We start from the raw sequence: 246,518 nt of genomic DNA, 5'->3' as shown, positions 1-246,518 counted from the left end.
TTCTCGAGGAATTCAACTTTGAAAACAGTTCGTCAGCGAGATAATTTGTACAATTTTGCAAACAGTTGAGAAGTTAAACGCTGCCAAAGAAGCATGAATGAGAATCCCATTGTTATGGTTCACACTTCAAAAAGCATGAAAAGCGGCTCCTGATTGGACGTGTCGTTTTCTCCACACGAGCAAAATACGGCACACGCCTTTGAATGGATTATCACCAATACTGCGTTTTGCACCCTTTCAGTGAGTACCTCACCATGTATATATGAAAAAACTTTTTTTTCTAGAGGTATTTGTTTGCTGAAACATGCTCGCCTAATTAAATTTGATTACACAAATTTACTAGCTATGTTACAAATTAATGGTACGCTGACAAATAACAAACTGAACTGACCTATAGAGAGCAAGGACTATAACTATTCATAGCTAGACCGTGCTTATCCAAAGCAACTTTCTCTACCAAACTCTTTTTGAGGCACAGGAGGTTTCTTCATTTATTCCTGCTCCTCTCTATGGGTTAAAACAGAACATTTCATTTATGCCTGCTGAAGTTAGACGTTCAGGAAAAAAGGATGATCTTCGAAATATAATTTGAAAGGTTACTTTCTGTATCAGCATCAAGACCTTTAAACGATATTCGTGCATTTTAAGTTTTTTATGCTCGCATCCGTCTAAAATCTGGTTAAACTTATGTTAAAGCTTTGCCGTAGCAGTCATTTTGAGGTGCCTATTCTGGGTACATATTTTGAACGCTTAACTTGAAAATGAGACTTTCGAGTGACCCAGGCGTTTTAAAATGAGAAGAAATATATAATGTACCTAGGTAGATCGAAAAATAAAATGAAGTATCTAACAGTAACTGTATAATAGGTGTCCTTTTTATTAACAATGTTGTCCGTTGAGTGAGAAATCGGTGAAAATGGAAAATACGAATAAAAAAATCAAACTTTCTGCTATCGATTTCTAAGGAAAAGTAATTACATCCGTATTAATGGTCTCAGTTGCAATATTTCACTGCGCGTAGTGAAAAAATTTAGCATCCTTTCTTAAGGGACAGGAGTTAAGTCAGTGGCCAACATTACGAGAACACTTGGTGAACTGAGACAAAATGACGGGAAACGTGCCCTGAAAATAGAATGATAAACCAACTTACCTTCTCAATATCTAAAACCATGAATGTAGTGATGATGGCATCATTTAAATGTCCGATTATAAATATATCGTTCAAGATCCACTTTCGACCCTACTCACCTTTTCAAAATATTTACATCAAACAGTTTTAACTTCATTTGTATCTCCGCTGCACCATCTCTTCCATTTACTTTCTCTTTATTTCAGTTGTACTGCCTCAATCTTTCATCTTAGGGGTCCCCGATTTTAGGCTTCAACTTTTAATTCCTTTTATCTTACTTGAATTAGTTATGAAGACTTAGATTTAAACAAACATTTTAGATTCGTACAGAAGAAAACGCCAGTGTGAGCCAATAATGTAGCTGCTCACAGCAATAGAAAGCCTTACATTTTCAAACATGGTAAAAAAAATATCTTGGCAATTTGGTACCATCAACTGAGTTGAAAACGTAAATTGGCGACCGTTAAGCACTTCAAAGCTGATTTTCGAGTGCTAGCCCTTCGTCAGATATCTTCTAATTTGAGAGGCATGTTTAGATATCTTCTTATTTCTTTTATTCATATTGAATTATTTTCCAATATCTTTGCCGAAGAGAGCCCAATACATCTTCAGTGCAAACCGTCGCCTATAGCTGAATAATTATTAGCTGTTTCGATTTTTTGTCCATCTTTTCGCTTTTGCCATGCAAATTAAACTATTACAGAAGAAGTACCGCGGAAAGGCAAAAACTAACGTATATGAGAACATAAAACTACTCAGTCAAATCAACTAAATGATAAGTACGGGCAATGGCAATTGAAGACGATTCTTCAAACGCGCTCAGCGTCATCATTTGATATAGACTTTTCTTATAGTGGAGGCAAAGGTGTAACCACTTCACGTGGGAGATCGTATAGGAATCTGATAAAAGGATACCGCTAGCCTAGCAATTAATTACTTAACCAAAGCCCGCATGTATAATTATTTGCATTTCAAATCTCACTCTTTTGTTAGGTAAAACAGGAAAAGCAAGAAATTCACAAATTAAATTTTACTGAATTGAAACATGTCAGATTATTCCATTACAAATCCTTTTCACAAACATCCTTCCTGTTGACAAAGGGAAAATAAATGGGAGAATTAACTTATCTTTAAAACTGCAGATCATATTCGCTGCTTTAATATAAATTATATAAGTATAATATTTAAAATATAAATAATTTGAAGGAGAACTAGGGCCAGTTCAGACGCTGCACTTCAAATGAGTTCAATAAACTCGTGTCATTGACCAAAAAAACTCGGTCAATAATGAATTTATTACTTACGAAGAATTGCACCTTCAAAAGCTGCTGTCGCCCATTTTTGTTAATCACACGGTATATTGACATTCAAGATAAAACACAGTTTGCATCTAAGCCTACAGCCACCAAGTCCTTAATTTGCAATCAAATACCAAAGCTTGCATAAGGATGATTTCCACTGGAAATCTTTCTGGTCGGGGATATCAACAATCACCTCAAGGATTAAACAAAGCAGCGTTGACGAACGCGTATAAAAGCTTTGATGAGGTGCTTCTGTTAATTCAGAAATGAACGCAAGTCTCGTGGAAGCTTAAGTTAAGACGGTTCCATGAATTCTTCCCTTGCATTTCGTGGAAAAATTGGTGACGTTCTAACGCATTCGAGTTAAAAATCCACGGTTGTCTGGAATATACAAGGACATTATGGTGCGTTGACCAATAGAGTGTTGTCGTCTGCCATAAACCGTGCGAAATAACGTCAGTTTTCGCGTTTTTCGCACACCATGAGAACTTCTGCATTTAAAGAATAGGAACCATTTGGATTATGGCTGAACCGTCAAAAATAAGACCTTATCTAAGCCTGAAATCTGAAGGCACCTCCGAAATCATCGAGAAACGTCTGAAATTTGACGGGAACGTTTGAAATTATGCACTTTGTAGTAGCGTTATATTAGCAGGTTTTGTTTTCTTCTTTTTAAACCTTTAAAGAAAGATAATGAGGTATAATTACAAGCGGCGGGCTTCTTCAAGACCTTTCTCGAAACAGCTGGTGACGAACTGAACTCTGACATCAGCGGATTTGTGACTGACATATAAGTTTACTCAATTTAGGGTTTTAGTGCATTTGAGCAAACATTTATTAGCGATGGCGGAAGGCTCGCTAGATTACACTTTCCTTGTATCTCGTTAGTTTTGAACATTGTGAAATTTCCTTCAAACTTTGCTGACAGCCTTTTACAAAGTCGAAATTCGTCACAACCTTTAGAATTTCGGGATGGTCAACAAAATGGTTAAAGTAAAGTCCAGAAGGTAGGGTAATTTTTCATTTAAGTTTAATGTAAAAATTGGGCAACAATTTTTTCAAGATTTTTCGTACGCAAGACCTTGTTCGTAATCGCAGACGATCATGTTAATCTGGTGATTTGTCGAAACTTAAAGGCAAAATAAACCAGAATTTACTTCGACAACAAATTCCTTAGACAGAAAAAAAATGATTTATGAATAAAGTTTCCTTAAATTTGATTAAGGATAAAATCAATTTAACCGACTAGTGCCATAAAGGTTAAAGAGACAAACAAAGCAGATTTTCATAGCTAAATGTAACACTGGGCATTGTCAGTGAAATTGCTCTGTGCAACTAAACCACTTCAACATCTTCAACTTTTAATTATTTTGACGCTCGATTCATAACTCCAAAACAAAGTCCAAATCTTAATCGCATTACTTTGTTGTGGTAATGTAACTGCTATGTCAAAGATCGATTATGTGTGGTATAAATGAATTCTACTTAAAAATTGTTGATGCTATAAGCAAGTCAAATGGAAAATGCTTTATTGTGACATTGTATGCGTCATCCAGGCCTCTATGTCGGTAAGCTCACTTTGCTACACAGCATAACAGCACGTAAGTTAACGCGAATACTTTGAACTGAAACCTCCACAAAAAAACCCTTAAGACTTTCTTCCACTTAGCGTTGAATGATTAAATAAAAATTTTAAAAATTAATTCAAATATCTTTTTTCTGTATCAAATAATCTTTTAAATTCAAAATTATCTTAAGACGATCAGGACTGCGAGGACATGGAGCGAATATCTTATCTGAAAACACCCGCCTTCGATCACGTTCACTGTTTCGCATGGACCAAAAAATGTAACTAAACCTAGGGAAATACATAGGTTTCCTTAGGTTTAGTTTTCAAAACCCCTACCTCTTTTTTTCGTTTCCGCCAACAAAGCTAGCTGTCCCAACGCCTTCCGCCATAAAATTGTGTTCCGGAGGAACATCAGTTCCAGGCTAACCTTCATGCGTTGGAGGTACTATCCAAAAATAACACTAACAGAATTTACGTTTACAAAGGCCTGAAGCAAGAGCACTCCTCCTCTCTGTCTCTTTATTCGAAGAATCAGAAAGAGTGCATCTCTATTAGTAAAAGCAATATTCAAAACAAAAACAGACAAACAACGAAACAAAACAAAGTAAAAAAAACCCATTTATATCGATTGATTTATAACATATTTATTTTTACAGAAACTTGGTCACACTAAATGTGATTCTTTTACTGAGTTTCACTCCGCTCTCATTGGCCTTGACACGTTCCGACGTCTGGAAGTCGTCTTTGATCGGCACTCGACATAACTATGCATTGGTAGGACATGTGATGTTCAGTCGTGTTGCCAAAGGAAGCATGGTATGTTCGCAACTTTGCTTGTCAAAACCAGGTTGTCTCTCGTTTAACTTTAAAAAACGACAAGAAATTGACAGTGAAGGTTTGTGCGAGCTTAACCAGCGCCGTTGTCATGGCGACCGAGAAGTGACCCTCACGCCAATCAGAGGATATGTTTATGGCGAGTTTGTAGATGCTGAACTAAAACGATACACTTTTACATCATTGGGAGCTCAAGGCCCACATGGACCAACAACAGCAGAAGTAGTGGGTTACAGTGGCACCAGATTAGAGGGTCAAGTAGACATTGAAAATGGATACCAGCTTTGGAAAGTTCCTATCTCCGGGACCTACTCCATAGAAGCTCTTGGCGCGTCTGGAGGTAATGGAACGTGTCAGAGTTGCGTAGAATGGAAGCTCGGTGGACTGGGAGCGAGGATAAAAGGAACTTTCTATTTCATCAAGGACACGAGGCTCAGGATTGTCATAGGTCAACAGGGTCTCCCAACCCTTACCTTCCCGCAGCGTCCTGGGGGAGGGGGTGGTGGCACGTTTGTTACTCTTGCAATTGACAGGACCAAGATTATCATTGCCGGAGGGGGAGGAGGAGGAGGTCTTGCCAAAGCAGGCTTTGAAGATGGAGATCCAGGTCAAGCAACCCAAAATGGCACTCGCTACGGCGGGCACGATGGAACAGGAGGGCAGCGGTTTAACACAGCGCATAAAGCCCTTGATAATGGTGAAATCAAAGCAAGCTCAGGAGCTGGGTATATAGGCGATGGAGACGCTGATGGAAATGGAAACCCAGCGAAGAGTTTCCTTTCGGGTGCTACGGGAGGATTTCATGCCGTGGATAATGGGGGGGTTGGTGGAGGAGGTTTTGGAATGACTCATGGGGGTGGTGGAGGGGGATATTCGGGAGGCGGGATTATCGGCAGCACAAATTCAGGAGCCTCAGGGGGAGGAGGTTCGTTTAATTCTGGTTCTCATCAGGTAAACGAGGCTGGGGTCAATAGAGGGAATGGTAAGGTTATCATAACAATCATAACATGATCATCTGCAGATCTCTCTTTGGTTCGCGCTCGGATATCTCTTAACATGCGTAGATCTAAGCTTAATTCAATACTGTAGAGGGCCCTTTTGTTCCATGTTTTTTTAAAACTAAGTTATATTTTTGCCCATTGGATAACACTCAAGTTTTCTCTGGCATGGTCCAAAGAAAAGAAAACATTTCAACGTCTTGCTTGTGGGCACGACGGCATAATACATCTTATCTTAACTTTGGCTCGGTACATTTTGAGCCCGAGATCAAGGTAAGTTTTTTTCGATGTTGTTGGGTTTTTTCGCTAGTTTGTAGAGTTATTTTGACAAACTAAGCAGGCCTGATAATCATTTTTTTTTTGATATCCCGCCTTGCAACCAAAGTTCTATTTTTGACGATGACTTTCTATTGCTGATAAAGGAACTTTCTTTGTATCAGCAGACCTTCAAAAGCATGCTTCCTTTAACGCGCCTGACAAAAAATATATCGAAAGTACATATGTCACCCTAAATCACCTTCAAATAAAGAAAAACAAAACATAGAATTTGAAAAGAACTTACTCAAAGCAGGCTATGGGGTTAAATTCTAAAAATTGTGCAGTATCGTTGGGAATCCCCGATCGCAGTTAAGTATGAACTCTTCTGTAAAGTTCAATTTTAATCAACCAAATATGCAAAGTAATTATAAACAGTAAAAACAATGTGATATGTAAATTCTGATTGAAGGCGCACAGCACACCAGTTTACCTTACTTTGATCAAAACCAATAGATTATAAAGTTAAATTTGTTGATGATTAAGATGAAATGTTTAATATTGTGACTTGTACATCAATGCATATTTAAATAACATAGATCTGTAATCAGTGAGTTAGTCAAAAACTGTATGCAAAGCAAGAACAGTTTTTTTAACAGTTGTAAGCAAAAAAAGGAAAAAATTAATAAACCTTGTTGAGCTCACAACCCTCTTGTGATAAAGCTCTTCCTTGTTCTCGAGCACGCGCGATGGACGACAAATGTTCGCTTCTTTCTCGCTCTAATTGGGTCTCAAGTTCGGATACCTAAACACCAAATGACAAGAGAGGAAGAACTGAAAAGAGAGAAAACTGAGACGGATTATATTTGGGATCTTGAGAGACCTGTAATTCTTCATTGCATGGGGGATTGGAGGACTTTGGGGGGAGGGGAACACATGATCAGTTGTCGTTAGTAGAGAAAAAAGGCGGGAATAAAGGGGATCAGTTTCTAAACAAACTGTGGTGCTGCGTTGGTAAAAGAAGATAGTTTGGTTCTATCAACTTTGTTGATAATGTAAGTTGGCTTCCGTAAAGAGATTCAGAGCTGATGTTTCGAGCGTCAGCCCTTCTTCATTCGTTGTGACATTCGTCAACATTGAAACTCTTCATAGAATACTTCATACTTCAGAACATAGGGGGAATAGGTAAATGTTACTGTGACACAATCGAAATCCTCCGTTCCCCCCCCCCAGCAATAAATAATGACTAGTCTCTCAGGGTTCAATATATTCGTGACAAATGGTGCAGACCATACGTGTGTGAAAGCGAGGCCGTGAGATTAAAAAAAATGAAAGGGGGAGATTCGACCTAAATTCAAAATTTTGTTGTATAAATGCTATTTCATTAACCATTTACCCTGAGGTAAAGTCCCTTTAGTTTCTGAGCTGTTTTGTTGTCTACTTTTTCAGTGGTGTGAGCACTGGGGTTCCCGATGCACTTATCTCGCACGAATATTTCCCTGAGAAAAAAACAAAAAAAAATTAATGGTCCCTGAGTCTGTGAATGTTAAAGTAGCAAATACGTAGTGACAAAATTACACATTTTATTACTATGAATTAACAAGAAAGGAAGATCGACTTTAAAAATTTCAACTTTCTTTGAATTGTGAGAGTGCTCAAAAATGAAAATTTAGCGGAAGGTAGATGTACGTTGCCAACTAAAGATTATGTTGGGGAAGAAGATATGATCGGAACAGTTCTATTTGGCATCCTACAAATGGGTACCTAACGAGTGGGATGTCTTACAGCCAACATGACAGTCATGTGTTTAATTACCATAAATAAATATACTAATTTTATCACTTCAGCACCTTTCAATAGCATCATCGAGAGACTTTTTTAAGTTAGTGAGGTCAGTCTTATTCCTGTCTTGCAATATATTAATTTCTTGTTGTAACTGATCATTTCTGAAAAAAAGCAACCAAACAAACAAAACAATTATTAATATTTTTATTACCATTGTTATAATTTGTTATGGCCTCTCCAGGAGTTTCATTAAAAGCCGGTTACTGTTGGTCTACTGCCGCCTGTAAGATCTCTAAACGCCCTATTTTGAGCCTGCGAACAGCTCTTGTGCTTGAGTTTCGCCCCTCGACACAGCCGCCTATTACTGACAACACCATCGACAGTCGCTTTTAGAAAAAAGTTATTGAAACCCCTTCTCTCGACGAAAGCAAACGTACATTGATTGATTTAGAAGTAAAATCTCATACTGATAATTACGGACTCGCTTCGAATGGAAAATCGGTGTCTTTTAAACATAATTGAACAACACAACAGTTCTCGTTGCCGTTGCGGTCGTGGTTTGCTTAAGTTCCATGTACAGTGTTATAGGCCGAACCAAACGCATATCAAAATAGTTAAATGTATGAACTAAATGTTTCCATATACTTACAAGAGGCATGCATGTTTTTTTTTTTTAATTTATAAATTTGATTTTAATTTGAGTTTTCAGAGTTTGAAAGCATTCATTAGGCAGTTTTATTACGCTAAAACTTTAAATTAAGTTAGATAGCTTGCACTGGAATTATATGCAGTAAACTTATAAAGCTGAAAAAATCGGAAAATATCAGTCTTCGTTCACCCAAAATAATATATGAGGTTTGTAGAATAATTCTTCGAAACGTCACACGGCTTATTGCATTGAGTGAAGTTAACAGTCTGTGCACAACCCGCACAACGACTGCATACTTAATTAAAAAACATGGTAAAAAATATCAGACGGATTTGAAATCCAGTGATCGTTACAGCTGCGCGTGAAAATAGTTTGGAAAATTCTGGACTGAATTTCAGTGAAGCCGCTTGCGTTTTACGAAAAGGAAAGGAATTCGACTAACGGTAAAGTTATATGTACATCGGAAACTCATACCTGCGTGCTACTGATTGATGAAAGGCTGTCTCGTTCTTGAGTGAACTCTCCAAATCCTTGATCTTAAAAAGAGCATCTCTTAGTCCCATTTCTTGTGCAGTACTAGCCACTTTAAGTTCATAGAACTCTTTATTTTTGTCTTCAAGCTGTTTCCTATTAAATTGGTAAAAAAATATTTTTTATAATAATTCAACTTCTTCACTCCCAGACCAATTAGCTTTTAATTAAAGAAAGTGGAGTAGTAGCCTAAGTCTTTAAACCCCAAGAGTGACTAGTATCTAATTTCTCCCTACAATATCACCCCTGAATCACACATTAAGTTCATGAGAATAAAGGAAATGATCACCGACGAAAGAAGCTTTTGATCGGTAAACAAATTCTCCTTGCCAGCACCTTAGGAAATGTAGAAAGAATAGTATGGTGAATATGCATACTGATGTTAGGGTGTAAAGGGTTAACTCCCAATTTCCTTACTTTCTTCGGTAATCACTTGTCTGCGTGAGATGCCATGGTGACAAGTAACGTTGTTTCATCCATAACCGAATTCACATTTTATAACTAAGATAATGGTGATCTTCTAAGAATAATGGTCATCATCTCGACATCAAGTTTCAAAAGTGGAATTTAAGAAACACTTCAGATCGACTGAGTCAAAAGTGGGGTTTGGCCGTAAATCCAAACCCACAAACATACGAAAAAAGATAATGAAACAAGCAATAAATGCAAGAAACAAAACAAAAGAGCAAGTGATAGTGAATACTTTCCAACATGTTCGATGTCCACGCCAGTGGAAAGAAATAAGCAAATTACGAACAATCTTAAATGTTATTCCAATTACCTCATTAATGTCAATTCAGCTTCTTTAATTGTAGTTTGCACCTCAAGTTTTTCCTTTAACTGAAAAGGCATAACGTGAATACTCGTTTTAAAAACAGTGGCAAATCAAGTATGTATGCGGACTTTTGACATCCCAAGCGCGCGAAGTCACGTACTTTCGCCCAGTCCAAAGGGACTTGGGAAAAATGACAGCTTAACCTTTAATTCTCGTGAGTGACCAAGACAGAATTTCTCATCACTATATTATGTAGACAAGTAATGTGAATAAAGAAAAATATCAATTATCATATTACTAATTGATCTGATACCAAATTCTCCAAACTAACTTCCAGGGCACCCATTGATAACAGCAATTGCTGACAGGTTTACCCTGGCTAGATGTAATTATTATTATTATTATTATTATTATTATTATTATTATCATTATCATTATTATTATTATCATCATTATGAGAATCGTTTGGCAGACAGTAAGAAGAATGACTAATGAGATCTTGGGAGTTAAAGGTTTAAAAGAGGTTAATCAAAACCCTGACCCGAAGTGAGGCCGAAAGTGTTCTTGAGAGCTGCACAAAATTGTTGACATTTTTTAACCTGTAAATTATCTGAATTTACTGCCTAGTCTCATCGGCAATGATACAGTACGTCCAGCATTTGCAGTCTAGCAGCTTATTAAACATATTAGGTTCAATAGAGGTGGATTATACAATAGAATTAGTTACAGGTTGGGGTCCAAAAGGTGACTGCATCCGCCTAAATTATATAGGCAACCGTTCAAAAGAGATCTAATTCACAGTGAATAAGGAAAGTTAATTTCGGGAATACATTATGATGGGCAACCACTTATTGAGGGATGTTTAATGGATGCTTGTTATTGATTGTGCCTGTCAATCAAAATAGAATGAATCACTTTTTTTATCTTTGATTTCTATACCTCTGCATTCATGGACCCCAAGTCACGAACAGCTTTTGACAGGTAGTTCTTTTCTTCTGTCTTTTCTTTCAACTCTTCTTTCAGAGTTTTAAGCAAATATTTCGTCTTGTCTAATGATTCTAAAAAATTAATACAGATTAGAAATATAGATAAGTTGTAAATTTATTTTAAAACTCCTCTACAATCAATACTAAAGAAAATAATCATGTCTAAATGTAAACAGGGATAAGAAGTGAAGAAGTAGTCTCGAAGTCTGCTCATTAATGAATTTTGAGCACCAAGCTTTCCCCAATACCATCTTTGCGTCGATAATCCACAATACTGAGACCCTAGTAGAGGTTATCAGGATACGGGATATTTGGTTATAAAATTTTACCAATACAGGATACTTGAGGAAATAATCTAACGGGATATTTAAAAGAGAGATTCCGAGATAGGGATCTGTAATTATAGGGATACAAACCACAGGAATCAACGGAATACGGGATATTTTGGCCAAAAATTACTAGGATAAAAGGATGCTTACAAACTCCCTAATGGAGCCTCAATACTTGCGAATTTTGCCTACCTTGCGTAGCCTTGAGTTTTACCGGAAGCATATCCATGTCTTTGAGAGAGACTGACAAGATTTCTTTATCCTTTCTCAGCGATTCAATTTGAGCACTCATCTCTTTTCGCTTTTCCAAAAGACCTGCAACACATTTCTTGTCGGCCCTCAGTTCGGCATCGTACTTTTTGAGCTGTGCCTTAAGACTTTCGCTTTCTTGTTTCGTTCGAAGGATCATTTTCTCCAAACTTTTTATCATGTTCTCCTTTTCCAGAAGCACGTCGTCCATTTTTTGCTTTAATTGTATAGTTGTATTTTTCACTTCTTCGAAATTCTGTATCAAATTATTCTTCTCGCTCATTTCAAGGTTTAACCTAAACTCCAAACTCTTTACCTCGTGTTCCAGGGAGCTTTCCTTCTTTTGAATAGCCTCCAGCGATTTGTGAGTCTCACACAAGCTCGCGTCTTTAGCCGAGGAAGAAACTTTCAAATTCTCAATTTCCTGCAACAGAAAATCTTTTGAAACATTAGCAGAAGTTAGGGTAGTTTGAAGCTCTGAATTATCTGCGACTCTGAGCTTCAATTCTTCATTCAAAGACGAAATCTTCTGTGAAAGGCTATCGTTCTCTCCTCTAAGATTTACAACATAATATTCAAATGTTGCTCTGGTATTGTGATCGGCTTGTCTAGTCTTGTCAAGTTCTAATAACAAACTTTCCTTCTCGTTTTTTAGCAAGGCAAGCAATTCTTCATGTCTGTCCAATTTGGAGTGCAAATAATCCAATTCATTCTGCATATGGTCTTGCTTTGTCAGTGCAGATGTCTTGAAGTTTTCGTATTCTGAGCAGGTTCTTTCATTGTCGGCTTTGCTATCCTTGAAATTTGAAACGAGCGCTCTGGTGTTAAGTTCGTTTTCATTTAAACTTTCCTTTAGCTCTTGAACAACCTGTTTTAACTCATTCTCTTTCCGTTTTGCTTCCCCTAATTCTGCCTTTTGTGAATTTACTACTTCCTTAAGTTCCGTCAACTGTTCTGCCACTTCCTCCTTTGTTAGTCTCATGTCTTCCAGAAGCTCCAGTTGCCGGGATGCTTCCTCTTCTGTGATTGCTCGACCTTTCTCCAACTCATCTATCTCTGTCTCTCTCTCATTTAGCTTAATCTGTAAAGTGACCACATTTTCTTCCAGCTTTTCCTGCTTTTGAGCTGTTTCGAAATGGTTCTTTTTGAGCATCTTAATCTTTTGTACCAAAATCTCGATTTTACCCTCTTTCGCCTCAGAATCTCGCTTCAGCATATCTAACTGTTGAATAAGATTTCGTTTCGCTTCATCTGATAAAGCTTTTCCTCTTTTGGCCGACTGCAACAAAGACTTCACTTGACTGAAATCTTTTAACTCTCGTTCCAACTCTTCACACTTATGTGTTTTTTGTCGCAAAGTTTGCTCTTTTTGTTCCGCTTCCAATTTTAGCGATTGATAAATTTCTTCTAATTCTTTCCAACTGAGCCTCTCGCGAGTTAGCGAATCTAGAATCCTCTGTTTTTCATCATCATGTATTTTCAACTCTTCATCGCGCTTCTCCAAACATTTTTTCAGCTCAGACAACTTGTTTTCCAGAGATATTTTTTCGTCTTCAAGTTCTTTCAAATCGTGTTTTAGTTTCGCTTCATTTTCACTTGTTTCTTGGATAACAGTCGCTAAGTTGACTTGCATGTCTGCTGTATCTTTTTCCAAACTTTCCAATGTACTCTTTAAACCTGAAATCATATCCTCCTTTTTTCGCACAGCTAGACGATATTTGACGGCGTTTTTTTGTATTATAGCCTTCATTCTTTCGGCAACATTTTCTCTTTCTTTGAATCCTTCTTCGGCCGACTGAATTACACTCTTTACTTCTACAGCGTGTTTTTGTTCTTCTTTGTTTACCCGGGAGTGAAGTTCCCTGATTTCTGTCTCAGCATTCTCTAATAGCTCTGCTCTCTCTCGTAAGTTAACTTCAAGTTCTGCCATTCTTTCCTTGCTTTCAGTAAGCTCCTGTTCCTTTAGTCGCAGTATTTCAGTCAGATCCCTGATTTCTGTCTCAGCATTCTCTAACAACTCTACTTTCTCTTGTAAGCTTACTTCAAGTTCTGCCATTCTTTCCTTGCTTTCAGTAAGCTCCTGTCCCTTTAGTCGTAGTATTTCCGTCAGATCCCTGATTTCTGTTTCAGCATTCTCTAACAGCTTTGCTTTCTCTCGTAAGTTAATTTCAAGTTCTGCCATTCTCTCCTTGCTCTCAGTAAGCTCCTGTCCCTTTCGTCGCAGTATTTCAGTCAGATCCCTGATTTCTGTTTCACCATTCTCTAACAGCTCTACTTTCTCTTGTAAGCTAACTTCAAGTTCTGCCGTTCTTTTCTTGCTCTCAGTAAGCTCCTGTCCCTTTAGTCGCAGTATTTCCGTCAGTTTGTCCATTTCTGCCTTACATTTTTCCATTTCTTTTTCCCTTTCGTCGCTTTTTTGTAGTATGTCCTTGGTATCAGCTACAAGTCCCGCAAGCTTTTCTTCTTTTTCCCGTAAATTTCCTTCAAATGTCTCCTCAAGAAAATAGATCTCCTCCTCTCTAAATTTTAGCCTTTTTTCCAGAGTTTCTCTCTCCCATTTTGCTTCTTGCAATGATTTCTTAAGTTCTTCAATTTCTTCCTCTTTGCACTTTCCCGTTTCGTCAAAGGATACTTTCACCTCTTTCAGAAGATCATCTTTGGCTCTCAGGGCTTCTTTCCAGAATTGTTCCCGCTTCTCTACCTCTTTTTTCCAACCCCTGGTACTTTTATCAAATTGTTCTTGCAATATGTCAAGATCTTTTTGTTTCAGGGAAACAGAATTTGTTAAAGACCTCTCTAACGCCTCTTTTTCAGCGTTTCCTTGTGCATACTTTTCCTTTAGTATTTCTAGCTCTTCAGAGAGCTGATCCAGCTCCGCACCCAGTTTGTGTTCTTGCTGTTTTGTATCTTCTAGTAAGCTGCTTAAGTTCGCTACGTCTTTCTCTCTCTCATCAAGGTCGATCTTAAGTTTCTCATTCTCTTGCTGAGTTTCTTCAAACTTTTTTTCTAATTTTTCTATCAAATCCGCTTTATTCCGCTCTTTCGCAGCCCTATGCTCCATTTCCAAAGAAAATCTTTCAGAAATGATCAATTTTTCCTTCAACATGTTGTTCTCTCGATCTCTCTCCCGGATGACAAATTCCAGACTCTTTTGTTCTTGGGAGCAATCCGCGTTTTCTTTACGAAGCTGGCCAATCACGTCTTCAAGGTTTAGTCGAACAGAGTCTAACGACTGAAGCTTGTATTCAAGTTCGCAACAAATGCTGCCCTTATTCTCTAGCTCACTTACCACTCGTTTCACTTCATTCTCAAGGGAATTTCTCTCCTCCTCTATCATCTTCATTGCACATCTCCAGTTATCAAGGTCTTGTTTCAGTGAATTGCATTCCTGCTGCAAGAGTTGTTTCTCCTGAGATTCTATCCCAAACTTTTTCTGAAGGTCGCCTATTTTGTCTTCTTTTGCTCGGACATCACCTGATAACACCTGTTTGTCATTCAATTCATTCATCAAAGGTTTATCTGAATTGCTTTCTTTCTTGTCCTCTTTCTGAGATAGCTCGCTTGCCAACTGTGCCTCGATGAACCCGAGTTTGGCAGACAATTCCTCTATGCGTCTGTCCTTTTCTTTTATCATCATTTCTGTTGATATCAGCTGTTTTCCTTTCTGCTCTAAAAGTTGCTGCTGGCATTTATGAACCACTTCCATCTCATTTTTACTTGACTCAGAAACGGAACGTAAAGCTTCTTCCAGTTTCTTCCTCTCGTTCTTGTGTTCTACTATCATACTCTGTAATTTAGTAACAGAATCTGTTAACAGCTCAATTTCTGCTTCTTTACCGGTTAACTCTGCTTGAAGGCGTTGAATATCTTTTTCTTTTCGTTCGTTTTCTTCAACTTTAATGGTTATAAAATTTTCTGACGATTCTTTAATCATCGCCATCTGCTTTTCCTTTTCTTCTATTACGCTATCGAGGGTGCGCTTTGAACTTTCATTGTCTTCATTTTTTTCTTCGATAAGCTCTGATAAAATCGCTTTTAATTTAGCCAATTCCTGTTCCAGAGCCTTGACAGTCTCCTTGTTTGATTTTTCAAGTTCTTCTATCTGCATTTCCTTATCCCGCAGCCTTCCTTGGTACGAATGCAAAACCTCTCTTCCCTGAGTATTGGACTTTTTTGCCTCCTCGAGCCAGATTCTCAACCTCGTCACTTCTGCGTCTTTCGCGCGTAACTTACTTTCCGTTGATTTTTCCGCAGAGGCAAGAATCTCCTCTCTGGTCGCCATAAGTTCATCTAGAGAACGTTTCAGTTCGGAAATCTCGCTATTCTGGACACGTATTGTATTTTCGTAGGATATTCTGAGTTCTTCTACCTCGGTGTTTCGCGATTCAACAGCTTCCTTAAGAGCAGCTTTAAGATTAGCGACCTCGCCGACCTTGATTTTATATTCTTCCTGCCAGTAGCTTCGAATTTCTTTAAGTTCTTTCTCATTTTCATCGAAAACATCTTTGGCAGTCTTCCTTAAGATATCCCCACCTCCTCTTTCTCCAGAAGGTCCAGGAGAGTTTCTCATCTTATCTCCGCTTCGTGGAAAACAGCCGAGTTGCTGGGCGGCCTCGAATCGTTCTTTTCCACCTGGACTCAAAGTCGTTTTCTTCATGTTTAAGAAATATTCTCGTGCCAGGAATGCAACGCTCAATAATTATGTTTCCCCTCGGAGTCTACATATTTCTACGAGTAATTCGTTCGAGTTTTTGCAAGGCTTAAAATGAATTACTTCACGTCGAGACGTTTGTGACGTCGTTATAATTAGCTCAAGCGCGCGCCTATTGATTAACGACTAATCTTAGCGGCTAAACGAACTTATTATAAAGAAATGCGCGGCAGCGTGCGAAATTGATCATTACCAGGAAACCGATTTCCAAGTGAGATTCGAGCGTGCGTCTTCATAAACTAAAACAAACAAACAAAACCTATAGGCTAGAAATCCGCGACAGCGCACTAAAAAATCTGTGTCGAATATGGAGTAATTATAAGTTCTGACCTGGAAATCCGATTACTACCCGCCGTGACGGAAACGTGACATTTCCAGAACAACTCCAGGCGTTATTCGTGACGGCAGTCACGTTCGACCGTCACGGACATTGGACCATCACACCAGTGTCCCATAAAAAAGCAAAATAAAAATTATAAATAATAATAAAAATAACAACAATAATGATAATAATGAACAGTCAGTAGACAGAGGTAGGCAAACACAGACGTTCAGTTGAAATTCTTCCTCATGTATGTTCTCGAAAATCTAACCGACATATGAAGCTCGCCTATTTTTTCACCTTCAGCCACGAGCCAGTGGAGAAGCACAACACAACCTGATTGTTTGCAATCATTTGTAACATACTCATTCAGATGATTAATTTTTGCGCACGTGATGGATTCAGATCCTTTCTTTTGAGTCCAGGAATTACTCTAACAAATTTTTAACTGATGAACCCGGCGATAGGGTTTGGTGGGCTTGCGTGCCTAGATTAGCAATGAGCTACAGTGTTTAAAAACCACAAGCCTTCCTTGACTGCGAACGGCGTATAGTTTCTGTACGGTATTTAGCTATTAGCTTACCTTTGATAAAGATGGTAATTTTCAGCAACCATCTGTCACCAAAATTGAACCATACCCAGAAAGATGACACGTAATGTCCGAGTTTCGCGCCTTTCCGTGCGTTCGGTACGCGCCCGTAAGGTCTGCGGTACTCTCAACATGGACATGAGTAAGACGCGACTGTAGTTCTCAGACCTCTTTCAGTAAAATCCAATATGGCTTCCTTGACATAGCAGTTTAAGCCACACTCGGCTCGAAAATGTCAGTCTGTAGAGTGAATTACCTTGTCTTCTAGGTTTTTGGCTCATATACCTAAGAACTACTTGGGAAGGGTTCTACATTCAGTGATTACTGGTCACAGGAGTGGGCATTTTGGAGAGAAATGTACTTACATTTCTTATAGATGACCAGCTTTCGGCAGCAGCTGTACATTTAGTGTAATATTATTTTGGTTTTGTATAATGTTTGCGTTGTTTTCTGGGCTATGGAAATACCTTTTCCAAAAGGACGAATACTGTATTCTAATCCTCGGCTTGGACAATGCTGGGAAGTCGGTAAGATATTCTGGTAATTTTGTAAACCACCAGATAGAATTAGATAGTATCGTTCACGACCTTTCAGGTGACGTAACAAGTAGGCAAAAACAATAATCCGTATTTCTGAAAAGACTTGAAATCATGGCATTACATGTTTGCAACTGACTAACTATGAAAACGGTGTTTTTTCCATCTGCCTGATTAATTGGTTTGATTTTCCACGTTGATCTACACGTATGTTCGTCCAAACGGCAAAATTACATAATATTATCTGTACTATCCCATGCACAGCGAGCCCAATTTCTAATACATTACATTCTGACAAGTCTTGTTGAAAATTTATTGTGAAAATTTTAAATTTCAAACATTGGACAACTGCTTTAATTTTATAACCCCAAGATCTGGAGGATTCCAGTCTATTTCATCACCAGAGTTACAGAGTAAGCCATCAGTATAATGCACCGCACCTCAAATTGATTTTGAATTTTGAGTGTCTCAAACTGTTGATAAGTATAGAACATAAGAAAATGCTTACTTCAAATTGTAAGTAGATTTTCTACATTCCGTCACACCCAGCCAAACATAATTGAAATAGTGGTGTCTTAGTCACACAGAAAATGGAAGTAAAGAATTACTCTGTACCAGGACTTTGATACCAGCTGTTGACCCTTTGACTGCTAAGAGTGATTGGCATCTAATTTTTTTCCTCAATATCACCCCTGAATCAAGTATGAAGGTCATGAAAACAATATCTAAAGAGATTCTTGATTGCCCAAAAGTTCTCCTTGTCAGCACCCTAGGAAATGTATAGAGAACAGTTTGGACATTATGCATAATGAGGCTAGGGTATTAAGGGTTGAATATGTGTAAGTGCAGAATTAAATCCATGAGAGATGGATTTGAGTATGACAATCATGAAGGATATTTTTGTGGTGGGTTTAACTTGGCAGAGCCAATAAGGAAACTGACAAAAATTTCCTTTACTCCAGTTTAAAAATACTTTTTATTGATAAAGGAAGATGTAATGTCCCAACTTTTGCTTTAAAAGAGGAAAGAAAACAGATTATATGATCACATTGTTGCCCGTGGACAGCTCTGTTACTGCAACTCACCAAGAAATTTCACTGTGCATGGTAGAGTCTTTAATCAAGAATCAAGTCTGTGGTCAGTAGCAGAACCAGTTACATGTACCACAGACAACTAATTTTAAACTAGTTAACTCAAAAGATAAACACCTCAGACTTACCAGACACACCAAATATCTATCTTAAACTCCACAACTAGCAAAAACTACATTGAGAATTTTAAAGGACCAACTGATTTCTGTAAGCTCTTACTGTAGTTAACCGACATAATAATGTTGTTATTGATTTCCATCATTATATCTTTTAGACTCTACTTGAACAGATAAAACGAATGTATGGCAAAAACTACAGTGGTTTACCATTTGAAAAGATCACAACAACTGTTGGACTCAATAGTGAGTTGCTTTAATTTCTTTCTTAAAACAATATAAAAAGATGCAGTGGCGTATTTGCAAAAGCAATCAGAATGGAATGATCAATCCATACAGATGTGAATTTAGTGAAGAATTTATATCATTTTCAATACAACTCTGCAAAACTGGGTTTGATCACAGGCACCAGCTGCTTTGGAGCTGGGTCACTTAACCCCTTAACTCCTAAGATCTCATTAGTAATTCTCCTTGTTGTCTGCCAAATGATTCTCATTATGTTAGTTTGGAGAATTTGGTATCGGATCAATTAGTAATCCCATAATTGATATTTTTCTTTATTCTCATCCCTTGTCTGCATGATATTGTATAGATATAATAAGTGGAAATTCTGTCTTGGTCACTTGTGGGAGTTTAAGGGTTAATGATGGATTTACATACAAAATCTATGTTCATTGATCAACAAGAAGACCAATGATAATGAAACATTAATTTTGTAACTTTTGTTTTCTTCTGTGAGCAGTTGGAAAAATAAACATGAGTCATGTGAAGTTGATATTTTGGGATCTTGGAGGTCAGCAGGAGCTACAAACCTTATGGGATAAGGTACAACTTATATAACCAACTAAGTTCCTGGTGAATGACCACACTTACCTATGATGTAGATAATGTATGAGCATTTCCTGCACTAAGAATACGAATGCACAAGAATTTACAATCCACAAAATACTTTCACCTATGCATGATTGGTGTGACATCATTATAAGATACCGCATTTTGTAATTGTTGCTCTTTTGATACTTTGTTTAACTGGTACTTTCAATTTAACCTTCCATTAGTAATTGAATCAAGAGGGTGGCTTTTACACTGTGCACTATACATCTCAGTGTTCTCCCTTATTTTACGCATGACTGGTAAAATAAATTTTCAAAACTGTAAAGCAATCCTTTTACCTGTTGAATTTTCAAGAATTTAAGCAATTTTAAACAGTAATAAGAGGTATTACAGGCGGTAAATGTTACCAGTTACTGCCTGAAAAGGAGAACACTGCATCTTGGCGGACTTGAACTTGAATATTTCATAATCTTCCTGTAGAAGACATGTAGAAAAAAATTGATGGAAAATTACACATATCTGCTTGTACTTGGCTTTTACAATTACTATTAATACTGTATTCAGTAAAATAATTTTGAACCTCAATGTAAATTGTATGATTTCTCATTAATTCCTAGTACTATGAAGAATGCCATGGTGTTATCTTTGTTATCGATTCCACTGATGAGACCAGAATGGAGGAATCTCATCAGGCTTTCAGTGAGTGTTCACATTTATATTATATTTGGAGTATTATAAGTTAGGACTGTTAATCACCCTCCATGCTGCTTTTTGTGTGTATGTCATTTTCGTTCACTTTAAGTCTAAAGTAACAAAGCTTATTATTTATTTTTGTAGACAAAGTAGTTCAAGATCCTCAGCTACAAGGAATTCCTTTGCTAATTCTTGTGAACAAGCAAGATCTAGAGGTTTGTCAAAGAATTCCTTGTACTAGCATCAATATAACCTGAACACTGTTTGTAGGGTATATTGTGGTTCCTTGTGTTTTGCCTTATTTTTGTACTCCTTCACTGGTGTACTTGCACTTGGAGACATGTATGCTATGATTATGCAAAACGAAGGAGAAAGTTGAACCACACCAAATACAACAGAATGTGAAATTAGCAGTCATTTAGGGTGTACATACTGAAGCTATGTGTACAATCAGCAACAAAATTGTCAACATATTGATTTTTTCAACCCCTTGTTACTTCAGTTTTATCTCTACTGCCTTTGTTAAGTTAACTTATTTGCCCCCCTCCCCCCCAAAACAATGTTGTATGGTGATTCCATGACCTTTAGCTACATGCAGGCAACATTGAATGGGTAAGGGGGGGGGGGGTCTTGTCAATGATTTAGATTGTGGTAGAAACAGGAAAAATAATGTGTCAAATAATTTTGACACTGATTACAACTTAATGATACTAAATTGAATATAGCTCTACCTGGTGCTGTATGTTGTTGGGTATTAAACTGTATAAATTTCTAATTTACAATACCATTGTGTAGTGTCTACACTAAATAAATCATTGAAAATTTGAACCTTGTATCTAGATGATAACTACACATATTTATTTTGCTTTAAAAGGGTTCTCAGGGAGTGGAAGCCATTAAAAATTTCTTCCATGATGACTCTTCTAGCAATGGGCAACTTGATTATTTTATTCAGCCAACATCAGCTTTAAGTGGGTGAGTAAAGAAATGTTGCTTTGTGAAACTAGCCAACTGATTTTTCTCAACAATATCAATTTCTTTAATTGTTGTTCATGCTTATTGTGGTAATTATTAGGATCTTCAGCACTGTCTTTTAACCAATTGTTATACTCTGAATCCTCTCATTCCTTTACATGTACTTAGTCATTCTTTTCTTAAACATTATTTTGGATGTATTCCAATCTGGATTTATTTTACAGCTTTTATTGTAAATATAATTCACACCAGTGCTGATAATGGTGATGATGACAATGACGCTTACTATAATTGTAACATATGCTATTACCATTCTTGTTTGGCTGAGTTCTTTCATTATTTATTTGTAACTTCAGAATTGTAGTTCCAGTACATATGCAATGTACAAGTTGTTCTTTTTTATCAATGCACATCTCCTATTTGTGTATTGTAGTATCACTGCCAGTAACATGTACTTGTACATATAACTTACACTTATTGCAAAAAGATATACATTGGTGAAACAGGGAGAGGACTACTGTAGGTGCCCAATTCCTAAAACACCTTTGCAATGTTGAAAGAGATAATCAGGACACATCCAAACCAGCTGCTAGACACATTAATCTCTGTAGTCACTCTAAGCAGCACATGGCAGTCTGGGACCTTTCCTTACATCTAGGCAGTTCGGAAAGCTGCAAAACTCTAGAACAAAAACTTATCTTCAAATTTGCACTCTTGATCCCCACCACATCAAGGAACACTTTTCATTCAACTAATTTATTCTTGTTTTTCTTGTCACTGTGTTCCCACCAATATCATAGTTCCACTTTCTGCATATAAATGCACACACAACCCACAATGCCTCCATTGGCTCTGACAAAGGGCTAAAGCTTGAAACATCAGCTTTGGAACTCCTTATGGTGGCTAAGTTAGAAATACATTATTTATCAACTCAGCTGATAAAATCAAATTATCTTGTTATACTCCCTTACTGATGCAGCAATTTTTATTTTTGGAAACTTACCCCCTTTTATACTTGCTCAAATAGTTATCTGAATCAATTTCTAATATCTTTAGCTAATCAAAATGAGTGATTGTTAGGATTCCAGGTTCTCAATTTGCATACATACACAATCCCTTACACTTGGCACAATTTCAAAATAACTTGATCCTGGTAGCTTATAGAAACACTGATGGCCCACTATAAATGGCTCATCCCAACTTTTCAGAAACTCCGTGCTTTATGTTGAAAATGAAACCATTCTCACATGTAGTTAGGCATTACCTCCATATTTCAACATTTCATCTTCTGCCCATGCTTCAAAATGACACATTTGAAAATTATCAAACATTAAGGGCTGCTTTGAAGAAGGTCTAACCCAAGTTGCAGCTTTACACAGACAGTGGGTTAATTTAATTTGATAAATGTCCTTCCTGTTAACTTTTGGCCCTCTTGACACTGTTCACAAAAATGACAGTTTACTTAAATAGATAAAAGGTTAAAAAAAGTTGAAGATAGTTTAGAACACCATTTTATTAAACAATGGCTGAACTTTTTTTTACATAACCTATCCTTAGGTTTGCTTTGCTTCCCATGGAACATAACAGGATTGTTATCAACATAGACATGTTATGGGTCACCATGTCTACAATTTGTTCACATGTACATATTCAATTTGGTGAACAAAAAAAACAATGCCCAGTGAGCTGGAATTAAATTAAATTTTAAAAAAAGGCCTTCCTTTTGTACATGTAGCTTCCTGCATTTACACAACAGGAAATAATTGTCATTCACACAGTTAAAACCACATGGCTGTTTTAAATACCCACTCAAAACCTGAGGGGCTGGGTTCTTTTATGTTGGAAATATTCTAAACAGGCCAACTTTACATGCCTCATTACCCTCCCAAATTTTACAAACTCCTCTCCTCTTTGAAATTAAATTAAAATGGTAAAAAAATTTCCTTGATGTGCTGTGCTGTATAAATTGGGAAACTTCAATAGCCTGGGAAAAGAGAAATTTTAAACTCAGGATTATCAGACATTTGCTGTAATATATTAAATTTTCTGATAAGGCTGCTTTAAAATTAAAGCACTTACAAAAAAATTTAAGGCAATGTACTATTAGGCGTAAAAGTTCTCTTGCTCTTTAATGTACATGTACATATATATTGAATGACTGGCTACAATGGGTACACACTGGCTTCCTGTTTACACTCGTTTTTCAAAGACTTGTTGAGAGCCTTTTTCTTCAGGACATCATGGAAGCATCAACCACAATATACCTTTAATTGAGAAAATTTTTCCTAAGTGGTTTTCCATTGTGAGACACCTGCACATTTCCTCTCCTTTAAAGATTTTCTTACTTCTTATAATTGTGTATTAAACAGTTAGCTTCTCTCACTGTTAGGTTAAAATGAGAAGTTTGAGGCTCATCTAGATTTTTTCTATGCTTGGATTCAAATCAATTTCTATGTGATGATTTATGACAACTGTTCCAAGATCTCACCATCACATATCCCACATTTTTGGTTTATATTACAGCAAATTATTCTTCCATTGTTAATGGATTTTCTCCTTGAGAATTACATTTAGTTTAACTTTAAGTGACACTGTACCAACTAAAATCATAATACCATACAGCACTTTCACTTCTGATGATTGTATACCATTGTCCATGATAAACTTTTTAGGTAAGGGACCAGTCAGTATTTTTTGCAGGGGAAAAGGGGAGGGGGGTGGGGACAGAGGATTTTTGAGGGGATCACATGGTTATCAAGGGCAGTGGAGGGGGAATCAGTCATTGCTAACAGAGCATAAAGGGGGGGGGGGTTACAGAAAATTGACTAACAATTAGGGAGGAAGGAGTGATCAGGTAAATTTTATTGTGACAGAACCCAAGTACTCTCCCCAGGTGATAATAATGACTAGTCCCTGAGATTATGTTTTTTCTCCTTTTTTTTCGTAGAGATGGGTTAGGTATTGGAATTGAATGGCTTGTACAATCAGTAAAACGAAATCTGGAACGACCGCCTCGACAGAAAGATATCACATAACTTAAACCTGATCATAAAGGAATTTCTTATTACAATAACTCTAAATTTCCAAGCAGAAAGGAGATGAGAGGAAAGAAAATATCAACAGGGAATGTTTTTTATTTCATTAGCGTTAAATTCTCAGAGCTCAAATGATATTAAAAAACAAAACAGTAGACAGTGCGGAGAGTTGAAATTTAGATCTCAAGAGTGAATGGGCAATATAAGCTGGATAAAAAAGGCATACATTTTTGTTTTTTGTTTTTGTTATTTTTTCTTAATTTAAATGAAAATTTGGATTTCTTATTCACAAAATGTCCAGAGGAGATATCTTGAGTACGTGAAAGACGAGTTATTATAAAGTGCATTATATCAAATATACTTAGAATTTATTCGGATGATGTGCGTGATACGAATAGCGTACTCATACAAGTCAGAGGTATTCAGATATAACAGAAAAATGAATATGCATCGCATTTAATTTGTACAAAAAGCAATGTTAGAGATGATCCAAGGAAAAACTACATGTAGGTACTGCGTAGACTACATGGCTTGGGAAAAAGGTCATAGGAAATTTCACGTCATGCTACGAGTAAATGTAAGAAAAAATGTTTGTACAGTATTTACGAGTGTTTGTTGCCTATTTAGTCAATGTGCCTAGCTGTGACATTAAGTTTGAAAGACATTGAAGTACAAAACTCTTACTTCGCTGTTAATCAAACAAAAAATTCGGTTGTTAGCCAACTTTGTCTGTTGATTCCTGTCATTCTGATTGATGGTGTTCTGAGTTCTGAACTTTACTATTCGAATGTTACTGACAAACGCAGTAGAAATTTTTTTATGTTGTGGCATTTGCCTGGTGTGCATTAATGGGTTTTTTTTTTTTTAACGTAACCTAACCCGATTCAGGAGGCCGTAACAAAATTAATGTTTCTCATATTTTATTATTCATTAACCGTAAACTGACTTTCATACTCACTGTAAGAGAGATTATTATATAATATTTATTCTTACCCAGGTTTAGGAATATTAAAATTGTCAAGCGAATTGGATGAGAAAAAATAAGTATAAACTGTCTGAGAATGATCACAAAAGTGTAACTTTGTAACCTTCCCTTTTTACCCACAGATAATAGCGAGGAACAAAGCGAAAATGTCGCTGCCATCACTAAAGATGGTAAACATTTTTATCTTTGCTATGGTTTACTAGAAAACAGATGCCATGTTTCGTGAAAGATGAAATTTGTGCGAGTGCGTCTGAAATAAGGCCATCTACATGAAGCTAACCTGATTGCACTACATCAGCTATGGGGTTTTAGTGGTAGGGCAACGACCTCTATGTTATTGAAAAGAATTAGTCTCTAAGCTCTTGAAAAAATTACTTCCTGAGGTGCTTATGTAGCTGGGGGTAATCTGAGGTGGTGGTGTTTGTCTGACCTTGGGAATGTAGAGGATCACAATCTTTCACGATGAATCTTATAATCAAAAATGTAACTGTATCACTGAACATAAACTATACAATAGAAATACCCTTTAAGTTTAAAGTTACCTTTAAGTGTCAGCAAAATTTGGTAACATTAATTTTTTTAGTGAAGAATGTGTATTAAGATTCGTTAAACTTTAGAATAACAATACCGGGATGTATTTGAAGTCTGTAACAATCTAATTTAGTTTAAGGAAAAAAACAGCTTGCAATGTCCACGCCTATGTTTATATAGCTGGTCTGAATGTTTACACTGCCTATCAAGGTTTGCGTTCGGAGGGGTATAAATCCTGTGTAAAAAAGAAAAACAGGGAACGTAATTTTAAATTAGATAATTGCTATCAGTTGTACTTAATGCAGCTATAACATTTAATTCTTGACAAATGATGAATTAACGCATTTGCCGAAACATGATTATTTTAGCGAGTCAGAGATCTTATTATGTTTAGAAAAGTTGAGAACAAACGATGGAGAAGAAATGACGGAGGAGAACTCAGTCATCTCTTTATATATTAAAAAATAAATAAATGAACAGCAGTTCTAACGAAGGTAACAGTAATAACACTGGTTACAGTGCCTAAAAAAACGAAACTTGGTTCTAATTATTGGCTACAAACTCAGATATGCATACCCCCGCAACAAGTGTTCCCAAGCAAAGCTTAAGTCGAGTGCGCGGTGCGACAGCGAAGACTAAAAGCAATCGCCGCATTTGGGTGATACAGAGGATTTTCCTTTGGAAAGTGTCAAATGTGAGGTCTCGGACATACAAAATGATTTTTTTTTTCGTTGAAACTGAGGGTTGGTTCCGCCGCACGAAACAATAACTAATCATGCCATGCAAAATTGTCTTTTGCGGGACTCGGTGATTATACTAACAAAGCGTCATTGTTCAGTTATTCAAAGTGAAAAAAAGTGTGTTGTGTATTGCAGCATGCTCGCAGATAGAAGAAGCCCTAAAAGATTGTACTGTGTTTTTTCAGTACAGTTAACTGAATTCTCTCGCACAAATGCACAACCATAAGAACAGACACTGCAGAACAAGGTTTGTCACCTTTAGGTCTAGCTACTGACATAATATGAAGTTCTGCGGTTTGCATAGAGACCAAACCAGCAGAGTGGTTTCAAAGTAGGGAAGGGGTGCACTAGTTTAGTGGAGTGAAACAGACTGAGCCTTCAGTCTTCAAAAAAACAGAAAGGTTTTAGCGCGTCATATACATTTCAATGAAGTATACTTAAAAAATCCTATGTGTATTGTTCATAAGTACGCCCTTGGTTGGGTCTGATTCACTCGCTCTTATTATTGATAGGGGCTGTACCACAACAAATTTCCTTTGGTACAGACACAGTGGAGTAAGACCTATCGCCTGTAGGTCTAGAGAATTACAGGCTGTGAACTGTTGCGGTTTCGTCTCAGAATGCAACACACAACGTGATAATATATTACTTGAAATAAGCGCCTGAGGTAGATGAGATTTTCTCAGTTTATTAACCAGTCGGGTACGGCACATGTGGCATCAGACAGATCGGATAGCACAACTGAAGCATACAAACTGGCGTCGAAACTACGGACGTTTCCGTGTTAACAGAGAGGATATTGTGAGCCTTCCTCACTTTTCGTGTTTAATTGGCTTAGGGTCGAGTATCTTGTTCGTAATTTACTTAGTTGATCTTTTTCGCATGCAGAAACAAAGAAAAGCCGACTACAACTTACAGATCTTAACAGGAAGGAGAAAAAATTTTTGCTAGGTCGGTTTTTTAAGAATTAAAATGACTAAGGATAAAAGAATTCTTCTGTCGAGAAAAAAAATTCCTTTCCTCCGGCCTTTTTTAAAGTGACACAAGTCTTTCATTAGCACTGCAAATAGCTTATTTCCGGCTAAAACGACAGGAACTTTTGATAAAATTAATACGTCTTTGACGAATGATATAACTATCCGGAGAGAATCACATTTGTCTCGTTGCTCGTCTCTTACCACCAGAAGGTGAGAAATTTACGGAATTTACTTGAATATAGACGGCCTTTTAGTTTTTTTGCGAGATTTATCTTAGCATGGCGTGTTTTTGACCTCGTGTAATTCCTGACAAACGGTCATGAATCAAATTATCGAGGTTATTTTTGTACACACGTCATAGGGGAGAGGATAAGACAAATTTGTGATTTCCACGGGATAAGGTTCTTTATTCTTTAGAATTTCTGGTAATCAGCTAACGTGAAAAGAGTCTGAATTATGAACCGGTGCTTTTATGTAAATAGGTTTGCTTCGACGTAACGAAATCCTTCAGGCGCGTTATACCCATGCATGGAATGCACGATCCAGAAAGGTGTTATGAGAGGAAAGCAAAACCTTTTTCAATGAAGCTGGTCGATTTTCTCATACGGGAGTTTATATCTAGCTTGCTAAAGGAAAGGAAAGGAAAGGAAACTGTAATATCTATCGATAAAGTTTGAAGAGCTGGTAATGCATTGACAACACTTTTTGTTTGAAAGAATTTCTCTCAATTCACGTGGGTGGACATTTTTTTTTTAAGTATCACATCTCACTACCCCACAGATACGCCCCTCACATTATGCGGCTTGTAGATCAAACAGGCTACTTACTTTCTAGTTATAGGTTTACAAGTCTGGTAGACAACGTGGCGGTGATTAAATGTGATTATGAACAGGTTACAGTGTCTGGAAACCCAACCAAAAGAAATTAATTTAAGATGTGAAACCGCAAGGCTTGCGCGTACATTCCTGAGAAGAAATTGTTCGACGTTCGATGGGAAGAAACTGCAATCTTAGAAAACATGTGTTTTTTACCTTTTTATTTTTTCTTTGATTTTTGTAGATCTTAGGAGACAGGGCATGATCTATAGCAAATCTCCTTGTCATCATGTTAAGTTTTCCAACGATTTCAATGGAGTAATATGCTTGTAGACCCATGATTGCAAGCACTCATTTTACTGGAAAAGAGTATGTTTTTAAAATGTTCCAAAACAAAGTTTACCTTTTCGTTTTTTACTTAGCCACGAGTCCTTGATTTATGTAAGCGCAGAGGAGCTTCGGTGCAAAGTCGAACTTGAGGTCATTTGACGCCACTTCCCTTCTTAGTGATTTCCATCTGCTTGTAGAACCATGATAATATTCAAGCGTGCGTTTTACTGGAAGAATATGTCTTTATAAAATGTTCCAAATAAACATTTCATTTTAATTTCCAGTTTTACTAAGCCACGAGTCTTGTATTCATGTACGTACAGACGAACTTTGGAGGTAGGTCGAACTTGACGCAACTGCGCTCCCCACCGATTTTAATGGTATGGTCTGCTTGTCGACCCACAGGTCTTATATTCATGTAAGAGCAAGGCAGCTTTGTTGCTGCCTTAGTCGAACTTAACGCCACTTCCCTTCAGAGTGCAATATGCAGTTATCTGCTATCAACATCACATCACAAATAGGCCATTTTACAGTTGTGTACCTAGTTGCCAATACTTTGATTTGGAGTGAGGCTGAAGGTGACCTTGTTGTGATAAGAGACCAGTATCTAGTTAGCATGATAACAAAGTAATTTGCATTTGAAAAGCAGCAAGGTTTGTATCATAACAAGGTCAACCTTAACCTCACTCCAGTTCAAACGCCTGGCAACTAAGCACACAACTGTAAAATGGACTATTGATTTTCGTTTCCCTTGGCAGTAAAGTTGCTGAGGTTCTACTTCTAGTATTCTAATTATACATTGTTGTGTAAACGTAAACTTTTGATTACTTAGTATTTTATACGTTTTTGAACTGCAAGCACAGAAAATTAGAACTGAAATCTCTCTGAACTCTAATCAACCTGTGTTCTTAACTCGCGTAAAAGCTGTAGGATACGACCCAATACCTTCATGAAGCGTACAAAGTAGCAGCACGTGTGCTCTGACTATGGCTAACCTTGAACTACCAAACTTGACGTGATGAATAAGAGAACACATTTGTTGTTGGCATTTAAAGACAAAAATGGTCTTTTTGTAGCTTTATATTTTTTTGGTAAAATATTATGTCTGTTGGTTCCCGAGGAATTACGAAAAAAATTTTAAAATCAATTAATTACAAATCAAACTGAAGTCACCTACTTGCTGATTGACATTGAATCAATCGCAAATATTAAAATATAATTAAGTCAAAAGGGGATCTCCCTCGAGAACTGCAAGGTTTTCATGCATATTTGAACTCATACCTGAGAGAAAAAAAAAAGGAAAGGCTATACAGAAGAGTGACAATGCAGCTTCCCAAATACCTGGAAGAGAGTGAGGAGTGACTATTCAAGGTTGTTGATACGCCGGTTCCTGTAGAACGTGCCAGATGAATTGGATGAGAAAAAGAAATTAAAACTGTCTGATAATAAACACAGAAGTTTTCGTAGCTTACCCTATTACCACTAGATAATAGTGTGGAATAAAGCAAAAATGTCATCGCCATAATCAAAGATGGTAGACATTTCTATTTGCGCTATCTTGTTGTAAGGCTTATATTTCACGTTCAGTTTATGGAAGATGAATTTTGTGTGAGCTCGCCTTAAATAAGATCATCTACATGTAGCCCGGAAGAGAAAGAGGGGTGAATAACGAAGGCTATTGATAGGCCATTTCAAATAGAACATGCTCTCGTACTCCCTCAGCTTTTTTCGGGAGAAACGGACTTCAGACCTAGGGAAGCGACGGTGATTAAAGAAAAGAACACACGTGATGAAATTATTTTGGTGGGGGTTGGGGGCGAAGGAAAGGGAAATTACGCCGAACAACTGTGAAAATATTATTGTGAGTAGAATAAGATAATCAGGCAAGCTCTGTAGAGTGAATCTTTTTGTAATTTAAGTTGTTATTTGTATACATAAGTAGGGAAAGGTGTCCAAGTCGGAGAGCTTGGTATCTCTTTTGGGACAATCGACATATTTCTGTCACCACGTCTCTGTACACGTAACGTTTGAAAAATTTTTTCTTTTCAAGCGTTGTTTAAGGCCTCGTATTTTCGAAGAAACCTTCCAGCCAAAGCACTGATTACGATGGCCTGCTCGAGGGCTAAAAAAACTCTGTTATGAAGGAATAATGTTATTTACCATGCTATATCTACTGACCGGCTCAAGTGAAAAGAGAGATTACAAATGAGTTTCGTTGGCAAAAGATAACGAAATCTCTTCAGAGCATATCTAACCCTGCATCGAGTTCTTATAAAAATTATATCTTTCTATTATCGGTAGCAAGACTACGTCTATTAACGCTCTAAGATTTTCCTCCGCAGAAAATAATTTACGGGAGAGGAATTTGCCCTTGATAACACTTTTTGCGGTTCGAAATTAATTTGCGTCACTCACGTGGGTTGAACTAGGCAAGACGTTGAATTCGGAAATGTTTCACCTATTCAAGAGAGAACTTGGTTGAATTAAATACCATCTGCAAGGTAGTCTGGCATATCTAGACGTTAAGCTTTCAGTAACAATTCATCTGCTTTTCTCAGGTCCTTCTACTTGAAAGCAAAAGGCATTCCGTGATATTTTTACTGGAAGCTTTCCATAACAGCAGGGTAACGCTTTTGAAAAAGGTCAAAATAGTTCAGGTTTGCTAGAAGATCATAGAAAGCACGTGCTCACAGGAAAATATTTTAGTGGAATACAACTTACAAACCAACTCATTTTTTCTAACAGTTTTCTCAATAAAACTGAGGGTTAGTTCTGCAGTCACTTAAAGTTTTTAAAAGATCGAATCTGTCGTTTCGTAACCTTAAAAAACAAAATGAATTTCTATTAAGCGGAAGTATACATTTTGCCTTTCTCCCGGTACTAACAACAATCACTGATGGAAGCTGTATTGAAAACAATTTTTTTCAAATTGCTTCTTCTAAATGTGCGCGCCTTACCTGCACGAAATGATTACAGGTTCGCGGTCTGTACACTTCAAGCTAATTGCTCTTTTTTTTGCAGCAGGCCTTTTGAACGTTTTAAGGAGAGCATCTAGGTTCCATTTATTAATGGGGGTTTATCACATACTTGGCAATTTATAAGTCAGACACACTCCTTGCGCTTCATTTTAAAATACAGTACATGACATCATTTATTTGCTGTTTGTCTTTTACTAAATATCATAATTAAATTATATAAGTGGAACTGTTCAAGGCTTGATTTGGGACCCAAACATTCCATCGTTATGTAATTTGGTGGAAGGCAATAGCGCCTTCTTACCCATGCAGAAGACTTTTGAAAGTAAATAAACGCAGTCCGCTGTCAGCGGGAGGATAAGTAAACAGAAAGGTCTGTGATTAGACTAACATAATCACAGTTCTGAGAAACACGTTCGTCACTAGTAGAAAGTTCTCGTTTGTCGAGTTGTCCTCAAAAATCTCGCACGAAAGAGATCACGTGGAAGAGAAACTTGAGCGTCGTTTGCATGGCTTTAAATCAGACAACCTTTAGCCCATTAGATGAAGGTGCTTTGATAAAGAAATTACTTTTTTATGAACACTATATTCCACGAGGCTCAGGCAGGATTTTGAGTTTCAAATGTTTCCGATGAAAAATTACTAAGTGTACGTACTGATCAAAGGTGCATGCCATGCCTCAAACAGAAATCTCTCTGATGTGAAAAGCTAAGCTAATTATGTCGATATCAAATAAAGTAAGGGAGTTTGGCAAGCACTTCAAATGAAGAGACACATGTTGAAAGGCCATTCTTTCCCGCAATGAAATGAAAACTACAAAAAAATTTCACACAATGAGAAGAATGTAAAAGCGAGCCAAAATCAAACACTGTGACGAAAGATAGCGATCACCAAGCTCGTGTAAGCTGTCAGTTCCTCTTCCCGCAGAACAGTTACTTTTGTTACTGAACAAAACAGATTTGTTTAATATGACAATGCCATGCGAAATTAATTGCATGTGGAACACTTTCACTGCATACAGTTCGAAATAAAAACAGTTCGAAACAAAAAGTCAGTTTTAAATTAAATGTATGTAGAGGTTTGTGTAAGACTCATGATAGAGCTACCTGATATCAGTTTGAAGGTCAGCTTTCCCAATCTTAATGAAAAGCATGATTTTGCAAACACTTTACGCTTACCACAAAGCTTTTAATGGCTTTAAAGCATTCCACTGCGTGGCTATTTTTTATTTCATCTCATGTGTGTTACACTCTGTTGAGAAAGTAGCGTTTGTAATTCATATGTTTCGAAGTGGAGATTAATTGACTTGAACTTATAACCTTTTGATGACGCTCGTACACGATTCGCTAACCACAAAACAAGAGAGGTGGAACGCATCCAAAACCAATTTTCTGTACGTGTCCTTCTCAATGTAATGGACCTTGTACGTGAGGTCTGTAAATAAACATTGACCTCCTTGAGCTGTTTCACTGATATTAATGTTTCGAATTGTTCAGGAATAGTTTGCAATCGTATCTTCCAGATTGCTGCAGTTTTACGTCCTAATGCACTTTTAAATTGTATTTTTTTCAGATTTTAAACAACTGCAAATTTCACACTACCAGTTGACGTAGATTGTAAATACCTTGGTTAAAAGGTTTATAAATTCCATCACGATGCTTCATTTGAGGAGAAAATAAACATTGTAGCTGTGTTCCAAAACACACCCACGTAAGGACACGATTTACAAGTAGTGCTGTTTGTTTTTAGAAATAGAAAAACCCCTGAGTCACTCTATGGAAAGAGCCTAATTATAGTCCAAGATCGTTACTAATACCACGCCCTAGACGGAAGTGTCCTTCTGTTAATTCCTTAGATCCCTTGTTTCTGAAATGCGTGTTCCAGGGTCTTTACTGAAACGGAAGAAAACACTATGAGGCATTAATTAAGCCTTAAAACAGATGGGGTTTTTTTTAAGCACCTCTTCATTTCTAGCCTAGATTTAATATGTAAGAAATTATCACGTTTTATCAGTAACACTTTCACAATTGTGAATAGTCCCGCTATCTTTAAAAACAAAGGATATTGCAGTTATGAGGTAATCGTGTATTTTACCTTGGTTAAAGTCGATTACGTAACTCCAAGTTCGCATTGCCAAGTTCAGCTGTGTTTAATTACACGAAAAATTCATTGGGTTTTTAATCTTTTAGATTAAGCAAATACGCATATTATATCTTACATGTTTTCTCGGTTCATTACCTTATCTACTGTTTTCATTTCAATCCTTGATAACATTTGACATAATGAAAAAAAATCCATCACATAATACTTTGTGTTGTTAATTGAAAAACAAGTTTGTCAGGTGTACGTGTTTTTTCACGCCAAAACGTAACTTAATTTTGTCAACGGTTTTATTTTCTCCTATCTTAAAACTGCCGTGGACCTTGTTAATAATGTAGCTCTTTTGGATGGACCTCTATCAAGGAAAAGTAAAAAAAATGTTTTTCAGGAAGAAGAATGACGAAATTGACTTAGAAGGAAAAAAAAACGTAATTCAAAATACAAATTAAGAATCAATTACATTCGTGTCGTTGTCCTGTTTGAGGTCACACAACTATGTTCGTCAACTCGTAAATCTTCTAGTGCCTCTTAAAACCCGGAAGTAAAGATGAGTACGAGCAAGTTGCTAATGAAACGTGCCAGCGAGAATGTTGTGGTACACTTCTTTGTGGGCAGGTATCCTTCTCAAGCTGAGGGGTAATAAATGTAGCTGTAGTGACGTAGACAGCAAAGAAAACCTGTATATGTTACGACAGATATGATCCATTATTTGTGTTCGTTTCGCTACGTGACATTTGCCAAACATAATTTAGATACAACCACAGCAACTGGTTCACCGCATCCTTGTTTGCACACGCTCAAATTATTACTTAAATCAATATTTTTGTACAAAATTAAATATTCCCCAATTTCCCCTTATATCTTAAATTTACCAAGCAAACGTTAAATAGAGAAAGAACCCTAAAGAATAAACCAAGTTGTAAATTTCATTCAACTTATCAAAGTTAAAGAAAGGTTTCCACGTGCACCTCTCGTAAAAATGCTTCCTTGTAGTTTTTCTTCAAAGAGGGGAAACTCCTCAAAGAATTGTCGTAAACTTTAGCTTACAATCAAGGTTATTATTGGACCACTACCTCTCTGACGAAGGTCAGTTTGAAAACGTGCCCTTATGAATTTAAAACGAATGTATTTTTAGAACTGTGGTTTTTAGATTTTTACTTGAGATAAGGCACGACTCACGCATGCTAAAGGGGGAAGGGGGGGCTCTGGCGTGAGCGGGGCGAAATCTCTTGACACCCTGGTAAGAAGTAATTTTAATATTTTTCAAGACAAATTCTAAGATGGTGTCTTTTTGTAGAGAATTTTAAAGATGAACAATGCTCGAACTGGTCTTCTGTAAGAGTTTGTTTTATAATTTTCAGCATGGGTATCACGTAGAAAAACGCCCCTCTCCCTAACATGTTGACAAATGACATTGCATGTTTGATGCCTCTCAGAAACAGAAACAGAAACAGAAACCAACAGGAAATGATCTCATTATCATCTTTCGTGATCTTCTTTTAAAATTACACAATAGCGAACGTGTGCTTTGTCATGTAATTTGCCTAAAGGCTTTGTTTTTTCCACAAAAGCCGTTGTTCTTTGTACAAATCACGGAAATAAAGACAATGGGAGTGGTTTTAGTAAGTGTTTTTCTTTTTCATTGAAACATTTTGCTCGAAATTAGTTACCTAATCAGAAAGGATTAAAAGGTTTCCAAATCTGAACAGAAAAAAGAATTAATTGCACAAAATATTGAAAATGATAAAAGGCCTGAATTGCTTTGTGGTACTGAAGTTTAAACAGCGTTTTAGCATACCGGTTGTTTTTGTTTGTACACACCTCAAACATGATTGAAAAATTTTACCTCAAATCTAGCTATACTGGTCTGGCACATGCAATAACAACTCAATTCTATGTCATATTTTGCTTGAATATTTATCTCTTTATCTATTAAAAGTAGGCCAGTATGATTTTACTTTATTCTTCATGCGTTTTAAATTGATTGAGATCTTTCTCCTGTCACAAGTTTAGAGAAAACCCTTACGCAGTCGTTCAGGGCAGGCAGATTTATCAGTTAGGTGAGCAACTCTTCCTGCTCGCTCGTCTAATGAGTAAAGCCTTTGATAAGCCATCATTTTTTCCGCAAACAAAGAGGAAAGCTAGGATTTGAAATATGATTTTCTCGCGCTGAGCAAGGATAACTTTTCAAGAATGTGCAGTGCTTTCATTGCCTCATCGTTCATTAGTGTTATAGAATAAAAAACATTTGCAATGGTCTCCATTTAAGACTGAGGTCATGCACGTTTGAATATTCTTCCGAGGGGTTGAATTTCGATATCTTTGGATCGGATGGAGTAGATTTAATGAAAAAAATGCCAAAGTAGCAGTTTGTTGAATGGGTACACCACTGCCTCTCAAGGTAAAGACATGGCATGAAATTCGAACGAAAAACTTTTCGTAGGAGCAGCTCAGGAATTTGATGCATGTTGTTTTGTTAGTTTACTATATTACTTCAATTATCAGTCTGGAGAGATGGAAAGTAAACTGAAAACATATCATCATTCATTCATAATGCACGTTTAGACAATCGTACCTGCTCATTCCTTCTGTGCAGGTTCATCATAATGCAAATCGTGACAGTTTTTCTTTTGCCAATATTTTGCAATTGTAATTATTTGTCTTTCAAATATGTTACTTAATAAGAGTATTATCTACATAAAAGGGCAACTATTTGGCAAAAGAATTTCAAATAAAGCAGCAAATAAAAAACCGCAAGTAATTACTGCATTGACGAGATATGATGCAATGATCGGATATCTCACGAATGATAGAAAACAGCTGAAAATAAGTTCGTCATCTAAATCGAGAATTGGACGGCGAAAACCTACGTTCTCCAATTCAACAAGCAAAACCAATCACCCTGAACTACTAGTGTTGTTACTGATAGAGAGAGGGACTCTGCTCGTAGATTGCATTTGTGTAACGACTGAGACAAACAGACGACCCTAAAAGCTTGTTCTCAATTAATTATATGGAATTTACAGAATGATACAGGGTGTGTTCACGTAGATTTGTTGTTGTCCTCTAGGGCTACTTACAAAAGAAAATTTATTTTCTTCGACGGTAATTTGCTCAAAGCATTTTGCTGTTTGATACATGCAGCATCAATTATTCATGCCGCGATTGGTTGTATAATTTGCATTCGTGTTTGACGTAGAGTATTGTCGTAAATCTGTTTCCCAGTGCAGGCTATCACGGCAACCCTAGTTGTTAAAAAAAGAAAACTAGACCTTTAACTGTATTTAATGTTTAATATCTAGTGTGGCTTACTTTGCGTATGTTATTAAATCACATCTGTTATCCCTGGATTTTATTTTGTTATCATTTTTTTCAAAATGAATGCCCAGAATTTGTTCATCGTAATAGCTGTATGAAAAACAGGGAGTGAAATGGCCTGACTTGTATGACTTCACGCCCGAGGATTTACTCTTAGCATTATCTCTTTGTCACATTCACGACAAACACTTCAGAGCTTGGCTTTTTGGGAGGGAAAACCACAAAACCACAAGGCTGCTAAAAGGGTCAACACAGCCAACCCAAAGAAATCTTAAGGATATCCGGAATTTCTCGCCTGGATGTCTGAGTTACCTTCCTGGAGAAACTAAAACTTGATAATGTAAACCTTGCTAAAATACGTCAGACTATAGATTTAAATTTTTTTGTATCAATTCGGGTCTTAAGTGGGGGAAATTCCCATTTCCAATACAATGTACGTGCCTCTTGTCAGTTTTATTCATTGCTTTTTACAGTTTGTTTCATGACCAACGAAGCTAGGAGCTTAATGCCAAAAGGGATCAAAAGGGAACAAGTTGCCTTGTCCATGTCCTTAAGTGCATAGTCAAGAAATGATTTCGCTCATTTTAGCTACCTCGTACTCCTGTTATGAAAAAGATGGTCAAATGAACATAACGATATTTTCTTACAAGGCGAAAGTTTATTTTAGTTCTGTGTTAAACTAGTCATACCCCCTTCTGAACGTTAACGTGAATTTTGCTTAGAAAAATTCAAAGTGTAATTGAAACGTCATTTTAAAGACCTTAAACGATGTCAATTCATTTATTTTAATGCATCAGTAGTCGAATATGATTTATGATAAAAAGATAAAAGTCTAAAATACTGTTAGTCAGTTTTTCCATATGAAAGAAGATTAAATAAAAGTCCATCAAGGCCAAGATTTGTTACTTAATATCCTCACTCCTATTTCATGAATGTTCCTTAAAAACACTTAGCCACTCAAATGGCATCAATATCAAATTTTAAATCTGCCCGAGTGGGTAAGATTTCCCGTTTATTAAGTACTGTAAAGTAAGGGTTTTACACGACGTTTACTGCCTTCTTAATTTCTCAGTGTTGGCACACGTAGATGTTATGGTTTGGCAGGCTATCTGGCTCCGGCCATGCGATCTCGCTGCGACCTTGACAGTGCATACTGAGCATTTTGACAGAACGGAATGCAAAAAAGGCATATTTCAGTATCTCTACCTGTTTTCAGGAAGTTCTACCTTAAAATCGCGGATTAAGTGTTTGTCAGAAGTGAAAATTGAAATCAGAGATTCCTTTCTCGAGACACTTGCATTTCATCTCCAAAATATGTTGTGTACAAAATTGTTAGCAACTATGAAGTAAATCCTGGAAATCCGCTTAAGACAATACGTGTAATAAAAATGTTATTTTGTCACAGAACTAGATTGCAATCAGTACGTTACACGAAAAGTTACGACAACGTTGGTCCAAATCTGCCTTTAACACGTTCTGATCACCTCATTGTGGTTTCTGCAAATGGGCGTCTCTTTCCTTGTCTAACGAAAATGGCACGAAAACGCGAAAAAAAGTAATGATAATAATAACACACACAATAATAACTCTAACGTAAAAGTCAGCTCAAATCAGTGTTCGTCATTAATACCCTGCACAGTGCTTGAGTAGCCTTAAATTACTGTCGGTTTGAGCGAGCTCTCAGTTTAAAATTTAATCGAGTTACAACCGCAGTGAAAATCTCTTTGGTGCTAAAAGGGTCTGAAGCGTCAGACGACAGGGAAGGGTTAAACTTGAAAGAAATACTGAGTAATTAGTGTCCCCACCGTGTGGGAAAAAGAGTAGCAGCGTGTTCACACATATCGCTCTCAGATATGATCACTTACTCAATTATGGCTTGATAAGGCTGATCTCCTAGCTCGCCAGTGCGTATTTTTGACACCTGTTTTTTTTACTTTATTTTGACGTTACTTGACTCTTAATTTTTGCCCATTAACAACGGATCCTCCATCTTCAGGGACCGGCATAAGACTATGATCAGAGGCCCGCTAATTAATCAGGCAGGTTTTGCCGGCCGGGTGTACATCTCGTGTTTATAAAATCAAAATCTCGGCCCAGCGCCTGGTCGCGTGTTGCTTTCCCCAGGCGGGCCATGCGCTTCGACTGAACATGTTACACTAAAATTTCTTGAAGTAAATTGTTTCTCTATCTCGAATAGAATTTAATTTAAGATATTAAGTTATCCTCGAATGATGTAATGCACAGCCTCCTTATTTTTTTATTTTATTTTTTTTTTCAAGTTATAATTAACTTTATTTACGTTTTTTTAAAACCATTAATGCCCAGTTAGGTAAACTTGGTTACATCATCTCAATCTGCGAGCACATGAAAGAAGAAACGTTTTCTTTATTTTCTTGCGTTCCGGATGATTCTAGACAAACTTCCTTTACCGTTCTACATCTCTTCAAGTTCAAGATGGCGATAGTGTCAAGGATGAACTCGTGCGTGCTAAAATTAGTAACTGACAACGAAGAGCTGTCAAAATTTTCTACTGTTTATACTGAAGGGATAAGCAGCTTCAGCCAAACTGAACTTACGAATGTACGTTTACAGTGTTGTTAAAAAAATCATTTTGTGTCCAGATTAGAACGTTTACTGCTAAATTTTTGCTTTGTCGTAAATTTAAGTGAAAAGAATTTTGTTTAGGCATGACACACTCTAGCAGGATTCGATCGCTTATCCGTTTTTCAAGGGATTGCTGATGTCAAACTTCTTGTTAAGCCCATAAACCAATCTAAAGATTTATCTTATAATCAACGTCGATGCGCTACAATTTCACCGCAGTGCGCATCTATCGTTTCAGGTTAATGAAGAGATTGTTATGAAACATCAAGCGAAAAAGATAACAGAAGGGTCTTCAAAGTCTATAATTAGCAACAGATAGTTTTCACAGATAACATTACGCAGATAAATCTTTGCCTTCATTATTGAAATTAACTTAAAGCGCGTGGACATTTCTAGCATCTTGCTGAGAGCTCCTTTTCGAAACGATGTGCACGTGGATAGTTATTTAGAATATATCTTTATTCCAGAACAATCGATCAAGCAGATGTGGGTCAATATTGGGGAAAGCGAAGGAAGCTTGATGCATAACACAAGGCGTGCTAATGAATAATTAGCACAAATCACAGTTCTTTTGTTCCAAGTGATGTTCGAACAAGCCTAGTTTCCGGTGTAGAAAGAGATTAGCACTAGGAGTCAAGGGTGCCATAAAATGTCTGAAAACAACTTTTCGCCATGAAAAACCTTTTCCGGACTCAAAGACCTGTCTTTGGGCATAAAGAACCTTTCATGGACTTAAGCGAAATCGTGACGTCAGACAGGTCTGATACGACTTTTTAACGAACTCGAACAACTGTTATTCGGACGACGCAATCACGAAGTAACTTAAGCTCCAATACTATCGCATCAAAAAAGGGAAATGATCGATTTAATCGAAAGTTGAAACATAGTTATCAAAATGAAGCGAACGCGACGCATATGTCCAAAGCTATTTGGTTAGGTCAAATTTAAAAAAACGCAAAAATTACGGTGGAAAAAAATCTATCTCTGTGCAAGATTATGACAAGTGTTGACACATCTCTGTGTGTACTTTGACTGGCGTGGGCCAATCGTTTTCACCAGAGATAACAATCTGTGTGTAAGCTGATTTTATGAGCTGTCAAATCAAGAAAACTTAGAAAGGCTGAGACGGTGAATTTTTTCAAGCCGGCCTAAACAAGGATAACCACGACCGCACTAATGGCGGTAACATGGCACCGCGCGCACGAATCAAGACACTAATAAAGCTCATTAGCAAATCTTTATTTTAAAAGCAACCCGAAATTGTACATCCAAATATAAACTACGGTAGATTGCATGCATCGCGTATAAATTGAAGAAACTAGGAGACGTACTTTGTACCTCGATCGGCCCCTTGCGGGCTTTTTAGCCTTCAACTGTGTACATCACTTGTATTTGACCCCTTATGTAAACTGTACATTGAAAAATAATTCCTTGTCTACGCATTGCGCTTGAAAGTAAGACAAAACAATACCGAAATTATGAAATAAAGTGTTCGTTGGCATCGAACGTGACGGCTGAAAAACTGTCACCCTATCGATATTGGCAAAAAATCTCGGCACCAAGTCCTTGCGTAATGGAATTTTTACAGTCAAAAGTCTGCATAGCTTCCTCGATAGTGTTACCTCACCAGGCCACATCACACATAATATTTGCTGTTTCTGTGCCGTCTAGGTACTGATCGAATTCCTCCCTGTTGAAGTCTCCTTCGGGTAACAGCTCCCTGATATGTTGAGCGAAGTAGAAGATCTGATTTGCACTGGTGTCATTGGGTTGAAGTTGAGTGTTCGCGCTACCAGGCATCATCGGCACAGAATTCGGTACCTGTAGGCCTCCGTTTGTGAGATAGATCGGGCTCACAGGCGCTGAATTTGAAGTAGATACACCGACATATGGCGGTGGGGAGGTGGGATGCGATTTTATCTGCACACTAGTGGGCGCACTTTGAAGGTCTTGCCAGCAAGTTGGGAAGTTAAACTCACTACCAAATTCGTCAGATCCGGGACTCGTCTCTGGTGTGGGAAGGCTTATCTCGGACAAATTTGGCAAGGTGGAATGGCCGCCGAGATGTGTCAGCCTTAAATCTCCGTTTGCAAACGGAATTGGTGCAGATGACTGACCAAAGTTCATTAAATTTTCCTCTGCATGGTTGACCGCGAGTTGTCCGCACTCGGCACCTGAAGTAGAGTGCGAGACATGGGCTGTTGTTTCTTTCGGATTGCGTATTACTGCACAGTTCGGGGGTGTAGAAGATGTCATTTTCTTACAAACTCTTTTGGGGTGTTTTCTTCGCCTGGGCCGATATTTGTAGTCAGGGTGATCCTTAATATGCTGTTGCCGCAAACGCTCGGCCTCTTCTACATAAGGTCGTTTCTGCGACCCGTTCAGCGATCTCCAAGCTTGTCCCAGAATTTTACTGAGCTCGGCATTGTGCAGCTCTGGGTTTGCATCCGCCAGTCGTCTTCTCTCCACTTGTGCCCAAACCATGAAAGCGTTCATAGGACGCTTGATTCTGTCGGAGTCGTTCTCCATAGCTGGGTCTTTCTTCGCGACAGCTCCTTGGTCCATCGACCCCAGCAATTTTGCATAATTCTGGCTATGCCGCGGCAGTTGAGGGTGACATACACCGATCGGATTGTCAAACCCCAAGGGGTTTAAAATTTGTGGTAGAGGTGCCGGGATTCTCTTATTTCGTACCGTTCTTCGATCGGAGAGCAGCATTCTGTCGTCGCCATGCATTTCTTCGCGTTCTGTGCTGTTATACGGTCGTGGCGAGGTTAGCGCGGAAGAATTTTCTTCTGACTTCAAAAAAATTCGCCTGCCAAGCTCCCTGCTGCTATGATGTCTCTGATATGCAAGAACACGTGTGATAGATGTGACAAGCGAGTTGAAAATAAGCTTTTTTATCACGTGGTTGAGAGGAGACATGTTTATGTAATACGTCGAGGGAGCCAATCAGAGAGCCGTAAATTTGACAGTGCAATAGATCCTGGTGCCAAGATGACTACGTCTTGAAAGGATTTGTGCCCGTATATTTCATGGGTATTTTACCGAAATATCGGGTTACGCTAAAGTAACCTGAGGGTCAAGATATCCGGGAGCTATCAGGAAATATGACGTTTTGGCTCCAGCCCACAAATTCCTTGCCAGAAATTCCGCCAAAACGCCGTAAGTGTCGTGCAAAGAGTAATCAGAAAAGTATGTCCCAGAGTGCGGAACCGAAGGGATAAAGTTATTTCCTTCCGACAACGCCAAACTGTCTGTTTGAATCAACTCTCAATGCATTTTATCCTGTAACAGACTGTCATGTAATTAGAATATGATGTAAATACATCTTTGGGTGCGCCATGCTAGGTGTTACGGACTTTATTCAAACTTTTCGGAGTACTTCCACGTTTCTATTGCACCTCTCGATGGATATTTCGTGAATCAGAAGGACTTGAGTAAACATGTGCAGCCCTAAAACAAAACTTAGTTCATCCTTAGCTTGGACGTGACCATAATATTGACTTTGAGATTAACACTCCGTGGATTTTGGCAACACAGGAGGGGCCAAGGCCGTCAGGAAAATGATTAGCGAAGCATATTGCTGTGGCACGAGGCTTTTACCGGTTCATTCGTTGAAAAAAAATTTTTTTCTTGTTTTATTTCCTCACGCAAAGGCTATCAAAACTGGCCAGACGTCTATTTTGTGGGCCATGATGACATTTCCCAACCAGAGCAGCCTTACCCAGTCAAGTACATGTTAGGAAGTCACATATGTTAACGAAATAATATGTATTTATCAGTCTCTTCTTTTATTTTAAAAAGTAGTTAAAGCTCGATACTAATTCCATGAAATTTCCACGGAGAAAAAGCGTAGTTTTGGTGATACGTTAATGCGAAATTGAACTTTGATTTCCTCAGCCACTGTCCAGTGCGTGCCATGATCAAATGCATCACACGTAACCTCTTTCACTTTCATACTCGCCAATGGGGCTAGTGGAATATAGAGCGGCCTTGTTGTCGCGAGAATTTAAACCTCGTGAGACTACTTAGGAAGAAAATCAGTCTGTAATCGCAGGATGACACATTCGGTAATACAATGTAATTTTGCCTTAAGTTTTTACTTCTTTAAAAAAAATCATGACCTTTCACGCGGATTACTGGAAGATGCACTGCATTGTTAAGGGGAGGAGAGGGAACATTTCATTTGTGAGGCTTTTTTCATCAACACAGCTTTTTATCCATATATCTTTGGCGCGAGCAACTTATGCTGAATGACATTCCCGTTTCACATGCGTACAACGAAAAACTACAGTATTATGAAAGAAAAAAGATAATTGGGAAGGCAAAAATCTGATTATAGTTTAGGTCCTTCAATCTTACAACTTTCCGCCTCAAAATGTAACGCCAAAATTCGTCGAAATACCCGTACGGTGATTGATTTTCACTTTCTTTCTTAAAGTTTGAATTTAACAAGTTCTGCCTCAAAGTGCGAGCCGTCTCCTTCCAAAGGTTTTAGTTGACTTCTCCGCTGGTTCTTTAAAGACTGTGCGCGTGCTCCTATTCCCTAAACTAGAGAGCAATTAGAAAAAATAAACTGTGAAATTTTTTAAAACAAAAATAATTCAGCAATGAGTTTTTCTAAGCAATGACAAACGTCGTCGTCCAAAACCATGCCGACATTGTAATCTTTCCTAATGTACACTGGCTAGTCGCGCGATCAAGATTTTTGGGTCCTATCGGATGCGTGTTTTGGTTCATCACTGTGAACCAAAATTTTTCGCTTTGTTAAAATTTTCATCGTCAAAATAAAATTCATTTGGACTGCCTAATCGGATATGAAACCGTTACACAGCGCTAAAATATCAAAAGATCAGCCGCCATAACCGATAAGATACAGTAAAAGCAGCTTTTTATCGGTATTCTTTGTCACTCTGTCTGCCGAGACGACCTCGTTCAAACTTCAAGAGCCCAAAATTCACCTCTGTTATTGACAGAAAGTTAATCTGGTTTGAACTTGGGGCTCAAATACTTTAAGATTTTTTACTCTAAGGACGTGCTATCTGATTTTTTTTGTAACAGTGTCGCCAGTCTGCCCAAATGTAAGATTAGGAGCGGAAAGAAACGGAGAAGTGCAATCTTTTTTTTATGTTTTTGAAGTCTGTGGTTTAAAAAGTATATTCTATGACATGACTTCATGATCTAGATGAAGGGTGTTGACAAAAAAATATATACACCTGAATTAACTCCGTATGTTGTGGCGCCGCGCTAGAGTACCAGTGACGAGCAATTCCGGTGATTTGTTCGAGAAATTCTACTCCAAAAGACATATTTCCTGATTTGACTCACAAACTTACAAAGCGGTTCTTGGGAGTTTCTCGCAAACAGACTTAATGGCGCCTAGAAGAACAACTGACATCCAAATCCGTTTCGTAGCTTTGGACTAATATTTACCCTTAATGCGTTACCTTGATTGGCGACCAGTTCCGGTTACAAGAAAAGTACTCAATAAGGAGCAAACAAACTGACAACTGAGGCGGGCCAATCGAATGGAATATGATGTGAGCTTTATTTTGAAGTTATCTTCTTTGAAACATCTATTGAGATGATAATGGCTTTTTGTTTGTAACTGCTGTGTTGCTCAGTGACAGCTGTGCTGTACTAGCTTTTGTTAACAAAAATGGTTTCGCAAGGCTGTTGATAAATACTGTTTGTTATCAAGATAAAAGATTAATACTTCTAAGTCCACGATTCAATTAAATTTCCTGGTCAATGAATTCCTTCAAACTGATACCTAGAAATTACAAATGTCTCAGCGGCCCTCAATTGTGGTTCATGCGATATCAATACGAAGTGAAGGTTTTTCTTCATGAGATCCGAAGTCCGACATATTTATTCCAGTTTATTTAAGCAGTAGACAATTTCTGTGCTTGATTTGTTTGAGGGGTTTTTCTTTGTTCTATAGATGTTATCTACTTCATCAACATCTGTTGGGGCCTTCAAGGTGATAGAAACTAGAGACACACGAGAGTCAAATAATTTTGCTCCAAGAATTTGTTTACTTCTCCCGGCCGTCCTCTGCGCTTCCGAAAAGTCTCCTGCGTCTTGCCGCTAAAGCGCATTTCCGTTTTCCAAGTATCGCATACAAGACCTTGTGTCGCTCAGAAAGCTACACCGATTTCATTTGAGCAGGGTGAGATAGATTAATCCCTTATAAAGGGGTACAAGCAACGTCCCTGACTCTTTTGCTTAGTCCTCTTTGTCTAAAATTGAATATCATGGATTGAACCATTTGGCCCCGAGTATTGGGGTAAGGTTTCGTTCACTTCCCGGAATCCTGTACTGGACTTGGAGGTGTTTCTGGCGAGAAGAAGCTTTTATGAAGTCAATCAGGTCCTGAATAGGGTGAGTCAGTTCCTCATTTTGTCTGAGAAGGGATAGGGAGTACAAAATGTATGCCCCACACCTCTCCTGAGTACACTCTGTCCCTTCCCTTCCCCTCCCCCACTTCCGGTCTCTTGAGCCACAGACGTGAAGGCCATGTCTCAAATAGGCTGAACACTCAGTTGTCATCGGTTCTTGCCCAAATCTACCCGAGAATTCGGTAGCAGAAGCATAAGATGGTCGCAGAAACGAAATGGTTCGTATCGTAACCCAAATACGCAATTAATCTGCCAATGGAAACACATAATGGCTCTTCGTTTTAGCGATAGAAAAATTTAATTCTGAGATTATTTCCAAATCATTGTTTGCTTCTAAAGGAAAACAACAACTTGGTTATAATAAAGGAGGCATGTAAAGGATTAGAAAGGCTTTCTACGCATTAAGAAAGTAGACCTCATTAGGACGCCTTGGCGTATCTCCTGTATGAAGCACGTTGAATGCACAACACACTTCATATATAGGCAAAGGCCAGAGTCCTTTTCCTCCTTAAACGACCAGTGGTTAGCTACTCTAATGATAAAGAAAGATCTGTCAGGAACCATGCATGACGTTCTTCAATAGCAGTTCAGAATCCATTCGCACGGAACGGTCCATTTCAAGTGGTATTGTGAAGTATAGACAGCGCGTGTGCTTTCTGACTCAGGATTTTCAGTTCAAGGAATTCCGGCATATTTACCATATTGGCTTGCGCGCTCTTTAGTAAACACTTGCATGATGTACACTGGATCAGTTTCAATAACACTGGAGACCGGCCCGTACTTGTGCGCCTTTTTTTTTCCACCTCACCCCATTTTTTCGTGATCTGTAAATTGAAGGTGTTCGTCATACTGGCACGCTCGACAAAGTCGATTAAAGTGTTTAGCTCCTAGACTCTAGGCGAAATCGGTTTAACAGGGCGTAAGCCGGCATAACAACACAAACGAACTGAGTATTCATGGCAATTTGATCTTTTATTGTAAAGCTTTGAGTGCTTCCTTAAGATCCAACCGATTAAACAAGGTAGAATGCAACACATAAATAATTCTTATATAATGTGGCATAGAACATGAGAATTTCTGAGAGTGTGAAAGAAAGGGTGAGTCAGACTAATGCTCTTACATAATCAATAAGGAGACGATGGATGGATTTAAGTATCACATTGAAGTTTAGCTTCTTATTAAGGTTTTTACCAGAGTCTCGAGAGATTGAAATCGAAGTATCAGCACGTGTACCTGAACTTCCATTGGTTTGGGTATTTTTGATCACTTACTTAGTTTTCATCAAGGATATGGTCTAATCAAAAGTATCATCCATTTTAAGGGTCATTTACTTTCATCTGTTTCCATGCGAACATTGCAACTATCTGAGTCACCTTGATTACGTAACAGCAGATCTGTTTCATGTAGAAATCGTAGAAAGTGTTCTAAGTCTTCAAAGCAGCAATACACGAAAGCCTCTCAGGGGGGCTACATAAGACCCTTGAAACAACTTTTAGGGTAGCAAGAGGCTGAACTTTTGATTTAGTTTGGGAAAAGAGAGAACCTTGATTTCGATCTCGGAAAAGCGCTTAATCCGAATGTTTTTATTGTCATACCCATATCTGTGGATATTTACGATATCTTCCTTTCAGTTAGTTTGAACTCGTGAAGTAAAATCTTACATCTTACATGATTGTGGTGGATCAAGGGAGTATGGGCATAACGTTTTGAACAAGGGTACTTTGCAAAATTGAGTTCTTTTTCAAGGAGTCAGCGAGAAACTTCCGATAATACCACGTATTGAAAGAGAAAACAGTAATCCGTCTGCACCCAACTTGCTGGAGGGCTCTCTCAATTATATGAATGGTATTTTTCGCATGCATAAAGCAATTAGTGTGTGCACGGCGGAGCAATTAGCGATCTCCAAAAACAGGCCAGGAGATAAAAATCTCGTGCCAGCTAAAATAAACGTTACACCGGAATATAGATGAAAAAGGATATCCGGAGCGTGATCCATTTAACTGTTGGAAGTAGAGATCACACCTTTCAGTTACCTTTGAAATAACTTCGACTAATAATAGTAAAAGTCGTAATGAGTCATAACAATGCGAAATGATGACAAGTGACCTGAAGCTTATTTGTTCGACTGCCCGCTGTTCAACCCTATGATTTGTGGACAAATTTTCTTCTTTCTTGTCTCTCCTTGTACTTTCAGTGTGTAACGGAACAATCCTTTGTTGAAATGCTGGGCTAAAACTGAAACAAACTTGAAGAAAAAAAAATTCTATAATGCTCTTAGTCGACCAGTATCAGGTCATTAAATTAATGAAACAAATTTCCGTACAAAGGAAATCATGATAAAGGAAACTCGTTAGATAACAAAGTTAAAATTGTGACAAACACACTCGACCTTATTAATATGTCTTTGGAAAAACCTGTTTGTTCCATATATCTTCCCGTTAGGGACAAAACAGCTTTAACAAGGATATAGTCACTTATAGCTGGCTTTTCTTTTGCGATAGGAGCTTTTTTATAAAAGGGTGGAATGACACAACCTTATGTTTTGTGATTATGTTCCTTGTAAAAAAAATCATTAAAATGTTGATTATTGTTATATTGGCTAAGCTCAAGTTAAGTTATATTAGATACAATTAGCTGAAAAAGTAAATTTTATCTATTTTTTGCGAATATAAACGCACTGATTGATCGACTTTGCTACTGTTAATCCAGAGTGAAACATGTTCTGATTGGAGGTAACCCGATAGTGATAACCTTATGAATGATTTTTTTATTTGGCTCAAGCCAGAAGGAGACAAAACAAGCTTTGTTTTCGTAAGATAAATGTCTCAAGACTGGGAAATACGTGACTACTTAACTTTGTTTATGAAACTAGCTCTCTGTAGGAGGAAACGAATCATTTACAGAGGAAAACAACCCTAACAGTTAGACATCATTTACTGATATCATTCATAGCGGTCACTTTATTTCCGATTTAATCTTTAGATTTAAATAAGTTTCAGATAACAAGATATTCTTCTATTTTTCAATGTCTAGTTCTAAAGCAGTTATTTGTGAGAGTTGAAGAAAGCCTCTCTTTGCATCAGGTAGTTGCAGCTGAGTGCTTTATTGGTAAATATAGTCTTGATTCGCGAGCAGGGTCCTTAGTTACAGGCTTCATCAAATCTCTCGTAATCGAACGTGCTTTTTCGGTTTTAAAGAAAAATATTAATAAGGGGATTATTAGTTGATCCAATGCCAAATTCTCTAAACTTATATCACAAGAACTATATGACAGACATTAAGGAGAATATGCTAATGAGATCTTGAGAGTCAAAGGGTTAATGTACAGTCCAGAGGAAACGAAATAGATGCATTTTGATAATAATATTGCTTGCTCATTGCAAGGAGCAAAATTTTGGCGAAATAAAGCTCCCAGCGTTAGCGGCTGTAGGCATTTCAGGAGATATGGGAATGCTGATAACAAGCATATTACATAAATAAAGGTTAGTTTTTAATAATTTAAGCACAATACTATAACCCATGACGTGAACCATAACCTTTGATGAGACAATTAAGTGAAGTGCGAGTACACTACAATCATGAATAAAGGGGCTGAGTTTCTAAAGAAATTGTGGTGCTGCATCGGCGGGAGGTTTTTAAAAGATAATTGGATTTTATCAACTGAGTTGATGATAAAAATTGGCCACCGTAAGGAGTTTCATAAGCTAGTGAGCGAGTGTTAGCCCTTCGTCAGAACGAATGGCAAAGGGCTAACGCTCGAAGCGTCAGCTTGAAAAACTGTTCAGGTAACGGTGTCACCTGAACCAAATTACCTTACACTGCAAAAGCTTGAGTTTTACGTCGGCCAAGGAGTGTCCATATTTATAGGCATACAACCAAAAGGAGGCATGATCGCTTTAATATTCATTTTTAGGTATCTTTACGCTAAAAATCTTTGTTGTAAACGATTAAGATATTGAGCAATGTTTAGTGCTGATTTCATAATGTTTTTCCGCATTTCTGGATTCGGGCGACATTGTCGAGGAATAGTATTTTACAGCTGAAAATGAAGAGCGACTGGAAATGCGGAGAAAAAAGTCTTTCATAAACGATACAGTTTCAGTGAATGATATCAACCGATTTCTGTTGTGGACTGTTTTAAATAAGGCTACACTGTAGAGGAATGGTTTGTACTCAGAAGAGGGTGATGGAAAAACTTTGTACGCGTTAGAAAACCCCGCATCCTAAGTATGCGGGTAAGGCAATTAGTTTAAGTGATAAGAAGATGAGTTGTGTGTATGCTTTTGGTTTAATCACTTGACATGCGGATTGCGGTGCTTGTGCCTAACTTAAGAACTTATAGGATTTATTTTGGCGAAAACTTTCGTTATTGCTGAGTTTGAGTCAGCTATGTTTATAGAGGGCGAGTAGTATCGACAAATCTTTCGCTAAACGCAGTTCTCCTTAGGAAATGTTTGAGCGCAGGCTTTACGAAGCAAGGAGCAAAGTGTTTGCACAGAGAAACATTGTGCAAGTGATAACCTATTGTAGTGGCCACAAATTCTATTAGAGTTTCAAGGGATTAAGCGCGAAGAATAATTAACACTGCCTCTTTATCCGTTGTCTGTGGCTTTTTGACACCGTAATATTGTGAACTTTGGCGTTTGAAACATGCATGCTTCGAACAACTTTGTCTCGTACTAAGATGACCCGCAAAGCACTAGACGATTGGCAAGCATTTTTAATTTGTGCTTTGAGAGGTCTCAACAGATAGACACGTAGAATTACGATGTTTGGAGAGCGGTGCATCCGGAGGAGGGAGCGAATAGGCTGCTTCGTTCAACTCTTGCGAAGACTGACTCGCCCGGGTAAAAAACCCTTTTATATCATGGAATGTGATGTTGCGAAAATGAGGAATTGGTTTAATAAGTTTAAGCTGGAGCGAGTTATTTCTAGAGGCACGCACAACGCGTAACGACCCATCCGGCTTCAAGTAAAATTGAAATTTTTAATTTCTTAATCAAATATTTTTTTCTAAAACAAAGTGTTTCTACCGTTAGACTGTCGGGCAAGAACAATAACAAAAACCTCTTTACTGTTACTGAAACCTATTATACGGACGTGAGGGTTCCAGCAATATTGAACATTGCCGAATGACCTGATTTAGTGCTGAAAGGACGGTAGTGAGATTATTTTTGTTCTAAACATGATATCAGTATGACATAGAACTGTGATAACACTGAATACCTGAAGGTGGAAAGCCAATCGTGCCTTCATGAACGTACCTGCTTCAGCTGCACGTTTTGTCCCTTCGAAAGGCAAACAACATTGTAGGAAACAAATTTGACCTATCCATTACCTTAAACGTTTTTGTCAACATTGACAAATCATGACCATGAACTTTGCTTTCTCATCATCTAATTCTATTTCCTTTGTAAGGAAATTTTTCAAATTTTATGAATTTGTACCGGGTCGAACAGCAGTAGTTATCAACTTCAGGTCGAGCCAGCACAATCACTTATTTTCAGTTTCGAGCAGCTAATTATTTTAGTGTAAGTCGAGGAGCTTACATGAAGGATGACAACTAAATACTTGTGGAACAGAAAAAAAACTACAACAACTATTTTAAGATGCAGATATAGTTCTATTCAGTAAAATGTGATCACTCCTAGCTTGAGTATTAAGCTTTTGGAGCTTCAAAAGTCTCAGATATAACAGTCAGCGAGTTACAAGCCCAAAAAAAATTATTTATAGAATTTTCAAAGGGGGAGGTTCATCAATTTGAAGCAGGAAGTTCGGGTTCTTTGAGTTATTTTTGAGTATCGGGTGGCCAGGAAGGAAAATTATTTGACCTTGAGGGTTTTTTCTTTCAACTCGTTGGAGTTTCAGACAACCCTTGTACTTAGTATCCTAAGAGTGCTTTAGTTCTGGAGTCGAACTCCAAAACTCTGATTTAATTTCATAGCTTTTAGATGTATCATGAAAAAATAGCTAGTCTGCAAACAACAAACTTCACAAATTGAACATTGATTTAGCGCTCGAGTTTGTCAGTCTATTTTATGGGACTAGAAATGGAGCTTTCCCTCAGAAAACCGAAAGCGGAAAAGGTAAGTGCCTTCAGTTGCCCCACCCTGAAAAACGATTTTAAAATGGCACTCTCAAAGAGGGAGGCTTTTCAAACAAGAACAGGAAACCTTTCGTATCTTTGCTTCATTTTTGAGCATCGAGTGGCCAGGAAGGAAAATGTTTAACCTGGGAATAGTGAGTCTTGCTGTGGGCAAAAACGGCTAAAAATTCCCAAACTATCATCGAAACGGTGGGACTACTTTCTCATAATTATTTTACAAAAACATTTCCTGACTATCTGATCTTGACGGAAGCGCCGTCCTTTGAAAACATATTCATAGATGTAACTGTAGCTGCGAATTTCCGCTATGTGAACGGGAAATCGAAGACGATGGCTACACTCGAAGATAACGGAGATATCCTTGGCAGAGATAGCACCACACCTCAGCTATTTTCACTTTGTCAGAGGAAATACCCGTCGAGGAAATCATCCGTTAAGATGAAATACTATAAAAATAATGACAATTTTTGATAATTTCAGATTTCCTTCTTAGCTTACTACTTAAGTTACATGAGGCGTGGAAGAGGTTTCGAAAATGCTTAAACTAGCACTTCCTGAACACGCTCAACAACACATCAGTAGATAACCAAATTCTTGGCAGTAACAAAGCCCCCATGTAGCCTATGTCGTCCGGTATAATTTACAACACGCTACTTAAACTCAACACTTTTAAACAAACCTTAACTTAGCATTTGTACTTGGACTACTGTGATAATTTTGAAGTCAAATCTAATAAAGTGCACTGAAACACGTTGAATCAGAGTGGGAATGATTCATTTCTGGGAGTGATTAAAATGTAAGCTCTCTACAATTTATCTAGCAATGTTGCTTTGATCAAGTCAATTTTCTCCCTTGTTAACTCAATATCAAATTCCCAGAAGTGGCTAGCTGAGAAATGTATCTTGAGAGTGAAAGAAGTTAATTTAGAGAAGAATAAGAAGCCGAGAAACGGCGAAACAAGGTCACCACATGTATCGTCATAAGAGCAATTTTTAACGCATTACGTTTACTTTATCACACTCTGTGATTGGTTCAGAAAACTTGGGCCACCCTCTCAACCAATCAAATGCAAAACTAAAACCAGTCACGACTTGGTCACTCCGGTTTTCCGACCTGCGCCTCAAGCATGCAGTTTCCTTGTATTTACGTTGTGCTTCCATTGACAACTTGTAATACTTTCCTTTGTATGATTAGCTGTTGTGATTACTTTGATTTTGGTTTTGAGACACTCGATTTAAATGCACTTTTATGGATCAGTGAAGACCTACATCTCAACGCTGATGCACCAGAACCAAGGTAGCCCGTAAACCGTCTTGCTATACACTCTGAAAACGCAGTCCATCCTCCTCGTCACTATTTTTTGCCAATCGTTCGCAGCTTACGCTTCTTCATTAAAGCAAATTTGAGTCATCCCTTTGAATTTTATCAATATCCTATTTCAGATTTTAATATCTGCAATGTGCAGACATAGGCATGTTTGTTCGATTCATTTGATTGCGTCCTCTCCGTCTCGCCCCCAATTAACCAAGAAGAACTTTCGCATATCCAAAGGAACTTATAGGTTTGTATAAACAGAAAAAAATCATCCTTTCTCCAATTTGTTTTACCTCCACTATTCCTTCCTTCATTGAAGAAAAGTATTTAATTCCTCTTATTAAAATTGAACCGATTTTCGGATATACATTAAGGTTTACCTTCTATTTCATCTCTTTAGTGCTTATCACTCCACCTTAGTTATCATAAATTTGCGTGGGTGTCATAAAAACTTCTCGTTTTAAGTTTCCCGTGACAAACTCAGCGCTGACCTTGGAAATAAAAAACTCTACTCGAGTATTCCCTTATCAAGGCTATCTAGCTCCACTCAACCTGATCCCATTTGGGTTCGAAACTGGGTAATTGGGTTCGAAACTGGGTAATTGGGTTCGAAACTGGGTAAGGTTTCACCAGGGTCTTTGATTAGGATGGGTCTGAAATGAGTAAAAGAAACTCTTATTGTTGTCTGAAATGTGGAAAAGTTGGGTTTGAAGGCATCTGCCGGATATTACCCTTCATCAGTGGTCTTGGAGTATCCCCATGCCAAGAGGAAAAGATTTTCTTAATATCAAAACGTTATCTCTTGAAAACATTGCAGGTTGACACGGTGCGATCATAAACTCAAACAGCAGTTATTTGATTAATTGGAATAAGAACTGATAACGGCTGTCTTTATCTATTTACTCCCCCCCCCCCCCTCTCTCTCTCTCTCTCTCTCTCTCTCTCTCTCTCTCTCTCTCTATCTACTAATTCCTTCCTAAGTTATAAATACATATACCTCCTCAGGCTAATTTCACTACCCTCGTAAGTAAGATTATCTGTCTGGGATTGCACTTATAGGAACAGGACAATTACATAGCCACACGCTTCAGGAAACGCCCATGTGAGTGTAAAACGTTTTTTTTTGTCTCTGAATTTCATTATACGCTCATATTTGATCAATCAACGGTCCAAAGTAGTAGATACATGAAACACAAGAAATGTAAAAGACACCTTGTTGATATATTTAGCAATCATCAATCGGGGAGGTATTATAATCAAAGCTTCTTAAGGATTTTGTTCACCTGATTATCTACGAAGCGACACGTGCTAATGAAAACTACTTAACTCACGAATAGTTTTCAAATCCTCGCTGTTTTAGATTGGAATAAACATGGAATTGACACATAACTTATCGTCCAAGATAATTCGATATTTTGTTTGAGCATTTTCCCGTTTTCAATGATAAATGCTCAAGGATCGCTGGCTTTTTGTTATGACACGAAAAAGGTGCCTTAAGAGCACCGTGGCAATCAAAATCCTTGACGTGTTGCGAATTGCATGCACATTTATGATAGTTAACGAAGATGTCTGCAAGTGCAATTTATGACTTTATGAGTTTTTATCCCCGGCGCATTACACGACGTGATCACTGACTCACTTATCGATTATAAAGACTGTGAAACAAAAAAACAAACAACCTTTAAAAACCGTCCAAAACTGAGAATTTTTAATTACTTTAACGCTTCAGCCACACACTTCAATATTACATCAACAGGAGGATGTCCAACCATGACACGCCCTTGTCTGGAGGCTTAATTTAATCGGATAATTCTTCTTGCGTTCATTGCAAACCCAGAGAGTTAAAATAAATTTAATTTAGCGTCAGCTTTGGTGAAAGAAATAAAGCAACCTCTTCGGCGGTGGAACAGCCACGGGATCCAGGGGGAGTTAACTCACGTAACTAGAAATTTCATGAGCTCCTTCGAGCGACGGGATAGTCAAGACTCTTAATTATGAATAAGCATCTGGTTCACTTCCATGCGGTTCTGCTCCCTTCCGACCCGTCAAATATGCGCAAGACCGCCATCCTTGAAGAGGAAATCATGTGAATAAGAGTAATCATTTTTCATATAACCAGTAAAATCTCTCGAACTGAAAAATCACTCAATTTAGGGATGGGATTGCACCACGTTTACGACACGCACGTGCGTTTTTTTAAGTACCCTATCACTGAGTTATATTTTCGACATAAAAATGTATATAGATTTCAAAGCGGGGAACATTATATTAATGTTAACAAGATTAATGTGATGTCGGCGATCATGTTTGACGACTTTTGGACCGAGGTAGGGATTTTTGCAGAAGAAAACAAGGCAGTTCCTGGTGACTTCTTCGACTTTGCCTTGGCATTGCATTGAGTCAGTGTTGACGTTAGTTTTAATCCTGTTTCATCACGTTAATCTTCCAATAAGCTGTCGAGCTGGCGCCCTCTATTCCAGACGGACGGTACCTTTGGTCGATTTACACTCACCAGTTTTTCGTTTTTTTTTCCTTAAGTGTTTTGTCACGCATAGTACAAAGCAAAAAATGGATATAGACAAGAAGTGCAAAACCCAAAAATTGTTGTGGCATTTTATTCAAGAAAAGCTTTAAGCCCTTATGAAACGGAGAGGTATAGAGGTTTTGCAAGTTTAACTGGCACGATGCACAAGCGCGAACAGCTAAGATAGATGCGACAAAGCTGTACATTATAAAGCACCCCATGCATAGATACTAAATATATTTGGAGGCATATCTTGTATCACCCTCCTAGAGAACATACTGATTGGATATTGTTTGATTGCAGTATATTAACTTAGGTTCGTTGGTCTCTTAAGAACAGAACAAAAAATGTTCAATGCGCCTAAACTCAGATTGTCCTTTTTTTGCGAATGCAAGACAAAAGAGGCTTGAGCTGAGAAGACGAGAAGCCGGCGGAGAGAAAACGTCGAAGAAAACGTCCTCCAGTTGGGGAACGGAGGGAGGGGGCTAGCTTGGGACAGGGAATTGGGCATTTAGAAGTGGGGATACCTAAATACCCCCCCCCCCCATCAAATCTCCCGACTCATCATATTGTGTAATCTCGTTTGCGGTGGAAGTCCATAATACCCTTTTATGTCCAATATTTCGGCTTGATAAGGTGGTCTATCCCATTATCCTAGAATATCAATAAGATTACAGAACGCCTCATTTAGCATCTTTGATCAGTAGTCCGGAAAAATGTGTTAGTGCACGTTCCCTCTAAGGAATAGTTGCGGTCTCAATTATGAATTTTATGTTCAATGTCAGTATACCGCTCTTGGATTAAACCCTCCTTAGAATGCATTGCACAAAAGAACTCGTTCGAAAGATAGTTTAGCTGTAAACTGTAGTTCTTTGTGAATGTTAAACCTGCATGCTTGCAATCATAACCTCCCCTAAAGTAAGGAATTTCTGTCACTTAAAGCGAGTCGATCGGGCAGATAAGTTCTTAGTTAGGTCACTGTATATTACAGTCTTAAATATAACCAGACGTCTGTACAGTAGTTCTCTACCTCAACTAACTTCTTGTCAACCGAAACGTGTTTTGATAATTACTTCACAAGTTCGTTAACAGTTTGAAGAATAAATTCGTGTGTTTGTGATTTTTTTACTTGAAACACAATTTCGTTATTGTCTTAACTTGTCAGCTGTTATTTCTTCCCTTGAGCTCCTACAAATGAAAGCGAACCACAAAATATCTGGAGGATAAAATTCTGGCTTCAGGAATCCTTGCTAGTGTCGATTTACAACAGTTTTTGAGGCTTCAGGCTTTTGCTGTAGCTAACAGGGAATATCTGTTTACCTTGTAGAAAAATCCTCTACTTAGATCTAAATCTCTTAGATCTCATTATTGCACAAGATTTGTTAATTAATCTGAAGATTTATCTATTTTATGGCCTTTATCCCTGGTTTCATCAGCTTACTTACCACAATCGCGATACACACTCGCAACAACTGTCCCTTTGTTGCCTGATTTAGAAGCCCATATGCTAAGCCGTGATCTTGTAAATTTGAGCCATTTCCGGACATGGAGAGAGTTCAGCTTGGGAGTCAAGCTGTATTTATCGGCTATAGATTGTAAAGCCCAACACCAACCCGAAATTAGTAAGTATGGTTAATCTCACTAACTGATTTCCCTGTTGATAAATTCTTGATGGATTTAACGTCTCCTTTACACTCCTTGATGATGCGGTTTGATGTTCCTCGGAGAGGAGAGGCTTCATAACCAGCGTCGTAATTTGTCAATTGTTGAACCTTTTTCGGGAACTTTTTTTTGTGTATTATTTTTTATTTTGTGTATTTTTGGTTGATTTTACTGCTACCTTGAAAAATATTATCAAGTTTTCTTCTACTTGAATGCCCCTTTGTTCTCACAGAAGCTTAGTCAGAATGACTCCAAATTATGAAGAGAGTGGGTGTTTTGTAAATTTAAACAATAAGCCTGTAAAGAAACTTTTAACCCTTCAACTCCCATAAGTGACCAAGACAGAATTTCTCCTTACGTTATCGATACGACATCAAGCAGACAAGTGATAAGATTGACTCTATCACAGTTGATCCAATATCATATTCTCCGGACTAACATCGTCAGAATTGTATGGTAGAAAGCTGGGAGAATTAATAAGATCTTGGGAGTGACTAACAGGGTTAATAGAAAAACGTGATCTCGGTAATTCAAGAAATTTATCGGTGTTCCAGGCAAGCTTTTACAGATTTATCAGTCTATAGCTATCAAAATACTATTTTGCGAAGTCAGATTTTCTTTTAGTGGGTTTTTCCAACCTCTATACAAGCCATATAACTAACTATTGGTTACTAAAGATTAACCCTTTAACTCCCATGAGTGACCAAGACAGAATTTCTCCTTACAATGTCAATGCAATATCAAGCAGACAAGTGATGAGAATAAAGAAAAACATCAATTGAGGGATCATAAGTTGATCCAATACCAAATTCTCCAAACTAACATCACAAGAACTGTATGGCAGACAGTAAGGAGAATTACTAATGAGATCTTGGGAGTTAAGTGAATTCCTCCGCATAGCCTATGCATGCTGAGATACACAAACCCATGTATCTTTTACGACACTACCCTGGTCCCTAAACTGACCACTATGATACTAAAATCATGCTTTGTTTAATAGTAATACTTCATTACAATTGGTTGAGAACTCACAATGCTTGGCATACAAACTATAGGATTTAGGAAATCGTACAAACCTTTGTATCTTTTACGACACAACCCTGGTTCCAAAGCCCTAAATTAACCGCCAGGATGCTACAATCATGCTTTGATTAATAATAATACTTTATTACAATTAGTTGAGAACCTACGATTATACTTGGCATACAAACGAGCATAAAGGACTGGAAATGATTGTGGGTAAACTAGGTACTACTCATGGAATGATCATCTCCTCATCTCCCTGGTTATCTGATAGTGACAATGGCAAGCCAAAAAAGAAAGAAAAAAACAAGCAAACAAACAAACCAAAAAACTAGTGGGATACAAACGATGGTCGAGGAACTTTCAGGATTTAGCGCACAATTTCTTGAACTCTTCATTTTTGGCTACCGTCTCAGAAATACGTAATTGTATACATTCATTTTCTTTTTTCATGTCATATAATTCTTTTTTTACTTCGACAAGCAGTTTTGTTTCCTGAACGATCTTTTCCTGTATACTACGAAGACCTTCGTGTAAACTGTGATCGTAAGTTTTGTTTATTTCTTCCATTTCCCGTTCATGTTGGATGCGTTTTGAATCGATGCTCTTCCGCTCCGAACTTTGCCTCTCTCTCATGGCCTTCAGGCGAATATCGTATGCTTCTACTTCTGCCTTTAACATGTCCGCTTCTTTTTTCGTCTCTCCATGTTCACCTGCGCAATTTTTACCCTCCTTGTTTAAGTTTTCGGAGTCTTTCCTCTCTTTCTCAAGCATATTCCTTTTGTTCTCGAGTTCGCGTATCTTAATGGCTATGACAGGAAAAGGGGCGCGCATGGTCGGTTCGAAATTCTCTAGCCAATTTTTTCTTTTTTCTTCCTCCTCAACCCGTTTTATCTCGTTTATTTGCTCTTTTAAGAAGTGTGCAAGATTTTTCATTATAGTCCTTTCTTGTTCGTACCCCGGAAAATCTCCAAACACGGGTGTCTGAAGGTCTTCGCACAAAAGTTCAAGTGCCTTGACTTTGGAATAACTCGTTGAAAGGTGTTTTTTGTGGTTAATTTTAGCAATTATTTCTCTTTGCGCCTGGCTGGCTTCTTCTACCTGTGGACTTCCTTCCTCCTTTTGTTGTTTCTCCACTCTTTCATCCAGTCCGAATAATGCAGAGTTCACAAACCATTTATTCTGTCTCTGTCTCGATGGCGTTAATTTTTTATTGTTCACCCGAGTCGTCGCTGGTTGAAACTGAAATGTGGCCCTACTTGGAATCCTTTCTCCACATATTTGACCATTTCCCTGAAACTGAAATGTCCCAACCCGTGGCGTAAAAAGAGGAGGGCCTGGAAACTGCGCATGGACGCTGCCAATCTGATTTGGTGTCGGATTGAAGTGCAGATTAGTTCTCGGATGTTGCACTGCATTCGGATTTGTTCCTGCCGTGCGTTGATTTTGGAACCAAGGGATTCCCATCTGCCTGGGGAGAAATGGATTCGTTGGTGATGGTTGTGGGAAACGTTGATTAGTTCCCCAATATTGTGGGGTTTGGTTATGAGTTCCCGGATGATATGCGTTGTTCTGATTTGTCCCTGCGGGTTGCGTTCTGATTGTCAAGTTGAGGTTTCCCATTCTCTGATTACAACTTGTTGGGATATGACGAACATCTGTCTCATGTCGCTGATATGTGAGTCTTGAGTTCATGAATAAGCTAGAAACAAAGTAAGTTTGTGTAATTAATGCTCAACATCGAGATTGTTCGGAAGAACTACATGATGTAAAATGAGGTAGAAAACTGCAAGTAACATGCTTGCTGGATTTCAAAGTTCATGAGAAGTTTAAAAGGAAGTTAGAAAAAGAAGAAAGATTCCTACCGGTACCAAGAGATTGTAACCCTCTGATAATACCAGACCGTCTATCATAGGTTAGCAAACGCCAGTTAAAGAAAATATTAGTTTTTCAAACATTTTTTATTTACATCCCCCGACTTGTCTGACTTCCTTCCGGAGCAAAGTGCTCCAACGTTAAGGACCGGATGTACTTCAGGTCAGGTTCATCCAGCAAGTTAGGTCAAGAGAGACCACAGTCTGATCGCATGAATAAAGGATCTTTAATTCGCAGTCATAGCTCATGGCAGAAACATTGACACAGCTAAAGCCTGAGTCGAACAGTTATCTATTTGCTTTTCAGCTGCACTTAAATTCGTGATCAAATAAAGTTTATGTATCATGTATGTAATTGTAATTGTACTAATATTACTGAGTAGGAGCAACAGGCGTGAAATTATCTTCGTTTGGTAAGAACAACCAAAGTGTACTTTCAGCACATTGAAGCTGGCTCAGATTTCATAAGTCACACTTAAGTTACCTGCTCCTTTAAGTTCTCCCGGTGACTAGCTGCGCAGGTGCGGTTTCAACACCTCTAAGCTTTTTGCACAACAGGTGAAAAGAGGCCGCGCTGTACTGATCAATTGCTAAGGCGTGTTTGTCCTGGGTGGCAAGTTTCAATTTTCCAGAGCCACATTTTCTTTGCTTATAAACCAACAAGAAAACAAAAGATCTTCATGAAGTTGCCAGGCAAACGATCTAAGCCTCAGGATCTACTCCATGTCCACATGTATTATATACCTTTTCGACAGTTGAGGACTTGAAGGACCGTAGATAAACGTAACGTACCCAAAACAAACTTTTCAAATCCAACCCGATAGTTTCAGGAAACCAGCTATTAACAAGGATCCCAACTTACCTCAAAGATTGTGATCAATCAGTAACCAATGCCACTTCTTTAGAAGGGGTTTCACTTTGTTTCCAGTTGTGGTCATACACACTTGCTTTCCGAGTGTCGTCATAGTAAGAGATTCAAATTTTAACGGCACGCGCCAAGTTTGCGCGCGTGTTATTGGTGATTCCTAAAGTTTCTCTGCGCACCTGGACGCGCGCATAGTAGCACGTAAACATTAACGCAAATGCTCGCACGTGCGCAATTAGTTACGAAAGATGGTGGCCTGCTACCGCTAACAGGTTGAAATGCGATAGAATTGCCACTTCTAGAGACTCAGTGATCGATTAGTTTGCTCGCTTTTACATTCTTTCGGACTCGAAAAAATAAAAACATACATCAACATATTGGTACTATTATTTATTGATGTGGTAGCAGTTTCTGTCCGAGGAGGGTAGTTCCATTTAAATGGCTGCGATAACTTATGTTCGTTAAGCAAAAGTTGTACTTCAATATGATTATAAATTATCTTCTTAGTTATTCTTCTTCGAATTACGACAATATTTTTTAACGTTTTCCTGATACAGTTTACTAGTTTGTAAAGGTCGTTATCTTCTAAGCATAATCATGTAATTGATTGGATTTCAAGTGAGTAATTACACCATTTGAGAAATATGCAGATAGTCAAATGCTGGTGCTTTATGATACCCAGCGAGTCAGTTTAATCCCCACATGAAGCAAACCAGTATATTGATACTGAATTTTACCCCCATTTTAAGATTTACTTCCCTTAACTTTTAGCATACCATAAACAACAGCAACATCTTGCATAGCATAAACAACATCTTGAGCTAAGAGCAAAACTAAAAACCCAACAAGAACTAAGCCTCCATGGAAATCTTTGGAAAAATATCAGGAAAAGCGTACGTTCATTTTCTAGCGAGTAAAATTACATATCAGCTTCTCCGAAACAGGATCTTTCTAGCCAGTTTTCTCACTGTAAGGTTTTTTCTCTCCTAGAAATTGGACTGGGGTACTCCATCAACAAAACAAAACATCATTTCCACGCAAGCAAAGAGCAAAAGAACCCAGGCTCCGCACAACGAAGATTGTGTCCTTCCACTTTAAATAACACTCTCTTAATAGGCGACTCCAGCTTAAGGTGGATGTCACACAAAAGGTTTCCGAAAAATAGATACACATGTCCGTGGAGAGCATTCAACATAATACTCTAAAGGTGTGAACTTAATCTTGAAGTGTTTCATATGCTTTTAACAGATTTCATGTCTTTGTCTAATCTAGTGCTGAGAGCCTAACATGGAAGGTAAAATTAAATTAAAAATAACGGCGCAATAATTTATTAGAGGTATTGTCCGATTACAGAATCTTCTTTGTTTCGCCGTTGACTTCTTCGCTGCTTTCTCCTTGACTAGCTTTGTCTTCCTCCTTGGTATCTTTCTCAGGGTTGTCCTCGTACCTGTAATGATGTAGACACGTATGAGTCGTGTTACACACAAAGAGCGTGTTTTGATCGAATATTACAAAAAAACAATAATAAAAATAATAATAATAAAAATAATAATAATAACAATAATAATAATAATAATAATAATAATAATAACAATAATAATAATAACAATAATAATTGAAAATTGAACATTGTGACTTTGAGATCGAAAAAGAACAAGCTGGATTTAGAGAATAGTTTTTTTTTTTGTTTTTTTTTGTTTGTTTTGTTTGTTTTTTTGAGAATATTTTTGGATTTTTAATATGCAAGATGGATTTTTTTTTTATCTTCTAATAAGATTTTCCATGATATTTCCCTTGAGCTAGATTGAACTCGGAAATAGTTAAGGATAGGATTAGGAAGTAACAGATTGTAGTCAATAGAATGTAATCATTAGAATGTAATCATTAGAATAAAATAACTATGTGAAATGAGACCTATGACAGATTTTAATTTAAGTTTATACTATATTGTAGGAAAAGAATTTTAGTGAATTAAAGTTTACTTTCTATCATAAAAAAAATACAAAATAATAATAATAATAATAATGATAGTAATGACTGAAGAACATAAGAACATATTCTAGGGAGCCGATAGGAACTCAAAGACACCCTCAAACGTGCTTGGTTTTAGTATTGCACCTGATTGGCCAAAAGGATTGCATGAGTTCTCTAGATGAGTCATGGAGCAAAGTAATACAAAATAAATATATTCCCACGTTACTTTCGACGCCGAATTGAAAACGTGTCTGTCCTTTGGACCATGTAACTAGTATTCTGTGTGATTTACCATATGGGTTGATGAAGTTTTAAACTTAACCCTCTCAATTTAAAACACTTTTTTGAAGGTTTTTCATGCCTTGGAGACCTGTTCAAGACTATACGTTCCACTTTGAAAATAGATCAGTAATTATTTCAGCACAATGTCACAACAGCAAAAATATCAGTGAGCCTAGAACAATATTGAAAAAATACTTTGAGGACTTGTAGCAAGGTTTCAAATAACATTCACCACATCTTCACATCAGAATATTGAAAAAAGCATTTCAAATAAAAGAATCTGGCTTGCAGTCTCATTTGGAATGAGGTAGGCCAATTGGTTTTAAACAAAGCAAAGCCAAAGAGTTGAAAAGACAAGAAATAGAAGCAAGTAACCATTTGGTAACAGTGCCACAAAAGAAGGGTGTACACCACTGACTGCACATTAACATTGAATATACAGCTCTGTATGAAGACAATTTAAATGACTGTCTCAATCAAACTTACTTGAACAAATCAGAAATTTCTCCTCTTAAGAGAGCCAGTGTTATTGGGGTCCCCAGACAAGCTGGTACCAGATACAGTAAGGCAGGTTGGGCAGCCTTGAAGGTATGCATCACCAAAACAGTCAGTACCAAGCCCAGGAAATATGCAACAAAGCCAGAGTAGAAATACACACGGCTGGTCTTGTCTTTCTTGCTGCTGTCAACAGAAAATTTCATAAATATGTGCCTTTCAGATTTTTTCAATACAAATGCAATCACAAATATTCACATACCAATTTCCACAACAAATAGAAGCACATGTAGTAAGGAATAATCCAGAGAAAACAACACAGCATAATCTTAAGTTGCCTTGCAACAACATGAATTTTTCACACAAGGATGGTTTCATCTTCAGGCTGAGTATTAGTCAAATTCTCATACATGTACTTCAATTCCATTATCATTGCACCTTTTCTTTACATATTAGGTTTCAACTAATTATAGGAGAGGCAAACAATGGACAAGAAAATCCAAAATTCCATATGTAGCAGTTTTGTGTCAAATAAAGTCAGAGTACATTTTATAACAAAGAGGTTTGTTGATAGGATAATTAAAAAAATATATGCTGCTTTGAGAAGCTGGGATAATTTTTGCTGATCTAAAGTAGGGTACAAACAGTATTAAACTTTACAACATCCAGCATTCTAAGCCAGCGTGTGCCATCACTCTTATATGGACAATTACTTGTCAAATCTTACAAGTCAAGTAGGAAAAGCTGCAAGTTTTAATCAAGACCACTCACCTATGATCAAACCTCAACAGAAGTGCAATAAAAATCCCTGAAAAATAACAAGAAGAGAGACAAATCTTCATCAATTTACATGTATTATGACAAACATACTGGTAAAAAAGAAACTTTGCACACTATTAACAGTCATAGACTGCAATTCAACTCACCTGGTATAACAATGTCTCCAAGTCCCAGCATAGCAAAGTTGGATGCTGATAGTCCTTTTTCAAGAAGATCCATTGGAAATATCACTGTAGTTGGGTCAAGGAAAAAATGAATTTAATAAAGAGACAAACCATATCATATGTGCAGCTTGCTATTACAGCAATGACGGATGCATCATGACACATTTGTTCAGCATGTTTAAATTTCATTCAGGACCTTAACAGGGACAGATTGCTAGACTGATAATATTTTAAAAAGCATAGACATACAATTTTATCTCTCTGGAAACCACTACCATAGGCATTTATGTTTAGGGTTAAGTTGCAGACAATTACTTTGAAAAAATCCAATGGTTGGGCATCAAGTTCCTAAGAATTTTTATTGAACATTTTGCCAATAAAACAGCGCTCCTATGGTTGAGTAATGAAGTTAGATATTAATGTTACCCTCTTTTAGTTGAATACAATTCACAAGTGTAAAAGGACACTATAAACAGAATTATTTGCTCTACAAGTATCCTTGCAAGAAAAGGAGTGAAAGCTCTCTCTCTCTCTCTCTCTCTCTCTGCTTTGATAGCTTACATTTGATTGGTGCCTCAAAGGATTTGGCTACAGTCACCATAACATCTGTTCCAAAAACCTAAAATATAAATAAGATTTGAACAAAAGTCAGAATTTTACTTCCTGCATACTACCTCTAGGAAAGGGGTGGTAAGGAAGGGGGAGTTGGGGTGGGTGGGTACAATGGGGAAGTTAAGAGTACCAAGAGAAGGAGATTAAACAGAGAGGGTTGGAGGGGAGAGGAAGTTAAAAATAATGACCAAAAAAAGACAGAAGGGAAGCTTGACAAAAATTTAGAATTTGGATTACATCTGCAGAAAACAGAACTGTGAAGGGTATAGTGAAACTTTTCTTAGAGGAATATGTGTAAAAAGTGAATCGCTTTCCATAACTCTTAATAATGTTTTTCCATCTAGAATTTCTTCAGAAACTGAGGTACATACCCAGAATATGTCATATACAAAGAGACCTCCCAGGAGAATGCAGCCAGTTGTTACTGTGTTCAAATGAAGCAGCTCAACTCCATTGAGAGAGAAAGCCAGACCAAATATGTTATTGGCAATCCAGTGCTGCAAGGGAATAGAAAATTGTCTTACTGTTAAATTGCACACAAAGCCTGTTTAATTGCCAAATAAGTTTCTCTTGTTACACTGTTGGACTATTAAAATAGAAATTTTTAAGAACATTTTTCAATTTAGCAACTACAATAGTTGTTTTAAGGTAGTAGAGAAGCTACATATTAATTAACAGATAGTAGATAGAGAAGAAATTCTAACTTTTAAAACTGTAATTTGTGTCAATGTATAAATCATGACCCTCACCAGCCATCATTGGTTTATTTGACTTACATGTAACCCTTTCAACCCTGACAGTGACCATCCTGTAACTTCTCATTACAGTAATACAGCCAAATCAGCTTATGGAGATTATGGAGAATATGAATTTTGATGTTGGGGTGTGAAGGGTTAAGTTAATACCACATCTTGAATGATTTCCTTCCCAAGCAAACTTTACATCTGAGACTGTCCTCAACCTGATGAGATGCGTTATGATGAAATGTGAAAGTATACAGTCAACTAACCTTCTTCAATAAATACCACAATCCCAGTACAGCCGAGATGCCCAGACAAAGCAAGTCTATTCTGTCAAACTCATAGTGCACCAGTTCTATGAGGTAAAGAAAACAATCTGCATAAAATGCACCTTTGAGGATATACAAAAGAGCACATGATGCAAACGCAAAGCAGGCCAGCCTTAAATACTAATGGGAAAACTTGGTTTGTAACTTTATAGCACAGACTGAGAAAACAAGGTTAGTACAATATCTGTTATATCCATGAGTTCAAATAGAAGGGAGAGATTTCAATTCAGAGAAACTTTAGAATTTAGCAGGCTGTAAAGTAAAATACAGCTCACAATTTTCATCAATCATGGCACACATACTAACTGAGTGATACACAAATAATAAATGCAATTACCTGATTTTTTTTCACCCTTTCCCTCTATAAGATCAAGGGTATAGTTCTTGTTTGGAAATGATGCTGGCAACACAAGCTCAACATTTGGTCTGCAAAGGAAGAAGGAACAGTGGGGTTTCAATCATTACAGAAAGATCCAAAATGTAGGAGACCAAAAGCCGCATCGATCAACTCTCCATTTAGTAATGGTAATACAACCAACATATATATGGTTGGAGCAAAAAGTTGGGCTCATAATTTCAAGTTGGCCATGTGCACAGCATAAGGCTGACTGGAAGTTGCCCACACAATTACCCTTGACTTGTACATGAGATTACAATACAGTCATTAATGTCATTGCTAATAACAAAGAAATCACCCAATGGAATGTTAATTTTGGTGAAACAACAGTATGTTTGTAATTACACCTGTAGCATCTGTTTAAAGCTGGATTTGTTGTAATGTAAAGTTAATTACTTTTCATCAATTCCTTGGCTTTTTTAATGACTGTAATTTGATTTCTTGTGTTAAATAGTAACCAAAAAAAAGTCTTCTGACCAATAAATTATAATCTCTTCACTCCTCAAGCTGAACCCTAAAAACCTATTCACTCAGATCTGATCTGCCACAATACATTTGCATACAACTGTGCAATTTATCTACTCCAAATTTACTGTGGCACTTTGCACTCAGGCAGGGCAAATCTTCAACAGCCAGAAGAGCATACATGTATAATCACATGGGCCCAAGGGTATTTAAGGGTTAACTTTAAGGGCATTTTCATTACACTTAAACTAATGTTGATCATGTTCACCTACTGATGCAGACATTACCTGAGTAGATGAGTAACTGCCAATACACCAAGACCAAAGAAGTACAAAGTTAGAAGCAAGTTAATGTATTCCTTGCTGAATATCTAAAATAAAAACAAAACCAACAATGTCTGAAACACTCCTAAAAAAACCATTCATACATATACATTTATGACAAGGCAAATCTGGTAAATGTGTGGGTGGTGATCATAGTTAGAGAAGTGCTGGTAAAAAATTTTTGGCCAAGTTTTCAAGTTGCATGCCAGTTGGTAGTTTTTGTTTAAAAATTGAGTGATTGATTTCTTGCACAAGGCATGGAAATTTTGAGGCTCATTTTATAGCTGCTTTGAATTAATTTAGAAAGCATCATCTGAAAAAGGTGAATCAAATAGAGTAGCAAGCCATGTAAAAAAAGAGTGATTTACACGTACATTCCTATTTCAAGGTTTTCGCATAACCTTTACAAAGGTTCTTTGAGCCAACCAAAACAAATACATTTGTTTTTAGGTAAACCTACAAACTTAAGAAAGATGGTTTCAAAAATAAATACTGGGCATTATCCACTTAAAATTTCACAGGTTTTATAAAGGGAAATTTAGTATTATCAACTAAATTGATAACATAAATTGGCTCCTGTAAAGAGTTTCAAAGCTAATGTTTCCAGTGCTAGCTCTTCATCAAAGAAAATCAGTTTGCTTATTGTCTCACCTTGAAAAAGATATACAGGCCCAGTAGAGTACAGCTGGCAATGATTGGAAACATGGCAGCATCTTTTGATGTCATACTTTCTGGCTTTTCTCCAGATTTCTGTTCAGACAGATGTGAAGGAAATTGAAAAAAGTACGGTGGTAGGGATAAACAAGAAAATTTTGATGTTTAGTCAATGTGATCAGTATGCAGAAGGAGAAGAAAAACTGAGGCCTAAAATAGGACACCTTTCTGATGATGTAGCTCACTATTTGTCACCCTTCTTGATCTATTTACATACAAAAAGATACCATTTACAATAATGGGTATTTTACAAAATGTGCATCAACAAAAGGGCATCTCATATTTCTATTTTTAAATGAAAATGGTATTCAACAACTAACAAATTTTGCCCTTTGCCAGTGTTTTACATCATCCTCCCTTCACAAATAGTCCAAATTGGCCATGACAACTCAACTGGATAGAAACAGGTTTCAGAGGGGATTGAAAGGGCTTTAACTTCCTTGAACACGATTTCAAAGGGTTTCAAACCATTTTAAGATCAGGTTTCAAAAGAGTGAAAAGAGTGGTCCACGAGCTGCTCTATACTATTAAATAGTTGATGGACCATAAAGGATAGAAGAACATGCATTTCAAAATTGTATTTGTTCAACTACTTGTCTTCAAGGCAAAGAGGAATTGTCTCATAGTAAGGCATGCTTATCTATTGGTACACTTTGAATAAAGAACAACCAAATGCATCTAACGAACAACATCTTATGCCATGAAACTCCTCTAAAAGGCCAAAGAAATACATAATAATAAGCCAAATAGAAAACTATTACCAAATTTATGCGAATAGATGAAACCAGAAAAAGTAACCGGTAACTCATCGTGAAAACAAGCAATTGACTACATGGTTTTATTTTCACTAATCATAGTACTAATTACTTTGGCAATTGCAGAATACTGTGCGAGTAAAATTGTTTTCTCTTAATACACTGAACGATTGGTCAACCAATGATCTATGATATCCATGTTCCTTTCACCCACGCGAGAGGAATAGAGGAAGGTAAAAAAGTTGTTAACTTAAGCTATAGGTAAGTACACGTAGACAAAACCAGTTCCTCTTTCACCAAGAAGATTACTGGAATTCTAACCAATATCCTGGTCTGTAAGATCGTACCGTCTAAGTTTTAAGTGAATACCAGAAAGGTAAAAAGAGGTAAAACAAAAAGCGTTAAATCAAAAGGTTATGTGATCAATAACCAACCTTCTGTTCGATCAGATACTTGACGGAGCGAAAAGAACCAAAAAAGATCGGTAAAAGGGCCATCAAAACTAAACTTGAATACGCCATTAACATTCCCTCTGGAGTTGCCGCGGCTCTTCCAGTAGCATTCTTCGCTGTTTCATTCACGGTCGCCGAAAGATTCGCCACAGTTTCATTCATCATTGATTCCGCCATCTTATCTTTCTAATAGTCTTTTGTTAGAGGAAGCGGTCGGCAATCCCAGAGTTCCTTGTCAGCGTAGCCCCCTCTTGTTTTCCTTTCCAATGGCCTAAGTACACGTTTACTGTCTTTCAAAACGATCAAAATTTCACCTGCTCCGTAATTTGACAAATTTAGTGCTTTCATATCGTATTTGAAAATATAAAGCTCTGATTCCTGTCTGTCAAGCTAGCGCAAATATTCTTTCAAAAAAATAAATAAATAAATGAAAGGCACCTCATCAAAATAACCGTTTTTTGACTTTGTTAAATAAAGGCCTTTTTCTTGATACTTTACTGCTTAGAATTTTATTCATAATTCCTAAGAGAGAACTTGTTTTGTTGCTGATTGTAAATTATTGGAAACCTTTCCTTATTAACAATTTAGTGACGTCATACACCGAACTACATTGTCGTCTTTGCTATTATGACGACATAAGAGAAACTTTTTGCGCCCTGATCCATAGGCGCAAGATATGAAAACACGTCGTAGCCAAGCGAGGTAAGAATTACTTGAAACTACTCAATGTCTGAACATGTTTACCAAATGAAAGTTAAAAGTACTCAGAATGAACACTTCGATCCGTATCCAAATTGTTCGTTTTGCGCAGACCAAGCTTTTATCAGTCGCTTTAACCACTTAGCACTCGTATATTACGAGATTGAGCGAGGAGGGAACATGATTTAGCTTAAAAGAAATATTTCCTAGAAACAACAGCTTCTCAAGTGGTTCACCGTACCAAAACCTTTATCCAGGCAAAGCATACTAGTTCACTCCAATCACAACCGGATGTCAGGCCCCAAAGTCAAAAGAGAGATCTTCTCTTGCCCAAAGTTACACGCTATAGTTCTGAGACCTTCAAAATATAAATCCCCTGGAAGAGTATGCGCTGATATTGGTTTTATTCAAAAGTTCTCCCGTTATTTTCGCACAGTTCTCCATATTCAGATCCCCAGTATTTCTGGAATGGACTACTGGAACAATGGATGGTGAGTAAGAGATGGATAAGCGGAATTTAATCAATATCGACTCTTGTTTTATCAGAGGACTGAACAACATGTTTTATACTACGACTACGACAAGAAGTCGACATGTGGAATCTTCAATCTAAGCGGCTGAGATTGTCTGTTTTTCTGTTGCGTTGATATCGTCAATGGGTTTCTCGGAACTTTTGCTGATACAATTCAACTTGGATAGTTTTAACCATTTACACCCTACAAAAGAATATCAACTGATGATATTCTCTCGCACCCTAAAATTGATAAACACATTCTCCATACTTTTTTCTATGTATTTCTTAAGGTACCGATGAGGAGAATTTGTTTGACAATTCAAAGCTTCTTACGTTGGTGATCATTTCCTTTATTTTTATTACCTTGATATTTGTCTTGGAGGTGATATAGTGAGGGGAGATTAGAATGTTAGTCTCTCTTAGGGGTTAGGAAAGGATTGAATGCCAAATACAAGTTTTATGCAAGCGCCAAATTCGGCTGAAATGAACTTACCTATTTATAATAATTTTTTGTAAAGGATTTAAGGGCAAACTACATCCCTGAGGGTCAACTTCCAATGTGCAGAGAAAAGCCTTCGAGAAAGAACTTCAGAGAAGGTCAGGGAATGAATTCAAGTTTAGAACTTCGTACTAAATAAATTTACCATGGTAGTAATCAGTAGCGGATCCAGACCTTGAGCTAAGGGGGGGACCCGGTTGTTTGTCGCTTGCCTTGCCGGCTTTTCTTCTGCGATTTTTTTTTAACTTTTACCCAAAATAAGGTGGGGGGGGGGGGCGGACCCTCCGGCCTTTCCCTTAGATCCACCTCTGGTAATACAATGAAACATGTTATGTCTCCTTAATACGTTCCACAAAAGATTTCGGTTGCACAAAATAATAGACAGTGATGGCTAGATAAAGCCATTGAAACGAGGATCGATGAAACACATTTTCCCACAAGTAAACTGGGAGCAAACTATATAGTACTCCAATTCTATGAAGTACTTGAGTAACACTTTAATCCCAAAGCTATAACTGAGGACGGGGTCATTCAAATAAAGTTGATTATTTAACCCTATACACCCTAACATCTGTATGCAAGTTCTCCATACTGTTCTCTAAATATTCCCTATGGTACTTACGAGGAACAACACCCAATCAAGTGATCAACATGAAACTTCTCCCCATAATATCCTTAGACTATCCAGCAAAAAGGTAATGAGAATATTCAAACTAATCAGCTAGAAGTTGTTATCTTGATCTAACACCAAGTTCTCAAGACTAATTTACAAGGAAATGTGTTACAGGTGGAGGGGAGAATTAACAATCAGATCTTAAGAGTTAAAGGGTTAAGAGCTTCTTAAATTTGCGATTACTCTCTTAATTCTCATAACCTTAATTTTTGATTCGGGGATGATACTGTTGGGAGAAATTAATTGCTTATCACTCCCAGGGGTTAGAGAGTTAACTTAATGTTCGAATCGAAGCTTGGATAAAGTCGATCATTATAGCCTTAATTAGTAGCTGTGGAGTTGGCTCAGAATGTACTTTACTTTGTTCCCTCTCTGCGTTTTGTACATTGAGGGAAGGAATATTTTTGCCAACTACGAAAGATTTGTTCATTATTGAAATATTTTTAAGGCATGAATGGCAGCAAATTGATTTTTGGTTAATATGAATTGTGAAATGAATCCCATATTCTTCTATCGTCAGTTGACCAAGTATCAAATCTTCGTATCGATCTGAGGGAGGATTTACTTAGAAACTGGACGGATCAGGAAAAAGCCAATTTCATTCAAAGGTACCTGTATTCTTGAAAAGAAAATTAATACACGATATTCACAGTGTCATCTCCTCCAAGAAGTACTTTCATGCATGGCTAACAGCAGCCTTCAAGGAAAAGCTGACGAAATGTTTCAGGATAACACTACAATAGATCTAATTTGCATCGCATCTGGGCGGGAGTAGCATAAGTCTTGACAGTTAAATTAAGGTCCATCATAGTCTGGGTATGTTCCATTCGAGGGTACGAATCCTTGGGTGAAGTATTCCATATCTAGCTTGTTGAATAAAAGGAGTAAGCTTCAAAGAAACTATGATTCTGCGTCGGGTATTACAAGATAATGATTTGGTTTTAACAACTGGGTTGATAATGTTAATTGGCCTCTGTAAAGGGTCTTTAAAACTGACGTTTCGAACGTAAGCCCTTCAATTCGCCCTGACGAAGGGGTAACGCTCGGAACGTCAGTTTCAGAAACCCTCTATGAAGTGGCGTTGAAATTTATCACTGGGTTCTTACTAATGAGTTGTACATACACTCTCATTCGTAAATGTTGTATCAATTTCAGTAAAATTAGCGCCAGAACCATACCCGTCCCTGATTCCTTAAGGCAAATACGGGCCATAATGACTCGAAAGCTCGTTTGCTTTTTCGATCTCTTACTATACTAGAGAATGTCAGGCATATCAAGGTAGAATGTAATTTAGATAAAGACAATATAATGGCTCGTTGAATCGTAGGACCGTCTAAAACTGAGTTATAAGGAAAGTATGATTATGATAAGAAGTAACGACTCATAAGTAATTCCAGTTCCGATGTGTCATAGATTAACTGAGGTTGGAAAAGATTTCCAGTTGATTGCAGACACTTTGCCGGGAAAGGTAAGGTGGATAAAGTGCTAAGTTAAAAAAAAACATAACATTTAGTTTTAAAGTAATTATAACACCTGACCTCATCAAGTCTTCCTCAATCTCCCCACACTCCTCCCGATCCCAAAAGCAAAGCCCATCGCCTTTTTAATTTGGCATTACAAACTGGATCCAGTGACTTCACATGAACACAGAGTGGTAGCAATACATACACAAATATCTCTGTCCAATGGTTGACTTATTTCTATGAATACTTTTGTAACAATTTATATTTGCACGCCCAGAAGCTTGTGACTGACACAACATAGAAACAGAGTACGAAAGTGACATGTAAGGTCCACTCGGTTCAAATGCAATTCTTCGGTAATATTGTAAGATCACAAGGTGACGTCAGAGAGTGATTTAGCATTATCAACTGTGTTGATAACGTAAAATGGCCACCGTTAAGATTTTCAAAGCTGACGTTTCAAGCGTTAGCCCTTCGTCAGTAGCGTTGTCCGCTGGGATATTTGCTGTTTCGCTTCCTTCAGACAATGATTCCCAATTATTTTTTACAACCTTTAACTTTGCAGACGGTGGCTCAATGCATTCAGTATTACTACCTCACCAAACATAGATGTTGCTACAAGAAAGTGAGTAACTTTTGCAGCTGATGCAATCGAGCTGCGCGCGCGTTAAGTCAGTGACACACTAGGTTGCGCATATTTCTTGTGCCAGTTTTTAGTTTTTATCACATTTTGACTTCATCTGTGACTTGTTACTGGAAAGACGCACGGCAGCATGGAATCTATTTGATATATAGAACCCAAACTAAATTCTGTCCATTGATAATTCGGATAGGATTGTGGACGGACTCAATTCATTGTGACATCACGCCTCCGTCGCACCCGTTCTTCTGGGTGTCAGGCAATGTTCTTAAAGAACATGATATCAAAAAGATGAAGGAGCGAGGAGGACAACGCCTGTTGTCGCTTGGTTCTCCTCACGTGATGAATTACGGCTTAAGTGTATTTATAAATAATTTTTACGGTATTTGAGAAGCAGAGAGAACCGTTTACATGGAAAATTTTATTATTAATTTTGACTTTTCATTATAGTTACTTAAGAGGGCGATATATCACAAAAATGGACTTAAAACACGTCGAGCTAAATCATGTGGGATCAGTCAGAGGGCGAACGAACAGAAACGAGAAGCAATTCGTGATATTCGTACTGTTGCTAAAGGCAAGCTACGAAAAGCGTTCTCTTGTCCAGAGCCTAAGATTGTAGAACCCAGAGAAACATCACGTTTTGAGAAGAGCAGAAAGAAGGAAGTGAGTGCCTCAGAAAGTATGATACAATGTGACAAAAACACCGCGGGAAGGTTAAGAAACAGCGATGCTAGTCCGAGTGTAGAAGTAAATGTAAGTTTCCACAAAGATGCTAATAGAGCAACGAAGGGTAAATCAGCGAAAGATGTTAATCGGGGCAAAGGTGTTGCAAAAGGATCAAACAGGCGTGGCAAAGTTACCTCCGCTAGAGCAGATTTCATGACTAATTTGCAAGAACTGAGTCGTGGAAAATCGAAGAAAAAAATGATTACTAGTGACCAAAGCAATAACGACTCCACCAACAGAGGAAGTTTGGGTAATAAGCAAGAAAGAATGTGCGTTGACTCCTCGGACTTAAGCCAACTGGACAAAGCAAATTTTATCACCATGCGTGATGGAGATGAACTAAGTGAAGATTATCCTGCACTTGATCGCACTTTGAATCCTAATCTGAGGAGTAGATATAGAGATTACGATAAAATAAAAAGCAATTCCAATTTCTCGTGCGGAAAGATGCCAAGTGGACCATCGTGTAGCGGTATAGATTCACTCAAAGTTTCTCCAACCACTACTAGTGAAAACAGGACGAATGGAACTCTTAAGCGTCGAGGAACCAAGAACGATCGAAAATTACTCAAACGAAAGAGGGCTGATTTAACGGACAAGGAATTTGCAACCGACATCTATCTAGGAAAAGGATTCAAGAAAGAACCATCTAAGGTCGATCATAATCATCTGAACTTAACAAATGTCGATATAACAACAGGTGTACCTTGTAGGGATCACGAGGTGGAGCCGAAAGAGCGCAACACGGTAAAAGGAAAACGCATGCGACGTAAGACTTTAGCAGATGAATGGCCTGAATTCACAGATGTACTGTTGCCTTGTTATAAGAGCGCAAGAGGAAAGAGTTTGAAAAGAAACTATCCCTCCGTTAAAATCCAGAGAAGAAACCTCTGCCCTGTAAGATCAACTGGCGAGAAACATAGTTGTTTCGACAAAAAGACATCTTGTTAGGTGGTTGAAGAGGCTAGACATATATCTTACCCAAAACGAGATGGGAATATTGTACGAGCTAAAGGCCTTTCCAAAGTTGGTTGCACTACAAAAACGACTTGCAAGGGTGAAATTACCGCAAAAGATAATAGGAAATACGGAGGAATTTGGCAGAAAGACGATGATTGTGTAATAACATGTGTGAGGAGAATAACAGAGAAAGAGCAAAATAGACAAGAGGCGATCTTAGAGGCTAATGTGGTAGATTCACACTCATGGTTCACTAGACCTTTTACGAAAGAATCATTTCATAGGGAATGATGGTGATAAGAGAAGCCTTAAGGGAAATGCTTGACGAAAAATAACTCCAAATGCCACAAACGTTTTTGATAAAACTACACCTTCGAGCTCGAAAGAGTAATTTTTAGAAAACATCGAAAAGGGCTCAAAACACCAAGGATTTCACACAAGCGCTCAAATTACGTGCTTAAAAGGGAATCGACCCAGACCTCCTCACGAGGTAAAAGTAACAAGGGAAACTTCAACGGTGACGAGAATATCTAAGCTTTCTAGTAACCGCCATACAAAGCTCCTGAGTCAAAGGAGTCAGGGAACGAGATGAATTGTAAAGGGAATCAAGAGATCGTGCTCGAGAGAACCGGGGAACAATAAGAAATCTGGGGAGGTATTTAATACGAAAAATCGTCACAGCAAAGACAACAAGACGAAGCCGCCTGAGCAGGGAAGGAGTGGAAAAAGGAAGCCCTGACCTCAGAGGATTCGGCGCAGCAAAAGTTGGCCGCAGTTTGGCATTATTGGCAATAAAACCGGAAACGTTCTACTTTGGACAAAATATATATAAAATAAGACTACACAAGAAATCACTCCAGTAGAATAAACGGAGATGCAGAATCGTCTGAATTTTTTTTTAAACCAAATGATCTTAAATTATTTTTGCACGTAAAAAAATCGTTGAAAACTTTCCTTTAAGCGTTCCCTATTCGAGGAGACACGAACTTTGGTCTCAAGGACTAAAAATTATGATTCCCATCATGGGATTTGTAATCCTTAAGAAAGAGGAGAGCTTTCTTAGCCTCCAAAATGTCCCTTAAGAGGGAGTTTCCTGCATTTTTTAAAAAATGATTAATCGATATAAAAATTCTATATAGTCAATTTCTCTCATTAAAATATTGTGCATACAATAGTAAATTACTAACAACAAAGCTTTACTTTCTCATCTAGCGACATAATCGGCGTGGAGTAACTTAAGAGAAATTACGCTTTGAAAAAATTTTGTTTAACTATGAAATCATTACTCTTTAACGATTTAACTTTTTTCGGTGAGGCGCTTTTTCAGAAACAAGTCACATTAAGAGTGACAATAGCAAAGCTTTTGGCCAATTAAAATAACCTTGGATAAGGTGCTCTGTCGTATTTATCCTGACAATTTTCTCATTTTCGCTTTTTGTATTTCTTCTAGCTAGTTTATACGTCTTTCATGTGCTTTATGATATCATAATAAACCACTCTAGGCGCGTCCAAACCCCAAAGGAAGTCCATGTGATCCCACTTTGGGATATACTTGTCATACAGTTTGTTCGGCAGCAGAGGTAGCAGCGCCCGCACATCTGTTGGGTCAGCTAACCAGTCATTCTGAGCCCAGTACAGAGCCACAGGTACAGTCATAGCTGTTGCATTATATAGGGGTGGGGTGTCCTGTGAATAAAGATTGTTGGGAAACATTTATTCTTTAGTGAACTTAAGATTGCAAAAAATCACTTGTTACTTGTAGGTCTTCGAAAAGATTATTAAGAACAGGCCATAAATAAAAATTGCAAAGGGAAGGTATTGTCAAACTAACCTGTGGTGCTGCGTCGGTGGGAGAATATAGCAGGTAATTTAGTGTGAACAACTACGTTGAAAACGTTAATTGGCCGCCTCAAAGAGTAAAAAAGCTGATGTTTTGAGCGTTAGCCCCTCGCTGGAAGGGCTAACGCTCGAAACGTCAGCTTTTTTACTCTTTATGGTGGCCAATTTACGTTTTCAACTCAGTTGTTAACTCTACATTACCTACATATTTCGAAATAGCTTGATACTAGATAGGCTCGATTACCAGCCGCTGTTCGGGAACATGAGCCCGCACCCCTCCTCCCGAACGCTAGGGGAGGAGCATGGACTGGATACGAGGGAGCAGCGACAATCGAGCTTGGATACTATACTCTCAAGCCGAAAATACACAGATTATTTACCTGTCCGTAGTGTTCCCTGTTCTTCTCCGCACTTTCATAATTAAACATTTGAAACTTGTTGGAATCTGTCATCTGTATAGAGGTAGATACTTTAATTTTTGTTTCATACTGCAGCACCATTTAATAAATTTCTTAGTAACCACAACATAGCAGTGGAAAAATTTTTTCTTGTAAGGACCGTGACGAACTAAGAAAGTAAAAGCTTGATTCCATCTCCTGTGCGTTCTCTAAAAGCGTACATGAGATGTCTATTTTAGACCTTTACACGTAGTGTACAGCTGGCAGAAAGTATTCGCGAAGTGTGTCTGAAGTGTTGTACATAAGTGACATTTTTCGTGCTAATACCTGATGTGTTTTAAGGTTGAAAAAAAAATTACTGTTTAATAACACGAATAATTAAGTTCCAAATAACTGAGAATGGTGTTTGCACCACTGCACGATCAAATATACATATAAGACGCCACTTAACGTACCTGCAAGAAGTGTATCATGTTTTTCACCGATGTGCCTGCTGGAGTGTGAGATACATACACTGGAAGTCGCGTCTGTCAAGAAAATGAAATTCACATTTACCACTTGCTTGCCTGCTTCTAATCATATTCTCCATACCGTTCTCTATACATTTTTATAAGATAAGGATGTAGCCAAGCAGAAGTAGATGTTTTATTTAATTCCATTGTCCTACCTAATATTACTTATGCTCTATCTGTGCATGGGGACTCTTGAGTCAGAGCTAACTATAGCCCAGCAGTTTTTAGATCGTTGTTTTAAACGTAGTTACATATCTAAGAAATTAGTGATAGGTGACTTACTTAAAACGCAAGATCACAAAATTTGTCGTAAGGTTTCAACTATCCTGAGCCATCCTCTTAGAGCCTACTTCCCTGAGACCAAGATCACGAGGTATAATTTGAGAAATAAATCCCCTGTCATGCCCGCCATTCGCACAAACCGTTTTAAGAATACATTTTTTAATAGAATTGTTTTTAAGTACAATGTAGCTTTGTAAAAGTGTACTTCCTGTATTAGACTGTTGTATTTGTTTCCACGTATATACTTATCTTATTTAGATACACCTAAGCTTATTTACATCCTTTTTTTAATGTAACATAAGATATGTAATTTTATCTTTTGAACAATAAAGACACACACACACTGATAAGGAGAATTTGTTTAACAATCAAGAGCCTCTTTAGTTGGTGATCATTTCCTTTATTCTCGTGGCCTTAATGTGTGACTCAGGGGTGATATTGTTAGAAGAAATTAGATGCTAGTCATTCTCAGAGGATTAATCCAATGTTAATCCATACAGTTGGAAATAACAAGGAAAAGAGTAACTTAGAAAACTGAAAATATTTTTAATGGAAGCTGGGTGATTCGCTTGCAGGAAGATTGTAGTCTTTCAGAATATGGTTGGCTGTAGAATATCTCCTCAATTTTTAAATTTCAAGTAACAATTTTTCTCTTCCTCTCCCCCTTTGAAGTCTTTTTGTATTCACACGCGGCGTGCATGATTTCACAAATTAGCCAATCACGTCAAAGAACTCTAAACTTGACATTGAAAACTGGTGTGGACATTTATCACGTACTGTTTGTTTGTTTTTGCGGAGTTTTAGTTGATTTTGAGCTTTAGTTCGCCTAAATTTGTTACCCCTTTGTTTTAAATTTGAAGAAGTTTCAGAGTTTTTAACGTAGCCAAATGTTGTGGTTCATTTAACAAGTTTAATACATATTTTCCACGGAGTATGGACTCTAGCCTCTCTTTTCGTAGATAGATTTTGTACAGTTTGCGAAGACTTACCATATTAAGTTGTGTCTTGTCATATCCAGCGATGAGAAAAACGATATTCGAGCAGATTAAGTCCAATTCGTGTTCGTCACACACGTGGTCAGCTAACCAGTGAATGAGGAAATCGGACGGAAGGAAATCCCGCACACCCAGAAGTTTGAACAAGAACTAAGGAAGAGCAAAGAAACAAATGTACATTAATAAAAGTTTGCTCGAATCATAAACTAGTGAGTCGCTCTGTACGAACGAAAATAGTAAAAAAACTCGTTTAATCTTCTAGGCATTTCATTTGATAATAGTAGACTTCACAAGTAGTTTTACAGGTTGGGTAAATAAACTTTTTTAGACGTTACATCGACGAGCATGTGATTTGTTTGGGGGTCACAGATTTAGCACCTGAAATAATTTGTCCTTATGACCTTAGACTTCATTATAAACAAATGAGGGCTTCCTACCCTCGCATCCATTAACTGAGTAGCTTTTCTCTATTATCCTGAAATTTTTCATCATACAAGGTGCACGTTCGTCATCGTCTTTTAGCACAAAAAAGAAAAAGTTAAGGTAACTGTTCACAACTTAAGTTTCTGTAACTACGTCTTACTCTGTTATGCGACTGAAAGGTGAAGGGAAACTGGTAAAAGCTGCTAAGTATTAATTCTTACCTCAAGTTCCGGTCCGAGATGACGGAAATATTTAATTGGACTTTCAATGTGACCAGTAGTTGTCACGGGTCCAAGGGCAAAGAACCTCTTCACCAGTTTGGCCAATTCTTTATTCCTTGAAAACTCTGCAAAGGCGATGAGCGTTCCTTGCGAATGCCCCACATAATACAACGATGGCTGAGATGTCTTCGATACCACAAACTTCAACATGGCGGGAAGGTCATATCGAGCCATCTCATCCCAGCTATGAAAAAGAGAAGGTCAAAAACCATCGTAAGATGATTTTCAATTCGATGAACTTGTTTCAGTTTGAAAAATATTAAGATATTCTGCGAGGCCTAGATTACGAGCAGTCCCTTCTTTTCGCAGAAGTCCGTTGCGCGAGTGAAAAAAAAAGACAGGAAAAATAATTGGTGTTAATGAAAACTTGCTCATGCAGATCCGGTGTTTCTTGAAATGTACCAGCCCTTCCCTCCTCTCTTCACACCCCGGTCAAAGGTCGTCCTTGTGACCCAAGAATGAGTCAGGGTTAAACGGTGACGCTCAAGATTTAAACCGTGATAAAAAAAAAAAGATTATTCAGCTGCTTTGATGGCTTACCACATGTTTGAGTTACAGTTTTACTTTGAAATAGAAATTTTAACTTTACATTAACTTCACATTTAATTTTGAAATGAAAAATTTAGAAACAGTGCAAAGTCTAGTGACTCTTCAGTCATCACATATGAACGCAGGATCTGTAAAAACACTCGCCCACGCAGATCTGGTGTTTCTTTTTTTAAATGTTACTTAGCTTCCCGTTTTAAAAAACATCCAGGTCATAGTCCATCAATGGGACAGACAGGATAACAAGGGGGGGGGAGGGGAGAAGTGTAATCATTTTACCTTCGGGCCTGGTAATTCCCGATCTTTATAAGCTCAATTATTCATGACTCGTGTATAACCTTTTATTCGATATTCATGATTCGTTTTAACTTGTATCTCGTGATTCATGATTCCTAAACTTTGAACACTAAAATTCATAATTATTTAATTAAACCGCTGTAATTCATGATTCATCCCTTCTCCCCCCCCTCCCCCACTCGATAGGGGTAAGTGAGAAAGACAGGTAAACGCGCAGACTGTGAGTGAGAGAAAATGTTCAACAGCACTAAAAATTTTTCAGAAAATTAAAATAACGCCAAGCTCACCTAAAATCCCAGAATTCATCTGAATGGACGGAATAATTGACATGATGAAGGCCATAGGTATTCCCTCGAACATTCCCAAGCCAAACGTCGAAGCCTGCATCAGCCAAAATAAAGGCCAGACTTTCATTTGGCAAATTTGTGACCCAGTTAGATGACGAACACAAAAGACCATGCTGAAGGAAAACCACAGGTTTTGGACCATCAAGATCTTCTAAATTTTCCTTTCTTCCTGCGGGTATCCTTTGTATTGTGATGACGTAACCATCCTCTGTAACCACATTGAATTCTTCGGCTGGGTAACCATTGTAGCGAATTATTGCACTCTGGGAAAAATGTCAGAACATGTCTGTTTCACCAGCTTTTTGCTCTTAATTAAAAAGAAAACGATCGCTTTGACAACCAAAAACCTTCCGGTCTTTCTAAATCACACCTCCGTCACACGCCTATTTCCCCTCCTCCCTCCACTCCCATCTGTTTCGCTTCCTTAACCAGAGCGATTTCGTGACTCAAAACTCGTGATCTCTCCTGTCTTAACTCGGGTCAAAGTACCGTAAACATATCCATGTCTGTCTGAAAAAAGCTTACAGCCGCTGACGCAAAAAATGAACGCCGAAAAATTTGATTGCGTTACGTGAACGCTGCGTCAGCTTTCGCCTGAACAATGCTTTTACTTTCTTGTCTTCTCAAAGAAACCGGAAAGAAGCAATCCTAAAGCCAAAACGAATATGACCAAAATTTCTCTTTGATCACTTAATCTAACGTTGTAAATAACGACAGCAAACTGAGCTGTAAAGTCGGTGGCCGTTGAAAGCAAAGCCAGTACGACTAACAACGCATGTTAAATCTCCATTCTTGCGTAATTCCTGTCTACGCAATATATCAAAGCCAAGTTGTTTCAGTTTCGAGTCTACAACTGTCTTCGAGAAATTCAACGATGTATTCGTAGTTAAGGAAGTAAAATTCCCAACCCATACACTTTGTATGAACGGAAGGGTTATAAAAACCAAACGTATTATTAAAGATAGATAAGCTTGCGAAGTTAAGTTACCTACCACGTTCATGTGAGTCTCAGGCAAATCTTGGAGATCGGAGGCGCTGATGGCAGCCACCGTGACCTCTCTTAGAGAGAACGATAAGCAGAGTACTACAATGCATATCACAGACATATTCGCCACAATATTCCCAGCAACTCACAACCAAAACGTGCAGCAAATTGCTCTAACCGCGGTTAAATACCGGAACTTAAGTCACGTGGCAGCTTTGTTCGCTTTCTGACAGCTCGTGACTCGCGTGTGGCTGTCATTTCTAACAGAAATGCAATGCAACCGTTGTTTCACTGACTATCAATACAAGGCATTGTATGTATAACTGTCGCAGTATCGCACTTGAGATTCAAAGTATCATGACGTTATATTGTAATAACGAAGACTTTATGTCACCTCATCAAGTGCTTTGTTCTAGCCTGTTTTCTATTTCCGTTCTCGCTTGTTTCCCTCGGGAGTTATGTTGGTTAGTTGATCAAATCCGCAAAATTGTAAATATCAAGAATTTTCAAAAACAAATAAATTTCTCGGAAGTTGGAGATTAGTGCAGTCAGACTTGCAAATCAAAATTAACCATTGGGGAACATTACTATTCAGTTTTCATTTTCTACGCATAATTATCGTCTCACAACAACAAAGTGCATAATTATGCTGAGACAATAGACGAAACTTTCAAATCGTATTTCCAACGGACCGGCCATTGTGTTAGTCAGTGTGTAAGTTGGGGCGAGCGCGCGTTTCTATAAACAAAATTATTTGTTTATCGTCCTTTACGAACGTTCTCATCATGGCAAATGGCGTAGAACACGACAGTCTCTTGGAGTCCGAGCGACCACATCCGCCGAGCATGTCTTCGGGTAGTCCAGCAATCAAAATCCACTTCGAAACATTCGAAATGAATTCTTCCTTTCCAGTAGATTTAAACGCGAGTATAAATTCGATGAGTCTTCCACAAGCTGTCCGAGAAAATAAGTTAGCCCTCGTCAGGCAGTATTCTCATATGGGACAAGACTTAAACGTCGCTGACTGGAATGGTTTTACAGCCCTCCATTACGCTGCCCGCGCCAACCAGGTTGAAGTGGTGATGACGCTAGTCGAGTGCAAAGTGGACATCAACCAACAAGGACGAGAGTTACTAACGCCATTACATGTAGCAGTACGGTAAGTTTTTCTTGAACTTTGCTTCAGTAAACATGATTTGAACAAAGTTTACACACTGGATTGATTAATCAAAGGAATATTAAATCACCTTTCTAAGTTTTAACATCTTTATTAGCTTGTGAACAACATATTGCCAGATTTTTAAAACAGATTTAAACGGTCGATAAAGCCATAGAGTATTTTTGCCGCAACAAATCAGTAAAAATCTGTTCTTGTGTGTAGCTCCAGACTTTTATTGTTACTAGTTCAAAATAAAAGGCAGTAAGAAAAACTTATTAACCTTGTTTTGCATCACACCTGAACAAAAGAACCACGAGCAAAATACAACTTACTTTATTGCTATCATTTTTTTAAAGCTAATCCTCAATTTCCCTTTAAAAAAAATGTTATTTTTCATCAATATAATTCGATCGGACCTAAACTGCATACTAATTTGGCTCATAGTGACATAACAAAGTTGGACGGTTGATGCTTGAGACCGCAACCGGTCCTACCTAGATTAGCCAATCAGCGATGAAGAATTGGTTTAGCCAAAGACCTACCCGTCCGAGAACTCTTAGAGACTTTACATATAGAGAAGATTCTCACGATCTGCGCTAAGTTGTTTGGCAGAGAGTTCACTCAGTTTTTGGCTGACGCAGCACAGCTCTTAGGGACTTAGTAACCCATTGTTATAATCTTTTGTTTTGCGTTGCTTCAGAAACATGCCTGGGCAAGTTGGAATTGCGCTAAGCCCCGTCTAAATAAACAAGCGTATTATTGCTTTATTCTTACAAGGCTATCAAGCCGGCTGTTGGAAGAGAAGAAATATGTTAGGTCTGGGGAGATTAATTGAATTTTTATCGTTAGTTTTAGTTGTAAAGGGAGCTACATTTAGTCACAATTCTTTATTAGTTTGTAATTACGGAGTTCTTGTTTACCGATCGTCTTGTTACTATAGCAGAGGGTGGAACAATACCATCTGCCGCTTGCTGCCTTTTTTTTTCTCCCGTTTTAATTTGGTTAACGAAGCATTGATGAGCATAACATTCTTCAAAAGAAAATACACGTTTTGTTGTAAGAGGGAGAAAATATCGCATTCAACGTTCGGGGAAAATGCCAGAAAATCAACCACAAAAGCAAAGAAAAGCTATTCGTCAAAGATTTTGAGTGAAAATGAATTATCAGCGGCGGGCGAAAACTGGGTACGAGAAGGATCGCTTTTTCATGCCCAGTTTCAACGCAGCACCAATGCCACGCTGAAACTATCGAATAGGGAGTACTGGTAATTTACCACGATGCAAAATCGTGAGAAATAACTTCGTATCTGAGTTGGGAAGACATCAATTGGCCGCAGTGAAGACGTATTTCTTATTTAGCTAGCTGTTCAGCCAAGCTGATCACTAATTTATCGCGGAGATTTTCAATCGATGTTTAGATGTGCGGTGCACAGTGATTTGACTATGTAGTTTCTTGTTTACTGAAGAATACTATACATCGTTCAGTACCAATGCTAGTCTTAAAATGGCGCTCAAAAAGTTAATTTGGCCCTTCGCGTTGTAAGAGGTTGATTCATTTGAACAGCACGCAAACTTCCGTTTTCTAGGCCTGAAGCTTAAGCTCAGCATACTTTTATCTTTCCTAATAGCTACAACAGCTATGAAGCTGTTAAGACACTCATTGAGTATGGCGCCGACCCCTCCATGAAAGATACTGACGGTGCAACCCCGCTCCACTTTGCGGCTCGCCATGGTTGTGTAGACTCGTCAAAAGTTCTGCTCAGTAACAGTCTATCATCTGTTAACTTTCAAGATAACAGCGGTATGACGCCATTTCACTTAGCCTGCGCTAGTGGCAAGCTCGAGTTATGTGAGCTGTTCCTGGAACATAAGGCAAACATCCGAATGCGCACTGTGGAAGAAAAGAGCCCTTTGCATCTTGCTGCGTTACACGGAAACGAAAAGATCGTTAAACTCTTAGTCAAAGAAGGTGAGTCTGAAAACTATTTGAAGCCTAAATAATAAGAACTTTTGTGCATTAGCGCCGCTCAAATATCTATCCCATGCGTGAAAATACCATACAAATTTTTATCTAGCTATATAATTTTTTTCACAGTTTCTTTTTCCTTTTTTTGCATTTATTTTTCTTAAGAGAAAACTAAAGAGAAAAGAAGAGAAATAAGGGCTTTCATAATTTCCGTTTGATTATCAGTTAATCTTTCAGTAAACAGTGTATAGGAGCAAATCATGGCTTCCCTATAGAGCTTTCCTCTAGTGTATCTCTACTTGTTTTGAACCAAGTATTAAACTGTGCGTGCACACATCTTAAACGGCTGCGCCAGATAGGTAGAGAATTTGCCACAACATTTTTTGCCTCGACGTATTTGACCATCGTTTTCCTGTTCCAGCATTTCTTGAGTTTGGGAACCCGTTAATCTACATCGATGCGCCTGACTTCGAAGGAAACACTGCTCTTCACTTAGCCTGTCAAAAGGGCCACAAGGAAACTGCAGAACTTTTGTTAAGTCAAGGAGCTGATATGATGGATGGTCTGGAGACATTTGGAGAATCAAGTGTGCACTCTTCCCTGCACCTTGCAGCCGCCTATGGTCACATGGATATTGTGGAGCTTTTGATATCGCATGGTGCTTTTGTTGATAGTAGAGATGAGTGGCAAAGAACTCCTCTTCAAAGGTGAGAAAAGTGCACTGTAATCCTTTCAAGAGATCAGTGTCAAGTAAGTAAACAAGATAAAAAAAAAGACTCTCTTTATTGAAAGATGATTTGGGTTTTTCAACTGAGTTGATAATGTACATCGGCCGCCGTGAAGAGTTTCTAAAACAGATGTTTTGAGTGTTAGCCCTTCTTTGTCAGAGCGACTCTTCGTTGTGGCGATAAGATTTCTCCACCAAAAATTCAAAATAATAAAGAGGCAGGATGTTAAGTTTATGTGTCCTAATTTTTGGGCAACGAGAAAATCTAACTCTTTTATAATATTTTCTATCGTAATTGTTGCTTGTGCAGAGCTGCTGAATTTGACCGTGTGGACACCGTCAAGTTCCTGCTGGATAACGGAGCGAACATTGACGCCAAGGACAACGAAAACCGCACTGCGTTCGTTTTGGCAGTGAAGCGAGGCAGGACCAGAACTGCGGAGCAACTTCTAGATTCCGGGGCTGACTTCAAGTCGCGCGATGCGTCGCTTAGGACCTGTCTACACCTTGCTGTGAAACATAAACGAGAAGAAACTCTTCGCATGCTCCTTGATCGAGATCAAGGCCAGTTGATCAACGAAACAGACAAGGATTTGCAGACGCCTCTGTTTTACGCGGCACATAAAGGGAATTTGAAGGTAAGGGTGTTCTAGACAGCCAATCTCTGTTGATACCTCCCTCAAAGCATTTTCTCGTGCTGTTAGATGACTCTGAGGGTAAGTGATTGGCTATTACATTCTGGTGCACTTATTGCCGCGCTACGCTGCTGGTAACAAGTATCTATGCATTTACACAGCTGTAAAGTACATCACAAAGTCTTTATTAACTTGAAACGTCCAATGATAATCACCAGATCCTTCAACTGCTGATAGAAAAGAAGTGCACGGTGGCTCCTAAGGACGTAATGGATCGGACCCCATTGCATGCCGCCGCAGAACACGGTCACGTGGCCTGTGTGGAGGTGCTTTGTTTGGCTGAACCAGGCCACATTAATGACAAAGATGAACGTGGGCTTACACCTCTTCACTTAGCAGCGCTTGGAAGCCACAGGTTCTTTTTTTAATTTATAATCACTTATTACCCGTCTCTCCCCTACTTGCTTGATTCGTGCATTCGTGTCACCAGTTTACACCGCTTAGTATAAATAATACTTGCAACACAAAACAGTGGTTCTTCATCATTTGATCCATATTTTAGAGTTCTAAGTTCTGGAGATATCAAAAATCGCTAGCATTCAATTCGTTTCTTTCCCACCGGCTGGCACAAAATGTACAAATAAAAGTGAGCCAGTTACAAAGAGAAGTTGTTTTCCATTAGGTTCGAACGTTATGTCCTCAAACGTGAGCTTTGCGCGCTCTTCTGTCTACCCTTAAAGAACATGTCTAAAGTCTACCCAGCATGCCCGCACAAGACTTATGTTATTGCGTTTGTGCTGCTTATAGGAAAACAACAGTTCTTCTCTTACACTTGGGTGCCAATCCCAGTATCCAAGACAGCAATCGTTGGACAGCCCTGCACACTTGCGCCTCTGGTGGATGCCCACGCACTACTCAAGCACTGCTGTCGTATCAATCCGCGAGTGCCATTGATGCAGGCGATCAAAATGGCGACACCGCGCTTCACGTGGCCGCGAAGTACGGTCACGTCAACGTTTTGGAGCTTATGTTATCACGTGGTGCTGATATCACTGCACGTAATAAGCAAATGTTGACGTGTTTGGATGTTGCTATCTCGTGTAGCATGGAAAATGTGGCTGAGGTTATTCTTGGGAACCCCAAGTAAGTCCAGAAAACCATTTATCATCAGTATGCATATTCCCCATACATTTCCTAAGGTGCTGACAGGGAGAATTTGTTAAACAATCAAGAGTTTGTGAGTATGAAAGCGATCTTCGAGAGTTTCTTCGGTTGGTGATCGTTTTCCTTATTCTCAGGACCTTAATGTTTGATTTAGGGGTGATACTGTGGGGAGAAATTAGATGCTGATCACTCTTAGCGGTTAAAGGGTTAATAGGGAGAAAAGCGTACCGAAACCATCTTTGGTTCATGACTTCTAACAATCTTTGACAAGTTATGGCAACCGTTGGATTCTACAGGTAAAGAAGCAACTGAAATCAGATCACATTCATCCTCTGGATTTCAGTTCTAATCATTTTGAAAGTTCAAGAATTTGGGGCATTTGTCTGCCCAATAGAATCCTAAGTTGATGCATTTTCAACACCATTTTGGCCCTTAGGATTGAGCCAAATACCTGAACGATGTAAGGTAGTGTAAGTAGTATAAGTTGGATGTTTTAGGTGACTGAATCAAACCATTGTTTAAAATCGCTGATGACTGCCTGTTTTTCAGGTGGATGAGCTTGTTTGAATACACGGTCGACAGGGGAGCTAATCCATTGAAGAACTTAATCAAGAGCATGCCCAGACTTGCACAGGTTGTCATGGATAAATGTGTAACCTGCTCCGATGATCGGCGGGATGACCCTGACTATTCCATAACCTTCGACTTCAGTATTCTTTCTGGTCCAGGAGATAAGGAAGACCCAAGAACTTCTGAAGGTCCACGCTTTTTTGCCCCCTCCTATATGGTCCAGTACGAGCGCGAAGGACTTCTCATGCACCCATTATCGCAGATGCTTCTTCAGTGGAAGTGGAATACCATGGGAAGGCCGTTATTTGCGATAAACTTTTTGTCCTACCTCGCTTTTGTTGTGCTGTTGTCTGTGTTCATGATAGCGGAACGAGGAAAGCTGAGGTTATTCAATCCTGGCGCAGAGGACTTCCAGGATGATGAAACCGATCAACTATTTCGGTCTAGAAGTGGGCTATCAGCTGGAGCTCCTGTTTTGATTCTCATCTTTATCTGCATTCACATGATCAAAGAAATTTACCAAATTGCTATTCAGAAATGGAGATATCTAACTCATGTCACAAACTATATTGAATGGTGTTGCTATTTGTGCACTATTTGTTTTGTGTCTCCCTATCTCGGGAGAGGAAACATTTTCAAGGGTACAATGACGATGTGGCCTCTTGCCTCAGCCGTGATTCTATTATCGTACACAACCTTGATCCTGTTCCTGAGACGATTCTATTATGTTGGTATCTACATCTCAATGCTCATTGAGGTTACCAAAACACTTTTCAAAGTGATCATCATTTTCATTCCAATGTTATTTGCTTTCAACCTGACCTTCTTCATTCTACTAAAAGAGCAGGTGGGTATTTCACATGACTTAAGTATAAAAACGACCTGGCATAGGCCTGAAAAGGGCGCTTTTCGATTGAGTGTCGGAAAACCAAGACCAAAGATATCACAATAACTAATCATAACAAGGAAAATATTTCAAGGAGCCAATGAGAATTCGCAGTAAAATCAATCAAGCTGCCTGAAGCGCGGGAAAATGCGAGTGACCAAGTCGCGATTGGTTTTAGCCTTGAATATGATTGGCTCAGAAAGTAACGCGTGATTTCCGGACCAATTTCATAACTGAGTAAAGCAAAAACAAAGCAACCCCGGATTACTTAAGACGCTTGATGTAAAATTTTACCAAATTTCTTAGATTCAACATTGTTCTAGACTTTCGCGCGCAACATTGCGCGCCATAATCTAGTTAACTCTAGTTAACTAATCTAGTTAAACCGCGCCAACTGCCTGAGGCGGGACAGAACGTATCGACATCGTGCACTTGGTGGGTCTGATCGGTTAAAAGGATATCCGTAGTTATCTGGACCAATCACAAGGCGCAGTAAGGAAAAAACAATTCCATCTCGGATTACTTCCAACTCCAAAACTTAATTGAAAAAGGCTTTATTAAAATCACACCAACATCTACATACAGTTTAACTGTTTTAATAAACTTAATGCTCGTTTGAATTCAAACTATCACTAGTGAAGACCTCATTTCTCTCGTTTCCAGGCCACTTTCCGCAATCTGTTCTGGTCCTTTTGCAAGACGTTTATAATGATGATCGGGGAGGTTGATTACGGCTCCATTGTGGTCGATGCGAAGGCGGAGATCAACGACGAATCTGGTGCCCCTCTTGTACACCTGCCAGAGTTCACTGCCATCATTGTGTGCTTGTTCTGTATGATTGTGTCTGTTCTGGTCATGAACCTATTGGTAAGTGAAGACTTGGTGGGAGGGGAGAGAAGGGCTATTAGTACCTTGACTCTTGGGTACAAGATGGCGCGTCATCGTTCTTAAAATTTTGATCTTTTGTATTATAATTATAGTTCTAAGCAAACGGCAACATCTTAATCCTTTACGAACATCATGGATTTTTCGACTAAATAAATGTAGTATTTCATTAAATGTTTGTCAACGCTGAACAAAATTTAAAAAAAAAATAGTGACTCGCTTTCTGGCCGTCAATTAGGTTCTTAAGTCACTTCCCCTCCCCTTCTCCAGTTCCAAACGCCTTAGTAATTCACAAACTTCCGCGGAACGTATTGAATCGTTCACCAGTGAGTGGTAGTGTTGTCCAAAAGTTACAAACTTTGTAATACATACATATGCCAGGAAGTATATGAAATGGTTCAACTTCTTTTCTGAATTCTTTACATTTCAAGCGAACCTTTAAATTTTGTTTTAACATTCTCTTTTAATTACTTACACTGTAGAACTAAAGTTATCTGGGAAAATGCATGGCCTGTACACAGTTTAAAAGAAACATTATATCCACATTATTAGCGAGCTTTATAATCCAAAAACAAAACACAACAAACAAACAAAAAAGCCCAAGAAATGAAAAGTTTACGAGTTTCCTGTGCCAGGATTGGAACCTTGAAAATCCCGCACATGTCCCTGACCAGTGTTCACATTTAAAAATGTCTCATCGCAGGTGGGTTTAGCGGTTGGAGACATTGACAGCATTCAACGTAATGCCAACATGACGAGGCTGGCCATGCAAGTTGAATTTGTATGTGATATTGATCAACGATACCCACGTTGGCTGAGAAAGTATTGGCATAGATCCGTTCTTGTTTTCAAGCCGAACGGAAAAAATGCGTTCTCATTGTAAGTGCAGCATTCATTCATTTTTTTAGTATAAGTTTTTTACCCATTTTTTTTATTTTTTATTTTTTTTTATTTTGGACTTCAGCAGCGTATGTTGGTTTTCACTGACTCAATAATAAAACATCCAAATGAATTTTAGCCTGTTCCAGACGCTCGGTTGGTAAAACGAGGACTGAACCGACTCAAACCTCGATCCTTTTCCACTCCGCCTCTTCCATCAAGACGTTTCTGTCTTTCGATCCAATCTACCTCCCGGAAACCTGGAACGGTCTCGTACCCAGACCTTTCACGCCCAAGCGGTTGAACACTTCAGTTACAGTTACATGGTAGGATATGGGTACGAGATAAGGGTTGAATCATCCCAGGGTTTTTCTTTTCTTTAATCTTTGTCCCTCATACTTCTTCATATATATATATATATATATGTATGTATGTATGTATGTATGTATGTATGTATGTATTAATTTATTCATATGTTTATTTACTTTTGGCAGCCTGTTACATATAAATCGGAGGCTTTTTCCCATGCTTGAAAAGTTTATAAATGGGCAAAAGGAAAGTGAAGTTGAAGAGGATGAAGGAACCAAGAAAATATCCATGGAGATCACCAAACAACAAGAGCAGATTAAGTTTTTACAGAAAACTGTTGAAGAACAATCAAGACTTCTTCAGGAAATTTCTCATCAGCTGAAACAGACCGCTCATTCGACGGCCACAGCGGAGGATACCAGGCTGTAGAAAAGCTACTGAGCACATTCCTCTGGGAGTGTTTGATCTTAGCGGGTTGTAGGTTGCGGGTCGCGGGTAAATTGTCACTAATGTTCGAGTTTCTTCTCGAACCTCCAAATGTCAATTCCCTCATCTACTCTTACTTTTCTATTTTTTTTTTATTCTTAGTGTCAGCAGGAGAATTACATTGTTTAACTCATAGTGTTGTGTCAAAATAAGTTCCTCTGCAGTGATACCTTGTAGATTCTCATAATCTGTTACAGAAAAATAGTCCTCCATGCATTGTTGAAGTTTGTTTAACCCTTCACCTCCCATGAGTGACCAAGAGATAATTTCTCCTCACAATATCAATACAATATTAAGCATAGAAGTGATGAGAATAAAGTAAAATATCAGTTACGGGATTATTAGTTGATCCAATACCAAATTCTCCAAATTGACATCATGAGAATTGTATATCAGACAGTAAAAAGAATTACTAATGAGATCTTGGGAGTGAAAGGGTTAAGGGACCGGTCAGTAGTTATCCGCGTCGAGGGGGGGGGGAGGGTGCGGTGGATTTTTGTTGCGACAACGCAGCCTTTACGTGATCCCTCCTTGAAGTATATAGGGTTTTTTAACACCCCCACCCCCCTCCTTCTCTCCAAATTGACGGTGGAAGATTTCATGTATTATGTGCTTACAAGATTTCAGCTTCTATATTATATTAAAAAGTTAATTTTCTACAGGAACTGTGGTGCTGCGTCGGTGGCAGAGTATAACAAGGTAATTTAGCATTCTCAGCTGAGTAAATTGGCCACCGTGAAGAGTTTCAAAAGCTGACGTTTCGAGCGTTAGACCTTCGTTAGAACGAAAGGAGGAATTGTGGTTTGTGTGTGTGTGTGTGTTATATATATATATATATATATAACGTATTGCTCTCACTTTCAACACTTTTTATAACCTTGTTGTATACCTCTACGTAGTTTGTAAATATCTTTTTCTGGTTATCTATTCATGTGAAATTTGTTTATGACAATTATCTAAAATTGTTAGAACATTACTTACAGTATATAAAATTTACTTTACGTTGAGAAAAATACAATAGTGTAAGCCCATATGGAATTTATATTCGAGTTGAACACGGGGAGAGAAATTCCATATCTGCAAGCAACCATATATCATTTTTTTTAGTTATATAAACAGCGTAGGCCTTTGCCAGCAAGAGTGGCGCGAAAGGCGAGTTACATATCAGCAGCTGATTGACGATATTAAGCAAACGAAGAAAATTATCGTTATTAACACATGCGCAGTTCTAGTTTTTCTCAGGGCTGGAAATCCTTGTTAAACTTCGCAGTTTGTATGATAAATTATACGGTAACCATATTGTGTGATTAAAGATTAAACCTTGTATTTTGTGTCTACAATATATTGCTGTTACTTTCAATGCTTCACATTACCTTTTTGTGACGCATACTTTGCTTTAGCTGAAGAGGGTCGGTTACACTGCAGAAATACCCAGCTATTTCGCTAGTACTACAAGGTTGGGGTCCCTGTTCCAGGTGAGAAGCTTTCCCTGGTTCACATTCATTTCTAGTTTGCATTTTTAAAAGGAGAAAAAAACAGGCAAACAACCCACGAAAAGTATAAATGCAATGATTACTTGTCAGGTAATTACAGAGATTTAATCTTTCTCCCTTATTTATTCAGTGTTCAGTATGGACGATTTCTGATAAATATTGCGTTGATGACAAAGAGGAAATACGATTTAATTAAAACTAGTGGGTCCTTCTTTGGAGTTCTTTTAAGTGGGGATAGTCAAGGAAATCGATTTGGTAGCTGAATGCCCTAACTTTGGGGAGTAACATTCGTAACTACCCATCCCTTTTGAAACGAATTCAAGGCCAAAATTCAGGACATCTGGTGATTGATCCACAAAATACCCAGTCCGTGTACACAAATCTAAAGCATGACTTATGCAGGTTTGTATGCGTTTGTCTCTGTCATTAAACCGTTTGATTGCAGAAATTAATTATTGAATTTTGAGGCTTGTTTCTTGTTTCCTTGATAGTGCACTAATTTATCTTGAGTTGAAACTGAACGATTTGATAAAAAAGGAAGATTAAATTTCTAGCTATACCGTGGGATAGTCGTGATAGTTAATCTTTTCTCGATTTTCCATCGGGCAATTAGCGTCTCCAGAAACTAAGCCATTAGTAACTGGCTTAGCATTCATCTGATGATGTTTGTCATGGCTGACATTTTTGTCAAAAAATTCTTTCTATAAGGATTTAGTGTCCAAGGAGGTATAGCATTAGCTTTGCTTTATCTTTTCGCATCACAGTAAGTCACCCGCCGACTAAATGCAAACAGTTAACTCAAGCCCATAAGAGAAACTTTGATGACAGCTGAAAAAGCCAGTCAAGCATAGAAATCCTCATATCTTTGCAAGGTCAGTTGACATTTAGTTTTTCTACATTTATTTCGTTCAAGTTTTTTTTAATGCTTTTTGTCGAAGTTAGAAAGTGTGTAAATCAGAAAGATTTTAGGGATGGCCCTCGTTGGTATCAGAAATCTTGGCTGGCAGACTAATAAATCTAATGATCTGGTTGAATCTTGATAACGTACAAATTTTTAAGAGGGTCTCACTGGGGTTAGCCGTAAGCCGTAAAACGGCCGTAAAATTTGGCCGTTAGGCGTAAAAATTGAGAGAGTGTAACCGCTAGTCGTAAAAAAAGTTAAGTGATAACAAAGGAGAGATATTTACGCAAGATTTGTCGTGTGTCTTAAGTTTTTGGTTTTATATCCGTTCACAGGATGGCACTACACTCTGTTATGTCTTACTCAATGATGGTACTTTTACTGCTGATCAGTAGAAACACCCAAGGCAGACCTGCAGCCCCTCAATTCCCATTCAGCTCGCTCATTCCTACCACACTACCGCAAGGATGTGACATATACGGAGACCGAGTGTACCTTCCTGGGGAAGTCATAGCTGGCGATCCTGACGGCTGTTTTGCAGTGGTTTGTACAGAGCATGGAATACAGATTTGGGATGGAGATTGCCATACCTCCACCGCCAACCCGAGTCCTCCCTCCTCAACCCCTGCAACATTTGAAGTTGAACTCACAACCGAACGGCCCCCGCCAAGTTTTCCGGGGTTTCCATTTGCGGGCGTGTAAGGCTATCAAGGTTTATTTAGCATCGAGTAGAACGTTTCTCTTCATGATGCTAGGAATATTGTAGCTTAATTACTGATTAACTATGTATCAGAGGCGAAATACTGTGTTGCAATAAAAAGGGGAAATGAGAGGAATTCTCTTATCTGAGAACATTACAATCATAGCAAAATTGCGCACCCTCGTATGGCAGATAAATTCACTTCCCTTGAAGTTTACCTTGATCTATATTCTTTGATCATCAGTAAGAATTTGGCGTTTTCAAAATTCGCGATCATTTTGTCTACCCTACAGATCCCCATAAATGGACGATGCATTGATACTTCAAGGGGAATCACATGTTTTGACCCAGTTATTAGAGATAATGGCGGTTTTTACCACTAGGTACTGCTCTACCTCCTAACCCCAACCTCAAAATCCCCACCCCTCCCTTCACATCTCTTCTGCATTCGCTGTTTTGCTTGTTGTCATAACAACCACTAATCTTACCGGCATATTCAAGATGGCGTCTCGCAGCGAAAGTCAAGAAAGCGGTGTGAACGAAGATTTGGATTCTGCAAATATCGTCAAGGTGGACGAACCTGTGGGTAACCTATCTAAATACTATGCCTTACCTCCTGGCTTTTCAGGAACGCCTAAAAAGGGGCACTTGATGTTCGATGCTTGTTTTGAAAGTGGAAATCTCGGCAGAGTCGACTACATTACGGAATTCGAGTACGATTTGTTTATTCGCCCGGACACCTGCAATCCTCGGTTTCGCGTCTGGTTTAATTTCACTGTGGAGAACACAGCACCTTATCAGCGTGTCATATTCAATGTCGTGAATTTCAGCAAGACCAAGAGCTTGTATCGCGAAGGAATGACTCCACTTGTTAAGTCTTCCAGTCGTCCAAAGTGGCAGAGAATTCCTGCTAAGAATTGCTTCTACTATCGTTGCCCTGACCACAGAAAAAACTATGTACTCTCATTTGCGTTTGCCTTCGATAATGACACGGATGTTTATCAGTTTGCCTACTGCTTCCCTTACACTTACTCTCGTCTGCAAACCTTCCTTGAGGAACTCGATAAAAAAAACATGGCGTGTTACAGAAGAGAGCTACTTTGTTTGACGGTTCAGCAGCGCAGAGTTGATTTGCTGACAGTTACTTCCCCAGAAAACATGAAAGATGATCTCAAAAAGAGGGTAATTTTTATCACAGCAAGGATTCATCCAGGTAAGCCTTTTATCTTGTTACGGCGGATTATCAAACTCAGTTGCGTGTACTTTGCCCAAATACACCTTTAGTTAATAATCTTTTAGGCGAGAACAACGGGAACTTGTTTACAAATAGTATGTCCAACCCAGTGGGTCAGCATGTCCATGCCTATATGTCCATGATTTTAATCGTCAAATGTGGTGAAACTTGAAACCGACAAAAATTTTCCTTGCATATATATTTTAGTACTATTGATAGAAAGTAAAGAAAGCACATTAACATGTTGTTCTGGGTAAAAATATGAACCTTTGTTGTCAAAAGTTACTGGTAGCATGTGGAAATCACTAGTTTCCTTGTATTATTGACTGGTCTCATATTCCTCAGATCATATAGTAAATGATAGTAAAATAGCCACCCATTTCAACAATAAAGTGCTCCACTATCATCAGTAAGACCCTCTCACCATCATTTTTTTAGCCTGTGTGCAGGCTCTTGTGTTTGGATTTCACTATATGGTGCTGCTGCTATTGTATTATGGGTAGCCACTGATGAAAAAGAGTATTGAAATCATGGCACATATATATACCTCAAAACTGTTCAACAATTCTGTTGAAAGAAACAGTTAACTCCCTCCCTCCAAAAATAAGTAGCAAGGAAGGTATGCACTGACCAAAATGCTTCATTTTCTCACTACTAAAATGGGCAAAGCAATTCTTTCTAAAGGGTGATTAAAGTTTAAAATTTACGATTTTAACAAAGAATGCCAACTTGGTTGAAGTAATAAGTGTACAGAATTTAGATTGATTCAAATTGAAGTTAGTATCAGAGAAATGATTATCAAAATAAGTTCAAATATATGCAAGTAGCATAATTAGTGGTAAGCATGAACCATGCAAATGCGAGCAATTTATCCCGCATGTAAAACTGAATTTTTGTCTGATCACTGAATGACAGATTGTTTGTTTTTGCCAGGGTTAAATTTTCTCCAGTTTACTTCCAAGTCTTATGTGCTCACTTTTCATGTAAGATGGTCATTAAAAGTCTGGCAAGCAGGCCTAAATACCTGAATTTTGGAAGGGGGGCTTTGGGTCTATTAGAAACTGCAAAACCATTGGAAGAATCATTCAAAACGGCAAGACTCTCAAAATTTCATGAATGATCAATTTTCACCTTATTTTCTTCCTCAATGCCAAATTTGTACTCCATTAGTGTATGGCTTCATTAACTCACATGGAGTATATCACCAAGTTGAATTTTGTTAGAACCCTATTCAAGGGGTGTACTTTCCCATCAATTTGTGCAATTTAACAACTCCTTCATGAAGTGAGTGATAAATTACCACTGATTAATAATCTGCCCAGAAGGCTTTCCATGGCCCTTACAAAAGATTTCATAATACTTTAGTGTAGCAACTGATCTGAATGCTAGAGGTCCATGAAGTCTTGCAGATATTGTAGCACATACTGGTACATTAAAGACTTGGCTGAAAATACCAAGAATAATAATTACCTAGGCCTACCTAAAAAAAAAACAAATACAAATGTTCCAGAAGCACAAACACAATGACACAAATAAGAAGACACAGCACAACTTTTTATAATAGACAGGATGTTAGGTAATTGCAGATACTCCCCCCCCTTGATTTTTCAGCTTTTCCAGACAGTCCACCAGTACACATTCATACTTGGGGGGGGGGGGATGTAAGGATATTATAGAGAGAAGTTACATTTTGATCACCTCTGAGAGTCAAAGGGTTAAACTGCTACTTTTGTTGTCTGTCTCAGGTGAAACTCCGTCGTCCTATGTCTGTCAAGGTGTCATTGATTTCCTTGTCAGTAGCCATCCAGTAGCCAAAGTGTTGAGAGACTACCTGGTATTTAAGATAGTGCCCATGTTAAACCCTGACGGCGTCGTCTTGGGTAACTACCGCTGCTCCCTGATGGGGTTTGATCTGAATCGCCATTGGCAGGAGCCGTCACCGTGGGCTCACCCCACCCTTGTAGCTTGTAAGAACCACTTAATGCAGCTGGATGAAGATGAAAATGTCCATCTTGACTTTTATATCGATATCCACGCGCATTCCACTATGATGAATGGTTTCATGTACGGGAATATTTACGACGAGGAGGAACGATTTGAAAGGCAAGCTGTTTATCCGAGACTTCTATGCGCGAACGCGGAAGACTTTTCCATGTCCAACACATCATTTAACAAAGATGCTGTGAAAGCTGGTACTGGGCGACGTTTTCTTGGCAGCTGCTTAGACCCAAAGACTCATTGCTACACGTTGGAAGTGTCGTTTTTCAGCTACAATACAGCTGTTTCACAAGGAATGTCGCCATACACCGAAGAAGGGTATTTCAAACTTGGCCGTAACGTAGCGCGTACCTTCCTCGACTATTACAAACTAAATTCGCTCGTGGTACCCACGAAGAAAAATGTTTCAAAATCCTCACAGAGAAAGGATTCTAATGGTGATGGGAAACAGAGATTGTCTGGCAGAAGTGACTACAGTGGGAAGCTGTGAATTAAAAAGTATTCAAAGTTTTTAATACCGTGTCATAAACTGAGAGAATGTTAGACCAAAAAGTGACGTTTTGAAAGGCTCTGCGTTGTGACTCACAATAACTTCAAAGCTCAGATAGATTTTTAGGGAAAAAAGTTAGAGTAGTTGTATATTAATAGTTTATTATTTATTGTGATGATTCAATCACAAATGGCGGAAAGATTACATTTTTTGTCTTTTTGCAGCAAGCATTTTTCCTTTACATTGTCAAATTGAAATGTGTTGTTTTAACAACTAAGGATTTTGCCAGGGTTATGGTATTCAAGGTTAATTCGCTGCTGGCGAAGGTAAGATGCATCCCACTAGTCATAACTTGCCTGTAAAAGTTTTCTTTTTCCGTGGCAAAGACCCACATTATATTTATGTTCCGAGAAATTAATGACGTAAATAAAGGTAGCCCGCGTTTAGCCGTACCCTCCTCCCGCAAGGTGAAACGTTTCACCTTGGGGGGGAGGGTACGGTTACACATAGGCTAAAATAAAGGTAGATTGCTAATTTGATTTTTTGGCTTCCTCGAGACTATAAATACAGTAAAATCTATTAGCAGACTCGGGGGGCACTGATACTAAGTTTGTTTCTTGAAAGCGTGATTTTAACCCGATCAGATTGAATATTTTACCTTAAAGCGCTAAATCTTGTAGAAGAGAGTCATACTTTCTACTAGAGGATCCAAGAGTCCCCTAGATGTCCCCTCAATGCAGTTTTCACATTGTCACAGGAGTTTCTCATCTTTGACTGCGGCGAGTGAGTGCGAGAGAACATAATCCCTTGCTTAGTAAGTGTTGAGTGGACCCGCAAGGTCGAGTCGACGTTCGAAACGCGATTAAGAACGGCGAGATTTATGGAAGTTCAAGGAAAAGGAACTTTGACTACTACGAATTGATTATTTGCTCCCATTTCTCGAAGAGAGCCCTTTGAATCAAACATAACTGAAAGTACTTTTCCGAGTACTTCACACATCCTGTTTACATTCTGACATTTCCTTTCCTATACGGATGATTTTGGGCGATGTTTCAAAATCCGGTGAGGATTTTAAAAACAGTCGCGTGAAGTTGTCACCGGAAGTTGTGAGCATGTTCCCGCACTCTGTTTTCCGTCTCCGCAATGAAGGTAATTTGATGACACTTTTTAGAAATGCGGCTAAATTTTAATTTGACGGCCTCAACTCCTACCAGAACATTTCAGTCAATCCGAAGGCATTGATAGTCCAATATTCCATTTTAACGTATGCCATCTTCTTTCAAATTTTTTAATCTCTTCCCTCAATTTGTCTCTGCGTGAAATGTTCATCGTTTGCGGCTGAAGTATGTCAAACTAAAGCGCTGTCAGCCCACATCCGTTTTAAAAGAGCAATCAAAAATCATAGCAGTAGGATCGTCATCAGCTGACGGTTCTCATTGTTCCGGCCAATTATCAAATAATTTAGAAAGTTACATTTTAAAATAACAACAGATCTGTGTGCTGCAAATTAATCAACCAAGTAACTGATGATAAGATTTTTGAAGCGTATACAATTTTTAATTAAATTTGGGTTCTCTCACTTGTATGCTACTTGTTTTTGAACGCATAACTGAGAGACTCAGAGACAGTGGTCGGTGATGAACCAATAGTTACGAGGCTGGTAGCACATCCTGTCAACATTACAAGAAGATAAACTACTCTAGTTTAGCAACGCCACAGTGACTCGACAAGGGCACGGCCTTGAGTACAGGGCGTGTCGGCCCAATAAGGAATTAGTGTCGAAACAAACTGAAGAGCTGTTTACCTGGCAAAGATATCAGTAAGACTGAAAGATTTATGATTGAAAGGAATCCGACAAACCACAAATCAAGGAGGTCACGTCCAATTTTCGAAACTCCGTACAGAAGAGGGTAAAAGGGAATCATGGATGTGGTCTTCCTGCTCTCTCGCCACTACTCCCATGGGGGTGACGGGAAATTATGTTTATCCTTCATGCACGAACATAGGCGGGGTTTGCTCAGATATTAGTTCATTCGAGCAAAAGGAAGGCGGATCAAAAGAATAAATTGTATTTTATATTTACTCTTCAAATTTCCATTTTGTTTTACATGGCTATTTTCTCTTGAAAAGCTTCTGTATTAAAGTAAGGCGAGCGAAGAATCTGTGATGAACGAAGAACTAAAGGATGTGCTATCAGAGTTTTTCCAAGTTAGTGGGGCGCTCAAAAGGCAAAGACCGTCAAATTATTTTCTGCAATGAAACCCAATGAAGCGGATCGCCATGATGTTGTACGTCATGTATTGAGAACTCAGCCTAGCAAGGCAAAATCTCTTCAACCCTTTAACGCCCAAGATCTTATTAGTAATTATCCTTACTGTCTTCTATAAAATTCTAATGATGCTAGCTCTGAGAATCTGGAACTGGATCAACTAGAAAATCCTCAAATCAGCATGTTTTCTTTCTTCTCATCACTTGTCTGATTGACATTGTATTGATATTGTAAGGAGAAATTCTGTCTTGGTCACTCATGGGAGTTAAAGGGTGAAGGGAAAAAATCGTCATGAATGCATCAAAAGTTATCTCTAAAGATAAAACTTTTTGGCGTCAATGAGGATGGAGTATGAAGCATAAGCCCTTTAAAACCGCAATTTTGCTTCCGCAGCCAATTTGGAAAATGTAATCTTGACACTTGCCACCATTATCACTATGAACCCCCTTGGGACTCTTGCTTGGACTTCTTCTGATTCTTCAGACATCTTGGTTCTTGTTTCTCAACCTTTCCAAGGAATTTGCTTAAAAAAAAATTTTTCATAGGTTTGACGAGAACTTGTTCCAAAAGTCGAGGTCTTGAAAGATTCCAAAAATAGAGTTTATGTAATAGATAATCCAGTCGTAATGACTCACATTCGACATTTGATAATTTAAGACGACCACGAGACTTAAAGGCGCTGGTACTCTGTGGAACAGATTACAAAATTATGGTCTAAGTTTTCCCAGATATGGAGTGCAATGAAAAGAAATAAGTCGATAAAAGATGTAGAGGTTGGTTTTGAAGATATCAGAATAATAAAGAAATTTGCAAAATAAAAACAACCAGGACCTTTTGATCTTTGTTTTTATAAGTGCGTTGACGTTCGTTGATTTTCATTGAATAAAGTCTAAACAGCAGGCGCCGAAGGGAAGCTGGTGTCAAAATTATGATAAATGATTCTCAAATCGATGACGTAGGTAATGGCTTTTCCTTGCCTAAAGACCGCTCGTTTAAATTAAGTCGAAGGGGCGTCTAAATGATTCGCGTGGTTTGACCACAAACAATAATTATTCAATTAACACTTTTTATCGAAATTTTTATGGCACGCTCAAAACGTGGCAAAAGCTTAGTAAAGAGCTTCTATTTTCATGTATAACATGTAATAATTAAGCCTCCTTTCCATATTTAATCCAACGGCTGCATTGAATAACTCATCATGGCCGATTTTGCATGAAATTCAAAACGATAGTTATTTTGCTAATATATGTTTCGGGTACGTGCGTAGGTGTGTTATAATCTGACCGGAGACGAGTAATTTTTACAAAAATCTAGCCATTTTCTGTGAAAACGACAAATCATGCCGCCTTTATCCAAAATTTTTAATTTAACTGCAGGACTCTCTATACGCACTTAATTTACAAGGCCTAGAGGACACAAATAAAGAAAAATAAAATGTAAATACCAGTGCAGTTAAGATAATTTTTAAAATTGACCCGCGTTGCTGAGTAGGTCTCTCTATCCCTTTCGTAAATAAACTTTACGAGCCGCGGCAAAGAATATTGTACGGAGGCGCGAAAAAAGTTATGGAAATCAGATTTTCCTTTTTTTAATAAATAGCTAGAAAAGCCTTGATGTTCTTTACCAAAGCCGCCTAAGGACACAGAAAAATTGCACAATGGATACCGATGCAGGAGAGAGGTGGAAGTGCTAATTTGCGTTGTTGTACGGTGACTGCCCTTGATATTTAAATTAAATTGTCGGAAGATTATTTTTTTTTTTGTCATGAGACTTTTTAATCTCGTGCGGCAGCTCATTTAATAGTGAGATGCCGCATAAAAACCGCTAATTTTTTTGAACTGAAAGCGATGTCAGGCGGTTTGTGTTCGGTGTAAAATCATGAACCAAGATTGTAAGATGATCAGAAATTGTTTTATGTTTAGTTTATTTGGGGTTTGTTGCCATTATATCTGCTCAAACTCCGGCAAATGCTAACTGATACACAATTAATTTCGTTTAGGATCATATGATTCCCTGAACCTAAATAACGTGCTAAGATTTCTTTTACACTTCTTACCGGCAGGTCAAAGACCGTGTGCTCTGCATTCTTACGATCATCCACCAAAATAACTCTAAAAATTTCACACAACATATTAATGAACGATCAACATGTACATCTATTCAGTAAATATCTTAATAACGTGAATATTTTTACCTTTAACTTAGTATACATGGGATAAATAATGTCATAATTTATCATACTCTCTGTCAGTCAACCCTTCACACATGTGATTTGTGAACTGACTTATTCAACTCGCTTCGAGATACTTTACAATAACATATACATGATCTAGCCTGTGAAAATCAGAAAGACATCTTGTCTATGTCAGAGCCCCATCTCTTTGAACCTGTTATTAACTACTAAAGTTTTCCTCAGTTCTAAGAGAGAGGTACTTCTAGATCTAAACGCAACAGCAGTGTTCCGCTCAATCTCTTTACAAATTCCCATTCTTCTCTTCTCCCAGCTCTCTCTTCTCGGCGCCACAATCGAATCACAATCTTCTTCGTCACTCTCTTCGCATCGTTCGTAATCGAAAACGTGCTCCTCTTGTTCTGTTCGTTTTAAACAGAACCGAAGTTTCCTTTGACCCTTTTTCAATTCATTCTCGCTTAGAGATAGACAGTCCAAGCGAGGCAAACTCGTGTAAGGGGCAGTTTTTCCATCTGTCTTACAATTCTTGCAAAATACCTTCGAGACGGACTTTCGGATCCTTTTCCACACGTCCTCTTTGCAATTGGTCACTGCATGTGGTTTGCTTGTCTTGTTGATTCTATCAGTTTTCTCGTTGATCTTGCTTCGTCCCTCAAAACAATCCCCGCGCTGGAAGTGAAAAACATTCTCCCATGTTTGATTCGTGGCCGATTTTCTTCTGATGTGCATTTTTTGACCGTATTTAGGAATTACTGGTTGAGGTCTTCCGTTTGGAACAGTCAGTGACAAAAATACTTTCGAGCCTACATGTCGCAACTTTTATACAGCAAATACCGGGAATGCTTTGTTTTTGAACAAGTAATTGAAGACGACTTCCGCTTTACAAGAAGAGATGAAAGCTTTTCTATGGGAGCTTTTTTTGGGCGAACCGGACGCCTTTGGTGTAAGTCACTTAACACCTCTATTTTGGAAAGATCTTTTGATTGAGGCGTGGAAGCCATTAACAGTTTCTCAAGGACTTTATTTGAATAGTTTGTTTATAGTTTATTATGAAAAGTAAACATCATTTTTGGGTTAGCCAAGGAGAAGTAAACATTGACGCATTTCCTTGGGCAAAAGTAGGTTTCCTATCTCAAATTTGCGGAAATACCGGTAACCAGGAGTTTTTTCCTCTGTAAACAAACATCTCTGTTTTTGACAAATAACAAGACTGACGAAATAGTCCATTGGCACACGAGTAGAAATTACTCTTCGAGGTTAGAGCCCTGATGACAGATGAAGCAGGTAAGGTCACTTTGCTTCAGACATCGCATAAATGACGTGTTCGTGATGAAAGAAGACTGAGTAAATAGCAGAGGGAAACAGATAATGATGTATCATTTGTTGTTATTAAAGCACGGGTCAAGCCATTAGTGCTTTTATCATCATTTGAAAATTCTGTGTCGCAAACCTAGACCACACGTATCGCTTGAATAAACAAAAACATCTCCACAATGTAAATTAAAAACTTCTACCCTGCTCTGGTGCGACATAACCACGCACGCTAATCGGTGTATCTCATCATTTTATTTCTATTCTATAAAACTTTTCTTCAGAACAGGGATGGCAAAAGCATCTTACTCTATCCCTCTATAATTAGTTTTTTTTCTTTGCGAGAACATTTTAGTATCGTGGAAAAGAGTTTTATCGAATGAAAGTCTTAAAAAAAAAAAACTGGAAAAGAGAGAGAGCGCGCGCGCGCTAGTATGATCCTATACAAGTCAGACTGTAAGTTGTTTCAGGCTCTCAGCATGGCGATGGGTGAAAAGCGTGGTAGCGCCAAAGACTATGGCAGTTTTCAGAGAAGCGACTGTGAAACGATTTCCTCGTTTCATTCTGCTTTCCCCTCTCTTCCCCGACTAGCGTAGTTTCCGCGCTGCTGCTCCTTTCCACTGACTGTGGATATCCTCGCATAGGCTAGCCAAACGATCATTTTTGGTCAGTTTCAGTTCAGAAGTCACGACCAGTTATTTAACTGTACTTTTACGACATAATTCGTAATTTTTAAAAGACATCGAAGGTGAATTTTGAATTTTATTTAATCCACCAGAGTTTGACAATCCTTCTTGTCCACCTCGGATGTTATATTCTGCATCCTCGCACTTGTAACGTTTATAATCTCTGCAACTTTTTCTGAGAAGAAAAAGATGATATACTTTCTTTCCTATTGAATTTATTTTGCTCATTCTTCGACTATTTTGAGGGTATTCTCGTCAACAGGATATATTTTGTTGTTATTGCTTTAAATCTGGATGGTTTGCGACCCAAATAATCTTCTTATAATTTCTTAACCCTTTCCACTTTAACATCAGTAAGCATAATCTCCATACTATTTTCTATACATTTCCTAAAGTGCTGGCAAGGAGAATTTGTTTAATAATCAATAACTTCTTTGGATGATGATCATTTCCTTATTCTCGCGACTCTAATGTGTGATTCAGGGGTAATAATTGTGATGAGAAATTAGATGCTGATGCATGTTTTCGCCGGCTAACGAAGACAGACGGTTGCGCTAGTCGGTGAAAGTATTGACGTATGAATTGGTGACATCTTGGAATGGCTATAATCAGCATGCTTAGTTTTTCTGAGAAGCACTTTGACTCTTTCCTAAGAGTGACTTGTATCTAATTTGCCCTTACTAACAGTAAAACTGCTGAATCATTCATTAACTCTTTAACTCCCATGAGTGACCAAGACAGAATTTCTCTTTACAATATCAATACAAAATCAATCAGACAGGTGATGAGAATGTATAAAAGTGTGAGTTTGACTTTATTTCATTCGAATTTCCTGGGTGGGTAGTGTCCCTGTAGATCAGTGATGACGTCGTTGTTCAGCGGCGAGTGACGTAGTTGTTCATCACTTGCCGGCCGGGTGGTCCAATGTTTATCTAGGTGTGTTTGCATATTCTGCTTCCATTTCGTGTTTATTACGCCGGTAGTTAGTTAAACCGGTTATCTCACTGGTCATGCGCAGTTTCCAAGAGATTGAACTTGCGTTAACTGACAAGGATGGCTTTAGTAAGCGTCCAAATCGTCTTCGACCATTCAAAGCTAACTTGCTAGGAGGGATTGTATTTTTAAAGAAAGGTCTTCTTTATGAATTTTGTCTTATTTGGTATTTTTCCTTTTTCCTTTACGATTCTTTTAATCATTTAGGTGTCGGATTGTGGCTCAAAAAGTAGAGAGAGAGGTGCTTGTTTTTCTCAGACAAACGCTTCTCTTTGCAATAAAATCAGGAGCGGAAATCAGTGGCGAAGGTGTACTTTTCATCATGGCTCGACTCAACTAGTTACTCATTTGGCTTTGCTGTTTTCTTTTTTCCTTTTCTCAGTATTACTATGAATACACGTTGACTTAAAGATGTGGAGAAATAAATTAAAACATGCAAATGGCTCGAGACATCACACGACTGTCAGTTTTAGACGTTATAAGTCAGCAATTAAAAAAAAAAGTGTTATCGAAACTTGATATGGAATTAGCGCATTAGACACGGAAAACAAATTCATTTTCAGAATTTTTCAGTTTCGGCACATATTGTCAAACTAAGCTTTACTTGATGTTCCATACAAATAGAGAAATTTCTTTCAGTAATCAGATCAGTTTGTGCACATGTAAACATTTTCACCCAGTATCCAAGTAAGTAAATGTACGTAAGACGGGTTTTCGAGCTTGTCCTCTCGGTGCTTGGCTACGTTGAAGTTTGAATCGGGAATCACGCGTCGAAACAAAACCTTGACGGTTCTGAATAGCGTAATGATTTTTACAAAGCAACTAGACAAAAATAATGACATTCAGTTCTCATAGCTACATCAGCTCTGGTAGCTATATAAAATTTTCTAGTTTTGATTGTAGCAGATTCATTCCGGCCCTGGACTGATAGTGCCAATTACCACGACCACCAATCGAACTGAGGTATTTGGTCCTCTCCAGATGTATTAATAAAGAAACAAAGCTATACTCAGCTTCGAAAATGAAGGTAAAATATATTGCTTTTGATTGGTTGCAAGCAACGTGATTAAACCGAAAGATCAGGATTTCCCTTGGCATAAAAATCGTCTACATGGCCACTGCCAAGAGATTGTGAACTTCTTCTTTTGTCAGCTCTCTTTCGACGAATATTAATGTGGGAAATTTAATGCAAATGATTCAAGCCATGGTTCCAAACTGCTGAAGGGACTTTTGACCATGTATTTCACCCGAGCGGAATGTATTCCACCTGAGTGTGAGATCTGGTAACTAGTCACCCCGACTTCCGCTTTCGACTGAAATCTAAAGACTTTGCAGACTACGTTAGCGACACCGAACATCTATACTTTTCCCTGCTCGGAAAATCTTCAAAATGGCCGCAATGAAAAGAGGTTTACCTTCTCTGGAAAGGTATTTTTCGACGGATATGGAAACTTTACATGCAAACGATCCAAGCCACGGCTGTAATCTTCTGACCATGTACAAAAATGGCAGATATTCTGATGTCACTTTGAAGATAAGTGAAGACCGACGGCTTTCAGTTCATCGTGTTGTTCTGGCCTCTTTTAGTCCTTACTTTGAAGCCTTGTTCGGGAAAAACTGGGACGATGGAGAAAAAAAAGAGATAGAAGTTCTTGGCTTTGACGAGAATGCTGTCAGCGAATTGATCGAATTCGCATATTCGGGCGAAATTGACATCAGCAAAGACAATGTGCAAACTTTGCTCGAGGCATCCAATTATTTGCAGGTGGAGTTTGTCAAGAAATCGTGCGGAGATTTTCTGAAAGATGCAATTAATGATAAAACTTGTCCTAGCATCTGGCAGCTTGCTGATTTGTTTGCGCTGGAACAGCTAATGAAGGAGGCTAAAAAGCACTTTTTGCTGCATTTCACTGAAGTCACTCGGATGGAAGAGTTTTTGCAGCTTCCAATTGGTTCCCTGAAAGAGGTTCTTGCTGACGAAGGTATCTGTGTGGTTATCGAGAGCCTGATTCCGTCCCAAGAGGAAAGGGAAAAGGTCGTGCTGGAGGCCGTTTTGAAGTATGTTGAGCATGATATCGACAACCGAAAAAGGCATTTTACCGAATTGTTATTCTTGGTACGACTCCCAACTTTATCAGAGTCTTATCTGGAAGAAATCTCGGAACACAAACTTATTACAGACTCCAGCAGAGGAATCATTTCAAAGGCTCGGAAGTTGAAAATTGATTCCCCCGAGAAAGATTCAGCCGATGAAATGTGGGCGACCACTCGGGCGTTTGCCAAACCTGCTGTCAGTTGGGGGCGTTCCTTTGCTTATGGTGGCAACGTACATCCTGAAACACCTCATCACAACAACAAAGAGGCTGCTGAAGATCTTGGCAGTGACGTCTTCATAAAGGGAATGAAACTTTGGATTCGACGCTGGTGTGGGCATGGGACACCTATCCTGGGAGGGCTGAAGATTTTTTATAATCATGATGGTGACCAAGAGATTATGATGGGAAGTGACTCTGATCAGTCCGAACACCATGAATTTCACTTGGAAAAAAATGAAAGGATCGTCAAAGTTGATGTTAATTCCGGATGTATGATTGACCGCCTCTCCTTTTACACCAACAAGAAAGATGAAAATGGTGACCCTAAATGTTATGGTCCTTATGGAGGGAATGGTGGAGGATTGTACACTGAGACTCCACCAGAGTCGTACGGTTTCCTAGCCGGAATTAGTGCTACTGACTCACGGGGTGAAGGTATCGACAGACTTCAGTTTGCTTGGAGGACATATGTACTTCCTGGTGACCCAGAGCCAAATGGGTAATGTATACAACAACTATTATCTGAAGAAAAATTACACATATTTAAAAACTAATAACAACATATCATTAAAGTAGCCTCGTGTTTTTTACAGTAATTCTAAAAATAGACAATTTAATTTAAACATTTGCCATGATTTTTCCTGTTGTTACCTGACTTTGAATACAAAATGAATTTATTTTCCATTTTTCATTATGATAACTTTTCTGTCCATTAAAGTAAGCACTGCTTCTAGAGAGCTGATCCAACATCAATTTGTGTACTTTATATGTGATTGGTTACATGATACAAAGTGTGGCCATTAAAGGGTAACTGACGGCTAAAAGGTCACCTTTTGGGAATACCGTCTAAATGCTTCAGGTATCACATAGAAACAGATACAAGAAGCTTCTTTGAGTTTTTTTTTCCGGCGGGAAAACTGTCCCAAAATCCAGCTTAGCCGCAATCGCTTCGATTTTGATCATATGACCCTATACGTCACACGTGTGTTCTTTAGCAAATTAAATATGGCGGATAGTAACTAGTTTGAAAGCAGTTCGATTCCGGGGTCTGAGTATTTGGATTTTAAGGCCTCGATGGAAGGTGAACATAATGAAAGGGTTTATGAACTTGTTAGTAAAATCAGGCTGTCGCGATTTCCATTCTCAGGACGTACTTAGAAGAGAGCGCGAGAGTCAGAAGAGGATCATTGGCCGTGCGCCGCGGCCGCCTGGATCAAGAAAGCGAGAATGGTGAGTGCATTTACGCTTGTAAATAAAGTATCTGAAAATCACTCGCTTATTAAATATAGGAGCGATCTAGTAAAGAAAACCAATTGTGCAGACTCTTGAATACCATGGGAGCGAAGAGTTTTTATGCTACACGCACGCACTTTCCGAAGCTAAGGTTTCACTGACTGAAAGATAAACATACACGCTTTTTGAGGTGAATTGGATGGATTGTACACGTTTCCACGCGATTGAATCTGTTTTAAGTTCTCCTGTGTTGAATTTGGCGAACGAGTTAAGATTTCTCGGCTTTTACTTTAAAACACGATGCAGCAGAAAATAGCATCGGCATATGTAGAATTGAACATCCTCTTAATATTAACTTATTGTTTAATTGTGGTCTTTGCACCTTGTTTGTCACCTAAAGTTTGAGTTATCTCGCACGTTTGTGACAGTTATAGAGTTCATAACTGTTCCTTTTGGTGAAACCAATCATACAAGTTGCGCTCTCTATTCTTCTATTCAACATCGTGAAAAAAATTGCTACTGATTTTATTTCAAGGTGTCATTGTGGAAACTGCCAATCAGTGTGAAGGAAGAAAGAAAACATCTTAGCCAAAAAGTAAATGTGGTCAAAAATAAAAATTTGGAGGATGTTACAGTGGAACAGTTTGATAAGGCAGAAGAATTTGGTGCTTAAATGTCTTAACAATAACTGGCAGACCCTTAATTTTGATTACCAGACTGTTTGACAGTGCCTTGAAATAGCAAGCAGAATTTTGTTTGGGACTGATCTCACCTGGCCTATACTGATCATGTTTGGAACAACCTAATCCAGAAAATTTTATGTCCAGCTTGCATACCACAGCTTTTTGTTTGTGTTCTGATGCAATGCCAACAGGGAGAACAAACTCTCCAGTTACCATTGATAGTAACTAGTTTAGAAAAAAGGATAATGTCTTTGTCTCAAAGTGATTCCTCAGAAAAATCAAAGTGCTCTGTGAGCAAACTCATGAATTGGCAGATGACTTACATGATTTTTTGGATTATGTTCAATGTTATCAGGTTAAAGGAATTTTGTGATTGATTGTCTTATTTAAAGTACGAGCAGTAGTCCAGTGTTCACTAATGTAGCAAAGAAACAAAGTAATGTTGGGATAAGAAGGCATTACAACTGAAATGATCATGCTATTACATTTGACAAGGGTGGATGATGTCATGTGTTTTAAACATACATCATTTTTGTTTCTGGTTCAAGAAAATGTTGGAAGTAAATGTGGGTGAAAAGTGAAATTTACTGTCTATCATTGTAAATATTGGAAAGTCAAGGCAATATTGTCTTAATGAAAACGTTAATGATTCCCTCTTTATCATATGGGACAAACGGGAATGAGTTTTTTTTATGTGTTATTTGATTTTCGTGTTAACCTGTAATTTCATCAGTCGCTGGCACCTTTTGTTGCTTCACACAGAAAAACACATGATATGAAATGTAATGATCGATTTTGTCCCCAATTTCACGCCATAACAGAAAAAGCTTTTGAACACCTGGAGTAAGTGATATTTTTAATGAATCTTCAGATTGTTTTCAAGTTCAAGAATTGTAAATTGCAATTTTATGAAAAACGAAGGTTGTTCTCTTAATTCAGTGCAAATCCTCGCACCCCTGCCAGTCGCTGGCGCTGCTTGTTGAAACTAAAACGAAAAAAATTAACTCTTTTAAGATTATCACTGACTTCTTTTTCACCGCACCACTATTCTTAGCAACAAAGGTTGCCATTTTGTTTGTTTATTACTCACCAAAAACTATCAAATGAACTCAAAAGCCTAAAATCAAAAAAAAGTTTACAGGAATCGACCAATCAAGCAAGCGAGCGAGTGGTATTCTCCACATCATATCTACAACTCACTCTTGCGCATGCGTGCAATTCACAAGTTAAAAAGTTAGCGAACAATTGTTTTATACTCTCCTTAAATGTTCTTTACCACTGACTTGAAAATTTACAATAAAAAAGATAGTTTGCCGTGCTTGTTTTATTAAGAGGGCATAGTTCATTCGGCAGAAGGTGGAAGCAAGGGTTTTTAAAGTATGAAATGTTTGCTTCCACCAGGGTTAAAGTGATCTCACAAAAAATAAGTTATCAAACAATTTATTTATACTCTCCTTAAATGTTCTTTACCATTGGCTTGAAAATTTACAATAAAAAAGATAGTTTGCCGTGCTTGTTTTATTAAGAGGGCATAGTTCATTTTGCAGAAGTTGGAAGCAAGGGTTTTTAAAGTATGGAATGATAGAGAACAATTCGATATATAATTTGTGGAAAAATCACGATTTTAAACAACATTGACTTGAAAGATTTCTCAAATCATCTATGTCAAGGTCATAATTTGCATCAAATAACTGGCTTGATGGGTAATGCAATTCTAAGGAATCACCTGAAATGACTTATCATGCCTGTATAGCTTGTATTTAGTCATATCACTGATTGTTCTTTTGTACTTAACCCTTTCACTCCCAGTGATGACCAAATTTGAATTTCTCCTAACAGTTCCAATGAAGTTTCAGGCAAAAGGTTGTTGAGAAGAAAGAAACATGTTGAGTAGCAGACACCCTCTGATTTGACACTAAATTCTCTGAGTGAAAATGTTTTGAAATGTAGGGCAGAGAGTGTGGAGAATTGAAATTTAGATCTGAGGAGTGAAGGGGGGAGTGGTTGCCAGACCCTTCATGATTAAAAATTGTCAAACACCTAAGCTCACTTCATATGCTTTACCTCTCAGCTGCTGCACCAGAACTTTTAGAAATGCATTAAGTATTAATTATGTGTTTTTGTTATTTCTTTTTTCTAGGTAGAAAGACTTAATGTGTTGTTTGAGTATGTGGTACTTGCGAAGGACTTTTTAAGGACAATGTAACCAATGGATCCACTGAAACTAGTTTAAATATAATTATGGCCAGAAATACAAAACTATTTTTGCCAGTTATGTATTGGAGGGCAGTCATCACAGAACTTTTTCTTAAAAATACTTTGTAAATGTTGGGAACCAACATTTTGTGTTACAAATTTTGTATATTCAGGACCTTAAAAGTCAAATTTGTGTTCTATAAAATTATCATGATCACAGTGATTTTTCAAATAATTTTCTGTCAATGATAGGTTCAGAGCTTGAGTCAAAAGTTGGCCCCTTCATGATGTTTGGATTGTTTTTCTGGTGGAAGCAAACATTCATTTGGGCTTTGGGATGCAGGCCTTGTTATAAGTTCATAAGTCAAGTTCAGCCTTTGTGTGATAGACCTTGTGCTAGGGGTTGCAAGTCAAAGTTTTTCTTTTGTTTAACTGTTCAGTAATAGATCACAGATGGTGTCAAAATTTGTCAAGGACAAGAAAAGTGGCACATGAGGTGCATAAAAATAATTGATAAAATCTGTCATTAAAATTATTAACCGAGAGGCCAGACAAATTTTCCCAGGCAGGGACTGTAGGTGTTTTCATGCAATTATCAGAATATATAGCTACTTCAGAAATCTCTGACAGGGAACTTAAGCTTTCTTGGGAAAGTGTGAAAGCTGTATTTATAGTTGAAAGAACTCAAGACCTGTAGGTTAAAGTAGATGGGACAGTTAAAAATGTGCTTGAATCTATTATTTCCCACTTTGGGGAAGTCTTACTTAAATTGGATAAGCAGCCTTTGTATGATGGAACTTTAGCTAGAGGTAGCAACAACTCTTCACTGTAACAGAATTCTTATAAAATGGACATACTATGTGAGTGATAATGGGAGATGTGGTTGTAATGGTTATGCTGAAGAACTTTTTGTTGCACAATGTCTACACCAGGTCTCTGATTCCATGTATCCAGCATGGTACTAATCATGTTTGGAACAACTGAATCCAGAAAATTTTATGTCCAGCTTACATAGCACAGCTTTTTGTTTGAGTTCCGATGCAATGCCAACAGGGAGAACAAACTCTCCTGTCACCATAACACAACTATATTATGCCTAGTTATTTAAATAATTTATAACCGGTAGTTAGAAATTCAGAAATTCATAATCAAGCCACTAGACATTCAAATATAAGTCTGATGTGCCCTAAGGATAAACGAAAATCAGAAGGAGGTCATACTTTCACTATTAGGACTATAAAGGACAGGAATTGTATGAATGCTAATATAAGAAATAATGGCTCGCTAGCAAGTTTTAAGCACCATGTTTTTAAATCCTTTCTAGCTGAACAAAAGGCTGCAATGTGCCTTAGACCGTAATTTTGTATATATGAATTATTTCTTACATTTTATCTTTTAAATATGGTATATACTATTGTTATTAGTTGTAGCATCTATATTTTGTAATTGTTTGAGGGCCACAGAGTCATCAGTGTCTTTGGGCTACTGTTAAGTGTTTGTTACCCTCTCTAAATAAAGCCTATTATTATTATTATTATTATTATTATTATTATTGTTATTATTACCATAGATTATCTAGTTTAGAAAAAACGGATAATGGTTAACATAAGACAAGTGATTCCTCAGAAAAAAAAAGTTATCAAACAATTTTTTTAAACTTTCCTTAAATGTTCCCTCTCATTGTTTGTTTTATACAATAAATAAATACAATAAAAGAGATAGTTCAGTGTGATTGTTTAATTAACTCTTTAACTCCTAAGAGTGACTAGCATCTAATTTCTCCTTACAATATCACCCCTGAATCATGCAGTAAGGTCATGAGACTAACGAAAATTATCAGCATCAAAAGAGGCTGTTGATTGTTACACAAAATCTCCTTGTCAGTACCTTAGGAAATGTTTAGGGAACAGTATGGGAAATACCTTAACTGATATTAGGGTATAAAAGGTTAAGAGGTACCGTGCTCTTTCAAGAGCTAAAGACCATGGTACCTCTTTTTCATTTGTTGAAAAACAACGTGTTTTAAGAATGCACGCGCTTATTTGCTTATTTATTGGTTTATGTGAGGTTTATGCACAGTACAGTACAGGCATGGAGAATTTGTTTACCGATCAAGAGTTTCTTTAGTCGGTGATCATTTCCTTTGTTCTCGTGACTTAAATGTGTGATTCAGGGGTAATAATTGTGATGAGAAATTAGATGCTGATGCATGTTTTCGCCGGTTAACGAAGCCAGACGGTTGCGCTAGTCGGTGAAAGTATTGACGTATGAATTGGTGACATCTAGGAATGGCTATAATCAGCACGGTTAGATTTTCTGAGAAGTACTTTGACTCTTTCCTAAGAGTGACTTGTATCTAATTTGCCCCTACTAACAGTAAAACTGCTGAATCATTCATTAACCCTTTAACTCCCACGAGTGATCAAGACCGAATTTCTCCAAGCAATATCAATACAATATCAATCAGAAAGGTGATGAAAATGTATAAAAGTGTAAGTTTGACTTATTTCATTCGAATTCCTGGGTGGGTAGTGTCCCTGTAGATCAGTGATGACGTCGTTGTTCATCACTTGCCGGCCGGGTGGTCCAATGTTTACATAGGTGTGTTTGCATATTCTGCTTCCATTTCGTGTTCATTACGCCGGTAGTTAGTTAAGCCGGTTATCTCACTGGTCATGCGCAGTTTCCAAGAGATTGAACTTGCGTTAACTGACATGGATGGCTTTAGTAAGCGTCCAAATCGTCCTCGGCCATTCAAAGCTAACTTGCTAGGAGGGGATTATATTTTTAAAGAAAGGTCTTCTTTATGAATTTTGTCTTATTTGGTATTTTTCATTTTTCCTTTACGATTCTTTTAATCATTTAGCTGTCGGATTGTGACCCAAAAAGTAGAGAGAGGTGCTTGTTTTTCTCAGACAAACGCTTCTCTTTGCAATAAAATCAGGAGCGGAAGTCAGTGGCGAAGGTGTACTCAAAAAAATTGATAAAATTCAACACAAGTTATAAGCTTGAGGTCATGATAGTTAGGATGGAGCTACACAGGGAATCATTGTCAATGTTCAAGGTTGGAGGAAAGAAAGTTCACGAACAACACGACAACCCAAGTAGTCTTTCTGGGAACACAAATAACTTGTTCTCTTCTGGCATTAAGAATATTCTCATGAACGCTGGATTACCAAGAGATACATGTGATGAATTGTTGTCTTTTCATCATGGCTCGACTCAACTAGTTACTCATTTGGCTTTGCTGTTTTCTTTTTCCCTTTTCTCAGTATTACTATGAATGCGCGTTGACTTAATGATGTGGAGAAATAAATTAAAACATGCAGTGGCAAATGGCTCGAGACATCACACGACTGTCAGTTTTAGACGTTATAATTCAGCAATCTAAAAAAAAGTGTTATCGAAACTTGATATGGAATTAGTCTTGTTTTAGAGTCTGAAACACGGAAAACAAATTCATTTTCAGAATTTTTCAGTTTCGGCACATATTGTCAAACTAAGCTTTATTTGATATTCCACACAAATAGAGAAATTTCTCTCATTATAAGATCAGTTTGTGCACGTGTAAACATTTTCACCCGGTATGCAAGTAAGTAACTGTAAGTAAGACGGGTTTTCGAGCTTGTCTTCTCAGTGCTTGGCTACGTTGAAGTTTGAATCGGGAATCACGCGTCGAAACAAAAACTTGACGGTTCTGAATAGCGTAATGATTTTTACAAAGCAACTGGACAAAAATAATGACATTCAGTTCTCACAGCTACATCAGCTCTGGCAGCTATATAAAATTATCTAGTTTTGATTGTAGCAGATTCATTCCGGCCCTGGACTGATAGTGCCAATTACCATGACCACCAAGCGAACTGAGGTATTTTGGTCCTCTCCAGATGTATTAATAAAGAAACAAAGCTATACTCAGCTTCGAAAATGAAGGTAAAATATACTGCTTTTGATTGATTGCAAGCAACGTGATTAAACCGAAAGATCAGGATTTCCCTTGGTATAAAAATCGTCTACATGGCCACTGCCAAGAGATTGTGAACTTCTTCTTTTGTCAGCTCTCTTTCGACGAATATTAATCTGGAAATTTTAACGCAAAAGATTACAGCCATGGTTCCAAACTGCTGAAGGGACTTTTGACCATGTATTCCACCCGAGTGTGACATCTGGTAACTAGTCACCCCGACTTCCTCTGTCAACTAAAATCTAAAGACTTTGCAGACCACGTTAGCGAAACCGAACATTTAAACTTTTCTCTTCTCGGAAAATCTTCAAAATGGCCGCAATGAAAAGAGGTTTACCTTCTCTGGAAAGGTATTTTTCGACGGAGTTGGAAACCTTACATGCAAACGATCCAAGCCACGGCTGTAGTCTGCTGAAGGGGCTTTTGACCATGTACAAAGATGGCAGATATTCTGATGTCACTTTAAAGATTAGTGAAGACCGACGGCTTTCAGTTCATCGTGTCGTTCTGGCCTCTTTTAGTCCTTACTTTGAAGCCTTGTTCGGGAAAAACTGGGCCGATGGAGAGAAAAAAGAGATAGAAGTTCTTGGCTTTGACGAGAATGCTGTCAGCGATTTGATCGAATTCGCATATTCGGGCAAAATTGACATCAGCAAAGACAATGTGCAAACTTTGCTCGAGGTATCCAATTATTTGCAGGTGGAGTTTGTCAAGGAATCGTGCGGAGATTTTCTGAAAGGTGCAATTAATGATAAAACTTGTCCTAGCATCTGGCAGCTTGCTGATTTGTTTGCGCTGGAACAGCTAATGAAGGAGGCTAAAAAGCACTTTTTGTTGCATTTTACCAAAGTCACTCGGATGGAAGAGTTTTTGTCGCTTCCAATTGGTTTCCTGAAAGAGATTCTTGCTGATGAAGGTATTTGCGTGGTTATCGAGAGCCTGATTCCGTCCAAAGAGGAAAGGGAAAAGGTCGTGTTGGAAGCTGTTTTCAAGTATGTTGAGCATGATATCGACAACCGAAAAAGACATTTTCCAGAATTGTTATCCTTGGTACGACTCCCAACTTTATCAGAGTCTTATCTGGAAGAAATCTCAGAACATAAACTTATTGCAGACTCCAGCAGAGGAAGCATTTCAAAGGCTCGGAAGCTAAAAACTGATTCCCCCGAGAAAGATTCAGCCGATGAAATATGGGCGACCACTCGGGCGTTTGCCAAACCTACCGTCAGTTGGGGGTGTTCCTTTGCCACTGGTGGCTACGTACATCCTGAAACATCACATCACAACAACAAAGAGGCTGTTGAAGATCTTGGCAGTGACGTCTTCATAAAGGTAATGAAACTTTGGATTCGACGCTGGTATGGGACGCCTGTCCTGGGAGGGCTGAAGATTTTTTTTAATCATGATGGTGACCGAGAGATTATGATGGGAAGTGACTCTGATCTGTCCGAACACCATGAATTTCACTTGGAAAAAAATGAAAGGATCGTCAAAGTTGATGTTAATTCTGGATGGATGATTGACCGCCTCTCCTTTTACACTAACAAGAAAGATGAAAATGGTGATCCTAAATGTTATGGTCCTTATGGAGGGGATGGTGGAGGATTCTACACTGAGACTCCACCAGGGTCGTACGGTTTCCTGGCCGGAATTAGTGCTGCTGTTGTTTACTCACAGGGTGAAGAAGGTATCACCAGACTTCATTTTGCATGGAGGGCATTTTGATGACAATATATCTTTTAAGTAGCCTCGTGATTTTTACTGTGATTCTAAAAATGGACGAATTAATTTAGAACATATACCATAATGTTTTCTGTTGTTACCTGACTGAATACAAAATGAATTTATTTTCCATTTTTCATTGTAATAACTTATCTGCCCACCAAATTAAGCACTGATTCGAGAGAAGAGATTCAATATCAATTTGTGCACTTTATATGTGATTGGTTACATGATACAAAGTGTGGCCATTAAAGGGTAACTGACGAACTGATGGCTAAAAGGTCACTTTTTCGGAATACCGTCTAAATGCCTCAGGTAACACATAGAAACAGATACAAGAAGCTTCTTTGAGTTTTTTTTTCCCGCCGGGAAAACTGTCCTAAATGCAGGTAATTTAGTGTTAACAACTGAGTTGAAAACGTAAATTAGCCACTGTAAAGGGTAAAAAAGCTGACGTTTCGAGCGTTAGCCCTTCGTCAATCGCAATGAAAAATACTTTGTGAATGTTGAGAACCGACATTTTGTGATAGAAATTTTGTGTATTCAGGACCTTAAAAGTCAAATTCTGTTTGTTTGTGTTCTACCAAATTATGATTATCACAATGATTTTTCAAATAATTTTCTATTGATGATAAGTTCAGAGCTTAAGTCAAAAGCTAGCCCCTTGACAATGTTTGGGTTGTTTTCCTAGTGGAAGCAAACATTCATTTGGGTTTTGCAATACAGGCCTTGGTATAAGTTCATAAGTCAAATTCAGCCTTTGTGTCATGGACTTTGCGCTAGGGGTAGTAAGTCAGAGTTCTTCTTCTGTTTATCTGTTCAGTAATAGATCACAGATGGTGTTAAAATGTGTCAAGGACAAAAGAAGGTGGCACATGAGGTGCATAAAAATCATTTGATAAAATCTATTACTAAAAAAATTACACTGACCAGCGAGACAAATTTTCCCGGGATGGTACTGTGGGTGTTTTCATGCAATTATCAGAATACATAGCTACTTTAGAAGTCTTTGACAGGGAACTTAAGCTTTCTTGGAAAGTGTGAAAGCTGTATTTATAGTTGAAAGAACTCAAGACCTGTAATTAAAATAGATGGGACTGTTAAAAATGTGCTTGAATCTATTATTTCCCTCTTTGAGGAAGTCTTACTTAGATTGGATAAGCAGCCTTTGTATGATGGAATTTTAGCTAGAGGTAGCAACAACTCTTCACTGTAACAGAATTCTTTTAACATGGACATACTCTGTATGTGCTAAGGGGATATGTAGTTGTAAGGGTTATGCTGAAGAACTTTTTGTTGCACAATGTCTACACCAGGTCTCTGATTCCATGTATCTAGCATGGTACTATAATAATGATGATGATAATAATAACAATAATAATAATAATAATAATAATAATATTTAACAAGGGAGCCCAACTCACCACAGCAGTTTTAAGTGGGGCCCTCATTAACTAATTGATTCAATTAATTACCTTAGTTGATAAAATAATAATGATAATAATAAAGATAATAATAATAAATAAATAAATAAAATAAAATGAAATGTTTATAAATAAATTTAAAGAGTCAAAATCTTATAATTGATAACTAATTGAAATATCAAAGTTTAAAATTAATCAAAATCTTTTAAAAAAGTTTTCAGCTTGGATTTAAAAATAGATAAGAGATGTATTTCTTTCAGATCAGTTGGAAGACTGTTCCAGTCTTTCGCAGCTTGATTGGTAAATGTTTGTTTACCCCAGTTAGTTCGAGGAAGGGGTAAACAAAGATCATTGGAACGTCTTGTGCTATATGAATGGACAGCTTGTTTTTGATAAAATTAAAGTTAAAATCAGTTTCCCTAATCGACACTTGCGGATTGCAATGTAGCAATGAAAAAACCTTCTGATTATGTTCCGAACAACTTAGTTCAAAAAATTTTATGTCCAGCTTACGTACCACAGCTTTTTGTTTGTTCAGATGCAATGCCAGCAGGGAGGACAAACTCCAGTCACCATTGATAGTAACTAGTTTAGAAAAAAAGGATAATGTTAACATAAGACTTTGTCTTAAAGTGATTCCTCAGAAAAAAAAAGTTATCAAACGATTTTTTTAAACTTTCCTTAAATGTTCTCTCGCATTGTCTTTTTTGAAAAATACAATTAAAAAGATAGTTCAGTGTGCTTGTTTAATTAACTCTTTAACTCCTAAGAGTGACTAGCATCTAATTTCTCTTTACAATATCACCCCTGAATCATGCAGTATCATTATCATCATCATCATCATATTTTTATTTGCCTTATTTACATAATACAAAAAAAAAATTATTTACAGCGGTTATAGCTAGAAGGCGAGGAGACCCAGGAAGCCACCGGGCTTATGGGAGAGCCACCTCACTTACATTAATAAATAAAGTAAAGAAAAAGTGCTGCGAATGTGCGGCTAGCCCAACTCAAGGATTATTTAAGTAAAAACTCTTGCATTTTCGTCTTAAAACTAAGAAGGTTTGACGAACGAGTGACTGAAACAGGAAGAGAGTTCCAAATTTTAGGACCTTGGTAAAGAATTGTAAATTGCTTGAGGTTTGTACGGCACAAATGCGTTCGATAATTACTGGCTGTTCTGGTACCATAGTTGTGAATTTGGCTATTCGTTACAAAAAGATTGAGAAGCAATGGAGGCAATAAGTTATTTCTATAATAAAACATGAATTTAGCGATTTCAAACGTATTGACTTGGAAAATATCTAAAATTCCTAGTTTGGAGAATAAAGGAGCGGAATGGGCTCGATAGTCTGAGTTGGTGATAGCCTGCACAGCTCGCTTTTGCAAGTAGTAAATTCTATTTAAGTTAGATACGTATGTGGACGACCAGGCACAGTTACAATAGACGATATAAGGATAAATTAAGGTGTAGTACAAAGTGAGCTTGATTGTAGAGGATAAGAAAAAGCGAGACATGCATTGGGATACCTATTGATTTAGCGATTTGTTTACATACATAGCTGATATGGTGTTTCCAAGTGAGATGATCATCAATATAGACCCCAAGGAATTTAGTTACGTTAGATTGTTGTAGGGGTTTACCTCCAAAGGAGAGAGAAATGCTGGAGTTAAATTTCTTCTGTCTGGGTTTAAAAATTACGTAGTTAGTTTTCCTTATATTAACTGAGAGCTTATTGCATTTTAGTCAGACATCAATATTTTGGAGTTCATCATTAAGTACGGATTCTAAGCAATTTGGGTTTGAGTGAGAATAAAAGATGCTGGTGTCATCAGCGAAAAGCAGAGGGTCTGCTAATTCAGAGGCATTAGGGAGGTCATTTATGTATAGAATGAACATTAGAGGGCCTAAAATCGAACCTTGAGGGACACCACACTTGATGGTTTGCATAGGAGAGCAAGCTTGATTGAATTGGGCAAATTGCTGGCGGCAAGAAAAATAGCTTTTGAACCACTGCAGAGTCACGTCACGGATACCATAGTGCTCCAATTTCGCAAACAAGATATGATGGTCGAGAGTGTCAAATGCTTTGGAAAGATCTAGGAAAACATCCACCGTTGTTTCGTGTTGGTCGATTGCAGAAGCTATTTTATTTACCAAATGAATTAGTGCGTGCGATGTCGAGTGATTTTTCCGAAATCCAAACTGACAGCGGTAAAGTATATCGTGTTTTTCGGCAAATTCTACCAAGCGATTGTACATGACTTTTTCGAAAAATTTGGAAAAATTAGACAACAAAGGAATAGGTCTGTAGTTTACAAAAAAGTTATAGGATCCTCTGCTTCGAAGATGGGAATAATTTTAGCGATTTTATGTTTGTCCGGGAAAATGCCTTTTAGCAGAGATAGATTGATAATATATGCCAATGGAGCAGAAATAAGGTGAAATCAATATTTAATGACATGCATTGGGATACTGTCATAGCCAGGAGCCTTTGAAGCGAACATGTCACAAATGCTTTCCAGTTCACTTGTTGTGGTGGGCTTTAAGTTTATGGAGGAACGGATATTATCACCAAGATAAGAACGAAAAGAAGGATTCACCTTGGGTATAGATTTAGCTAGGTTGGGACCAATGTTTGTAAAGTATTTACAGAATCTGTCAGCGATCTCGATTGGATCCGTTAATGTTCTGCCTTCAGATTTGAATGATGTGGGAAGAGATGACTTACTTTTACGCTTGTTGATAACTTCATTTAACAATTTCCAAGTTGTTTTGAGGTCATTTCTGGCATTCTCAAATTTGGAGTCGTAGTATTTACGTTTGGCAATGCGAATAAGATGGGTGAGTTTGTTTTTGTAGGCTTTATACTTCATCGCAGAAGATGTGGAAGATGATGTGACGAACTTTTTGTAGAGTCTGTTCTTCTTGTTAACGGATTTCAGAAGTCCACGGCTAAGCCATGGAGAAAAGAACTTGTTTATCTGCTTACCTTTGAGAACCTTTAAAGGGAAACAGGTGTTATAGATTCTGGAGTATTCTTCAATAAAATCATTATAGGCTTCATTGGGATCTTCCATGTGGCGAAATAAGGACCATTTTGCGTTTGAAAGGTTCTCGTTGAATTTATTCAAATTATCGTCATTGAATGTGCGAATCATGGTAAGGCCATGAGAGTAAGGAAAATTATCAGCATCAAAAGAAGCTGTTGATTGTTACACAAATTCTTCTTGTCAGTACCTTACGGGATGTATGGGGAACAGTATGGAGAATACCTTTACTGATATTAAGGTGTAGAAGGTTAAGAGGTATGATGGACACTAATCATGTGCATTATTTCATCAGTTCACGGTACATTTTACGGTAGCTGGAGGCAAGGGTTTTTAAAGTATGAAATGATATGGAACAATTTGATGTATAATTTGTGGAAAAACCACACAATTATGAACAACATTGACTCTAAAAGTTCCTCAAATCGTCGCTGTCAAAGTCATAATTTGCATCAAGTAACATGCTTCGTGCACGCTTTTAGCTTTATCTCTTTTTCACAGCATTATTCATGGTTGCTACAAGTTTAGGGAAAACTCAGGGATATAAAAATTTCCTCAAGGTCAGGGAATATACATCTTTGAAAGAATTCTGGGAACATTTGAAGTAATTATCTTGCATTTTAATTGGACCCTTCATGATTATGTTACGTTTACAAAAATTGAGAGATAATATATACCCAACTTCTTCTGAAAGTTCTTATCCATAACTCTAGCAGTATGCATGTTTAACAGTCTGCTTTGATGATAATCACTTCTTTCTATAGAAAGAAGTGATTATCACCAAAGCAGACTGTTAAACATTCAGTTTACAAGAATGAAAAAAATATATGCCCAACTTGTTATAATGATTAGCTATATATCATTATAAGAAGTTAGGCAAATATTTTTTGCATGATGCACAGTGATTGGTTGCTGTCACATTCTGTACTAAATAAAATGATGAATACTACAGAAAGAGAGACCTGTTGTTAAGCTACTCTTCTTAACAAGATCCTCAAGGGTCTCTGCAAAAAATAAGCATGCAATGTACTTTGCAGCCAGTTTGTGATGAAACCACTAGGAGACACAATAATTATTGATCTTGATGGCAGTTACATTATGCATTCCTCCATGATAAAAAGACTAAAACTTAGTCCTAACTTATTTTCTTGAAGATACTAGTAAATTTGAAAATCCTAATAAAAGCCCCTACAATTTGAAAATCCTAAAAAATCCCCTACAATGTATCTTCAGTGCTCTTGCTTTCAGTGCTTCCTAATGATCACAACAGAGACAAAGCTGGAATAAATTGGGTAAAACTGACATGATCTTGTTACTGTTGGCCAAACAATTTGTCAACTACAGATTCTTAAATCAATCACTGTGTAACAGCTTGACAACTAATCTTCCATGGGCAGCATGCATGAAATGAAAAGATGATAATTATAAGTATAATTCACCAAATTTATCATCTGACTTCTGACTTTCTTGATTTGGTTGCTAATATTTGAAGTAAGTATATGTTTTCATCAGTTTAAACTTCTCTTACCTATTTTTCAATAGTTTATAGAATATTTTCGCCTAATGAATCAAACAGAGCTTCGCACCATCATCCTCTCCATGGATAACAACAGTGAATCTGTCAATGACAAGATTTTTCTAGATGTACTTTTCTATATTTCTGAATTCAGAGATCAAACAAAGATGATTAACCCACATTATAGTTATAGTGATTGAAAATACATGATGTAAAATCTTGGATTACAAAAAACAAAAAAGTTACCTCAATTTCACTGCATTTTGCAAGACAGGGAATAATCAAATGGTATATAACAATCATGCAAGTACCTGCACTGCACTTTCAACTGGATTCCAAATATCTTGAGCAGAGTATGCATCTAATTATATTACCACCTTAAAAAGTTTTCTTTTAGATAATATAGTCATTAACATAGTTTATTAATTAACACAGAATTACAGAAATACTCTCACTTATGAGCAGAGATTCTCAGTAAGTGTCTTTGATTTTGACCTTCAGAACAGTTTTGATACCAAAGGTACCTTCCCAGTGTTCAAAAGGAAAACATCATTACCTGATTCATCCCAGTGATCTGGGATGAATCAGGTAATGATGTTTCCTTTCAGAAAAGATTATCATACCACAATTGACTTATTTTCTTAAACTACGTGAATTAAAAACTCAAGCCCTTGTGATTTCAATCACTTCCCACTTTTTTTGAAGAAAGAGCTGACATCATATATGAATATGATGTGGGTTCTTTTTTCATAAGATGAGATTGTTCAAAAGCAATCTGAAGTACTTGAACCAGTATATCTGCATGGTTTGAAAAATTTTTGTTTAACAGTCAGATTTCCTTTTTACAATTCAACTGTAGTTCATTAATTAGAAGAAATCCCTAAACAAATTATACATTAATTATCTCAACCCAGACAATCACACTACTTTTCATGGACTTTGCAGTTGAAATCTCATGCAATACAAAATGGTTAATATAAAAAAAAACCTTTCACCTTTAGGTATTTATTTATCATTCATAGGAAAATACTCATCAGATACAAGAGCTTACTGTCAGAAAAACCCTGATCATACTATTATTGAATTATTTTCTTAAACTACATGAATTAAAAACTCAAGCCCTTGTGATTTCAATCACTTACCATTTTTTGCGAAGAAAGAACTGACCTCATTTTTGTCCAAGGTAAGATGGGATTGTTCAAAAGCAATGCAAGGTACTCCAACCTGCGAGTCTACATGGTTTGAAAAATTTTTGTTTAACAGACAGATTTCCTTTTTAATTCAACTGTAGTTCATTAATTAGAAGAAATCTTTAGACTAACTATACATTAATAATCTCAACCCAGACAATCACACAACTTTTCACAGACCTTGCAGTTGAAATCTCATGCAATACAAAATGGTTAATATAAAAAAAAACCTTTTACCTTTAGGTATATTATCTATCATTCATAGCAAAATACTCATCAGATACAAGAGCTTACTGTCACTAAAAACCCTGAGCATGATAGAATGTTATTGCCTTAAATTTTTCACCACAAAGATTGTTACATTACAATTTACCTTTCTCAGTGTCCTCTGTTGTTGGTGTAACTACTGAAGACTTTCATCGCCATTTGAACCAGCAGGATTTCTATTCAAGAATAAAATCATTCCATCATTAATCAATGATCGGCCCATGTTGATTGAACTTCTTAACCACTGTCTTGATTGCTATAAAGGTTAACTGTCCACATTATTCATTCTATATTTTACATTTCCCTTCTCATAAGCCTCGGGTGACTGTCGATGCGCCCACCGATAATTTAGGTTATCCTAAGGCAAATCAACAGCCACCACTAGCAGAAGGACACTCTTACATCATCCTTTGGCAAATGAAGGTGAAAATTAAAGCCATGTAATAATTGAGTGAATATATAAACATTAGATGAATCAAAGGTTCTTTTATACCAAATGCAAGTTCCATTGAACTGTCTACTTACGATCTTCTTTCCACTGGGCTCAGGTGATGATGGGAACTGGGGAGGTTGATCAATAAAGGGGTCAGAGCTCTCCTGAACAGGCACTATAAAGAGGTCAAATGGTTGATAATTTGAATGTTTATTTTTATGTTCAGTAGATATGAAAATATTCACAGAAAATTTTTTGATTATTCCCCATGATAGAACATCAACTAATTTTCACTCATGGTGAGGTTTACACTGAGTCTACAGATGCATAATAATAGCAAATTACCCTTTCTTCAGCTTAACCCTATTTAACATGTTACTTCTCCCTGTAATATTCACACATTATCCAGCAGACAGGTAGTGAGAATACTCAAACTTATCTGGTAGAACTTTTTACCTTGATCTAACACCAAATACTCATAACTAATTTACAAGGAAATGAGTCGCAGCTAGTGGGGAGAATTAACATTCAGATGTTTAAGTTAAAGGGTTAAAACACTGGCAAATTTTACAAAAGTTAACTATCCTAAATAAGTACAAATTGAGAGAACATTTCAATTGGAATATACAACAGGCTAACCACAGCCCTTGGCTGAACTTATTGCAATAGAGCATACTGATTAAACAGCAGTAATTACCTTCTTGACTGGGGGCATCAAGTGCTGGTGATGCCTCATATTTCTGAGCTGGAACTGGAGTTCCTCCTTCAGGCTCAAAGACTGGGAGAATATTCCACCTGGGATACAAAAGGCTAATGGCAGCCCTGGCTGAACTACTTGCAATAGAGCATACTCATTAAACAGCTGCAGTAATTACCTTCTTGACTAGGAGCATCAAGTGCTGGTGATGCCTCATAACTCTGAGCTGGAACTGGAGTTCTTCCTCCAGGCTCAAAGACTGTGGTAAGACAACAAGTTAACTATCCTAAGTAAGTACAGATTGAGAGAATATTCCACCTGAGATACAAAAGGCTAACGGCAGTCCTTGGCTGAACTACTTGCAATAGAACATACTCATGAAACAGCAGTAATTACCTTCTTGACTGGGGGCATCAAGTGCCTCATATTTCTGAGCTGGAACTGGAGTTCCTCCCTCAGGCTCACAGACTGCAGTAAGACTCTCACTTGGAGTCACTTCATTATAGGATGATGTCAAAATTCCACAGACATTTAGTGATGATGCACTACTATTACCAAAAATCTTTCTCTGACTGTTCAGTGCTGCTTGATACCCTTACAACAATGTCCCGCAAGCTTGGTGTGGCTGCTTCTATTATGCTCCCAATGTAACAGTCAACCTGCTGTCCATCAATTTTCTTTGACTCCCTAGAACTGGGAGCAGCATTCTGAAAGTAATAAATAATAATAAAGTCACCTAAGAAAAGTAAAGTAGAAACTATTACCCTAGTCTTGATTCCTTTAGAGGTTCAAGTAGTTCATGTATGATTACACACTAAATCTTAATTCTTCAGAGTTCTGTTACAATATATAGACTGGCAAACCAAAAGCTGGTAAATCCTCATAGGTTCATGCATAGTAGACTCAAAGAGATTTGATAAGCAGGGTTTCAAACTAAGGAGAATCTAGTGCACTTTAGACAAGGTTAGTTGTATGTATCATTAGTTTGGGTTTTTTGATTTGAATTGATTTCAAGTAACACTTTCAATATATAGCATGGCTTGGGATATTTTAGGTGCCCCTTTATTAGTGGGGAAAGGGGGGGGTGGTATTCCTCCTCTGCTAGACATCATTTGACATGTGATCCAAGTCATTATCATCATCATCATCATCATTTTTCCTCCACCGCTCTAACATCCAGATTACGTGAACAATTTCGCCCAATTGGGGAATGTTTAAAATATGCTTAAAAGTGCGCCTTTGCAAAATGTAAAATAATCCAACTGCGCTCTTTCTTAAAAAAAGGTAGGTTACTGCATTTCTATGACAATGAGACCCTCACCGTACAAATTGAGTGTCAGGCAATTCGACAAAGAAACGGCCGCCATACTTAAGTGGACGTATGAAGGAAATGAACATGCAGCTGAAGATTGCTTTCCTCTCTATCGATCACTTAGAGTTCTCCTCCACGTTTTTGGACTGAAATACTCTGTCCAATACTCTCTAACACCCTCCTTTTGTAACGTCTACCAGACGATCGATTGTGATTCGTTAAAAAACTTCGCTATGTGTTAAACTTAAAATTTATTCCCTGCCCCTCCCCTGTAAAGACAGTGTTTTGACTCGTAACCAGGGTTCACGCCGTGCCCTGACACTTTCGCAGAGAAGCTTTCTTTCAAGCAAAGGGTGGTGATCGTGACTGGTATATATTGATGCAAAGAAAGTGTTCGAAACTGACAGGTGACCCCATTAGTTAGTAGGTTTAGAAGCTGTCGTTTCTCCTGAATCTCACAAAGTGCAGCTGAGAAAGTGAAACACGAAAACAAGCAGGCCAAATAAACAGACCGTATGTCTCTGAGTTAAGGCGGGGGTAAACCTGAAATTTGCTCAAAAACTGAGTTTTTTGTTTTCCTCGGAATTTGCAGCTTTGGGTATTCAACTTCGCTGTGGAAAAATAATTTTCTACTTATTTTCACTATTTTTTCCTTTTTGAGCGATTTCAAAATTCCCGCTCTGGTTAATGGTGTGGTTACCATGGCAACGAGAAGAGCATTTTTTGATTTTTCAGTTGTTTATGATGTGTTATTCTGGCAACCAAGCTCCCAAACGGGCAGGATTTAACGAGAGATACTTTATGTAGTCTTATCTGAAGGGTTTTCTAGGGTCAAACCCATTATGGGATAGATTTAGAGGCAGTTTTTGTCGAATGTGACACTCAGTGTACTCGGAGCAATCAAAGGAAAAGTTATAATCAAAGGAAAAGTTATATCGAAAATGGTCGGAAAGAAAAGTAGATCTGTCTACAGGAAGAAAAGAAAGAGAAGTTTTTCTGGAAGGCGAAAACAAAACAAGAGTCTGAAGAAACAGCTCCCGATGTTGACGAAATCGCCGCCTCAACTCCGAGCACTTCGCTGGATGAAAATCAGCTCTCTGACTCGGACTCTAAAGAAACCGTTGGTTCCTCCAGAAAGAAAATGAAATATGCCGCTTCTTTTAGACAGCTCTGATGAAGAGTATACCTTCAATACCGAGGAAAGCGAGGGATTTAGATTAATAAATGAGAAAAATTTATCCACGGCCGTCTCAAAGGCACACGTGTGTGAGAAAGGTGAGAAATTTTTTTAAATCTCTGTCTTTCTCTGTTCTCGATTATGACTTATTTCCCATATCATATCGACCCATAGTTCCAGTTTTTCCCTGCTAAATACACTGATTTATCTATTAAATCTTGGATTGGGTAAGAGAAAGATTTTTAGGTATTGTGCATATACACTGTAAACAAAAAATTATGGGGAAAAATCACAGAATGTGTATTTCTGACTTGAGGTCTTTACTTTGCTTATAACAAAATTGCCCGATTTATCTAACAATTTTCACTTGATTTGTCTTTAGGCACCTTAACTCTTGAGGAAGATAAAAGTGCAAGAGTGGGGGTTACAGTTTTCCCTTCAGTGTAGTTCCTGTGAGGAATCCAGTCCACTTCCACCATCCAGTGGTGTGACCCAGTTAGGGAAATCATATGACATTAACCGCCGAGTCTTTTAGTAGGCTAAAAATCATGGAGAGGCTTTGTATCCCTGGTGGTGTTTGTACAAGAGTGGCAACACATGCAAAAGACAGTAAAAGATAGGCTAAGTCCGATTTGCAGGTTATGCAGAAGGAAAAGAGATGGCGTCAAGGGGAGCGACTTCTGAGGACTCGTCGAGAGGAAGCCCTTCAAGAAGCTGAAGGAGTTACTTATGAACCAGGATGTTTTTAAATTACTTTTAGATACTCCTGTGGACAAAATATGGACACTTGGGCCACTATAGTGGTTACATATTGTAAAAAATTAAGTTTGATTGCTATCTGTAAGTTTAAAGGCCATTTTCTCATTACGCAATAATTTTGTCTTCCAGAAAGGATATCTTGACAACAATTTATCCAATTGATCTGAAATTTTCAGCATTTGTTCCTTTTGATAAGTTTTGTGTTATAAGCAGAGCAATTTTCCATATGATGTATGTACTTAAAGTTATGAAGTGAAACACCCCTCTGATTTTCCATGTCAAATTTAATTGATCATCATTTAAAATGTTTTCAACATATTAGAAATCCCTCTGCTTATAACAATAAGCAACATGTCTTCTTTGAATTGATACTAAAAACGTTATTTTTCATTAATTCCAGAAGGAGTTATCTTTTCTGAAGTAACCCCTGGTAGAACCCAGCAGGTGGCTCAATTAAATGAGTGGTATCCTATTACAATTGACATGTTGAGTCTGAAATATTTTTTTTCATGATCTTCAAGTCATAAGCTTTCCAGGGATATATAGTTTGCCTAAGTTTTGAATTAAGTCCTAGCTGTGAAAAATGAGTGAAAAATGGGCATTTTTTCAGGTTTACCCCCGCCTTAAGACTTATTCACTTGACCGATCTTCATGTAAGAGACTGCGTGTTTAATCCCATAAAGAGATAAATTCGTTCATGAAATTTATTTCCTATGCATAGCCTTATATAAAGATGTTCTTTTAGCTTGTAATGTAATTACCCGTATAAAAGATTACGTGACAACTCGGATTGCATGACCTTGTAACGATGACTGGAAACGCACAAAACTGGGGAATAGACTGGAGTCTCGATCGATAAATTTGTATATCATCTTTCACGTATTTTGCAGTTTATGAATTCCGGGATTTTAAGAGTTGTATTTGTCAAACAAAAGTTCAATAGATTCGCACGTGACTTACAGCTTTTATAAGAGAGTTTTTGTGACCAGCGGTCTGTTATTTGGACTACACCTCGTTTTCGTGTTTGTGACGAAATCAATAGATACTTGAGGGCTTCTAAGCACTCATTTTCATCTCAATTTCTTCCTCAAAAATTAGCAATTCAGTATGAACGAAACCTCACTAGTAAATAAGTCTTTCTCCAACCAGTGAGCGCGCAAAAATACCGTACTATTACACGAATAGGAAAAAACCTTGTTCAGAAATTCCATCATGCAATGTTTTCCATAGTACTCTGTTGTCTTAAAAATATTTCGTTTTGTGCCCATCTCTTGTCTGCACTTACCTGATATCCTTTACAATTCTACAGTCAAATTTTTGACAACTTTGCTCATGAATGAAGCGCGCGCATTTTACTCTCATTTCACGCGTGAAAAGATCCACTTACCACGACAAAATCTTTCCGAATTCTCATTGTTCTTTACCACACAAAACGCTGAAAGATCGAAACCTAGTCAGATTTGTTCTTACCATGCGCCATTTTGGACGACCGACAAGTCCTCCCGAAGCGGTGCTATTCCGTCGATCTCTAGGACTATTGTTGTTGTTGCTGTTGTTGTTGTTGCCATGGTTGTGCTGTTGCTTTATTCGTACAAAAGACGCATTTTGATTATCTAAGACCTGCGCCCCTTAATTTTTAGCTTTGTCTCTTCGCTTCCTCTTCCAGCACATATGAATTCTTCTTTTTCTTCTCATTTAAAGACAACTTAACTTAATGTACGCAGGAGCCCAAAGGCTTGGCTCACGACAAATTCCGAATTTGTCCGACGAAATATAGCTAGGAGCTTATTTTAACCACCTCAAGTACCCAAAAATAAACAATGAATAGTACTCACGTGGACAGGGTTAATCTCTTTGATTGCTTCCATCACTTTCTTGAATTTTCTTCCGAATGATTGTTGAAAGAGCCGAGCTCCAACCAACGGAAAGTTATAATGATGGGTTGCAATTTTCGCGCTTCGTGATGACGTAACAGACGAGATGATTAACTAATCAACAGATTAGCAAGTATACGTAACTTCTGCCTCGTTTTCAGGCGCCTTTGCACTGGTTTAGGAAAGCGCGAGAAACTGCCCGAGTGTGCAGACTGCTAGATAGGAGGATATCGACAGATTTTAATAAACGTTCGCCCATAGACTGCTTCAGGCTCTCATTTAGTCGAAGCGATTGCAAAAGCAGGTGGACAGGTCCAAGAAACGAGACTAAGAAAGATCGGGAGCTTGTCAGGAAATATATCGAGGGCTGTCGGTTACTTTGGCCACCACGATGCGCTGACCACTGACTGAGAATTTAGCACAGACTTCTTCGCAAATGAAAGGTTCTAGATGGGAAAATGACAAAGATCGGGAGCTTTCCAGGAAATGATAAAAAAGTGCGCGTCCTCCCCCAAGAAAACCAAGTCTTCAACTGCTCGAAATCAAGCTGTTTTGTCGTTGATGCTTAGTTTGCTTGCGAACATATGAAAATGAGAAAATCATAGGAGTGCTAAGTTCTGCTTCGTACGTAGCGTACGAACATTCCTCGGCAAAAGTAAGCTAATGAGTAATTAAGTAATTTTTGGCTACAAGTTCATTACACAATTTGACGGACAGGCAATGAAAAGACAAAAAGTGACTAAACTGGATTGAAGCTTTGATATCACAACAAATTGTCGATATCAAAAAACATGGAAATATATTTAGGACATAAGTTATGAATGACCTCATACGCCAATCACAGGGACCAGAAAACTCGCGCCACTCTTTCTACCAATCAGGAACAAAAATTAAACCAATCACCACTTGGTCCTTCACGTTTTCCCGCGCTTCAGGTAGTTTGGTTGGTTTTACTTTGAGTTCTTATCTTCAAGGCATTTGCCGTCCATCTTATTTGCCGTTGTAGTTTCGTTTTACGATATTTTGTTGAAAAGCGTTATATTTTGTAATTCATCGAGATTTACCGATCTTTCTCAACTTATTGAGATAAAATGTATCAAAATGTTCGCGCGGGAGGATTGTTGATTGTTGCCATGATTTTCAGTTTGCAAGACGCCTAATGCAAAACGCTGACTGAGAATATTTCCTGCCGTCGTTTACCTTTGTCTATATTAAAAGTTATATTATATTAGAAGTTTTCAATTTTTTAAAGTTAAAGAATACATTTTCTTAACTGTTATGCTTGTTTCATTAACATTAACCTAAAAAGGTTATCCTGAATCTAATTCTAGAAAGCAATCTTGCCGACATTTTTACCAGATATCTAGAGGTTTGATTTTTGCCTCAAAAACATCCTATTTCCTTTTCACCCGAGGTCGCACGAGTCAGCGCATTGTGAATGATTGCATCATTGCATGATGGGAACAAAAACTGCTCGTTAGACACAAACCTTACATTCTACTGAAACTAGAGACTCGTTTAGAGATTGAGCTAAGTGTTGAAAGAGTAGCGTTAAAATTGTAGCGATAGGTTCAGACTTTAAAAGCAAAACCAATGAAGCTAGTTTACCTTTTGACAAGTGGTAGTGACCCTACGAATTAAGAAAACGGAGAGTTGGATCAAATGAATGATTCTGATTTCCTTTCCATTTTCAACTTTGAGTTAAATCAGGGTGATCCAATTTCGAATTGCCTAGGTATCGAGTTGCTCAGGGTAAAATCGTGTAGGCAAGAGTTCAAGAAGGGTCCAACTACCCAAGGTAATTGGGTTGTGGTAGTTCTTCTCTGTGGCAGGCCTACAGTAGGATTTGGCCGACGTTCTTTTTTCATGGTCAACGCAAAAGGAAAATTTCATTAATTCTTGAAATGCTTAAAGTGTTTGACGTTTTCCGTATCGTTAAGCAATATATGAGTTGCCAGTAATCGGATCTTTGTGCTTGTGCCAGCTTGTTTTGACGCGAAAATACACGATTTTGGGGAGAGATCATCGTTTTTTCGCCGACAGTTTATAACAGATGGATTAAGGTGATGTTGATTGAAAGGAAGCGTTCGTTTTGGTGTGATTAGCCACGAAATATGTCATAAAATCTATCGATTTACTTCCTACCTTGCGTATGGCTTATTGTGAAATTGATATCGCGCTATGGTCTCAACATATCACACGATGACGTTTAAACTTTATTGGAACTATTTGAAATAGTAACTGCCGACGACACACAACAGAACAACAGAACTGAATCCACGGGTTGAGTGCTTACCTTAAAGGCTGATCTGAGACGCGGATCTTTGGTGCCGTGTACATTTAAAAATCGAAGATGACGCGAATTCTACCGAAGATTTTTGGAAAATTCTTGAGGAAATTGAAAAATTCTTGAAAAAATTAGGAAGAATGCAGCCAAACGTTCATTAGCCAAACTCATGTTGAACTCATTCTGGGGTAAATTTGGAGAATGGCTCAATAAACATGCGGTGGAATCAGTCACAGCGCCTCACGAATTGTTTGAATATTTAAATAATTCATTGGTGGTCATCAATGCGATTCGCATCTTTTCAGAAGATGTCTTAGAAGTGGTGTTTAGCTACGTGGACGAAGACGCTTCGAAAGGTAAGTAAACCAATATTTTCATCGCCGCCTTTACGACCACTCAAGCCCGCTTGAAATTATACCGTTATCTAGATCCCTTACGAGATCAAGTCCTCTACTAAGACACAGATTCTGTCATCTTCTCATGTAAACCCGGCCAAACCACGATCACATTAGGCGATTATCTCGGTGATATGACAAGTGAATTGAACGAGGATGATTACATAACTGAGTTTGTATCAAGGGGTAAGTTTCTAAAGAAACTGTGGTGCTGCGTCGGTGGGAGAGTATAGCAGGTAATTTAGTGTTAACAACTGGGTTGAAAACGTAAATTAGCCACCGTAAAGGGTAAAAAAGCTGACGTTTCGAGCGTTAGCCCTTCGTCAGAGCGATAGAGTTTGTATCAGGCAGTGCCAAAAATTACGGATATCTCACCAAACAAGGCAAGTCATCAGTACATCGATCTACTCTGAGCTATCGTGGAAGTTGGTACCTGAATTACGAAGTTATGAAACAAAACGTCTTGGAGGAAATTACAGATCCTTTGGATGAAGAGTGAAGAACCATACCCGTGACCAACCCTTATTTCTTTGTTCAGGAAACCAAAACAAAGAAAATTAAGACTGTCGAGCGTGTCAAACAGTACGGTTTAGTGTTTGACAAATGCGTGATTGACAAAGACACTTTTATGTCGTATCCGTACGGATATAAAAGGTTGTAAGTTTAGTGACGTTCATTAGTAAACCATAAGAACCCAGAGAAAGAGAAAGACAAGGAAACTGCAAAGAGGAGGTGCGGCGGCGAGTATTGTCAAAAGAATATTACAGTGGGGTCTCACCACAACAGACAAAATTGCCAAAGGTTTAAGCATGTTCTTATTGGCCGTTTTTATACTAGAGACGCATTATCCGTCTGGACGAACTTGGGCAAACATTTGTAGTTCGTCCGGTTATGCGTCTCTCGTGTAAAGACGGGCACAAGACGCAATATACGTCTAGACGAACTTTCATTTGAAATGCGTCTTGAACGACGCACTTCGAAAGGTAGTTCGTCTGGACGCATAATGCGTCTTTGTGTGTAAAGACGGGCAACGGACGAATAACGTTAAGAAATGAGACCGTGTCGGAAAAAATCCAGCGGTTATCCGCCCAAGAAAACAACATGGCGGAGTCAAGTGCAAAAGAGCGAAGTCGACCATGGACAGAAACAGAGCTCAAGTACTTCGCCCTTGTTCTGGCAGACGAAACAAACGAGTTTGCTTACAAACTGGACACGCTTGCGTTGAAGAAGACTGCAAACAAACCTGTCTTCGAGGATATAAAGAAAGCCTTTGAGGAGCGCATATCCTCCGAAGAATTTAAAGAAGAAAATGACAGAGAACATCGTCAGTCTAAATCGAAAAAGGCTTTAACTCATCTGAGAATTGATGTTGAAAAGCTTCGAGTGAAATTTAAGTGGTTAAAAGATCAATGGCGTAAATACACGGATCGCATCAAGAAAGGTAGTGGTAAGTCACCAATTGAAGAGCCTGAGTGGTACAAAATCATAAATCCAATTTTTTCGGACACCCACGGTAACCTGGAAATTGCTTCCAAAGCAAGAGATGTTTTGTCTCATGAGAATTCAGACACAGACAGTGACGAAGAGCAGACAGAAACAAGTCATAGCGGTTATCAGGAAGATGATGGTGAGGAAGAGTTAACCTCCACAAGTGAGAGTGGAACCGAAGGTGTTAAAAGGAAAGTTTTAAAAAATTCATTGGACGTAAAACCATTAGGTCGTAACAAACGAGTAAGAAGTCAGTCCCAGGCCATAAATGAGATCGCAAAGAGTTTTCACGCACTTGGAGAATCACAGCAAAAGCGTTGTGAAAAGATGATGGAAGCAGACAAAGAAAGGCATGCTGAATTTCTTGCTTTTCAGAAAGAGCAAGCCGAATTGAATAGGCAGCATGAGCTAAAGATGCTTCAAATCATCATGAAATATTCAAATCCTCCACCCCAAGGAGCACAGCAGCATCTCCAACAACAAACAATGCCTGTGCAGCCTCTTGTACCTTATTACAATCCAATGCCATATAGCCATACCCCTCCAACCAATCAAGTGGCAAGTGGTAGCCAAGATAGCCACATTTTAGACATGGATAGCCAGAATGATCAAAGATCCATGCGTTGGTATTAGCAAGAGTTCCATTAAGGGTGGGGGACTCATGTTTATGGAGGAGTTGGTGGTGGACTTTTCTTTTCTATAGACAGGGTCCTCTATCACACTTATCTTTATTGAGCAATACTGTGAATTTAAGGGGGCATGAGCTTCCCTCTTGCGTTTTGAAACCTCAGACATGTTATTACAGGCAGTTGTGTTTACTTGTAATCCATTTATTGTCAGTTGTGATAAAGGTACCAAAATGTAACCAGTGATCCAGACACTAACATCATTACTGATCTGTAATTGAAACAAACCATTGTTACAAAGTTTAACGGAACTACAACTTTATAACACTTCTATAGAATTGGATGTATTGGTTAGGGACTGGTCATTATTTATGTAAAGGGTGGGGGAGGGAATTTTTTTTAAGCAATAAGTTTTATTCTTGATCCACCCCTGAAAATTTTTCATTTACTTTTTGACTCACCCCTCAAATAAATGTTATTTTTTAGGCTATGACTCCCCCCCCCCACCCCCTGCCCCAGTATGCCCTCTATGAGGATGAGGTTAACAAGAAGTTCCAACAACAAATAAACAAGAAAACAGCAGCAAAAATACTTGTTATTCTTTGAAACCAAGGCTGTTTTGCTTTGGACTGTCATGAATTGGTTGGAAATACCATTGAAAGACTTGAAATGATGTAAAAACTTATGTCAAGTAGGTAAAAATACCAGTTCAAGTCTTTCATCATAATATTTCAAGCCAATAATTCATATCGGACTGTTAAGCAGTCTCAAGCTTTTAACCAACCTCGGTTTTTGAGAATGACAATTAAGTATTTCTTTTGTGCTGTTTTTGTTTAGTTGATATAAGAACTTCATGTTCATTTTTGTTGTTGTTGTTTGTCCTCCTATTTTTGCCTTAATACATGTCATTTTATACTGCATTCAAGAATAATCCATCCCCTTTCATATAAAAAAATAAACCTGACCCCCCTCCCTATGATTTTGTCCTACTCCCCCCTTTTTACCAGTTTATTTAGTTGTTTGGTTGCTTTAGCAAAGAGTATTTTACTTCCAGATTACTTAAAATAACTTGAAATAGCAGTAATTTTTACACTAATGGATGAAAGGAAAGCAAAACTTCTGGTTCATACTTAATGTATCAACAAATATTATTTCCTATATCTATTGTGAAGGGAAAATGTTTGAAAAATATTTTGAATATCAAATTTGAATCTATTTACATGTAACAAAACCTGTTTTCTATCAAATCTGCTAAGGATCAAGTAAAGTTCAGTTTCTCAGTTTTTGCCTTTGTTATTAATTTGAATACAGAATCAAGGGGCTGCATTTCTTTCCTCTCTGATATCCCACAACCAATTGGCAACAGCTTCTCTTGTTGTATTTCCATCATCAGCTTGGGCATCTCCATTTCGAATCAGATTGAGTTCATTGACCTGAAGTCTCCACCTGGGGTTACAGGGATCACTTCGGTGGATGCAAAGATTATGGAGAGCAATGCAGGTCATGATGATAAGGGAAATGTTGTCTAAATGACATTCTGTCTTTTTGTAGAGAATTCTCCACCGCCCCTTTAACATTCCATAAGCATGTTCAGAAACTACCCTTGCAGAGCAAAGTCTCCTGTTAAAATACCTTTGCTTAGGTACCCTTGTCCCATCTTTGTATGGTTTTAGAAGCCAGGAATGGTTGGGAAAGGCTGAATCACCCACAGTGGTAAACGGAATCTCCCCATGAGGGTCAAGATTCAAAGACCTGTTAGGAAGCACGTGACCAGATTCGATGTCAGAATAAATACCACAACTTCTTAAAAGCCTAGAGTCATGTGTGGATCCTGGGGCGCCCACTGCAGCCCACATAAAACGCTTGTTATAACCAATGAATCCCATGTTTGTAACTGAATACCTCTTCTTGTAACTGTAAAAGTTCTTAAGTTTAGTGCTTACGTAAACATGAAACCCATCCCACGCCCCAACACAAGGAAACTCCCAATTTCCCAGAAAATTTTCCAGTTCTTGACTCCACTTTTGTAGATTTCTTGGCAGGTAAACGAATCTGTCATACAAACATCCCACAATGGCCTTACAAACGTCTTGGAAAATGATGTGAGCAGTTGATTCTGCAACCCCAAAGAGATCTCCAACGGTCAAAAACGTGCACCCGTGTGCTAGTCTGTATAGACATAAAGCCAACTGGGTAGCAGGCGGAGTAGGGTGAGGCTTCATGCGAGTGGGCTCCCTCACGATAAGGTCTTTAATTTCGCTTAGAATAAATTCAAAAGTGTCTCGAGACACCCTTAACCTTTTCTTGAAAGATTCTTCATCCCAGTTTTGATATCCGTCTGTCCACCAATTTCCGTTCCTCAACTCATCAGGACCACGCTCGTTTCTGTCGCTTTTTGTAATCACGATTGCTGACATAACAGCGGGCTGTGAAGCTTCAGTTTCGAACTCCATCTCCCTACGAAAACCTTTCTTTGCCATTTCTTCCTTTAACCTATATTGGTGACCTAAAAACTCTTGTTCTGCCTTACTCTTACGGGAAAAAAATTTGAGAAGTTCAGGCGCGGCCGCCATCTTTAAATTCTACCGCCAAACAAGGCACACTAGTGCCCATTCTTTTTTTTTTTCGCCGCGCGGAATATCTCGTTCGTCTTTCGTAGTTCGTCTTGTTATTCGTCCCGTCTTTACACTAGACGCATACCACAAGAGACGCATTATCCGTCTGGACGGATAATGCGTCCTCTAGTATAAAAACGGCCATTGTGTCCATCTCCATCGTTCGGTGCCTTAGGTAGACCTTCAGCCAAACAAGTGTTTAAAGGTGTAAAAGACAATGTCATACATTATTGAAAGATAAAAAACACATGGACACGCTATTTGTAATCAATAACAGTTTTTATTAATTAACAAACAAGTTTTGTTATTACAATTTCAATTATTTCTTAGTGTGTATAATGTAACGCGCCAGGTGGTCCATCATTGATTTCTTACCAGGAAGATTTTTAATAGAGGCTATCATTTTATCGTCGGCTTTCCAATTATACTCTAGACTCTTGGCTTCAGAGTAGTCAGTGTCGTGCTGTCTGGCAATGCGATCCAAACGATTGATGCCCTGATCCCCTCGATCCAAGCGTTTTTTCAAAAATGTGCCTGGTCCAAAGAATTGATAACGTTTCTTCTTAGATGAAGAATAAGGATGAAATTCCACTCCTGATTTTCCAATCCAGTTTTTTGAATGTCAAATTTGCCTCCTCTCTGCCTTTTTTTTGGTGGAGCCTTTCTTTTGGTTCTTGTTTTCTTAGAACTCCTCAGTCTTTGTCCAGTTGTCTTCTCAAGGGTTTTCGTAAAGTGGCCTCTTCGCCTTCTTTTAACCAATCCAATTCTGTCTTGCGTTTGACTTTGGTGGGTAGTTTACCCTTTTTTATACTCTTAAAGGAAGTTTCTAATTGCTATCGATAATCATCCATTAATTAGAGATCGAAAGTTTGAAGGAGTGGGTCTTTTCTTCGTAGATGAGGTGCCAGGTGTGGGTGAGACTCGTTTCTTCATGCACGCTGGTATTTTAGGGGTCCCAGGAGAGGGAATTTCCTTCTTGGGTGTCTTGAGGGGCGCAATGTCATCTTGCAGTTTCTTCTTCTGTTTCTTTGCCTTGCGTTTGAGTAAATTTTTCACAATTTTCTTCTGTCATGGCACTTTCTTCAGACTCTATATCTGCCAAACCGGCCGTGGGTACACTTGGAATATATCTTCCTTGTTTCGTCAATTATCTACGTTCTTGTAACAATTCTCTGGTCTGTTGATTCGCCATAGCATCCGGCACCTTAAGTTAGATACATATGTGACGACACAATATACTGGTGTATAATGATTTTGTTGTATAAGGATTAGATACGTTTCAGTATACCTCTCCTTCTTATCCAAGTGTGTACTGAAAATTATACTTTCCTAACGCAAAGTGTAAGGTTAATTGTACAAGTAATTTAACATACCTAGAAAGAAGCTCTGAACTGGACATATTTGGTATATATATGTTATTTGCCGGCTAAGGGTCGGTCCGTATGGTGAAAAACTGTGACCGAGGTCTTGAAAATACTGCCCGAGGCCGTAGGCCGAGGGCAGCATTTTCAAGACCTCGGTCACAGTTTTTCACCATACGGACCGACCCTTAGCCGGCAAATAACATATTTTTTGTTTTTAAACTTGACGAAATTCTTTCCGAAAGAACCCGAATGATTTAGGGCTGTAAATACGGCAAGATCTTCCATAAACTGAACAATTTTTGAGCGAGTAAATGGTAGTTAAAATAGAGGTGAAGCAAATTAAAGAGAGATGCCTCAGCGAAACATTTTCATTTCCGTAACGATAAAGGTGATTTAAAAGGCTTCCAAACAAACTTTGAAACATTATTTTTACAAGTATCTGTCACAATCTGACACCTGTCAATTAGAGAGCGCGTAAGAAAAAAAAAGCATAAGAGCATTTGAAAAACAACGGAACTAGTTTGGCAAGGACTGTCACGACAATGTTTTCTTCAAAATCAGTCAATGATCTAACGGAAAGTATTATTCACTCTCATCGACGATTCATTCATGTACGAAGATTTACCTCTGTTCATTAAGTAAACGGCGAGGAAAGTAATTGTGAGTAAATTCAATTTTTTTTATTTTTAAGTTGTGAGAGTTTGCTCGTTTGTTTGCTGCGATGGCGTGTGTAAATCTGGTCTTTCTTTCACAAAAACTAAATTCGAACGGCACACTCCAACGAGACACAAGGGAATTTAATGCGGCCTTTTCTCAAAAAATTCCTTCAGTTTCTGTTGTGTAATTTACGGTACAAATGTCCAAATTGAACGGAATTGGAAAGACTCACCGGGAGCCTATATTTGTTGTAGAACTTAAATTAAAACTTAGCTCGCTCTTTCTCTACTAACAATTTTCTCGAGAAAATTCAGATATTAAATTAATGAAAGTTCCATCGTTCAGTTTAACTGTAACCAAATACCTCACGTTTTAACTTTCTGGGTACTTTTTGTGAACGATTAAAATTGATTGCAGACAGTTTTTAGGCCGCTTGTCAACCAACGTAATGACACTATTGTTTATACAAATTAATTCTGAAACCAATATTTTTCTGTCAACCAAAGTGATTTGAGAGAGAGAAAAGAGAGGATTCATAAGTTATTTATCGGCTTGAGGTAGTGACCGACTTGTTTGCTTTAAAATACTGCCCAGCCGGAAAACGAGGTATATTTATGAAAAATGACAACGAAAGTTGGGATGTACTCGGCGATTCACGAAAGCGTTACCGTGACCCGTGGGCAGATAGGAAAATTCTGACCGGGTAAAGAACCAATCAGATTACAGGATTCGTTACCGTGCCCTCTAAAAAACCAATAAGATATAATATTTCATACCCAAAGAAGTTACTTATGACAATGTATTTGGCAAATTGCATTGTATGACATGTCGAATATAAGGTGGTATAATGAGGCAGTATACACTAAGTATATGGAACGATATATTGATGTATAATGCTTTACACGTGATGTATAACGCTTTTATATACTTGACATACTTGTCCTTATCCTTGCGTGTAATGAAAATTATACTTGACCATACACAACGTGAAAGGTTTGTTGTACAAGTAATTTCACGAATTTAGAAAGCTCTCAACAGGATACATTTGGTATGACATAAGATCTTAAAACCCATAGACATTACTTTGGGCAGTATATATTTCAAACTGGCCGTAATCTCCACCATTGACTGTTTTTTCTTGTGTATGTGTTGGTTACACATTCCAGTAACTAATGCAAATTATGGCTGTTTGGTCACTTGGTTCATTCTGTCCACTTCATTCATTTCAGCCATTTGGATTATCTTGGTTGGTTAGGTCATTGGTTTATTTAGACCATTTAGGTACTTTGTATCGGCTGGGCTATTTGTGCTATTTATGCTGGTTGGAATATTTGAGCCAAATAGGTCATTTGTTACTTCAAATAGGTCATTTGGACTACTGGATGCTAATTTACATCACTTGACTCGCTTTTACCTGTTTGATCATTTGTGCCAAATGGCTCCATTATGTTGATTGGGTCATTTGCTCCAGTTTATCTCTTGAGCACATGTATCATTTATGTCTGCCAGAGTTTGAGGCAATTTAGAAGTGGGTATAATTAAACTATTTGAGAATATCCAAGATTGCATGGCTAGTGACAGTTAGGTATTTTTATGATTGCCTCATTTGTCTGATCAGATGTACCAGACAACAAAAATGAGTAAATACCTTGCGATAACCAAAAAAAATGTATTATTGTCCTTAATACCTGGACATGCATCTAACAATAAACAACTAATGACAATGACTTAATACAAATTGTTTGGCTATGACCAAAGCATACAGTATGATAAGGTAATTTTAGGACGAGAAAGTCAGATGTATTCATACTTCTTTCATTAAACAACCTCAATGAACCCCTTAAATTTAAGGACCTATAATCTGAAAATGTGCAATTAGACATTGGACGATGGAAGGCGTATCCTACACTCGCTGAATTGTCAGACCTACAGTCTATAGTTTCACCACTTGGGGATCAAATGGTAACGGTGTGCTGAAAGAAATACTGTATGATTCCTGTGTATAAAGAAGGAAACATTTTATTCTACATTCTAAATAAGATTGTTCTTACTCGTTACACTCCAAAAAAAGTTCATAGAAGATAATTACTTAAGGCCCTCACCACCATTACTTGGCTCTGCATTTTTGCATCCTATCATACCATTTTTTTTCCAGCTATGTAAGTTTCAATTGCCTTTATCATTTATCAACAAAAAACTAAGATATAGACTGAATCCCAATAAGGAAGAACCCAGAAGCCTTTGCAGACTTTTTCCGCGCCATTTCGAAAAAACTACCCACTCTTATAATGCAACACAGAAGGGGTGGTCTAGCTCCAAAGTGTTGATAAGATGCGAATTGGTATTTTGCAACTGGGTAACAAGTAATGGTCAGCAAACGGAGGTACCATGCTCAGCAAAACAGGCTTTGCTTTGCATTTGCTTTGGTAAAATAAGACTTTTCTATTTCTGCTTGTGTGGGTGCTGGCACTTCTGGTTTTGTGGTGAGACTTTCAGTAAAGACTTCCAAGTAGTTCTCTGGAACCTGAAGTCCCTCATTAGGATTCTCTATCATTTAGTTATTACTAGCTTTTATAGGTAGCTCCCTAAATTGCGTATGAAGCAAATTTTTGCTTTCTTTTTCTGACTGGTAGTTGAATTTAAGGTTTGAAATTGTTGGTCTCAGTTCCCAGTGACTCAGTAACCATTTTTTTAAATTCATGATGTGTAATACTTTATGCATTGTCATACATTACAAATTGAAAATACTAAATTACTTAGAACACTGAAAAATAGTACAAATGAGGAGCCAGTAGGCTATTTAGCTGCTAAGTTTTCAAGTCAGCTTCTAGTTCACTTAAGATGAGTAGAACAGTCACGCCGCCATTTTGGACTCAAGTGCCTTTGCTAACGAATATCTTCGGGAAGGTTTAACCTCTAAATCTCACACTTTCCACAATATAAGCTTAGTTATCCTACTTCATTTTGGTGTAAAGAAAACAAGGTTTGCGACAAAGTGAAAATTGTAAAAAATAAATATTTCCTGAATTTCTAGGTGTAACGCGTAACATGAAATGTATCAGACGGAAGAAAAAAAATGAAATATCTTAATATAGAACGCACATGGGGCCACTATTTTTTGGCCGTTAGTAGTTTATGACAAAAGTAACAGGCAGTATGATTTGCAACAAGAATGGTTTATTCCAACGCAAGTTATAAACGTCTGTTTTTATCACTGAACAATGTAACGCTTGCAACTATTAAAACAACCATAGTGTGCAAAACTAGCAATAATGATAATTTCGACTGTGTAAGCAACAAACTAATAACAAAAATGTAATGGACATACATCATAATATTTACAAACCAACGCTGAAGTTGAATCGTCAAGTAGAATGTTTTCCAGATAAAAATAAAACGCGCGGAAACACATTTCGCAACGGCCATATTGAGCTTAATTCCATCACATATCCACCAGTAGATCCGTTGTCAGACGCGATTCTTGTTAAGTTGAGTAAACAAGCTCACCTCTCCTGGAATGGGCTTGTATTAAGCTAAATTTACAGAACGTTTCAACCCATTTCGTTAGATCTAACGCTAGAAATTTACGTTTGGTCGACGCGGAAACACTTTCCGCCATTGCTGCCGTGTTCATGAAACTTCCACGAAATCCGCTCCTTCGCAGCTTCTCTTTGAAAGCACATGGTTCGTTTACACAGACAATAACAGGGGAGTCCATACAGAGTTTGCAGGGGCAGATCTTTCCAACACCAGCATTGGTGATCTTTCATGTTCACTCGCTGACTTTGGCTTTCCCATCCAGAGAATCTACTTCGAGACCTCACATGCCAAGGGAGAACAGGATGCTGCAGGTTCTCACGTTAAGCAAAAAGTCAGCCAAGCTGTCCTCAGAAGAACAGCTACCATCACCAGTGTTCCCAGCCAGCACCATCAAGCTTCTCAGCAAGAACAAAGTCAGTTCAGCTAAAGCGCAGGATCTTCCATTTTGTACCATCTTCTGGGGAGGGATCTGTTGTCAGGAATAGAGCTGGACGCAAATTCACAGAATTAAAAGGAATCAGAAAACTGCATTGCGTGAAAACTACCCCTCAGCAGGGAAAGGTGTTTGTGCGACACCGCTCATGTTACTGCATCAGTTGCATTGTGAATGATGAGGAGAACTGCACTAACAAGGCATGGCTTGATGAATGGAAGCCGGTGGAGCTAACCAGAGAGGGTGATGTGGCAACCACTCGACAGGCAACTGAAGCACCAATTTTAGACCATGATACTGCTTCCTACATAGCTGACCTGGCCAGCAAAGGAAGTACAGTTGCGATAGCTGCTGAAGATGATCCTGTCTACGACTTCTATCTCCTTCAGGTCACTTCTGATGGAGTTGAAGAACTTGACAGTAATGTCACAGATGACTATCAGTGTCATTATTACAGAGTTCTTAAGGGGCACTTTTACATAAGGGAGAACATTCATGACATGACCTTCACAATTGACGAAAAATGGAAAGCGTTTGTACATGCTGCTACTGTCCGTCACATTTGCAGTGACCTACCAGTCAGAGATAGAGGACGAAAGTCTATTTACAAACTCCCTTTAAAAGAAAATGTGAACTAATAATTACAAAACCTCTTTTTTTCCATTTTTCCATTGATTTTCTTAAGATTTTATGAAAAACCAAAAATGTGCCACGCCCACAAGGGATTGTGGATAATACCAAAATTAGTGTTATTAATGCAAAATAATAAAAATATTTACAGATATTGATTACAATGTACATTTTGATCAAAATTAAAGTCAAAAAGTGATAAAAAGTGAAAAAATAACGTTTGCTACATTACAGCAAATGGCTATGTTACTGTGCTACTCATCTTAAGTAACTTAAATTAAACAAATGAGGGATAAAAGAACTTTACTTAAAGAAAATAGTAATCATGATAATGATAATGATGATAATAATAAGGTAGATATTAAGGCAAATGTTCCGAGTATTGCCTAGAGAAATTGAAGATTTTAAGTTATAATGAGTTTAGAAGGATTTTGTCATAGAGATTAATTTCTAAATAGACAACTGCTTGTTTTTCAGAGTTATTGCACACTTAAAGTTTTCATAAATTTTGTCAGGAAGCATATCTGGTGTTGTATCCATGAAAACTACCTGCATATTTAAAATGGTTTTTGAAGGGATCCACTCAGGCAGGCCTTTGTGTCATGGATGTAAAACGTTTCATCAAATTTGTTTATCAATAATACAAATATATCCATCTCTTAAATCTGCAAAGGGCACATACATGATTGACAATGTATGGCACACAGCATCTAGTTCTCTTTGTTCACTTTTACAAAGTTTTTTTCACTTCGTTGTTTTAACTTACTAAATTTTATAGATAGCTGCCTAAATTGCATGATTACTATTTTCTTTAAGTGAAGTTCTTTTCTCCCTCATTTGATAAATTTACGCAGTTTACCCAGTTTTCTGGGAATTCCTAGGAACTCCTAGGAATTCTCAAAAATTCCCAACTATGCAAATTAGCTCTGATTTAAAAAGGTTGGAATTACTGGGAATTTCTGGGAAAGGAAGACTGCAGTTTTGTGAGGACTTGGAATTCCTGGGAATTCCTAAGAATTGTCAGCTATACAAACTACCTATAATTGAAGAAGGGTGGAATTCTTGGGAATTTTTGGGAATTGAATTTGAGGCAATTTAAATACCCTGAAGTCCACATAAATTCTAAGAAATTCTTAATACCTTGAATGTGAAGGTTTAATGAAAAGGAGTAATTTCAGAGGCTTAAAACTTTGGCTCAATAAAAGGTATGCTATACAAAACTTACCAAGAGATATACATACATGTATATGTTTATAACTTAAAGATCAAGAAATTTATTATTTAAACTAAGTTTTAGTAAATCTCTACATTAACATAGATTTTCTCATGAACCAGCAGTCAATTATGATAAATGGAAATTGCCAATTAATCCAATGTACTCTTATCACAGATTTGCTTTCTAACCTCAAAGGACTCTTGGATTCCATGATCATAAAATATTTTTATTGTGATGCAAATTACTGTCTCATGTTCACTGATGTGCCGAAATCATCAAACATTCATTAGCTGTTCCTTGGTACACAACTTCCACAATAATTAACAATAATTACATTGTTATCTACACTTAAAGACCTTTGTTAGTTATGAACATAAGTTACTTCCCTAACCTACATTACTGATTGCCTTTGTTAGAAAACCTTGGAACAGTCAAGCTCAGTAGAGCTTTTAGAAGCTTTAGTAGAAATTTCATGCCTTAGACAAACAAATTCAACACCTAATTAATCTTTCTTTTTTCATTGTTGCTGTTTTTTTTTCAGTTTTTTGCTCTGTTTTCGTGACTAATTGCTGTAATTTGTTTTGCTGTTTTTATTCTTACAAAACATTTTTGTAAGAGTTTCAATACTTGTGGATCATCCACACACTTTGCAAACATTTGGCATGCAGACAAGACAGAGGTAGTCAATGTTCCCTTTGAGAAAAAGCACCTTTTAAATGACGTCTTCAATTTACTTTATTTGAAACTCTGATCTGAAAATATTTTTAAAACAAGACTTGTTAGTAGTGAGAAGTACAAACCAAGTTTCCTTTCATAACTTAATTTCTTAAATGTCCCAATCACTGGATCTCCCAAAAAATATTACATCTTTTTATTTTTGGTGCAAAACACAAGTCCTTTTCTATATCCAAAAGAAAAGTGCAAGTCACACTTCAATAACAACAGCTCTAAAGTTTACTTGTTGTTCTTCTCTGTCTGTCAGCTATCAACAAAATTGTTTTATACTTCGGAAAGTGCATAACTATTTGTGGACCAGAATTCCAACGCACCTCTGTTATCGCATATAGTTACTTCTGTCTCTTGTACAAATGTTTCTCCTTTGTAAGACGCACTCTACTCTGTTGTCACCTATGCTTTAAGTTCAGTGGAAACGACTGACTGAGGAATCGAGATGGCGGTGTTGGAACGTATTGCTGAACGCTTGCTACGGTCAAGCTTTGTAGATTTAGGTACTGTTACACTGGAATCATCCTCGTATCTCTTATACTTCCTAATGTGGTATCCTTCTTTTATAAATATGAGCGTAAAAGACGATTTGTAGTCACATTCAAAACTGTAATTGGCTTGTGTTATTTCTCACCTTTGCCATGAACACAACTCAAGTGAGTTTCGAGTCTTTGTTTCCTCGACGACTTTCGGCCACAAATCGTGCATTTGTAGTACGATCGATTCTTGTCGATTATTTCTACATAGAGTGAGCTCACATCATTGTTTATATTACCAAGGTATCCATCGTCCAGAAGCAGAGAACTGGTCGGAGAAATCAGAATAAAGTTGTGCGCTTCTATTAACACTGCAATCGGCAAGCCAGCGGATTCACTTTGCTAGCCAATTACAAGTCCTAAAGATCCACGTGATCATGCCCGTGATCGGAAACAAATAAGACTCCATTTGGCGCTTATCTTTGAATGTACTTTTCATCGGTTGATCGCTTTCCTCAACTGTTTTGCTTAATATAACATTTCTAAAGATAGCTTTTATTGTAGTTCAATGGGGAAAAAGAGAACAGCGTGAGTGTTGTAAAAGAAAAGAAAGTCGTTGGCGCCGTGGAGTTAAAAGAAGGGACAACAATTGACATTGACATATTGACTAGTACGAACAAGGGTCGAGTGACCATCTGTAAAGCTGCGATTTTGAAAGTTTGTGGTGAGTAAAAATTGCGACATTCGTTACGTGATCAAAATCTTATAAAAGAATAGATGTAACGGGTTGAATTAAGCTTACATAACGCTCGGTGCAACTGAAACTAGAATAATTCTGAGAATCGAATCGGTCACTTGCAAGCCGCAGTTTCTTAAGCTTATGCTTTACAATGAAATAAATCTATCAGTAAGGTTACAAGATTCCTTTAGTCAGGTTTGGGAACATTCAAGATTCATAATAGGAACTGTTATTAAACAAACCTTATTACATAAAGAAGCCCTCCTTGGTAAAAACAAAATAATGTATTCTGCCCTTTTTTTTAGTAAAATCTATGGGAGAGATGTACTAACTCCAATATAAAAGTCACTCAATATAACAGAGATTTCTCAGTTTGAGAATCCAATGAATGCCCTTTTCCTTATAGCTATCTTAAAGGCCTGGTCTGAGCTTTATATATATAAATATATGTATGTATATGTATGTATATATATATATATATATATATATATATATATATATAATAATATATATATATATTATATATATATATATATATAATATTTTTTTTCAAATTCAGATGTCATGGAATCCAGATACAAAATGGTCAAGCTTCTTGTAGACAACCTCATTCAAGGCCAACTTATTGTGAGCCCAGGGGAAAAAATACAAACAGCAGCTAAGTTTGCAGTTTAGGATAACTTCATTCCAATTTATTGTTACAGTTACAACAAGATTTTAATTAAAAAATCAATTCTATTTAACTGTAATTAACCCCTTCACTCCTTAGAGTGCTTGGTTTTCAAATATAATTTAAGATATTGTATTTTATGGAAAAGAATCAACAGATTTTATTCACAAATTGTGTCAACCAAATTTAATGATTGATTAGGACTATTTTATATGAATAACTGCAATTGAGGATTAATCCATATGAAGTTTTCAAGAAAAGAAAAATTACTCAAATTTTATCCTAATATTACCACATGTTGATGTTAGTAATTAATCAAAAATATTTTAAATGTAAGCCTTCATTAAGCTTGTTAATAAATTCCATTGAATACTTGAATTTTAGCTGGGTTTTTTTAATTTAAAGTATTTATTTTATATCATTAGCCTCAAATTTTTGCTTAAAATTCCCAGTAATTCTTAAACATTCCTAGAAATTCCTAAAATTCCCAGAAATTCCTAGGAATTTTTTAGATTTACAGCTTTTCAGGGAAAGTCATTGGTTCTCTGAGTTGGAATTCCTAGGAATTCCAAGTCTTGTTGGCTATAAACTTGGAATTTCTGGGAATTTCTGGGAATTTCTAGGAATTTCTAGGTTTTTAGAACCAGAGTTGTTACGGTTGGAAATTCCCAGTCTGAATTTACCATGAAAATTCACACCTTTATTCCTAGGAATTCCTAGGAATTCCAAAATCCATTTCGCAAGGGATCTGTTGTATCCGTGAATACTACTTCCATATTGAAAATGGTTTCAGAAGGGATCCACTTAGGCAGGCCTTTGTGTCATGGATGTAAAAACTTTTCATCAAATTTGTTTATCAATAGCACAACTATAGACTTGTAGCATGATCATCACGCCCATTCAGGGTTGTTCAGAAATATTTGAAAATATCTTGATCAGCAATGGACAGATTGTTTTCAAACTTGTCATTTTGCTTCTCTGATGATTGCAGTTTAATAAAAAATAACTGTGTTGCCTTTTGGAATAATGTAAGAATTGAAAAATATTAAAGATACTGGAAAATATACCCAAATTATAAATGTAACGCGTAACATCTCATTTGCATAAACCCGAAAATAAAGGTTAATTTCGTACTCAAAACAACATCAATTAGAAACTTCCATTATGCTCATTTATTGAGTAGGGCTTAAATACACCTTATGCCAAGAGACAGCGTTAAATGTTCGTTTTTAAAAGAACAGGAATAAAAAACTTGAAGACAGTCGCTGTTGTTTGCTTGTGTAACGCAGCAGATCCAACAGAGCTTTGCATGGTACATGTGCGGGTCTAGCATCTTGAATATACGCCTACAAAGAAAGTTGATTCGTCTGAGTAAGGTTCAAACACTTACTTACCCTCATCTAAACTAACTTTTAAAAAGAGCTAACTGCAAAGAAGAAATAAGTGATTTTTGGTTTCGGAAACGATGTTATTGTTTATTTTTAAACACGGAAAATCAAACACCACTTACCTGCAAAAATGCCCGTATTTCAGCTTTTACTTCACCTCGGCTGCTGAGACAACTCCCAAGCAAAGTTCATGTGTTCGACTACAAATCCCCAAAGTTTTACAGCCATACATACAATACAAACGAAGATATTCAAAGCAAACTAAATCGGAAACCTAAAGTAACTTTCGCTTTGTGTTTATCATTGTGTAACGATCAAATTTCAAGCCCGCTCTACATTGAAATCCGCACAAATAGCGCTCGAAAAACGCTAAACTTCGCCTGATTTTCTCGTGGAGAGAACAAAAGTTAGAAGAAAGGAGAAGCAGACAGAAAGTACTACAAGCGAAATCGTGAGCGCAAAATTGCCGACGTGAAAGAGTACAAACGCAAAACGAAGCAGACAAATGTTGGCGTGACACGGCGGTCTCAGCAAGAGAAACAAAAGCAATTTGCAGTTAAAAAGAAAAAACAAGAGGAGAAAGATGCAAACGAGGAAAGAAGAGAAAAAATTCGGCAGCAAACCAGAGAAAGAGTAAGACGATTACGGGAGAAACGAAGGCAAGAAATACGCCAAAGTTCAGATGAGGATACTGCCAGTCCTTCAACACCCACTTTCCCGAACAGGATGGCAAAGAAAAGGGCACTGAAGAAAACGGTTGAGGCTATGCCAAAAACTCCGGGAAAAAAGGCGGAATTTTTTGAAGCGATTTCATCTAGTCCAAGGACAAGAAAAGTTCTTCAAAAGAAAGGCGTAATAAAATCCCCCGAAGAAATAAAAGAAACTGTGGCACTACGAGCCCTTGCAGCGGACATTTCGGAAGGAGCCGAACATGTTAAAAGGAGCCGCTCAAAGAACACACGAGCTGCGTGCCAGTGAAATCTAATGATACAGTCAAATGCCACGCCCGCAAAGGATTGTGGGTAATCAGTAATTAAGCTTTAAAAACCGAACAAACATTGAAATCTTCACTAATTCTTTTTAGAACGTAAATTAGCAAGTATATCTAGCAAATAAAAGTATTTTTGGCATACTTTTTAAATTTTCATGAAAATACCCTATGTTACACATTTGGGCATGATGATTGTGCTACAAGTCTATATCCATCTCTTAAATCTGCAAAGGGCATATACATGACTGACAGTGTATAACAAACAGCATCTACTTCTCTTTGTTCACTTTTACAAAGTTATTTTTCACTTAATCATTTCGATTTTTTAATGAACTAACTTTTGTAGATAGCTGTCTAAATTACTTATGAAGAAAATTTTTGTTTCCTTTTTCTGACTGGTAGTTGTATTTATGGTTTGAAATTGTTGGTCTCAGTTCCTAGTGGCTCAGTGACCATCTTTTAATTCATGATGTGTAATACTTAATACACTGTCATACATTACAAATTTAAAATACAAATTGCTTAGAATACTGAGAAATAGTACAAATGAAGGGCCAGAAGTTGCTTGAATTAAATGAACAAGAGAGAAAAGAACTACACTAAAAGAAAATAGTAATCATGATAATGATAATGATAAGGCAGATATTATAAGGCAAATGTTCAGAGTGTTGCTCAGAGAAATTGAAGATTTTAAGTTATAATAAGTCTAGAGGGATTTAGTCAAAGATTAGTTCCTGAAAAGACAACTGTTTGTTTTCCAGAGTTATTGCACACTTAAGGTTCACACAAGTTTTGTTGGGAAGCATATCTGGTGTTGCATTTAACCTACATATTGAAAATGGTTTTGGAAGGGATCCACTTAAGCGGGCCTTTGTGCTGTAGATGAAAAGCCTTTAAAGCATTGTGTTGATACACATTTACTGTTCAAATTTCTAGAGTGTTAAGCAGATGAAGGGCGTATCTGTTTGGTTATGAAATGTATCAATAACAGTGAGGTAAAACTCCCTCACGTTTGTTTTAAAGTGAGCAATCAATAATTGCTAAGAAGATGCACATGTAAAATACATCTTCTGCTCTTCTTTATCAACCAGTGTTTAGTTGGAAATGTGGCTGTCACTTAGGATTGAGATTAACAGAGTATTCTAAGGTTAATCACCATTATTCTCTGGAGGGAAATGGTAGGTAAGTGGGCACAACTCTTGCATCCCCAGCACCTGGATAAGTCAGGTAAAATACCATCTTTTTTTCTTTGTATTGTGAACCTCTCGGTACCTGGCTAGTTTAATGGGTTGATAAAGGATTATGTTAAGTGAGAAGATGGTATTAAAGGAAAAAATGGCAATTTTTTCCCTCAAAAACTAACAGAACTCCTTATAAAGGTCTTTTGTAAGTAGATAGTGATTGAAATAAAATATTCTGATGGATGTGATCTTTGAGTGAGGAGTACTGTATGTAGCAGTGGGGGCAGATGGTGTGCCATTTGGCAAGGATGACACAGTCACTGCATACTTAGTTAGCTTTCTCAACCTGCTGAACAGAGTACAAAGTTGTGATGATAATAATTTACTCCCTGGTGCCAACTGTGAAGAAGATCATCCACTCATGAAATCTTACTCAAATCACTTGAGGGAAGAAATGGAACAGATTGAAGAGAAGACATTGACCACTAAGATAGGAGAGCAGGTTTTGTTCAAATTTGAACTGATACCATCTGACATGAAATGGATTTCATCCCACTTACGAGAACTAAACAATTGTGCAACCTACTTTCCACCTTTTGCCAATGTTAATCAAACACACAAGGGAGCCATGGTTTTATTGGTGGCCCTAAAGCAACATGGTAACCATGGCAGTACACCGGGAGACTGGCCATTGCAGAGAAAGTGGAAAAGTCAAAGGAAAGACTTAAAGATCCCATGGGCAAACAAAGAAGTCATATTACAAATTTATTGCTCAAAACAAGTTGAGACAAGAATTTGTTCCTCTGTCAGGGAAGTATGTTGATTTACTCAAGGTGGAGCCTCTACATAGCACAAACAATGCTTGGTAGAACTGGTTTTCAGCTGCACTCTCTTGTAATGCAGTACACAAACCAGAGTCACCTCAAGGCAGAAACAACAGTCTCTGATCTTCTAGACAGTTCCCCTCTGCTAGCAGTTTTGAAGTGCCTGGAAGACAAGGTCAAGTATGGGAGATTACACAAGGCCTTTCTTTGGTGGTTCACTGAGAAGCAATAGAAAGGTATTACATTCTCATATGGATTCACAAGGCTTGAATCAAAGTACTTGTTGGCATTTTGCCTCTTTGATATAGGAAGTTCTGAAGATCAACTCTCTTTCAAAGGGGTCAGTTGTGAAACTTCACACTGGCATTTACTCAACAGTTGAGGTGCACATTGAGCAAGTGGAAAAGCTAAAGACCTCATGCCAACACTTTTTCAATGCCAACTGTTTGTTGCTTAATGGTGTCACTTCTACTGTGAGGACAATTGGACACAAAGGTTAACATCCGGACAGGAAGTTTAACATCTGAGGCTTTGCTATGGATTAGACCTCAATTCAATGCAGGGTAGAGAGGCGATGCATGTTAAGCTGGCTCAGTATGCTATTTTTTTTAATACTTGTGTAATGTAGTAGTTACTGATAATTTTTCTTTAATTATTATTCTTACTTTATTATATCTTTAGAATAACTTTTTCCCTGACTGATTTATTTTTTAACACAATCTAAAATGATTTGATGATCGATAAAGAATATCCTTTTGATCAAACGCAACCTTATTTCACTTTTACAATTAACCTTTGTTTTGTCAGTGCTACACAACAAGTGTAACAAGTGCTACACAACAAGTATAGAGTCCACAGATCTCCTCAGGTGAAACACTTGTGCAAACTGAATAAGCAAAAGCAAAGGTAAAACTTTTAAGTTTCTCACTATGTTAATTAACTTTGGGGAAAGCAGAAAATGTTTTTCCATGCACTCACAGACACTTGAGAAATTGATTGTTGGTTATTGTGGAAATATCATAGTATGCTAACAACAGTCTGATCACACAAGCATTGTGATGCCCTGTATATTTTACTACTTTAATCAAGATTCTCCTGTCAATTACAAAGCCAAGAGCAAACTTAAGTAAAGTCCAATTTTGGAAACCAGTCAGAACAAACTGTCCACAGTCGAACAAAAACTGGATAGTGGCATAGAACAAAAGTACATTATTCTATGATGATGTACTACTGCACATTTCAAATAACCCCTTATAGTTGAAAATACTTCGCTTGATTGGCAAGCATTACATCAGCTTTGAATAGTGATGAGGATCTTCACAATTTTATGAGGGTGATTCTATTAATATACTAATACAATCATGCATAGTCATGGTCTCCATACATCAAAAAATGGGCAAGGAAGAGATATCTTCAAAATCACAATGTAGGGAAAATTTAACAAAAGAATTATCATCAAGTGTTATGGTCCAAATTTAGAGAAGATTAATAAATGAACAAAGGCATTTTTATCATCGTTTTTACATTTGTAACTGTTTATAAAACATTTGACTCCAACTTGAAAGCATTTTGTGCAAGCAATGTGTATACTACTTTGACAGCTCCTATAGGAAAAACTTCAAATTTCAATTATGGTTTTGGTCCAAAATTTAATAAATCTACATGTGCCAAAGGATGCTTCTTAGGCACTGAATATACCCCTCATGGGAGGTGGCAACTTTTCCAGCAGTTAGGCAGTCATGATGCATAGAAACATAGCTTCAATGACCTCAAATCATTTGAAGTCAAATTTTCCAAGCTTCTTTTAGGGGAAATTTTATTGAAGGTGCATAAGAATGCTTCTGATGTAAACCAATGTGGTAAATCACGGATTCAACTTCCTCACAAATTCAGTCAACCCAGCCAAAAGACCACATCACACCAGAATATTTTATTTCAATTACTATTCACTTATAAAAGACCTTTATAGGGAGTTCTGTTAGTTTTTAAGAGAAACCTTTCAGGATTTTCAAATTGCCATTCTTCCTTTCAATACTGTCTTCTTACTTAACATAATCTTTATCAACTCAGTTACTCCCCAGGTAATTAGTGGTTCACAATACAACGAAAGAAAGATGGTATTTTACATGACTTGTTCAGACACTGGAGATGCAAGAGTTGTGCCAACTCACTTACCATTTCCCTCAAGGGAATAGTTGTGATTAATCATGGAATACTCTGTCAATCTCAATCCCAAGTGACAGCCACACTGCCAACTAAACACTGGTTGACAAAGAAGAGCAGAAGATGCATTTTACATGTGCATCTTCTTGGCAATTATTGATCGATCACACTGTGATTGGTACATTGCATAAACAAACAGATAGCACCCTCCATCTGCTCAACATTCTAGATACTCTAACAGTAAATAATTTGTATCAACACAATGCTTTAAAGTTTTTGCATCTATAGCAGAAAGGCCTGCTTAAGTGGATCTACTCCAAAATCATTTTCAATATGCAAGCAGTATTTTTGGATACAACACCAGATATGCTCCCAAAAAATTTGTAAACCTTGAGTGTGCAATAACTCTGGAGAACAAACAATTGCAAAGAAAATAAAAACTGACCTTGACAAAACAATAGAGAATCTTGATATAAGGGAACATCAAAGTCATCACTGAAAGTCCCACTCTGAACCAGAAGTGCCAGCACCCACCCAAGCAGAAATGGAAAAAGTTTTAATCAAAAACAAAGCCTGCTTTTCTGAGCATGGTACTCCGTATGCTGACCAATACATATTGCCCAGTCACAAAATCCCAATCCAAATTTAGCGGCTATTTAGCCTCCTGGCTCTTCATTTGAACTATTCCTCAGTGTCCTAAGTATAATGTATTTTAAATTTATAATGTACAACAGTGTATAAAGTATTACATTTTATGCATAAAAAATGGTCATTGAGTCTCCAGGAACTGAGACCAATAATTTCTAACCTTAAATACAACAACCAGCCAGAAAAAGGAAACCAAAATTTGCTTCATATGCAATTTAGACAGCAATCTATGAAGTTCAATAAATCAAAGTAAACAAGTGAGAAAAACTTTGTAAAAGTGAGCAAAGAGAACTAGATGCTGTGCGCATACATTGTCAGTAATGCATATGCCCCTTGGAGATTTAATAGAATGACACAGTTGTAGTAATGATAAACAAATTTAATGAAAATTAGACACCTATGCCTAGAGAAAAACACTGTCTGGGCTATGTAAATAGATTTTAAATCAATACTTTGAACTATTTTTATACGACCAAAGAATTCTTTTCATTGGTCTTGATATCTTGATATTTACATGTTTGCAATCAAGATAAAGTCATACCAAGGCGTTAGACTTGTCTTTGTATAGATATTCCAGACTGTATTTTGATTCTTTCTACCATAATTTTAGCTTTTATCAATTTTTTAATTTCTTATTTGTAATGGGTAATGATATAATTGTACATGGATGACATACATGAGTAGCACTATGCACAAAAACTCGCCACTCTCATGCTGACAAACACTAAGAAGTTCAACACATCTCCCCAGCCCTGCAGGGACAAGGTTTCTCCTATTTTAAGAAACAGCTGCTAGTATGCAATGCCACATAGTTGCATAATGCTATGAATAGCCTTGAGCCCTCATATAATAAACATTTTGCTTCCAAATTCAAACATTTTCTTTAAGGAGGCATACTTTGCCTTAACTATTTAGGTCACCTCTAAAATGTGTTTTGAAGCCCAGATGTTAGTGTATAATCTCCTTTTTTTGTCATCTTTTCATCCCCTGAATTTCTGTTGTTCCCATAAATGCCAAAGTAAACCACAAGGAATATATTTATAACATGCATATCATGCCTGTTGTTCAAATCTGCAAATAGGCATCATGGTAAATTTCAATTCTCTGTTCAATTGTTACACAGTAGACAACTTCATTACGTTTCTTGAGTGATGATAATTCAGGTTGGTGGAAGATAAGTAATATTTCTTTGAAGCAGAGGTTGCATCTTTTGCTTGCACTGTTGTAGGGTAATCTTCATGAAAGGATGCGCCATGAAATAAAGTGGTCAATGTTATTTTCTTGAAGAGTCCAGATATTTTTGCTGAGTTCAGTAGAGTTTCTGTGTTTGGTGTGTAAGAACGATGCGGTGTGGTTTCTGTATCTAGTCTTGAAGTCGTTTTCTGTAAGTCTGATGTATGTCTAAGTGGTGGTGTTGTCCTCATGTGCGACAGTGGCTTGGTAGATTGGTGATGACTGGAGGTAGTTTCCGTTAAGTGGACATGTGATCTTCTGTTGGCAGCTGCAAGTTTTGCTGTCTTTTGTGTTAGTGTTATCTATGGTGTCATTAATGTGTTTGAATGAATTTACAATGCATTTGTTGTGGTTGTCGATGATCTGTTAAGTGTTATTCATGCAGCTGTAACTGATTTTGATGTGTTACGATTAAAGATTCTTCTGAGTTTGTGGTCTTTCGGGAAATGCTTGTCTACTAGGGCAAAGAATTGGTGTCCAATATTGGTGCTGACAATTTTGCTTAATGGGGGGTTGTACCAGAGTACATTGTTCCATTGTCAGCTTTTTTTTTGTTAGTTGTGGGTGGTTCATAGTGTAGAGTGTACCGGTATCTGCATTCTTCGAGTGCTTATTGATATAGAGCCGCTCCTCCATATCAAAAAGCATTCATCAAGTGCTTTTTGATATGGAGGAGCGGCTCCATATCAAAAAGCACTAGACGAATGCGGATACCAGTCCACTCTACATTATGAACCACCCATAACTAACAAACAAAAAGAAAGTCAACAGAACAATATACTCTGGTACAACCCCCAATTCAGCGAAAATGTCAGCACCAATATCAGACACAGATTCCTAGCCATAGAAGACAAGCACTTCACAAAAGACCACAAACTTAAAAGAATCTTTAATCGTAACACAATCAAAATCTGCTACAGCTGTATGAATGACACTAAGCAGACCATCGACAACCACAACAAATGCATTTTAAATTCATCCAAACCCTTCAATGACACCACAAATAACACCAACACAAAAGACACCAAAACTTGCAGCTGCCAACAGAAAAACACATGCCCACTTAACGGAAACTGCCTCCAGTTATCACTAATCTACCGAGCCACCATCACACGTAAGGACAACAGAACCACTGAAACGTACATCGGACTTACAGAAAACGACTTCAAGACTAGATACAGAAACCACACCACATCCTTCCAACACACAAAACACAGAAACTCTACTGAACTCAGCACACATCTGGACCCTTAAAGAAAATAACATCGACCACTTTATTTTATGGCACATCCTTTCATCAAGATCACCCTACAACAACGCAAGCAAAAGATGCAACCTCTGCCTCAAAGAAAAATTACTTATCATCCACCAACCTGAATTATCATCACTCAATAAACGTAATCAACATGTGTCCTCATGCCACCACAGAAACAATTACTGTGTAACAATTGAACAAAGCATTGAAATTTCCCGCCATGCCTTTAAGCAAGTTTGTAAATTATATAAATGATGGTTATGAATATTCTTCACAATAAAATCCCCTGATGAGTGAGTAATCACAAATCAGGCTTGTAGGGATGAAAGTATAGTCTCTGTTTTTTCCCCTATCTCATACATATTGCGCTCTACTTCTACATATCAAGCACTGTACAACAGAAAAATCATATCACAGACTTCCTATATGTATATCTAAGTATAGTTTTACATGTCTTGAAAGGGAGCTCATGAGATAGATTTCTAGCAAGCTACAATCAACCTGACAACTAGCTTGCCAAGACTTTTCTCTTGAGGTAGTGATTGTTCTCTGAGATGACCAGTAAAAAGTCCTAAACCATTATAGAAAGAAAAGAAAGGCAAACTAGAGAAACACCCCCTGTGAATAAAGTTGTTGATGCAGACTCCTTAATTAATAATATACCTTGGACACTCCACTCCACCCTACCAACAAGGAATTGTTAGGTCTCTGAGGATAATCTTGACTCCCATGAAAATTGCACTTTTTCAGTCATTGCTCCCTCACTCTGGAACAATTTACCAGACCAAATAAGAACTTTAGCATGCTTAAGTTTCCTTAAGAGTAAAGTTAAGACATTTTCATTTAGTCATTCCTTTTAGCTTTCAAACACCTCAGATTTGTTCCTGTATTAACAAATATTAAACTTATAATGTAATTTATATACGTATTAGCAACTTCAATAGGTTCTTTTGGTCAATTAGTACAAATAACAATTATCATTACTATCATTATCATTATTACTATGATTATACAACACCTGATACATCAAGAAGGTCATCTTTCTTTGAAGCTGACATTGATCGACCAATCAGTGAGTCTAGATTCAACCTGGCTTTATCAGAATATTGATCATAAAGCTCAGATGAAGAAAGGGATTTTAAAAGAAAAGGACATAAGCTAGTATATCTAAGCCCATTTTCCTCAACTATCTCTATTATTTAACATGTGGTCAACTTCAATTGTTCTGAACAGTTCTCTGAAAAATGTTTCAATTTTGTTGTACAGTTTCTGTTTGACTGTGTGTATCAGACAGTAGGTACATAGTTGTTGATTTATTGTTTGGCAATGTTTGCTCTACTATAAATTACTTTAGTAATTCAATCAATATTTTTTTGCTTTCTGCTTGTTCTTTATATTTAATGCCCTACAATTTCCTTGAGGCAAGTGTTTTTCACATGAAAAAGCCAGTTGGAGGGCGTGGCCACCTCAGATAAACAAGTAAAGAAGATTCAGAGATACCATGGTCTAACCATTACACAGAACGTTCTGTCAACCTCAAATCCATCCGATAGCGAGATAAATGTAGCTGTTTACACCATGAAAAAGAACTTGATAGCCATCTTACACCACTCTATCCAAGCTGGAGATTCAGCAAAGAAACACAGATTTTGTCCCCCTGACAAGAACTCCTGGTTTGACAGGCAACAAGAACTATGACCCATAAAGGGATGACTGCTTGCCTCAGGTTTTTGTGGAATTGTTACACCCCACCCTTGTAATGTTAAGTTACACAGAACTGAAATGAATGCATCAATTCTCTGGTTTGGGTTCAGTGCCCAAAGCATAAATGTCATGATGTGAACGTGATTCCCTGTGCTGTGGTTTCTGCAGTATTACAATTTTATCATGGAACTGTTAGCTGCCAAAGATATCATCAAAGACCACCATATTTTCACTCAAACATTTCAATTTTCACTAGTTTGTACACTTGTGGATTTTAAAGCATGTTGTAATAATTTCTAAATAATTTTATCTGTAATTTAGTCTGTACTTTCCTAATAACTATTATAATTAGCTTTTATAATCATTAATTGCAAGTTGACTCAGAATAGACTTCTAGGAGAGGAAATAAACTACTGCATGGTTACTCTGGGAGACTAGAAAGACACAAAGGCAAAGAAGGTTCAAGTTAACCAACAAGCAAAGCAATTCTAATTCAGGCCAAATATGCAGATGAAAAATTAATGCCCCCACCTAATCTCCCTACTTGGAGATTTGAGGTTATTAAGGAGCAAATGGTAGATCATGAAGACATTTAGTTAATACCATAAACTCATCTGAAAGTGGCAATCCCTTCTGCCACACTTACAAGTTCTTACAGATCTTTGCCTAGTGATCCTTTTTATTCTTTATATTCCCCTTTGGGAGAGCCTTCATGTGTCTGCTTTAAATGCCAAGGTTAAAGCTACCACTCAAGCCCCAACCAAAGTACAGAACATGGAAAACTCAAACCTTCCAAAGACTGCTCACAAGAATTGACATATACAAAATTAATGTTCTTTTATACCATCTGTGTATGGCAAAGACAATTCCTAGTTTTAACTAGTCATAAACGATTTTCAATGAGTAAATATCAGTTTTACATAAACTCTTAAGTCTTAATTAGTAAATTTGATACTAATAAACATAGATTTTATAACGCAAATTTTACCATGTATAGTAGTTTTTAAGGACCATGCATAATGTTAAATTTTTTCCAAAATTACTTTAAATTTTCTGCAATTCAGCTTACTAACTGCGATGTGATATTTTGTGCATATTTTATGCCTGATAAATCCACTAAATTTATCAAATACTTATCCAGCTAAGAATTCAACCAAAGTTAATCCAACAACAAAGATAAGTCCACACTTTTGCCCCCCTCAGACCAGAAGTGGCTTTATACCTTAACCAATCACAGAGATGCCATCAGCAACCTACATGCCTCAGCCTTGAAATCAATAATTGAATAATTCCACCGGAATTTTCAAGATCAAAGTGCCAAATTCAAGGTGGTATTAAGTAGCTGTGTTTCTGGCCACAACAGAAAAAGGTGAAAGGCTGGGCAAAAAAGCTTGTTTAAAGTCTTCCAAAAGGGCAAAGAAAGAGAGGGAAAATGCCATAAATTTATCTTGAAGATAAAAATTCCAGACATTGATTTAAGTAAAATTTGAGGTAGGCTATCTAGGGATACTATGACTATGTTCACAATGAAAGTTTCAGCAATAAAGAGGCAGTTTCATCTATAAGATGTCAACTGAAGCACATACTTGAGCAGTCATTTTTTATTCTTGTTTGCAGAATATATGCAGCCACACTCAATTTCTGGTCATCACCTACGTTCCTGGCCTTCTTAAGATCCGAAGAACTAATTTCAAGACCTTACACTCCATTTCTGGTCATCACCTATGTTCCTGGCCTTCTTAAGATCCCAAGAACTAATTTCAAGACCTTTGGTGATCACACCTTTGCCCGTTCCAGGCCACTTCTGTTGAACAAACTGCTGCTTGAAATTCAAAACAGTCAGTGTAGCCATTTTTAAGTTGTTCTAACATTTTTAATAGTTTTAACATTTTAATATCTTTCATATTTTTCATATTTTATTGTTTAATTCCTTTAATATTTTTATAGAATATTTTGTAAGGTGCTTTAGAATATTTTTATAATTTTGGTGCTCTAGAAATGTTAATTATCATTATTATTATTATTATTGTCCAAGACACACGAAAGCGGTGTGGACCTATTTGTTTTGTAGAAGGCAAGATCAGGGAACACGACTTTCTACTCATTAAGAAGCAATTGATTTGACTATTTTAAAAAACTTTAAAACTTGTTGAATTGGTGACGAAAAAATAAGGTACCGTGTATGGCCTTACATCAAAATGGTCACCTTTCATAGCAATGCAGATGACTCTCATACAGAGTGCATCACTGCAGTGTGAGAGCAAATCTACTTGTATCACCGCTATTAAATGTCGTCTTTAAACTTCTGTAAAGCCAGTGATAACTATTAAGATCATGGCAACACGTTCCTTGCTCATCTTTAAGAATGTTTAATTCTTTCACAAGAGCGAACTTAATACCTTTCAACTCCTTGACCTTAAAAATAAGACACTTGTATTCCCTATAGAAACACTTGACACCTCCGCTTTAAATTAACCACCCTGGGAGGGTAAGGTTTTTTAATTCCTTACTCCCTTGGCACGGACGACAGTCAAATGCACATGAGTCGTACCGGGCAGGAGGGGGGCAGGTTGAAACAAAACATAAGCTCTTGTGCTTTATCATAAGAACTAGAATGTTTGTACGAATAAATTCAAGATAAATCAAATATTAGATGACTCGCCTCGTTTGGCTCACCAAGTGTCCGTATGTTCCCCAGACTTCGCCTTCGGCCACAAACACTGTAAACTAGAAGGAACTCACTCGATATTCATTTTTCTTCGAGGTCTTCATCCTCGTGAGGCCGTCCCCGCTTCATTACGACCCTTCCCATCACCAGCTAAAACCCTAACGGCGTGAAATCTTTACTTGAAAATGCTTCCCAAGTCAATAGTCAACCGGCGCAGTACAAGATTTCCAAGATCAGAGACATGAACAACCCTCCGGCACTTTGGAAAGATGCTGATTTTCCACCAAAAATAGCCCATTCTCCGAGTTAAGAGCTTCAACTTTTCTTTTGTAAAAAAACCAAGAGACTTAACTAAAAGATTCTGCCTACATTACGATTGCTACGATGCTAACCTCATTACCACAAAACAGCTGTTCAACCGGACATCTTAATGTAGATTTCGATCATGAGGCCAAGCCAGTATGTAAAATTCATTCTCAGACCTCTCGCATCAGTGAAACCTTAAAATTTCAAGGATTTTGGGCTTCATTGGGACTCGAAAGACTAAGCGTAACTCTGTTTCGTAGGAGATTTATATGCCCCCACTTTTAACTTGCTAAAAGGTATAGATAATAGCTGTATTTAAAATTAGAAATTATCCACCTTAGTGCCTAGCGAGTTTTCCTGAATAGACCTTTTTTTGTGCATTTTATGTTATTTTATTTTTCTGAGCAATAGATATGGCCCTCGCAAGAGGTTCATATGTTTTAAATGGCGCTTTATGAGATATTCTTAAATCATGTAGTCACATATTTGTTCATCGTAAGTAGGTTAGATTTAGTTTTCTATTTCTTTACTTATTGTAAAGCGCCATTGGGCTAAATGGAAATGGCGCTACATAAATTTTGTAATATTATTAGTATTATTAGTATTATTTCAGTTATAAATATAATGCTGATTACAGGGCCTGTTACCAGACGTTCTACTTCCTATGTAGAATAAGTACGTTTAGTCGTAGGCGCTGCGTGGTAGTAGGCAATATATTTGGATGGGTCAATCATCATTTGTAATAAAGTTCAAGCCCTTTCCTGCGCTGACCGACAATACTATCCAACAGTTCCAAATCTCCAAACCTTACAAAAAATCCTTATAAGCAAGTGGCATTTAGTACAGCAACAACCATTGCCAAGAGAAATCCTCAAAAAACCGATAATATCGTACAGAAAGAAATGATCACTCAGACATTCTCGTGAGAGAAAATTACGAGAGCGAGAAAACTGAATATACCATGGTGTTTCGTGTAAACATTTGTAGCTAATACAGAGAAAACTGGACGTACTACTGAATCATTTAGGCATGTCAACCTCAATTTACACGGGAGCATTAATTAAGCCCGTTTCTAAAGCAAAGAAATACTTTTTATGAACTCGCCTATACCTGTCCCAACCCCTATCCCGCATTCGAATCGGAGTATGTCCCGGTCTCGCCTTCCTATCTTCATCCCGCATCTCGCCTTCAAAGTATCTCGTATTCCACATCCCGCCTCGATTTTAAGCCTCATCCTGCATCCTGCCAAACCTATGTTGGACCCTCTCTATCACTTTCATTCAGTATACGGAATTCATTGTTGGATTTAATACACTGAGCACGCAGGAAATCTGCGGAGAGCGTGTTAAAGTTGTTAAAAATGTTTTGATTACCTTTATAACTAAGATGCAGTCCTCCCTTGATTAGGCCAATTTCTGTGATCTTTAGATGCTGGATTAGGTTCCATCCATTCTGACGGCAGTAGCTCTTTAAATGTTTATTCGTATCTTTCACTGCTCTATTGAATTCATTCCTTGTGGAAGTAAGCCTCGATATGGCGGAGGTGGAGTCGGATGAATTTTCGATTTGTCTATGATCGATTCAGCATCTTGCAACTCTTTTTATATTTAAGGTTATTGGAGCCGACATAGAGAACGAATTGGTCCGGCGAATTCTTCAGGCTAGCTTTGAGGTTGGCCTTCATAGCTTTTGAGGTGGCCCTACAGAATAACTTGACCACTGCTTGATGGCCAACGGCTTTTTCTAGCTTTTTATAACATATATTTGTCTTTGTTAAGGAAGCTCCAATTGATAGGGTTGTACATCAGTGTTGTAGCCACAAATGCTCGTTACATGTCCAACTTCACTTCCAAAATGGCTAAACGAAACGAAGTTCAGAAATAAATACGTAACCGGTTGCAAGAAATGGATTACAAGTTATAGTTGTCACAATTCAAGGTAAAGAAATAAACAAACAAGAAAGCAAAAATAAAGGAAAACAAAAGACACTTACAAACGTCGCACGAGATGTGGGTCAACTGCCAAATTAAAGACGATGTAAAGCAACGGAAAGCAACGTAAAGCGGCGTAAAGCGATCGACAGAGACGGCATAAGCAGTTAGACGGTTCGAATAGTTAAACGGTTGATCCGAATGAATAAAATCCGCGGTAAAGACTAATACAAGGGACATAAACAAAAGGCAATTATGCAGGAAAGAGTAACAATATTGATGAAAGTTATGCGCACAGAACAAAAGGCACGAATGAACTGTGACAAAAGAAGAGTACGAATTTGTAATCAATCGAATTTTTGGCGGCAACAGTAATGGAATTATCGGAGACCTTTGCAACGGACTGTGTCCCATCTTCATTGTTCCTTTGTTTTTGTTTTTTAAATCTTTTTCTTTTCCTTGCTAAAAACTTGCTATTGATTGCGCATTTGTATTGTCAGAAGGTATTTTTGACTCCTCCTCATTACTTGGATTCATTGCCAGAAATAACGGACAAAATGGGGCGGTGGTGGTTTGCTGCTTGGGAACGGAGTATTTAAAAATGGCTGGAGCGTTACAATAACATGTATGGCACAATGAACTAAATTGAAAAATAAAAATACCTCGAGATGCTGCACATGTTTCCCCGACCTCTCACTTTTTTTCAGAACATCTGACAAATTCGAAAATATAAATAGATAAATCAAAGAGACTTCCTTGTAAGGTCCAAATGCATATCAAATAGGGTGTTTTTTCAAGTGTAACTCCTTCAAGTGTCTGAGATTTGTCTGAGATATCCTCAATTAAAGGTCGTAAGGTTAGGCGTCTTATGACAAAAAGTGGTTCCCCGACCTCGCATAACATTCTCCTGTTGTTGCAGATTCTTTTAGTGTATTTCGCGGCTTCCGCCCATGTAGGAAATAAGTTCCAAGGGAACTTAAAAAAAGCAAATTTTATCCTGTAAATACGTCTGCAAATGGACTGATGCGAGTGTGTGTGGAGTTCGAGAAACCACCGTGGTCTTGCGCAAAATTTCTTTACGACGGGCTTCCATTTTCTTTCTCCCAAAACAAACTTTGTAACCTGGCTTATTCGGCTGTCTAGATAGGCGGCCAATTCGGTCGTGTTTGAATGAACCGTTCATCAGACACGTGCGTTCTAATACATCGAGGAACTGGGACTTGTTATAGAAAGCCTAGATTTACACACTTGTAAATTTGATTTCAGAAATGCAGATTTCCTTCACATAAAATATAAGGAACCCAAAATACATCACAAAAATGTCAGATGTAATTTCAAGGCACATACAGAGAAGCTATGAATGGAAATTCTTTGTCCCAGAGCCAACCTTATCATATGTAAAACAGGCAGCAAATATATCATACCTATTACTAAGGATATGGCATGAAAATGTTCAGGATGGACGTGATTATATTGAATTTCTTAATGCCACGGTTTCCAGATCATGGTTTAGAGTTAGTTGAGAGACAGGTTACCCTATCCAAGGCAAGCTAGAAAGAGAAGCAAGAGTTGTGGCAAACAAATATGGGCAAACCAAAGGAAGGAAAAGGGAACAGGTTTAGTCAAAATATCTCACTTTAAGCATTCTATACAGTGAACTAGTGTCTATTGAGGGAGCGGAAAGGGACCTTTATCTCACAAGAGATGAGTTTTCAGACTGAAAGAAAAATTCTAATGATCTAGAGGAAGAAACGCAAAAGCTGATACATGAAATGAGGGATTTGCAAAGAAATACAAAGGAAGAAAGGACTCTGCAAAATGAACAAAACCCAACTTATTTCTCTCCTTCACTAACAACAGGGGAAGTTTCCTTGCTTGCACAACGAAATGCTTTGGTGAGTTTCCAAGGTAAGCTTTCATCTTTAAAGGAAAATCATAGGCCTTTCCCTGGCCATGAGGGTCCAGATATATACCACCAATAATAGAATGCAGACAACTTGTTTTAAATATCATACAGTTTTGTATCTTTCTTCCGTAGATTCGCCTTTCTAACGAGGGTGTATGTTGAGTATTCATTGCAAAATCGCTTTGTTTTTTAAATTTCCCTCTTTGGCCTGTCCGCCATTTTCAAAACTCGTAACGGAGAGCATGCGCATTACGTGGGGTGGTTTACGGTTAGATCGCTCCATGGTTAGATCGCTCCAAGTCAGATCGCTCCATACCGAAGTCAGATCGCTCCACTCGAAAGTTAGTTCGCTCCATCAAATAAGTTACTTCGCTCCATACATAAGTTACTTCGCTCCATGAAGAAAACTAACGTGGAAGGTTGATAAAAGACAGAAGGATAAGGGAAATTTCATCATTTATTACACACTGAAACACTTATTTCATCATTGGTAATTCGCTTTGGTGGGTTCAAGTGAACGAATCGTCGATCACTTTATATTTCAGCAACTTGATCGCAAGCAACATCATCAACTATAAACTACAAAGATCAGAAGTAAGTTAGGTTATTAGTTTTCTACGTTCATTACACACTGAAACACTTGTTCCAACATCGGTAGTTCGACCGATCGCAAGACGCAATACACATCATTAGAAGTAGATCAGAAGTAAGTTAGTGTATTAGGTTTCTACATGGAGCGAAGTAACTTATGTATGGAGCGAAATAACTTATTTGATGGAGCGAACTAACTTTCGAGTGGAGCGATCTGACTTCGGTATGGAGCGATCTGACTTGGAGCGATCTAACCATGGAGCGATCTAACCGGATACCCGTGGGGTTAGTGGTTGCGTACACCTAGAACCGAGAAAAACAAATGTTCGTCGCACTGGGGAAAGAGTTTGATATGTAGCGTTGTGTAAACTGTAGTACTACTTGTACTTTCCTTTGACTTAAAATCGTGACATTAACTCAGATTCTCTTTTTCATCCAACAGATCATCTTCAATGCGGGCGACCCAGTCTTTTATCTTTCTCATTGCTCAATAACTTCAAAGCCGGGCGTTGTTCGTTACTTTGAGTTCGTTATATTTCATCATCTTTTGAAAACTTTTGTGAGCAAATAAATTAAACATCCATGTCTAAAGGAACAAAGATTTCAATTTTCAAAACATCATTATATAAAGCTTTTGTAAATATGTATGTAGCATTGTCATATTTAATAATTATTTGGTGACTTTTGACCAAATTTGTCAAAGTTGTTCATCTCTTTTTTATTCAAATAAACATGAGAGGCAAATGAAGTACATACTTTCGAAGACAATATCAGTTTGAAAAAATATGCTGGGATATGCATTCCGATTAGCGTGGTCCATGATGCACCATGCATTATTCACTGTAAAGGGTACTGGCAAACTGTTAGGCAAACTTCGTGCTGATGAAGATAATCTCAGCTATGTAAATTTTGTCTGTTCACAAAAGAACACAGAGTACGCTGAATGTCGACACTTTTTCCTCAAACACTGAAACAAACATTGAAATGGGAGCATAACTTAGCATGACTATTGCCAACAAGAGCCTTACCTCGCATGAAGTGGCTTGGTCCTCTCAGTTCGGCAATTTTTACCCCAACAACAATCAGCCTGTCTCTGCAATGTCTCTCTGATAAGAAAGGACATGCGCACAAAGAGTTATCTTTGGGTTTGACAAAATGTTCTCATCTGTCATCAAACCGATATCAACTTCTAGAGCGTAATTAGTTTTCAGCACCAACTGGAAAGCTGACGTATCATGTTTGTATTTCGACGGTGTATGAAAACAATTTACCTTTAAAGTTGAGTGTCGAAAGTAACCGACATCGCTTTGTGATTGGTCCTGAAAACTCGCACCATTCTTTCAACCAATCAGATGCAAAACTAAAATCAATCACGAAATGGTCGTCCGCGCTTTCCCACGCTTCAGGCCGTTTGATTACTATTACTTTATGTTCTCATTGGCTATAAAGGTTTTCTCCTTTCTTCCGATTGGCCTTCTGGGTTACTTTGGTCTTGGTTTCACGACACTCAATCGAAAAGCGCTTTAGATCGCATGCTATGTGACAGACTGCTCCGTTAATTTTCATCATGTTTTCACTTATGAATACGTTTAGCCGATGGGTATCTTGACTTTAGTTTTGTCCTAGTTTTGTTAAGTTCGTAACCGAACTCTGAGTCTCCCAATCCTGCCTGCATGTAATCATTACAGTTATGAAAAAATCAGACTCTTGAAATACTTGTCTCGCCTTCACGACGAAACTGATACGCTAGCTTCTTGAAATTCGGCAATGCACATCTGCAACAGAGATCTGCAACAGAGCACACATTCCGAGTTGATATCATGGCATGCTGCATCTATAGAAGAAAATAAGAACGAAAGCCTTAGCCTTCAGTTGTTGAGTTGACATTAAGCTGACTTTCAATAATAAGTTGGGAAAACAAGCAAACGTGACAAGCATCATAACTGGACCGGGGGTGGCTGCATTTTACTAAAGGATGACATTTTATAGAAGCCGGAGAATATTGAATAACCATTCCATGCTTTTTGATAGCAAACGCAGCAATGCTACTCTAGAAAACATAACTACGCCCCACACGTAGTATCTGGTTTTCTAACCTTGTGAAAGATGATTAAAATGATAAAAGAAATCCAGTGGCTAAAAAGTTTATTTACTTAAAATAACAGCGACCCCACCAGGATTCGAACCTGGAATCCCCTGATTCGTAGTCAGATGCCACATCCATTGGGCCACGGGGCCTTTCTCGAAAAACAGAGAGCACCAAAGCAGACAAATAAAAGGAGTATTATGTTCTGAAATGACATCTAACCCAATCAAAAAACAACTATTTGATTAAATTGCCTTAAAAAACAAGGGAAGATTATTGGAAGGAAGGCACTTAATCGAAGTAAAACGGCAAAAAAAAAAAAGCTGTCACGCGTATGAAATCGACGAATTTTAGCCGTTAGTCGTTAAAAAGAGTTAACCGTAAAAATTTAACTTTAAAACAATGCAAAGAAACTAACCGTTAGCGGTAAAATGGGAAAATTTTAATTGCTAGCCGCATAAGCCATCACCCTTCAAGTTCTAAGGAGTTACTTTGTTTTCGGAGTCTTTGCATTCGTAATCGCTTGCACTCTGAACACGGAGTAGCCATTCTTTAAACAATGTACCAAATGCTCGCACATTTTGCTCTGGACTTAGGAAACCCGCGCAATAATATTATATCACTTCTACTGAGGAAAGTTATATGTATGTCGTTGTCTGCTGATATTTTTACGTGTTATTCATTAACGTTATAAAAGCATTTTAAAGTCCACCTCTGGTGTTAACGCTTCAAGAAAATTCTACTGCCCAGACCTAATACTTTAAATCCGGTGTGATGTCATAAAGTGACGGCATAAACACGTTACCATGCAACTAGTCATAAACAAATCAAAACTTTGTTTCGCATCAAGAGCGCGGTTCATGCTAAAGCACCGTGAAATAGAATGCATTTTTCTTGTTTATCGAATGGTTTGAATGAAGATATCAGTTACAAAATGAACAAAAACAAGTCAGGTGACAAAGAGTCTGTGAGGAAATCCTGTTCTGCGAGAATTTTCGATGAAGAAGTCAATGTCACAAATTGTTCTGCTGAGAATTATCATGAGCCTTGGGAGGCCTCACACGGGACACGAATCATGGTTGTTGAGGTGGGCGTTTCCTATCATTAAACCTCCATTTTTTCGTTAAAAAAGTACGTTTAGTTGTTTTAGAAGTTACAATTTGTTATCCGAAGGGGCATGAAAAAAAGAAGCTCAAGTGATATTCATAGCAAACGCGCAACTAGACCTGATTCAATACAGAAGCTGTGAAAATAGGTCGTAATTGGTTAATTTCAATTGTAAAACGGTTCCCTCCAAAAGTAGCTCATTTCAAAGTCTGTCCAACATTGACGAAACATTTAACGCAACGCTTTAAAGGCGTTCAGGTAACTGAGTTTAAAAGCTTTTCCCTCGTGGAGAGATGAAAAAGCGCGCGCAAATGAAATTCTTAGATTATGACGCCACTCTTAGACATTCCACTATCTTCACGCGGGATTGGAAGTTGATAATGTTTTGTATCCCAGCTTTTTTGCTCTCTTATTATTTCGTTAATTAAAAAGATACCATTTTTGGCAATTTTTTTCCAGTCTGCAAGAGAAAAGGAACAACTAACACAGAAGATCATCTACCTTGAAACAGATATTAACGGTTAGTTTTATGTGATCACGCACGGACTAGGAAGCCATTTTACTAGGAGTTACCGATCCCCCCTCCCTCCTGCTTCTCGTTTTAGATAGTTCCGTCTTTTGTGTTTTCCCGGTTAACTTTATCGCTCAGACCTTGAATTTGTTCAAACGTTTATAATAAGTAACTGCAATATTAAATTATGTTTTAACAGCTAAAGAGAAGGAGATTGGCTCCCTTAAGCAAACTCTCTTTGGAAATGACAAAGACATTGCTGATCTCAAAGAAAAACTGTCCCAGCTAAAACATACTGTGCAAAGAACTCAATCTGATTTTTTCAAGTACATGGCATCAATAGACGAAAAGCTACAGGAGGCAAGAAACAACATTGCCGAGCTAAAGGGGGGCCTTAATTTTACTGTCCAGAAGAATAAAACAGAAGCAGAAGAGTCCCGGAGCAAACCACAAACGGTTAATGGTGAGTATGTAAAGTGGGATGGCGTCGTATCAACTGAGTGGTGACAACGCGGTTGATACGAAGGCCTCGTCTTTATGAACTCATTTTTTATTCCAGGAAAGCGTTAGGGGACGTAATTGGAGAGGAAAGAGGGGTCTGCATCACCTATCACTAAAAATAAATCGGTTCTTTGACAAACTATGGAAAATGAAACATGACTCAAACTCAACGAAGTCAGCATTTACGGGCCTGACTTAAAAGTGTTTCCCATTTCTCTAAAGGCACAACTTGTAAATACCATTTTCCATCCTCAAGACAAGAAGAACAATTTTACTCTGGCAACTTTTCAATAATCTTTTGATTATATTAAGAGTTCTTCCATGCAGTTTGATTTTCATTTCTTCTTCTTTTTTTTTCGTTTTTTTCTCAACCAGGCAAAGTTTACTTTGACTTTCAACCATCATGGTTTGACATTCCATCCAATAACGGTGGATGTTTCAAAGTTGAAAACTTTCCAGTCACAGCAAAAGATCTTGAAGCCTTAAGGAATGCTAAATCAAATTCGAGGGCCGTCACTGAGCAAGCTAAAAGTATGAAGAAGGAAACTTGTAAAATACGATTCTTCCACAGTCCACATCTGCGCGAAAGCAGTGTAGTCTTATGAGTCACAAAACAGTTAGATACTTAGGATTGATAACATGTTCTTCTATACATCGGCTTTGATTTTTTAATTATCTTTCATCTAGACAAAGATTAATTTAACCATCAACCATCATGGTTTGACACTCTATCAAAAAACGCTGGATGTCTTCAAGTTGAAAACGTTCCAGTTAAAGCAAAAGATCTTGAAGCCATGAAGAAAGGTTTGTAATAGGAAACTTTTAAATTACGATTCTACATAAGTGATGGTCCAAATCTGTGCGAAGTACTGTCTTCTGAGAGTGACGAACCAGTTAAGCCAATAAATTATAATTGTCGATGTACCCTTCAACTTTAGTACTTTTGCAATGTACTCGCCTGATTCTAATAAAATGAGCAAATTACAGAGGTGTTACATCATACAAACACAGAACCAGTTAAGCCAATCAGAACTGTCGATTTAACCTTGAGCTTTAGTACTTTTGCAATGTACTCGCCTGATTCTCATAAAATGAGCAACTTAATGAGGTGTTACATCATACAAATACAACACAGATTCCTCTGGTATTAAGGTGAACTTCTTTTCCAAGAAAGCCAAAGGCGTAACAAAACCAATACATATCCCTACTTCCAACTTTGTTTAAGCTCAGACTGTTATGATTTCTGCTGCATCAAGACTCGTGATTTATCCAGTCAGATAAACCCTTTTTCGGAGGAGGTAGCTTGAATTGAAAAGAGTTAGCCTACTCCCTTATCGAGTGCTCAAGGTTACGGTTTTTGCGGCGGTTTAGAATAAATGTCTCGCTGAAATTAATCCACTTTTGGTTCAGTAAGCTAAAAATCTCAGGTATCTTTATGTGGAAACGAAATTCTCTTCCTTGCCATCATAAAATAAAACTTCATTTATCTTTTATCTAGGCAAAGATTATTTTGACCTTCAACCATCATGGTTTGACACTCTATTGGAAAACGGTGGATGTCTTGAAGTGGAAAACTTTCCGGTCAAAGCAAAAGATCTTGAAGTCATGAAGAATGTTGAATCAAATTCAAAAGCCTCCACTGAGCCAGCTAAAGGGTATGAAGAAGAGAACTTGTAAAATACGATTGCACATATTCAACAGTCCACTTCTGTGCGAACAGTGGTGAAGGCTTCCGTAGAGACAAACCAGTTAGACAATTAGAATTGCCAGTCTACCCTTCAGCTTTAGTACCTTTGCAAAGTACCCGCCCAATCTTTTTTTCAACTGTCTAAAGAGTCCATATCCTTACCATCGCCCATTACGTCTTATTATGGCGAGCACTGTTTCCCGTGGAAAAATATAAGTAAACTGTAAAATGCATGTTATAAGCTCCCTGAGTTCAAACATTGTCGTAAGACCTCTTAAGGTGTGTGCCAGTAAGACAATATACGGAAGTAAGTGTAGTGCTGTTCCGTAAATTAATTGCCAAAAATTAACCTGTCAATAATTTAGCATTGTGTTAAATGTTCGTTTGACTTAAAATCGTGACACTGACTCGGATTCTCTTTTACATTCTAGAGATCATCGTCAATGCGGGCGACCAAGTCTTCTATTTTTCTAATTGCTTAATAACTTCAAAGCCGGGCGTTGTTTGTAACTTTGAGTTTGTTTATTTCATCGTCTTTTGAAAACTTTCGTGAGCACTGAAATAAATCAACAATCATGTCTTAAGGAACAAATATTTTAATTTTTGGAACATCATTTTTAAAAGCTTTTGTAAATATGTATGTAGCATTGTCATATTTGATAATTACTTAGTGAATTTTGACCAAATTTGTAAAAATTGTTCATCTCTTTTTTATTCAAATAAACATTAAATAACACACAAATGAGGTATTTCGAGGACAATATCAGTTTGAAAAAGTATGCTGCGATATGTTTGCATTTCGATGAGTGTGGTCTGTGATGCACCATGCATTATATATTGTAATAGTTACTGGCAAACTGTAAGGCAAACTTCTTGTTGATGGAGATAATCTCAGCTATGTAAATCTTGTCTGTTCACAAATGTGATTGAAGCGACTGAAAACAAAAAGAACACAGAGTACGCTGAATATCAACACTTTGTCCTCCGACCAGACACTGAAATGAGAGCATAACTTAGCATGACTATTGCAAATAAGAATCTTACCTTGCATGAAGCGGTTTAGTCCTCTGAGTTCGGCAATTTTTGCCCCAATAACAATCAGCACGCCTATGCACTGTCTCTGTGATCAGAAAGGACATGCGCACAAAGGGTTACCTTTGACTTTAACATAATGTTTTCATCTGTAATCAAACCGATATCAAAATTCTAGAACGTAATTGGTTTTCAGCCCTAACTGGACAGCTAATGGATCTTGCTTGTACTTCGACGGTGTATTAAAGCAATTTACCATTGAGAGTGGAGAGTAATCCGAGATCGCTTTGTGATTGGTCCAGAAAACTCGCACCATTCTCTCAACCAATCATATGCAAAACTAAAACCAATCTCGTCTTTATCGCCGGGATTGGCTCTTGAGGTTTTTTCCTTTCTTCTGACCGGTTGTCTGGATAACTTCGGTTTTGGTTTTACGACACTCAATGGAAAGGCGCTCTAAATCGCATGCCGTGTTATAGACTGCTGCGTCCATTTTTATCATGTTATCACCTATGAATATGTTTAACCGATGGGTATCTTGTCTTGTAACTTTGTCCCAATTTTGATTTTTTTAATCATTAGAGTGATAAAAATAAAGACAGACTTCTAGGATACTTGCCTGGTAGCTTATCCATTGGTATGTCACGACGAAACTGATACACTAGCTCCTTGAAATTCCGCAATGCACATCTGTAACAAAGCACACTTTCTGATTTGATATCATGGCTTGCTGCATCAATAGGAGAAAATAACCAGGAATTCTTTAGTCTTCACTTGTGTTGAGGTTTAAGTTGAGTTGACTTCCAATAACATTAACCTGCGCTAACTCGAACCTTGCGCTAATCCAAACCAAACTCGGTCTCCCATGGATTTCCGTCTTACATCGATTGCAATGCACAAGAAAGCAAAAGCTCTTAGTCCCAAGAACATCTTTTAAGCTCGCGCACAGCCGCAAGGGAAGGGGGGGGGGGGGAAGGAAGGATCCTGGAGTGACTGGAGTGTGGAGCGCACTTAGCCCCTACCTACAAACGCCAGAAGGTCGCTAACGCTGGACACCCATCCCTCCCACCTCCACTCCTCCTCTCCCTCATGAGAAGATCCCTCCTATACCTTAATAGACACTTTAACTTCGGATCAAAAACGCAACGCACCACCCACCCACTGTCGTGTATTATTTGGAGTCCAGCTTTAGAACACACTTCTGTAACAAGTCTTTTTCACAAATGTTTTGTTCGGTTAAGTAATCCTGTCGAGAATGAAAATGTTGACGTGTTAGCCTTTTCACTCACAGGTGTGACCAAAAGGGAATTTTCCTTAAATAGATCATTACAATTTCAAGTACAAAGTGTTGAGAAGAAAGACCAATTAAACAAGGGGATATTGTTGGATCAACGTTAATTTAATGCAGAGAATTGATAGTTATATTTTGGAGTTAAAGGGTTAGATTTCTTACTCATTGAGTCAAAAATTTTCCAGCCTGAGTTTCATTATTGAGGATTCATCGAGGAGCTGGTATTGGATAGCTGTTTTGAAAAATACCTTTTCAAGAGGAAAAGTCCCTCAAAGAGAAACATGTTTAAAAAAAAAACAGTTTTGAGTAGCACTAAAAAGAATTCTTTGCTTCATTTACTTACGTTGTGCAAATTACACATAACAAAATGAATCACTTAAAAAAAGACAAGTATCATAGACTTAGCATCAGGTAAAGTTTGCTGGAAAATAAAAAAAGTGTTTCTTCTGACATTTTATGGGCTGAAACTCACTAAAGGTTCATAAACTGCAATATTAAAAAAATGCATCTTGTTTTAAAGGATAATAGTACTATTTAAAACTTACCTTAAGTATTTTGGATTCATATGGATTGTTGTTGATTATTACCAAGAAAGTGTTATCTCCAATACTGAAATCTGCCACAAATTTAAAAAATAATAATAATAATAATATTTTCAAGGCTATAAATAACAGATGTCTGGGGAACTAAACTTTGATGCACCAATCTATACATGCACCAGTATTTGCTTGTCTCACTTGACCTCTTTCAAACAATGTGGTTAGAATTTAGGACACAATTAAAAATGATAAAAGAAATCCAGTAACTAAAAAGTTTATTTAGTTGAAACAACAGCGACCCCGCCAGGATTCGAACCTGGAATCCCCTGATTCGTAGTCAGATGCCTTATCCATTGGGCCACGGGGCCTTTCTCGAAAAACAGAGAGCACCAAAGCAGAGAAATAAAAGGATTATTATGTTCTGAAATGACATCTAACCCAATCAAAAAACAACTATTTGAATAAATTGTTATTCTTGTTTTTGTTGTAACTGTTTGAATACAAAGACTGAGAAACAAAGTATTTTTCATATATTAAAGTTCACACGGCAACCAGGTGGACAATCAGACATAGTTTGAAGCTACACTGGTTTGCAGATTTAATGAATGTAACCGAAGAAGTTACAATTCATAGACCCAACGTTTCGACACTCCTGTCTAGTGCCTTCATCAGGGGTGATCTAAACGCTGCAACAAGAGGTCCTTTTATATGATCACTAATTAGCGGCCTTTTTTCTGACGAGGTGTAAATAGGCGTCAGGAAGCAGACCGCCATCGTCACGATTTAAAGGAGCGTGGGCGGAGTTAATGTGCCAAGCCTCCAAACAAAGGCGCTGGTGGTAACGCCGATTAGTAGTGATAATTTTAGAATTATCCCACCCAATTGTATGGTTGGTTAGGCAAGTATGCTCCGATAAAGCTGAATTTTCCTTTTTGCAAAGAAAAACCGCTTTTTGGTGCTCTTTTAACCGTGTACCAAACTGGCGTTTGGTCTGTCCGATGTATTCGTTATCACAGTCATTGCAAGGAATAGAATAAATGGCGTCGGTTCGTTGTTCTTTCGTGACAGGATCCTTAGGTTTGGCGAAAATATGCCCCAAAGTCTGAAAAGGTTTTTGAGCAACTTTAACGTTGTGGCAAAATTCTCTTGATGGGTTCAGTAACACCCTGTATGTAAGGAATAACAGCAAAACCAGTCGCTGGTTCCCTTTCATCAAGAGCGTTACTATACTGCGGTTACGTACGTTATTCTCTCGTTCACTCAGTGAACTCTCTGCTTTGATTAACAACTCCGAAACTTCCTGGGTCGAGGAGTTTTGCATTTCGAAAGAACTGCAGACGTTTACCAAACAGAGAGAGAAACATGACAGAAAACTCCGTCACTTGCTCAGTAAGAGGTCTCCTGTTAATTCAGGCTCATCTCTGAAAGATAAATGGGTCATGAACCTTTCCTCCAAGGAATTATCCGCGCTGGAACGGAGTGGTTTAGAGAAGGGTCTAAAGTTTGCTATTGCTCCTCGCAAAATATCGACCGCCGAAATTGTCGCCGCTGTTGAGGAGAGTATCTCTCAACTCGACGACGATCGTAGGCATTTGGTAAGAGCAGAAGTAAGTAGCGTACTCAGGCGTGCTAAACCTCCTCCCAAAAACATTCAAAAGGATGTTTTCAATGCGCTTATAACTCTCAAAAAGGATCCGGACAGGCTCGTATTATCTGCTGACAAGGGTAATTGTGTTGTGGTTATGGACAAACAGCAATATCACGACAAAGCTTTGTCTCTGCTCAATGACAAGAGTACGTATGCTGTCTTAAACTCTGATCCAACCAGTAAAACTCAAAGAAAGTTAAACAAAATGTTGCTTGATTTGAAAAAAGCTGGCAGAATTAGTGACTCTACGTACAAAATGTTATACAGTAGTGACGGCTTATGTCCACGTTTTTATGGCTTACCTAAAATTCATAAACCGGGAATTCCTTTGAGACCCATTGTCTCTTTTGTTAATTCTCCGACTTATGCAATTTCTGGTTATCTTGCGAGAATTTTGTCGCCTGTTGTTGGGAATACTGATTACACTGTCAAAAATTCCTGCGAATTTACGGATTTCATAAGAGATAAAACTCTTGACGCTTGTGAAGAATTAGTATCTTTCGACGTTGTTTCGCTCTTCACTAAAATCCCAGTTGATCTTGCCGTTAAGGTTGCGGAGGAAAGACTCAGAGAAGATGCTTCCCTAGGACAAAGAACTTCTTTGCCTGTGGAGGATATTATTCACCTGCTGTCTTTTTGCCTCAAAACCACGCAATTTACATATAACGGCACATACTATCAACAAGTTTTTGGTACAGCTATGGGTTCGCCTGTTTCTGCTGTCATTGCTAACATGGTAATGGAAGACGTGGAACAAAGGGCCTTAGCCACTTCACCGGTTAAACCCTTTTTCTGGAAACGATATGTCGATGATGTTATTTCTGCGGTATCCGGAAATGAAGCGGAGCGCCTCTTGTCGCATTTGAATTCAGTAGAGCCGTCGATCCAATTCACCCTTGAACGTGAAAAGGATAGACATTTGCCCTTTCTTGATTTAAATGTGTCTAGAGGGGTTCAGGGTAATTTAGAGACAAGTGTCTATCGTAAACCCACCCACACCTAACTACTAGTGCTTGACTCCAGGCAAAACAAACTTCTTCCCGACTAGTCTCAAATCCTCCAGCAGGTGGAGAAGCGTGTGTCTTGCAGCATTCTGAATAAAAAAGGCTAGCAGTCGACTAAAAACTACTCTTATCCACAAAGTACTGTTTACCTATGATGACTGGTCCAATACACGATGCAAATCTGACGCTAATGACAAGAAAGCCGCAGCCTTCCTCTGTTCTTTTACGACCTACACATTCCAGTACAACAAGACGCATTAAGCCCTTAAGGTGAACGTCCATGAGCACAAACACGACTGAAAACGCCACCATAGCGTTGCAGGATCCAGTAAGGTTAACAAAAGCAAGCAAATACAAAACCATCTCGTTGCTAGTTGGTAGAGTTCAAACATGCCTCAAAAACTTGAATTTAAACCCGCTGACTTTACAAAAGAAGTGGTTGCGGAAGAACGCAGCAATTCCCGTGTAGATGTACAGGAGGCTTACTAGGTCCGAAGATATGTTCGTACTCTCTCGATGCTTTTTTCAAATTTCGGCTTAAAAGACAATGGAAGATTATTGGAAGGAAGGCACTTAATCGAAGTAAAACAGCAGAAAAAAAGCTGTCACGCGTATGAAATCGACGAATTTTAGCCGTTAGTTGTTAAAAAGAGTTAACCGTAAAAATTTCACTTTAAAACAATGCAAAGAAACTAACCGTTAGCGGTAAAATGGCAAAATTTTAATTGCTAGCCGCATAAGCCATCACCCTTCAAGTTCTAGGGAGTTACTTTGTTTTCGGAGTCTTTGCATTCGTAATCGCTTGCACTCTGAACACGGAGTAGCCATTCTTTAAACACTCGTAAAGACGAGTGCGGCGAAGTATCCACGGGAGAAGTGAGTGGTGTACTAGAATCTAACGAACAGCTCGAACACTCGATACCAGCGGTATCTATCGACGAGAACTTAAGGGCCCAGTCCCTTTTGATTGCATCATACTGGCTTTAACCTGCTGATCGTATGCTTTCCAACATCCAGGTGCAGCTCCAGCTGCGAAAAGGTTTCGAACACTTCAACACATCCAAACACAGAGCATTCAAACAATGGCGTTGTACTCTCTGTTTCCTTGCTGCCCTTTGAACGACGCTTGACCACACGTTTTTCAGGAGGATCATAAAACCCTTGAGATTCTATGGTTTGGAGGGACGTTTGACCTTGGTGCTTGATATAAATTACGTCATATGGAATGTACTTCCCTTTACCGATGCCATAACATTTCCAAACTCTCAGACCGATATCTCCATATTCGAAGTTGTGGAAGCTACTAAAATGCTCAATCTTATTTACACAGAGAGTGTTCTTTGATTCGTCTACTATTCTTACTGCAGCTGTTGTTCCCTTCACTGGGCGTTTCGTCAATGCGTATCCTCTGTCCAATGAAAGCTTTAACAACCTCGCTGAAGACTCGCTACAGACTGAAGCCTCTCTGGTTTCGAAAAAGCACTTGCATGCCAAACTACACTTGCAGGCCTTCCAAAAAAAAAATAAAGGGTCAGCGGGTTCACCCGCAATGATTAATGTGGACCTCTATTATGCGCGATAGTGCAATCGTTCAGCTTTAAATTCCAAAACGCCAAACTTCGACACATAGACTTAAAAGTGGAGTTCTATGACTGATTCTTGAAGAGAATGCAGCTGCAATCCAAAGTTTCAACGGGACATTAAGCACGAAACATGGCTTTAGTTTTCGAGTTTAGTTCGCAACAACGAGTCAAAGAAGAGTATCGACAGTTGCCGACCACTGAATTTTGGAGGTATTTGCTGGAGTAATCATAAAGTCCAGTTCACCAGTTTGGGAAGCGAGGAATATCTGAAATTTCACATAAACCCATGATTTCTCCGGCTATTGACAGGTTGCTGTTCTGTGGACACAATCGACGCGGAACCGAGAGAAGCAAGCTCAGGATATTTGAAATTGATTATTTATTATATGATATCAAACTCCAGGTAAAAGCATTTATTCTTTTCATCCAAAATTTTTCTGCCCAAATATTACTTTGGGATACAAAACAAAACCATATGGCACAACGTACGGCACAAGCTATCAGCGGTCTCCTCTTTTGTGCGGACCTTTGTGAGAACAGTATAACATCGAACTGAATCTAAATTAAAGCGATTATTTCTTCTCTTCAGAAGCCTAAAACCTTCATTTCTTCCTCAGCTTCCAGACATGGAGAGTTTATAAACTGATTTTGGAAAAAATTCAGCTCTGCAACGATGTTAAATGGGTGATTCACCGCGAAATGTGTCCAATTCCGGCATTTGTTTTGATACCACGAATCACGATGGATGCCGCCTACTTTTCGAAGGCAATACCTAGCTATTTGTTGAAGTTATCATGGATTTCACCAATTTGGTTATTAGAAAAATTCTGAAGTGAGCCATGAAGCCGGGCTGCAAAGCGGGTAAGCTGTATTTATGACGAAATCTGCTCTAGTGGTTCGATTTTGGTGTAGGCGAAAAAATCGCCAATGCTCGTACATGTGCTGATTCAAACGGTCATAACTTTTGAAAAATCGAAAACGTACAGGGATTTTTGCATATTTTTGCCTATAAAGGTCTAAGCTTAACGGCTGTGTAGGATAGAATCGTCAACCAGGTCCCAAATCCCAAAACTTAGCGTCTAAATCAAGGTTATTTACGGCCATCGGCCGATGGCGATTTCTAGTGGTCAGAATATGCTAAAATTCGCCTTTTCAGATATGTTGAGAGGGCAAATTCTAACTTTCTTGGAAAACTAGAAAGGTTTTTAAGCAATCTGATATAAATTCTGTGGCTTAACTATGCGAATCAAATATTTTACAGCGTTACAAAATATGCCTATTTTTCAATTTTCGAGACGTTGCGACGGTCCCTACGGACTGGGAAATAATTATGGCCCGTAATGCAGTCAGAAAATTATTTCGAATCAAACCAAATCTAATTTAGTTCTTTCCTAGGTAAAGTCTTTCTGCTAACAGAGTTACAGACAAAATTATTTTTGACGCAAAATTGACCGGGTGGAAATAAGAGAGACAGCCTCTTAAATCCGGCGTGATGTCATAAAGTGACGGCATAAACACGTTACCATGCAACTAGTCATAAACAAATCGAAACTTTGTTTCGCATCAAGGGCTCGGTTCATGCTAAAGCACCGTGAAAGAGAATGCATTTTTCTTGTTTATCGAATTGTTTTAATGAAGATATCAGTTACAAAATGAACAAAAACAAGTCAGGTGACAAGTCTGTGTCTGTGAGGAAATCCTGTTCTGCAAGAATATTTAATGAAGAAGTCAATGTCACAAATCGTTCTGCTGAGAATTATCATGAGCCTTTGGAGGCCTCACACGGGGCACGAATCATGGCTAATGAGGTGGGCGTTTCCTATCATTACACCTCCTTTTTTTCGTTAAAAAAAGTACGTTTAGTTGTTTTAGAAGTTACAATTTGTTATCCGAAAGAGCATGAAAAAAAGAAGCTAAAGTCATTTTCATAACAAACGCGCAACTAGACCTGATTCAATACAGAAGCTGTGAAAATAGGTCGTAATTGCTTAATTTCATTTGTAAAACGGTTTCCTCCAAAAGTAGCTCATTTCAAAGTCTGTCCCACATTGACGAAACATTTAACGCAACTGGAACTTTTTTACATTAAAGGCGTTCAGGTAACTGAGTTTAAAAAGCTTTTTCTTCGTGGAGAGATGAAAAAGCGCGCGCAAATGAAATTCTTAGATTATGACGCCACTCTTAGATATTCCACTATCTCCACGCGGGATTGCAAGTTGATAATGTTTTGTATCCCAGCTTTTTTGCTCTCTTCTTATTTCGTTAATTAAAAAGGTAACATTTTTGGCAATTTTTTTTCCAGTCTGCAAGAGAAAAGGAACAACTAACACAGAAAATCATCCACCTTGAAACACAGATTAACGGTTAGTTTTATGTGGTCACGCATGCATGAAAAGAAAAGTGCGCGCGCACTAGTGACCCATTTAACTAAGAGTTGCCGATCCCCCCTCCCTCCTGCTTCTCGTTCCGTAATAGATAGTTCCGTCTTTTGCGTTTTCCCGGTTAACTTTATCACTCAGACTTTGAATTTGTCCAAACTTTTATAATAAATAATTTGAATATTAATTTGTGTTTTAACAGCTAAAGAGAAGGACATTGGCTTTCTTAAGCAAACTCTCTTTGGAAATGACAAAGACATTGCTGATCTTAAGGAAAAACTGTCCCAGCTAAAACAAACTGTGCAAACGACTCAATCTGATTTTGTCAAGCACATGGCATCAATAAACAAAAAGCTACAGGACGCAAGGAAGAACATTTCCCAGCTCGAGGGGGACCTTAATTTTACTGTCCAGAAGAGTAAAACAGAAGCAGAAGAGTCCCGGAGCAAACCACAAACGTTTAATGGTGAGTACGTAAAGTGGGATGGCGTCGTATCAACCGAGTGGTGACAACGCGGTTGATACGAAGGCTTCGTCTTTATGAACTCATTTTATGTTCCAGGAAAGCGTTAGGGGACGTAATTGGAGAGGAAAGAGGGGTCTGCATCACCTATCAATGAAAATAAATCGGTTCTTTGACAAACTATGGAAAATGAAACATGACTCAAACTCAACGAAGTCAGCATTTACGGGCCTAACTTAAAAGCACGTTTCCCATTTTCCTAAAGGCATAACTTGTAAATACCTTTTCCATCCTCAAGACAAGAAGAACAATTTTACCCTGACAACTTTTCAATAATCCTTCGATTTTATTAAGAGTTCTTCCATGCAGTTTGACTTTTATTTCTTCTTCTTTCTTTTCGTTTTTTTTCTCAACTAGGCAAAGTTTACTTTGACTTTCAACCATCATGGTTTGACACTCCATCCAATAACGGTGGATGTTTCAAAGTTGAAAACTTTCCAGTCACAGCAAAAGATCTTGAAGTCATAAGGAATGTTAAATCAAATTCTAGGGCCGTCACTGTGCAAGCTAAAGGTACGAAGAAGGAAACTTGTAAAATACGATTCCACCACAGTCCACATCTGCACGAAAGCAGTGAAGTTCTTACAAGTCACAAAACAGTTGAATGCTTAGGGTTGATAACATGTGCTTCCATCGGCTTTGATTTTTTAATTATCTTTCATCCAGGCAAAGATTATTTTAACCATCAACCGTCATGGTTTGACACTCTATCAAAAAACGCTGGATGTCTTCAAGTTGAAAACGTTCCAGTTAAAACAAAAGATCTTGAAGCCATGAAGAAAGGTTTGTAGAGGGAAACTTGTAAAATACGATTCTACATAAGTGATGGTCCAAATCTGTGCGAAGTAGTGTCTTCTGAGAGTGACGAACCAGTTAAGCTAATTAAAATTGTCGATGTACCCTTCAGCTTTACTTTTGCAATGTACTCGCCTGATTCTCATAAAATGAGCAACTTAATGAGGTGTTACATCATACAAATATAACAAAGATTCCTCCGGTATTGAGGAGAACTTCTTTTCCAAGAAAGCCAAAGGCGTAACAAAACCAACACATATCTCTACTTCCAACTTTGTTTAAGCTCAAACTGTCATGATTTCTGCTGCATTCAAGACTCGTGACTTATCCAGTAAGATCAACCCTTTTTTGGAGGAGGTAGCTTGAATTGAAAAGAGTTAGCTTGCTCCCTTATCAAGTGCTCAAGGTTACGGTTTTTGTGGCGGTTTAGAATAAATGTCTCGCTGAAATTAATCCACTTTTGGTTCAGTAAGCAAAAATCTCAGGTATCTGTATGTGGAAACGAAATTCTCTGCCTTGCCATCATAAAACAAAACTTCATTTATCTTTTATCTAGGCAAAGATTATTTTGACCTTCAACCATCATGGTTTGACACTCTATTGGAAAACGCTGGATGTCTTGAAGTTGAAAACTTTCCAGTCAAAGCAAAGGATCTTAAAGCCATGAATGTTGAATCAAATTCAAAAGCCTCCACTAAGTCAGCTAAAGGGTATGAAGAAGAGAACTTGTAAAATACGATTGCACATATTTAACAGTCCACTTCTGTGCGAAGTGGTGAAATCTTCCGCTTAGAATTGCCAGTCTACCCTTCAGCTTTAGTACTTTTGCAAAGTACTCGCCCAATCTTTTTTCCAATTGTCTAAAGAGTCCATATCCTTACCGTCGCCCACTACATCTTATTATGGCGAGCACTGTTACCCGTGGAAAAATATAAACTGTAAAATGCATGTTTAAGCTCCCTGAGTTCAAACATTGTCGTAAGACCTCGTAAGGTGTTTGCCAGTAAGACAATATACGGAAGTAAGAGTAGTGCTGTTCAGTAAATTAAATGCCAAAAATTAACCTGTCAATAATTTAGCATTGTGTTAAATGTAGTACTACCTGTACTTTCGTTTGACTTAAAATTGTGACATTGACTCGGATTCTCTTTTACATTCCACAGATCATCGTCAATGCGGGCAACCAAGTCTTCTATTTTTCTAATTGCTTAATAACTTCAAAGCCGGGCGTTGTTTGTAACTTTGAGTTTGTTATATTTCATCGTCTTTTGAAAACTTTTGTGAGCACTGAAATAAATCAACAACTATGTCTTAAGGAACAAAGATTTTTGGAACATCATTTTAAAAGCTTTTGTAAATATGTATGTAGCATTGTCATATTTGATAATTACTTAGTGAATTTTGACCAAATTTGTAAAAATTGTTCATCTCTTTTTATTCAAATAAACATTAAATAACACACAAATGAGGTATTTCGAAGACAATATCAGTTTGAAAAAGTATGCTGGGATATGTTTGCAATTTGATTAGTGTGGTCCATGATGCACCATGCATTATTTATTGTAATAGTTACTGGCAAACTGCAAGGCAAACCTCTTGCTGATGGAGATAATCTCAGCTATGTAAATCTTGTCTGTTCGCAAATGTAATTGAAGCGACTGAAAACAAAAAGAACACAGAGTTCGCTGAATATCAACACTTTGTCCTCCAACCAGACACTGAAATGAGAGCATAACTTAGCATGACTATTGCCAACAAGAATCTTACCTTGCATGAAGTGGTTTAGTCCTCTGAGTTCGGCAATTTTTGCCCCAATAACAATCAGCACGCCTATGCACTGTCTCTGTGATCAGAAAGGACATTCGCACAAAGGGTTACCTTTCAGTTTAACATAATGTTTTCATCTGTAATCAAACCGATATCAAAATTCTAGAACGTAATTGGTTTTCAGCTCCAACTGGACAGCTAATGGATCATGCTTGTACTTCGACGGTGTATTAAAGCAATTTACGATTGAGAGTGGAGAGTAATCCGAGATCGCTTTGTGATTGGTCCAGAAAACTCGCACCATTCTCTCAACCAATCATATGCAAAACTAAAACCAATCTCGTCTTTATCGTCGGGATTGGCTCTTGAGGTTTTTTCCTTTCTTCTGACCGGTCGTCTGGATAACTTTGGTTTTGATTTTACGACACTCAATGGAAAAGCGCTCTAAATCGCATGCCGTGTTATAGACTGCTGCGTCCATTTTTATTATGTTTTCACCTACGAATACGTTTAACCGATGGGTATCTTGTCTCTGTAACTTTGTCCCAGTTTTTTTTATGTTGGTAACCGAACTTTGAGTCTCCCAATCTCACCTGCATGTAATCATTAGAGTGATAAAAATAAAGACAGACTCCTGGGATACTTGCCTGGTAGCTGATCCATTGGAATGTTACGACGAAACTGATACGCTAGCTCCTTGAAATTCCGTAATGCACTTAAGTAACAAAGCACACTTTCTGAGTTGATATAGGTCCCAAGAACATCTTTTAAGCTAGTGTGCAGCCGCAAGGGGGGAGGGGGGGAGGATCCTGGAGTGACTGGAGTGCACTTAGCCCCCATCTACAAACGTCAGAAGGTTGCTAGCGCTGGACACCCATCCCTCCCACCGCTCCTCCTCCTCTCCCTCACGAGAAGATCCCTCCTACACCTTAATAGACACTTTTGCTTCAGATCAAAAACACAACGCACTACCCACCCACTGTCGTATATTCTTTGGAGTCCAGCTTTGAAACACACTTCTGTAACAAGTCTTTTTCACAAATGCTTTGTTCGGTTAAATAATCCTGTCGAGAATGAAAATGTTGACGTGTTAGCATTTTCAAGGTAAGCTTTCATCTTTAAAGGAAAATCATAGGCCTTTCCCTGGCCATGAGGGTCCAGATACATACCACCAATAATAGGGTGGAGACAGCTTGTTAAAATCCTCTAAGCTGAGCATGGTGTATTTAGAATCCCTTGACGATATTCCTTTGTAATTAAAAAAATATCGATAGACATCACGCTCTATGTTAACTTTGCAAGTGTGCTGCACTTTGACAGCATTTGATTTTAAAGGTGACTTGACTGCCTGATAAAAGCCATTAAATGCTGAGGCAATTTCACTTTCTGAGGGCTGTGGAGGCTTTTTATAAAGTCTAGAAGGAATTCAGAAAACAGATTTATTAGGACAAAAAAAATTCGTTTAAAACGATCTTAACAAATTAACTAATTGTTCAGCTTATGTTTATTATTCTTATAATAAAAAGACAAGGTGTTTAAAATACTGGAGGTCAACTAAAAAGCATGTCTTGTTCTAAAGGAACTATATTAACTTCAACTTTTTTAAGCTTTCTTTACATTTTGGCATGAACTGAAAAATTATGTTGTTGTGGTAACAGATAGATGGAGGGCAGGCTCCCAGGTACATGATGACATGGGCCATCCTTTCCACTTGATGAGGTACTCTATCTCCTATGAGAAAATAAATAAGAGGTGAAACGGTCGGCTAAAGACAAGCCTTGGAATATAGCACCTTTAAAACAGGCATTAAGTACTTACTTTGCCGCTTTTCCGCTTCGAAAGCAGTCTTTCGTCTTTCCGTTAAAATTAGAAAGTAATTAGAAAGTAAGATTGAGTTCGATGTAATAGTCCCCACTTTTTTTAGGACGTAGACATATGGACCTCCCGGCGCAACAAAACTGAGTGAAAACATCATCCTTATCGTTCTAGTAAAAATAGATGATACTTTACTTTCCAGTGCGTACTAAAGTATGTTTTTAATTCAAAACATTCGTATCGTTAATGCATACGAACTGGCAGCTGTAAATGTTTCTTTCGACCGAGGGAAAATGAGCAAGCATTTAGTTTAATGTTTGGAAAAAAGTCGTTTTTGAACCTTTTCCGCGATAGTCGAACACTACTAGATTCAATAAGAGGGCTATTATTTTAGAACACCAGACTGACTTGTTTTTGTGACTGGACGCGATAGTCTCCACTATTGTCATGACGTTTCGTATCAATGTTGATTCGCATCAGAAGAAGCAAAGATCTTTTGTAACAATTTCGATAATTCGAATGCAGTAATTTGTTCGCATCTAATTCTTGCGTATACTGTACCACTCGCTATAATAAATGCGGCAGAATTGAAACGAAATGGCTGTTTTTCTGCACCTTTATTGAGGAATGTTGTGTTGTGATTGAAAATAACATCGACAGAAAGCTTGCAAATAGAATCAGTTACCAAATACGATACAAACGATGCTCAAAAGGAAAGTTTGGTAGAGGGGGTCCAAATCTGCGAAGGTGGATCCATATCCGCTAACGTATATATGGACAGGGGAGTCCAAATCCGCGGGGGGTTCCAAATCTGCTGTGACACCGGCGCAAAATGTCCGTGATTTCTGGTTATGAGCTCTACTAGCTTTAGAAGTGTTTTAGCAGTTCCGTCAAACGTGTCGGACGAGACAGTTCTGTCGACTGTGTTGACCGAGGCGGTCAATTTGGTCGTGTTAGTCGAAGTAATCTGGTCACATGGCTAATTTGGTGGGAGAGGCAGGATAATGGTCGAGCTACCTGCTGCCATCTTTAAAATGGTGAAGTAGGAACAGTGACCCTTGTGCATGTGATTGAGAGGAGCCATCGTGAATGAATCACGCTGATTTTAGCTGTATCTCACTAAATACAACGTTTTGGTGACTTTTGTGGCCAAGTTTTGCTTTTGTCACCTTTTTAGCACCGAAAACATGTATTTGTTTGTTTGCAGCTAATTGGGCTGTTCTGGGCTTGATCTCATGAAAAGCACCGTTTTTCTTTTTTTATTGCTAAGCTACGCTTTTTTTAGCTTTGTGACACCGAAAATATGTTTTTGTTTGTTTGTCGCTAAATTAACGCTGTTTACAGTTCGATCCTACTAAAGACTGAGTCTTAGGCCCCCATACGACTAAATTACGTCTTTTTCACATTTATCTCACCAAAAACATTTTTCCACTTGTTTGCCGCTGAATTGAGCTGTTTTTAGCTTTATCACAGCCAAAAAAGGTTTTCTGCCTGTTTTCAGCTAATCACCCTAATGTTAACCAAACAACGGTTTTTCCTTTTTCGCAGCTAAATCAAGCAGTTTTTAGCTTTCTAGAACTGAAAACGTGTTTTTTTCCTTCTTTGCTCTTGAGTTACGCTGTTTTAGCTTAAGTGCACTGAGAGGAGGTTGTGGTATCTTGCTAGCCAATCAAGCTGTTTTTATATTTATCGCAATGTTGACAACGGTTTTGCTTTTTTGTGGCTAAACTACGCTGTTTTGAGCTTTTTTAGACTGGGAAAAGCTTATCTGCCCGTTTGCAGCTAATCATGCTAACTTCAACTTTATCTCACTCAAAACACGAGTGAGATAAAGTGAATGAGATAGATATAGCTAGAATCATGAAACTTTGGCTACAAAAAGGCAAAGTGTTCCATGAGATGAGGCTCCAAGCTCTTGTTGAGATAAAGCTAAAAACTGCTTGATTCAGAGAAAACCAGGGAAAAAAACCTTTTCGGTGCGATAACGCTGACGAAAGCGTAATTTAGCAAGAAAAGAGAAAAAACGTTGTTTTGAATGAGATATAGCGACAACCAGCGTGACTAGCTGCAAACAGGCAGAAAACTTTTCCCGGTGTGATAAAGTTAAAAACAGCTCAATTCAGCGGCAAACAAGTGCAATAATGTTTTACGCGCGATAAGGCTTAAAATGGCCTAATTTAGTTGCAAACAAACGAGGACATGTTTCTGGTGCTATGGAGCTGAAAACAGGGTAATTTAGCGTGAACAAAGTAAAAACGTTTATTTGAGTAAGATATAGCTACAATCAACGTAATTCGCAGCAACAGGCAAAAAACATTTTCCCGATGCAAAAAAAAGCCATAAACAGCGACAAAAGAGCAAAAACGATGTTTTTAATGAGATAAAGCTAGAATCAGCGTGATTCGCTGCAAACAGGCAGATAAGCTTTTACCAGTGTAAAAAATAGAATATCTGAGTCATTACTAAGATTTGCTCCATCCTTTGCCTTGATTTGCATGATTGTCTTTTTGTTGCAGTGGCGATTTTCTAGGCCCAAGAAATATTTGTTATTTTTCTCACCTTCATTATACCATCTCGCTCTGGATCTAATTATGTCTCCATTTGTTTTGTACTCAATAATGCTCTCTAATTCCCTTTTCTTCACCCTCAACTGTTCAGCAAGAGCTTCTTTGTCGTTCCAACTGCCTTTAGAGAGCGGCTATATCATTTTCAATATCGGTCTCCTTGTTCTTCATTTTCTTTGTTTTCGCCTTTGAGTATTTGATTGAAGTATCTCTAATTTGAAGCTTTATCATTTCCCATAACAACGCTTCGTCTACTATTTCGTCACTTTCGTATTGGTTGACCGTTCCAAGAATTGTACTGTTTTTGTTATTGTTTTCTTTATCCAAGAACTGAATGCATAATGTAGTATGGGGCCGTGGGGAAATTTTACCTGAAATAGTTATGTTAGACATTGGAAGCTCTATTGAAACTTAAATAAATTAGTTGGGTTTCATACATAAAAGATTTTCCCACTAGATACCCTGTACACCAAAATAGAAACACAAAATAAATATATAAACATGGCCAAACGAATATGCATCTACAACAAACCCAATTAAATTAACCTTAAAAGACATACTTTGATTGAGAAGGTCTCCAGGGCAAGCCAAAGTACGTCTTTCAGTGAAGAAATGTCGAGCCTCTTGTCATAAGATTATTCTTGTTATTAGTAAAGCTTTCTGTTCATGATCGTGGTATGTATCTCTGACCCTTAATGTATAGTTTGTCATAGACCGATTTGGCGTCGCTCCCCTCTTTTTTTGCTTCTTATAAGACTTTCACGAGGCCTCTTCGTGTTTCCACAATCTCTCGGGGGAAATCTTGTGAAATTCCAAAAACTGTTCCAACGAGAATACAAGCGTTAGATATTATGAATTCGTTATTCTTGTAGAAACTAAACTTTGCTATGATCGGGCGCGGCTTCTGACCATTTAGATTTCATTTACCAAGTCGATGTACACGTTCTATTGAAATTCACTCAATGATTCGATTCGGTCTTGACGCTTGTTTCATTCACTTCTTCAGGAATACCAAAAAATATTAAATTATTTCTCCGACTGTGGCTCCCTAATTTTATTGTGCGTTCCTTCTCAAAGCTGGCACTTTTTGTCAAGTTGTTCACACCTTTCTCCAGCTCAGAGATCGTCTTTTCTTGAGCGTCAACTTGTACAGTCAGAGTTTTGATAGACTCATGAGCTAACTCGAGGCTTTTTTCCAGCTCAGCACTTACTTTCTCCAACTCCTTTTGCTTTTCTTTAATCTCGTCAATTTCTTCCATCCGCGCCAGAATCAGGTCAAGTTTACCGTTCATCTCGGTTATAGTATCGGCCATTCATTATCTTCGGTTTGTGAGCCTGATTGTTTTCTCCTGGCCCTCTTTCGACCTGTCTTTGGAACTTTGTTTCCCGTTTGGTCTGTCATAATTAGTGCTTTTGGCGTCTGGAGAAGTTCTCAAGCTATTTTGAGCGAAATACTCGCAGACATTAAAAAGTTGCGTCCGTCCGCTCTGGGGGTCGATTCCATCAAGTAACATGCTTCGTGCACACTTTTCGCTATATCTCTTTTTCCCTTCAATGAATTTTTTTACTTCTTCACTTTAAAGGGGATAATTAGTACACCAAAATTATGCAATGAAAAATATAGGTCACCGTACTCATTCAAGAGCTGAAGACCATGGTACCTCTTTTTCATTAATTGAAAGACAATGACGTGTTTTTGGAATACAGTACAGGTAAGAAGAATTTGTTTAACGATAAATAGCTTCTTTAGTTGGTGATCATTTCCTTTATGGGGTGTAGGGGGGCTCTGGATAGAGGTAGTACCTTTGTCGTCTGGCAGCTGCATCCTACTTGGTAGGGTGGACGGGCACACTGGTCCTCATCCATCTCCTAAATCTCTCACGTGCTGGCTCCAAGCGCCACACCCCGGCACACCGCCTCAGCTGGCGGGCTAAACCACGTGAGGGGGTGATGTTTACACTGCATCACTACTAGGCGGAGGAGCTGCTCCAGGCAGCCAACGGCTAGAGGGCGGAGGAGATCTGAAGATCCAACGGCCATGTGTAGGGGAGTAAACCCTTCAAATCAGGAGTGGAGCCCCGAAGGCGGACCAGCGTGCAGTGCTCACTGACTCCGGCAGCTCCTGCAGCCAACCTGGTGCCAAACGTACTGCTCTGCATTCCTTTGGACTACACCGGCGAGGCCGAGAGGGGGGTCCTGTCGACTGGGCAACCCAGGATCTCCACACACTCCGCCCAGGCTTGCGCCCTGGAGAAGTCACTCCAGTGCCGCTGTTCCAGCGACAGAAACAACACGGGAGACAGCAGATACCGGTTATAAGCCCAGAGCGTATTGGCGTGAGCTCGGACGCCAGGGGCTGTCTCCGACGGTGGGAGGGATCTTCGCGTCCCACTGGTCAGCTATCGCCCGCCTCAAGCTGGGCAGCCCCCAGCCAGTAAGGTGCTGACCCGTCACAGTCTGCCTGCTTCAATGGGTGCTTGGAGCTAAGGACAACACCGAAGAGCGGACTGTAAATCCCGCACCAGACAAAAGAAGAAGAAAGACATCAAAGCCGCCAGCGCTGAGACTGGCAACTTGGAATGTCAGGACCATGTGCCCTGGCCTCTCCGACGATCTCCAGCAGATCGATGACGCAAGGAAGACAGCAGTCATCAGCCGAGAGCTCAAGAGGCTCAACATTGACATAGCAGCACTGCAGGAAACTAGACTCCCATCCAATGGCAGCCTGAAAGAGGAGGACTATACTTTCTTCTGGCAGGGGAAAGCTCCAGAGGAGCATCGTGTGCATGGTGCAGGCTTTGCGGTTAGGAACTCCCTACTGCCCTCAGTCGAACCACCCTCAGAAGGCACAGCCCGCATCCTTTCCCTTCGCCTCACAACAACCTCAGGCCCTGTGAACATCATGAGCACCTATGCCCCCACGCTTTGCTCTACAGCAGAGGCAAAGGACGAGTTCTACAGCCAGCTTGAGACCGCCATCAAGGAAATACCCCCCTCAGAACACCTGTACCTGCTTGGCGATTTCAACGCCCGGATTGGTTCAGACTTCACCTCCTGGCCTCGATGCATCGGCCACTTTGGCGTAGGCAAACTCAACGAGAACGGGCAGCGTCTCCTCGAGCTATGCTCCTTCCATGACCTCTGCATCACAAACACGTTCTTCACCACGAAACCTCACCACAGAGTGTCCTGGCGGCACCCCAGATCCCGTCACTGGCACCAGCTGGATCTCGTGATCACCCGCAGACCCCTGCTGAACAGTGTCCTGTCCACCCGTAGCTACCACAGCGCTGACTGCGACACAGACCACTCTATGGTCGCCAGCAAAGTGCGTCTCCAACCCAAGCGAATCCACCACTCAAAGCACAAAGGACGTCCCCGCATCAATACAGCCGTGACCTCTGTGCCTGAACTACGCGAACGTTTCGCAGATGCCATCCAAGAGGCCCTCAGCGACTGTCCAACTAGCTGCGCTGAGGATAGATGGAACCACATTCGTGACGCTACATACAAATCTGCAGTGGACACTTTTGGAAAGAGAGAGCGCAAAAACCCCGACTGGTTCGAAGCCGGAATCGAGGAACTTGAGCCAGCCATCTCATCCAAGAGAACTTCCCTACTGAACTACAAGAAAGACCCCTGTGAAAAGACTCTGACTGCCCTCAGACGAGCCAGAAGTGAAGCCCAAAAGATTGCTAGACAGTGCGCCAACAACTACTGGCAGAACCTATGTCAAGGCATCCAGACATCGGCTGACTGCGGCAACATTCGAGCCATGTATGAGGGAACGAAGAAAGCCTTCGGCCCATGCGCAATCAAGACTGCCCCTCTCAAGTCATCCACTGGCGAATTCATCACAGACCGTGCAAAGCAAATGGCGAGATGGGCGGAACATTACCAGGAGCTGTACTCCAGGGAGACCGTTGTGACTGACACAGCAGTGGAGAACACGAGCCCCCTGCCAGTCATGGGAGAGCTTGATGACCCACCCACTATCGAGGAGCTCAGTAAGGCCATAGACTCCCTAGCCAGCGGCAAAGCCCCAGGCAACGATGGCATTCCGCCAGAGGTCATAAAAGCAGGCAAAGAGACCAGTCTTCTCGAACATCTCCACGAACTTCTGCTACAATGCTGGGAGGAAGGAAGTGTGCCTCAGGACATGCGTGACGCCAACATCATCACGCTCTACAAAAACAAAGGTGATCGCAGCGATTGCAATAACTATCGCGGAATATCCCTCCTCAGCATCGTCGGCAAGACCTTTGCCCGCGTCGTGTTGAACAGACTGCAGCCACTGGCAGAGCGTGTGTACCCAGAATCACAGTGCGGATTTCGAGCCGAAAGGTCTACGATCGACATGATCTTCTCCCTGAGGCAGCTACAAGAGAAATGCCGTGAGCAGAGACGCCCCCTGTACATCGCTTTCATAGACCTGACCAAAGCGTTCGACCTGGTCAGCAGGTCAGGTTTGTTCACACTCCTGCACAGGATTGGATGCCCCCCCAAGCTCCTGAGGTTGATCATCTCCTTCCACAAGGAAATGAAAGGTACTGTCCAGTACGATGGCTCCTCCTCGGACCCCTTCCCCATCAAGAGCGGCGTCAAACAAGGGTGTGTCCTCGCGCCGACACTTTTTGGCATCCTGTTCTCCCTGCTGCTGCGCTACGCCTTCAGCCAATCCGAAGAGGGCATCTACCTGCACACCAGGAGCGACGGTAGCCTGTTCAACCTGGCACGCCTCCGAGCCAAGACAAAGGTGCGCAAAGTCCTCATCCGGGAGATGCTCTTCGCTGATGATGCCGCCATCACAGCTCACACCGAAACTGCCCTCCAGGAGCTCATCAACTGCTTTGCCCATGCCTGTTCACAGTTTGGCCTCACAATCAGCATAAAAAAGACCAACATTCTGGGCCAAGACGTCAGCACTGCTCCCAGCATCTCCATAGGTGACTGTACCCTTGATGTGGTGGAGGACTTTACCTATCTTGGGTCCACCATCTCCAGCAACCTCAGCCTGGACACCAAGCTGAACACGAGGATCGGCAAGGCCTCAACAGCTATGGCCCGCCTGACCAAGAGAGTGTGGGAGAACACTATGCTCACCATCAAGACCAAGACGCAAGTGTACCAGGCGTGTGTGCTGAGCACACTGCTGTACGGCAGCGAGAGTTGGACTCCCTACACCCGGCAAGAACGCAGGCTCAATGCTTTCCACCTGCGTTGCCTCAGGAGAATCCTCGGCATCACCTGGCAGGATCGCATCCCAAACACCGAAGTCCTAGCAAGGGCAGGAACTGTGAGCATGTACGCCCTGCTAACCAAGAGACGCCTGCGATGGCTCGGTCATGTCACCCGCATGCAAGATGGCAGGCTACCGAAAGACATTCTGTACGGTGAGCTTGCCACTGGGTCCAGACCCACTGGACGACCTTCGCTCCGCTACAAGGATGTGCTCAAGCGGGACCTGAAGGCGGGTGGCATTGCGCCAGCAGGCTTCGAAGCACTGGCAGCGGACCGCAGCGGCTGGCGATCCACCACCATGTCAGCCATCAAGACAGCAGAGCAGAAAAGAGAGGAGCAGTGGGAAGACATGAGAGCTCGCAGGCGCCAGAGAGCAGAGGCCAACCCATCCCCCTCGGACGACAACGTCTTCGCATGCAGCAACTGCAGCAGGATCTGCCGCTCGAGGATCGGTCTCTACAGCCACAGCCGGCGCTGCAGCTCCACCACAGACTGACCATGGGCGCAACTCCATTGTCTCCCGAGACAGAAGGACGCCAACTATTTCCTTTATTCTGGTGACTGAAATGTGCGATTCGGGGGTAATAATCGTAATGAGAAATTTTATTGCTGATGCATGTTTTCGCTGGCTGATGAAGACAGACGGAGACACTAGTCGGTGAAAGTATTGACGTATGAATTTGTGACGTCTTAGAATGGCTATAATCAGCGTGGTTAGATTTTCTGAGATGCACTTTGACCCTTTTATACCCTAAGAGTGACTTGTATCTAATTTCTCCTTACAGTTAAACTGCTGAATCATTCATTAACCTATTACACTCCCATGAGTTACCAAGACATAATTTGAATTGTATGGCAGAAAGTAAGGAGAATTACTAATGAGATCTTGGGCGTTGAAGGGTTAAGATCGTGAGAATAAAGGAAATGATCACCAACCTAGGAAGCATTGATTGTTAAACGAATTCTCCTTGTCAGTAACAAAGGAAATGTATAGAAAAAAGTACGGAGAATATGGATACTGATGTTAGGGTGCAAAGGGTTGAGGAAAACGACCTAGGAAAAGGGTAAAAGGTCTGATAGGATGACATTCGAATTTCCCGGTGGGTGGTGTCTCTGTAGATGATGACGCCGTTGATCACTGGCGTGTGACATAGTCGTTCATCAGTTGCCGGTCGGGTGGTCCAGTGTTTACGGAAGTGTGTTTCCATATTTCACGTATATTTCGTGTTAACATCGTAGTTACAGTAGTGAACTTCGTCATCTCAGGGTCATGCGCAGTTGCCAAGACATTAAACATGCGTGAACTGACAAGGCTTACTTTAGTAAATGTTCAAACCGTCCTCGGCTATTCAAAGCTAACTTGGTAGGAGGGGATTATATTTTTATAATTTGTCTTTTTTGGTATTTTTCCTCTAATCTTTCAGAATCGTGTATTTTTAGGATTCTTCTAAACACTTAGCTGTCGGATTGTGACCCAAAAAGTAGAGAGGGCGCTTGCTTCTCTTAGTAATTAATATAAATCAAGAGCGGAAGTCAGTGGCGAAGGTGTACTCAAAAAAATTGATAAAATTCAACACACATTATAAGCTTGAGTTCACGGGTGTTAGGATGGAGCCATACAGGGAATCATTGTCAATATTGTTGGAGGAAAGAAAGTTCACGGAACAACACGACAATCTACGTAGTCTTTCTGTGAACACAAATAACTTGTTCTCTTCTGGCATTAAGAATATTCTCATGAACGCTGGACTACCAAGAGATATAAGTGATGAATTATTGTCTTTTAATCATGGCTCGACTAAACTAGTTACTCATTTGGCTTTGCTGTTTCTTTTTCCCTTTTCTCAGTATTACTATGAATACACGTTGACTTAATAATGTGGCGAAATAAATTAAAACATGTAGCAGCAAATGGCTCGAAACATCACACGACTGTCAGTTTTAGACGTTATAAGTCAGCAATCTGAAAAAAAAAGTGTTATCGAAACTTGATATGGAATTAGTCTTGTTTTAGAGTCTGATACTAAATCAAACACGGGAAACAAATTCATTTTCAGAATTTTTCAGTTTCGGCACATATTTTCAAACTAAGCTTTACTAGATGTTCCACGCGAGTAGCGAAATTTCTCTCAGTAATCAGAATAGTTTGTGCACATGTAAACATTTTCACCCGGTATGCTGTATATTTAAGTAAGACGAGTTTACGAGCTTGTCTTCTCAGTGCTCGGCTACGTTGAAGTTTGAATCGGGAATCAGGTGTCGAAGCAAACATTTGACGGTTCTGAATCGCATAATGATTTTTACAGAGCAGCTAAACAAAAATAATGACATTCAGTCCTGTAAAATTTTCTAGTTTTGATTGTGGCAGATTCATTCCGGCCCATGGCTGTAATCTTCTGAAGGGGCTTTTGACCATGTACAAAGATGGCAGATATTCTGATGTTACTTTGAAGATCAGTGAAGACCGACGGCTTTCAGCTCATCGTATTGTTATGGCCTTTTTTAGTCCTTACTTTGAAGCCTTGTTCGGGAAAAGCGTTATCGAAACTTGATATCGAATTAGTCTTGTTTCAGAGTCTGATACTAAATCAAACACGGGAAACATATTCATTTTTTAGAATTTTTCAGTTTCGACACATATTTTCAAACTAAGCTTTACTTGATGTTCCACGCAAATAGAGAAATTTCTCTCAGTAATCAGACCAGTTTGTGCACATGTAAACATTTTCACCCGGTGTGCTGTATATTTAAGTAAGACGGGTTTTCGTGTTTGTCCTCTCAGTGCTTGGCTACGTTGAAGTTTGAATCGGGAATCACGCGTCAAAACAAAAACTTGACGGTTCGCGTAATGATTTTTACAAAGCAATTAGACAAAATAATGACATTCAGTTTTCATAGCTACATCGGCTCTGGCAGCTATATGAAATTTTCTATTTTTGATTGTGGCAGATTCATTCCGGCCCTGGACTGATAGTGTCAATTACCAAGACCACCAATCGAACTGAGGTATTTTGGTCCTCTCCAGAATAAAAAAATATTAATTAAAAAAATATAATAAACAAACAAAGCTATGCTCAGCTTCGAAAATGAAGGTAAAATACATTGCCATTAATCGGTTGAAACCAACGTGGTCAAACAGAAAGATTAGGATTTCCCTTGGTATCAAAATTGTTTACATGGCCACCGCCGAGGGACTGTGAACCTCTTCTTCTGTCAGCTCTCTTTCGATGAATATTAATCTGGAAATTTTAACGCAAAAGATTAAAGCCATGGTTCCGAACTGCTGAAGGGACTTTTGACCATGTATTCCACCTGAGTGTGAGATCTGGTAACTAGTCACCCCGACTTCCGCTTTCGACTAAAATCTGAAGACTTTGCAGACGCCGTTAGCGAAACCGAACATTTTGACTTTTCTCTTCTCGGAAAATCTTCAAAATGGCCGCAATGAAAAGAGGTTTACCTTCTCTGGAAAGGTATTTTTCGACGGATATGGAAACTTTACATGCAAACGATCCAAGCCATGGCTGTAATCTTCTGAAGGGGCTTTTGACCATGTACAAAGATGGCAGATATTCTGATGTCACTTTGAAGATTAGTGAAGACCGACGGCTTTCAGTTCATCGTGTTGTTCTGGCCTCTTTTAGTCCTTACTTTGAAGCCTTGTTCGGGAAAAACTGGGCTGATGGAGAGAAAAAGGAGATAGAAGTTCTTGGCTTTGACGAGAATGCTGTCAGCGATTTGATCGAATTCGCATATTCGGCCAAAATTGACATCAGCAAAGACAATGTGCAAACTTTGCTCGAGGCATCCAATTATTTGCAGGTGGAGTTTGTCAAGAAATCGTGCGGAGATTTTCTGAAAGGTGCAATCAGTGATAAAACTTGTCCTAGCATCTGGCAGCTTGCTGATTTGTTTGCGCTGGAAGAGCTAATGAAGGAGGCTAAAAATCACTTTTTGCTGCATTTTACTGAAGTCACTCAGATGGAAGAGTTTTTGTCGCTTCCAATTGGTCTCCTGAAAGAGATTCTTGCTGATGAAGGTATTTGCGTGGTTATCGAGAGCCTGATTCCGTCCAAAGAAGAAAGAGAAGAGGTCGTGTTGGAAGCCGTTTTGAAGTATGTTGAGCATGATATCGACAACCGAAAAACACATTTTCCAGAATTGTTATCCTTGGTACGACTCCCAACTTTATCAGAGTCTTATCTGGGTGAAATCTCAGAGCACAAACTTATCGCAGACTCCAGCAGAGGAATCATTTCAAAGGCTCGTAAGCTGAAAACTGATTCCCCCGAGAAAGATTCAGCCGATGAAATGTGGGCGAGCACTCGAGCGTTTGCCAAACCTGCTGTCAGTTGGGGGCGTTCCTTTGCTAATGGTGGCAACGTACATCCTGAAACATCTCATCACAACAACACAGAGGCTGCTGAAGATCTTGGCAGTGACGTCTTCATAAAGGGAATGAAACTTTGGATTCGACGCTGGGATGGGAGGCCTGTTCTGGGAGGGCTGAAGATTTTTTATAATCATAACGGTGACCAAGAGATTATGATGGGAAGTGACTCTGATCAGTCCGAACACCATGAATTTCACTTGGAAAAAAATGAAAGGATCGTCAAAGTTGATGTTAATTCTGGATGGATGATTGACCGCCTCTCCTTTTACACAAACAAGAAAGATGAAAACGGTTATCCTCAATGTTATGGTCCTTATGGAGGGAATGGTGGAGCATTCTACACTGAGACTCCACCAGGGTCGTATGGTTTCCTAGCTGGAATTGGTGCTGCTGTCGTTGACTCACAGGGTGAAGAAGGTATCACCAGACTTCAGTTTGCATGGAGGGCATATGTGCTTCCTGGTGACCTAGAGCCAAATAAAAGCAGATGCAAAGCTAACGATGGCTTCTATGATGATGAGGAGAGTTATGATGATGATGATGATTATGACGATTACGATGACGACGAAGATTTTGATGACTTTGGTGGTATTCTCGTTGCCGCACAATGGTCATAATGGTTAACATAAGACTTTGTCTCAAAGTGATTCCTCAGAAAAAAAAAAACGTTATCAAACAATTTTTTACTCTTTCCTTAAATGTTTCCTGCATTGTCTTGAAAAATACAACAAAAAAGACAGTTCACCGTGCTTGTTCAATTAAGAGGTATGATGGGCACTAATCACGTGCGGTATTCCATCAGTTCTCGGTACATTTCGCAGAAGTTGGAAGCATGGGTTTTTAAAGTATGGAGTAATATGGAACAATTTGTATAAAATTTTTGGAAAATTCACATCATTTTAAACAACATCGACTTAAAAACTTTCTTGAATTGTCACTGTCAAGGTCATAATCTGCATTAAGTAACAGGCTTTATGCAGGCTTCTAGCTATATTTGTTTTTCTCCTCAGCGAATTTTTTTTATTTCTCCGATTTGAAGGGGATAGTTAGTACACCGATATTATGCAATAAAAGATATAGGTCACTGTGCTTATGCAAGAGCTAAAGACCATGGTACATCTTATCCATTATTTAAAAAACAAGTATGTGTTTTTGAAATGCATGTGCTTATTTGCCAGTTTATGCGAGTTTTATTCATTAAAAAGGATAATGGTTTACATAAGACTTTGTCTTAGAGTGATTCATCAGAAAAAAAAGTTATCGAACAATTTCTTTAAACTTTCCTAAAATGTTCCTTCTTATAATAATACAATAAAAAAGATAGTTCACCTTGCTTATTTAATAAACCCTTTAACTCCTAAGAGTGACTAGCATCAGTCCAATTTCTCCTTACATAGGGTCTCCAATAGCGTTCTTCTTCCCGACTAAAATTTTTTCTTAATCCTGTAATCCCGACGGTTCATACTAGCCAATCCCGATCCAGATCATACAATTTTGTCTTAGTCCATTTCCTAAACTTAGGAGGGCCTTTTCGTTAGGTGGTGATTTTCTCAACCACAGCATTGATCCGTCGAAGTTTATGGTCATCGTAAGACGAAAGTTCATCTCTTTTAATCAAAATAATGATATCGTTTATTTTAGAAGTTTTCAAAGTTTTGCACGAATAACGTACGCTAGTCCTGGTAACGACCTCCTTCCGTTAAACTTCGATCACGGACAAACGTATTAATACACACAGGTCGGGATCAAAGAAACAAATACTTGACGGTTCTGAATTGCTTAATAATTTTTACAAAGCAGCTTAACAAAAACAATGAAGTTCAGTCCTCATAGCTACATCAGCTCTGGCAGATGTATAAAACTTTCTAGTATTGATTGTGGCAGATTCATTCCGGCCCTGAACTGCATGATAGTGACAATTACCACGACCACGAATCGAACTGAGGCATTTTAGTCCTCTCCGGATGTATTAATGAAGAAACAAAGCTATGCTCAGCTTCGGAAATGAAGGTAAAATATATTGCCTTTGATCGCTTGAAACCAACGTGATTAAACCGAAAGATCAGGATTTATCTTGGTATAAAAATCGTCTACACGGCCACTGCTAGGGGACTGTGGACTTCATCTTTGGTCAGCTCTCTCTCAACGAAGAGCAATCTGGAAAATTTTAATGCAAATGATTCAAGTCATGGTTCCGAACTGCTGAAGGGACTTTAGACCATGTACAGAGATGGCAGATATTCTGATATCCTTTTGAAGATCAGTGAAGACGGACGGCTTTCAGTGCATCGTGTTGCTCTGGCTCTGTTAAACCTTAGTTTGAAGCCCTTTTCAGGAAAAATTGGAACAATGGAGAGAAAAAAAAAGATATATGACTGATATATGGTTCATCTGGTTTGGTAGATCAATTCATAAGATAAGTAATTTAAAAGATCTTTTATTTTATTGAGGAGGGTGAATAGGGGTATGCAAATCCGTCAAGCCGTTAAAGAAAATTGTTTAATCCGAATCCGTTTGCTACTTGTCACGTGCAAAGGTGAAAAACGTACCTTGAGCTGTTGTGTGTTATAGCTAAACAATTTTAAAAAACGTTCTGACACTTTTTATAGGATCTTTAACCGCTAACTAAAAGATCTACCTTTACATTAGGAATCTGTCGTTGATCCTGACTTGTCGTCCAAAGCGTGTCGTGGCTCCCTAATAGGAAAGTGGACCGTCTGTCAAGTTCAGGAATGCTTGAATCTCCATCTTCTGGTTCCTCGTTTTCATCTGTACTTGAGTCATACTCTGGGATCTCCTCCACATTCTCGGGGTCACTGTCGCCTGTTTCAACTTCCTCCTCATTCTTGTTTACTTCAGAAGACTCCAAACCGTCAGACAGGGCCAAGTCGACTCTGTCTTCGGATATCTGAAGCTGTCTCTGGTAAATCGTTTCCATAACTAATGATGCGTTGAACATTTATTGCACATAAATCCATATCCGTCATACTCGAGTTGTTCATTATGTATTCTCTTTTGGAATGTGAGTCTGCTAGGAACACAGGCTATCTGCCAACTCACGCGATTGCCTGAATGTGCGCCGTAGCAAGAAATGGTCCATTGTTCCGGGTCAACTTTTCCATTAAGCATCAAACAAAAGTCCGGAGTTATTGGTCGCCCTGAGGGACTTTGGCCGAAGGGAGGCGGAAAAGCTCGTAACTGATCGAGAAAATTATCGGAGTAACAATTTTGCTGCACTGAGGGAGAGGGTAGTGTAAATATGCACTGGTACAATTAATCTCCATTGGTGTACCCAAGGGTAGACTTGACCCTCGTTTAGCGCATCGAGCCAAAGGTTCGAAAATTCAAAAATAATTTAAGTTATCCGTATTGCAGTGACTCATTTAAACCACCTCTCTCTATATGTAAGTCAAGTCGCCTGGTAAAAAGTCAACGCACAAATACAGTTTTTGGTCTTACTACTGGTGTTAAATGCAATCGAAAGTGACGGTTTAAAGACTTTGTTTCTGACGCACAGCCGTTTTCAAACGAGGCGCTCATTTTTTAGAACCAACATGTTTACCAAACCATGAAGTTTACTCGGTGTTTGTCATGTCCAAGTGATGCATATTCTTCCTCTTTCCTCATGCTGGCCATAGTTCGTTATTATTTCCCTGATGCGTGACATGAAGTGAGTCTCGTCCGGCCGTGACAAAAAAAATACACATACCCAGAAACAACGCATTTCTGACAACCTTTTCGATCCACGATTCGAACTTCCTCGCAAGCAAAATCCAAAATCCGGACCCAAAAAATTGATGAAACTGTGAATCGCTGCAAGTTCAGGATCCGCAAATCCGTTGAAATTTCGCTCTGAATCCGAAATCCGAGCAAAATAATTTTCAGAATCCTCCGATCCGTTGGCCTATTCACCCCCCTCTTCATTGCTTCCCTGACGTCGAAGGAGAATAAGCAAGAAGTAAAATGTGAGGCCAATTTCATTCGAGTGAGATCTGGTAACTAGTCACCCCGACTTCCGCTTTCGACCATGAGCAAAGACTCCCAGACCTCGTTGGCGAAACCAAACATTAGTTTTCCCTTCTCAGAAAATCTTTAAAATGGCCATAATATTAATCTGGAAATTTTAACGCAAAAGATTAAAGCCATGGTTCCGAACTGCTGAAGGGACTTTTGACCATGTATTCCACCTGAGTGTGAGATCTGGTAACTAGTCACCCCGACTTCCGCTTTCGACTAAAATCTGAAGACTTTGCAGACGCCGTTAGCGAAACCGAACATTTTGACTTTTCTCTTCTCGGAAAATCTTCAAAATGGCAGCAATGAAAAGAGGTTTACCTTCTCTGGAAAGGTATTTTTCGACGGATATGGAAACTTTACATGCAAACGATCCAAGCCATGGCTGTAATCTTCTGAAGGGGCTTTTGACCATGTACAAAGATGGCAGATATTCTGATGTCACTTTGAAGATAAGTGAAGACCGACGGCTTTCAGTTCATCGTGTTGTTCTGGCCTCTTTTAGTCCTTACTTTGAAGCCTTGTTCGGGAAAAACTGGGCTGATGGAGAGAAAAAGGAGATAGAAGTTCTTGGCTTTGACGAGAATGCTGTCAGCGATTTGATCGAATTCGCATATTCGGGCGAAATTGACATCAGTAAAGACAATGTGCAAACTTTGCTCGAGGCATCCAATTATTTGCAGGTGGAGTTTGTCAAGAAATCGTGCGGAGATTTTCTGAAAGGTGCAATCAGTGATAAAACTTGTTCTAGCATCTGGCAGCTTGCTGATTTGTTTGCGCTGGAAGAGCTAATGAAGGAGGCTAAAAATCACTTTTCGCGGCACTTTACTGAAGTCACTCAGATGGAAGAATTTTTGTCGCTTCCAATTGGTTTCCTGAAAGAGATTCTTGCTGATGAAGGTATCTGTGTGGTTATTGAGAGCCTGATTCCGTCCAAAGAGGAAAGGGAAAAGGTCGTGTTGGAAGCCGTTTTGAAGTATGTTGAGCATGATATCGACAACCGAAAAAGACATTTTCCAGAATTGTTATCCTTGGTACGACTTCCAACTTTATCAGAGTCTTATCTGGAAGAAATCTCAGAACACAAACTTATTGCAGACTCCAGCAGAGGAATCATTTCAAAGGCTCGTAAGCTGAAAACTGATTCCCCCGAGAAAGATTCAGCCGATGAAATATGGGCGAGCACTCGGGCGTTTGCCAAACCTGCTGTCAGTTGGGGGCGTTCCTTTGCTAATGGTGGCTACGTACATCCTGAAACATCTCATCACAACAACACAGAGGCTGTTGAAGATCTTGGCAGTGACGTCTTCATAAAGGGAATGAAACTTTGGATTCGACGCTGGGATGGGAGGCCTGTTCTGGGAGGGCTGAAGATTTTTTATAATCATAACGGTGACCAAGAGATGATGATGGGAAGTGGCTCTGATCAGTCCGAACACCATGAATTTCACTTGGAAAAAAATGAAAGGATCGTCAAAGTTGATGTTAATTCTGGATGGATGATTGACCGCCTCTCCTTTTACACTAACAAGAAAGATGAAAATGGTGATCCTAAATGTTATGGTCCTTATGGAGGGGATGGTGGAGGATACTACACTGAGACTCAACCAGGGTCGTACGGTTTCCTAGCAGGAATTGGTGCTGCTGTTGTTGACTCACAGGGTGAAGAAGGTATCACCAGACTTCAGTTTGCATGGAGGGTATATGTGCTTCCTGGTTACCCAGAGCCAATAAAAAGCAGATGCAAAGCTAACGATGGCTTCTATGATGATGAGGAGAGTTATGATTATGACGATTATGATGATGACGAAGATTTCGATGGTTATGAAGATTATGATGGTTATGAAGATTTTGATGACTTTCTCGTTGCCGCAGAACAATTAAACAACCTAGATTATAACTAGTTTAGAAAAAAGGATAATGGTCAACAGAAGACTTTCTCTCAAAGTGATTCCTCAGAAAAAAAAGTTATCAAACAATTTGTTAAACTTTCCTTAAATATTTGCTACCATTGTCTTAAAAAATTCAATAGAAAAGATGGTTCACTGTGCTTGTTTAATTAAGAGGTGTGATGGGCATTAATATGGAATAATATAGAGAGTTATGATTATAACAATTATGATGACAACAAAGATTTTGATGGTTATGAAGGTTATGAAGGTTTTGATGACTTTGATGATATAATTAATCAGGAAGGTGGAATACAAATTTACATGTTTGAGCCATTTGCCTGAGATTGTGGTAAGAATGGATGTAGAATTTATTGATCACACCTAGGATTGAGATTGATTGAAGGCCCTAGAGAATATTGAATCTGACTCAGGTTTTCTTTTTAACCTAATGAATTTTAATCCTGGGTTCACTGCCTACAATACTCATAGTTGTGTTACTGTGACAGCTTAAATCTAGCATGGTGCTTTTCATGTTTCAAACAACTTAATCCAGAAAATTTCATGTCCAGCTTGTGCACTACAGCTTTTTGTTTGTGTTCTGATGCAATGCCAGTAGGGAGAAAAATTCTCCAGTCACCATAGCTTATAACTAGTTTAGAAAAAAAGGATAATGTTTAACATAAGACTTTGTCTTAAAGTGATCCCTCAGAAAATAAGTTATCAAACAATTTATTTATACTTTCCTTAAATGTTCTTTACCATTGTCTTGAAAATATACAATAAAAAAGATAGTTTGCCATGCTTATTTTATTAAGAGGTTTAATGGGCACAGTAAATTTTTCAGAAGTTGGAAGCAAGGGTTTTTAAAGTATGGAATGATAGAGAACAATTTTGTATATAATTTGTGGAAAAATCACAATTTTAAACAACATTGACTTTAAAAATTTCTCAAATCATCCATGTCAAGGTCATAATTTGCATCAAGTGACAGGCTTTGTCCACACCTTTTTGCTATATCTGTTTTTTTCTTTAATTAATTTTTTTTTATTTCTCCAAGTTAAAGGGGATAATAAGTACACCAAAATTATGCAATAAAAAATATAGGTGACCATGCTCATTCAAGAGCTAAAGACCGTGGCACCTCTTTTGTATTAATTAAAAAACAACATGTTTTTGGAATGCATGCGCTTATTTGCCAGTTTATGTGAGTTTTATGTGCAGTACAGGATGGGCAATGAAATACGAAGGAATCACCTTAAAATGGCTTATGTCTGTATGGCTTGTATTTAGTCATATCACTGATTGTTCCAATTGTACTTAACCCTTTCACTCCCAGTGGTGACCAAATTGGAATTTCTCCTAACAGTTCCACTGAAGTTTTAGGCAAAAGGTTGTTGAGAAGAAAGAAACATGTCGATTAGCAGACACCATCTGATTTAACACTAAATTCTCTAAGCAAAAAATTTTTGAAATGCATAGCAGACAGTGTGGAGAACTAAAATTTAGATCTGAGGAGTGAAAGGGGGAATGGTTGCCAGACCCCTTGTGATTAAAAATTGTCAAACACCTGAGCTCACTTTGTATGCTTTACCTCTCAGCAACTGCACCACAACTTTTAAAAATGCATCAAGTATTAATTTTCATTATTTTTATTTTTACAGGTAGAAAGACCTTATATGTTGTTTGAGTATGTGGTACTTGCAAAGGACTTTTTAAGGACAATGTAGCCAATGCATCCACTGAAACTAGTTTAAATTTGTGGCTATAAATACAAAACTATTTTTTTCAGCCATCTACTGGAGGGCATTCATCGTAGAACTTTTTCTCAAAAATTCTTTGTGAGTGTTGAGAACCAACATTTTGTGTTACAAATTTTGTGTATTCAGGACCTTAATAGTCAAATTTTGTTTGTTTGTATGATATAAAATTATTATTTTCACAGTGATTTTTCAAATAAATTTCTATCAATGATACATTCAGAGCTTGAGTCAAAAGTTGGCCCCTTCATGATGTTTGGGTTGTTTTTTCTGGTGGAAGCAAACATTCATTTGAGCTCTGTGATGCAGGTGTTGGTATAAGTTCATTAGTCAAGTTCAGCCTTTGTGTGATGGACCTTGCACTAGGGGTAGCAAGTCAGAGTTTTTCGTTTGTTTAATTGTTCAGTAATAGATCACAGATGGTGTCAAAATGTGTCAAGGACAAGAAAAGTGGCACATGAGGTGCATGAAAATCATTTGATAAAATTTGTTCAGAATATATAGCTGCTTTAGAAATCTTTGACAGGGAACTTAAGCTTTTTTGGAAAGTGTGAAAGCTGTATCCATAGTTGAAAGAACTCAAGACCTGTAGGTTTAATTAAGTTGCTAGGACAGTTAAAAATATGCTTGAATCTATTATTTCCCACTTTGAGGAAGTCTTATTTAAATTGAATAACCAGCCTTTGCATGATGAAACTTTAGCTGGAGGTAACAACACCTTTTCACTGTAGGAGACATCTTTTGAAATGGACATACTCTGTGTGTGCTAAAGGGAGATGTGGTTGTAAGGGTAATGCTGAAGAACTTTTAGTGAGTTATGCACAACATAAATTGTATGATGTCTTCACCAGTTCTCTGATTCCATGAATCCTGACTTTATCATACATATCCAATTGACTTTCCTCTTTGAATTATAAACACACTTTACAGAACCTCTTAAAATGCCACATATATCTAGAGTCTGGAAAGTCTGGCATATCTTCACTCCTCTCTATTAAAAACTGCAAGTTCCCAAGAGAGATTGTAACGCGCCTACTTCCGGATTCCAAAAAAGCGGACAAGAAGAGTCACCTCATCGAATGTCCACTACTAAATCCCAGATATTATTATTTATTTCTTTGGAAGATGAAAACAATGTGAACTCTTAGATGAAAAGAAATCGACAAAAGACATTGTCACAAATTGAAGATCCTCCCTGTCATTTCATGGGGATTGACTCATTCGTTTTTCAGGATAGCTCCTTTAGCCCTCCCACTTTTTTGCAAGAATAAAATAAACTAAACAAAAAATGATTTAACAAAAAAAATTTCCTTCACGCATTCTTCTTTAGCCCCTCCACTCGAAAACTTGCTGCGTGGTCCCTGCCTTTTGCTCCTTTTCCCATTTTCACCAAGTAAGCTCCATTTTAAGCCTCTCATCAATTTTCAAATTATTCCATTCTCTGTGCAAATAAAGTACTCTACCGCTTTCCCTTTTTTTATTTGGAGATGATGTGCTCCTGACTTTAAGTGATATTGTTTCGTTTACAAACTTGAAAAAGCAAGACATTTTTCAAACCTCCTCGCACTCTCCTCGGCTGAATTTAGATCGCAAGACCTTGGGAACGAGATTGTTGGGAGGACAGTTTCAGCCGAGCAAAAACTGGAATTCAGTCAATATTCTCGTTTAAACATGGCCACTGGAAAGGGATATTTTCCCCTTCTTGGCCGGTCGTATTCGACAAATATTGATCTCTCGCTCACAAGCGATTCAAATAAAATCAAGCACGGCATGCATTGTGATGTCGCTTTAAAGATCAGCCAAGACCGACGACTTCGAGCTCATCGTGTTGTTCTGGTCTCGTTTAGTCCTTACTTTAAAGCCCTACTTGGGAAACACTGGGACGATGGAGTGGAAAAAGAGATAGAATTTCTTGGTTTTGACGAGAATGCTGTCAGTGATTTGATCGAATTCGCATATTCGGGCAAAATTAATGTCAACAAAGACAATGTGCAAACTTTGCTCGAGGCATCCAATTATTTGCAGGTGGAGTTTGTCAAGAAATCATGCGGAGATTTCTTGAAAGATGCAATCGATGATGAAACTTGTCTTAGCATCTGGCAGCTTGCTGATTGTTTTTCGCTGGAAAAGCTAAGGGAAACTGCCAAAAGGTACGCCCTGCAGCATTTCACAGAGATCTGCAAGGAGGAGGAATTTCTCTCTCTTCCAATTGGTTTCCTGAAAGAGATTCTTGCCGATGAAGGTATCTGTGTAGTCATCGAGAACCTAATTCCGGTTGCAGAGGAACGGGAAAGGGCGGTGTTGGAAGCTGTTTTTAAGTATGTGGAACATGATCTAGCAAACCGAAAAAAGAATTTGCCAGAATTGTTATCTTTAGTACGACTTCCAACCATATCAAAGTCTTATTTGAAAGAAATCCTGTTACATAAGCTTCTTGCAAACTCGTGCACAGAATGGATTGCAAAGGCACAGAAACTGCAAATTGATTCCTCTGAGAAAGACTCACCGGATGAAAGGTGGGCAACCACAAGGGTATTTGCCAAACCTGTAGTCTGGTGGGGGCGTTGCTTTGCAAGTGATGTGCGGAGACTTTCTGTAAGATCACATCACAGTGATGAAATGATTGTTGAAGATCTGAGAAATGATGTGTTTATAAAGGGAATGGATTTATGGATCCGTCAATGGTGTGGGACATCTGTACTAGGTGGCCTAAGGATTTTCTACAATGGTGACAGAGAGGTGAAGTTTGGAAGTGACTCCAGTCACTGTGAACACCATGAATTTCATCTGAAAGAAAATGAGAGGATTGTTAGAGTTGAAGTAAACTCTGGACTGATGATCAACCAGCTCCAATTTTTTCAAACAAGAAAGATGATAAAGGAGAACCTAAATGTTATGGTCCTTATGGAGGGGATGGTGGAGGATTCTTCTCTGAAACTCCACCAGGGTCATACGGTTTCCTGGCAGGAATTGGTGCTGCAGTAGTTTACTCACAAGGTGAAGAGGTATCACCAGAGTTCAGTTTGCTTGGAGGACCTATGTGTTCCTGGCAACCAAGAGCCAATGAAAAGCAGATGCAGTGTTAATGATTACTTCCATGATTACGATGATGATGATGATGATGATGATGAGAACTTTACATTTACAGGATGGGGATGGGTGTGATATTAAAGAAAGGATAAGACTTTGTTTGGGACTAAAAATGGTGAATAAACATGTCGTGACCTTTTCTGCATTTATGAAATTGATAAAAAACTTTTAAAGAACTCAGTTGGCACTTTTACTCTGGTGTGAGCAATCACAAACTTTGTTTCATTTTTATTGTTCAATTTCAGGCATGTGCTCATTGGTTAATTCGAATGATGTGAATTTTAATGACATAATATGTTTTGTTGTATGTGCAAAAAAAAAATGTGGATTTGGGATTTTTGAGTCAAACTAGACTTGTCATGTTCCTGCAGCATTTAGAGGGGTTTTCTAATCATTTTACAGATTTTGAGGGCTGTTGGGAAAACTGTCAGATTAATACATATATAGTTAATCTGGTGGTTTTAATAACAGTTTCAAATAGATTCTAGTCACTTTAGTCATATTTGTATGATGGTTAAATACCTGTCTCAAACACTGTATTTTCCATTTGACGTATGAAAAGCAACTTTGGAACTTTCAAAACTATAAGGATAATTTTTATGTGGTGAGAAATATTCTTTATAATACAGTTTGATACAAAGTCAGAAACAAGGGTAAGATTGCCGCACAGCCCCTTACTTCATAGTTCTTGGATAAAGATGGCTAACAAATAATTGATTGCCTTTGGGACTGTGGCTTTGTTTTAGAGTGATATGAGGCTGTGCGGAAATCTTTCTGGAACAAGATTAGAACATTGCACTACAGTGGGAACAGTTAACTGCAATGTGCATAAAATATATGAAATGATAAATGTCATTCAAAACATTTCAAGATGTGAAAAATAAAAGAAGTTATTTTACAGATTTTTGGCCAGCTCTCTCAATTTTTTTTTTCTATGCAAGGTTGTGCTCTAAGAAAAATTGAAGGGTGTTCAGAGCTCTGAAACTGTGAAATTCAAGGTGCTCAGAATATGCTTTTTATGGAAAAACTAAAATTCCTAAGTTGCCCATGAGCAAAGGTTAGGCCCAGGGCCCACCGGTTGCTGCTAGACCACAGCCATGCTATGCGATTCTACTTTATGGACAACTGTCAACTTTTACATCGGTAGGTTTCAAAACATTGCATAGGAGTCAAGATAAAAAAAGCCTGTGTCCAAGAGCTAGCTGGGGGAATTGCAACACTTAGCTCTCCAAGCCAGTCTGTCTAACCAAGAGTTTTAAATATGAAATCAGAAAATCGATGAAAACATCACTTGCGTTACCGAATCACAAACGGTTACCCCTTTCAAGCCATTAGTGTCAAAGCCGGGAAACCAGTCTCATCCAATGGGATCACTTCGGTGAGAACAGTGACGTCATGATAAAATTTGCATACCATAGTTAGTCTCGATAGCTAAGGATCGCTGTTTCGATACCTGAAGGTGATATACTTCAGTTTTATCATCGCTTTAAAATTTCTGTCATTTGCTAATGTTTTGTTATACAGAGTTTCACATATTACTCGAAAATTCGATTCAAACTTTAATTTTAAGTTTTCTCTTGCTTAGCTTTATCTCGTCCGAGTTAATTTTCCAGAAAAAAAAACTATCCTGTGCTGTATTCAACGGGTTGCCCAGAGGAAGTTCTCTTGATTATTTGAGGGCTTTCATCCAAGGAATAAAATTTTCAAAATAAAATTGCGATGACCTAAAACTCAGCTGCCAACCCCCCTACAAATGGTGGCTCGACTACTTATTGTCACGGATAGAAATGAATTTAAACCTCTTGAAAAGTTACCAAGCGACCGGAAAGAAAACATTGCCAAGTTTTTTTCTTCAACTTGTGGAGTGGATTTTTTTTTCTAATCTTGCCAGAAAAAGGAAAACTGACTGTACTTTCCCGAATTAATTTTACTCGGAGGCAATGAAATAACGTTGCTTTTCCAACACTCAATAGCGCAAAATTTTGACTTAGACTTTCTATGTTCCTTTGGAAGATTACGAAAGTTTTTCATGACGAAAACTTTTTGTATAATCAGTTTTTGTTACGATCAAAATAAGCAGTTGCGTAACTCAGTCGGGCTAACTAGCTTGTGACGCTTTCCACTTTTCATTCTATGAGTTTCAAACAGAATAAACCCATTAATAGCTAGAAGACTTTATCTGATTCTTCATTAACCGGGGTAATGTACAGCAACTATTATCTGAAGAAAAATTACGCGTATTTAAAAATTGATGACAACATATCATCAAAGTAGCCTCGTGATTTTCATTGTAATCCTAAAATAGACGAATTCATTAAAAATTTTGCCGTGGACAAAGAAATCATTCGAAAAAAACTGAGGATTGAAAGACAGGAAACTAAAGAAAATTGTTTTCAGAGAGACTCCAGATAATTAAAATGAAATTTAATACATGGTACAGCACAGCACTCCGAGCGTTTGATTCAAAATTGGCGTCAAGACGCGACGAGAGTTTTCAGGGTTTTTTTCTTTTGAACACCGACGTTATGATAAATTCAGTCAGTCATACATCTCACCACAATACATTGACCTTGTTGCAAAATAGAGTGCCAAGAGGGTTTAATTTGGTGTTCTTAACTTCAAACCGGGCAAACCTGAGACCCCTCGTTAAATCGAGAAAACACGTCAATGATTCTTGACAGGGTTGCATGCTAAAATTAAAATGTTTTGAAATGTACCATCTCCGCGAAAATTGTGCCCCCGATTACGATTTCATAGTTTCTAAGAGATATTGATTTATTCTATTATATTTTAAAAAAATTTAATTCAGCAATTTGTCTTTGTATTTTTGCGCCTTCTTATTTATGAGAAAGGATCAACGTTTTTCTTAGTAAAAAGGAAGAAGACTTGTCTTAGTTTCCTTAATATCTTTTAATGCTACGGCTTCCTTTTCAGTCTGTGATTCCAGCTGATGTTCTAAGTCGAGATAAAAATAAAACAACAAGAACAATACAATATATTTTTCTCTTTTTTCCGAAAAAAGCTTGTTTTGTCTGCTTACCGCGGCGCGCGTCAAATTAGGGAACAAAAGTGACATAAGTAAAAAGATTGCTGTGAATTATACTTCCGGTGGGTCACGTGACTATCTGCCGCCAGCTGCTTACTCTCGCTTAGCGATGAAGATAAACATCGCTTGTGGTTCGTCCGTCTTTCTGTGAAGGAAAAACTTCACATGAAAGGAAACCAGTTTCGAAAATATTGATGTCGAGTCCTTCACGCCAGGTTGGAAATCGTCGGCTTCCTCCTCTACCAAGCGGTTCGCGCTACAGCCCTATTTATCAGCGCGCTTCGAACGGTCATGGGACTTCGCCTGTTTCACAGGCAAAGGCAGCGAAAGGGCCTTCTAGCAACCGAACATCAAACAACCATGGTCAGAGCAGTCATATTACCCACATTGATCTGACCGCAAGCTTTGGCGATGGGCCGTTTCGGCCAGCTTTGGTACAGGGAAAAGCGATAGGAAATGGCCAAGGTTAGTGCAATTTTTTAAACGAGTTCGAACCGCGTTAATGATAGCATTGACCCTTACTATTTCACGGCACTATTCTCGCACAATCTCACTTTTGTTATATATTGATACAACGATCATGAAGTTTGAGTGCGTAAGATTTTGTTCAGAAATTCAAACTTAATTATGTGTTCTTTTGCATCGCGATCTGGCTCGAAGATATTGTTTGCTCCGAAGAAACAAAAATTTGCCCCGTGTCCTACGCTCTTAAATAATTACCAACCTTTTTCCAGTTAAATTGATTTTCATGATTTTCTTTTTTGTGTGTAGGCGCTGTTTTGTGTCGAAAATGGTATTTTCAAAGAAAGATATGATCTGTCCCTACTTTGGGTTTATTTTATTACTCCTGTTTATTTTTTCCAAATTTCAGCTGATGTCGATGAAGAGGCGGTGCGTATTTTTCTCCGAGCAAACCCTGTGTTTTTGGAGGATTATGTGATGAAACATGTCGATCAAGACCGTTTGGAGCGATGGCTCATTAGGAAGACGCGAAAATTGAAGATTAAAGCGGGGAAGAAGCCTTCAAGTTCTCTCGATCATGAAAATAATAAACAAAGTGGTAAGCGGCCTGTTTTAATTTGGGACAATGTCAACTCTACCGTCATTTGAAGCAACGAGCAGTTAAAGTATTTTTCGGTGTGCTCCCTGTATATAAGTAAAAGGCGCAATTTTATACATTTTTTTTATACAGACCCACATCGTCCATCTCTGTCGAAGTGGAAGGTAAGCAAGCCAAATGATATTGCAGTTTGTACGTACATGTGTTCTTTTTTCTGTTATTTGAGGCATAAGATATCCTTCACTGGTTTGTGAGGCCACTTCCTTTGACATTTGAAATTGCCGCACTCGAAACATTGACATTTAATCTTTCAGCGATCGCCGTTTTCCTTTAAATTTTATTTTTATTTCGTTATTCCTTCAACAAGGTTTTCCGTTCTTTAACAAATTAACCGAGGTCATGGATCCCAATTGAAAATATTCTTAACACCAACTAGGATGTACTGCGTTACATTTGCGTGCAGTTTCACAACATTATATCAAAAACATCTGTAAGAATGAGTAACTTAAATGATTCAATAGATATATTAGAAAAGGATATTTTTCCAGCCAAACGAGAGACTCGTGTCGTCAGAGAACTGTCAAATTGTAATATGGTTAAACTCTTAGTCTGCAACATCTGCTCCTTGTATTTTGAATGGGTCATACTTTAGTAAGTAATAAAATTTAGCTGCTGTCATCGTCGATTAATAAATTTTTTAAATTTCTATTGACCATAGAAGAGTTTTCCTGTACTAATAAATTGAATGGGGAGATTTAGATGTCACAGGAAAATGACATGAAAAAGAAAAAGAACTTTCATTTCTCCGATGAATTTTTTGGGGAGCTTACAGTGAATACCTTCTCAAACAGTGCCAGATCCCTCTTATAGCATAACTTGTAAATGTAGTGCCAACTTCGAAGTAGAAACAATAATATTTTGCTTGAACAGTCTCAGTTCTCAGACTCCATAAAATTTGGTGATTTCAATATTTTTTGTTTTGTATTGGAAAATTAAAAAAAGTAAGGATTGTTTAAACACACATGCAGAGTTTTTGTTGTGCTCATTAAGTCTTAGTTGTTTTCCTACATTCTGGTTTCTGTGGGGTCATATTTTCAATTTGCCAGTTTCTGTGGGGGTTATGTTTTTCAATTGCTAATATACCCATTCCTCCCTCTCCACCTACCCCCAGTTTCTGTGTGGGTCATATTTTTCAAGTGGTGCTAATATTCCCTCCTCCCCCTTCCCCCCTGGTTTCTGCAGGAGTCATATTTTTCAGTACCAGTACTAATATTCTTATTCCCTATCCCTCCATCCCACATGGTGTTTGAGGGCTTAAGGGGATACCCCTATTTTATTGATTTTTTTGGATAGAAACCAGAAATTATTCATTCCTATCCCTATATCACCCTTGAAATTGTTAGGCTTTCTCAAGCTTTAATTCCCATTAAGCTGGATACTTCCCCTGGTAAAGTAGTTAAGAGAATTATGTGATTTATCAAGATAATACCTCTCAGGTTCAGTGCTCTTTGTTCTTATCGCCAACTTCTTGGAAAATCCTATTTAATCACTTGTGTGGATTACATTTATTTGTAACATGCGTAATTGTGTTACAAATACTCTGTTCAAGGCCAGTGGGTTTTTATGGGTAACCCATCTAAAAAAATTGACATTGAGTTTTCAAAAAGCAATTTATTGTAAGGAAATATTTTGTCACTGTTAAAGGTAACCATTTAACTCCTAGATCAAGTTTGTAATTCTCCTTACTGGCAACTATACAATTCTTATGTTAATTCAGAGAATTTAGTATTGGATCAACTAAATTTGATCCAATTTTGATTTTATCCCCAATAATTTTTCTTTATTCTCATCACTTATCTGGTTGATGTTGTATTGATATTGTAAGGAGAATTTCTGTCTTGATTACTCATGAGAGTTAAAGGGGTAACCTTTTCTTTTTGGCCCAGGAACCACACAGAATTCAGGAAGCTTTAGTTGAAGAAGGGGGGTATATTATATTAACCAGTTCTTGTGCTAAAGTAAAGTTTAATCTATTTATTTTCCTCTCTGTACAGTTTTGTGTACACAGTGATAAGAAGAAAATGCTGGAAGAGCTGACAAATGATATTCATCAGTCACCAAACAAGCAGAAGGTGTTGATGGAGTTGGCAAACTGTATTGCATCAGGTAGGATATGCTAAGGCTAGTGAAGTTGATAAAAATGCTTTAGTTTGTATCTCCAAAAATCTCTTTTAGTGAGTAATATAAAGTAATTTATAGCTGGCTGTTCAAGTTGCTAGTTGTAGCTAGATTAGATGAATACATTGCCATTAAATTTTGTAGAGATTACTCATAATTTAATGTTAATGATTTGATAAAAGATTTATTTTCTTGCCATAAAATTCTTCCCCGCACCTTAATGTGAAAAGTTGGTTGCCAGATGGACACTTTTAACTTGGGGGGTCATACTGCGGTTAAGTTTTAGCGGATAACGCAAACATTAGTCTTGACAACTCTTGCTATTATGCGCAGCTCCCTATGGTAATTTTAAAATTAATGTACATGTGCTGTATGATCCTGGGCTAAAAGCTCTTTTGGAATAATTAATTTTTTCCAATTATTTTTAGAGCATTCAACCATTGAATTGTACACAAATGGCCTAATAAACTGAATTTCTTTAAAAGCTTTCAGATCTGAAATCAAATTTCACACTAACCTTGTGTTATCTAAACCCAGTTTTCAACAACCTAGCCCTGTACATTATGATTTTAAAAAATTAATGAGTGTATGATAATTAATTCATGTATGTTTGGTGTTTCTCTTTTAACAGCTTGTCATGCAGATTCTTTCACTTTGTATTTAGTTGATGCTACAGGAAAGGTAAGACGTTGCTAGGCACTGAAATTATAAAAAAATGATATTAATGAAGGATAAAAATATATAACTGCAATTATTGTAATTCAAGTCAGTGATTACCAAACACACTACAGTACCACTAATCAGAAGGGAAAAAACTTGAATTATAAATTCATTATGATGTGTAAAATGACTACTGTAATTGTTAACTAATAGCTGTAAATTACTATAAAAATGATTTGTAACATACATTGCTCAGTGCTTTTTTTTTTTTAATCCTCATAGGTTAAGAATTTTACCCTTAAACTCCCATGAGTGACCAAGACAGAATTTTTCCCTACAATATCCATAGGGCTAGGTTAGCAACCAGATAAGTGATGAGAATAATGACAAATATCAATTAGGGGATAATTAGTTGATCAAGTACTAAATTCTCAGAACTAACATTATAAGAACTGTATGGTTGACAGTAAGAAGAATTACAAATTTGATCTGGGAGTTAAAGGGTTAATTTAAAATGATCTATATTTGAATAAAATGATCAACAATATTGTGAGATCATCATTTTGTTAATGAATGTTTTGTTTGATTGTCAGGCATTGTTCATCTACAATCCTAACCATCCAGAAGGGTAAGTATTTCTAATGTGAAAGTCTCCTCTTGTGAACCCTTTAATTCCCAGAAGTGATTAAGCTGTAACTTCTCCCTTTAATATCCATACATTATCCAAGAAACAAGTAATGAGAATACTCAAACTTATCAGGTGGAGGTTGTTATCTTGATTTGACACCAAGGTCTCATTACTGATTTACAAGGACATGTTTGGCAACTAGAGGGGAGAATTATTAATCAGATCTTGGGAGTTAAAGGGTTGAATGACACTTTTTCATTATCTTGACTACATAAGGTCCATCCTTCCCTTCTAATTCTTGTATGATATTTTTTTCATATTTTTTTGGTCAATTATGTGTTTGTCTGATTTGAAGAAAGTCTGGAAACTTTCAGAGCTTCAATCTATTGTTTTCTCTTTGGGAAAATGCATTGCTCCCAATACAAGGGTGCTATATTGATATTTATTGATCCAATTTGATAGAAATAGTTAAAACAATGAATACTGCAAGATTCTTGGTAATGACAGCTTTTAACTTTATTTCACACATTTGAACTAATCCTGTGAATATTATCAGAGTGATGAGATATAATACAATTGTTTTTAGGAGGACTTCATCAAATATTCAAATAAAGGATGGAAGTACAATTGCAGCATATGTAGCTTTTACTCAAAAGCCATTCAGAACAAATGAAGTGTTAGGGGTAAGTGCTGTACTTTTAGCTCTTGAGGCTCTGCAGTCAATATTTGAGGTCTCCTCACTGAGTTGAATGCCACTCATTTTCCTATCACAAGTATAATGTCTCAGAGAAATTCTTAAAGATCTGGGTACAGTATGTTGTTCAAGGACTGATAAGTGCTAACCTATGGTTAAATTTTGATCCAGGTTTATTTACTCCTTTGTTCGAAAGCCTTTTTAGGATATTCTCACTAGTATTCTTTTGAGAGCATCCATTAATCAAATTTTAGACAAGAAGAAGGGAACTGAATTTTCCCTTAAAGCTTTCAGATTAGAAATCAGATTTCACATTAACCCTGAGTTAATCTAACTCATCTTTTAACAACTGTGTCCAGGGCAATTTCTTTTTAACCTGTTACTCCTTTGCATCACTGCCATGCATATTCTCTACATAAATTTCCTAAGGAGCTGACAAGGAGAATTTGTTTAACACTTAAGAGCTTCTTGAGTTGGTGATCATTTGCTATTAATGTTCCCTTGACCTTTAAGTGTGATTCAGGAGTGATATTGCAAGGAGAAATTTGATGCTAGTCACTCTTAGGAATCAAGGTGTTAAGGAAAAATGGGAAGTTCTGATGTTATGAGGAGACAAATTCAATGCTGAACATTATTAGGGCTTAGAAGGTTTTAATAAAAACTTTACCACACCCATTCCTTCCTACAACTCAAGATCTGGTTCACTTTAGGATCTTAAGTTAATGTGTGTGGTCATTAATTATTCAATTTATAAACCTAGCCACAATAAGTCATTAAGACAGCAAATCCATAAGTGACTAATTCTGAACTTGAAAAATGCTCAATTGAATCTATTGTTACTTGCCAAAACTCCACTAGGTCACTTTTTCCATTGTACCTGCTGTTGTTCTCAAAAATTCAGCTGGGCTCTGCAAAAAGCAAGTTTTCAAAAATTTCACATCCAATCATGAAATCTAACTTGTGGGAGAATGTTCTGTCATCATTTCATTAACTCTGTTCTTGTTAGGTACATCATTTTCCCCTTTTTTCTAAGTTTGTTTTCTTTGCTTTACTTTTATTTACAAGGAATATACTAGGTTTATTAACTAATGCAGCTTCCAAATCTCCTAAATTTGCTTTATTTCAATTCAGGATGACCGTTTTCCAGAAGGAATAGGACTGGAAGGTAACTAATTATTATATTCCCTTATTTTGCATTTGAATAAGTTCAATAATTTGTGTCTACTGTTATTTAAAATTTCTGCTGCACAGTGTTTAAGAACTTCCACAATACACAATTGATTCTCATTCATGAGGGTGTTAATATTATCACAGGTTCACAGTCAATCTATTACTTAAAGCTATTATGTACTTGCTAAGCTAAAAAAAGAGCAGATTTTGTCTTTCCCCTCCAGTTTCTACTTAAAATTGTCATTAGTTCTTGCCTGTAGTTTTCTTTTAGACAATTTACAGTACTCTTTATTTTCTTTAGCAAGCATGTTGTGTGTTTCCTCTATCAAGTTGATTAAATTAAGGATTATTGATATGTTGATCTTAAGGACTTAATGACTTGTAAACTTTTGCCATCCATTTGGAGCTTTTGGGGATAAACTTCTTGATGATAAATTACAGGCAAAATTATTTTATCATTAAACTATCAGAAATGAATGTCTTTTCAGGTAGCACAGCACAGTCTGTTTTATGTCAGCCAATCATTCAGTCAAATGGCGAGCTTATTGGTGAGTTTAAGCTTTGTATGGATAAACTCCTCCTACTAACAGTACTTATCAAGTTAGGAAACTGCAGGTGCCTAAGTTTTGTATCATGCTATCAAGAAAATAAATTTATTAAAAGATAAAAGACACAAGTTGATGGGCCTATCATGCATGCATACACTTTTGGACCAAATGTTTCCTAACCCTAAAACTCCCATAAGTGTAACTTCTCCCTAAAATATCCATAAATTATGCAGCAAATGGGTAATGAGAATACTCAAACTTATCAGGAAAAAGTTGTTATCTTTATTCAACACCAACTTCCTGTAATTAGTTTACAAGGAAAAGTGTGGCAGCTAGAGAGGAGAATTGACAATCAGGTCTTGGGAGTTACCTCCATTACTTTTGTTAGTGCAAGAAACTACAGTCTTATGGTACTTTTGTTCTTCTTAGTAGAGTTAGGAAAATTCTTTGTTTTATTCTGTACAGGTGTGATTGAGTTATGTAGGAGACTTGGCCATGAAGCATTTGGAGAAGAAGATGATGAGGTATGATGCACTTTGCTTTAATTCAGAAAATTTTTACTTTTTATTGAAATGTAAGGTATATGATCAAGTTTTAAATGCAGTTGATAAGTGAATCATGTTACTACAGAAGGTGTACAACCCTGTGTGCTAGTTATGTGTCTAATTTGCCTCTGATATTTTCTAGATTGTCAACAGCTACCTTGTGTGGGGTGGAATATCACTGTATTATGCAGAGGTAAATAACTTATTATTATCAAGATATTATGATGATGTAATTTAATTTTTTAAACATTGCAAATAGATATATTAAGTTGAAATTAGGAGGTAAAAAAGGCTGCTCATTAACCTTACCTTTCCTTTTTGAAGTCTATGATAAATTCCTTTCTTTTAGTAATCACAGATTCCCTTTTCTTACATGATTGTATACATTTTTCAATTTTTCAGATGTTCCAAAACATGCAAAGACACAGAAAATTGACAGAGTTTCTACTAAATGTGACAAGGTAAATCAAACAAATATTTTTTAAAACAGATGTGGGGAAAAAAACTTGAAATGTCATTACAATTTCATTTTTTGGCTTTTCAGTAATTCTCATTCTTGCTACTGAGTACAAAATACTAAATGAATGAATTTCTTCACAGAGGCTTTCAATATTTTCAAGTTTACATTATATGTAATAGAGAAGCCTGTGAGCCTGCTTTGTTATGTCATAGTATTAATATAAGAAATTGAGCAAGCTCTGTTTACTTTTATCTTCTGTTTATTTTTCAGGTCAATCTTTCAAGATATTGTCAGCATGGATACAGTGATTATGAAGATTATGGTGAGTGTGTGATACACATTCAACCATTGCAAATGTATTTTAACCCTTAACTCCCATGAGTAACCAAGAAACTGACTTTCTCCTTACAATGTCAAGCAGACAAGTGATGGGAATAAAGAAAAATATTAGATAAGGGATTCTTAGTTGATCCTGTTGAATTGTTAATTCTCTAAACCATCACTACAAAAATTGTATAGCACGAGTAAGGAGAATTGTTACTCAGATCTTGGGAGTGAAAGGGTTACATTTACATAAAAAAGTGCACACACCAGTGTAGCCATACATGCTTTACAGAAACATCTTTGTTCACTTTGTAAAGTGCATTTGAAATGACATTTGTGCAGGCAGGTTATTTATTTCCTGGATAGTTACTTTTTACTAGTGTCACTAATGTATACACAAAGTGTAAAGTACCACATAAAGTACAAACATGGATTCAAATGTCTCAGGGAAATGGTGATGTTGTTCCACCACAAACAAATACTGGAAAGTCCTTTGTATTTGCGGCCATCTGGATATGTGTTCCCATTATATGTTCCCATTATACTCAGCTGGTAAAGCCAGTGCAAAAGTGCTTGGGAGGTTTAATTTGTGAATAATAATGCAATTGTTTGTAACAATAGCGACCATTTTATTATTGGTTTAAGTAACTTATTCAAATGTTTCCTTTTTTGACAAGAATTATGCACAAACTTTGGTGGATGCAGACAGGACATCACTCTTCCTTGTGGACAACAGAACAAATGAATTGTATGCCAGGATATTTGATATAGGAGGGAGTCTTGAGGACAGCAGGTCATCAAATCTTCAAAAAGAAATCAGGTGATACAGGCATAAAATTATTTTTTGTCAGAAAGATTTTCATTAAGAATTGCATTGCATATTCATCTGAACTGTGTTTTAAGTCTTAAGTAGATGCCTGGGTAATGTTATTGTTATCTTTCCTACAATTTTCATAATCTTTTACATGTATTTGCAGGGTTCTCAATAGAAGGCGGCACCCAGCGATTGATTGCCGCTTACTTTGGGATTTATAGCCACTTTGTGTTTAAGTCGCTTTTTTCTTTGTTTTGTTCTGCAAGTTTGCTTGAGTTGTTTCCAACTTTCTCTTCCGTTTCTTGCACAACTGTGATCCAGACAAAACTGGGAAACTTGCTTACAGTTCTGGACTTGATAGATGAACGCCATTTTACTTGAGTCCAGGCATTCACAGTGAAACATGGTAACAAGGCCTCCTACTTTATCAGTGATCACCTCCTACTTAAAAATCTATTGAGAACCCTCTATTTGTTGTAACCATCTTATATGACTGTACAGATCATATTCATTTGTACTTTTATGGTTAGCATAACATTTAAGATCTAGTAATACTATGAAAAAGAGGTAAAAGAGGCAAGTTATTGTGTTAAAGTAATCATTTAATAAGTTTCATTCAAGTTATTATCCTAGTTTAACTTCAGCTTAGACATATTACATCATAAAGCAAAATTGTGACTTGAAACTTTAATGCTAAACTCGGATCCAAACTTTCATTTGGTGACCATCCTGGCCTACAGTTTCAGTCCCGCAAATGTTTTTTTTCTTACCTTGGTGGTCAAAACAGTTGTTGCAGCTTGCAGTTCTGACCCAAGTCTTTTATTTTTAATTTTGTCAAATACTGTCAGTAATTTTTTAACTGATCTTGTTTTTCCAGGTTTCCAAAAACGAAGGGAGTGGCAGGCCATGTGGCCACCACAGGAGAAACACTGAACATTGCAGATGCCTATCATGATGAAAGATTCAACAGGTGTGCTTGAAATAAATATGTTTATTCAAACGTTTCAGGCTTGTGCATTTGTAATTACATAGATTGGATAAATTGAACGAAAATCACTTAAACTGCCCTGACCTTGTCCTAAAGAACCCTCCTTTGATCATATTTGTTTTGCTCTCTGCAGGGAAATTGACCTTCAGACTGGGTATACCACTACCACATTGCTTTGTATGCCAATTTTCATCAGAGGAAAGTAAGTGCTTACAATAGAAACTCTGTCTTAACTGGCTAATACATATAGGACCATCTTCCTTATAAGGGGAACAGCAACTACAGTTTCTAGCTAAACTGAGTGTGTTGTCTGATTCACAAGGTGCCTGTGAGCTCTTGTCTTGGAGATTTTGGGATACCCAGCTCTTAAAACCTCTCATAAGAGCTGAGTTATATATTAAGTTTTCCAAAGTTAGCTCCCTGTGGCACCCACATTTTGTGAAAGAGCAGCACTTGAGGCCATTAGTTTTCACAGTCCTGTCCAGATTACTCATGAAATGTCCTGGGATGTTTTGTGATCAATCTTGCAGGTAGTAGATGGAGCAAAATATATTATATCCTTACTCTCCAACTCTCATGTCTTAAATTTTCAGGGAGTGGCCTTTTTCTTTCCATCTACACCAACCAAACCTAGAGAGTTGGAAAATGTGTAAATGCTACCTATTAAAATAAAGAACAGATTCCAATAAATCTAATAAACTGACACTCCAGTGCTTATTGAAGTTACAGTAGTTTTCCTAATGTATTAAAAAATTGTTTGAAATTTTATTAAATTTTCAGTATTATTGGTGTTGTTCAGATGGTGAACAAAAAGAGTGGAGTATTTACAGCTTCAGGTAACTTGTTTTAAACACAAGACAAAAGACTTAAGGGAATAGATAGTTGAAATTAAATGAAAGCTTTGAGCATGAAAATTGTGACTCTCTTCCACCAAACATGAGTATGTTACACCTTCCTTTTAAAAATTTTTCTTGTAAATTATGATAATGAGATATACGATTTATCTTATTTTTTGTACTTTTAGATTTAACTATATAAATCCTGCCTGAAATACTGTTGATTTTCTTTTAAGTTTGATGACCGAGTATTCATTCATGTATCAGCAAACTTGTTCAATTATTTCATTTCTAGATGAAAAGTCTTTCCAGACATTTGCAATTTACTGTGGCTTGGCTCTCCACCATGCAAAGGTTAGTTAACATGAATAGAAACTGCACAGTAACTTCACTTCATTACCTAACGAAGCGTCCTTTGTTTAGCAGTCTTGTATAATTTCATGTAGCCAGGTATTTCTTCAGCTTGGAGGGAAATGTTTAATTTAAAAAAAAAAGTCATCTCAAAGGTTTGGTGAGGTACTGCGTCTATAGTCTTATAAATATCTGCCAATGTTAGCAATGGTTATTAATGGTAATTTCAGTTGTGACCACCGTGGGATGCCCTTTAACTTGCAAAAGTGATTGATAATTATCTTCTCCTTAAATTGCTGATACATTATTCAGCAGAGATGTATTGAGATTACATGAAGTTATCAGCTTGATGATGTAATCGCAATAAACACCATATTCTTAGTGCTAATTTTGTAAGAACTGTTTGGCAACTGGAAGTGACAATTACAAATTAACTATGAGGGGTTAAGAATTTTAAAATACCAAAATATTTAAAGTTTGGCTGTGGACCGAAGTCTCTTATTTCACACAAAGGACTTTCTGGATGCAGGGAAGAAAGTAACAAAACGAAACTGTTTCTTTGCAGCTATATGACAAGATAAGGAGGTCGGAGCAGAAACACAGGGTAAACTATCAAGCTCTTTTGTGATGTTAAAGCTTTTGCTTGGTTCTTACTTATGATCTGTTGGAGGACAGATGCACATATGACGTCACCATTAACGACTTTTCGCTTTTTATGCGTTGGTTCAGTTTTAGTAGATCCCAGAAGAAGTCAGAATGTGATAGGAACATCAGTGGCACACTCGGCAGCGCCAAGTGTGCCACTTTTCAGTTCTTACCACCTTTAGATGTCATCTGTTATCTACTGCTAAAGAGACGCTCAGCAACATTTGTTACACTAATAAACTTCCCGGGGGAAAGATTTTCGAGCGACGACTCGTGTTTTTGAATAGCTGTTTTTTAAAAATCCCACCCCATAATTTAAGGACTTTTGAAAAGAGAGAAAAGACAATCTTATTAACAAATTGAGTAGCCTTGACTTTGCTCTGTTCTGTTGTAAAGCACGAAACAAGTGAGAAACACGAGACGTAATCGAGTCTTTCTTCCCACTTATTGAGTGCTCTAACCGATACCCAGGTGATTTACCACAGAACAGAGTACAGTCAAGGCGTCTGTATTTGTTTTATTACAAAAAGTCCTTTAAATTCCCCACGCTCTACTTTCAATTTTTCAAAGAAACTTTATTTCCAAACGAACAACAGTATCGTCAGTATGCTCTATACTCTGATAGAGCACGCTCTTTCAACCGCTCTTTCAGCGCGCGTTGTATCCGAACTTTATTATATTAAAAAAAAACTGTAAGTCAAATCAGACTTTGCTTGCTTATCTTATTCGTTTTACACTGGAAGTTTAGCAGTGAGAAAGAAAGTTATTGACTTAACTCTGACTGAATATCAGTCAGGATGACGGTATGTCGACGGGTTGACCATGGGTGACGGTGAATTGACAACTTGTGTCGGCGAGTTGACATGACTATCGGTCACCAAATGTACTCGTTCCATTTTTTTTCTGGCGGGGTGCCAAATATATCGAACCTTGAGGATTCGTGTCAGTGTCCATTTCATTTTCATCTTCGGTAACAGGGTGTTAATTGTGGCCTATTTTATTTATTTTAGGTCGCATTGGAAGTGCTATCATATCACAGCAAGTGTTCTGAGCGGGAGCTAACATCCACCCAAGAGATGCCAGTTCAAGAACCTTTTCCATCTTTGGAATCGTACGTACAAGTGATACCTTCTATACTACCCTTTACACTCTAACATCAGTATGCATCTTCTCCTTAGTGTTCTCTGTACATTCCCTAAGGTTCTGATAAGGAGAATTTGTTCAACGATCAAGAGCGTCTTTAGTTGGTGATTGTTTCCTTTATTCTCGTGACGTTAATGTGTGATTTGGGGGTGACGTTGTAAAGAAAATTAGATTCTAGTCATTCGTAGGGGTCAAACGGTAAAGCTGAAAATTGACAGTTTGCGAGAGTCGAGCAGGAGAGCTTAGGAGAGGTCTACGAGAAGTGAGAAGTCTAAGTCGACTTTCCATGGACTTCACGAGAAGCCCACCCCACTCTCTCTTTCTCTCTCTCTCCCCCCCCGCACTAGTGTATAGGCAGCATTGAGAGCTTCGGTGATCGTCGCGGGGCATTTTTTTATTGGAATTTTAATACATAAGAACGATTCAAGTGTTAGCGTTAAGCCCCTTCTGTACAATGAACAATACATCAGTAAGTGGTGCTTGTTATTTTTTCGTAATTGACAGGTATAAATTTGATTCATACTCACTGATAAAAGAGGGAACAGACTTCATGCCAAGTCTAGTCATTCAAATGACAAAGAATCTCTTCTCACTTCAAAGGTTAGGATTTATTTACTTCAGTTCAATTTTTTTTTACTAGACATTTTCGTAGCCAAGGGATCAAAGGGAGAATGTTTTGGGTTTACCGACTCGTAATCGAACAGCGTTCTATTAGCACGGAGGAGATACCTCTTATCACCAGACACTTAACTTTGTCTCAATTACGTCCCCTTTATGTAGGTTCTACTCTATGGTATAACTTTATATCAATACACCATGCTTTTCTATGGGTGTGAAACTTAGTTCCCATGGATCATACTGCTATATTTGCATTCTTTTTAATCCTTTTTTTCTAGTTATTTTGCAGAAAATGTATCTCACATATCTCTTTTTTATGTTACTACCCTTTGCAATCTATAATTACCACTATGTAAATTTCTAAATTTGAATTATTGTTCACATATACCTTGCTACTCTTCATTTATTTTGGATAAATAAAATGTCAGAATTGACCGATTTGCCTCTTACTGCTTAGTTCAGTTGGTTGGGCATTGTAGTGGTGTGATGAAAGTCACATGTTAAAATCCCAAAGTTCAAATTGTTTTCAACTCCTGCCGACACACATTGTCTCTATAGCCCTCCCTAGGGGGCTTTCCAACAAGAGACATACTTTTATGCTCTAAATGTTTTTTTTGTCCTTCCACCGTAATAACATCAGGATAGATTAGGAGCGTTAGGTTAGGTTTGGATTAATCTATTGACTGTCTTATGTTATAGATTTGGAGTTGACGAACTGTGGCGGTTTGTGCTTACCGTGAAGAAGAATTATCGAGATGTTCCATACCACAACTGGACCCATGCCTTCGCTGTCGCACATTCCATGTATCTCGTCATACGATCTGGGAACGAAAAATTCACTGCACTTGAGGTACGGAGCGTTGTTGTCTTCTTTGCTTACCAAAAAACGACCTTGAAGGGAGTAGAGAGGGGCTCATTGGAACGAGTTGGTAATAAAGCTTAACCCTTTGACCCCATAGAGTGACTTGTGTTGGGGGGGGAGGAGTCTGCCAATTTTATTTCCCTCTTGTAGACACAAAAAATATACACAGCTGTGCCCTAGATACAAGGAGACACCTTAAGCCACTTAGTTAGGGGGTGGGGTGCCAACTCTGTGTCCTCCTTGTATAGACAAACAATGTACAGCTGTGCCCTTGATACAAGGAGACACCGAGGGCCACGCTGAATTAAGCTTATTTGGAACAATCTTTCAATTTATTGGTTAAAGGGAAATGGAGAATGTGATTTCAGTTAATTCGTACCCTATTGTTTGACTGCCTGCAGGCCTTGGCCATGTTCTTTGCGTCATTGTGCCATGACTTGGATCACCGTGGTCGCACCAACTCGTGGATGAAGAATGAACAGACTCCCCTGGCTGCTGTGTATAGCACGTCAACTATGGAACATCATCACTTCAACCAAACCATTACCATCCTTCAGGTACGATTACCCTTGCAAGTGTTCAGTCAAAAGAGGAATGAATAAAAAGTTTTAAAAAAAGGTCAAAGGGAGGGGATATCTTTTTGACAACAGGGACGAATCCGAGCAAGTGCATTCTGCGAGTGACCCGACCGATTGTTGAGTGATATTAAAATTCAAATTACTTTTCTACAGTTCCAACTAAACAAGCCAAATGTTACTTTCCTGTCAACAGCATGAAGGCCACAACATCTTCTCTCACCTAAGTCCGGCAGAGTACAAAACAGTGCTTGGTTACATGAAGGAGTGTATCCTTGCCACAGATCTGGCGCTGTTTTTCGGTAACAAGTCTAAACTGAAGGAGTTGGTGGAAAAAGGACAGTTCACATGGGACAACCAAGATCACAGGTAACATACGATACTGGATGGAGGACTGCGAGTCAGAACTAGAGTGTTAAAAGAGTCAAAATCCTTGGGGGAGCAGGGAATGATGCAGTCAGTGGTCAGAGCGTTTGTTTTACTCCCACCGCTGTGGCCTGGGTTTCATTCCCGCACCTGTTGTTACATGTGGGTTGAGTTTGTTGTTAGTTCTCGTCCCTACGGTTTTCTTCTGGGTTCGCCGGTTTTCCTCCCTCCACAAAATCCATCTTTCCAAATTCTAATTCTAATTTGACTTGGAAATAATAAACAAGAAAAGCCACCTTGTGGAATGTTCACTGCTAAAGCCCATTATTATAATTAAAATCCTTTCTTCTGGCCTTTCATTTTGATCGTTGAGCAGTCACTCCGAGTTGTTTTTCGAGAACGAGCTTAAACCTTCTCCTTTTTCAGGGTAGGGTGGGAGCCGACGTTGTCTTCTTCCAAGATTTTTCTCGTTAAAACATCTAATAAAAAAACACCGACAGAGAGACGAAAAACGATTTTGATTTAAAATTGGTAGAGTTAATGAGAACACTTTGCTCTTGCTTTTGAAAGAGTGTTGCTTTCCATGTCCCAAAGAGCGGTTAAATTCATTACAGACCTGTTTACAATCTGTCCATCGGTTTTGAACTAATTCAAGGAACTGTGCATGGCCAACTCTTGTCTCTTAAATGCTTATAACTTTATTTAAATATCTAGTCGACACAACTTCCGTTTCATAGAAGTGAAAGCATATGGTAACCATCATGCGTTCGAATGACTGGAAAACACAGAAACGCAACTGATTGTCGTTCCCTAAATGACGGTGCATCAGCAACTGACTTGAAGACTTTTGTCCCTTTCAGGAAGCTGTTACGTGCTATTTGTATGACAGCTTGTGATTTATCTGCCTGCACAAAGCCGTGGGAAATTCAGTTGGAGATTGTGAGGGTCATTTATCAAGAGTTTTACGCTGAGGTGCGTTTTGTAGCAAGTATTTTGCACTTGGTAATGAAGAATGCTCTTTGATCAACTGATGACCTGCGTGGTCGGCATCATGATACTGTAATCCTGAATAAAGGGGTTAAGTTCCTTAGGAAACTGTGGTGCCACGTGGTAGAGGGGTTTACAGGATTATTTGGTTTGATCGATGTAAGTTGGCCACCTTAAATAGTTTTTAAAACTGACGGTTCGAGCGTTAGCCCATCGTTAGAGCGAACGTTATACTCCTGGTCAAGTTGAATTGAAAGACCTTATAAGAACCATAACATTTTCATTTCTAGTTCAGTGTTAAACAACATCTTCGCTCAACCTCTGGTGCTCTTTCTTGCTTTTCTTGCTTTTGCTTTGAATCTGTTATGTCTTACTTTCCATAGCTCAGCGGAGATTTGACTTTTATTGTTCTTTTTGATGTTGTCAGGGTGATCTTGAAAAGGCGCAGGGAAAAACACCCATTGCAATGAAGGACCGTAACACAGCGCATGAATTGCCAGCGCATCAGGTGAGAAGCTCCATTTAATTATATCAATGAAAATTAGAGCAGACATGTTTGTGTTACCTGCTCAATAGAATCATAAAAAAAAATTTAATATTTTTCAAGCCATTTATTCAAAGGCAATATTGTGTTCTTATAACTACTTACAATGCACTTACAGCAATTTTCAATTGGGTGTCGAAAGTAATCGCGATTGCATTGGTTTTACTTAACTTTGCTCTTTGATTGGTCTGGAAAACTCGCGCCACTTTCTCAACCAATCAGATGCAAAGCTTAATACAATCGCGACTTGGTCATTTGCGTTTTCCCGCGCTTCAAGTAATTAACTTGTTTTCACTTTGAGTTCTCATTAGCTAACGATGATGTAATCTTTGTTCTAATTGGTCGCCAGGATAACTTTGGTTTTGTCTTTCGACACTCAGTTGAAAACTGTTCTAATTTTTACGCAGACCAGCTTTGAAAATTCTTGAGAACAAATTTTACATTTGTCGTCAGGTTGGTTTCCTGGTTGGAATCTGTTTACCTTGTTATGAGCTCTTACAGAAGTGCATTCCTGACACAAAACCACTTGTGGAAGGATCTCAGTAAGTAGTGCGCTGTCTAAATTGATTATCAGAATCTGTTCTCCAGGTTATTTTTTCTTTTTTTTTACTACTTTTTTCTGATGTAATGTCCTGCAACACTTTAAGGGATAGTGCTGGTTCAGTTGGCTGAAAAGACGTTACTGAATGATTGATTTTCTCATTAAGAAAGTTGCCGTTTTGAAGTTTCACTACCATATATACGTTCTGATCAGAAATTACGTGAGCCTTAAGTTCTCACGAAGTCCAACTCGGAACTTTTTCGCCGTTTCCCGCTCATTTAGATGTAGTTCGTCGCACAAATTAACGCAAAAATACGAGGTTGTATCTGATTTTAATGAGGGGTTTCGTAACTGTAATCCAATCGGTCTGAGTACGTTTTTCTCTGCTAATTTTTCGTTTTTTCTTTTATTGTTTATAAAGAGCGAACCTGGCAAAATGGTCGAGGATGGCTCAACACAACAGAACTGCCCTAGAATCCATGAATCCGCCTTCAGATGATTCAGGCAAGGAGGACCAAGAAGGAAAGGAAGAAAAGAACAGCGAAGCTGGCGGAAAAGAAGAGGAAACTGAAAAAAAGCAAACGAATGGCAGTGAGGTGGAGAAGGATGCAGAGACACAAGAGAATCAGAGTGACAAGAAAGAGGAAGCAAACGAGGAAGCAAACGAGGAAGAGGGCGGTAAGGATGATATTAAACAAGTGGAGGAAGGTGCAGCGCAAGAGAACAAAGAGGGAAACACTTCTCGTTGATGTTAAAATTACTCCTTTTTCTCCGTAACCAAATGTCCTCTTCATCCGTTGTTTCCTTTCTGAAGAAATTCTTTCCCGTCAAAACGAAATATTCCGGTAAGGAAAGCGTTACTCTAACGATCTCTTCACTTGTCACGCAAGGGTCGACGTTTGTCACGAATGACCTTAGTAGGTTATGTGATGAAGTGAAGTGTGTAGATTTTGAAGAGGAAAGTTAGTACCAGTATAAGTTGTGCTGGGCAATTATTTTATTTTCTTCGATGTTTTCTTGTGTGTGTTTGTTTGTTTGTCGTCTTTGGTTTGATAACATTTTTAAAAAACGTCAAAGGGAGCGAATCTGCAAATAAGGGGCGAATCAACTCGACGCAAGTTGAAGTTGTCAGGAAACGCCTCTGTAGCACGGTTATTTATAGAGTAAAAGAAAATGTCTGTAAGGGCTGAAATTGAAAAAAACAAACAAACAAACAAAAACAAAAACAGAGCCAAAAGACCTGTTTGAACAGGAAAAAAAAATTTTGTGATACGCAACATATTGCTTGAAAAACGTGGACCCGACTGTTTTTTTATCCTTGTTTGAAATGTAACCAGCAAGAGTGTTCCTCTATGAAGATTAATCATTAATCTTTAGAAAGCAAAATTATAGTTTCGATTCCGAAAATTTATTGTTATGAGCATAAAATGAAATAGAAATATTGATATCATCAAGAATACCGTCACCTACACTTCTTTATCGGAAGTTTCTTAATACTTTTTTTCATGCAGAGCTAAACTTTGTAGTCGTGTGAATTGCTAAAGCTCCTTCAAAAGTTTCGAAATTTGTAGGTTTTAAAATGCATTGGAAAATGCCTTGTGGGATTCTAAAATGTGGGCGTTAATAGGCAAGAAGTTGTGCGCAAAGAAATATCTTTACGGGAATCTGATAGCAAAGCTAATTAAAGGCTGGATAGTGTAGTCTTACACTAATTAAAAATCTGTGTTCTAAGCCTTAAATAACAGAATAACACAAAATTGGTTTGTGACCAAGGATTCAAAATCAAATCTTCATCATTTTAATTCAAAAAAGAGGTATTTATTTATGATGGATATGTTAATCGATCTGAGTATTTAAACAATGAACGACTGTATATATTTCAGTGTTATCACTGTCAAAATTTTCTTATACATTTGAGCTCTGTGATAACTATTTAATTTATTGGTGTTATCGTCTGTGGCTTCGGATGATGTTGGCTGAACACTTCCTATTATCAAGTAAAAGAGCTCGTCAGAACATCATAGGTGAACAGCCAACTGTTGTTGGAGGAGTTCAGTCTGCATACTTTCGCAAGCCACAAAAAGTTTGCTTTACAAGAAAGAAATTTGTACGCTTTCTATTCCGCCTTTTTATTGTATAAAGTATACTTATTTATTGCCCTGGGTCTTATGTGCAGGGAAGAAGTTTCTATGTAGTCAGGTGGAGTTACCATATTACAGTGAGGTATTACATGAAATGTAAAGTGCTATTTTAGGCAGTTGTAATTGAGTTACGTTGACTTTCATTCATAATTTTTGTGACGGACCTGGACTTACACCCCATTCACACTAGCAAATCATAATTAGTCAAATCGATTTTAACTGAATGAAAATCAGAAACCGGCAGAGAAGTGAAACACTGAATTTCCATGGGGTTCAAGTGGTCACTAACTTTTATTTTCAGTGTGCTAAATTTGAAGTCGAAAAACATCGGTCTAAGCCGCTTCTGTAAAGAAGACAATTTTCAATGGTGTTTGAGAAAACAGCTTTAAAACATGGTTCAGCTTTGGTGTGAATGGCGTATAAGTTCCCTTGTCTCCTTCTACTGAAAACAGTTAAGTGTACACTGTCCAAGCAAACATTTAAAACTGCTCTTAATCCGCTGAAGGGAAGGACCATTAGAAGATAAGGGGGTGGGGGGTGGGGGGTAGGTAGTTTGGGAGATGGAAGAATCTTTTTTTTACGTCTGTTTTAATAATTTTTTTTTCAGCTTTTGCCCCAACCCCCAACCCCCAACCCCCTCCCCCTCCTCCACTATTTCAATCACATTTTACAATAATCCATCCCCAATCAAAGTTTTTTATTCTCATACTTTATTACTATCATGACTGTTTGTCGTTCTGTTCTTTCAATAAATTAGTTTTCACGCAAGGTAATTGTAGGGAAACACATACGTAAACTGAAACAATAAACGGCCATTGATATAACTTTAAACCTTTTCGTTGCAACCCTTGTAACCGACGATTATATTTGTAGAGCACTCTGGACAAGCTGTCCATCTTGTGTAAGGTATATATTTGTGGGGTGAATCTAAATAACGATCACTCGTGGGAGTCGAAAGGTTACTTTACTTTAGCCATTGTAAAATTGGTAGAACACTGTATAACACTGTAGTCAATGCACTGGCATTGAATATGACAGGGATCACTTCTGTCCAGTTCAATAAAGTTCATTGAAACTGTCAACTAAACTGTTGATTTGAAAGAAACTTTGTTCGCAAAGAAACAATAATTATATTTCAAATTCACTGAGAAAAAAACCAGCATACCTAGACTCGTTTAGAAATTCAAACCCGAGAGAGTTTACATTTTAATTTTGACTCTGATAATGCACCTTAATTACGAGCACACTACGAATTTATATTTTATTTACAATCGTGCACTTTATGCAGGACAACTTTGAGACTCCTCCAAGAGATGGATAAATTCATACCTTGTTAAGTAGGGTGAGAGATCATACAAAAGAAAAATCAAAGGCTCCTTGAACCTATCTCGTTTTCCCCTTAGACTACGTAGAGCCGTACCCTCCCTCCCCCCAAGGTGAAACGGAAGCGAGGGATCCTCATCTTCGTTTCACCTTGGCGGGGGGAGGGTGCGGGTACACGTAGACTATTTTCCCCTACATTTCTTTCGTGCTCTAACTGCTCCCTACGTCAGTTTGCAACAGAACAGAGCACGGTCGAAGGTTCTTAATTTGTTAAGTAGCAAGCCTCAATATCCTGTGAAACAGGCACCAATTTTATTTCTTATCTTTTAAGGCGAGCGGATGCAAGCGCACGGAGAAATACGGCTGCAAGTGGAGGGTTTTTCTTTAGTGCTCCTCCACTGATGCAAGCCTCACCTCTCACAACTCCTTCACGCCGCCTCGCGCTTTCCCCTGCTTGCTTGTAAAACAAAAAAAAATGCGCCTGTTCCAAGAGCTAATGCGCCACAATTCAACGTCTTAGACAAGGTAGCTGAGTGAATGGATTTTTTTAAAATTAGCCATGGGTTAGGGCGGCTTATTCTTTCTAAGATTGACTAAGAACTTCGAACTACCTTTCAAATACCGCAAAAGATAGTTAATTTTGAGCTCGGTAAAACGATAGAGAAAGATCGTTCAGTCGTCTTGTCTCTGTCCTATTCTTTTCACACGTGCTGTTCACTAATGAAACTCGTGATAGCATTGGTTTGATTATCGTGAGGACTCTGTGCCTCAGTGGTAGAGCATTGGAACGCGAAACCCAGAGGTTTGACGTTCGATTCCTCATGAGGACTCAGAATTGTTTTGTTTTGTTTTGTTTTTTCTTTGTCCCACGCTCGAAGCAACACGAATTAAAATCTTCCTCCACAACCTTTCAAATTTATTTTATTAACCTATTATCAGTCTTAACTCTTTGGATTATTATAGCTCGATGCACTTTCCGGCTGGTCACTTGCTCACTTGATGCGTCATCATCATCTTTGCGTTCTTTTTGTTACGCTCCCCTCGTAAGAGAACAATTAACAATTCTTAATTATCGACCCAATTCAAAATGAGGCCTGAAAAAATATCTTTATTTCTTACAGATATCTACAACTTTTAATGATATCAGCGTTTCAAATTAGCTATTTTCGAGTGTCGGAGCAATTTTCTAGTTAGATGGTAGTTTCTAAAATTTAGTAGCTATGAATTGTTCCCTCGTCTTCCCACATGCCAATCCGTCACTCACAATGCTTTTCATTCAGCTTGATTTTTGATTACGTGGCTGAGCGTGCAAACACATCCCGTGCCAAATCCGTGACGTAGCAGCTGATTATTGGCTGCAGTTGTTAATCCATATTCATCAGAACTTGTAGAATTTCCAGCAAACCACACGGTTCATCGGAGAGTGAAGACATGTTGTCCCGGTTGTGCTAAACATAACATTGCGTTCTGGAAGGAAGAGGACACTGGAGAGCAAAGAAAGCATTCTTATGGCACTAAAACAGCAGGTAAGTGTTGCCTTTGGAAAATAACGCCTTAAGTTCCTTCAGAGATCCAAACGAGTCGTATTATCTCAGTTCATCCACGTAGTATGAATTAGTTGCTCGGTCTGAGCGGCTCTTCGACTCGAAATTCGAGGGAATTAGGGTGTTGCCTTCGGGAAAAGCAAAGTTGTGCAATAATTGTAAAACATTTTCAGTGAAACGCTAAAATACAAATGTTTTGCTTTCTTAATTTGTTTGAAATTTCATTTTGTATTCCAATGCAGCCGTGTGGAGGTGTGATTACTCTTCTATTAAAAAGTTTTGATGCTTTCCATTTATACATATATATCATTTATGTCAGAGAGTAAAACTACTATTCGTAATTTTTTATTTTTATTTTTCGTCCTCATGGAAAGTAAGCTTTCCTGATCATATTCGCATTTTCTACTTGCAGGAAAACGGCAATGTTGCATGTCAGATGGGTGGAGGAACAAAGATTTTGGTCAAAAGTAGACACTGGCATCAAATACATTTTTTAGTGGATACTGCAAAGATAAGAACTTTCAATTATTTAGTAATACTGGCCAAAATGATGGCCCTTTATAAGGCTAATTATTGTGCGAAGTCTTTGTCTTTTCACCAATTGTCTTGAAATGGATAAAACTGATTGCATGGTAAGTGAATAGTTCTTAATTAGCCACCATTTTTGGAATAGTTTTTTGTGTTACGGATTGTTATACAGACCCTGAGCAATCATTTATTGATTTATTTAAGCTCAGTATCAGTTATAATTTGGTGTAATTTATCTCGTATTGTCTGGTTGCATCAAATTTAAGACCGAAACAAGTGGAAACTGGTATAATTCTAGCTACGGAATGCTGTTACTCAAATTATTAATTTCGAAGCTCTTATCGCTCATTTTTGGGGGTTTGTTTAACAATTAGTATCACAGCTATATCCTAGTTGATGTCGCACAAAGGTGATGTAAGGTGGCACTCCAAAAAATACTTCGGCAGGACAAAGACCAAATGGAATTCAAAACTGAAATCTTTTGATGAGTTTAGTTTGATTTTTCGTAACTTATTTGCGTCAAAAATCACGTTGCTGAACACCATCGATTTACACTATCATCAAAGACTGACTTTTAAAAAACTGGTTTACTAACTTAGTGAAGACTCACAACAGAGGGCACCAAACATTAGCACGTTACAAACGACCTAAAAAAAAAAACCCAGCTTGATCAGCAACGGACCAAATAGAACAAACTAACCCCACCGACTGATTAAAACTGACAAATCAACGGACGAACGCCCTTTGAGTCTGGCAGCCACTTCACTGCAAAACTGACCAATCACTTTTACAAACCAAATTTGTAACGTTCGACTTGCAAAAAATTGTTCAGTCGACTCTGATGACTTCTGCTCAGGCCAGTGTCTAGTTTCGACAACAAACTTTTTCGGGACTATTCTCATCTAGACGATCGTACTTGATGATTGACAACCGAATGATACCTAGAGAAAACGCCGGTTAGAGACATTTATTCAATCGAAAGCTCATTCTCAGTATGAGCTATATCAAAATGGAAATCTAGAAACTTTATTACAAAAAAAGGAAGTATTTTTTTCATACACGAAGTAAGACCCTAGCACAGTGCCATCTTATATCCGTTACTTTGTTACTTTGTGCCATTAACTGTTTCCGTTTGGAAGTAATTTATATTTTAAAACTCTAATGCCTGGTCACAAGCTCTCTGGACAAACTAGTTAAGTTGAAATAAACCGCTATATAAACCAGTCTAAAATGATTAATTTCCATGACGAAGAAATATAGATTCTCATAATTCAAGGAAGGGTCTAATAGGAAAAAATAAAGATTGGGAATTGTTTCGCAGATCGTGAAAAAAAAGATAGGATACGAGCCACTCTTTTGAACAGTAAACAGTATTTATACCGTATTAAGAGTCAAGTTCGAGTCGCGAGTCAAGTTCGAGTCAATTTAAATTTTTCCCTTTCTTCGCACTGGCTCTCTCTGCTTTCTTTTTTTTTTTTTTTTGTTTCAAAATGATGTACCATGGATACAAGAACTCCCAGTTCTCACCTAAATACGATTATCGCAGATTTGATTTAATTTGAGTTGCGTTCAAAGGAGTAAACATTCCAAGGTATCGAGGTTTTTTCCCAAAGATTCCCATTCCTTTTAATTACACGCAGCTGAGGCAGAAGTCCAATTTCAACGACAAACCGTGTAAACTGACTCAGAGTATAAAAGAGAATGTTAGCCCTGATTTCTCGCACTCGACCACAATCTTGCATCTACAAGAATCCATATATAGCGGAAAAGCGCCATAAGCTATTTCATTCATCATTTCATTCGAAATCATTCCTTTGTAAAGCGTTTGTTTCACCACAATTATTGCGCATGCCCAACTTTTCCTGTTTCTCTTGCATCCTGATCAAAATTTTCTAAGCACCACAAAGTTGTCGAGAAAATGTCACATAATATGTGGAATACATATACATGTTATACGCTACGTCGTATGCATGAACAAGAAATTGAAATTGACGAGTTCAATTTTTTCGTCGCTAAAGCATCAGTTGTGGTTATCACCGGGGTTTTAATATGTCTTATCGGATAATAACAGCCTTTGTAAACTTCGCGACAATTTTGTAACACGTTAAGAGGGCTGGGAGCGCTTAGCCGGCAACAATTTAGAATTCGGGAATTCTTGTCTGTGTTGAAATCGAAACAGACGAAATAAACCGTTTCAACTGAAATAAAAGATAAACAACTTGCTATTTTACAAAGAGATGAAAAACTTAAGTTGACTCGAACTTGATTCATGATACGGTATGACTCAACAATAAAAAGGTCCATTGGCGAAGATTCGTTGTTTTGAAAGATCAGAATTTCTCACAAGAACAAGAAAATTACATTCTTATTGGCTCGTCACGGTTTTAAATGTCGTCAGTAAAAAATTGAAAATTTCGGGCGAACGTTTGAATCGGAAATGCAAATTAAATAAAATAAGAGAAATTGAAAGTTTACCAAATCAGAACAGTTGTCGTGTTTGCTTGTTGAACGCTTCCGCATATTGATGATGAGTTTCATGGACATTTAAGGAATGATAAAAAAATATATGCGTATTTATATGCGTATTTGTACAGAAAGCACGTTGTTTTTACGAAACCTTAGCGTGAACCTTATAAGTTTTCTTGATTCCCTCGTCATTTTGCTGGTTTATATAAGTTGTGTTTCTTTCCTTTTTAAAACAAATATTCTCGATAGTCCAATAAAGCTTATAAATCACTTGTTATCCTTTAGACCAGGCATTTGGTTTTAAAATATATAGATCTTGTAGTTTATTTACTCCTTATGTTAAGTGAAAAAAAGATCTTTTGGGCAGTCACTCGGTGTAACACAGGAATAAAGAAAGGAAAGACATGACAAATGAAATTTTAAAATTTTGATCTTCAAATTTGGTTTATGATAAAACAGAAATTGAACGCGTTTGACGACTAAATCTCTTAAAACGAGTCGCTGCAAGAATTCTTGTTGATAACTTGGACCCTAAAGTCGAATTCAAAGAATTTACTCCAACAATTTATACTATGTTATCTTTCAAATTGCTTCACGAATTAGTTTAAGAAACTTAGAGCTAATTGTTACCTGCCTCGGCCATTGAAGGCTAAAATCAAATTGAAAAAGTTCGCTCCAACTTCTTTTCAAATTTTTCGTGAATCTAATAGAAATTAGGACTCTAATTATAACAGGTCTCAATCAGTGGGCTTAATTGATTCTCTTTTATTTTTCAAAATCTGAGCAAAGCTACTTTAAGAACTCTGGAGCCTAATTGTGATATGTCCTAGCTCTTGTGGCTAAAATCAAATTCAAATACTATGCTCCTACTTATTTTCATCTAAATTGAGTCAAAATACATATTCTTGCTCAATGTCTTAATCGGCGCTTTTGCATATGTTTCCTGTGTTACATTTAAACAGGCCGCTTTAAAGATATTTTACTCCGAAAAAGACATCATGGCAAGCCAGAGGCTTACAAAGAAAAGATTGATTGGATTTAAAAATGCAAAACTTTTAATAATAAAAATTGATCACAATTTTAAAGATAAATTAATATTTCTGATTAGAAGCTCTGTAGTTTGCCATGATGCTTTTTCGTTAGCAACTTCCATAAATCATCTTGTGCAAAGAATTGAAGTCTAAAAAAAGGTGTAAAGATAAACATGTCGAGTCGGAATTTCCTTTCAAAGAAACGGAACATTTCAGACTGTTTCGATACTTTTTTTGAAGAGCAAAGAGAAATTGGCGATTACTCTTCAATTCTTTTTTCACGAGATGCTGTTGAATTATTGTTTGGCGGAAATTTTTAAAGGAAGCCTCGTTAAATTTTTTGCCGAGAAAGTTGCCAGGGGAAACTCTGTGCAAAATGGTCCAGATTTTCCCGCCAAAAGTCTTAGTATATATACGAAATAAAAGTTTCAATACCATTTTAATAATTTACCTTGTGATTGAAGATAATTTAAAAGAATAAATACTCTGTTGAACTTGAAACGTTTGTGGTTTACCGAGTATATATATAGAAAGACTGTACCTTTGACTAAAAGTAGGTGATGATACAAGACAACAAGTGAAAAAGTTCATTTTATTGGCAACGTAAACTGAAATATCACTATTTTGGAAAAAAAAAAAATTGGCGCATGCGTATTTTGGGCGCCGTAAGTCTTTTGGCGGGAAAATTCGCCACATTCGAACAGATGTTACAGATCAAGCATTTTTTAAAAAATGGCGTATGCGTATTAAAAGCGCCCGTATTTTTTTTTTTTAAGTTTTTCGGTGGGAAAATTTTTTACCTCAAACAGCCCTTAGCAAGAATTGAACTCACAAAATTCACGAATTAACAACATTTTAGTCATCGATTTCGGCGTTTGAATCTTAGCTCCGACTGGAAATATTCTTGAAAGAAATGCGCTATATCTGTTCGGTATCTCTGTATAAATTTGTCCTCACTTGGATCACACTCTTTCTTGTTGATTCGTGCCGAGAGCATCAAGAATATTCACCAGTCAGTCTGCAAAAAGAAAAGAAATCATAAATTAATAAATGCTCTAGAATTTAAACTTTGCTTTCTCAAGCGATAATTGTCGCAGAAACAGCTATTTTGTTATGTTCTACGAGTAAAATGCAGTATTTAAATCTTTAAGTAATGTGTGAGAGCATACAAATGAAGGTGAACGTAACCTGGATTCAACGATAAATTCAAAACGATCACTGCTGAATATTCAAATAAATTTGAGGAATTTTATTGTAGCTGTTGCTTTGAAGTAATTTTAGGCTGCTTGTTTTCAGGCTTTAAACCATATCATGTGGAGCCGAAGATTTTAATTTTAGTCATAAAACGACAAGCAGCAAATATATGCATATGCTTGCCAGCAATTCTACTCAGTGAGATCACGAAGGAATTCTCTTGCAAAACAACTCCATAAATTTAGTTTCTGCTTGCTTAAACCATATCATAAATCATTTGGAAAATCCTTACTACTACGAAATACTATTCATTTCTTTAATTTTGAACGTGAAAACGAAAATGGTAACAAAACCATGAACATGAACAGAAATAAAAGCATTAAAATGTAACTCCTGGTGCGTGAAAATTACTGAGATTCGGTGAAGATTTAAAAAACAAAAAATAAGATGAAAAGCGGAAAATTATTTCTTTGAAAAAATGTATTTTTGAAATGTTTCTCTAATAAAGCTTTGGTTAAAGTTATGAAATCAAGTTATCTATATCTTTCATAAATTAGTTCCTAGTGAACATTTTTCAATTACTCAACTTAAAACTATAGATTTCCCTTGTGTCCTACCATTGTTAAGATAAGAAATTCGATATTTGTTTACAGAGATTGGAGATTTGAAATTTTTAACAGTTTTTTTACTTTGGTAAATAAGTACAACCAACAAAGCAAATCGGATTAAAAATTTGTTTTCAACTTTTAATCTGTTCCTTCCAAATATTTTGTGATGGTGCTTTTTCACGATAAAATATCTTAAAGCCAGCCACTTCAACCGATATCAATCACTGACAAGACTCCAAGATTTTCTTGATTCACGTCAGAAAAGTTTCACTGATTCACGTTGGAAAAGTTTTATTGGAGTTTATGATAATCTTCGAACAAAATTAGGGAAGAACACATAAATTTTTGAGAAAACTCCTTCACATTTTTTTAACCTCGAGAACTCAGTGAAGTGGCTTTCACTTGGACTTCTAAAACATTTTAACAGTAGTCGTTGGGAATCAAAGTTTCCAGTTTACTAGTTATATGTTATGAGTCACACCGGCGATAAAATTCCATCAATTAAAAGCTTATGAAATGCCTATCACTCTGCTTCAGAAATATGAACATTATAAGATAAACCAGCACATGTTAGAATGATATCTACCAATGGCCATGTCACGATAAAACTTATTTCCTTAATTAACAATTTAAGCTTAAGTATTGACTTTTTAATATGTTGTAGGTTTCATAAGTGGGTAACATCAATTCATACAGCGCCAGAGTACCGCATTGTTCAAGAAAAAAATTTGCTACCTCAGCCTCACAAGTTCATTTGAGCTCATAAGCCTCATCACTTGCCAGCATTCCTTGGAAATGATGTACTTATATTTTTATGGTTGGTATACGTAGATTTGATAACGCACAAGTATTCAGAGTATGACTTTTGATTACCATATGCATATCTAGCATGAGGATGAAATATTTTAAATTTTTCCTTTGTCGTGATCACTATATCAGTAAACAAATCCTGATTTCAAAATGAATGGCTGTATAGGTCTCTGAAAGCAGTGGATCAAAAGCACTATTCATGGACATGCAATACTGATATCCTTCAATGATGGCATCATCTTGGACTTCACCAGTGCAGCTTTCAATGTAATTTAGCAAATTAATTTCTCTAGCATTATAGTAATCTTTGATATTAATTTTTGTTAGCATTGAAATTCAACTACCTTGTTGGTTGATATAATTCATTTTTCCATATTCATGGCTTGTAACAAATCATTAGAAGTATATATACTAAGACTTTTGGCGGGAAAATCTAGACCAGTTTGCACAGAGTTTCCCCTGGCAACTTTCTCGGCAAAAAATTTAACGAGGCTTCCTTTAAAAATTCCCCCCAACAATAATTCAACAGCATCTCGTGCAAAAAGAATTGAAGAGTAATCGCCAATTTCTCTTTTGCTCTTCAAAAAAAGTATCAAAACAGTCTGAAATGTTTCGTTTCTTTGAGGAGAAATTCCGACGCGACATGTTTATCCTTACACCTTTTTTTTAAGACTTCAATTCTTTTGATACTGTAATTTGCCAAAGAGCACAAGCTCATAGAGACACATAGTTGTCCTGCATTTGCACGGAATCTCGTTACATCAGCATAACCCTTTGACCCTTGAGAATGACTAGTGTCTAATTTCTCCTTACATATCACCCCTGAATCAAACATTAAGGTCATGAGAATAAAGGAAATGATCACCAAAGAACCTCTCGATTGTTAAACAAATTCTCCTTATCAGCACCTCAAGAAATGTAAAATTACCATTATGGAGAATATGCATACTGATGTTAGGGTGCAAAGAATAAACTATATGGCCCCTTTAACTACCTTTTTGGAAGATAGACGAATTAATTTTTAGATTAATTTTAGACTTGAGCGTTGCCACAACCCAGAAAAAAGTACTGCATCGGTTGATGAAAAACTCTAAAAGCAATTTGGCGGACAAATACCAACTTTTGGGTGTACTGTTCGATTTGGTTGTAGCCTAGCTAGGCCCAATTATTTTGAATAAATCTGGTTAGAATGAAATTATAAATCACTTGCTGATAAACCTCAGAGGCAAATTAAGGAACAAACATAAATTCATGGAATTTTTAGAGCCCTAAGAACTCAAACGTTTTTAATATTAAGTCTAAGATTTTTATTGAGATCATGTCAAAAAAAAAGAAGATCTATATCATTTGATGATAAACTCAAAAATCAGTTTGAGGAAAAGAATCAACTTTGGAGCATACTATTATTATTTGTTTAGGACAGTGTTAATTCTTAGGCTCGAAGATCTTTGTTAAATCACGTCGAAAAAGTCCTACATAATTTGGTGAAAAACGCAGGAAGAGCTTTGACATGAAAATATCTTTTGGAGTACACTTTTATTTTGTTCATGACTCAACCCCAAAAGACAAACTCCAAAGGTTTAACCGTTTAAATTGAAAAGAAAAAGGCTCTTTAAATTTTATGTAAGAAACTATACGAATATTAAACTAAGCATAGATTTCAAAAAGAATTC

General features: G+C 38.0%; 20 protein-coding genes, 3 long non-coding RNA genes, 2 other non-coding genes and 2 pseudogenes across 32 annotated transcripts; 15 read left to right on the top strand and 12 right to left on the bottom strand.

Annotated features, from left to right (window-relative positions):
* Positions 1-3,296: 3,296 nt before the first annotated feature.
* LOC136279077 (ALK tyrosine kinase receptor-like) lies at positions 3,297-6,724 on the top strand. Its single transcript, XM_066162483.1, has 2 exons — positions 3,297-3,437; positions 4,657-6,724. Exons 1-2 carry the CDS (start codon positions 3,403-3,405, stop codon positions 5,843-5,845), a joined length of 1,224 nt encoding a protein of 407 aa, XP_066018580.1. The 5' UTR covers positions 3,297-3,402; the 3' UTR covers positions 5,846-6,724.
* A 45-nt stretch (positions 6,725-6,769) lies between these two features.
* LOC131791590 (putative leucine-rich repeat-containing protein DDB_G0290503) lies at positions 6,770-16,048 on the bottom strand. The gene is made up of 9 exons (XM_066162844.1): positions 13,667-16,048; positions 11,318-13,291; positions 11,062-11,095; positions 10,767-10,885; positions 9,834-9,892; positions 8,996-9,148; positions 7,938-8,033; positions 7,484-7,586; positions 6,770-6,892 (listed from the first exon to the last, which is right to left on the bottom strand). Exons 1-9 carry the CDS (start codon positions 16,046-16,048, stop codon positions 6,770-6,772), a joined length of 5,043 nt encoding a protein of 1,680 aa, XP_066018941.1.
* Positions 16,049-17,206: 1,158 nt separating this feature from the next.
* Positions 17,207-26,308, top strand: LOC131791581 (ADP-ribosylation factor-related protein 1-like). 2 transcript variants are annotated; one of them, XM_059108929.2, is made up of 7 exons: positions 17,207-17,540; positions 18,915-19,002; positions 19,499-19,581; positions 20,208-20,289; positions 20,428-20,498; positions 21,158-21,258; positions 25,401-26,308. In XM_059108929.2, the coding sequence occupies exons 1-7, from the start codon at positions 17,448-17,450 to the stop codon at positions 25,402-25,404; spliced, it is 522 nt and encodes a 173-aa protein (XP_058964912.1). In that variant the 5' UTR covers positions 17,207-17,447; the 3' UTR covers positions 25,405-26,308. The 2 variants fall into 2 exon arrangements, with proteins under 2 accessions (XP_058964912.1, XP_058964911.1); XM_059108928.2 differs by having other exon boundaries at positions 24,206-26,308.
* Positions 26,309-33,139: 6,831 nt separating this feature from the next.
* On the bottom strand, positions 33,140-36,384 carry LOC131791610 (uncharacterized). Its single transcript, XR_009340798.2, has 3 exons — positions 36,322-36,384; positions 34,207-34,423; positions 33,140-33,538 (listed from the first exon to the last, which is right to left on the bottom strand). It is a non-coding gene; the product is annotated as an uncharacterized lncRNA (long non-coding RNA).
* A 4,507-nt stretch (positions 36,385-40,891) lies between these two features.
* LOC131791599 (transcription factor Sox-21-B-like) lies at positions 40,892-42,608 on the bottom strand. Its single transcript, XM_059108945.2, has one exon. It carries the CDS (start codon positions 42,591-42,593, stop codon positions 41,292-41,294), a length of 1,302 nt encoding a protein of 433 aa, XP_058964928.1. The 5' UTR covers positions 42,594-42,608; the 3' UTR covers positions 40,892-41,291.
* A 16,456-nt stretch (positions 42,609-59,064) lies between these two features.
* On the bottom strand, positions 59,065-62,241 carry LOC131791591 (chromosome partition protein Smc-like). Its single transcript, XM_059108938.2, has 2 exons — positions 62,217-62,241; positions 59,065-60,434 (listed from the first exon to the last, which is right to left on the bottom strand). The coding sequence occupies exons 1-2, from the start codon at positions 62,239-62,241 to the stop codon at positions 59,065-59,067; spliced, it is 1,395 nt and encodes a 464-aa protein (XP_058964921.1).
* On the bottom strand, positions 61,816-70,133 carry LOC131791594 (minor histocompatibility antigen H13-like). 2 transcript variants are annotated; one of them, XM_059108940.2, is made up of 11 exons: positions 69,905-70,133; positions 68,653-68,751; positions 67,966-68,048; positions 67,154-67,242; positions 66,757-66,842; positions 66,119-66,244; positions 65,697-65,754; positions 65,118-65,201; positions 64,963-64,999; positions 64,183-64,377; positions 61,816-62,887 (listed from the first exon to the last, which is right to left on the bottom strand). In XM_059108940.2, the coding sequence occupies exons 1-11, from the start codon at positions 70,097-70,099 to the stop codon at positions 62,788-62,790; spliced, it is 1,152 nt and encodes a 383-aa protein (XP_058964923.2). In that variant the 5' UTR covers positions 70,100-70,133; the 3' UTR covers positions 61,816-62,787. The 2 variants fall into 2 exon arrangements, with proteins under 2 accessions (XP_058964923.2, XP_058964924.2); XM_059108941.2 differs by having other exon boundaries at positions 64,183-64,374.
* A 465-nt stretch (positions 70,134-70,598) lies between these two features.
* Positions 70,599-76,390, top strand: LOC131791592 (uncharacterized; annotated as a pseudogene).
* Positions 76,391-76,964: 574 nt separating this feature from the next.
* Positions 76,965-83,213, bottom strand: LOC131791596 (gastric triacylglycerol lipase-like). Its single transcript, XM_059108942.2, has 7 exons — positions 83,012-83,213; positions 81,960-82,282; positions 80,770-81,013; positions 80,120-80,275; positions 78,792-78,863; positions 78,319-78,390; positions 76,965-77,785 (listed from the first exon to the last, which is right to left on the bottom strand). Exons 1-7 carry the CDS (start codon positions 83,123-83,125, stop codon positions 77,555-77,557), a joined length of 1,212 nt encoding a protein of 403 aa, XP_058964925.1. The 5' UTR covers positions 83,126-83,213; the 3' UTR covers positions 76,965-77,554.
* A 460-nt stretch (positions 83,214-83,673) lies between these two features.
* LOC131791606 (transient receptor potential cation channel subfamily A member 1-like) lies at positions 83,674-93,714 on the top strand. Its single transcript, XM_059108952.2, has 10 exons — positions 83,674-84,163; positions 85,791-86,131; positions 86,550-86,835; positions 87,166-87,493; positions 87,709-87,905; positions 88,298-88,633; positions 89,204-90,071; positions 90,774-90,977; positions 91,699-91,874; positions 92,369-93,714. The coding sequence occupies exons 1-10, from the start codon at positions 83,790-83,792 to the stop codon at positions 92,610-92,612; spliced, it is 3,354 nt and encodes a 1,117-aa protein (XP_058964935.2). The 5' UTR covers positions 83,674-83,789; the 3' UTR covers positions 92,613-93,714.
* Positions 93,715-96,245: 2,531 nt separating this feature from the next.
* LOC131791609 (cytosolic carboxypeptidase 6) lies at positions 96,246-99,965 on the top strand. The gene is made up of 2 exons (XM_059108955.2): positions 96,246-96,976; positions 98,743-99,965. Exons 1-2 carry the CDS (start codon positions 96,265-96,267, stop codon positions 99,483-99,485), a joined length of 1,455 nt encoding a protein of 484 aa, XP_058964938.1. The 5' UTR covers positions 96,246-96,264; the 3' UTR covers positions 99,486-99,965.
* A 3,724-nt stretch (positions 99,966-103,689) lies between these two features.
* Positions 103,690-104,775, bottom strand: LOC131791607 (uncharacterized). The gene has a single exon (XM_059108953.2). The coding sequence runs from the start codon at positions 104,672-104,674 to the stop codon at positions 104,120-104,122; it is 555 nt and encodes a 184-aa protein (XP_058964936.2). The 5' UTR covers positions 104,675-104,775; the 3' UTR covers positions 103,690-104,119.
* A 3,098-nt stretch (positions 104,776-107,873) lies between these two features.
* LOC131791593 (kelch-like protein 28) lies at positions 107,874-114,238 on the top strand. 2 transcript variants are annotated; one of them, XM_066162525.1, is made up of 3 exons: positions 107,874-109,749; positions 110,398-110,480; positions 113,307-114,238. In XM_066162525.1, exons 1-3 carry the CDS (start codon positions 108,326-108,328, stop codon positions 113,318-113,320), a joined length of 1,521 nt encoding a protein of 506 aa, XP_066018622.1. In that variant the 5' UTR covers positions 107,874-108,325; the 3' UTR covers positions 113,321-114,238. The 2 variants fall into 2 exon arrangements, with proteins under 2 accessions (XP_066018622.1, XP_066018621.1); XM_066162524.1 differs by lacking the exon at positions 113,307-114,238 and adding an exon at positions 111,019-112,614.
* A 3,389-nt stretch (positions 114,239-117,627) lies between these two features.
* LOC136279238 (kelch repeat and BTB domain-containing protein 8-like) lies at positions 117,628-119,051 on the top strand. The gene has a single exon (XM_066162842.1). The coding sequence runs from the start codon at positions 117,639-117,641 to the stop codon at positions 119,049-119,051; it is 1,413 nt and encodes a 470-aa protein (XP_066018939.1). The 5' UTR covers positions 117,628-117,638.
* A 5,093-nt stretch (positions 119,052-124,144) lies between these two features.
* Positions 124,145-131,815, bottom strand: LOC131795914 (uncharacterized). Of its 5 annotated transcripts, none has more exons than XR_010716774.1 (7): positions 128,948-129,185; positions 128,023-128,333; positions 127,805-127,885; positions 127,022-127,104; positions 126,603-126,672; positions 125,052-126,271; positions 124,145-124,527 (listed from the first exon to the last, which is right to left on the bottom strand). XR_010716774.1 is itself a non-coding variant. In XM_066162794.1 (6 exons), the coding sequence occupies exons 2-5, from the start codon at positions 128,050-128,052 to the stop codon at positions 126,633-126,635; spliced, it is 234 nt and encodes a 77-aa protein (XP_066018891.1). In that variant the 5' UTR covers positions 128,053-128,333; positions 131,636-131,815; the 3' UTR covers positions 124,145-126,271; positions 126,603-126,632. The 5 variants fall into 5 exon arrangements, 2 of the variants coding, with proteins under 2 accessions (XP_066018891.1, XP_058969510.2); XR_010716773.1 differs by having other exon boundaries at positions 124,145-125,595; positions 125,663-126,271; XR_009341068.2 differs by having other exon boundaries at positions 124,145-126,271; positions 127,627-127,885.
* LOC136279056 (uncharacterized) lies at positions 129,664-131,356 on the top strand. Its single transcript, XR_010716687.1, has 2 exons — positions 129,664-130,213; positions 130,498-131,356. It is a non-coding gene; the product is annotated as an uncharacterized lncRNA (long non-coding RNA).
* A 7,042-nt stretch (positions 131,816-138,857) lies between the features above and the next one.
* On the bottom strand, positions 138,858-140,117 carry LOC131794043 (uncharacterized). Its single transcript, XM_059111550.2, has one exon. It carries the CDS (start codon positions 140,115-140,117, stop codon positions 138,858-138,860), a length of 1,260 nt encoding a protein of 419 aa, XP_058967533.2.
* Positions 140,118-145,498: 5,381 nt separating this feature from the next.
* LOC131774151 (uncharacterized) lies at positions 145,499-146,902 on the top strand. Its single transcript, XM_066162841.1, has 2 exons — positions 145,499-145,673; positions 146,046-146,902. Exons 1-2 carry the CDS (start codon positions 145,499-145,501, stop codon positions 146,789-146,791), a joined length of 921 nt encoding a protein of 306 aa, XP_066018938.1. The 3' UTR covers positions 146,792-146,902.
* A 4,857-nt stretch (positions 146,903-151,759) lies between these two features.
* Positions 151,760-153,191, bottom strand: LOC136279267 (uncharacterized). The gene is made up of 2 exons (XR_010716785.1): positions 152,121-153,191; positions 151,760-151,956 (listed from the first exon to the last, which is right to left on the bottom strand). It is a non-coding gene; the product is annotated as an uncharacterized lncRNA (long non-coding RNA).
* An 18,373-nt stretch (positions 153,192-171,564) lies between these two features.
* Positions 171,565-171,637, bottom strand: Trnar-acg (transfer RNA arginine (anticodon ACG)). Its single transcript has one exon. It is a non-coding gene; the product is annotated as a tRNA-Arg (tRNA).
* A 731-nt stretch (positions 171,638-172,368) lies between these two features.
* Positions 172,369-175,507, top strand: LOC136279237 (uncharacterized). Its single transcript, XM_066162840.1, has 6 exons — positions 172,369-172,572; positions 173,052-173,112; positions 173,303-173,566; positions 173,980-174,135; positions 175,103-175,259; positions 175,441-175,507. Exons 1-6 carry the CDS (start codon positions 172,369-172,371, stop codon positions 175,505-175,507), a joined length of 909 nt encoding a protein of 302 aa, XP_066018937.1.
* Positions 175,508-178,448: 2,941 nt separating this feature from the next.
* Positions 178,449-178,521, bottom strand: Trnar-acg (transfer RNA arginine (anticodon ACG)). The gene has a single exon. It is a non-coding gene; the product is annotated as a tRNA-Arg (tRNA).
* Positions 178,522-183,989: 5,468 nt separating this feature from the next.
* LOC131795179 (uncharacterized) lies at positions 183,990-187,019 on the top strand. Its single transcript, XM_059112745.2, has 6 exons — positions 183,990-184,196; positions 184,691-184,751; positions 184,969-185,232; positions 185,647-185,802; positions 186,641-186,794; positions 186,953-187,019. The coding sequence occupies exons 1-6, from the start codon at positions 183,990-183,992 to the stop codon at positions 187,017-187,019; spliced, it is 909 nt and encodes a 302-aa protein (XP_058968728.2).
* Positions 187,020-200,803: 13,784 nt separating this feature from the next.
* LOC131795177 (kelch-like protein 28) lies at positions 200,804-202,945 on the top strand. Its single transcript, XM_059112743.2, has one exon. The coding sequence runs from the start codon at positions 200,907-200,909 to the stop codon at positions 202,479-202,481; it is 1,575 nt and encodes a 524-aa protein (XP_058968726.2). The 5' UTR covers positions 200,804-200,906; the 3' UTR covers positions 202,482-202,945.
* A 3,172-nt stretch (positions 202,946-206,117) lies between these two features.
* Positions 206,118-208,741, top strand: LOC131795190 (uncharacterized). Its single transcript, XM_059112762.2, has one exon. It carries the CDS (start codon positions 206,175-206,177, stop codon positions 207,780-207,782), a length of 1,608 nt encoding a protein of 535 aa, XP_058968745.2. The 5' UTR covers positions 206,118-206,174; the 3' UTR covers positions 207,783-208,741.
* A 2,224-nt stretch (positions 208,742-210,965) lies between these two features.
* On the top strand, positions 210,966-213,517 carry LOC131795176 (uncharacterized; annotated as a pseudogene).
* A 2,241-nt stretch (positions 213,518-215,758) lies between these two features.
* Positions 215,759-236,428, top strand: LOC131795193 (probable 3',5'-cyclic phosphodiesterase pde-5). The gene is made up of 28 exons (XM_059112766.2): positions 215,759-216,128; positions 216,535-216,723; positions 216,856-216,887; positions 218,778-218,889; positions 219,533-219,582; positions 220,155-220,189; positions 220,776-220,872; positions 222,015-222,048; positions 222,542-222,601; positions 223,067-223,125; positions 223,289-223,339; positions 223,549-223,607; positions 223,877-223,928; positions 224,608-224,750; positions 225,622-225,714; positions 225,866-225,934; positions 226,513-226,568; positions 226,864-226,922; positions 227,485-227,523; positions 228,575-228,675; positions 229,212-229,307; positions 230,025-230,175; positions 230,589-230,744; positions 230,959-231,131; positions 231,989-232,100; positions 232,543-232,623; positions 233,113-233,201; positions 233,622-236,428. Exons 1-28 carry the CDS (start codon positions 215,858-215,860, stop codon positions 233,947-233,949), a joined length of 2,847 nt encoding a protein of 948 aa, XP_058968749.2. The 5' UTR covers positions 215,759-215,857; the 3' UTR covers positions 233,950-236,428.
* The last annotated feature ends 10,090 nt before the right edge of the window (positions 236,429-246,518 follow it).

The sequence above is a fragment of the Pocillopora verrucosa genome, chromosome 2, assembly GCF_036669915.1.
Source record: "Pocillopora verrucosa isolate sample1 chromosome 2, ASM3666991v2, whole genome shotgun sequence".
Classification (NCBI taxonomy): domain Eukaryota; kingdom Metazoa; phylum Cnidaria; class Anthozoa; order Scleractinia; family Pocilloporidae; genus Pocillopora; species Pocillopora verrucosa.
Note: the sequence above shows the minus strand (reverse complement) of the source record. Positions and strands in the feature narration are given on the sequence as shown.

What these genes read in the sequence shown, in the direction of transcription:
- LOC136279077 (XM_066162483.1), top strand. Translation starts at nt 3,403, where the DNA reads ATGGTCAACAAAATGGTTAAAGTAAAGTCCAGAAG. An exon ending in GTTAAAGTAAAGTCCAGAAG is followed by an intron (nt 3,438 to 4,656) that starts GTAGGGTAATTT and finishes TTATTTTTACAG; the next exon opens with AAACTTGGTCACACTAAATG.
- LOC131791590 (XM_066162844.1), bottom strand. Translation starts at nt 16,048, where the DNA reads ATGAAGAAAACGACTTTGAGTCCAGGTGGAAAAGAACGATTCGAGGCC. An exon ending in AAGTTAGCTTACAAGAGAAA is followed by an intron (nt 13,292 to 13,666) that starts GTAGAGCTGTTA and finishes AACTTACGAGAG; the next exon opens with AGAGCAGAGCTATTAGAGAA. An exon ending in GCTGAATTGACATTAATGAG is followed by an intron (nt 9,149 to 9,833) that starts GTAATTGGAATA and finishes CCAATTTAATAG; the next exon opens with GAAACAGCTTGAAGACAAAA.
- LOC131791581 (XM_059108928.2), top strand. Translation starts at nt 17,448, where the DNA reads ATGTTTGCGTTGTTTTCTGGGCTATGGAAATACCTTTTCCAAAAGGAC. An exon ending in GGAATCTCATCAGGCTTTCA is followed by an intron (nt 20,290 to 20,427) that starts GTGAGTGTTCAC and finishes TTATTTTTGTAG; the next exon opens with ACAAAGTAGTTCAAGATCCT. An exon ending in CCAACATCAGCTTTAAGTGG is followed by an intron (nt 21,259 to 24,205) that starts GTGAGTAAAGAA and finishes TTTTTTTCGTAG; the next exon opens with AGATGGGTTAGGTATTGGAA.
- LOC131791599 (XM_059108945.2), bottom strand. Translation starts at nt 42,593, where the DNA reads ATGTCTCCTCTCAACCACGTGATAAAAAAGCTTATTTTCAACTCGCTT.
- LOC131791591 (XM_059108938.2), bottom strand. Translation starts at nt 62,241, where the DNA reads ATGCAAGATGTTGCTGTTGTTTATG. An exon ending in AGATGTTGCTGTTGTTTATG is followed by an intron (nt 60,435 to 62,216) that starts GTATGCTAAAAG and finishes CTCGATGTTGAG; the next exon opens with CATTAATTACACAAACTTAC.
- LOC131791594 (XM_059108940.2), bottom strand. Translation starts at nt 70,099, where the DNA reads ATGGCGGAATCAATGATGAATGAAACTGTGGCGAATCTTTCGGCGACC. An exon ending in TGGAGACATTGTTATACCAG is followed by an intron (nt 65,000 to 65,117) that starts GTGAGTTGAATT and finishes GTTATTTTTCAG; the next exon opens with GGATTTTTATTGCACTTCTG. An exon ending in GAAATTTCTGATTTGTTCAA is followed by an intron (nt 62,888 to 64,182) that starts GTAAGTTTGATT and finishes ACATCATTACAG; the next exon opens with GTACGAGGACAACCCTGAGA.
- LOC131791596 (XM_059108942.2), bottom strand. Translation starts at nt 83,125, where the DNA reads ATGTCTGTGATATGCATTGTAGTACTCTGCTTATCGTTCTCTCTAAGA. An exon ending in CTGAGACTCACATGAACGTG is followed by an intron (nt 82,283 to 83,011) that starts GTAGGTAACTTA and finishes CATTTTTCCCAG; the next exon opens with AGTGCAATAATTCGCTACAA. An exon ending in ACAGGGAACACTACGGACAG is followed by an intron (nt 77,786 to 78,318) that starts GTAAATAATCTG and finishes CTTTATTCACAG; the next exon opens with GACACCCCACCCCTATATAA.
- LOC131791606 (XM_059108952.2), top strand. Translation starts at nt 83,790, where the DNA reads ATGGCAAATGGCGTAGAACACGACAGTCTCTTGGAGTCCGAGCGACCA. An exon ending in CCATTACATGTAGCAGTACG is followed by an intron (nt 84,164 to 85,790) that starts GTAAGTTTTTCT and finishes CTTTCCTAATAG; the next exon opens with CTACAACAGCTATGAAGCTG. An exon ending in CAAAGAACTCCTCTTCAAAG is followed by an intron (nt 86,836 to 87,165) that starts GTGAGAAAAGTG and finishes TTGCTTGTGCAG; the next exon opens with AGCTGCTGAATTTGACCGTG.
- LOC131791609 (XM_059108955.2), top strand. Translation starts at nt 96,265, where the DNA reads ATGGCGTCTCGCAGCGAAAGTCAAGAAAGCGGTGTGAACGAAGATTTG. An exon ending in CACAGCAAGGATTCATCCAG is followed by an intron (nt 96,977 to 98,742) that starts GTAAGCCTTTTA and finishes TGTCTGTCTCAG; the next exon opens with GTGAAACTCCGTCGTCCTAT.
- LOC131791607 (XM_059108953.2), bottom strand. Translation starts at nt 104,674, where the DNA reads ATGCACATCAGAAGAAAATCGGCCACGAATCAAACATGGGAGAATGTT.
- LOC131791593 (XM_066162524.1), top strand. Translation starts at nt 108,326, where the DNA reads ATGGCCGCAATGAAAAGAGGTTTACCTTCTCTGGAAAGGTATTTTTCG. An exon ending in GGTGACCCAGAGCCAAATGG is followed by an intron (nt 109,750 to 110,397) that starts GTAATGTATACA and finishes TTCCATTCTCAG; the next exon opens with GACGTACTTAGAAGAGAGCG. An exon ending in GGATCAAGAAAGCGAGAATG is followed by an intron (nt 110,481 to 111,018) that starts GTGAGTGCATTT and finishes TTTTATTTCAAG; the next exon opens with GTGTCATTGTGGAAACTGCC.
- LOC136279238 (XM_066162842.1), top strand. Translation starts at nt 117,639, where the DNA reads ATGGCCGCAATGAAAAGAGGTTTACCTTCTCTGGAAAGGTATTTTTCG.
- LOC131795914 (XM_066162794.1), bottom strand. Translation starts at nt 128,052, where the DNA reads ATGAGGCACTTGATGCCCCCAGTCAAGAAG. An exon ending in TGATGCTCCTAGTCAAGAAG is followed by an intron (nt 127,105 to 127,804) that starts GTAATTACTGCA and finishes ACCTCTTTATAG; the next exon opens with TGCCTGTTCAGGAGAGCTCT. An exon ending in AGCCCAGTGGAAAGAAGATC is followed by an intron (nt 126,673 to 127,021) that starts GTAAGTAGACAG and finishes ATTCTTGAATAG; the next exon opens with AAATCCTGCTGGTTCAAATG.
- LOC131794043 (XM_059111550.2), bottom strand. Translation starts at nt 140,117, where the DNA reads ATGGCGGCCGCGCCTGAACTTCTCAAATTTTTTTCCCGTAAGAGTAAG.
- LOC131774151 (XM_066162841.1), top strand. Translation starts at nt 145,499, where the DNA reads ATGGACATACATCATAATATTTACAAACCAACGCTGAAGTTGAATCGT. An exon ending in CGCGATTCTTGTTAAGTTGA is followed by an intron (nt 145,674 to 146,045) that starts GTAAACAAGCTC and finishes TCTCACGTTAAG; the next exon opens with CAAAAAGTCAGCCAAGCTGT.
- LOC136279237 (XM_066162840.1), top strand. Translation starts at nt 172,369, where the DNA reads ATGCATTTTTCTTGTTTATCGAATGGTTTGAATGAAGATATCAGTTAC. An exon ending in CGTCACTGAGCAAGCTAAAA is followed by an intron (nt 174,136 to 175,102) that starts GTATGAAGAAGG and finishes TCTTTTATCTAG; the next exon opens with GCAAAGATTATTTTGACCTT. An exon ending in TCCACTGAGCCAGCTAAAGG is followed by an intron (nt 175,260 to 175,440) that starts GTATGAAGAAGA and finishes CTGTCTAAAGAG; the next exon opens with TCCATATCCTTACCATCGCC.
- LOC131795179 (XM_059112745.2), top strand. Translation starts at nt 183,990, where the DNA reads ATGCATTTTTCTTGTTTATCGAATTGTTTTAATGAAGATATCAGTTAC. An exon ending in CCTTGAAACACAGATTAACG is followed by an intron (nt 184,752 to 184,968) that starts GTTAGTTTTATG and finishes GTGTTTTAACAG; the next exon opens with CTAAAGAGAAGGACATTGGC. An exon ending in CAAACCACAAACGTTTAATG is followed by an intron (nt 185,233 to 185,646) that starts GTGAGTACGTAA and finishes TTTCTCAACTAG; the next exon opens with GCAAAGTTTACTTTGACTTT.
- LOC131795177 (XM_059112743.2), top strand. Translation starts at nt 200,907, where the DNA reads ATGGCCGCAATGAAAAGAGGTTTACCTTCTCTGGAAAGGTATTTTTCG.
- LOC131795190 (XM_059112762.2), top strand. Translation starts at nt 206,175, where the DNA reads ATGGCAGCAATGAAAAGAGGTTTACCTTCTCTGGAAAGGTATTTTTCG.
- LOC131795193 (XM_059112766.2), top strand. Translation starts at nt 215,858, where the DNA reads ATGTCGAGTCCTTCACGCCAGGTTGGAAATCGTCGGCTTCCTCCTCTA. An exon ending in GAACAAATGAAGTGTTAGGG is followed by an intron (nt 220,873 to 222,014) that starts GTAAGTGCTGTA and finishes ATTTCAATTCAG; the next exon opens with GATGACCGTTTTCCAGAAGG. An exon ending in CAGTGATTATGAAGATTATG is followed by an intron (nt 223,929 to 224,607) that starts GTGAGTGTGTGA and finishes TTTTTTGACAAG; the next exon opens with AATTATGCACAAACTTTGGT.